General features: G+C 44.6%; 6 protein-coding genes across 7 annotated transcripts in view; 4 read left to right on the top strand and 2 right to left on the bottom strand.

The window, feature by feature from the left end:
* Positions 1-21,893: 21,893 nt before the first annotated feature.
* On the bottom strand, positions 21,894-78,756 carry lrriq1 (leucine-rich repeats and IQ motif containing 1; the record flags this gene model as incomplete). Its single annotated transcript, XM_084168573.1, has 26 exons — positions 21,894-22,027; positions 27,422-27,542; positions 28,108-28,168; positions 28,762-28,963; positions 50,948-51,049; positions 51,766-51,854; positions 52,043-52,156; positions 52,349-52,482; positions 53,127-53,234; positions 53,954-54,079; positions 54,829-55,021; positions 55,461-55,976; positions 57,627-57,815; positions 61,615-61,708; positions 62,350-62,423; positions 63,761-63,888; positions 65,331-65,524; positions 66,442-66,592; positions 75,495-75,647; positions 76,179-77,198; positions 77,347-77,424; positions 77,506-77,714; positions 77,866-77,974; positions 78,069-78,181; positions 78,339-78,441; positions 78,628-78,756. 26 exons carry the CDS (start codon positions 78,754-78,756, stop codon positions 21,894-21,896), a joined length of 4,644 nt encoding a protein of 1,547 aa, XP_084024699.1.
* A 30,018-nt stretch (positions 78,757-108,774) lies between these two features.
* Positions 108,775-133,059, top strand: LOC311134712 (sodium-dependent neutral amino acid transporter B(0)AT2-like). The gene is made up of 12 exons (XM_084168482.1): positions 108,775-108,928; positions 110,455-110,959; positions 117,499-117,656; positions 118,107-118,233; positions 118,538-118,719; positions 126,064-126,174; positions 127,323-127,564; positions 128,468-128,654; positions 129,528-129,720; positions 130,233-130,392; positions 130,536-130,698; positions 131,763-133,059. Exons 2-12 carry the CDS (start codon positions 110,632-110,634, stop codon positions 132,120-132,122), a joined length of 2,211 nt encoding a protein of 736 aa, XP_084024608.1. The 5' UTR covers positions 108,775-108,928; positions 110,455-110,631; the 3' UTR covers positions 132,123-133,059.
* Positions 133,060-133,514: 455 nt separating this feature from the next.
* On the bottom strand, positions 133,515-198,629 carry lrrk2 (leucine-rich repeat kinase 2). Its single transcript, XM_084168262.1, has 50 exons — positions 198,485-198,629; positions 197,691-197,773; positions 197,169-197,278; positions 196,753-196,841; positions 193,674-193,808; positions 192,719-192,853; positions 191,954-192,085; positions 191,651-191,770; positions 188,921-189,084; positions 188,698-188,780; positions 188,479-188,585; positions 188,195-188,324; positions 187,684-187,808; positions 187,051-187,184; positions 186,640-186,784; positions 186,343-186,482; positions 186,126-186,254; positions 185,162-185,332; positions 184,696-184,960; positions 184,262-184,453; positions 183,920-184,035; positions 183,531-183,603; positions 183,185-183,396; positions 182,777-183,027; positions 182,359-182,507; positions 181,968-182,061; positions 181,623-181,812; positions 181,125-181,306; positions 171,801-172,024; positions 168,734-168,861; positions 161,425-161,643; positions 160,977-161,178; positions 160,719-160,807; positions 160,256-160,443; positions 159,939-160,093; positions 159,096-159,242; positions 156,097-156,288; positions 155,313-155,459; positions 155,046-155,158; positions 146,977-147,167; positions 145,044-145,204; positions 144,583-144,854; positions 144,153-144,374; positions 142,030-142,223; positions 136,121-136,384; positions 135,880-136,032; positions 135,460-135,689; positions 134,878-134,946; positions 134,559-134,704; positions 133,515-134,391 (listed from the first exon to the last, which is right to left on the bottom strand). The coding sequence occupies exons 1-49, from the start codon at positions 198,621-198,623 to the stop codon at positions 134,583-134,585; spliced, it is 7,677 nt and encodes a 2,558-aa protein (XP_084024388.1). The 5' UTR covers positions 198,624-198,629; the 3' UTR covers positions 133,515-134,391; positions 134,559-134,582.
* A 372-nt stretch (positions 198,630-199,001) lies between these two features.
* On the top strand, positions 199,002-217,673 carry LOC311134558 (proton myo-inositol cotransporter-like). 2 transcript variants are annotated; one of them, XM_084168263.1, is made up of 11 exons: positions 199,002-199,088; positions 201,508-201,998; positions 202,354-202,513; positions 206,546-206,751; positions 212,356-212,464; positions 212,929-213,092; positions 213,780-213,900; positions 214,010-214,135; positions 214,298-214,416; positions 214,766-214,918; positions 215,174-217,673. In XM_084168263.1, the coding sequence occupies exons 2-11, from the start codon at positions 201,536-201,538 to the stop codon at positions 215,401-215,403; spliced, it is 1,851 nt and encodes a 616-aa protein (XP_084024389.1). In that variant the 5' UTR covers positions 199,002-199,088; positions 201,508-201,535; the 3' UTR covers positions 215,404-217,673. The 2 variants fall into 2 exon arrangements, with proteins under 2 accessions (XP_084024389.1, XP_084024390.1); XM_084168264.1 differs by lacking the exon at positions 199,002-199,088 and having other exon boundaries at positions 201,379-201,998.
* A 2,283-nt stretch (positions 217,674-219,956) lies between these two features.
* On the top strand, positions 219,957-279,480 carry kif21a (kinesin family member 21A). Its single transcript, XM_084169339.1, has 34 exons — positions 219,957-220,355; positions 245,068-245,290; positions 246,602-246,784; positions 253,265-253,414; positions 253,567-253,698; positions 254,422-254,595; positions 257,183-257,298; positions 257,551-257,746; positions 258,049-258,238; positions 258,369-258,432; positions 258,541-258,738; positions 259,525-259,612; positions 259,718-259,826; positions 262,227-262,415; positions 263,989-264,188; positions 264,459-264,566; positions 264,779-264,847; positions 265,360-265,508; positions 265,832-265,976; positions 266,277-266,471; positions 266,766-266,867; positions 267,171-267,336; positions 268,248-268,268; positions 269,188-269,245; positions 269,334-269,388; positions 269,715-269,926; positions 270,663-270,773; positions 274,374-274,510; positions 274,670-274,844; positions 275,123-275,287; positions 275,590-275,707; positions 276,448-276,618; positions 277,130-277,329; positions 277,427-279,480. Exons 1-34 carry the CDS (start codon positions 220,312-220,314, stop codon positions 277,518-277,520), a joined length of 4,707 nt encoding a protein of 1,568 aa, XP_084025465.1. The 5' UTR covers positions 219,957-220,311; the 3' UTR covers positions 277,521-279,480.
* Positions 279,481-281,661: 2,181 nt separating this feature from the next.
* LOC311134929 (copine-8-like) overlaps positions 281,662-288,358 on the top strand; it is a gene marked incomplete at both ends in the record, with an annotated part of 54,605 nt that continues 47,908 nt past the window's right edge. The window contains one exon of the mRNA XM_084168694.1: positions 281,662-281,756. Within this exon, the coding sequence (XP_084024820.1) occupies positions 281,662-281,756 (95 nt within the window). The remainder of the gene's footprint in view (positions 281,757-288,358) is intronic.

Genomic DNA, 288,358 nt, shown 5'->3' with positions numbered 1-288,358 from the left:
ATTATTTATTAATTCCTTCAGAAAATAATCTAAATATCATTATGGTGAAAATTAAGAATCGAATCGAGTAAAAAGTCATTGATTAGACCAACGAGTAATCACAAAATCAGCCTTGTTGAGCCTATGTCTGAATAATAATAAACAATTGGAAAGTAGCCTGTAATTTAAGGCTCTAGCTAGCCAAAGTCAGAGTGTCAACTCTAATTTAGTGTCAGTGTTTTTGTCACTCATGTTAAAGTCTTAGATATACAGTATTACAGGCTACTCTCAAAATCAAAAAGCAATCAACGTTTATTTTTTTGTTGCAGCCTGGCTATACGATTAGCCATTTATATAGAAACCTCTCTCCAAATGGTTATGAAATGTTAAAGCAATTGATTAATCCTCAGTGTTTGTTTTTATTGTGTTGGTCTGTCTTTTGTGTTGCATGCTCACACAGACAGGCATGCCTAGAAAGTCAGGCACTGAGTCAGTGTAGAATGTAATCTGGGTTCATGTACAGAGACCTCTACGGTCACTGGTCTAATTAATATGACAATAAACCACTAGATGAGCTGATCCCAGATGTAGGAGAGATAGCTACTACTGATCATGATACAAGAAGTGGGAAAACTAATCAAAATACACATCTATAAATTATTGGACCTAGCTCTCAAAAACGGCAGAATGTGGAAAAATAGAACAAAAGCCTATACATTTTTGATTATATTTATAAGGTTGACCATTCATGCTACAATTCAAGTTGACCACTCAACTCAAGGTTAGACTTTCAAGCATGATACAACATAACAAGGGTCAATGGGTGCTGGTGTCAACACCCCTCTATGGGGGTCCGGGGGCATGCCCTCCCGGAGATTTAAAAAAAGATGCACGCGTGCACAGGGACTGCTGCACAGAATAAATATCAGCCTGTGCAGAGAAGCACGTGATTGAACTTCGCTGAACTTTCTAGTTTTCCCCTTTAGTTAACACTATCAACGTTTCCCTCTAGTGTGGGAATTGACAATATCAGTCACTTTCAATGCAACATACCAAAACAAAACGGACTACGCAAGACTTAGTATACAAAACTAACTATGCAAGATATTTTCTTGTAGGCAGAACGCACCAGAGTAAGATTATATTGCATTGACAGGCATGACTCAGCCCATACTCTACAAACTGGTGCAGCATAACCAATCAGAGCTGCAGTATCCCTATATGCAAATAGAACATTGCCATATATGGATCTGTGCCATTCACTTTGAACTGGACTGTGTTTACAACATGAGTGGTCATGAGTAGATGCGATTGTTTTGAGATCAAAGCAAGAGCTGCATGTAGCCACTCCTACACATTTGTTCATATTCTTTGCTAGTAAGTGAGTTATTAGCCCAGTTACAGCTCATTTCTAGTCAGCAATGGTGGAGTGGTTGCTTCCTACAAGAGCACAAAATGTGTGGATTTCTAGCCATCTTTGAAAAGCAAGTCAGGTAAAGAGCATTTTTTCTGTCTTAAAGGGGCAGTGTTGTATTTTGAGACAGGCTTAAATAAGCTAAGCAGCCATTAGGCAGAGGGTAGCATAATTTGTCTGATTCTCTGTAATAATGATATGGGAATAATAATTAACTTTGTAAAGTGGTTTCTTGCATCAAACACATTTTCAGTCACCTCCTTGTCTGAATGACAAGTGGATAAACAGGTTAATGTCAAGCCCTGCATATTTCTTCCAAAAGTCTCACGGAATGTAGGTATCCATTGAAAACCACACATTGGCTGCTACTGTAGGCTGACAACAACAGAACAGCTATTTCCATGTTAAAATGCTATGGGATGCATTTTCTCCATTGTTTTTGATGGTATGCCACTCTGATAGGCCTACATTATGATCAAATAGCCTCAGTAGTTAACTGTAACTTAAAGTGGGTACAGCCTCAGTGTTCACAGTAAACGTGCCAGAAGTTGCACAGAATTTTCACAACGTTCAAGTTTTCACTCAGCAGACCTGACATTTGCTCAGTGTCCAATTTGTTTTTGAGGAAACATTGGTGAAATGGTTGTTTCTGGTTAATTTTGAAGGGAAATTATGCACCAAAAAATTGTCCTGATAATTTTGTCAATATACCCCAATCACAACTGAAACACCAATATTTTTCTAATTACTTTAAACTGTGTTCTTACACTTAACAGTTCAGAAAGTCACCACCACACCCCTTCTTTAACTACTTTTAAATGTCAAAACCCATTATTCTACTTGTGTACCCTTCACCACACTTGGCTAGTACATGGTCTTGAATAACACATTTCTTATACCCAACTAACTTAGAAGGAGTCGAGGCAATCTGAGTCCAGACACTTCTTAGTTGGTTCCACAATTTAATTTCAGTATTAATTCATAAAATAATTAAGTGAAAGTCAAAACATAACTGTTCAACAAGGATCAAGCAATATACTTCAAAATAAACCAATCAGTATGACGTCATGCTCAAGCCATAGACTTCAAAAATACATAGAAACAACATATTGTCATTCACCATCAAGAAAAAAAACATACACATTCAATAACAGTCAATAACCGGTTGCAACCTTATACAAAGGTGGGCATATATTGGTACAGAGAGGGGTCAGATCTTCAGTCTCAATTCACTTAAATGCACCAAATACCTGTTTACACCTGTCACTGCCAGAAATAAATTGTGGGCATGTTGTTTTCCTATCTATGGTATCCAGCTTCTCCTGGTGGATATGACAGACGGCAACATAGTTCAATCTGCTTTGGGTGCGTTCGTAAATTCGCTCAGGATATCTACTATTTCAGAGCACTCTCCTCTGAGTGTGCCAGAGCGCAGAATAACTGATGAATTTCTGAACGCTCAACACCCCTTGAATATGGCCGGTGTCAGTAAAAAAACGTAATTAAATTGTTGCCAGCAGCACAGTTACAGTCACCAATGCTCTGGATAACATGTAAAATGGTCAGAGTGAGGTGTTCTCTCATTTGTGTCTGGAAGTAGCTAGCAAACTAGCCAACGTTAGCCAGTTAGCTTGGGTGCGTCTAGTGTGCGCTCTGAACGCTCTGAATTTACGAACGGACAATCTGACAATGCTCTGAATTTATGAACGCCCAGAGCGCACTCTGAGCGCACTCTAGATTGAATTTACAAACACACCCTTTGTGTCATTGTTGAGCACAGCCACGTCTTCAACCTCCAAGACAACCAAATGAAATCAGAATGCAGGCAATAACATTTATTATAGCACTTGTTCTACAGTCAGCAAAGCTGAGGAGTTGAACCGATAGTTCCAATCTGTGTGCGATGTAAATTGCTGTGCAACGTGCTTTACCAGAATGCCTTATAACTCAAATTCTTAACTGATTACCTGTTTGTCCTGCCTCGCAATGGGCGGTGCTCTCTCTCTCACTATTGCCTATATTTGAACCCTGCCATAATATGACCAAATAGCATTATAATATTACAAAAATGATGGGGTTAACTTATTTACATGAATTATACAATGGCATTGTTGAATACTCGTTTCTGATTGATTTGAAAGGAATTCTAGAGCATGCATTATTTAAGTGATAATGCCCGAGAAGCCGTGTTTGGAGGATATATTGGCACAGGTGTTGTTAGGCCAGAGATGAAGTCGAGGGCCGGCAAACCGTGCCAATATATCCTCCAAACACCGGCTTCGAGGGCATTATCACTTTTATACAACGGGTTACAAACATATTCAAATAATGATTTACATATTTTCATTAAAAAAGTTTTTTTGATTAATTTATTCATACTATTACATCCTTCCACAAGATATAGTCCCGACACAAATCTATGGTTGCTAGCCAAGCCAGCTGGTCCTTCCTTCTATCGGTTTGGTTGCCAGAGACACGACCCAGTCATTCAGTCTTTTTGTTCTGTATCTATGGATGCGACCCAGTTATTCAGTCTTTTTGTTCTGTATCTATGGATGCGACCCAGTCATTCAGTCTTTTTGTTCTGTATCTATGGATGCGACCCAGTCATTCAGTCTTTTTGTTCTGTATCTATGGATGCGACCCAGTCATTCAGTCTTTTTGTTCTGTATCTATGGACGCAAACCAGTCGTTCGTTCTAAATGTTCCATACTGTCTAGCAACGTTCTTATCCCTTGCTTTCTAGCTAGCCAACTACGTCTAACTTACAGTCACGTCAAACAGTGCAGCCAGAATAACAGCAAAGTTGCTTCCTTTGCAATGGTTTAAGCTGTTTTCTAGTGACATTTATTTGGATACATCCATAACAGTGAGCTAATGATGCGCGATTTCGCCTGGCGTAGAAAATGTGCTCTCTCCTCAGGACACTGTTGTTCAGAGGAGCAGTGGTGTAAACTACTTCAGTAAAAATGCTTTAAAGTACTACTTAAGTCGTTTTTTGGGGTGTCTGTGCTTTACTATTCATATTTTTGACAACTTTTACTTCACTACATTCCTAAAGAAAATAATGTACTTTTTACTCCATACATTTTCCCTGACACCCAAAAGTACTCTTTACATTTAAAATGCTTAACAGGACATTAAAATGGTCCAATTCATGCACTTTCAAGAGAACATCCCTGGTCATCCCTACTGCCTCTGATCTGGAGCAAAATGCTTTGCTTGTAAATTATGTGGAGCGTGCCCGTCAATCTGTAAATAAAAAGAAAAAAAAAGAAAACGGTGCCATCTGGTTTGCTTAATATAAGGAATTTGAAATGATCTATACTTTTACTTTTGATACTTAAGTATAGTTTAGCAATTACATTTACTTAAGTATATTTTTAACCAAAGACTTTTACTGAAGTAGTATCTTACTAGTTGACTTTCACTTTTACTTGAGTCATTTTCTATTAAGATATCTTTACTTATACTCAAGTATGACAATTAGATACTTTTTCCAACACTGCAGAGGAGCTAGCCAACAACACAGCTAACACAATAATTTCAAACAGAAGTTGAAAAGACTGCAAACTAGCTGCACTTCATTTCGTTTTACCTGTTTATTATTGATAGTTCTTTGTATATATATATATATCCATAAAAATGATGCTGATTCAAAACAAATCAAATGTTATTTGTCACATGCGCCGAATACAACTGGTGTAGACCTTACCATGAAATGCTTACTTACAAGCCCTTAACCAACAATACAGTTTTAAGAAAATAGAGTTAAGAAAATATTTACTAAATAAACTAAAGTAAAAAAAAGTAACACAATAAAATAACAATAACAAGGCTATATACAGGGGGTACCGGTACCGAGTCAATGTGCGGGGGTACAGGTTAGTCGAGGTCATTTGTACATGTATGCATAGATAATAAACAGAGAGTAGCTGCAGTGTAAAAACAAAGGGGGGGGGCTTCCTGCCATCCAGGACCTCTATACCAGGCGGTGTCAGAGGAAGGCCCTCAAAATTGTCAAAGACTCCAGCCACCCTAATCATAGACTGTTCTCTCTGCTACCGCACGGCAAGCGGTACCGGAGTGCCAAGTCTAGGTCCAAAAGACTTCTCAACAGCTTCTACCCCCAAGCCATAAGACTCCTGAACAGCTAATCATGGCTACCCGGACTATTTGCACAACCCCCCACCCCATCTTTTTACGCTGCTACTCGGTTAATTATTTATGCATAGTCACTTTAACTCTGTACACATGTATTACTTCAACTACCTCAACTAGCCGGTGCCCCCGCACATTGACTCTGCACCGGTACCCCCCTGTATATATAGCCTCCCTACTGTTATTTTATTTTACTTCTGCTCTTTTTTTCTCAACACTTTTTTGTTGTTTTATTCTACTTTTATATTAAAAATAAATGCACTGTTGGTTAAGGGCTGTAAGTAAGCATTTCACTGTAATGTCTGCACCTGTTGTATTCGGCGCATGTGGCCAATACAATTTGATTTGATTTGATATGCTTTTTATAGTGGAGATCAAGTTTATAAATTGCCTGGCTAGGCTGATGAGACAGTGGATTGTGCAGTCAGATGGAACAGAGTAAATAGGCATTTTAATGTCATAGATTTAGCTGGTGGTAACTTGTGGAATAGACACCGGCTGGAATGCGGTTTTAACCAATCAGCATTCAGGATTAGAACCACCCATTATATAATTCCCTATGCATGGTATATTTGCATGGCAGAAATCAATGGCTATAATTTATTCGTACATGTTCTATGTTTGAGCTGCTTATGAAAGCAAAAGTCGAATTGAAAACATTGGCATTGTTAAATTTGATTATCATAATAGTGTAGCGACCCGCACAGACAGCTGTGTGTTATGCGTTAGGCTAGTAGATGGTTGTGTTGTACCTACCAGTACCCAGTGTTCGCGGGGTCCGACATGTCAATCAACCTGCTATCTGCCAATCACGGGAATGCCTGGAATGTTCTGATGCCGGGCATCCTGGCGGTTGGCGGAGTGGCGTGGAGGGGGGTTGGGCAGGGGGATGGAGCATTGGAAGTTAAGACCAGGTTTAGCCTTTGTTCTCTCTTTTTTTTACGTCTGGGCTTCACAAGAGAAGGTCACGATTGGCTTGTGGGTTATCTTTCATTTATTTGGCGTGGGCTACGGCCAAACAGTAGCCTGTGTAAAGTTGGTTTAATAAACCGTCCATTCGTAAACTCAATCCTCTGTCTGGACAGTTGTTCTTTTATGATCTAGTCAGGTCATTACATTGGTGTCAGAAGTAAAAACGTTGATAAAAGTTAGCCAGCTAGCTAGCTGACTTCTGTGGCTAGCTACCGTAGGTGAGAACGGGGGTTGAAGATGCTTCGAGGGAATCCGAAAGTGAAGGTGGAGGTAGGGGACGATTATGGCCAAGGAGGTGCGTCTGCATGGACGTCGGGGGTTCTGGCTGAGGAGATCGCCAGGGCATCGGAGCCCAGAGGCCGCTTGAGGGAGGACGTTAGAGTGATGGCGGCTGAAGCAGGCATGAGTGCTTCGTCGACTGTGTTTCGCGCGGATTCTGGTGGGCGGACCGAAGGGGTGACGTCGACGCGGCGGGACGAGGAATCTGGGGCTCAGGATGTAAACAAACATGGCGGCGCCCAGTTCCCGGCTGCGTCCGTATCCGTTAAGACCCCGAAGTATTCCGGTAAGGCGGATTGGGAAGCTTTTCATGCTCAGTTTGAACTGTTAGCTCATTTTAGGGGGTGGTCGGATGAAGATAGGGCACTGCAGTTGGCTTTATGCCTCACGGATGAAGCTCTGGCCTGTTTGATATTGATTAGCCCCGAGGACAGACGTGATTATGGTGCTTTAGTGGGAGCACTGAGGAGGCGCTATGGACAGTGTGTACAGCCCGGGCTACTGCGCTCCGAACTGAGTAATAGACGCAGGCAGCCTGGAGAGCCTCTACGGGTGCTAGCTAATGACATTGAGAGCCTCTCTCGGCGGGCATATGCTCACATGCCCCCCTCCGTGCAGAGCGAGCTAGCACGGGACCTGTTCATACAGGCGCTCTCTCCTACGGAGCTGCGCATACAGACCCAGCTGGCTCATCCTGAGTCATTGCAGGTAGCCTTGGAGATGGCTTTGGAGAGGGAGCTGGTGTGGGCTGGGGCTTCAGCTGGGGCTTTGGTGGGGGTGCAGGGAGACAGACCCTCTGTGCGAGCTGGGGGGCAGAGCAGCCCGGAGCCGGAAAAGCCTGCATGGGTGGCTGAAATGACAGAACTCATTCGTGCTGTGTCGCTACAGGCGGCACGAAACACACGCCCTGGTCCCAGGGTCTGCTGGGGTTGTGGCCAGCCAGGCCATCTGCGCCGAGATTGCCCCATGTCCCCCAGAGCTCAGGGAAACGGCTCGGGGTCCGCATAGACCGGGTAGTGCGGACCCCTGGCTTTCTATCCCAACCACCATCTTCTTCAGGAGGAGCCCACCGGCACAGACGGGGAAGCAAGGCTCCACTTCCCCCAGAAGCAGACGAGGGCAAGCGGATGGAGCCTGTTGTTGTGGTGGGCCGGACCTGTGTTGGGGACTTTTGTCATGTCCCTGTCACTGTGGAGGGGGTGCCCTGCTCCGCCCTGGTGGACACTGGGTCCACAGTAACCCTGGTGAGGCCAGATATTGTGCCAGGTTGGACTCAGTGTGAGCCTACAACTGTGCAGCTCCGCACAGTCACAGGTGAGCTGGCACCCATGAAAGGGAAGGGAATAATGACTCTGACAGTAGGGGGCAGGACTGTGCGTCATCCTGTGTGGGTGGCGGCTGTGCAGGACCCTTGTATCCTGGGGTTGGACTTTCTTAGGAGCACAGGCTGCCAGTTAGACCTAAATAGGGGCACACTGAGCTTCCAGGGAGGGCCGGAGGTCACCATGGCCCCTAATGTCACATTCACTCAACCCAACAAACCCTTTACTCCAACAGTTAAAGCAGCAGAGACTCATGGCTGCCCCCCCTCCCCCACATCTGGGGGTGACTTTTCCCCAGCCCCCCTGTCACCTACGGCGTTGCGTTACATTCCCCCAGCTACCTCCACGACACAGTCCTCTGTGAGCCCGGGCCGCGCCCCCCCAGCCCAGCTACCCCAGATGGGAGGGGAGAGGACACTGTCTGCAGTGAGGGAGATATGGGGGAGGAACTGTGTTGGTCTTGACCCCGAGCAGCAGGAACGGTTGAGGCAGTTGCTGTTTGAATTCAGAGACAGCTTTGCGCTGAGTGAGGAAGAGGTGGGTCAGACTCATCTGGTGCAGCATGAGATCGACACAGGTGATGCTCGACCTGTCAAGATGCGTCCCCGCCGTATCCCGCTGGCACGCCAGGAGGCGGCAGACAAGGCTGTGTTGGAGATGCAGCGGGCAGACTTCATTGAGCCCTCAGACAGCCCCTGGGCGGCGCCAGTCGTCATGGTTCCGAAGAAGGGGGGCAAGCTGAGGTTCTGTGCGGACTACAGGCGGCTGAATGAGGTAACCAGGAAGGACTCATACCCCATACCACGTATCGATGAGTCGCTGGACCTGGTTAGGGGGTCCTCCTGGTTCTCCTCACTAGACCTCCGCAGTGGCTACTGGCAGGTGCCCCTCTCCCCAGAGGCCAGAGCCAAAACTGCGTTCTCCACTAACAGAGGACACTGGCAGTTCAAGGTCCTGTGCTTTGGCCTGTGCAACGCTCCAGCTACTTTTGAGCGTTTGATGGACAGGGTGCTGGATGGCATCCCCCGACAGCAGTGTCTGGTATACCTCGATGACATCCTGGCCCATGGCATCTCCTTCCAGTCAGCCCTGGGGGCGCTACGGTGTGTGCTGGAGAGGGTGGCTGCCGCAGGTCTGAAGCTCCACCCCGAGAAGTGCCACTTCATGAGGAGAGAGGTGTCCTTCTTGGGCCACCGAGTGGGGAAGGAGGGGATCAGCACCATGGAGGACAAGGTAGCGGCTGTCAGAGACTGGCCCACCCCCACCGACCAGCGTCAGCTGAAGAGCTTCCTGGGCCTGGCCTCGTACTACAGGAGGTTTGTACGGGGCTTCTCAAGCGTTGCTGCTCCACTGAACCGCCTGCTGCCGAAGGACAAGGCTTTCACTTGGACAGTGGAGTGTGAGGAGGCGTTCAACACCCTCAAACGTGCACTGATCGAGGCCCCCGTGCTCGCCCCCCCTGACCTCACATTGCCCTTTATCCTGGACACAGACGCGAGCAATGTGGGCATGGGTGGGGTGCTGGCCCAGGTGGGGCCAGAGGGGGAGAGAGCGGTGGCGTACTTCAGCAAAACATTTGACAAACATGAGCGCCGCTACTGTGTCACCCGGCGGGAGCTCTTGGCTGTTGTGGCTTCCGTCAAACACTTCAAGTACTACCTGGGTGGTCTGCCCTTTACTGTAAGGACTGACCACTCTGCTCTCCAGTGGCTCATGTCTTTCAGAGAGCCAGAGGGGCAGGTGGCACGCTGGTTGGAGGAGCTTCAGCCGTATGACTTCACGGTGGTGCACAGGGCAGGGGCACGCCACTCCAACGCCGACGCCATGTCCCGTCGGCCCTGTACTGCAGACGGCTGCCGCCACTGTGAACGGAGAGAGGGACGGGAGAGAGAGCTGTGTGCAGAGGAGGGGGTCTGTGCCACAGTGTGTCGGGCGAGCGGGCCTGTCTGCTGTGAGCTGCAGACTGTCGACGTGGCTGAATGGGGGCAGCAGCAGGGACGGGACACAGACCTACAGCCAGTGCTACAGTGGGTAGAGGCACAGGTGAGGCCACCATGGGAAGAGGTGACAGCGCTCTCACTCGCGACCAAAGGGTTGTGGTCAAAGTTTGAGCGACTGCGGCTGGCTGATGGCGTGTTACAGCGGGCATGGAAGGAGTCAGCTACGGGGGAGGAGAGGTGGCAGGTGGTGGTCCCAAAAGCATTGCGGGAGGCTGTGCTCCAGAGTACTCATGGGGGGATGGGGACTGGACACTTTGGGGTCACAAAAACACTGCGCCGCCTCCGTCAGGGCTTTTACTGGGGGCAGCACAAGAGGGATGTGGAAGACTTTTGCCGCCGCTGTGACAACTGCACAGAGAGAAAGGGCCCCCCAGGCCGCTCTCATGCTCAGCTCCAACAGTTCCCAGTGGGGGCTCCCATGGAGAGGGTGGGAGTGGATGTAGTTGGGCCGTTCCCCACCACAGACAGTGGAAACCGCTGGGTGCTCACGGCCATGGACTATTTCACAAAGTGGCCCGAGGCCTATGCTCTGCCTGACCAGGAGGCAGAGACCATCGCCGACGCCCTGACAGCGGGGATGTTCAGCAGGTTTGGAGCTGCAGAGTCCATCCACAGCGACCAAGGCAGAAACTTTGAGTCCCGTGTGTTCGCCACCATGTGTGAGAGGCTGGGTATGCACAAGACCCGCACTACTCCTCTCCATCCTCAAAGTGATGGCCTTGTGGAGCGCTTCAACAAAACGCTTGGACAGCAGCTGGCCATCGTCTCTTCCAAACACCAGCGTGACTGGGACAAGCACCTGCCTATGGTCCTCATGGCATGCCGCTCCGCTGTCCAAGACTCCACCTCCTGCACGCCTGCCCTCCTCATGCTGGGGAGAGAGATCCGTACCCCTGCGGAGATGGCGTTTGGTCGGCCCCTGGATAGCCCTCATGTTTCCCCGGGGCCGGAGTATGCCCGGAGACTCCAGGACCGCCTGGAGACAGCCCACACCTTCGCCAGAGAGCAGCTGCTGAATGCAGGTGTGAGGCAGAAGAGGAACTATGACGTGCACACCCGGGGAAGGCACTTTGTGGCTGGGGAGCTGGTCTGGGTCTACAGCCCGCTAAGGAAAAAAGGCAGATGCCCCAAGTTGGACAGTCACTGGGTGGGACCCTGCAGTGTCCTGGAGAGGGTAGGGGAGGTTGTTTACCGGGTGCAGCTTCCTCCCAGGGGGAGAAAGGTGACACTGCACCGGGACAGGTTAGCCCCATATAGAGGGGCCTCTTCTCCCCAAACCCCAGGAACCCCCACAATTCCCCTCTCTGGCAATGACATTCTCCAGGCACCCACCCCCAGGTGCCGCAGACAAGGCTCCAGACAGCCCACTCCCCCTGTGTCACCGCGTGGTTCCCCAGAGCCACGGACTGTATTACCCGTTCCCGCTTCCTTGTCCCCCATTTCCTTGCCTTCATCCCCTGGTTCCCAGAGGGGCACTCTGCGGCCATCACAGCCACGCAGGCAAAGGAGACCTCCGGGTCGCTTCAGAGACTTTGTTTGTTCCCTCGGGGACGAGGGACTTTGTGGTGGGGGGGCTGTGTAGCGACCCGCACAGACAGCTGTGTGTTATGCGTTAGGCTAGTAGATGGTTGTGTTGTACCTACCAGTACCCAGTGTTCGCGGGGTCCGACATGTCAATCAACCTGCTATCTGCCAATCACGGGAATGCCTGGAATGTTCTGATGCCGGGCATCCTGGCGGTTGGCGGAGTGGCGTGGAGGGGGGTTGGGCAGGGGGATGGAGCATTGGAAGTTAAGACCAGGTTTAGCCTTTGTTCTCTCTTTTTTTTACGTCTGGGCTTCACAAGAGAAGGTCACGATTGGCTTGTGGGTTATCTTTCATTTATTTGGCGTGGGCTACGGCCAAACAGTAGCCTGTGTAAAGTTGGTTTAATAAACCGTCCATTCGTAAACTCAATCCTCTGTCTGGACAGTTGTTCTTTTATGATCTAGTCAGGTCATTACAATAGCAAGCTACGACTGATGGTTTGGTTAGCTAAACTAGCAAGTCTGTTTGGTTACCAAGGCAACTACTGTGCTATCTAGTAAATTTGCTAGCTACTTCAGTGGATGTTGAACACATTTCTAGCTGCAAATGAACACATTTCTAGCGGTAATGTGTTAAATTATAGCCATGGCATAAAAGGGATAATAATCTCGTGGCTTTATGCGTTCTCTGGAAAATAATGCAACTCCTTGGAAGGTTAGTTCCACTCCGCTAGCACGTTGTGGAACACACCTTCCACGCCGTTTTCATTATTTTCCATAGAATGCATAGCCTCTTGTTGATTATCCCTTACTTTGATTCTGATTTTATTAGCTAAATTATTTATTTGCTGTCTGGCAATAGGTATAGCTAGTTGGCTGACTACATAGTACCAGTATACAGGGCTGGCATTATGGGCGGGCCCTAGGGGGCCTGGGCCAGGGTTATGGGCAGGCCATAAGCGGTCTGGGCCGCCATACCGTACCTTCTTTCCCGTCCAAATCAAATATTAAACTATAGATCATTTATTTGACCAAGACGCGTGCCGACAGAAAGACGCATCAATCTCAGATAAAGTATCCGAGTCAGCGAAACAGCGCCCGTTTGTTTCCGTATGTGTGGACCATGTATCTTATGCTGTCTGGACAAAAGGAGTATGGCATGTCATACCATTTCTGGTCACACAGCATCAGATACACTGGCTACATATACTAATACAGAGGGGTGCTGTTTCGCTCGCTAGTTTCAGCAGAGAGGAAGAGGCGAAGCGAGAGGGCTCGCTCTCGCGAAAATCTGTCCTGAGTAAGCCCAATGCGTTTCTATGGGCATAATATGCAGACCTAAACTTGTCGCCTGCATTCCTGCCTGGGACAACGACTTGCAAAGTTAGGGCGGAGACAGATACAGATACAGATCTCTGGTTTCAGCCACTTGCGAATTAGTTGGTAGAGCATGGCGCTTGCAACGCCAGGGTTGTGGGTTCGATTCCCACGGGGGGCCTGTATGAAAATGTATGCACTCACTAACTGTAAGTCGCTCTGGATAAGAGCGTCTGCTAAATGACTAAAATGTAAAGTTGGCGGGTGCACTGTGCACTGTTCGGACGCTGGCTTCCCCTAAAGTAATTGATGTTTTGCCAAAATTATATAATTACTCCTTTTTAAATAAAATCATTCAAAATACTTTACCAGAGAGCTTAACTTAGCCACAGAGGAGCATTAGCTTCTTTAAAAAAAAATAGCTGTGGATTGTTTCAAATCACAAGTGCATAGGCCTTTGCCTATTTGGAAAGCCAGCAATTTGGGCAGCGTGCGTGGCAATAGGCCTAGCTGATTATTGAGAGGAGTGCTGGTATTCAGACCCCTTGACTTTTTCCACATGTGATAATTGATTAAAAAAAAAATAATCTCATCAATTTACACAGAATACCCCATAATGGCAAAGCGAAAACAGGTTTTTAGAAATCTTTGCAAATGTAAAATACTTTACATAGGTATTCAGACCCTTTGCTATGAGACTCGAAATTGAGCTCAGGTGCATCATGTTTCCATTGATCATCTTTGAGATGTTTCTACAACTTGATTGGAGTCCACCTGTGCTAAATTCAATTGATTGGCCATGAGGTCAAAGGAATTGTCCGTAGAGCTCAGAGACAGGATTGTGTTGAGGCACAGATCTGGGGAAGGGTACCAACACATTTCTGCAGCATTGAAGGTCCCCAAGAACACAGTGGCCTCCATCATTCTTGAATGGAAGAAGTTTGAAACCACCAAGATTCTTCGTAGAGCTGGCCGCCCGGCCAAACTGAGCAATCGGAGGAGAAAGGCCTTGGTCAGGGAGGTGACTAAGAACCCGATGGTCACTGACAGAGCTCCGGAGTTCCTCTGTGGAGATGGGAGAACCTTTCAGAAGGACAACTATCTCTGCAGCACTCCACCAATCAGGCCTTTATGGTAGAGTGGCCAGATGGAAGCCACTTCTCAGTAAAAGGCACATGACAGCCCGCATGGAGTTTGCCAAAAGGCACCTAAAGGACTCTGACCATGAAAAACAAGATTCTCTGGTCTGATGAAACCAAGATTGAACTCTTTGGCATGAATGCCAAGCATCATGTCTGGTGGAAACCTGGCACCATCCCAATGGTGAAGCATGGTGGTGACAGCATCATGCTGTGGGGATGTTTTTCAGCGGCAGGGACTGGGAGACTAGTCAGGATCGAGGGAAAGATGAACGGAGCTAAGTACAGAGAGATCCTTGATGAAAACCTGCTCCAGAACACTCAGGACCTCAGACTGGGGCGAAGGTTCACCTTCCAACAGGACAATGACCCTAAGCACACAGCCAAGACAACGCAGGAGTGGCTTCGGGACAAGTCTCTGAATGTCCTTGAGTTGCCCAGCCAGAGCCCGGACTTGAACCCAATCGAACATCTCTGGAGAGACCTGAAAATAGCTGTGCAGTGACACTCCCCATCCAACCTGACAGAGCTTGACAGGATCTGCAAAGAATGGGAGAAACTCCCCAAATACAGGTGTGCCAAGCTTGTAGCGTCATACCCAAGAAGACTCAATGCTGTAATCGCTGCCAAAGGTGCTCCAACAAAGTACTGAGTAAATGGTCTGAATACTTATGTAAATGTCATATTTCAGTTTTATCAAAACAATTTTGCACACATTTCTAAAAACCTTTTTTTGCTTTGTCATTATGGGGTATTGTGTGTAGATTGATGAGGGGAAAAAACAATGTAATAAATGTTAGAATAAGGCTGTAATGTAACAAAATGTGGAAAAAGTCAAGGGGTCTGAATACTTTTCCGAATGCACTGTACTATCTGATTAAAAAACTATAATTTTTGGAAAAAATGTTTAAAACGGTATAATCTTTGTAAATGATATCATAAATAGGACTGGTGGAGTTATGTCAAACATGCATATACAAAAATATATGGAAATGTCTGCTCTACTCAAAATTATAACCAACTAATTGCAGCATTATCGCAAAAATGGAAGAGGCAAGTGGAAGGGGGAGAAAGTAAGGAACTTGTCTTGTGCTAATTTCTTTAGCAGCCAATGGATCACGGTGTATCAATGTGTCCATATGGCAAAGGCTGGCGCTCTTGCAAATGTGTGCACACAGGAGCTCCCGTGAAAAAAACGGGCCCGCCTAGACATAAAATGCCTGTCCAATTGATTCGTTCTGGCGCTGGCCCTGCCAGTCTATTATTAATTGTACAGTGTATTTAGCTAGCTAGCCATGTAGCCATTCATTCATTTACTTACAGTCCTCTGCACTCCCCCCCAAAATATCTTATGTCCTGCACTTTTCTCCACTTTGGCATTGGCACCTCCATTAAGGGCACTTGCTACTGTTACTAGGGTGACCACTGACTCACTGAGTGCTGATCATCATTGAAAAGGGGAAGATCCAGATACCGTGCTAGCTTAGCTAGCTACAGTGGGGAGAACAAGTATTTGATACACTGCCGATTTTGCAGGTTTTCCTACTTACAAAGCATGTAGAGGTCTGTCATTTTTATCACAGGTACACTTCAACTGTGAGAGACGGAATCTAAAACAAAAATCCAGAAAATTACATTGTATGATTTTTAAGTAATTCATTTGCATTTTATTGCATGACATAAGTATTTGATCACCTACCAACCAGTAAGAATTCCGGCTCTCACAGACCTGTTAGTTTTTCTTTAAGAAGCCCTCCTGTTCTCCACTCATTACCTGTATTAACTGCACCTGTTTGAACTCGTTACCTGTATAAAAGACACCTGTCCACACACTCAATCAAACAGACTCCAACCTCTCCACAATGGCCAAGACCAGAGAGCTGTGTAAGGACATCAGGGATAACATTGTAGACCTGCACAAGGCTGGGATGGGCTACAGGACAATAGGCAAGCAGCTTGGTGAGAAGGCAACAACTGTTGGCGCAATTATTAGAAAATGGAAGAAGTTCAAGATGACAATCAATCATCCTCGGTCTGGGGCTCCATGCAAGATCTCACCTCGTGGGGCACCAATGATCATGAGGAAGGTGAGGGATCAGCCCAGAACTACACGGCAGGACCTGGTCAATGACCTGAAGAGAGTTGGGACCACAGTCTCAAAGAAAACCATTAGTAACACACTACGCCGTCATGGATTAAAATCCTGCAGCGCATGCAAGGTCCCCCTGCTCAAGCAAGCGCATGTCCAGGCCCGTCTGAAGTTTGCCAATGACCATCTGGATGATCCAGAGGAGGAATGGGAGAAGGTCATGTGGTCTGATGAGACAAAAATTGAGCTTTTTGGTCTAAACTCCACTCGCCGTGTTTGGAGGAAGAAGAAGGATGAGTACAACCCCAAGAACACCATCCCAACCGTGAAGCATGGAGGTGGAAACATCATTCTTTGGGGATGCTTTTCTGCAAAGGGGACAGGACGACTGCACCGTATTGAGGGGAGGATGAATGGGGCCATGTATCGCGAGATCTTGGCCAACAACCTCCTTCCCTCAGTAAGACCATTGAAGATGAGTCGTGGCTGGGTCTTCCAGCATGACAACAACCTGAAACACACAGCCAGGGCAACTAAGGAGTGGCTCTGTAAGAAGCATCTCAAGGTCCTGGAGTGGCCTAGCCAGTCTCCAGACCTGAACCTAATAGAAAATCTTTGGAGGGAGCTGAAAGTCCGTATTGCCCAGCGACAGCCCCGAAACCTGAAGGATCTGGAGAAGGTCTGTATGGAGGAGTGGGCCAAAATCCCTGCTGCAGTGTGTGCAAACCTGGTCAAGACCTACAGGAAACTTATGCTCTCTGTAATTGCAAACAAAGGTTTCTGTACCAAATATTAAGTTCTGCTTTTCTGATGTATCAAATACTTATGTCATGCAATAATATGCAAATTAATTACTTAAAAATCATACAATCTGATTTTCTGGATTTTTGTTTTAGATTCCATCTCTCACAGTTGAAGTGTACCTATGATAAAAATTACAGACCTCTACATGCTTTGTAAGTAGGAAAACCTGCAAAATCGGCAGTGTATCAAATACTTGTTCTCCCCACTGTAGCTAACTTTAGCCTAGCTAAAATAGCCAACCATTGTATCACTCTGTATAAAACTATTTTTACACAATATTATCTCATCACCAATAGTTTGCTAGTTACACAACAACATAGGAATAGATTTATGACATTTTCATGAACCTTTACTCATTTATACATTTGAGAGCTCGTGAATATAGCTACCCTGAGAGGTATCCTATGAAGATACGAATGCCGAATTCTTCATGGAGACAATGCTGAAACATTAATCAATTTCCATTGGCGAGTCAGTGACACATTTTCATTTGTGCAGAAATCTAAATGAAAAATAAGTTATCTTGCAAATTCAGCAAGCTATGGTGTGAAATAGGCTGTCTTTATTATATTATTGTTAATGCCGACTTTATCGATGCACAACCACAAGCACTTTTTCCCCCCACTCCTATCGATAAAATTATTGTATTAAGTCATACAAAAGTGTTACTGTGCGTGAAGTTTAAAATGCATTCTGTCATTTTTCTACTGTATGTGTAATATAATATATATTAACATTACTATTTTTTAACACAAAAAACATTTGATTAAAATAAAATACTTCATCAGTTGTCTTCCTCAAATCAAAGGTATGATGACGCAATCTTTGCAAGAGAGAGGGAATGTGGAGTTAGCCGTGAGTTAGCCTGCTCCGGAGCAGGATTCGTTGCCATAGAAATTGACCTGGCTAAAAGGTGTGCCACTTTTGTATGACCGGTTATCCCAAGTTGAACTCAGAGTTGACCAAACTTACCTCGCTAACTCTTCAAATCTGCATCGTAGGATACCCCTCAGGGCTTGAGACTAACCTTTTTCATTATGTCCCAGAATCTGTCCCGAAGTGCAATTTCAACTGTCCCGAACTGAAGATGAACCATCCCAAATTAAAATACTTTGTTTATTTTTATGTTTTGATATGCCAATATGGGTATGTCTACTCTAGGACAGGCCAATCACAGTGATTTAAAAGGCTAATAGGAGTACAACTGAAACAGATAAATGGGGCTGTCAACTGAGCCATAAATGTACCTCTAAAAAGGCCAACATTGGAATAATATTCAAATCTATTTAGCATAAATGTATAGGCAACTGAAAAAATAAAGGAAATACTTGAGAAAATGAGGGATACAAAGTATATGGAAAGGCGGTGCATCCACACAGGTGTGGTTCCTGAGTTAAATAAGCAATTAACATCCCATCATGCTTAGGGTTGTATGAATTTTGGATCTATCGTCCCAGAACTGTCCCAGAGTCTGTTTTGAACCGTCACTGTGGTGCAAAGCCACATAAAGCCAGTAGCTGCATGGCGCTTTACAGTGGGGATGTTTTTCTCCACTCAATCAAACTCATCATAACCCCCGTCCCGCAAGTTGTGCTCCTGCAACACAACCCTGCCCATGCAGAGGCATGTTATTTGGCTTCGATCTACTCTGCCTAGACCAGAGGAGAACGACTGCCCCCTCTCATTGACACCACGGAAGTTCATGGCCGAAGACAATCATCGCACCAATAATTGCTTTTAATACACCAGATATATGTCCTTGAACTGATTATTTTAAAATCGCTCACAGAATAAGTTATAAGGAAAATTTAGTTGCTAATGGCAGCATGCATCACCTTTGGCTTCAATGCGCTATTGAGTCTTCATATAGGAATGAATGGCATCACGTGATCGATGGCTTTGTCCATTCATACAGTCATTGGCCTAGATAGACTAGAGAACAAGAGAACAACAGTTTGACACAGGGCTCCTCTCTTTAGGCCTCCTCCTGTATCTGTTATGCAGGTTAGCGTTTTTCATCATGAATCTTGTTCTGGAGGCTTTCCTGCAGAGTGGTCACTAGCTGGCACAGCCACAAAGTCATACAATCTGATTTTAAACCTAACCCTAACCCTAGCCTTAACCACACTGCTAACCCTATTGCCTAACATTACCTTAAATTAAGACCAAAAAGCACATTTTTGTTTTTTAATGAATTTTAATAATATAGCCAATTTTGACTTTGTAGCTGGCCTAAGGGGAAATCTCTCAGTTCTGTCTCCAGGACAAGACTCATGACAATAAACGTCAATCTGCATATCTGACACACTGTTTGGGTCACCCCACTACAGACAGACACTCACATCATGATCTCTTCTCTCTCTCAACCCCCTAATATCTTGTCTAAATGACTAATATATGGCACACTTATTTCACCACAAATGTGAGCTTGGGGTGATTACGTATAATGAAATCTATTAGGAAAACAAACGGATACAGGACCTGAAGACATTGTGTGCAGCCAGGCGTTTAGTTGGGGAGTGAATTCCTCCACTACTTTATAATGAAAAACAGTATACAGTCAGAATTGAACAATGTCCTGTTAAAGATAATAATGGGGGATAAACCAATTGGGACAGACACACCCAATCCTAACAACACACGTAAGGGTATTTAGGTGAGTACATACTGAGCATTATGAAAAGTCCTTAGAATGAGTGGTCTAAAAATGTTTAACCTGTATTAGTCGATGTTGTAGAATCCTAATTCAAGCAAAACAACAACTAACATATGGGAAGACAGTGTATGGTGGGCAGGGTAAACTATAGAATCCTCACCAATTCCAAATATTGGCTGATAACACCATGCTATGGGCCAGAAGATAAAATCATATCCAGGTAAAAGCTCCAGGCTTCTCCCGAGGGGGACAGGAGTTCAATCTCCCCCTGAAGGAGGACAGTGCTCTTGGGTTTCAAACCATAACAGTCCTAATGGGCCAGGCAGGACCACCACCAGCATGACTGGCACTAGTCATGATACAGCACTGGTTCTGTCTGTAGATCGGCTTAATACAGTCAAAACACCACCAGAGACCAGGGAGAGAAATATGAAAGTGAAGGGTGGAGAAATGAAATAGAGGGACAAGCATTTCCTGCCAGGGAGCCAATCTCCTCTCCAGCTCCATCTATTTGTTTTCACATCCATTAACAGATCATTTACAGCCAACAGACCAGCAAGGAACCTTCAACCCTGGGGTTGGCCGCTCCGGTAGGGCGGTGTTTGTGGACGGACGGAATCTGAAATCCAAATTCAAATACACAGAACAAGAACCATTGTAATGTGCAGCTGGTAATAAAAAAACAACAACATAATTGTTACACCAATGTTTGCGCTCTACTCAAAGCTGCGGCCGTTCTGACACACTGTCTGGCAACATCTCTGGATAATGAATCCACAATGTTAGTCCAAATCTGCAGACTACTGTTTACTGTATGTACACTGAGTGTACAAAATATTAGGAACACCTTCCTAATATTGAGATGCACCCCCTTTGCCCTCAGAACTGCCTCAATTCGTCGGGGGCATGGACTCTACAAGGTGTCTAAAGCGTTGTGTCAAGTTGGCTGGATGTCCTTTGGGTGGTGGACCATTCTTGATAAAAAACCGGAAACTGTTGAGGATGAAAAACCCAGCAGCGTTGCAGTTCTTGACACACTCAAACCGGTGCACCTGGTAACTACTACCATACCCTGTTCAAAGGCACTTAAATATTTTGTCTTGCCCATTCACCCTCTGAATGGCACACATAGACAATCCATGTTTCAATTGTCTCAAGGCTTAAAACTCCTTCTTTAACCTCTCCTCCCCTTCATCTACACTGATTGAAGTGGATTTAACAAGTGACATCAATAAGGGATCATAGCGTTCACCTGGATTCACCTGGTCAGTTTATGTCAGGTGTTCCTAATGTTTTGTACACTCAGTGTATATAATAGTAAAATCAAGAAAGAAACTTGAATTTAATCATTATTTTAGAATCTCGAATGTATGTACCTTGATTATTAACAGCTGAGTAAAAGTGCCACTTCATCAACTAAAGAAAGCAACAAGTAGCATTAAAAAGAAAAAGTTTTCTTAGATACAATATGCAACATCTAAGATAAGACACCTTCTACTTTTACGTAGATGCTCTTATCCAGAGCGACTTACAGTAGTGAGTGCATACATTTTCATACTTTTTTCCCCAATACTGGTCCCCCGTGGGAATCAAACCCACAATCCTGGCATTGCAAGCGCCATGCTCTACCAACTCAGCCACACGTGACCCAATTCTAAATCTATATTTTATTTTACCAAAAGGACACTATACCACAGCAGCAGAGACCTGTCAGGAAAGCTAGTAAAATAAATATAAATCAAATCAAAATACAAACATCCCAACAATTAGAATAGAAAGGTCCTGTTTCTTATTTCCAACCATTGTCTGCATATTAAGCGTGTCATTTGTTGAGCGTTTTGGGACTTTGCTCCATGCTTTCCGGTGTTGGCTGAGGTCGCATTAAGGCAGCGATATCCGAGCATAATGACCAGCATGAAAGCGCCTGCAGATATTTGGGCTGGGCTTTTCCCATTGCTTTTAATTCATTTTCAGAAGACCCACGGAGGCCGAGCCCGATCTGAGAGGGAAAAGGCAGCTGCAAGGAATTTTAGCGTAGGAGATGAATGACAATCAAAACTTTTTGGGGGAGGAAAGTAAAACGTTTCACATCAGAATGAAATGTCAACATAATGCATATACTGTATGTGACTGTCAAAAAGTTACTGTGAACAGAATGATGGTTGTCATGCTTACTGTTTTGGACATACAGTGAATGCAGCTAAACCCGTTTCTTGGTAATTAACAAATGTCTTGTTACTTGTGCAGTTTGTCCCTTTTTTTGCCCCCTCCCCAGCCACCACTCATCTGGACAGGGTTATCCCGGAAAGACATGCGCTCTTTTTTAGATGAGGCAGAGGTCACTCTTTGGGGAGAAGGTGCTTCTTTGTCTGCAGAAAAAGAGAAAGACACAAAATAAAAATCTAACAAAACTGCAAGATATATTAGCATATCACATATTAACATTTCCCAATATAAAGTATTTATGCCCTAATGCTCTTTGCCTGCAGATAAACATATCGAAACACATAATTTACTGTAGTTTTATACAACGGGTGAGTCTAATCCTGAATGCTGATTGGTTAAAACCGCATTCCAGCCGGTGTCTATTCCACAAGTTACCACCGGCTAAAGATCTATGACGATAAAATGCCTATTTACTCTGTTCCATCTCATCAGCCCAGCCAAGCAATTTATAAACTTGATCTCCACTATAAAAAGCATCTAGACATTATCTCACATTTCTTTTAGACTAACATTTAGTTTTCAACAGCGGAGATTTGTATAAACCTTGCTGTCAGTCTCTCCGACATTTACAACATTGTTTCAATATTTACATTCGATTTCCAGCTCTCCCATAGTAATGAACGTGTCGGGATGAGACAGACAGGCAGACAGCTTTTCTCAGCCAGTCGAAATCATGAATCAGCATAATTTTGATGTATATATACAAATAACTATCAATAGAAAACAGGTCAAATGAAACAAAGTCCAGCTAGTTCGAAGTCTTTCCAGCTTCAGTTTGAAGTGATTGTGTTACCTGTGTTGTTTGCTAGATATCAAACAACAGTGTCCTGACGAGAGAGCATATTTTCTATGCCACGTGAAGTCACGCATCATTAGCTCATTGTTATGGATGTATCCAAATAAATGTCACTAGAAAACAGCTTAAATAAATGCAAATGCAGCTACCTCATTGTTATTCTGGCTGCACTGTTTGACGTGACTGTAAGTTAGACGTAGTTGGCTAGCTAGCAAGCAAGGGATAAGAACGTTGCTAGACAGTATGGAACATTTAGAACAGATACAGAACAAAAAGACTGAACGACTGGGTCACGTCTCTGGCAATGGAACCGATAGAACGAACGACCAGCCGGATTGGGTAGCAACCCTAGATTTGTGTCGGGACTATATCTTGTGGAAGGATGAAATAGTATGAATAAATTCATCAAAATAACGTTTTTAATGAAAATATGTCAATCATTATTTGAATATGTTGGTAACCCGTTGTATAAAAGTGATAATGCCCTCGAAGCTGGTGTTTGGAGGATATATTGGCACGGTTTGCCGGCCAATATAATATACTTTGTCTCGGGCCTAACAACACCTGTGCCAATACTTCCTATATTCTCCAAACACCGGCTTCTCGGGCATTATCACTTAAAAACATCTCATTCCAAAATCATGGCCATTAATATGGAGTTGGTCCCCCCTTTGCTGCTATAACAGCCTCCACTCTTCTGGGAAGGCTTTCCACTAGATGCTGGAACATTGCTGCGGGGACTTGCTTCCATTCAGCCACAAGAGCATTAGTGAGGTAGGGCACTGATGTTGGGCAATTAGGCCTGGCTCGCAGTTGGCGTTCCAATTCATCCCAAAGGTGTTCGATGGGGTTGAAGTCAGGGCTCTGTGCAGGCCAGTGAAGTTCTTCCACACCAATCTCGACAAACCATTTCTGTATTAACCTCGCTTTGTGCACGGGGGCATTGTCATGCTGAAACAGGAAAGGGTCTTCCACAAACTGTTACCACAAAGTTGGAAGCACAGAATTGTCTAGAATGTCATTGCATCCTGTAGTGTTAACATTTTCCTTCACTGGAACTAAGGGGCCTAGCACGAACCCTGAAAAACAGCCACAGACCATTATTCCTCCTCCACCAAACTTTACAGTTAGCACAACGCATTCGGAGAGGTAGCATTCTCCTGGCATCCGCCAAAGCCAGATTCATCCGTCGGACTGCCAGATGGTGAAGCGTGATTCATCACTCCAGAGAACGCGTTTCCACTGCTCCAGAGTCCAATGACGGCAAGCTTTACACCACTCCAGCTGACACTTGGCATTGCACATGGTGATCTTAGGCTTGTGTGCGGCTGCTCGGCCACGGAAAGCCATTTCATGAAGCTCCCGATGAACAGTTCTTGTGCTGACGTTGCTTCCAGAGGTAGTTTGGAACTCGGTAGTGAGTTTTGCAACTGAGGACAGACGATTTTTATGCGCTACGACCTTCAGCAATCGGCGGTCCCGTTCTGTGAGCTTGTGTGGTCTACCACTACGCAGCTGAGCCGTTGTTGCTCCTAGACGTTTCCACTTCACAATAACAGCACTTACGAACTGACTTGTTTGAAAGGTGGCATCCTATGACGGTGCCACATTGAAAGTCACTGAGCTCTTCAGTAAGGCCATTCAACTGCCAATGTTTGTCTAGGGAGATTGCATGGCTGTGTGCTCGATTTTATACACCTGTTGCTGACAGGTCCTCAGTTGCAAAACTCACTACCGAGTTCCAAACTACCTCTGGAAGCAACGTAAGCACAAGATCTGTTCGTCGGGAGCTTCATGAAATGGCTTTCCATGGCCGAGCAGCTGCACACAAGCCTAAGATCACCATGTGCAATGCCAAGCGTCAGTTCGTAAAATGTCTGCCCTGCTAGAGCTGCCCCGGTCAAATGTAAGTGGCTGAAATAGCCGAATCCACTAATTTGAAGGGGTGTCTAAATACTTTTGTATATATAGTGTATATATAGCATACATTATAGCAACTACTTTGTATAGCCCAGGCTACCACACAACTGCATTGCATGGACAGCTCCTCATGTAGCGTATGCACTAAACTCCACTCTTTCTGAGTGTTGCTCTGTTAACAGTCAGCTGTAGGGGAGGCTGTTCCATTTCACCTGGGGATCAGAACTAAGCTCTCCAAACAGAGGAACAAAGGGAGCGTGTCTGTGGGTATGATGTGTTCCACGTGTACCGGCCAGGCCACAGGGCCACAGTGAGCCAGACAAGCCCCACACAGGGAGCTCAGCAGCGGGGAGGATCACGGGGAGGTGGTGGGGGGCTGAAGAACAGCACACATTACAGGTACTGACCAGCTCCCTAATACCTGCACGGCTGGTGTCCCACATAGCGTATCATCATCTGTATGTTTATTTTTTATGATTCATTGTAGAGAAAATATAACGCCTTCACACACGATTTGATCTCTACACATTTATTGTCAGTCAAATACCTTTTCGAAGGTAGCCTAGCGGATAAGAGCGTTGGGACAGTAACCGATAGGTCGCTGGTTTGAATCCCCGTGCCGACTAGGTGAAAAAAATCTGTCAATATTACTAAAATGTAAATGTTTTAAGACTCCCCTTTTAATATTAAACCATCCTAAATATAATATTGAGTATCTGTGGCCACATCTTATTTCCATCTGAATGGTTTGATCCTTCAAAAAAATATTAAAACCCTCAGCCATAGGGGTCATTTTGTGCTCATTTGGAGAAACTTTTCAGAACTTTTGTGTTGAAATGTTGGTAAATAAAATATTTATTTGTTTGGTTTTTCCGAATCAAAAACAGAGGCCAAAACAAATCTTGTCTTTATTGACACACATGTTGGTAATTTAGTTGCAATTTTCGGCGGTCATGCTATTAAAAAGTAGGTAAATAAATAAATGGCCGCACATTCCCTCGACCGCTGTGACCAAACAAATCCTTTTCAGTCGTTTTACTCCTATTAGCTTTGAATGGGAACAACATTGAGGCAGTAGATAGGTAACTTAAGTGGTTTCCTCTGCACAAGTAATGAAAATATTTAGTGGGGCTGAAAACGCACTTCATGGCACCGCCCCAGCGAGCGGTGGGTATCACATTGCAATAGGTTATAGAGTTTTTACATAGTCTTTACTGCCATGGCAAGCTAAGTGAACCCCTGACTTTAAAGCTTGACTTTGATGTAGTCTCTACACTCCTTCAGAGGCAAATTAAATATTTAAATGTTGTTTTCTGATAAATAAGATATTGTTGCTGCTTTAAACTGGCATAGATTCCCCCTGCTTATACACATTTTCAAAAGAGAGCTTCCAGTCTATGGTACTACTGCTTTTCTTTGCTGAGTTGCCAGCTAAGAGCTGCACCATTTATCCATGAAATAACTTTTAGATTTTTGGCTAATTTAATGCAGTTTCCCAGTTTAGGAAATATCCAATTGGCTTTTGAAAAATTTGCCCCGCTTACACATACATACTTAAATGTACTAAGTGTTGTTTGATCACAGAGCCGCACAGAAAGTATTTCTCTTACCTCCTCACCCCCGCTCTAAATCCTACAACAACGTGCCTTTATCACGCAGCGAGTCACTGCCCTCGTGGATATCATTTAGAAATCATCATCGGAATCTAATTTAGCTTCGTTAGGAAGGAACAGTATTTGTCTTCTTTTTTAGATTCCTGAAGCTTGTTTAATCTGGTCATCTGTTTGTGTCCTGCCTGTGTCTGTCAGAAGCATCTTTGTCACTCAAACTCCTGTGCAGAAGGCTGTCTGACAGAAGGGCCAGTCATTCTTCTCTGAAAATGACTTTTCTGCCTGTTTCCTGTCGAGGAACAGCGCTCTGTCCCCTTCCCGACCCCGCTCCAAGCTCCCGATCGACCCGGGACACTAAGCCGGACCGATTATCCCCGCTCTGCCACACACACCACACACAACGCACACAGATGCACTTACAACACACGCACACAGACAGACATAACACACACACCTCGTTTTATCTGATTTATTACAGTAGTCTGTTTGGAACGTGCGCTGTCCAGGCGGCTCATCTCATCCTAAAGCTACAGTGATTACAGTTAGATCATTGAAAAAGTGCTTATCAGCAATTGGTTTTCATTATACAACACTTTTGTCTTTCTAGATAGGTCCAATGCTCACATGTGCCTGCTATCATACTGCTTCTCACACACACGCACGGTCACATATCTCTGCTAATTTTTGACCTCAGTGATTCAATCCTCTCAGGTTATTCCCTCTTACTTTCAGTGATATAGATTTTTTTCTGTCTTTAGTGACATTTCAATGGAGGGCCGAAAAAATATTCCTGCTAATTTAAACCTAAAAACCAAATAATGGAATAAGCATTGGATAGGAAAATCTTACATTTTCTTGCAAAGGACAAATATTCCAATGATCAAATCTTCAGAATATATTAACAAATTGACACATTTAATTAAATATGAAATAGTGGTAAACACACACAAAACGTGTATGTTGAACTAAATGCTTAGTGGTGCGTATATGCAGCAACAGGTAATAGATGACTAAATAGTACCTTGGTTGGGGTCAATAACATTTAAATTAATTAAATTCAGGAAATAAACAGAAATTCCAATTCCAAATCTTCCTCATTAATATGCATTAAGGAAAATGTGAATTGAAAGTTCAGTTTACTTCCAGAATTGAAATGGAATTGACCCCAACCCTGCTAAATAGTGAGTCTGAAGTAAAAATGTAAAACTCACTTAGTTGCCCCATAAAGTTTCTCCGAGCTTGATTGTGTTCTTTGCGAGGCGGGGAGGTTGACGTTCCGCTGGCCTGCGACACTGGGGCCTGGTCTGTACCTTCTCTGTACCCTGCTACAGCCTGCACACACACACACACACACACACACTGTTCAAATAAGGTCAAACATGACTTTTCTCACGCAACTGGCCCCAACATTTTGAAAACATTCAACAACAACTAAGCGCTCATGTGCTCAAAGCGGAAAGGCAGTGTGTAGCTGAGGAAAGGGAAAGGAGGTGGTTATTTTTTGACAGTGAAAATAATTCAAACTGCACAGGGAGACCTGCGGTTTTTAACTTCAAAGAGCTGACGAGCATCAATATCATTCTCTGGTCTACACAAACCACACGGCACTGACACTGGTATTTCTACAAATCAAATGAAGAAATTGCCGTGAGTTGATCAAATTGAAAGTGTCGTTACACTGGAAATAAGCCTTTCGAAAAAGAAAGGCCTTAAAGTCTAGGCGGAATGGGAAACGAACTATAGAGTGAAACTTGAATATAAACTTCAAATGTAAACAATACATACTTCCATGGACTTTCTCCGCAACCAAGATACAGACAGAATGAGAGTCAATTACTCAGTGAAAGTGAATCAGTCGTAGGAGGAATGTAACAGTGAGTCAAAATAAATAGCTCACCACGAGCTGCACTCTGCCTCCTTTCAGTATGTCTGGGTCAATCTCTGGGAGGAAACCATCACTGCAGACAGACAGAAAGGTTTCAATACTCTGCTATTAGTGGTTTCACTCCAACACAAATGATCTCGGATCTATCACAGCATAAACATCAGATCAGTGGCATTACTGGCTCTCAGTTAACTACTATCACAATCCCAATATTTTATTTTATATGTCATAGCCCCCCGCATCCATTGCATTTGTTACCGATCCTACCAGCTCGTTATTCTTTTCACCAAAATGCTAGATATTAAAAATAAAATAAAAACTGTCTGTATTCTTGTTTTATATTTAAATATATTTCCTAAATGATAATTTCTGTATAAAGAAGTCATTTAATTGTTTTAAATGTTCTTGGGACATAATGTTCTAAAACAATTAGATTCTAGAACATTAGCCTTTATAATGGGCCAATACTTTCTGCCAACTTTGTACATTTGTTTATGTAATAAACATGTAATATCCCTTTCATCCCCATCACCTGCATGTATATATCATCTACAATAATGTCATCTTACCTACTGTACAACATTATTTTTATTCTGTATGTTGAACATGAGTTGCAGACATATACAATATCATGTACTGGTGTGTATCAGCTGTAGAGAACCTCACCTCTCTGGGCGTCTGCTGTCAGAGTGCACAGGCTGGGTGTGGAGCCACTGGTAAGTTCGTTCCTGGTTCACCAGCGTTTGGTCCACTTGCTCTGTTGCATCCTGGTTCACCAGCATTTGGTCCACCCTCCCTGGTGCTTGCTGGTTTAACCGCGTTTGGTCCAATCTGCCTGTTCCCTCCAGGGCTAGTTCGGCCTGGCAAGCTGCACTTGACAGAAAATATCAAATAAATGTCAAGCAAGATTATTTTTGTTAATCTCCCTCTCTTTCGGTAAAACATCCCTGGTGACAACAGTTACAAGAAAATCACAGAGCTGCTTCCTTACTCAGTCCTGCTGCTGCAACGTCCACCATGTGGGGTGACATCTTTACATCATTTATACAGGATAGAGAGAGCGGTTGTGTTAACGGGTGCACACCAACACCCTATTCTCTATATAGTGCACTACTTTTGACCAGAGCCCTACGGGCAATACACTACATAGGGAATAAGGTGCCATTTGGGACAGGGCCAAGGACAAATAAACAGAGGGAGCCTGGACTGTGACAAAGATTGACAAGTAGAGTGCTAGGCAAGGTTTTCCTCCCGAGCTGTAGGAGAGAGAGATCAGTGCTTAGCTAAAGCTCACAGCGTTTATGTTGGGGCTTAAGGTAGCCATTTGTTTGGAGGGCTCTGGGGGCATTACTATAATACACTCTGAGTTGCTGAATGACGCAACAGCCAGGAGCGGTTGGGGTTCCTTTGATGGTGTGTGTGTGTGTGTGTCTATGTGTCTATGTGTGTGTGTGTGTGTATCTGTGCGTGTGTGTGAGCGTGTGTGTGGTTGTGTGTTCTTGTAAAATTAAATGAATTTGAGCAATGTATCAAATAGAGAAAGCATTCGATGATTTACGAACAACACTGAAAATCCCATAATAAAGGCCGTAATTCAAAGTAAACATTTGCACCCCGTCCACGGCCCACCAACACACTGCCGACAGTAATGCGGCCTAAGTTGGGCGTGAATTGATAAGGAATTTTGACAGCCCGGTGCTGGAACTAATGACGCATTTATTTAACTCATTTTCATGCTCTCGCCGAGCAGCTAAAAAAGGAAAAAAGGTTTTATAGCTTGCAGTCTTCATGGGTTAATTAAGAACCCACTAAAAACGTCCAGTGATGAATGCTCCCTCGAGGCAGTACGGCCAGGAGATGGTGTTTCACACTTCCTGGAGCAGAATGTTTTAGTGGAACATAAAAAATACTGTACTAATGTATGTTTTACATAGTTGTTAATACTGCATTGTCCTACTGTGTATATATATATATATATATATATATATATATTTACATTTACATTTTAGTCATTTAGCAGACGCTCTTATCCAGAGCGACTTACAGTTAGTGCATACATTTTTTATTTTATTTTCATACTGGCCCCCCATGGGAATCGAACCCACAACCCTGGCGTTGCAAACGCCATGCTCTACCAACTGAGCTACATCCCTGCCGGCCATTCCCTCCCCTACCCTGGACGACGCTGGGCCAATTGTGCGCCGCCCCATGGGTCTATATATATATATATATATATATCCTCTTAAATGTAACTAAATGTAATTGAAAATGTAATCTACATAATCCCTTAAAGTAATTATTTATCATGAGATGGCCATAAACAATAACTAGTAATGCTGCATACTACAAGAAAGGTTAAAATCTCACCTTTCTGGTAAAAATAGTTATATATTGCTGAGGTGTAGTCACTTTGAGGACACAAGCTCAAGTACACAGTACAAATATGATAAAACATGAACATTTTTATATGATGTCTTTCCTATTCAACAAAACGGTATGATTAAGGCTTGAAATGACTTATATTTTTTCTAAATACAGTATAACCAATTTATAAAACGACTACCTATAAGATTTCACCTTCCTTATAACTGTAAAATACAGTGCATTCGGAAAGTATTCAGACCCCTTGACTTTGTCCAAATTTTGTTAACTGAAAGCCTTTTCCCCCTCATCAATAAACACATAATACCCCATAATGACAAAACAAAAACAGGTTTTTATAATTTTTTGCAAAAGTACTAAAAGATACATAAGTATTTAGACCCTTTACTCAGTACTTTGTTGAAGCACCTTTGGCAGCAATTACAGCCTCGAGACTTCTTGTGTATGACGCTACAAGTTTGACACACCTGCATTTTGGGAGTTTACCCATTCTTCTCTGCACATCCTCAAGCTCTGTCAGGTTGGATGGGGAGCGTCGCTGCACAGCTATTTTCAGGTCTCTCCAGACATGTTTGATCAGGTTCAAGTCCGGGCACTGGCTGGGCCACTAAAATACATTCAGAGACTTGTCCCGAAGCCACTCCTGCGTTGTCTTGACTGTGTGCTTAGGGTCGTTGTCCTGTCGGAAGGTGAACCGACACCCCCGTCTGAGGTCCTGAGCACTCTGGAGCAGGTTTTCATCAAGGATCTCTCTGTACTTTGCTCCATTCATATTTCCCTCGATCCTGACTAGTCTCCCAGTCCCTGCCGCTGAAAAACATCCCCACAGCATGATGCTGCCACCAACATGCTTCACCATAGGGATGGTGCCAGGTTTCCTCCAGACGTGACGCTTGGCATTCAGGCCAAAGAGTTCAATCTTGGTTTCATCAGACCAGAGAATCTTGTTTCGGTGCCTTTTGGCAAACTCCAAGCGGGCTGTCATGTTTCTTTTACTGAGAAGTGGCTTCCGTCTGGCCACTCTACCATAAAGGCCTGATTGGTGGAGTGCTGCAGAGATGGTTGTCCACAGAGGAACTCTGGAGCTTTGTCAGCGTGACCATTGGGTTCTTGGTCACCTCCCTGACCAAGGACCTTCTCCCCCGATTGCTCAGTATGGCCGTGCGGCCAGCTCTAGGAAGAGTCTTGGTGGTTCCAAACTTCTTCCATTTAAGAATGATGGAGGCCACTGTGTTCTTGGGGACTTTCAATGCTGAAGAGATTTTTTGGTACCCTTCCCCAGATCTGTGCCTCGACACAATCCTGTCTCGGAGCTCTACGGACAATTCCTTCGACCTCATGGCTTGGTTTTTGCTCTGACATGCTGTGGGACCTTCTATAGACAGGTGTGTGCCTTTCCAAATCATGTCCAATCAATTTAATTTACCACAGGTGGACTCCAATCAAGTTGTAGAAACATCTCAATGATGATCAATGGAAACAGGATGCACCTGAGCTCAATTTTAAGCCTCATAGCAAATGGTCTGAATACTTATGTAAATATTTACTTTAATACATTTGCAAACATTTCTAAAAACCTATGTTCGCTTTGTCCTTATGGGGTATTGTGTGTAGATTGATGTGGATTTGTATTTATTTAATCAATTTTAGAATAAGGCTGTAACATAACAAAATGTGGAAAAGGGGAAGGGCTCTGAATACTTTCCGAATGCATTTGTATATTTAGTGTTAGAATAGTTTGTTTGTCTGTCCATCTATGACAAACAGAAAGTGTTTTTTGTTTAAAATCTATGAAATATTTTTGATTACTGGCTATTAATCGATCTCTGAATGTGGCTATGATGTAGGGTTCAGCCAGGAGTTGATGGACAGTCGGAATAGCAAATTAAATGGTAGGAGGGACATCCCAGCTTCAAGTGGTGTCAGATTTCACATCATGCTTCACACAGGCAGAAGAGACATACTCCTCTGTCCGTGAGAATCAGGGCTACCGCTCAATACAAGCCATTTCAATCTATGGTGTCTCCATATCAATTAATAAGCATAAATGTTGGTCAGAACTGGTACCAGAACCACGCAGGGCCCCAAAACAGGTGACTTTTATTTATTTGCAGATAGATTGTGGCTTCCATCAATGTCATTGTCTGCATCATTTCCAATCCCCCATATATATATTTGCATATACAGTGGGGAAAACAAGTATTTAGTCAGCCACCAATTGTGCAAGTTCTCCCACTTAAAAAGATGAGAGAGGCCTGTAATTTTCATCATAGGTACACGTCAACTATGACAGACAAAATGAGAAAAAAAAATCCTGAAAATCACATTGTAGGATTTTTAATGAATTTATTTGCAAATTATGGTGGAAAATAAGTATTTGGTCAATAACAAAAGTTTCTCAATACTTTGTTATATACCCTTTGTTGGCAATGACACAGGTCAAACGTTTTCTGTAAGTCTTCACAAGGTTTTCACACACTGTTGCTGGTATTTTGGCCCATTCCTCCATGCAGATCTCCTTTAGAGCAGTGATGTTTTGGGGCTGTCGCTGGGCAACACGGACTTTCAACTCCCTCCAAAGATTTTCTATGGGGTTGAGATCTGGAGACTGGCTATTCCACTCCAGGACCTTGAAATGCTTCTTACGAAGCCACTCCTTCGTTGCCCGGGCGGTGTGTTTGGGATCATTGTCATGCTGAAAGACCCAGCCACGTTTCATCTTCAATGCCCTTGCTGATGGAAGGAGGTTTTCACTCAAAATCTCACGATACATGGCCCCATTCATTCTTTCCTTTACACGGATCAGTCGTCCTGGTCCCTTTGCAGAAAAACAGCCCCAAAGCATGATGTTTCCACCCCCATGCTTCACAGTAGGTATGGTGTTCTTTGGATGCAACTCAGCATTATTTGTCCTCCAAACACGACGAGTTGAGTTTTTACCAAAAAGTTATATTTTGGTTTCATCTGACCATATGACATTCTCCCAATCCTCTTCTGGATCATCCAAATGCACTCTAGCAAACTTCAGACGGGCCTGGACATGTACTGGCTTAAGCAGGGGGACACGTCTGACACTGCAGGATTTGAGTCCCTGGCAGCGTAGTGCGTTACTGATGGTAGGCTTTGTTACTTTGGTCCCAGCTCTCTGCAGGTCATTCACTAGGTCCCCCCGTGTGGTTCTGGGATTTTTGCTCACCGTTCTTGTGATCATTTTGACCGCACGGGGTGAGATCTTGCGTGGAGCCCCAGATCGAGGGAGATTATCAGTGGTCTTGTATGTCTTCCATTTCCTAATAATTGCTCCCACAGTTGATTTCTTCAAACCAAGCTGCTTACCTATTGCAGATTCAGTCTTCCCAGCCTGGTGCAGGTCTACAATTTTGTTTCTGGTGTCCTTTGACAGCTCTTTGGTCTTGGCCATAGTGGAGTTTGGAGTGTGACTGTTTGAGGTTGTGGACAGGTGTCTTTTATACTGATAACAAGTTCAAACAGGTGCCATTAATACAGGTAACGAGTGGAGGACAGAGGAGCCTCTTAAAGAAGAAGTTACAGGTCTGTGAGAGCCAGAAATCCTGCTTGTTTGTAGGTGACCAAATACTTATTTTCCACCATAATTTGCAAATAAATTCATTAAAAATCCTACAATGTGATTTTCTGGATTTCTTTTTCTCAATTTGTCTGTCATAGTTGACGTGTACCTATGATGAAAATTACAGGCCTCTCTCATCTTTTTAAGTGGGAGAACTTGCACAATTGGTGGCTGACTAAATACTTTTTTCCCCCACTGTAAAACATACATATTGGTTGCAAGAATTTTGCATAATAATTTAAATTGAAAAACTCTAAGTTTTGAATCCAGCGTCGTTTTGTGTATCAGTTCATCGGTACATTGAAAATCTCTTCCCAACTATTTTGCAATATGTATGGCACAGCTGTCAATTTCTTGGTCCGTAAATGAAACTGGTATACTTTTTTATTTATCACAATTTTCTTTAACCAATTTTGGTCTTTAATGCAGGGCCGACAGACAAGTTCCTTACTTTCTCCCCCTTCCACTTGCCTCTTCCATTTTTGCGATAATGCTGCAATTAGCTGGTTATAATTTTGAGTAGAGCAGACATTTCCATATATTTTTGTTAGCTGCATGTGTGACATAACTCCACCAGTCCTATTTATGATATAATTTACAAGGATTAAACCGTTTTATTTATTTTTCTCCAAAAACATAGTTTTTTTATCAGATAGTACAGTGCATTCGGAAAGTATTCAGACCCCTTCCCCTTTTCCACATTTTGTTAAGTTACAGCCTTATTCTGAAATGGATTAAATAAATACAATTCTCATCAATCTACACACAATACTCCCTAATGACAAAGCGAAAACAGGTTGTTAGACATTTCTGCAAATGTATTAAAAATAAAAAACAGAAATACCTTATTTACATAAGTATTCATACCCTTTGATACGATACTCAAAATTGAGCTCAGGTGCATCCTGTTTCCATTGATCATCCTTGAGATGTTTCTACAACTTGATTGGAGTCCACCTGTGTGTAGATTGATGAGGAAAATAATTAATGAAATCAATTTTAGAATAAGGCTGTAACGTAACAAAATGTGGAAAAGGGGAAAGGGCCTGAATACTTTCCGAATGCACTGTATATACTGCCTATTTAAATACAGTTGAAGTCGGAAGATTTTGTACGTTTGCCAACTGACAAAGACATGATCAGTCTATCATTTTAATGGTAGGTTTATTTGAACAGTGAGAGACAGAATAACAACAAAACAATCCAGAAAAGCGCTTGTAAAAAATGTTATAAATTGATTTGCATTTTAATGAGGGAAATAAGTATTTGACACCTGTGCAAAACATGATTTAGTACTTGGTGGCAAAACCCTTGTTGGCAATCACAGAGGTCAGACGTTTCTTGTAGTTGGCCACCAGGTTTGCATACGTCAGGAGGGATTTTGTCCCACTCCTCTTTGCAGATCTTCTCCAAGTCATTAAGGTTTCGAGCCTGACGTTTGGCAACTCGAACCTTCAGCTCCCTCCACAGATTTTCTATGGGATTAAGGTCTGGAGACTGGCTAGGCCACTCCAGGACCTTAATGTGCTTCTTCTTGAGCCACTCCTTTGTTGCCATGGCCATGTGTTTTGGGTCATTGTCATGCTGGAATACCCATCCACGACCCATTTTCAATGCCCTGGCTGAGGGAAGGAGGTTCTCACCCAAGATTTGATGGTACATGGCCCCGTCCATTGTCCCTTTTATGCGATGAAGTTGTCCTGTTCCCTTAGCAGAAAAACACCCCCAAAGCATTGACAGTGGGGATGGTGTTCTTGGGGTCATAGGCAGCATTCCTCCTCCTCCAAACATGGCGAGTTGAGTTGATGCCAAAGAGTTCGATTTTGGTCTCATCTGACCACAACACTTTCACCCAGTTCTCCTCTGAATCATTCAGATGTTCATTGGCAAACTTAAGACGGGCCTGTATATGTGCTTTCTTGAGCAGGGGGACCTTGCGGGCGCTGCAGATTTTCAGTCCTTCACGGCGTAGTGTGTTACCAATTGTTTTCTTGGTGACTATGGTCCCAGCTGCATTGAGATCATTGACAAGATCCTCCCGCGTAGTTCTGGGCTGATTCCTCACCGTTGTCATGATCATTGCAACTCCACGAGGTGAGATCTTGCATGGAGCCCCAGGCCGAGGGAGATTGACAGTTATTTTGTGTTTCTTCCATTTGCGAATAATCGCACCAACTGTTGTCACCTTCTCAACAAGCTGCTTGGCGATGGTCTTGTAGCCCATTCCAGCCTTGTGTAGGTCTACAATCTTGTCCCTGACATCCTTGGAGAGCTCTTTGGTCTTGGCTATGGTGGAGAGTTTGGAATCTGATTGATTGATTGCTTCTGTGGACAGGTGTCTTTTATACAGGTAACAAACGGAGATTAGGAGCACTCCCTTTAAGAGTGTGCTCCTAATCTCAGCTCGTTACCTGTATAAAATACACCTGGGAGCCAGAAATCTTTCTGATTGAGAGGGGGTCAAATACTCATTAAAATGCAAATCAATTTATAACATTTTTGACATGCATTTTTCTGGATTTTTTTGGTTGTTATTCTGTCTCTCACTGTTCAAATAAACCTACCATTAAAATTATAGACTGATCATTTCTTTGTCAGTGGGCAAACGTACAAAATCAGCAGGGGATCAAATACTTTTTCCCCTCACTGTACACCTTAGGCAAATACATTTAAGCTCAGATTTTCACAATTCCTGACATTTAATCCTAGTAAAAATTCCCTTGTCTTAAGTCAGTTAGGATCACCACTTTATTTTAAGAATGTGAAATGTCAGAATAACAGTAGAGAGAATGATTTATTTAACCTTTTATTTATTTCATCACATCCCCAGTGGGTCAGAAGTTTACATACACTTAATTAGTATTTGGTAGCATTGCCTTTAAATTGTTTAACTTGGGTCAATCGTTTTGGGTAGCCTTCCACAAGCTTCCCACAATAAGTTGGGTGAATTTTGGCCCATTCCTCCTGACAGAGCTGGTGTAACTGAGTAAGGTTTGTAGGCCTCCTTGCTCGCACACGCCTTTTCAGTTCTGCCCACACATTTTCTATAGGATTGACTTTATTGTCCTTAAGCCATTTTGCCACAACTTTGAAAGTATGCTTGGGGTCATTGTCCATTTGGAAGACACATTTGCGACAAAGCTTTAACTTCCTGACTGATGTCTTGAGATGTTGCTTCAATAAATCCACATAATCTTCCTTCCTCATGATGCCATCTATTTTGTGAAGTGCACCAGTCCCTCCTGCAGCAAATAACCCCTACAGCATGATGCTGCCACCTCCGTGCTTCACGTTTGGGGTGGTGTTCTTCGGCTTGCAAGCAACCCCCTTTTTCCTCCAAACATAACCATGGTCATTATGGCCAAACAGTTCAATTTTTGTTTCATCAGACCAGAGGACATTTCTCCAAAAAGTACGATTTTGTCCCCATGTGTAGTTGCAAACCGTAGTCTGGCTTTTTTATGGCGGTTTTGAACAGTGGCTTCTTCCTTGCTGAGCGGCCTTTCAGGTTATGTCGATATAGGACTCGTTTTACTGTGGATATACAGTGAGGGAAAAAGTATTTGATCCCCTGTTGATTTTGTACGTTTGCCCACTGACAAAATAATTTTTATGGTAGGTTTATTTGAACAGTGACAGACAGAATAACAAAAAAAAAATCCAGAAAAACGCATGTCAAAAATGTTATAAATTGATTTGCATTTTAATGAGGGAAATAAGTATTCGACCCCCTCTCAATCAGAAAGATTTCTGGCTCCCAGGTGTCTTTTATACAGGTAACGAGCTGAGATTAGGCGCACACTCTTAAAGGGGGTGCTCCTAATCTCAGCTTGTTACCTGTATAAAAGACACCTGTCCACAGAAGCAATCATTCAATCAGATTCCAAACTCTCCACCATGGCCAAGACCAAAGTTCTCTCCAAGGATGTCAGGGACAAGATTGTAGACCTACACAAGGCTGGAATGGGCTACAAGACCATCGCCAAGCAGCTTGGTGAGAAGGTGACAACAGTTGGTGCGATTATTCGCAAATGGAAGTAACACAAAATAACTGTCAATCTCCCTCGGCCTGGGGCTCCATGCAAGATCTCACCTCGTGGAGTTGCAATGATCATGAGAACGGTGAGGAATCAGCCCAGAACTACACAGGAGGATCTTGTCAATGATCTCAAGGCAGCTGGGACCATAGTCACCAAGAAAACAATTGGTAACACACTACGCCGTGAAGGACTGAAATCCTGCAGCGCCCTGCTCAAGAAAGCACATATACAGGCCCGTCTGAAGTTTGCCAATGAACATCTGAATGATTCAGAGGAGAACTGGGTGAAAGTGTTGTGGTGAGATGAGACCAAAATCGAGCTCTTTGGCATCAACTCAACTCCCCGTGTTTGGAGGAGGAATGCTGCCTCTGACCCCAAGAACACCACCCCCACCATCAAACATGGAGGTGGAAACATTATGCTTTGGGGGTGTTTTTCTGCTAAGGGGACAGGACAACTTCACCGCATCAAAAGGGACAATGGACGGGGCCATGTACTGTCAAATCTTGGGTGAGAACCTCCTTCCCTCAGCCAGGGCATTGAAAATTGGTCGTGGATGGTTATTCCAGCATGATAATGACCCAAAACACACAGCCAAGGCAACAAAGGAGTGGCACAAGAAGAAGCACATTAAGGTCCTGGAGTGGCCTAGCCAGTCTCCAGACCTTAATCCCATAGAAAATATGTGGAGGGAGCTGAAGGTTCGAGTTGCCAAACATCAGCCTCGATACCTTAATGACTTGGAGAAGATCTGCAAAGAGGAGTGGGACAAAATCCCTCCTGAGATGTGTGCAAACCTGGTGGCCAACTACAAGAAATGTATGACCTCTGTGATTGCCAACAAGGGTTTTGCCACCAAGTACTAAGTCATGTTTTGCAGAGGGGTCAAATACTTATTTCCCTCATTAAAATGCAAATCAATTTATAACATTTTTGACATGCGTTTTTCTGGATTTTGTTGTTGTTATTCTGTCTCTCACTGTTCAAATAAACCTACCATTAAAAGTATAGACTGATCATGTCTTTGTCAGTGGGCAAACGTACAAAATCAGCAGGGGATCAAATACCTTTTTCCCCTCACTGTAGATACTTTTGTACCTGTTTCCTCCAGCATCTTCACAAGGTCCTTTGCTGTTGTTCTGGGATTGATTTGCACTTTTCGCACCAAAGTACATTAATCTCTAGGAGACAGAACGCGTCTCCTTCCTGAGCGGTATGACGGCTGCGTGGTCCCATGGTGTTTATATTTGCGTACTATTGTTTGTACATATGAACAAGGTACCTTCAGGCGTTTGGAAATTGCTCCCAAGGATGATCCAGACTTGTGGAGGTCTACAATTTTCTTTCTGAGGTCTTGGCTGATTTCTTTTGATTTTCCCATGATGTCAAGCAAAGAGGCACTGAGTTTGAAGGTAGGCCTTGAAATACATCCACAGGTACACCTCCAATTGACTCAAATGATGTCAATTAGCCTATCAGAAGCTTCTAAAGCCATGACATCATTTTCTGGAATTTTCCAAGCTGTTTAAAGTCACCGTCAACTTAGTGTATGTAAACTTCCGACCCACTGGAATTGTGATACAGTGAATTATAAGTGAAATAATCTGTCTGTAAACAATTGTTGGAAAAATTACTTGTGTCAGGCACAAAGTAGATGTCCTAACCGACTTGCCAAAACTCTAGTTTGTTAACAAGAAATGTGTGGAGTGGTTGAAAAACGAGTTTTAATGACTCCAACCTAAGTGTATGTAAACTTCCGACTTCAACTGTATATATAATTGTTACGCCTTAAAACTCAAGGAAAGTCTATGGGATGATGTTGTTAGGATCAGGATGCACAATGGCTCATAGGGGAGTAGGGAGGTTAGTGTTAAATTACAGTCCAGACAGATAGTTAGCCCTCCTTCCACCTTCTCTCAGCCCCAGCCTCACCCCGGCCCTGTAGCTCTCTTTCCACCTTCCCTCACCCCCTGCCTCACCCCGGCCCTGTAGCTCTCTTTCCACCTTCCCCTCACCCCTGTGTCAAGACATACTAGTACTCCATCCACCTTCCCCTCACCCCCACCCCTGTGTCAAGACATTCTAGGCCTCCTTCCACTTTCCCCTCACCCCCAGCCCCGTGTCAAAACATACTAGTCCTCCTTCCACCATCCCCTCGCCTCTCTTCCTCACCCCACCCACATGCAGCCCCCTGTCCTGCTCCAGACATAGCCCTCCTTTCAGCTTCCCCCTCACCCCACCCTCACACCCTGTCCTGTTCCCCTGCTCCAGGACATCAGGAGGAGTCACGCCTGTTAAGTGGGTCTTTTAAGCACATTATCCAATCTCTCTCTATCGAGGCGAGGGGGACAGAAGGGAGGCAGGAGAGAGCCCTGGCTTACGATATCAGAGAGAGAATCTGCTCATTCAAGGGGTTGCAAGGGGGGGGCCTTGGACAGTCTGGATGGGGAGGTGGGTGTGGTCAGGGTCACGTCCTGCAGCTACCAAGTCGTAAAGGAGAGGCAGGTCGTAGGCACTTTAGAGTAATTCAGAACAAGTTACACCCCCCCCCAAAACAAAGAAACATCAAGGTCATGCACAGTGTATGTAGGGAATAACAATTTAGCTCGATGCACAAGTAATGGCGCAAATAACTAAATGTTGTGAAGCGATTCATTCAAGTATATTATTTGGATAGTTACTTACATACAGTGGGGAGAACAAGTATTTGATACACTGCCGATTTTGCAGGTTTTCCTACTTACAAAGCATGTAGAGGTGTGTAATTTATATCATAGGTACACTTCAACTGTGAGAGACGGAATCTAAAACAAAAATCCAGAAAATCACATTGTATGATTTCTAAGTAATTAATTTGCATTTTATTGCATGACATAAGTATTTGATCACCTACCAACGAGTAAAAATTCCGGCTCTCACAGACCTGTTAGTTTTTCTTTAAGAAGCCCTCCTGTTCTCCACTCATTACCTGTATTAACTGCACCAGTTCGAACTCGTTACCTGTATAAAAGACAGCTGTCCACACACTCAATCAAACAGACTCCAACCTCTCCACAATGGCCAAGACCAGAGAGCTGTGTAAGGACATCAGGGATAAAATTGTAGACCTGCACAAGGCTGGGATGGGCTACTGGACAATAGGCAAGCAGCTTGGTGAGAAGGCAACAACTGTTGGCGCAATTATTAGAAAATGGAAGAAGTTCAAGATGACGGTCAATCACCCTCGGTCTAACACACTACGCCGTCATGGATTAAAATCCTGCAGCGCACGCAAGGTCCCCCTGCTCAAGCCAGCGCATGTCCAGGCCCGTCTGAAGTTTGCCAATGACCATCTGGATGATCCAGAGGAGGAATGGGAGAAGGTCATGTGGTTTGATAAGACAAAAATAGAGCTTTTTGGTCTAAACTCCACTCGCCGTGTTTGGAGGAAGAAGAAGGATGAGTACAACCCCAAGAACACCATCCCAACCGTGAAGCATGGAGGTGGAAACATCATTCTTTGGGGATGCTTTTCTGCAAAGGGGACAGGACGACTTCACCGCATTGAGGGGAGGATGGATGGGGCCATGTATCGCGAGATCTTGGCCAACAACCTCCTTCCCTCAGTAAGAGCATTGAAGATGGGTCGTGGCTGGGTCTTCCAGCATGACAACGACCCGAAACACACAGCCAGGGCAACTAAGGAGTGGCTCCGTAAGAAGCAACTCAAGGTCCTGGAGTGGCCTAGCCAGTCTCCAGACCTGAACCCAATAGAAAATCTTTGGAGGGAGCTGAAAGTCCGTATTGCCCAGCGACAGCCCCGAAACCTGAAGGATCTGGAGAAGGTCTGTATGGAGGAGTGGGCCAAAATCCCTGCTGCAGTGTGTGCAAACCTGGTCAAGACCTACAGGAAACGTATGATCTCTGTAATTGCAAACAAAGGTTTCTGTACCAAATATTAAGTTCTGCTTTTCTGATGTATCAAATACTTATGTCATGCAATAAAATGCAAATTAATTACTTAAAAATCATACAATGTGATTTTCTGGATTTTTGTTTTAGATTCCGTCTCTCACAGTTGAAGTGTACCTATGATTAAAATCACAGACCTCTACATGCTTTGTAAGTAGGAAAACCTGCAAAATCGGCAGTGTATCAAATACTTGTTCTCCCCACTGTACAACTCATGCAAAGCTACAGCTCCCAGTAACTTAGTACAGTCAGGATCGTGAGCAATTGTAAGTATAAAGCATCAGTGGTATTCTGAGGCTTGCCGACGGGGATAAAGATACTGTACATAAAAACAAAGGAATACTTGAGACATTTTAGAGGACAAAGACAGCTAAAATCAGACAGCTAAACTCAGAGAGATCATTCAAGATTGACTTCGAAGTTGGACGTCTATCCATGTCCTGAGGACTTCGGGGATGCCTTCAAAACCGGCCACTAGGGGCAACAGTGAGCACTATTACCATCAAGTTGGCTTGGGTTTTGCTAGGGGGTTGTGGACAGGGGCGGTGGATGGTTGTAATCCCATGGCTCTGGATCCGAAGGTCACGTGTTCAATACTAGTGGTAGACATTTTTTGGGGGGGGTTCTCCCTATCCCAAACCTTAACCCTTAACTTTACCATTCAGAATTAATGCGTAAACGTAATGTTTTAACCATATACCAAACCTTAACCCTTAACTTAAAAACATATCTGTAAGTCGCTTTGGATAAAAGCGTCTGCTAAATGGCATATTATTATTATTATTATTATTATTATATCAAGATTTGACATTTGGAGAAATGGAACGATACTGAGCAGGAGGAGGAATCAAGGGTGTCAAAAACCCTTAGAAATGTGACGTTTGTAGCAACTTCGAAATTTGACATTTGGAGAAACATGGCTAAACGTCAGAATCTTTAGTGAAATTGGTAAAACCATGAGATCTTGTTGGCTAAACTAGCCTCATGGGATCTTCATAGATTTCACCAGAAGCCAATATGAGCTTATCTCTCTCCCTCCCTCTTTCTATCCCTTCCCCCTCGCTCTCCCTCCCTCTCTCTCTCTCTCTCCAGTGCTGCCTCCTGCCCTGCCCTGTGGTGGAGATGACCCTATGGGGATATGCCGTTGTGAGATCCAGCGCCAGACTTAAAGGAGGAGAGGAGGTCAGCTTTTATCATAGGGCCTGTCTCCTACTTTCCTTCGCCCAGGGGTGAAGCCTTCACCTCAAGAGAGCAAACCACACATGGTCACCCAGCGGTCAACAGGCAGGCGGCGCGGGCCACACACACACACACACACACACACACACACCACAGGCACTATGATAATAACTTTATGAAGGAACGTGAGACGGCTGGGCTGGCTCCTGGCCTGCTCCAATTCACGCAGATCAAACTCTCTCTGACATAATACACTGGAACGCTATGGTGTGAAATAAGACCGTTTGATATGGAGAGATTCAGTTCATGCTTCATTCATGCTATAAATCAAGCAACAATGAATTCCAATGGCGCACTGACTCAACATTAGCTACATGCTTGCACTATTTCCATACAAAGTATAACTTTGCAAATGTTGTATTTTAGCCGTGACATTTTTTCATGTTTTCCCAATATAATACTATTTTGGATTTAACATTTCAACCCAAATTTGCATTGCCAATTCCCATAAAGTGAAAATGTAGGATGTTATTTCCGTCCATGTAACAACAGCACTGTTTCCATCGTCCATGTTGTTAGTTCATAGCAGTTCAGAGGGATTCTGGGTAAGTCAAGCATGTAGGAGCCGTTCGCTTGGTTCGTTCGTTCAATTGTGTTGTTTACATATTCAGAATTATATTATTGTGATTGGTGAAACTAAAACACCAATGCTTATCACTTAAGTCTGTGTTATTTATCCATATCAAACCGTATCAAATCTACAATGAAAACAAAGAGATATAAAAGTTCAAGCTAATAGGTTACTTCTTCCATCTAATTGTTCATTATGAGAGCTTGATGTGGTAACTTCAATCACTGAGGTAACAGTCAGGTACACACCCAATAAACAAGTTACTAAACGGTTAGGCTGAAGTAATGTTAAATATGACATCGTTACCGCATCATTTCTGTATATTTTGAAGTGCAGGTGAATTATTTCAGGATTCCTTCACCCTGATGCTAAATTCCCCGTCAAGCGTGTCAGAACTTTGGATAAGACCGAGCTAACATGCAGCTATAACGCACACCCCCAGTCCATCCAAACCCTAACTACCTATTGCATTACAACCATTTTTCCACTATTGTTCCCAGTAACTTTCCTCCTCCCAGGTCCTGATCATTCATCAAACAGGCTCTGCCTTGCAGAAGCAGAGCACAACACATCAGTATGAAAAAAATATAAAATATATGTATGCACTCACTAACTAAGTCGCTCTGGATAAGAGCGTCTGCTAAATGACAAAAAAATGTAGGTCAGTGACTTGGGGTGCGTCCGAAATGGCACGCTATTCACTACACCAGTGTTTCCGCTGCAGTCATTTATATGTGGCACTGCGCCACGGCAAAATCATTGCCACTACAGCAAAAAAATATGGAACAGGAAAATACATTTCTGCCGAGGTGCACTTTGAAATTGCGAGAACAGTCCACATTTACGTTTCCTCTGCAAACAAAACTAGTAATGAATATAAAAATCTGACTACCCCATAGTAGAATAGTTGATCTATTTACCTAGTTGGCTTGTTGTTGTGTGTTTTAGCCTATGTGAGAAAATTATTTATTTGAAGGCGCATTCATGTTAGGAGTGCCATAGGGACATGCATTCTGACAAGCAGTCAATGCACAACAATTCTTGCATTCGCTGGAAAAACAACAGTTTTAATGGCCTTTGTTAAAAAGAGGAGGATCCCAGCGTTCCATTCCTACTTTCCATTCCTACTTTATTTACTTCTCAACTCCTAAATATGTGCGAACTGCACCATTTTAATTCTTAAGAGTCTAAGCTGACATATGAAATTGTTTTAAGATGGTCATACCATGGATCATTTAGCTATTTGATTTTGAATTCTAGGACCCTAGGTATATATATATTTTTATAACATATTGAATTTGGCCTTAACTACTATAGCCCACAGAAATGCATTGAATAACACATTCATAAATGGCCAAAAAAGGATAATATCTGTCCTATATCTAGAAGATATAAGAAAGCTCAGGTAATATATATATATACACAGTACCAGTCAAACGTTTGGATACACCTAATCATTCAAGGGTTTTTCTTTATTTTGACTATTTTCTACATTGTAGAATAATAGTGAAGACATCAAAACTATGAAATAACACATATGGAATCATGTAGTAACCAAAGAAAAGTGTTAAACAAATCAAATTATATTTTATATTTGAGATTCTTCAAATAGCCACCCTTTGCCTTGATGACAGCTTTGCACACTCTTGGCATTCTCTCAACCAGCTTCACCTGGAATGCTTTTCCAACAGTCTTGAAGGAGTTCCCACATATGCTGAGCACTTGTTGGCTGCTTTTCCTTCACTCTGCCGTCCGACTCATCCCAAACCATCTCAATTGGGTTGAGGTCGGGGGATTGTGGAGGCCAGGTCATCTGATGCAGCAATCCATCACTCTCCTTCTTGGTAAAATAGCCCTTACACAGCCTGGAGGTGTGTTGGGTCATTGTCCTGTTGAAAAACAAATGATAGTCCCACTAAGCCCAAACCAAATGGAATGGCGTATCGCTGCATAATGCTGTGGTAGCCATGCTGGTTAAGTGTGCCTTGAATTCTAAATAAATCACAGCCAGTGTCACCAGCAAAGCACCCCCACAACATAACACCTCCTCCTCCATGCATTACGGTAGGAAATACACGTGCAGAGATCATCCGTTCACCCACACCGCATCTCAAAAAGACACGGCGGTTGGAAAAAAAATCTCAAATTTGGACTCCAGACCAAAGGACACATTTCCACCAGTCTAATGTCCATTGCTCATGTTTCTTGGCCCAAGCAGGTCTCTTCTTCTTATTGGTGTCCTTTAGTAGTGGTTTCTTTGCAGCAATTCGACCATGAAGGAAGGCCTGATTCACACAGTCCCCGCTGAACAGTTGATGTTGTGATGTGTCTGTGACTTGAACTCTGTGGTGCATTTATTTGGGCTGCAATTTCTGAGGCTGGTAACTCTAATGAACTTATCCTTTGCAGCAGAGGTAACTCTGGGTCTTCCATTCCTGTGGCGGTCCTCATGAGAGCCAGTTTCATCATAGCGCTTGATGGTTTTTGCGACTGCACTTGAAGAAACGTTTAAAGTTCTTGACATTTTCCATAGTGACTTACCTTCATGTCTTAAAGTAATGATGGCCTGTCGTTATCATTATTAATGTTTTGGGTAGGCACAAAACTACCACCATACTGCCATTCATTTTTTAAGCCAGTACAGGTTGCCTTCAGACGAGTCCCGTGACACTTGTGGGGCAAAACGGAGAACACCATCGTGTTCGTGAGAATCTCCCCTTTCCACAGTGGGCTCACATTAGTTTCGGAAGCTACAAACAGAAGTTGGCACATCGACGATACCAACTTCAGACGAGTCTTGTGGGGCTTGTGGGGGTTCAGACGTTTTCGTAAAAATACCAATTTTTGGGATGTCTCACGGTCTGACAAACACCGCTGTAGCTCAGCCACTTTCCACAGCAGATGCGGGAGGCCACCATAGGCGGATGCGTTGGATTGAGACACAGGCCATGCAAAAAAACAGATACAGTGAGGGAAAAAAGTATTTGTTCCCCTGCTGATTTTGTACGTTTGCCCACTGACAAAGAAATGATTAGTCTATAATTTTAATGGTAGGTTTATTTGAACAGTGAGAGACAGAATAACAACAAAAAAATCCAGAAAAACGCATGTAAAAAATGTTATAAATTGATTTGCATTTTAATGAGGGAAATAAGTATTTGACCCCTCTGCAAAACATGACTTAGTACTTGGTGGCAAAACCCTTGTTGGCAATCACAGAGGTCAGATGTTTCTTGTAGTTGGCCACCAGGTTTGCACACATCTCAGGAGGGATTTTGTCCCACTCCTCTTTGCAGATCTTCTCCAAGTCATTAAGGTTTCGAGGCTGACATTTGGCAACTCGAACTTTCAGCTCCCTCCACAGATTTTCTATGGGATTAAGGTCTGGAGACTGGCTAGGTCACTCCAGGACCTTAATGTGCTTCTTCTTGAGCCACTCCTTTGTTGCCTTAGCCGTGTGTTTTGGGTCATTGTCATGCTGGAATACCCATCCACGACCCATTTTCAATGCCCTGGCTGAGGGAAGGAGGTTCTCACCCAAGATTTGACGGTACATGGCCCCGTCTATCGTCCCTTTGATGCGGTGAAGTTGTCATGTCCCCTTAGCAGAAAAACACCCCCAAAGCATAATGTTTCCACCTCCATGTTTGACAGTGGGGATGGTGTTCTTGGGGTCATAGGCAGTATTCCTCCTCCTCCAAACACGGCGAGTTGAGTTGATGCCAAAGAGCTCCATTTTGGTCTCATCTGACCACAACACTTTCACCCAGTTCTCCTCTAAATCATTCAGATGTTCATTGGCAAACTTCAGACGGGCCTGTATATGTGCTTTCTTGAGCAGGGGGACCTTGCGGGCGCTGCAGGATTTCAGTCCTTCACCGCGTAGTGCGTTACCAATTGTTTTCTTGGTGACTATGGTCCCAGCTGCCTTGAGATCATTGACAAGATCCTCCTGTGTAGTTCTGGGCTGATTCCTCACCGTTCTCATGATCATTGCAACTCCACGAGGTGAGATCTTGCATGGAGCCCCAGGCCGAGGGAGATTGACAGTTATTTTGTGTTACTTCCATTTGCAAATAATCGCACCAACTGTTGTCACCTTCTCACCAAGCTGCTTGGCGATGGTCTTGTAGCCCATTCCAGCCTTGTGTAGGTCTACAATCTTGTCCCTGACATCCTTGGAGAGCTCTTTGGTCTTGGCCATGGTGGAGAGTTTGGAATCTGATTGATTGATTGCTTCTGTGGACAGGTGTCTTTTATACAGGTAACAAGCTGAGATTAGGAGCACTCCCTTTAAGAGTCGGCTCCTAATCTCAGCTCGTTACCTGTATAAAAGACACCTGGGAGCCAGAACTCTTTCTGATTCAGAGGGGGTCAAATACTTATTTCCCTCATTAAAATGCAAATCAATTTATAACATTTTTGACATGCGTTTTTCTGGATTTTTTTGTTGTTATTCTGTCTCTCACTGTTCAAATAAACCTACCATTAAAATTATAGACTGATCATTTCTTTGTCAGTGGGCAAACGTACAAAATCAGCAGGGGATCAAATACTTTTTTCTCTCACTGTATCTCTAGCTTAAACCCAGATTGTTTTGTAGGGGCATGGTTAAGCATGTTACAGCTCCGCAATTCACTGTGATTGCATAGGGGAGAGTGGGGCTAAATGTAGCAAATCATTTTACCAATATGTTATTGGGCTCATTTATGGAGGTAGAAATTATATTTTAAATGGTGTCAGCATAATTTTATTTTCATACATTTTTTAGTAGAATCCTTTAAAAAAAGGTCACCAGAACTGAGATTCTCAGTCCATCTACATAACAATTATCCGGAAGGGACCTCGGACACCCAAAACAAGGGTGAGAGGGAAGCCACCCCCCCATGACCTTTTCCCCCCCACTGCTACAAAATTTTCTGGGGCCCTGGTTAAAAGTCAAAAGTAGTGCACTATATAGGAAATAGGGGGCCATTTCAAACACAGCCTTGGACTCGGGAGTTGACTCCTTCTTCCGACCTCCTCCCCGTCCCCCTCCTCATTGGGTTTCTGATCTGAATGAGGGGAACCCTGTAAAAAGCGTAACCCAAACCCACTGGGGTTCTTGACTGGAGCAGCTCCCGCTGCCTTTTTACAGGGGCCTGGGCTGTTGGGCGGCTGGCGTAGAGGCGTGCTGGCCGGGGTCTGGCTCTAGGTCTGTGGGGTTTCTGGGTCTCTCTCCATCGGCAGGCTGGGCTGGGTTGCCTCCCCTCTCCTCTGCCTCCCCTGGTGCTGACCTGTGGAAGGCACCCCCTCAGATCCATCCCCATCCCCAGCTAGCGCCCCGGGCTCAGCCAGCCAGCCCAGCCGGAGCTCCCCGGCAGGGGCTAACGTTTCAGGCTTTGAGTCAAGCCCCTTCTGGAGGTGATTAGCCCCAAACCCATGACAGATTCTTTCCGAGATATCTAACGCGGCGTGTTTATTTTATCCGGGCTCTTTGTGTGGATGTGCTGGACATGAGTAACCCACTTGAAATGGGTATCGGCTTACATACCCGGAGAGAGGGGAGCAGGGCCGGGGAGCCGCCGCAAAGTGTTTTCATGAAAGGAGGAGAAAATATTTCCCCTCTCTCTTTTTGGACCTATCTGTATTGTTAAAGTGTATTGGTCTGGTCTGTGTGGGCAGATGGTGCATGGAGGGAGAGAGAAGTACATACAGAGTCTAGTCCATTCCCCCCCCCACTAACCACTTTTCTCCATACTTTTTACCAGCACCTTTTCTTCTCAACCCACTTACCACCAACCCACTAACCCCACCCCAACCACCTATCCTCGCAACCCCAACAAACCAACTCACCCACCTATCCTCGCTACCCCAACAAACCAACTCACCCACCTATCCTCGCTACCCCAACAAACCAACTCACCCACCTATCCTCGCTACCCCAACAAACCAACTCACCCACCTAGCCTCGCAACCCCAACAAACCAACTCACCCACCTATCCTCGCAACCCCAACAAACCAACTCACCCACCTAGCCTCGCAACCCCAACAAACCAACTCACCCACCTAGCCTCGCAACCCCAACAAACCAACTCACCCACCTAGCCTCGCAACCCCAACAAACCAACTCACCCACCTATCCTCGCAACCCCAACAAACCAACTCACCCACCTATCCTCGCTACCCCAACAAACCAACTCACCCACCTATCCTCGCTACCCCAACAAACCAACTCACCCACCTATCCTCGCAACCCCAACAAACCAACTCACCCACGTATCCTCGCTACCCCAACAAACCAACTCACCCACCTAGCCTCGCAACCCCAACAAACCAACTCACCCACCTATCCTCGCTACCCCAACAAACCAACTCACCCAAACCAAGACACTACTACTACCCCCCACAATACTATTTATGTCTAAGACAAGAGGCCTTCAGTTTGTTCAGTCTGGAACCCCTCAGAGCCCTACCTCCCCAGTACTTAACTCAATTTCACACTTCAAGTCATCTACAAAGACCTGCTGAAACACAATCATCTTGTTTATCATCCGTCATCCCAAACTACTTCATGTCCCACTATTTACGACCATTCATGTGCCTTTAATTTCGTCGCCGGTCCATAATCTCTAAGCGTTTCTATTTAATGCAGGCAGCAGTGGTACTTACTTCCTCTAGATAGTAAACAGCTCATATTGAAAGCACTAAAACACGTGCATACATAAGCATGGCTCTATGAGCTGCAGTATACATTTGTGGGGGATTGAAGTATGCTGCATCACGTAAATGTTGATCCGAATAAAACGTCAAATTGTTACCATCTCATTGGCTCAGTTGGTAGAGCATGGCGCTTGCAACGCCAGGGTTGTGGGTTCGATTCCCACGGGGGGGCCAGTATGAAAATGTATGCACTCACTAACTGTAAGTTGCTCTGGATAAGAGCGTCTGCTAAATGACGTAAATGTAAAAATGTAAGGTTAATGAGGTAGCCTAAATGCATGGCAATACACAGTACAGTTGGCTGGGCTTGGTTTGCCTCAGCTCAGTAATGTGATAAGGCTACATTACTGTAGTGTCTAGTGTTGTCTGAGTCCTACCTTTAATGTAGTCGCTCCTCTCTGGAGAGGGCTTCTTTGGTGCTTCCATAGGGGCATGCTGGTTGCTATGGTTCCTGAAAAGGGCCAGGCGTACAGTTGTGTCTAGAGAGAGAGAGAGAGACTAACATTAAACCCACAGCATCCAGACAAGAACCTTTGGGTCCTGGAGAAACTCACAGCAGAGAGACCCTTCATGACACGCAGAGAGCCTAACACTATGCATTCACTACTTGGGCAGATGACAGTTGACACAGGCCTGTGTGGCAGACAGAGATTACTGGATCTAGCGCTCTGGTACTGTACAGTCATGCTCTAACAATCCTGATCAACGACCAGCGTCACTGTCTGTCTAGTCTACACGAACGTGGCACGACTACCGACCGGTGTTTTGGACTGTAGTCGCGGTAACCCATGCAGACTAATGAAAACCGTCTCTGGGACGACGGCTCGGAGAGAGCGTCTGGTTGGTTGGAACTAAGGGAAGGGAAAGCCACCCGGTTGGTTTGGTTAATGGCTGTTTCCTGTAAGGGCTCTCTGACTGGGGCCAATAGGAGATGACAGGGCCAGACCTCTGTTACCTCTGCTGTCTGTTACGGCTGATTAACATACACAAGAAGGAACGGCTCAATGCTGCTAGCGTGGCAATATAGTTTCAAAAAGAAAAAGAGGAGATGAATGGAAATAGAGGAGGAAGGAGAGCCTAGACAAGGTAGGGTTCTGGGGGTTTTGGTTCAGTAATAGTTGCTCAAGCCAGTTGAATATCTGTAAATAGTAAATAGTCTCCAAATGTAAATCAACTTCAACTGATTTCTGCAGACCCAATAGTTTTCTCTGCCTCTGCTTCTTGGACTTCATCTTCTGAGCTCTCTTCAGCATCATCAGAGCAGTGTGGCTGTCTCTGAACCCCCTAGGGAGACAATGACACACATGTCACACGCTGAATCTAAAACATCCTCACTACAACACTCACACACTGACAGTGACAAACATATTTTGTCCCATTAGGGTACAGCATACAGGACAAAGTTGGAGATTTTGTTCTGAATTTGGCAGAAATGTACCCAAAATATTCCCACTCTTCGTAACTCTACTTACCACTCCTCCAGAATCTTCTCTGATCTCTCCGAAAGACCACTGAGCACTGACGCAGAGGCAGGAGATCTCTCAGAAAGACCACTGAGCACTGACGCAGAGTCAGGAGATTTCGTTCTGAAATAAATTGGGGGGAAAAACACACTATCAATCATCAATGGTGATCCTATTTGGAAACAATAGTTTATGAAGGTACTTTGATTGGTGATTAGTAAGGAAGCAAGCCACCACTTGTGGCATCCATGTTTGCTTTGTGAGAACTACCTAGATGAAAATGTGTCAGCCATGACAGCTCCATCAGTTTCCTACCTGCTGATGCTGTCAGGGGAAACTCTCTGCTCAGCAGGCTCTGCTCTCTCCCCACCCATCCAGGCCTGCTTGGGCTTCCACAGAAGCACAGGTGGACTGGTCTGCTGGTTGGCATCTGGAAGATTCAGAGGACGCTGAAATACACAGTCAGAAGACAGAAGATTGTTATCATGTACTGTAGCATTATATCAAACAAGAAAAGTGTTCAGGTGTTCTTAATGTTTTGTAATGGCAATAGGAGTAATAGTCAGCTAATCATGGAAGAACAGACTATTGTTGACCCTGGCACTGTGGGTGCAAGACCACCTAAAACACAACCTTCCAGAAGTTTGCAATGCTCTTTTCTAAATGATCCAAATAAGGAAAGGAATTACAGTGAACATTGACATTCAGCATTTCCATTCCCTGAAGACCCTAAAGTCAAAGTTACAGCTTAAGTAGCTTAGTGACATTTTAAAAACCTCTCCCTCCTCTATGTCGAAGTGGTAAATTGTTTATCCACCTCTTTGGAGATCACGTTAGCTTGTGTTAAAACATGAAGGTCTGCCTGGCAGTGGCAGCAGCTGCCACCCATCAGTTAGCGCCAGGCAGAGCAGTTAGCTACCGTGATATAGAGTCCTGCCTGCAACGCTCATCCAAAGCAAAGAGCCAGGGAGAGATAACTAAGGAAAGAAAAAGGGCCCTGGCTCATGTGAAAAATGACATCTGCTGATGCATAGGGTATTTCAGGCCTCCTAAAAGGGTGGGGGGGGTGGGGGGGTTCAGCGCTGTGTGTTACCTTTGGACCAAGCAGCTGGTCTGGGAATGGAGGAGAATGATGGAGGGTTTTTGGAGGTGAGTCGTCAGACAGCAGAGAGGTCATCATCCAGTCTCTCTCCAGGGCCGTCTGTTTACAAGCCAAAGGAGGTGAGATGAGAATCACCTTCAGTGTGAAACGACAGACTACAGTACAGGGCATCAATGTTTTTCTATTCCCTCCAAGGGTTTGGTGGTGAGGAGAAGTGACTTCTTCAAAGTAAAGTGTGTTAGTCCCCTGTAGCTCAGTTGGTAAAGCATGGCGCTTGCAACGCCAGGGTTGTGGGTTCGTTTCCCACGGGGGCCAGTATGAAAATGTATGCACTCACTAACTGTAAGTCGCTCTGGATAAGAGCGTCTGCTAAATGACTAAAATGTAAAATGTAAAGAGCAGATCATCATGTGATAAGAGGTTTTGTTTTGTTTAAATGTTTGAGATGAGCACACGCACGCACGCAAACGAACACACACACACACACACACACACACTGTACATAGACACATTCTCAAGTGGATGGCATTTGGAGAGGACAGGGGGCAAGTGAACCTGTGGATGACGAAAGAATAGCTAAAATGCCATTTATCATGTAGAATCCTTCACTTTCCCCTGGCCTCAGTATAGTGGACAGTGTTCTTTAATAATCCTAATCCCCAGGGAATAGCCTATTGGATGAGTGAGAGGACTAGGGGAAAGGGGAAACGTGCCCGTCTCCATTTTTCTGGGGGGCGAGGTCAAGTTGATAGGGGGTTGAGGTCCAGACCAGTCAACCCAGAGAGAGTCAGTCTGTGAAGTTTCTACTTACTGCCTACCTCATCAAAGACAAATTCATCCACGTTCACCTCCTCGAAGGCCTCGTGATCCCTGGGGTGGAAGCACCGAGCCTGGGCCAGAGCAGCAGCCAGCCTCCTCCTCAGAGCAAAGCCTCTCCAAACCGCCTGGAAGAACGAAGGTACCAGAGGAAGAGCCATGAATCACGGACAAAGCTAAATATTGTGTGTTATCCCATTAGGAAGATAAAACATGTTAACCTCTGTTTAATTGCTGAGTGATCTGCTGTTTGAACTCTGCGTGACTTGAGCGCTAGGAGACAAATGGAACGCCAGCGAGGGTTCTAAATCCTCAGAATTCCCAAAGGGATGACTTCACAAAGTGAGCGGTGTTGGAATCTGGAATCCTCAGCACTCCCACTACTGCAAAACTCTGGAATTTGATTAATCATTTTATCCCCCCACCGCCAAATACTCCTCAAGGGCCCATCAAGTACAGAGAGAGAGAGGGGAGAGAGGGATGGGAGAGGAGGAGAAGAGGGGAGAGAGAGAGGAGGGGAAGTTTCAGGAGAAGTGTCAAGTAGAATGTTTGATCTATTGAATCATAGGATAACCTAATTAAGCCTCAATATCGTAAAAGGTCTGGACATATGATGTCTTTATTATTAATAAAAAATATATATTCTCAGAAACATGTTACTGGACTATGACAAATGAGAAATTGCATTTCTATAAAAACTGATCAACTCAAGATATCTATTTGTGGGATTGATCGAAGCAAGACAATGATTTCTGAGTAGACAGTCATGTATTTCCATAGACACTGTTGAAAAACCTGTTGTACGGCCAGTCTAATAGTTATGATAAAGAGTTCCAGGAAGTCACTCGCAGCCCAGTTTCCTGTGACCCTGGCTTACCTGGATGGCAGTTGCAGCATAACCTGGTTCCAGACGGCTCTGCTCTGACCCAGTATGGCTGGGTCCTGTGTCTCCTCTTCCCCTCTCTCTTCCTCTTCTTCCTTCTTGCCCCTCTCCTGGAGGTGGACACAGCTGGATCCTCTGACGTCCTCTGTGTCCTCTCCAGTGGCGTTGGATCAACACAGCTGCCATGCTGCTCCGAAAAATGACACAAAAAGAGATATATATGATGTCATACCCTCAATCTCTCCGACCATGGTTGCATCCCAAATGGCACCCTATTCCCTATATGGTACACTACTTTTGACCAGAGGCCCTGGTCAAAAGAAGGTCGCTACATAGGGAATAGGGTGCCATTTCGGACGCAGCCCATACATTTATTTCTGTCCAAACATCTGGCTTGCAGAGACTCCAGAGGAGGAATCCAGCCTGTCTAGAACAAGCTTATATCAAAGATACATACTCTACTAGCTGAGATGAGATAGCCCTCTTAATGATGACTGTGTGACAGAGTGAATATGATGTTCAACATCACTCAACTGGAGGAGACTCTAATGAGGACAAATGCTCATTGGCAGAAACTAATAAAAGTTGAGAAACTATGAAAGAATTAATGAGTGAGGGAACACTACTTTTTGAGGTCCAGCTTGTTGTGAACTTTGGGGATGGGTGAACTGCTGGGCTTGGCAGTGGCACGGGTCATTTTTTCCTCAGAGAAGGTAGAGCTGGAACTGGTGTAGCTAGCTGGCGCTGCTGGCTTCAACTCAGGCCTAGTGGAAACAGTCCCTGGACTGCTGTTGGATCTGTATGCTGGGAGCTGAGGCTGCTTCTCACTGTTGTCATTGGCTGGGCTGATGAGAGGAACCACATGTGGCCAGGTGTTTGTGTTTCCACAGGACTTCTTTTCAGGTTGCTCCCCGATCGTGACACTCGCGACACCACCATGTCTGTCCATATCCTCTACGTCAGACTTTTCGGCAGGGATCCTGCTAACCCTGGCGGTGTCACTCCTGTGACTGTCACCTTGTTTGTCGGTGATGCTGGTGTCTCCATATTCGTGAGCGTATCTGTGCTCCTCAGCCAGCTGTACAGCTTCATCATGGAGCTGGAGGGAGCGCCTCAGAGCATCCAGGGCAGGTAGAGCTACGCTGCGCACACACAAACACATACACACGTTCAAATGAAGATCACTTCAGTAGATTTTGTTGTTTTGTATGTCGTTCTTGGTTGTGTAACATACATTCCGTCCTCTCTCATATATGAGGCCTACTAGATAAGCAATGGATAACATAGATACATACGTCTGATGAATACCTACAAGAACAACAACACCTTTTTTATATTTGATCACCTAGTATCTGCATGGAAGAAATTGCTTACTTTTGGGCTGCAACAGGCTTGCCTCCACAGAGGGTGTGTGGGGGTCAGTTCTGTAATCCCATATAATGTCTCTTTCATAGAGGGGATTAAGTTGGTACAAAGCCACCTCAATGGAAACTTAATGAGTCTATTAGCAACGCTTGGATCCGCCTCCCCCTATGTATCTATGACCCTGAGGGCTACTCAGAGCTACTGGTTACATAGTGCACCACCCTACACGGTCTGCCCACTAGCCCTAAAGCCTAGGTAGCACAGGGCTGGGCTGGGAACAAGCCTTGCCTTCACAATGCCCCTGCTATTCAACTAGAAGACGGGTAAAGAGGGGGACCATATAGACAGTGACCTCGATTTCTCCTCCTTGTACCTGCCATCCCACCACAGGGTTGAGGGGAAGGTGTATATCAGTAAAGGAAAGCAGTGCGTAGTCAGCAAGGGAGAAAATATACTCCATTTTGTATCTTAAAGTAAAATAATAATTTATGTTATTAAACAATTAAGGTCATATTGTCTTGGCAGACTGAAATAGGACCTGTGGAGGGCAGTTACATGAGAGGAACAGTGTGCCAAGGCAAATACCTGCTGCCCTGGGGCTACTAGCTACAGCAGTTCAAGCACATGATGGAACTGGAATGGAACATTTTACTGGAAAAACTAACTGGGATTCATTCAGAAAGGTACTTCGACCCCATTTACACTATGTGAAATGAGGGCGGCAACGTAACATTGCAGAGATAGGCCTATTTTTGTGTTTAGTCAAATCTGTCAATACACATAGAAACTTATAGAGAAAGTAAGGACTTTAATTTCTCTCAACAGTGTTGTAAAACTTTACACAGCAGGGTAAACCCCAGGATGTCTACATCATTTTACCAGCTTTACTAGACAGGCCCGAGCCACAGTCAGACTCTTCACCTCTCTAGACCTTGTCTGGCCCTGGGTCGAGACTTGAGCCAGGGGTTAACTGGCTGCGGTGGTCCCTGCCCTGCCCCCAGAAAGGCCCATTGTCCACCGCCCAGAGGGGGTGCATGGAGCACGGACAGGGGTGGAGAGGAGAGGACTGTGGTCCCCCCCCGAGCCATGGGACTCCTTGGTCTGACCCATACCACTAGACACCACTGCGTTTCATCTTTTGTGAAACATAATTATGGTGAAGTCAGGAAGATAAGCTGAGGGTTGACCACTGGTCTATATGTTGGTGGTCTGGTCTGTCTAGGGGTGTTCGTCCGTAAAGACTAGTGTCCTCACACTACTTACAAAAACAGCTAAACGTTGCCTTTCAGCTTTGGGCACACTGTGTATCAGATATGCTAATAATACTAATATGCAGGTTTGAGTTTGTCTGTATGATGTTGCTATCCTACAGCATTATGTGTAAGCTGAGGTGTCCAGCAGAAAAGCTGACGAGTGTCTGTAGTAACCTGAGTTCTGCGGTGTAGCTGTGCTGCAGTGTGTGGAACTGCTGTAGCTGTGCCTGACAGAAGGCTAGAAAGCTGTCCTGAGGCAGCAGGGCCCTGACTAGACCAGGACCAGGAGGCAGCGCTGGAGAGGAGCCGACAGGCTGCCCGTCTATGGCCTGTAGGCCCGGCACAGCCCTCTGCAGACTGGACCTGTGGAAGATAACATGGTGGGTTAATCAATAAAGATCATGGTTGGATGCTATAGAATACCATACATACCCTACTAGGGTTTATGCTACTTGGTAGCATTTCAAAAAGTAATGTCCTATACTCAGAAAAGTCTACAACTTTTCAAGGTAACAATTGCATTCAGTAAATGAAAGAACATTTATTTTAAAATCTCGACACAGTAACTGTATGTAACTACCATGTAATAAATACATACATTTGAGGCCCGTCATGTAAAGTGCTCTCCATATTCTAAAACCCTAAATGATACATGATCACATAACACAATTACATATTCAACATTGTTCAAATAGGAATTGTGAATTATCCTGGATTTGATTTTAATTCAAACAGATTATAAAACATTTAAAGGGTCAACCCATTTTCTGAACTGAAAAAGTTCAAATTGAATTGACCCCAACTCGGATGTCTAAAGTGTACTATGATGTGCCAGTGGAAGCTTGTTGTATGCAATAGCTTGGCAAAGGAGTCCTTAGGCAGAGTAGATGCACCTCCTTGAGCGAGCGAACAGGGATAAAATCCTAAAACGAGTTTGACGTTTCAGGCACAGCAGAATCAAAACCATTTTCCTCCATGCGAAACAAGAAGTTTGGTTAGAGTCTTGATTTTCTCAAAGCGGAAGAATGTGATGACATGTTGAGCTGCAGATGAAAGACTGTGAGTCTAAAGACTGGGCTTCAGGCTCTGGCTCTCCTTGTTTCTGTTGTCATTTTCCTTTTTTCTCAACCACTAAAAGAGTGAGTTAAGCTGTATCCCAAATGGCACCCTATTCCCTACGTAGTGCACTGGTCAAAAGTAGTGCACTACATAAGGAATAGGGTGCCATTTGGGACGCAAGCCTTAAGCTGAAGCAGCTGATGGTGGCCTGGCTGTGCTGTGAGGGGGATGGCTGCTGAGCTGTGTGTCTATGGGAGAGAGAGGTAACAGCGGCCTGAGGCTAAGGATGTGCAAGCTGAGGAATCCCAAAAATTTGCCAGCAGAGAAAATGGTCTCCAAAGCAAACTGCATGGCCAAATGTGGTCGATTGATGCCAATGTGAAAATGTAGAAAGAAACGCATTAGGAAACGCGTACAGTATTACAGAGCCGTGACAATTTACAAATAGAGTACATTTATACAGTATGAATATATTTGTTTGCTGTGACATGACAAATCTTTCTCTGTAACTAATCTGTAATTATTAGTCTTCATAAAAATTTTAAATGTAAAAAAAGAACTTTAAATAACTACTACTAACCTACAGCAATTTATGTTCACAATAAATGTTTGGTTAGCATTTGCTTCTGGTCATTTTACCACAGGTGCTGTTGCTGTCAATATGAGCCTAAATCCAATAAAAAATGTGCCAAAAAGATGGGAGCCTTTAGTTTAGATTATCAACATCTGGCTTATAATATCCTAAATAATGATGGTGGGGCAAGAACCCGCTGAACTCCCTGTACTGTGCCACAAACATGACTCTAGGTCACAGGTTATGCAGTACACTGTCAGAGTAATGGGGTTTTGATGAGCCCCACCTCACCCCTCTATCTCTCTCGCTCTCTCACACACACACACACACACACACACAAGGATTAGTTTCCAGCCCTACAGGCTTGTCGTCTGGCCGACCGGACCCTCTTATAACGAAGCATAAACCATAATAAAGCCTTGATCCTCACATGAGCTCATTGACGTGAGGTGGGCACACATAATATCAAAATGTGAAAATGTATGCACTCACTAACTGTATGTCGCTCTGGATAAGAGCGTCTGCTAAATGACTAAAATGTAAATGTAAAAATAATGTTTTTGGGCGGGAAAAAACATGCTTTGTAATTACATGCCACTGGTTATTTGTGTTAAATGTACAAGGTTCAAATGAAAGAACTCAGGAAATTAGTTTCAAAGAATGCTGAGCAATTTGACCTGCTTGGCTCATTTGAATAAATGTATTTATTAAGCGGAGCCCAGAGCCGTAGACATGCAGCTCCTTCTCTCTCTAACTAGGGGACAGTCCAGTGTTCCTTCCTGGCCCTAGCTAGGCTCTCCAGCTGCGTCCGTCCCTCCATCCCATCCATCTCTCTCTCTCTCTCTCTCCGGTTCCAACCTAACCCAACCTGGCTCCATATATTTCATTTAGTGAAGACTTCCTTGAAAACACAGGCTCTTAAAGAGATCTGATTAATCAGGCGGAGTGCTTTCTTCTTCCCCTGGCTCAGGGCTGCTGGAAGTGTATTTCTTAGCAATCTCCATTTGGTGCTTTAGTTTAGCCGGTGTTATCGCTGGATTGGGATGAAAGGGCCAGGGGGAGAGTGGGGAAATACAGGGGGCTAATTCCACTGTTGGCATTGGAGGTTAGGTAAAGTTTATTGGGAATATTTATTCTCCATTGAGGCTAACAGTGGGGCACCCCAGGTAAAAGAAAACCATATGTCTGGGTGGGTGCTGACTGCAAAAATGTATGTAGACAGAATGCATAATGTGGTGTACAGTACTACTACTGGTTGATTAGAAGAAAAACACTAGTAAGATTCAGATATACAGTAGAGGTAAAGGCAGTGAAAAATATGTGTGTTAATCATGGTTCTTCTAAGTGTTTGCTCAGTGACACGTTTCCTACATGACATGGGCGAGGAAACGGTAGTAGGCTACTGGTATTATTAAATCCTGTCGTAACAGTTCTTGAGAGATCCAGGCATCATCTAGGCTAATGCTATGACTAGACGGACCTTAAAATGTTAAAACTATTTGCAATTTCACACTTCATAAAAGTTATACATGGATTGTCAGTCATAAACTGTTAAGACCACTAATGACAACGTGTAATGCTGAAATGCTGAAATCTAGCTAGACTACCGCTACTTGAAGTTAAGCGCTCTAGCGAACGCACATTTTTCATATCAACTCATTTGGACCCACTTAAATGTACATGAGGAAAATGTTTTGGCGCTGTAAGTGAAAGAGCAAATTGACATTGAAAACTTAATAGATTTTTCAGTTGAATAAATATTTTGGGAACTACTGCCCCTTAGTGCTACAGAAGTTGTGCGGCTGCGCGGTGCGGATGTCACTGGCACGTTGGGTAATCCAATAGCATTCCCAGATTACTAGGCTAATCCCGGGATGTGGCCAGGAAGCTCTGGTGGAATGTTTATTCTACCTTAGTCACCACAGCCAACATCCTCCTCCGCACTGGGCCCACATTCTGCGACAGGAGGGATGATATGAAATGGCAGTGGCTTGGCATTCCCGTTGGTATGTAACCTAACTTCTCACATCCACCCCAGCAGTGATATTCCAGAACAAAGCTAGAGAAGTTAATTATGTCTGTCTGTCTCTCTATGCTACCATTTTTAAAACAATTTTCATTCAATTTTTAAACTAATCTTTGCAATGTTGATGACTGGGAATTTACTGTATGTACCACAGGAGGTTGGTGGCACCTTAATTGGGGAGAATGGGCTCGTGGCTCGTGGTAATGATTGGAGCGGAATCAGTGGAATGGTATCAAATACATCAAACACTTGGTCTCCAGGTGTTTGATGCCATTCCATTTGCTCCGTTCCGGCCATTATTATGAGCCGTCCTCCCCTCAGCAGCCTCCACTGGTATGTACCTGTTATGATGCAGTGTCCAAGTAGTGTTACCGTATAAGGTGATGTGTGTATGACAACATTGCTCTCTACCACGGGTGCATGCAACCACAGGGCCCAGGGCTTGTCGCCCATACATATTCACATATTCACATATTGTGTGTTTGTCATTGGGCTTGCGCTACCTCCAGCTGGTCTCTTGCTGAAGGGGATTCCCAGTGAGATGGACCTCTCGGAGGAGTGGACATCCCTGCAGACTCTCACACAGGTTCTGCAGCTCTACAACAGACAGGCAGAGCAGCAGAGGCCTGAGCTTATAGTTTTACATCATAGGCACAGACACATACACACACACATGATAACATACGCTCTATACACACACGTGCACATGGATATTGTGTTGTAGATATGTGGTAGTGGAGTAGGGGCCTGATGGCACACACTTAGTGTGCTGTGAAATCTATTATGAATGTATTGTAATGTTTTTTTTAAATGTATAACTGCCTTAATTTTGCTTGACCCCAAGAAGAGTAGCTGCTGCCAGGGCTCCATAATAAATACAAATACATCACACAGAGGCAGAGCAGCAAAGGCCTGAGCTTCAGGTTTTCCCTGTTTATATATCACTATCGCAGGTATCTGATCTTGTTATGGAGACTGTATCTTTATCTCCTGCTGGATCCCCTGACATTTACTGGATGGAGGCGCATCGCATTCCCCAGATGTGTGACATTATTCATAACGTAGACATAGGTATTACCATAGATTCACACTTAAAATGCTCCCATCCACTCACATAGAAAGGCACATAGCAGAATAATATAAATGGAATAGCATATAACTACAGTATGTAAATGCGATGACAACTGAAATATTTTGGACATCAAAAGTTAAATCAAATTAAAATAATAAACCCTTACCTGAGAGGCAGTTGTGTCTGACATCCAGCTTCTCCAGTGACACAAAATCACACAGTGATGGCAGTTGGGTTATACTGTAAAACACAAATTAAGAAAATACATGAAATACACTGTAATGGAAAACTGTAATTTATACAGTAATTTTAGGTATTATCAACAGTAAAAAAAAAAAAAACTCAAATGTGTTACTGCAGCATACTGTATCTTCTGGTGCATTGTGGGAAAATTGCTGTATTTCGAATGGTACTGTAATTCCACCCCACAGAAAACAGTACCAAACCGTATCTTTGGAGCGCCAAAAACCCTTTGACCATTAGTGAGTGCATGGTATTGTTGTTTCTGGCTCATTAACATGTTTTGAGGCGTGCCTTGTAAGAGGTTATATTTGTTGCACCCGTGAGTGAGAATTCTGTACCAATTGAACTCCTATGTGGTTATAGTTCCCCATGACATTTAAAATGTATAGGGGACAGATTGGAGTGGCAGCAAGACTTAAAACGCAAGACTTAAACGCAAGACTTAAATGGTTGAGCATTTTGCCATGTCCTTTTGGTCTGTTTTGCCCTGTAGTCGCTGCAAGTTTGGAAGCCTTTGTTAAGGCCTCTAGATGTGCAAGTGATATAAAACACAAAATATTCATTAATATGCTGTAATGTGTAAACACTTTATCTAGCACAATCCATAGCCCAATTACAGTGAAATACTGTAAAATACAAACCCCTCCCCTCAATGAATTTCAATCATTCATCCATTCATTCATTTCGATTACGGTTGCATTTACTTTTTTACAATATAATACAGTCAATTTTACAGTATTGTACTGTGTGACATTACACAGTACTTGCTTTGATACCGTATTTATATTACAGTAGGTGTACTGTAATATGAAATACAGAATTTTACTTGCCACGAGCTGCCTGTAAGATACTGTTAATTTCATGGCAACCCCTTTACATTGTACTTACCGATCACTCAGCAACATTACATTGGTTTTCTTAAAAACACAAACACTGAATTACTTACATGTAGCTAGTACAATTCAAACTGGCCTAGTTACATTTTTACATTTTAGTCATTTAGCAGACGCTCTTATCCAGAGCGACTTACAGGAGCAATTAGGGTTAAGTGCCTTGCTCAAGGGCACATCGACAGATTTTTCACCTAGTCGGCTCGGGAATTAGAACCAGCGACCTTTCGGTTACTGGCACAACGCTCTTAATCACTAAGCTACCTGCCGCCCCAGTTCATTGGATTTTTTAAATCCTTTATTTAACCAGAGAAGTCACATTGAGATTGACATCTATTTTTTAAAGTGTGCCAAAGGCCAAGAGAGCAGCATACATATACTGTAGTTACACAACACAACATAAAACATAACAATGGCATCAGACGGAATGCCATGTGATGTTACCTGTTTTGGGCCCCAGAGAGGAGCTGCATCAGGGGGAGCCAGCAGGCTGTCAGGCCCTCCAGTGAGGAGATGCTGTTGTCCTCCAGACGGAGCTCCACCAGGAGGACCTGGTTCCTCAGACTGGGTAGCTAGGGGAGAGAGAAAGGAAGGGAGAGAGAGAGAGAGAGAGAGAGAGAGTGCGACAGCGAGAGAGATAAGGAGAGAGACACAGACAGACACAGAGAAAGACAAGGAAAGAAAGTGAGACAGAAAAAGACAGATGGAGAAAGAGAGAGTGATAGTGAGTTTACCTAAACCTAGCTACCGGTGCTGCTGACAGGCACTACCGGTGCTGCTGACAGGCACTACCGGTGCTGCTGACAGGCACTACCGGTGCTGCTGACAGGTACTACCGGTGCTGCTGACAGGTACTACCGGTGCTGCTGACAGGTACTACTGGTGTTGCTGACAGGCACTACTGGTGCTGCTGACAGGTACTACCGGTGCTGCTGACAGGTACTACTGGTGCTGCTGATAGGTACTACTGGTGCTGCTGATAGGTACTACTGGTGCTGCTGACAGGTACTACTGGTGTTGCTGACAGGCACTACCGGTGCTGCTGACAGGTACTACCGGTGCTGCTGACAGGTACTACCGGTGCTGCTGACAGGTACTACTGGTGCTGCTGACAGGTCCTACTGGTGCTGCTGACAGGTCCTACTGGTGCTGCTGACAGGCACTACTGGTGCTGCTGACAGGTACTACCGGTGCTGCTGACAGGTACTACCGGTGCTGCTGACAGGCACTACTGGTGCTGCTGACAGGCACTACCGGTGACAGGCACTACCGGTGCTGCTGACAGGCACTACCGGTGACAGGCACTACTGGTGCTGCTGACAGGTACTACTGGTGCTGCTGACAGGTACTACTGGTGTTGCTGACAGGCACTACTGGTGCTGCTGACAGGTACTACCGGTGCTGCTGACAGGCACTACCGGTGACAGGCACTACCGGTGCTGCTGACAGGCACTACCGGTGCTGCTGACAGGCACTACCGGTGCTGCTGACAGGCACTACCGGTGCTGCTGACAGGCACTACCGGTGCTGCTGACAGGCACTACTGGTGCTGCTGACAGGCACTACTGGTGCTGCTGACAGGCACTACTGGTGCTTTACCACTTAAGTGGCTCCAATTGGTCAGTGTCAACTGTTTTAGTCCTGCTGTGCGTTTCAACTCATTGATGCCAGCCATCAACAGATAGCTGCTGTGAGTGTGAGGCTGTGAGTGTGAGTGGGTTAGGGAGGACGAACTGCTGCTGGGTGTCAAACTATCCAACGAGGCCATTTTCAATTTTCCCATATAATCCATCATGTTTTTATCACACTGCTTTGCTTTATCTTGGTCAGGTCGCAGTTGTAAATGAGAACTTGTTCTCAACTGGCTTACCTGGTTAAATAAAGGTTAAATAAATAAATAAATAATACAATTTTTAAAATGCAGGAGTAATGGCAGTAGTTTAATCTAGTACTTACCTGGTATTTAGGCCTACATGGTCTAAACTATCATTGATATACCAACTATGTATTTTACCTCAGTGAGATTGTTTCCCGTCAGGTCCAGTGTGTTGAGCAGAGCACAGTTGTCCAGACCCTCTACACTGGACAGATGGTTGTGAGACAAGTCCAGCTGTAGCAGCGTGTACACCTCTCTCAGTCCTCTAGTACTGATCAGCTGGTTGTGGTCCAACAATAACTTCTGCAACCTCTTCAATGGCTCCAGACCACCTTTGAAGAAGAAGAAGAATTTTCCTTACAGTAGTACTTTCAGTATGTAAAGTAGTAGATAATGTCATGCCTCATTTGCATACCAAAATAGTCATTAGGAGGACAAAACCAGATTGTGGAACTGTGAGGAGCTGAAGTAGGATTCATATGAACCAAAGAAGATCTAATTTCAGTGTGTGGCCAAGGTTACCGTTTTAGTAACGTTCAAGGCTAAACTGCCAATAAAAAAAGCATTCACGGTTTTCTCAGGCAGCTAATATCTATTCATGACTTGAGGCCTGGCTCCTGGTCTGTTATTCACAGTAACTAAGTCACATTTCAATGTATACCGAGCAGGAGCTCAAAAGAAGAGGTACACTGCTCCCTAGTGGATGGCAGTGGTTCCAACTAGCCATGAAGTTACTGTAACTGTATAGCAGACAGGGGTGTGAGTCATCTGGAAGGCTGCACAGTCCACAGATTTCCATCCTTGCCTTTGAATCATTGTCTAATTTAGACCTGGAAAACCATGTATGTGGTGCTGAATAAAATTCTAAATTCAAACAGAGTTTTCCACACTCTGTATAGGCCATCAATGAGCTCAGTTTACCGATGTGATGGGGACCTGAGCTCAGCTTACCGATGCGGTGGGGACCTGAACTAAGCTTACCGATGCAATGGGGACCTGAGCTCAGCTTACCGATGCGAGGGGACCTGAACTCAGCTTACCGATGCGATGGGGACCTGAGCTCAGCTTACCGATGCGAGGGGACCTGAACTCAGCTTACCGATGCAGTGGGGACCTGAGCTCAGCTTACCGATGCGATGGGGACCTGAGCTCAGCTTACCGATGCGGTGGGGAACTGAGCTCAGCTTACCGATGCGGTGGGGAACTGAGCTCAGCTTACCGATTCGATGGGGACCTGAGCTCAGCTTACCCATGCGGGTGATGGAGTTGTGCGAGAGCTCCAGAACGTCCAGATCCACAGCACCAGCCAGACCATGGATGGATGTCAGACGGTTCCGGCCCAGTCGAAGAACTCTGAGGTTAGCCAGATTCTCACAGTCCACAAACGTGATTGAGTTGTCCTGTACAGACATGACAATCAAAGCATGTCTGAGTTTTCTAATACCATGCTGATTTGATCACTGTGAGGGACAGTACGCAGTGTTGTATGTAGCTAATATAACAGTAGTATACAATAAAATATACCATATAACACATACTCTGAGTGTACAAAACATTAGGAACACCTGCTCTTTCCATGACATACTGACCAGGTGAATGCAGGTGAAAGCTATGATTCCTTATTAATGTCACTTGTTAAATCCACTTCAGTTTAGATGAAGGGGAGGAGACAGGTTAAAGACTGAGTTTTAAGCCTTGAGACAACTGAGACATGGATTGTGTATGTGTGCCATTCAGAGGGTGAATGGGCAAGACAAAATATTTAAGTGACTTTGAACGGGGTATGGTAGTCGGTGCCACACCGGCGGTCACGAGTCATGAAGGCAGTCAAATTCCACGTGCCCATTTGGTCACGTAATTAGGCTTTTCCAAGCTCTGATGCTGCTGATGGTCATTAGTAGCCTACCAAACTTTCTAACTGCCTGGTACCCCGCACTCTATTGTCCCTCTAATCAATCTGACATCAATGCAAATGTAATCGAAAATCTAATCAAACACTTCGTAAGAGTCCATGAGCTCATGTTGCGCAACATTTCTATAGGCTATGCAATTGCATGAGAAAACAGAGTGATGGCCTCTAAAAAGAGGAGGATCCCATCAGCTTTCTATAGGCTAGGCCTATTATATTTATTTCTCAACTGTCCTAATATTAAGCACATTGCTTCTCTTTACAACAGGAGTATAGCCTACCTAGCTGGCATGAAAATGAACCACTGGAAAAGCGTCCTCCATTCGCTATGTAAGTGCATAGATGACATGTATTTTCCCCCTGCCCCTGTTTCGAGACAGGTGCATGATAATGGTCCATTCTAAATCAAAACAAATTTCACACATATATTATTTAGTATATGTAAAGACAAGATTAAATCAAGAATAGTCTGATGGGTGACAATATTAGCCTAGCACTTGTGAGTGATATATTATCACTTGTGAATAATGCCCAGCGTAAGGCAAGAAACAAAGCCTTTTTTTGTGACTTTTTCGAATCATAGTCACACACCTCATGTAGCCTAGCCCATAGGCATATATGTTTTAATAAGGTTTGTATTACAACTAAAGTGGCCAAATAACAGCACATTAATAAGCATATTAATCCGCTTTACAAGGGGTGTAGAGCCTAACTGGCATACATAAGCAGCGTGTGAGTTTCAAGTTTGGGGAAGATCATTTTCAACATAAAATGCACCTTTATAATAAAAGCATTACATGCATAATCCCATTTGCGGTCACTTTTGATAATGGTGTTTACCCACTAATGGAACATTCACGCTTATAGCCTACTGCCGTGTGCGCATTGCTGCGCTTATAATGTGAAGAAATAGCCTAAAAAGCTAAACGTTCTGATCTGTTGCGTCAGCCACATTGCGTAAACATATTTTTTTAATGCTAGTGGTTGTGTTAATTTGGGATCTATCGCATCCCACAACTGTCCCAGACAGAATAGGTCAACTTTTGTACTATGGGGGATAGTAGACTGACATAGGCTAGTGCTTTTGCTGTTTGTTTGGCTTACTCATCTTGTTGGCTGATGAAAAGTAAATATGGACAGTTCTTCCAATATCTTCAATATGCACCTCGGAATTGGATAAGGACGTGCGCAGTTGCGTCCCCGAAGTGTCTGTCTTCACTTGTAGCCTGTGAGAAAGACCTGATCACGTGATGGAGAGCCATGTGAGTGAGAGGTGCTTCGGAGCCCAGCACTCAGGGAGAAGGGCACAACGCAACACTCAGAGAGAAGGGAACAATGGTCACTGGCCGCAAAAGGCATGGATTTCTTTAAGGTGCATTACGGCCACAAACGGGACTCCGCCGGGAAATTTGAGGCATTATCAAGTGCTTGTCTGAATGAGAGACTGATGAAGTGTGTACAGCATGTGCAAAAAAACTAAGCAGAGCTCATGCCTTTCAATCAACTTTTTTTCAAATCATCATTAGAGACGCATCATGCAGCCTTACAACGTATTAAAAATCGAAACATATAGCCCAATGTTTGTAGAACAACTAAAGTTACATAAATAACTCTAAATTAAGCATATAGGAGTAACTATTTATTTGTTAACTGCTCCACACAGAATAGCTGCATGTGCGCACTCCCTCAAATCGTTCGGAGAAAATATCCTTTCTATTTATTCAGCTTTGTTCAATTGTATTCTTCATACTATAAAATAATGCCACGGAATTCTAACCAAATCTTGTCTGCTAAAGGAACTAGTGTAGTCCACAGCCATATGGCATAGCCAGATCAGGACCTAACACAAGGACAACTTAGAGTATGCTATTCTGTTCTTCTGAAATAAACTAAATTTTCTTCATATCATGTTTCTTTAGACCTGTCTAAAATAAATAATAATAAAGAAAAAGCCATATCTCAGACTGGCCAATATAAAGAAAAGATTAAGATGGGCAGTCTGAGATATGGCTTTTTCTTTGCAACTCTGCCTAGAAGGTCAGCATCCTGGAGTAGCCTCTTCACTGTTGACGTTGAGACTGTTGTTTTTGCGGGTACTATTTAATGAAGCTGCCAGTTGAGGACCTGTGAGGCGCCTGTTTCTCAAACTAGACACTAATGTATTTGTCCTCTTGCTCAGTTGTGCACTGGGGCCTCCCACTCCTCTTTCTATTCTGGTTAGAGCCAGTTTGCGCTGTTCTGTGAAGGGGGTAGTACACAGCATTGTACGAGATCTTCAGTTTCTTGGCAATTTCTCGCATAGAATGGCCTTAATTTCTCAGAACAAGATTAGACTGACGAGTTTCAGAAGAAGGTTCTTTGTTTCTGGCCATTTTGAGCCTGTAATCGAACCCACAATTGCTGATGCTCCAGATACTCAACTACTCTCAAGAAGACCAGTTTTATTGCTTCTTTAATCAGCACAACAGTTTTCAGCTGTGCTAACATAATTGCAAAAGGGTTTTCTAATGATCAATTAGCCTTTTAAAATGATAAACTTGGATTAGCAAACACAACGTGCCATTGGAACACAGGACTGATGGTTGCTGATAATGGGCCTCTGTACGCCTATGTAGATATTCCCATTAAAAATCAGCCGTTTCCAGCTACAATAGCCATTTACAACATTAACAATGTCTACACGGTATTTCTGATCAATTTGATGTTATTTTAATGGACCAAAAAATTGCTTTTCTTTTGAAAACAAGGACATTTCTAAGTGACCACAAACTTTTGAATGGTAGTGTGTATATATATATATATACAGTGAGGGAAAAAAGTATTTGATCCCCTGCTGATTTTGTACGTTTGCTCACTGACAAAGAAATGATCAGTCTATAATTTTAATGGTAGGTTTATTTGAACAGTGAGAGACAGAATAACAACAAAAAAATCCATGAAAAACGCATGTCAAAAATGTTATAAATTGATTTGCATTTTAATGAGGGAAATAAGTATTTGACCCCCTCTCAATCAGAAAGAGTTCTGGCTCCCAGGTGTCTTTTATACAGGTAACGAGCTGAGATTATGAGCACACTCTTAAAGGGAGTGCTCCTAATCTCAGCTTGTTACCTGTATAAAAGACACCTGTCCACAGAAGCAATCAATCAATCAGATTCCAAACTCTCCACCATGGCCAAAACCAAATAGCTCTCCAAGGATGTCAGGGACAAGATTGTAGACCTACACAAGGCTGGAATGGGCTACAAGACCATCGCCAAGCAGCTTGGTGAGAAGGTGACAACAGTTGGTGCGATTATTCGCAAATGGAAGAAACAAAGGAACTGTCAATCTCCCTTGGCCTGGGGCTCCATGCAATATCTCACCTCGTGGAGTTGCAATGATCATGAGAACGGTGAGGAATAAGCCCAGAACTACACGGGAGGATCTTGTCAATGATCTCAAGGCAGCTGGGACCATTGTCACCAAGAAAACAATTGGTAACACACTACGCCGTGAAGGACTGAAATCCTGCAACGCCCGCAAGGTCCCCCTGCTCAAGAAAGCACATATACATGCCCGTCTGAAGTTTGCCAATGAACATCTGAATGATTCAGAGGAGAACTGGGTGAAAGTGTTGTGGTCAGATGAGACCAAAATTGAGCTCTTTGGCATCAACTCAACTCGCCGTGTTTGGAGGAGGAGGAATGCTGCCTATGACCCCAAGAACACCATCCCCACTGTCAAACATGGAGGTGGAAACATTATGCTTTGGGGGTGTTTTTCTGCTAACGGGACAGGACAACTTCACCGCATCAAAGGGACAATGGACGGGGCCATGTACCGTCAAATCTTGGGTGAGAACCTCCTTCCCTCAGCCAGGGCATTGAAAATGGGTCGTGGATGGGTATTCCAGCATGACAATGACCCAAAACACACGGCCAAGGCAACAAAGGAGTGACTCAAGAAGAAGCACATTAAGGTCCTGGAGTGGCCTAGCCAGTCTCCAGACCTTAATCCCATAGAAAATCTGTGGAGGGAGCTGAAAGTTCGAGTTGCCAAACGTCAGCCTCGAAACCTTAATGACTTGGAGAAGATCTGCAAAGAGGAGTGGGACAAAATCCCTCCTGAGATGTGTGTAAACCTGGTGGCCAACTACAAGAAAGTCTGACCTCTGTGATTGCCAACAAGGGTTTTGCCACCAAGTACTAAATCATGTTTTGCAGAGGGGTCAAATACTTATTTCCCTCATTAAAATGCTAATTTAATTTATAACATTTTTTGACATGCGTTTTTCTGGATGTTTTTGTTGTTATTCTGTCTCTCACTGTTCAAATAAACCTACCATTAAAATTATAGACTGATCATGTCTTTGTCAGTGGGCAAACATACAAAATCAGCAGGGGATCAAATACTTAATTCCCTCACTGTATTGAAGTCGGAAGTTTACATACACCTTAGCCAAATACATTTAAACTCAGTTTTTCACAATTCCTGACATTTAATCCTAGTAAATATTCCCTGCCTTAGGTCAGTTAGGATCACCACTTTATTATTTTAACAATGTGAAATGTCAGAATAATAGTAGAGAGAATGATTTATTTCAGCTTTAATTTATTTCATCACATTCCCAGTGGGTCAGAAGTTGACATACACTCAATTAGTATTTGGTAGCATTGCCTTTAAATTGTTTAACTTGTGTCAAATGTTGTTTCGGGTAGTCTTCCACAAGCTTCCCACAATAAATTGGGTGAATTTTGGCCCATTCCTCCTGACAGAGCTGGTGTAACTGAGTCAGGTTTGTAGGCCTCCTTGCTCGCACACGCTTTTTCAGTTCTGCCCACACATTTTCTATAGGATTGAGGTCAGGGCTTTGTGATGGCCATTCCAATACCTTGACTTTGTTGTCCTTAAGCCATTTTGCCACAACTTTGGAAGTATGCTTGGGGTCATTGTCCATTTGGAAGACCCATTTGCGACCAAGCTTTAACTTCCTGACTGATGTCTTGAGATGTTCCTTCAATATGTCCACATAATTTTCCTTCCTCATGATGCCAACTATTTTGTGAAGTGCACCAGTCCCTCCTGCAGCAAAGCACCCCCACGGCATGATGCTGCCACCCCGTGCTTCACGGTTGGGATGGTGTTCTTCGGCTTGCAAGCCACCCCCTTTTTCATCCAAACATAACGATGGTCATTATGGCCAAACAGTTCTATTTTTGTTTCATCAGACCAAAGGACATTTCTCCAAAAAGTATGATCTTTGTCCCCATGTGCAGTTGCAAACCGTAGTCTGGCTTTTTTATGGCGGTTTTGGAGCAGTGGCTTCTTCCTCGCTGGGCCCCCTTTCAGGTTATGTCGATATAGGACTCGTTTTACTGTGGATATAGATATTTTTATACCCGTTTCCTCCAGCATCTTCACAAGGTCCTTTGCTGTTGTTCTGGGATTGATTTGCACTTTTCGCACCAAAGTATGTTAATCTCTAGGAGACAGAACGCGTCTCCTTCCTGAGCAGTATGACGGCTGCGTGGTCCCATGGTGTTTATACTTGCGTACTATTGTTTGTACAGATGAACGTGGTACCTTCAGGCATTTGGAAATTGCTCCCAAGGATGAACCAGAATTGTGGAGGTCTACAAAATCTTTTCTGAGGTCTTGGCTGATTTCTTTTGATTTTCCATTGCATTTACATTTTCGTCATTTAGCAGACGCTCTTATCCAGAGCGACTTACAAATTGGTGCATTCACCTTATGATAGCCAGTGGGACAACCACTTTACAATATATATATATATATATATATATATTTTTTTTGGGGGGGGTGGGGTAAGGGGGGCTAGAAGGATTACTTTATCCCAGGGTTCTTCAATTCCGGTCCTGGAGGGCCGAAACACCTCTGTTTTTCATCCTCTCCTTCTAATCAGGGGCTAATTCTAGGTGATTTTATGGTATTTTTTGATCCCAAACTTCAGGTGAGTGCAATGAACTACCAGGTAGAAATAAAAAACAGAAGTGTTTCGGCCCTGCAGGACCGGAATTGAAGAACCCTGCTTTATCCTATCCCAGGTATTCCTTAAAGAGGTGGGGTTTCAAGTGTCTCCGGAAGGTGGTGAGTGACTCTGCTGTCCTGATGTCACGCAAAGAGATGTCAATCAAAGAGGCACTGAGTTTGAAGGTAGCCTTGAAATACATCCACAGGTACACCTCCAATTGACTCAAATGATATAAATTAGCCTATCAGAAGCTTCTAAAGCAATGACATAATTTTCTTGAATTAAAAGTTGTTTAAAGGCACAGTCAACTTAGTGTATGTAAACTTTTGACCCACTGGAAATGTGATACAGTAAACTATAAGTGAAATAATCTGTCTGTAAACAATTGTTGGAAAAATTACTTGTGTCATGCACAAAGTAGATGTCCTAACCAACTTGCCAAAACTCTAGTTTGTTAAAAAGAAATTTGTGGAGTGGTTGAAAAACGAGTTTTAATGACTCCAACCTAAGTGTATGTAAACTTCCAACTTCAACTGTATATACAGTGGGTAGAACAAGTATTTGATACACTGCCGATTTTGCAGGTTTTCCTACTTACAAAGCATGTAGAGGTCTGTAATTTTTATCATAGGTATACTTCAACTGTGAGAGACGGAATCTAAAACAAAAATCCAGAAAATCACATTGTATGATTTTTAAGTAATTAATTTGCATTTTATTGCATGACATAAGTATTTGATACATCAGAAAAGCAGAACTTAATATTTGGTACAGAAATCTTTGTTTGCAATTACAGAGATCATACGTTTCCTGTAGGTCTTGACCAGGTTTGCACACACTGTAGCATGGATTTTGGCCCACTCCTCCATACAGACCTTCTCCAGATCCTTCACGTTTCGGGGCTGTCGCTGGGCAATACGGACTTTCAGCTCCCTCCAAAGATGTTCTATTGGGTTCAGGTCTGGAGACTGGCTAGGCCACTCCAGGACCTTGAGATGCTTCTTACAGAGCCACTCCTTAGTTGCCCTGGCTGTGTGTTTCGGGTCATTGTCATGCTGGAAGACCCAGCCACGACCCATCTTCAATGCTCTTACTGAGGGAAGGAGGTTGTTGGCCAAGATCTCGCGATACATGGCCCCATCCATCCTCCCCTCAATACGGTGCAGTCGTCCTGTCCCCTTTGCAGAAAAGCATCCCCAAAGAATGATGTTTCCACCTCCATGCTTCACGGTTGGGATGGTGTTCTTGGGGTTGTACTCATCCTTCTTCTTCCTCCAAACACGGCGAGTGGAGTTTAGACCAAAAAGCTCTATTTTTGTCTCATCAGACCACATTACCTTCTCCCATTCCTCCTCTGGATCATCCAGATGGTCATTGGCAAACTTCAGACGGGCCTGGACATGCGCTGGCTTGAGCAGCGGGACCTTGCGTGCGCTGCAGCATTTTAATCCATGACGGCGTAGTGTGTTACTAATGGTTTTCTTTGAGACTGTGGTCCCAGCTCTCTTCAGGTCATTGACCAGGTCCTGCCGTGTAGTTCTGGGCTGATCCCTCACCTTCCTCATGATCATTGATGCCCCACGAGGTGAGATCTTGCATAGAGCCCCTGACCGAGGGTGATTGACCGTCATCTTGAACTTCTTCCATTTTCTAATAATTGCGCCAACAGTTGTTGCCTTCTCACCAAGCTGCTTGCCTATTGTCCTGTAGCCCATCCCAGCCTTGTGCTGGTCTACAATTTTATCCCTGATGTCCTTACACAGCTCTCTGGTCTTGGCCATTGTGGAGAGGTTGGAGTCTGTTTGATTGAGTGTGTGGACAGGTGTCTTTTATACAGGTAACGAGTTCAAACAGGTGCAGTTAATACAGGTAATGAGTGGAGAACAGGAGTGCTTCTTAAAGAAAAACTATCAGGTCTGTGAGAGCCGGAATTCTTACTGGTTGGTAGGTGATCAAATACTTATGTCATGCAATAAAATGCAAATGAATTACTTAAAAATCATACAATGTGATTTTCTGGATTTTTGTTTTAGATTCCGTCTCTCACAGTTGAAGTATACCTATGATAAAAATTACAGACCTCTACATGCTTTGTAAGTAGGAAAACCTGCAAAATCGGCAGTGTATCAAATACTTGTTCTCCCCACTGTGTGTGTGTGTGTATATATATATATATATATATATATATATATATATATATATATATATATATATATATATACCCACAAGTATGCAGTGTATGGTTGTACTATATAGTAATGTATCAGTGTAAACAATTTCTGGCTTTCAGTGTCATTACCATGGTACTATTTGTTCATTTGTCAGGGACCATGTACAACATGCCATTGCACCAGATTTAGCTAGATAGCCAATTTTCATCTGTACAGCTTATCCCGCATGTAAATGGTGGTGTATTTACCTGTACATCGATGTAGCGGAGCTCTGTGCATTTACTGAGGCCCTCCAGGGATGTAAGGCCACAGCGTCTCATGGTGAGGGTCTGCAGTCTGGGGCATTGGGACAACGTAGTGAGGCTGCAGCCAGGGATATCCTCCAGAACAACTGTGGTCACCTGCATTGGAAGGTAGAGCCCAGTCAGTGAAGCTTTGCTTTTGGTTTTGTTATGGTTGGTTTGTTGGTTATTTGTATGTGTCTGATTGACTGTTTTGCAGACATGGGTCAAATACATCTAGGTCCAATACTTTCAAATATCCTACTTGTAATCCAGTATAATACTTTCAGTTTTCCTTGTACAATGTAAGGGTAAAAAAAAAGGTGACAACTCCAAGCTAAATCAAGCGCACCTAAAACATCACTTTTTTTTCCGGGAAGAACCTTTATGAAATAAAGCAGGGGTAAGCAACTAGATTCAAATAAATTCAGACCTTGATTACATTAAGACATGATCACGTCTATTTTTTTATTCCTGGGAATACTTGGGAACAGATTTCCTAACCTAAACACATTTTTTGCTTAATTCTAGGTGATTTTATGGTCTTTTTTGATCCCAAACTTCAACAAAAAATCAAAAAAACACTCACGGGCCTGTTACCAACCCCTGAAATAAAGAGTTTCACATTGTAGATCGTATCATGCAGGTTACCTCCTGAAGAGAGTTCCAGGCCCCAGACTGAAGGAGTGTGTCTGGGCAGAGGGGGGGTAAACCGCTCCCCTCAGCAGCCCTCCTCGCCCCCCTCCTCCCCTGGGTCCTGACCCCCTGCTGCTGCTTCCTCTTGTTCTGCAGAGAGAGTTTGGACCAGGAAGTGCAGTCCCTCATCCAGGCCAGTCTCCTCTGCTCTGTCTGCTCTGGTAGAGATACACTCATCAGCTCAAAGGCAGACTCAGGGGCTGAGGCACTGGGGTCAATGGGGGAAGAGCTGGCAGTTGGGGAACATTCAGTGGTGGCTGATTTCTCCTCTCTGGCTTTTTCCTCCTTCACTATTCCTGTCTCCAGCTTTTGCAGGCTCTTTGGTTTCCTCTCGTCTGATTCAATCCTAATCTCTTCCTCCTCCTTCCTTTTCCTTTCATTCTCCTCATCCTCCTGTCTTTTTCTCCTCTCCTTCTTCCCTTCTTGCTTGTCTCTCTCCTCCCTAATCTGCTCCTCATGCTTTCTCCGCTCCTCCTTCCTTCTCTTCTCCTCTTCTTTCTTTATCTTCTCCTCTTCTTCATGCTTCTTTCTCTTCTCTTCTTCGTGCATCTTTCTCTTCTCCTCCCCTTTTCTCCTCTCCTCCTCCTCCTGTCTCTCTCTCTCTATACGGACTCGCTCCTCTTCTTTGGCTCTCTCATACTCTAACCTCCTCCTCTTCAGCTCCTCCTCCTCCAACTCTCTCCTCCTTTTTTCCTTCTCCTGCTTCAGCCGCTGCTCCTCCTGTTCCCTCCTCCACCTTTCCTCCCTCTCCTTCCTCCTCCTCCTCCTCTCCTCCTCACACCTCCTTTGTTCCTCTCTTCTGCGGTGGAGCTCAGCCCTGGTCCACCGGCGTGCCAGAACGCCTCTGATGGCAGCCTGGATAGTGATGGCCGCCCTGCATCGAGACTGGTGGGTCTTCCTCCTCTCCTCCTCCTGCGCCTTCTCAAAGGCCCTCCTCTCCTCCTCTATCTGTCTCTGGAGGCTGCTGATCAGCTCCTGGTTAGTGTGGGAGAATGGAGGGGAGAAGTTAAACCAAAAGAAAAAGATGAGCCCCTTCTGAAAACACTTCTGACCTAGCCCTCTCCATAGCCAGTGTTTCAGTGGTTGCACATCAACAAAACATGTTTTATTGAATCTGGCCCACCTGCTGTTTGAGCAACTCTTGTTGAAGCTTCTCTTCTGCCTCTCTTTCTCTCATCTCCTCCATGCCTGTAGGCTGATGCTACAGACAGACAGTCAGTCTTAGTTACTGATAAACATAGAAACGGGAAATGGAAGAAAGGGATGATGTGAACTATCTCACCACATTGCCCTCTTCTATTCGCCTCAGCTCCTCCTCGAAGTCTCTCTGTCGGTGTTTCCTCCACTCCTCCTTTTCTCTCTTCTCATTCTGCTCCTTCTTTCGCTCCACAATTATCCTCTCATCCTCCTCTTTCAACTTACGCTCCAACGTTTTCAGTTCCAGACTGAGTTGCTTTTCAGACCACAAATATGCATCACATTCAATATCATCTGTGTCAAAGAGAAAGACACAAGTCACAGCTCCATTAGTTTGAAGAATATCACCTTTTTTATTTTCTTTATAGGGCTGGACTCAATGAGGCAAGGGTGACATCTAGTGGGCATATGTATCACACACGCACACAGAAGTCTCTACACATACCCTCACTGTTGTGTGGCACGCTGTCTGTAATGTCACCGTCAGATACAGTGTGAGGACAGGCCTCGTTGGGGATAGTGTTCAACTCCTCATCCTCCATCTCGGACATGACCTAAATCAATCAAACATATTTAGTCTACGTCCCAGCACAAATTACATAACACTAGGACTTTAGTGCACACAAGCCTTTATTAAACTACACTCACTCGTTCTTTTAACGTCACTGGGTCCTCGTGTAGGCCTAAGTCAGAGGCCAGTTCCATTAAAAGGTCTTCAGAACGACTTGAAATGACGGAATACACCTCAGCTGCTCCGGAATCTGAAAACAGACAATGTACAAAGACATTGAGTCACATACACAACAATAGTATGGCATCATGTAGCCAGCAGCTAGCCTGACTGATGAATAAATGATCCATGCATTTTCTATATTTCTGTCTGTAGCCTATGCATTATCCAGAGGTCCTCGTTCCTACCATCATCTTGAACATCCTCAAGGATGAGCTTTTCAAACTGATTTGCTCTGTTCTTGGAGGCTTCAAAATATTTGAGCATTGATTCTGGGATTTTTTCTGAAGCCTGGGGGTATTGAAAGGTGCAACTTTAGGTTTGCATGCATTTGCAACCAGTAGACATTCATTGGCAAGAAGTATAAAAACATTGTGCAAACAGTAGGCTAACGTTAGATTATGGAGATTATTTGGCCTACACACTTCTAAATACACAAACTCTCACTTTCAGTTGGCTAATAATAAATCAACTCACATCATCTTCATCAACATCATCTTCATCAGCAGATGAGTAAAAGTCTTCCTGATAAGAATGATCTAATTCAATCTCATCAGAGGAGTTGATTATGCTCAGTTTGCTCAGGTCTTCTTGACTGACATCCATGGTCTAGCAGCGTCATGAAACAAACACTGCACGAAAACACGGAAAATAGATATAACCAAGACAACATTCCACTTTTTACATTTTCTTCTCAGGAAATGTTGCTGTTTTAAGTAAGAGGTAATTTACCTGTGTCTGTTTGTGTTTTCAACACTTTGCTAACCGGTTTTCTAAGCGGGAACGTCAAATCATTCGATCCGTGTCTTAATGGAACTGTGGTCGCTATGGAAACCGAGGAGAACACTACGGAACACCACTCAGAACAAACGTAACCCTGCAGGGTGTTGCCTTGCCATTTGACAACATACCATTTCTCTACATTTAATTTACAGATAAAAATGGGAAACTTTAGTTACCAGTGTCTTTGTTTTATTGTTAGGCTACGTCAAATCATAGACTTGTAACTTGGACTCAAATGAAAAGAGTACATACATAATAGCTTTTTGAAGAAGGGGGGCATTGATACTTCAGGTAAGTTACATGACATGCAACTATTTTCTGTGACTCTCTTCTAAGTGCACGGCCCCCTCTCTCTCTCTCTCTCTCTCTCTCTCTCTCTCTCTCTCTCGCTCTCTCGCTCTCTCTCTCTCTCTCTCTCGCTCTCTCGCTCTTTCTCCCCAAAGTTGAAGGTACAGTCGGGGTAAACAACACAGACAGCAACCTTCTGTACAACAACGACTGTACAACAATGACATTTCTGATGACAAAGGAACGGAACCTTTCCCACATGGAAAGTGCAGCGCTTGTAGTCCGTCTCTCTGAGGAGATTCCAGAGCGGCCCACACAGGTTTTCCCACACCCATTCCCAGGGGCTCTCAGAACTTCAGAACTTTACAACTTCCGCCACCTTGTTCTGTGTTTCACTGGAGAACATTGTGTCCTCACCTTTTTGTGTTCGGACTCAGAAGTCATTGAGTGTTCTCTCATGACTTGCCAGAATTCGAGGACAACACCAATGGCTACATTTCCCCAGATGCACCTATTCATGTTCCCTCGAAAGACCAACATCAAATTCCGTAGATTCCCCCCCAAAAACACAACGAGATCTATACACTGAGTGTACAAAACATTAAGAACAACTTCCTAATATTGAGTTGCACCCCCCCTTTTGCCCTCCGAACAGCCTCAATTTGTCGGGGCATGGACTCTACAAGGTGTCGAAAGTGTTCCACAGGGATGTTGGCCCATGTTGACTCCAATGCTTCCCACAGTTGTGTGAAGTTGGCTGGATGTCCTTTGGGTGGTGGACCATTCTTGATACACACGGGAAACTGTTGAGTGTGAAAAACCCAACAGTGTTGCAGTTCTTGAAACAAACTGTTGCGCCTGGCACCTACTTGTGACACTCTGGCTCCATGGACTTTGATATTTGAGCCAGGGTTGTTCATTTTCATTTGTTTGGGTGTATTTCTATGTTGGGGTGTCTAGGTTGTTCATTTCTATGTTGGGTGATTGTGTTTGATTAGTCATATGACTCCCAATCGGAGGTAACGAGTGTCAGCTGTTCGGCTCGTTCTCTCTGATTGGGAGCCATATTTATACTGTGTGGTTTCACCTTGGTTTTGTGGGTTTTTGTTCCATGTTTCTGTCAGTGTTACAGAGGACTTCACTATCGTCATTTGTTGTTTTTTCGTGGTTGCTTTATTTAATAAAGTCATCATGTTCACTCCACGCGCTGCGTATTGGTCCGCTTCTTCAGACGATCGTGACAGAAAAACCCACCATAAAGGGACCAAGCAGCGCGTCCAGGAACAAAGGGTCTGGACATGGATGGAACTGTTGGACGGTAAAGGGTCCTGGACTTGGGAGGAGATCCTGGATGGTATGGATCGCCGACCATGGAACGAGACGGTGGAGAGGCGACGGCGAGAGGAGCAACGGCATCGGCAGGGCCATCGTCGGAAGGACGAGAGGCAACCCCAAAAAGTTTTTTGGGGGGGGCACATGGCTTGGGCGACTGAGCAGCAGGAGGCTGCCACAAGGCAGATTCAGAAGGCTACCAGGTTAAGGGGGCTGACGGAGGCAGAGAAGGGACGGATTCAGGAGGCTACCAGGTTAAGGGGGTCACTGGCCAAAGTAGGGAAAGGAGATGTAGAGGCACGGCGTGAGAGACTGAGGTGTGTATCCAGTCCGGTCCGGCCCGTTCCTAATCCCGAGGTACAGCCAGTAGTGTGTGTCCCCAGTACGGTACGGCCTGTTCCGGCCCCTCGCACCAAGTGTACGGTGCGCGTCGCTAGCCCAGCCCGGCCTGTTCCTGAGCCTCGTACGAAGCCTGCGGTGCGCGTCGCCAACCCAGCCCGGCCTGTTCCTGCTCCACGCACCAGGGATAGGGTGCGCTTCGCCAGCCCGGCCCGGCCTGTTCCGGCCACTCGCACCAGGGATACGGTGCGCGTCGCCAGCTCAGCCCGGCCTGTTCCTACTCCACGCACCAGGGATACGGTGCGCTTCGCCAGCCCGGCCCGGCCTGTTCCGGCCACTCGCACCAGGGATACGGTGCGCGTCGCCAGCCCAGCCCGGCCTGTTCCTACTCCACGCACCAGGGATACGGTGCGCTTCGCCAGCCCGGCCCGGCCTGTTCCGGCCTCTCGCACCAGAGATACGGTGCGCGTCGCCAGCCCAGCCCGGCCTGTTCCTGCTCTCCGCACTAGGCCTTATGTGCGTCCCCAGGGTCCAGCATGCCCTGTTGCTGCTCTCCGCACTAGGCCTTATGTGCGTCCCCAGGGTCCAGCATGCCCTGTTGCTGCTCTCCGCACTAGGCCTTATGTGCGTCCCCAGGGCCAAGCATGCCCTGTTGCTGCTTCCCGCACTAGCCCTGAGATGCGTGTCCTCAGCCCGGTACCTCCAGTTCCGGCACCACGCATCAGGCCTACGGTGCGTCCCCAGGGCCAAGCATGCCCTGTTGCTTCTCCCCGCACTAGCCCTGAGATGCGTGTCCTCAGCCCGGTACCTCCAGTTCCGGCACCACGCACCAGGCCTACGGTGCGCCTCAGACGGCCAGAGTCTGCCGTCTGCCCAACGGGGCCTGAACTGTCCGTCTGCCCAACGCCGTCTGAACTGCCCGTCTGCCCAACGGCGCCTGAACTGTCCGTCTGCCCAACGCCGTCTGAACTGCCCGTCTGCCCAACGGCGCCTGAACTGCCCGTCTGCCCAACGCCGTCTGAACTGTCCGTCTGCCCAACGCCGTCTGAACTGCCCGTCTGTACTGAGCCTGCAAAGCCGCCCGTCTGCCATGAGCCTTCAGAGCCGTCCGCCAGACCGGAGCCGCTAGAGCTCTCCGCCAGACAGGATCAGCCAGAGCCTTCCGCCAGACAGGATCAGCCAGAGCCTTCCGCCAGACAGGATCAGCCAGAGCCTTCCGCCAGACAGGATCAGCCAGAGCCTTCCGCCAGACAGGAGCAGCCAGAGCCTTCCGTCAGACCGGATCAGCCAGAGCCTTCCGCCAGCCAGGAGCAGCCAGAGCCTTCCGCCAGACGGGATCAGCCAGAGCCTTCCGCCAGCCATGAGCAGCCAGATCCGTCAGCCAGCCATGAGCAGCCAGATCCGTCAGCCAGCCATGAGCAGCCAGATCCGTCAGCCAGCCATGAGCCGTCCAGCCAGGATCCGCCAGAGCCGTCCAGCCAGGATCCGCCAGAGCCGTCCAGCCAGGATCCGCCAGAGCCGTCCAGCCCGGATCCGCCAGCCAGCCAGGATCCGCCAGAGCCAGCCAGCCAGGATCCGCCATTTAGTCAGGTACTGTCCCTTAGCCCGGTGCTGCCCCTTAGTCCGGTGCTGCCCCTTATCCCGGTGCTGCCCCTTATCCCGGTGCTGCCCCTTATCCCGGTGCTGCCCCTTAGTCCGGTGCTGCCCCTTAGTCCGGTGTTGCCCCTTAGTCCAGGTGGGGTTAGTTGGAGGGTGGTCATTGGGAGGAGGCTACTGAAGCAGGTTGTGACTGTGGTGGGGTGGGGATCACGACCGGGGCCAGAGCCGCCACCGTGGACAGACGCCCACCCAGACCCTCCCCTAGTCCTTATGTTGGTGCGCCCGGAGTTCGCACCTTTAGGGGGGGGTACTGTGACACTCTGGCTCCATGGACTTTGATATTTGAGCCAGGGTTGTTCATTTTCATTTGTTTGGGTGTATTTCTATGTTGGGGTGTCTAGGTTGTTCATTTCTATGTTGGGTGATTGTGTTTGATTAGTCATATGACTCCCAATCGGAGGTAACGAGTGTCAGCTGTTCGGCTCGTTATCTCTGATTGGGAGCCATATTTATACTGTGTGGTTTCACCTTGGTTTTGTGGGTTTTTGTTCCATGTTTCTGTCAGTGTTACAGAGGACTTCACTATCGTCATTTGTTGTTTTTTCGTGGTTGCTTTATTTAATAAAGTCATCATGTTCACTCCACGCGCTGCGTATTGGTCCGCTTCTTCAGACGATCGTGACACTACTACCAGACCCGGTTCAAAGGCACTTAAATCTTTTGTCTGGCCCATTCACCCTCTGAATGGCACACATACACAATCCGTGTCTCAATTGTCTCAAGGCTTAACAATCCTTCTTTAACCTGTCTCCTCCCCTTCATCTACACTGATTGAAGTGGACTTAATAAGTGACATCAATAAGGGATCATAGCTTTCACCTGGATTCACCTGGTCAGTCTAGGTCATGGAAAGAGCAGGTGTTCTTAATGTTTTGTATACTCAGTGTATGTACATATGTAGTCTGAAAGGCCAATAAACAGTGACACTGCCAAACGTGTCTGTATGTGTCTGTGTATACGTCCTTTACAAAGGTCATTACAGGTCACGGCACCACTCCTTTAACAGGGAGGGTTTTCAGCGGGGCCCCTGTTGTTGAAGTCAAACTGCCTGCCCCTCTGTTCCATCAGGTCCCCCTAAGAAGCATTGACCAAGTTCAATTGCTCAAAAAGGCCCCATCAGCAAGCCTTGTCCACTCTGATTAGGCCCCGGCGGCATGCAGCCCTTTGTCAGTAGGCAAGGTGTCCCGGGGCTTTTGTCCGGGAGCACAGAACCCAGACAGCAACCAGACAGGCCCAAGCTGCAGATTTACACAACAGATTACAGCAGTCAATGGCGGCTCCGGCCCAAATGGAGTGCCGGTTTGGATAGTTTGGATAGCCACCGTGTGTTTACTCTGTCAAGGGTTTTCTGTTACTGGACTGTAGCTATTATCTGGGCCTCTGGGTCCTGGCTGGGCGCTTCAAGCCTATCGCTTCTGTCTGGGGCTGTGAGGAGAGGGGGCTGCTGGAAGAAATAAAAAACGTGACAACGAAGTTCCCGTGTATCTCTGGTGCTTCTCATACTGTAAATTAGATTAGACATAGTGTGCAACAAATAAAAACTGTATTGTGTTCAATGTTGTCTCGCAATACCTAGCGATGTATTGTGTTTGTTGTATAATAGGTAGGGTGCTTAGAGGTTAGAGAGGTGGACCTGTATAGCCAGAGTGTTGCCGGTTTGAATTCCAGTCAAGGCACTGCAACAATAGGGGACTGAACTTGCAACTGGAGGGCAGCTGGTTTTAGATCTCCTACACTTGTGCCTTTGAGCAAGGAATTTAACATCAAACGACAGTAGCTGTAAGGGTGCTGCAGTGTACTGAGGCTGACCCTGTGCTCCTCTGGAAAATGAGGACGATAAGAGGCTTCTGAAAGTTACTTGCGGGTAATGGTTGTTTATAGATATTACACTCTAGAAAAAAGGGTTCCAAAAGGGTTCTTCAGCTGTCCCCATAGGAGAACCCTTTTTGGTTCCAGGTAGAACCCTTTTGGGTTCCGTGTAGAACTCTCTGTGGAAAGGGTTCTACATGGAACCCAAAAGAGGGGACAGCCGAAGAACCCTTTTAGGTTCTAGATAGCACCTTTTTTTTTTTAAGAGTGTAGACTCACGTGAGGGGAAAATAATTAATCAAGATAATCCCTGACGAAAGGCACTGACGTAAATTTGAAGCATAATCACTTTAAGTTGCATTCTTGCGCTAAGCGGCAGTCACATTTGATTCACGCCCAACAGAATCCACTTCTGGTTCACCTCCCTTCTGAGCCTCGAAATGAGCCCCACCCAAATTTCTACGATTCACCTACTGTAAATCTTCAAGGTTAAAGATCAGATATGAGATTATCGTTATTATCCATCGATAAAGGGATAGTAATAACTGTGGGTTGTAAGTGAGACATTCCTGCAAGGGGAGATTTGGATTGGCTTTCAAAGTTATGATTATGGTGCCAGTATGACCTTACTATTTCAAAGCTGCTTCTGATTACTATGGGATTATATGTAATCAGAAATTCCCTACTAATGAGTGTGAGGTTAGAATGGGCCTCTAGGAAGCTGCATGGTTTCATTGAGGAAATATAATGTGCTGGTGGTCAGAACTACTGTATGTACACTGTTATGATGAAGGGCCTATCTTACAGTTCAAATAAAGTGTTACCGAATGTTCGCCAATGCATTGGCGCCATACAGTAGATTTCAGCCGTTCAAATACAGTAGATTTCAGTGGCAGTCGGTGACGTTTAAGATGAGGGAGGACAATTTAATTTTTTTGTGAGCATTGCCTTATTTCTATTACAGCATATTGGATGATTGTCATTCATATTCTATTCACCCAGCTCAATGTAACATCAATAGGTTGATACTCAAATGTTCCCTATACCCATCATGAGGTTGCTACAACCTAGTCTATGAATAAAAGTTTACAACGTAGGTGCACAGCGCAAGATAATTTTTAGTAATCAAGGTGACAGACAGTGACAAATTCAATACCGCCTTGCACACTCTTGCCGGTATCTAGCTGATCTATGGTGTAGTCATTAGTCCAACAGTTGCAAACGAGAGTTTCTATTGGACAAATTCAGGTATGTTTATCCCCGTTTCGTTCCGTTTGCCTCTGTTTAAGAAACGTTTTTCAACAGAATCAGCAGAATGAATACACCCCTGATCACACGCAAACACAGTTTACCTTCATAGCAGCCACATACAAACAGCATGATCACTTTGCTCATTCCTTCTCGCATCTACGCATTCTCCTCCTCTCTCACCTTTTCCCTTCGCTTGTGGACTTTAGTGCACAACACATCAGCTGTCTGTGATTAGGTGACAAAACCTTTCCAAGCCAAACCTTCATATTTTAACTGCTAAGGGACCGATCAAAATTTACTGGGGGGAGGGGTGGTCCAAAATGGGGAATGGTTGTCAAACTTTTATTTTTGCTTTGGAGAGGGTTGTGTGGGTTTTTGTTGGGCACAGGGGAGGGTTGTGTGGTTTTTATTGGGCACAGAGGAGGGTTGTGTGGTTTTTATTGGGTATAGGGGAGGGTTGTGTGTTTTTATTGGGCACAGGGGAGGGTTGTGTGTTTTTATTGGGCACAGGGGAGGGTTGTGTGTTTTTATTGGGCACAGGGGAGGGTTGTGTGGTTTTATTGGGCACAGGGGAGGGTAGTGTGTGTTTTTATTGGGCACAGGGGAGGGTTGTGTGGTTTTATTGGGCACAGGGGAGGGTTGTGTGTTTTTATTGGGCACAGGGGAGGGTTGTGTGGTTTTATTGGGCACAGGGGAGGGTTGTGTGGTTTTTATTGGGCACAGGGGAGGGTTGTGTGTTTTTATTGGGCACAGGGGAGGGTTGTGTGGTTTTATTGGGCACAGGGGAGGGTTGTGTGGTTTTTATTGGGCACAGGGGAGGGTTGTGTGTTTTTATTGGGCACAGGGGAGGGTTGTGTGGTTTTATTGGGTACAGGGGAGGGTTGTGTGGTTTTATTGGGTACAGGGGAGGGTTGTGTGGTTTTATTGGGTACAGGGGAGGGTAGTGTGGTTTTATTGGGTACAGGGGAGGGTTGTGTGGTTTTATTGGGTACAGGGGAGGGTAGTGTGTTTTTATTGGGCACTGGGGAGGGTTGTGTGGTTTTCCTGGTTTACATTCACTCTTCTGCTGGTATTTTCCCTATAAACAATGGCTTGACTTACTTTTGATATTACCCTAATAAGGTTTAGAAATGTTTGTGAAGGTTTGGTATGGTGTGGCTATTATTAAGCTTTAGCTACTGCAGGCCTATGATATGAAGGCAGTGCACCCCGGCGCTCCAATTGACTCCGACAGTTGAACTTGAGGTGAGGAAAACTGTTTCAGGCCTACCAGAGTTACTCCTATAATCTAACAATATAATGCTTATCTTTATACAAAATAGTCTGATCGAAAATTCACGAATTAGCCTCCTTCTGTACGTCTATATCTGTATAGCAGATGCAGTAGCCATCTGACATAAAGAAATACATGCATCCCACTGCTGGCTTGCCTTTCAAGCTAAGCAGGGTTGGTCCTGGTCTGTCCCTGGATGGGAGACCAGATGCTGCTGGAAGTGGTGTTGGAGGGCCAGTAGGAGACACTCTTTCCTTTGGTCTATATATACAGTATATCCCAATGCCCCAAGGCAGTGATTGGGGACAATGCCCTGTGTAAGGTGCTGTCTTTCAGATGGGATGTTAAACGGGTGTCCTGACTCTCTGTGGTCACTAAAGATCCCATGGCACTTATCATAAGAGTAGGGGTGTTAACCCCAGTGTCCTGGCTAAATTCCCAATCTGGCCACTTAATCTTCCCCAGCTTCCAATTGGCTCATTCATCCCCCCTGTAACTATTCCCCATGTTGTTTCTGTAAATGAGAATGTGTTCTCAGTCAATTTACCTGGTAAAATAAGGGTAAAATAAAAGTAAATAAAAGCAGGCCACCGGCATATCTCCTTCTGGGATTAGGCCTAAGTTTATTTTCCTTGATATGTATATTTATGAAAATGTGAATATCATACAGTGGACACCTAAGCCTATAGGCCTATGCATGCAATGCCCTGATAAATGTAGTGCTCAAATCTCTGACAGCTGAACCATGAGGTGGACAATTATTGTTTGAGGAAAGTAGCCTAAAAACCAATAAAAAAATTGACTATAAAGTTTTGCATATGCTACACATCGAAACACAAGGAATAGTGTTTTTGTAATTTGTTATAGGCTGTTAAGGTCACGTAAATGTGGCTCATTTGGCCAATATCCCTTGTTTATTGATGGTGCTGGCTCCACCAGGTCAGATCTGAATGCATATACAGTGCTTTCGGAAAGTATTCAGACCCCTTGACTTTTTCCACATTGGTTACATTACAGCCTTATTCAAAAAAAATATATATATTTCTTTTTTTTTCTCAGCAATCTACACACAATACCCCATAATGACAAAGTGAAAACAGGTTTTTTGAAATGTTTCCAAATGTATTAAAAAAACTTTTTAAAAAACTTGAATACCTTAATTACATAAGTATTCAGATGCATCCCGTTTCCATTGATCAGCCTTGAGATGTTTCTACAACTTGATTGGAGTCCACCTGTGGTAAATTCAGTTGATTGGACATGATTTGGAAAGGCACACACCTGTCTATATAAGGTCACACAGTTGACAGTGCATGTCAGAGCAAAAACCAAGCCATGAGGTCGAAGGAATTGTCCGTAGAGCTCCGAGACAGGATTGTGTCGAGGCACATTTTTTAATTTTTTAATTTATTTTATTTCACCTTTATTTAACCAGGTAAGCCAGTTGAGAACAAGTTCTCATTTACAACTGCGACCTGGCCAAGATAAAGCAAAGCAGTGCGATAAAAACAACAAAATCTATAAACAGTGTGTGCAAATGTAGTAAATTATGGAGGTAAGGCAATAAATAGGCCATACTGCAAAATAATTACAATTTAGTATTAACACTGGAGTGATAGATGTGCAGAAGATGATGTGCAAATAGAGATACTGGGGTGCAAATGAGCAAAATAAATAACAATGTAAATAACAATATGGGGATGAGGTAGTTGGGTGGGCTAATTACAGATGGGCTGTGTACAGGTGCAGTGATCGGTAAGCTGCTATGACAACTGATGCTTAAAGTTAGTGAGGGAGATAAGTGTCTCCAGCTTCAGAGATTTTTGCAGTTCATTCCAGTCATTTGCAGCAGAGAACTGGAAGGAATGGCGGCCAAAGGAGGTGTTGGCTTTGGGGATGACCAGTGAGATATACCTGCTGGAACGCATACTACGGGTGGGTGTTGCTATGGTGACCAATGATCTAAGATAAGGCGGGGATTGGCCTAGAAGTGATTTATAGATGACCTGGAGCCAGTGGGTTTGGCGACGAATATGTAGTGAGGGCCAGCCAACAAGAGCGTACAGGTCACAATGGGGCTTTGGTGACAAAACGGATGGCACTGTGATAGACTACATCCAATTTGCTGAGTTGAGTGTTGGAAGCTATTTTGTAAATGACATCGCCGAAGGTGTTGGCCTCAAACTTCCGTGGCCTCCAACTGCTCATAAACGCTAGTAAAACTAAATGCATGCTCTTCAATCGAACATGCTTGCACCCGCCCGCCCGACTAGAATCACTACTCTCGGCGGGTCTGACTTAGAATATGTGGACAACTACAAATACCTAGATGTCTGGTTAGACCGTAAACTCTCCTTCCAGACTCACATTAAGTATCTCCAATCCAAAGTTAAATCTAGAATCGGCTTCCTATTTCGCAACAAAGCCTCCTTCACTCATGCTCCTAAACATGCCCTTGTTGGCATTGAAGCTAGTTTGGAGGTTTGTTAACAAAGTGTCCAATGAAGGGCCAGATGTATACAAAATGGTGTCGTCTGCATATAGGTGGATCTGAGAGTCACCAGCAGCAAGAGCGACATCATTGATATAAACAGAGAATAGAGTCGGCCCGAGAATTTAACCCTGTGGCACCACCATAGAGACTGCCAGAGGTCCAGACAACAGGCCCTCTGATTTGACACATTGAACTCTATCTGAGAAGTAGTTGGTGAACCAGGCGAGGCAGTCATTTGAGAAACCAAGGCCATTTAGTCTGCCAATAAGAATGCGGTGATTGACAGAGTCAAAAGCCTTGGCCAGGTCGATGAAGACGGCTGCACAGTACTGTCTTTTATCAATCACGGTTATTATATCGTTTAGGACCTTGAGCGTGGCTGAGGTGCACCCATGACCAGCTCGGAAACCGGATTGCATAGCGGAGAAGGTACGGTGGGATTCGAAATGGTCGGTCATCTGTTTGTTAAGTAGGCTTTCAAATACTTTCGAAAGGCAGGGCAGGATGGATATAAGTCTGTAACAGTTTGGATCTAGAGTGTCACCCACTTTGAAGAGGGGGATGACCGCGGCAGCTTTCCAATCTCTGGGGATCTCAGACGATACGAAAGAGAGGTTGAACAGGCTAGTAATAGGGGTTGCAACAATTTCGGCGGCTCATTTTAGAAAGAAAGGGTCCAGATTGTCTAGCCCAGCTGATTTGTAGGGGTCCAGATTAAGCAACTCTTTCAGGACATCAGCTATCTGAATTTGGGTGAAGGAGAAGCGGGGGGGGGGGGCATGGGCAAGTTGCAGCGGAGGGTACAGAGCTGGTGGCCGGGGTAGCCAGGTGGAATGCATGGCCAGCCATAGCAAAATACTTATTGAAATTCTCGATTATCGTAGATTTATCGGTGGTGACAGTGTTTCCTAGCCTCAGTGCAGTGGGTAGGTGGGAGGAGGTGCTCTTATTCTCCATGGACTTTACAATGTCCCAAAACTTTTTGGAGTTAGTGCTACAGGATGCAAATTTCTGTTTGAAAAAGCTAGCCTTTGCTTTCCTAACTGCTTGTGTATATTGGTTCCTGACTTCCCTGAAAAGTTGCATATCGCGGGGGCTGTTCGATGCTAATGCAGTATGCCACAGGATGTTTTTGTGCTGGTCAAGGGCAGTCAACTCTGGGGTCAACCAGGGGCTATATCTGTTCTTAGTTCTGAATTTTTTGAATGGGGCATGCTTATTTAAGATGGAGAGGAAAGCGCTTTTGAAGAACATCCAGGCATCCTCTACTGACGGAATGAGGTCAATATCCATCCAGGATACCCAGGCCAGGACAATTAGAAAGGCCTGCTCGTTGAAGTGTTTTAGGGAGCGTTTGACAGTGATGAGGGGTGGTCGTTTGACCACGGACCCATTACGGACGCAGGCAATGAGGCAGTGATCTCTGAGATCCTGGTTGAAGACAGCGGAGGTGTATTTAGAGGGTAAATTAGTCAGGATGATATCTATGAAACCACCAAGACTCTTCCTAGAGCTGGCCGCCCGAACAAACTGAGCAATCGGGGGAGAAGGGCCTTGGTCAGGGAGGAGACCAAGAACCCGATGGTCACTCTGACAGAGCTCTAGAGTTCTTCTGTGGAGATGGAAGAACCTTCCAGAAGGACAACCATCTCTGCAGCACTCCACCAATCAGGCCTTTATGGTAGAGTGACCAGACGGAAGCCACTCCTCAGTAAAAGGAACATGACAGCCCGCTTGGAGTTTGCCAAAAGGCAACTAAAGACTCTCAGACCATGAGAAACAAGATTCTTTGGTCTGATGAAACCAAGATTGAACTCTTTGGCCTGAATACCAAGTGTCACGTCCGGAGGAAACCTGGCACCATCCCTAGAGTGAAGCATGGTGGTGGCAGCATCATGCTGTGGGGATGTTTTTCAGTGGCAGGTACTGGGAGACTAGTCAGGATCGAGGCAAAGATGAAAAGAGCAAAGTACAGAGAGCTCCTTGATGAAAACCTGCTCCAGAGCGCTCAGGACCTCAGACTGGGGCGAAGGTTCACCTTCCAACAGGACAACGACCCTAAGCACACAGCCAAGACAACGCAGGAGAGGCTTCGGGACAAGTCTCTGAATGTCCTTGAGTGGCCCAGCCAGAGCCCGGACTTGAACCCAATCGAACATCTCTGGAGAGACCAGAAAATAGCTGTAATCGCTGCCAAAGGTGCATCAACAATGTACTGAGTAAAGGGTCTGAATACTTATGTAAATTTGATATTTCCGCTTTTTATTTGTAATAAATTAGCAAAAATGTATAAAAACCTGTTTTTGCTTTGTCATTATGGGGTATGGTGTGTAGATTGATGAGGGAAAAAAACGATTTAATCAATTTTAGATAAGGCTGTAACCTGTGGTCGGGAGAGGTTGTGAGAGGTTGTGTTTTCTCTAGCAGGAGGTAAGCTTGGCTTCTTATATGGTGTTGAGTAAAGCTTAAACCATGTATTTAGATCGTAGGTAGGTAGTTGTAGTTAGGTATTGTAGGTAGTTTATTTAGGTAGTTATTTAGGTAGTTATTGTAGGTTTCCGTAGGTAATTATTGTAGGTAAGTATTGTTTACGGCGGAGCCCGGCGAAGCACGAGGCTAGCTAGCTAGCGGGTAGCTACTGGTAACGTTTAGCAACGGTGGAGAGTTGTTTCCAATGTTAATGTGCTAGCTAGCCAACGTTTAATTTTTGCTGCGTTATGAAAGGAACTAGACACGGACACGAATTATCTGTTTAGTGTGTTAACACACTATTGGTAGTTTGTTGTAACCAAGTATTGGTGCTAAACTGTGTGTTATTGGATGCTAGCATGCTAGTTAGCTATGGTGTCATAGTTAGGCATCGTGGGCTGTTGTGGGTAGTTACTGTAGGTTAGCATTGTTTTTCGGCGGTGCCGGGTGTAGCACGAAGCTAGCTAGCTAGCCGTTCTTCAAACAAAGTCAACACAGTAGCCATTGCTAGCTAGCCAACACGACCAGCTAACTGTACTGTAGTAGCTAAATACAATATACTTGTGCTAGCTAGCCAACGTTTAATTATTGCTGCGTTATGAAAGGAACTAGACACGGACACGAATGATCTGTTTAGTGTGTTAACACACTATTGGTAGTTTGTTGTAACCAAGTATTGGTGCTAAACTGTGTGTTATTGGATGCTAGCATGCTAGTTAGCTATGGTGTCATAGTTAGGCATCGTGGGCTGTTGTGGGTAGTTACTGTAGGTTGGCATTGTTTTCGGCGGTGCCGGGTGTAGCACGAAGCTAACTAGCTAGCCGTTTTTCGAACAGAGTCAACACAGTAGCCATTGTGTGCTGTACTGTGGCAGCTAAATACAATATATTTGTGCTAGCTAGCCAACGTTTAATTATTGCTGTGTTATGAAAGGAACTAGACACGGACACGAATTATCTGCTTAGTGTGTTAACACACTATTGGTGGTTTGTTGTGACCAAGTGTTGGTGCTAAACTGTGTGTTATTGGATGCTAGCATGCTAGTTAGCTATGGTGTCATAGTTAGCTAGCTGAATAAAGTGGGTTGAGTCTATTCCTTTAAACATTGAACCGCTGTGGTTCACAACAATTCTGATTTCTAAAGGTGGAAGTTGGGAGAGTTTTTGTTCGGGTGGTTCAGTGAAACAATTATAGTTTCTGAGGTGGAAGTTTTGGTGAGGGAGGCCCTGCTCTCTCCTCTCCCAGATGTTTAGTTCATTTCATTCCGATCTCCTCTGCATTATTGTAGCCATTTGCTACAGCCTGTCAACTATGCCTCTGCCTATCCCTGTTCTCTCCTCTCTGCACAGGCTACACAAACGCCTCACACCGCGTGGCTGCTGCCTCTCTAACCTGGTGGTCCCTGCACGCACCCCACACCTGGAGTTCCAGGTCTCAGGCAGCCTCTGGAACTGCCGTTCTGCTGCCAACAAAGCTGACTTCATCCCAGCCTATGCTAACCTCCAGTCCCTCGACTTCCTGGCGCTGACGGAAACATGGATTACCACTGAAAACACTGCTACTCCTACTGCTCTCTCCTCGTCTGACCATGTGTTCTCGCATACCCCGAGAGCATCTGGTCAGAGGGGTGGTGGCACAGGAATCCTCATCTCTCCCAAGTGGACATTCTCAATTTTTCCCCTAACCCACCTGTCTATCTCCTCATTTGAATTCCATGCTGTCACAGTCACTAGCCCATTTAAGCTTAATATCCTTGTCATCTATCGCCCTCCAGGTTCCCTTGGAGAGTTCATCAATGAGCTTGACGCCTTGATAAGTTCCTTTCCTGAGGATGGCTCACCCCTCACAGTTTTGGGGGATTTCAACCTCCCTATGTCCACATTTGACTCATTTCTCTCTGCCTCCTTCTTTCCACTCCTCTCCTCTTTTGACCTCACCCTCTCACCGTCCCCCCCTACTCACAAGGCAGGCAATACGCTTGACCTCATCTTTACTAGATGCTGCTCTTCTACTAATCTCACTGCAACTCCCCTCCATGTCTCCGACCACTACTTTGTTTCCTTTTCTCTCTCGCTCTCCTCCAACACTACTCACTCTGCCCCTACACAGATGGTAATGCGCCGCCGCAACCTTCGCTCTCTCTCTCCCACTACTCTCTCCTCTTCCATCCTATCATCTCTTCCCTCTGCTCAATCCTTCTCCCTCCAATCTCCTGATTCTGCCTCCTCAACCCTCCTCTCCTCCCTTTCTGCATCCTTTGACTCTCTGTGTCCCCTATCCTCCCGGCCGGCTCGGTCCTCCCCTCCAGCTCCGTGGCTTGATGACTCATTGCGAGCTCACAGAACAGAGCTCCGGGCAGCGGAGCGGAAATGGAAGAAAACTAAACTCCCTGCCGACCTGGCATCTTTTCACTCCCTCCTCTCTACATTTTCTTCATCTGTTTCTGCTGCTAAGGCCACTTTCTACCACTCTAAATTCCAAGCATCTGCCTCTAACCCTAGGAAGCTCTTTGCCACATTTTCCTCCCTGCTGAATCCTCTCAGTTCTAGGCCCTCTCCTTTTCTCCCTATACACCAAGTCACTTGGCTCTGTCATATCCTCACATGGCCTCTCCTATCATTGCTACGCTGACGATACACAACTAATCTTCTCCTTTCCCCCTTCTGATAACCAGGTGGCGAATCGCATCTCTGCATGTCTGGCAGACATATCAGTATGGATGACGGATCACCACCTCAAGCTGAACCCTGGCAAGACGGAGCTGCTCTTCCTCCCGGGGAAGGACTGCCCGTTCCATGATCTCGCCATCACGGTTGACAACTCCGTTGTGTCCTCCTCCCAGAGTGTGAAGAGCCTTGGCGTGACCCTGGACAACACCCTGTCGTTCTCCGCTAACATCAAGGCGGTGACCCGCTCCTGCAGGTTCATGCTCTACAACATTCGGAGAGTACGACCCTGCCTTACACAGGAAGCGGCACAGGTCCTAATCCAGGCACTTGTCATCTCCCGTCTGGATTACTGCAACTCGCTGTTGGCTGGCCTCCCTGCCTGTGCCATTAAACCCCTACAACTCATCCAGAATGCCGCAGCCCGTCTGGTGTTCAACCTTCCCAAGTTCTCTCACGTCACCCCCCTCCTCCGCACACTCCACTGGCTTCCAGTTGAAGCTCGCATCCGTTACAAGACCATGGTGCTTGCCTATGGAGCAGTGAGGGGAACGGCACCTCTGTACCTTCGGGCTCTGATCAGTCCCTACACCCAAACGAGGGCATTGCGTTCATCCACCTCTGGCCTGCTGGCTCCCCTTCCTCTGCGGAAGCATAGTTCCCGCTCAGCCCAGTCAAAGCTGTTCGCTGCTCTGGCACCCCAATGGTGGAACAAGCTCCCTCACGACGCCAGGACAGCGGAGTCACTCACCACCTTCCGGAGACATTTGAAACCCCACCTCTTTAAGGAATACCTGGGATAGGATAAAGTAATCCTTCTACCCCCCCCCAAAAAAAAATTGTAAAGTGGTTATCCCACTGGCTATAGGGTGAATGCACCAATTTGTGAGTCGCTCTGGATAAGAGCGTCTGCTAAATGACGTAAATGTGCCCTTGAGCAAGGCACTTAACCCTAATTGCTCCTGTAAGTCGCTCTGGATAAGAGCGTCTGCTAAATGACTAAAATGTAAATGTAAATGTAACAAAATGTGGAAAAAGTCAAGGGGTCTAAATACTTTCCGAAGGCACTGTAGATGTCCTGTAATTTTTTTAAATGTCTGGTAAATTAAAATCTTCCATGTCATGTTGTCCGGTGCCAATTGTTTTTATGAAGATTTTAGAATATTCACATGAAAATCTGTCACCAATTGGATGGAAGTCTAGCTAGTGCGCTAGTCCAGTGTCACTTTGATTATGCCTGCACATCATGGTTCACCATCAGCCCCAAACATCTAAAGATTAAGCTACTAGCCAAACAAGCTTGTAAGAATTGTACTTAAACTCCCCCCTCATACTCATCTGGAGGTTGAGATTTTTTTGACTATCTCTGTAATGTGTCTATCTATATACAGTGGGGGAAAAAAGTATTTAGTCAGCCACCAATTGTGCAAGTTCTCCCACTTAAAAAGATGAGAAAGGCCTGTAATTTTCATCATAGGTACACGTCAACTATGACAGACAAAATGAGAAAAAAAATCCAGAAAATCACATTGTAGGATTTTTTATGAATTTATTTGCAAATTATGGTGGAAAATAAGTATTTGGTCAATAACAAAAGTTTCTCAATACTTTGTTATATACCCTTTGTTGGCAATGACACAGGTCAAACGTTTTCTGTAAGTCTTCACAAGGTTTTCACACATTGTTGCTAGTATTTTGGCCCATTCCTCCATGCAGATCTCCTCTAGAGCAGTGATGTTTTGGGGCTGTCGCTGGGCAACACGGACTTTCAACTCCCTCCAAAAATGTTCTATGGGGTTGAGATCTGGAGACTGGCTAGGCCACTCCAGGACCTTGAAATGCTTCTTACGAAGCCACTCCTTCGTTGCCCGGGCGGTGTGTTTGGGATCATTGTCATGCTGAAAGACCCAGCCACGTTTCATCTTCAATGCCCTTGCTGATGGAAGGAGGTTTTCACTCAAAATCTCACGATACATGGCCCCATTCATTCTTTCCTTTACACGGATCAGTCGTCCTGGTCCCTTTGCAGAAAAACAGCCCCAAAGCATGATGTTTCCACCCCCATGCTTCACAGTAGGTATGGTGTTCTTTGGATGCAACTCAGCATTCTTTGTCCTCCAAACACGACGAGTTGAGTTTTTACCAAAAAGTTCTATTTTGGTTTCATCTGACCATATGACATTCTCCCAATCCTCTTCTGGATCATCCAAATGCACTCTAGCAAACTTCAGACGGGCCTGGACATGTACTGGCTTAAGCAGGGGGACACGTCTAGCACTGCAGGATTTGAGTCCCTGGCGGCGTAGTGTGTTACTGATGGTAGGCTTTGTTACTTTGGTCCCAGCTCTCTGCAGGTCATTCACTAGGTCCTCCCATGTGGTTCTGGGATTTTTGCTCACCGTTCTTGTGATAATTTTGACCCCACGGGGTGAGATCTTGCGTGGAGCCCCAGATCGAGGGAGATTATCAGTGGTCTTGTATGTCTTCCATTTCCTAATAATTGCTCCCACAGTTGATTTCTTCAAACCAAGCTGCTTACCTATTGCAGATTCAGTCTTCCCAGCCTGTTGCAGGTCTACAATTTTGTTTCTGGTGTCCTTTGACAGCTCTTTGGTCTTGGCCATAGTGGAGTTTGGAGTGTGACTGTTTGAGGTTGTAGACAGGTGTCTTTTATACTGATAACAAGTTCAAACAGGTGCCATTAATACAGGTAACGAGTGGAGGACAGAGGAGCCTCTTAAAGAAGAAGTTACAGGTCTGTGAGAGCCAGAAATCTTGCTTGTTTGTAGGTGACCAAATACTTATTTTCCACCATAATTTGCAAATGAATTCATTAAAAATCCTACAATGTGATTTTCTGGATTTTTTTTCTCTCAATTTGTCTGTCATAGTTGACGTGTACCTATGATGAAAATTACAGGCCTCTCTCATCTTTTTAAGTGGGAGAACTTGCACAATTGGTGGCTGACTAAATACTTTTTTTCCCCACTGTATATGTATATGTATATGTATTTATGTAAAAAAAAATAGGGACCACAATAGAAATAAGTCCCCAACTTTACTGTGCAATCCCAGTCACTTTTAAAAATCTTTGTGTATATATGTATTTTTTAAACTGACAAATAAAATCAATCAATCACTCCAATCTGTGCAGTGGCCAATTGATGAATGGAAAGAGACATCTGTTACAAAATACCAAAAAGTTTAATGACATTCAGAGATTGTCAAACCAAGCCTTCTATACTAGGTAAGCCTACAAGGTAGGGAGGGATGTATGTTCTGTTTGTCCAGATTGACAGTCTATTTATTGTGGTGTTGAAAACACAAACCATGATATTGAAGTGCCCGAAGTCAGTATGCTTTGTTTATTGGTTGTGTGGTGCATTGGCACAGAAACCTGTTGGTGGAAAATTCATTGCATACATTTTATAGAATTATAAATATGGCATCAAAATGTTGAAAATCTGATTTGCCCCTAGCTGATCATTGTCTGCAGCCAGCTCTGGTTGCAGTGTAATGAAACAGGCAGGGAGAGTGAGCTTGTCTGTGGTGGTCGGCAAACCCCCAACCTTCTGGCCCTTAGCCCTGCGTGGCATCGACTGTGCCAAAAAAGCATGCTGAAGTGGCAAAGTCGATATCCACGTTTATAAACACAGGGTCGCTACAGCTATTGTTATTTGTGGTCATATACATTTTTTTGAGCTAATTCTATGAGAAGGAGGATGTTCCATTTATTTAACTGTACAAGGGGAGGGTCATGTGAAAATATTTTGAACGTTGGGGAAGGGGGTGCATTTTTTAAAATGACACCTTGAGTTGGACCAGCTCCCCCCCCCCCCCCGAGTAAATGTATATCTGTCCCTAACCAATACACACAGCCTACATCCTTGTCACCATATTATCTAACGTCATTGTCAACATAGCTAATAGAACTAACGCATTAGTAAATCTGACACGATCATGCAGTACAGTGTACAGTCAGCAAGCAGTTTAGCAGTTACACCGGGCCCCAGTGGCAATACATTAATAAAACCAAAAGCTTACCTTGACTTGAAAGAGTTCCAGTTTTGGATAGCCATAGCCAGCTAGCTAACATAGCATCCCTCTCTCCAGGAGTTTGAGTAGACTAAACTAGCTAGCTAAGTGAGTGAAAGTAAAAAAAATACTATGAAATATAGAGTCTCCTTCATTTTTGAAGAAATGTATTTGTTCAAAACTGTTCAACTATTGTCTTTCTCTTTGAGTCAACTACTCACATTTTATGCACTGCAGTGCTAGCTAGCTGTAGCTTATGCTTTCATAACTATATTAATTCTCTGATCCTTTGATTGGGTGGAGAAAATGTCAGTTCATGCTGCAAGAGCTCTGATAGGTTGGCGGACGTCCTCCGGAAGTTGTCATAATTACGGTGTAAGTCTATGGAAGGGGGTGAGAACCATGAGCATCCTAGGTTTTGTATTAAAGTCAATGTACCCTGAGGATGGCAACTAGCTGTCCTCTGGCTACACCATGGTGCTACCTACCCTACAGAGTGCTGTTGAAGCTACTGTAGACCTTTATTGCAAATCAGTGTGTTTTCATTAATTATTTGGTGACGTGAATATGTTTAGTACAGTTTAATCAAAAGATTATAGTTTAATGTTTCACTATTTTAATTATGAAATTCATTGATGGTCCTCCCCTTCCTCCTCTGAGGAGCCTCCACTGGTAGATTTCAGCCCTTCAAAATCAGTGAAGATGATGGCTTGACCGTCTGTCCGAATATTCAGCTAATTTCACAGTGCATCTTTAAACAGTATGGACATCCTCTCCATTAACAATACTCCCTTCAGCTGTAGCAGATCAGTCTGGCTCTCTGCTTCCAGGAGCTGTCTGAATCCCTCAAATAATCCCAGGCAGGCTCTGGGTCTGTACACCCTGGATCCCATGACTTGGATGAGCCCCGTGACACAGGACAGTTCCCAGTGAAAGAAGGCTTTAAGTCCAACACTGTAATTAATCCTCTCTTTGTCAAAGCATCCCTCTAAAAAAAAAACTTAAGACGACCAGCTAGTCCATTCTTAAATCCCCCACATTAGTTCCATTATCTTTTTTGAAATCAACTGTATAGGCCAGGGGTTAAGGGGATGGGTTTAAAGAAAATGGAGCAGTGTGTGAGAGAGCACGAGAAATATGCTTTGTCCTGATGGTTTGTGTTTGCTGTGCCAGTGGTTGTCATTAATAGAGGCTCTAGACTATAGTCACGTGATTGAACTGTGATGCACAGAGATCGTGAGGAGAGGGGATTTAAAGGCATGGGACTACTTTATACAGGGTTGACTCATTGATAACAATCCCATTTGCAAAGACCTGTTCAAGTCTGCTGTATATCAGAATGAGGATCTACACACAGTTTGGATGCTATTTAACAGTTTCAGCAAGTGATCAAATAAAATTGAATCACCACAATGGCAGTCATTCTACACATGTTTTAATCTCTGGCAATCCTATTCATATGCCACCAGGTGAATACAACTAAATGTAAATCACACCAATGTAGAACTTCAATTCTGGTCTTAAAGTTATCAGGCCATTGTACATACTGTACTTCCATTTCTGACTGGGGTAATTAAATACCTTTGGACAAGTGCTTGAAAGGTAAAACCTGTCTATACACCTGTTGTTGGAAGTCGATCAGCATTGGTTATAAAAGTTCAAATCAAAGTTTATTGCAGGTCTTCCCCAATGCCGAGTGCATGTCACACCCTGGCCAAGAGGGGCTGTGACAACTCAACCCAGTACCATAGATCCAACTACACCACCAAGAGCAGAGGGAGCGCTGAATAACTCAACTCAGTACCATAGATCCAACTACACCACCAAGAGCAGAGGGAGCGCTGAATAACTCAACTCAGTACCATAGATCCAACTACACCACCAAGAGCAGAGGGAGCGCTGAATAACTCAACTCAGTACCATAGATCCAACTACACCACCAAGAGCAGAGGGAGCGCTGAATAACTCATGACATTGGTTTGAGTGGAAATGCATGAAAGGAAAAATCAGAAGCAGGTAACAGTTCACAAGTTCATTTATATCCCAATTTCAGTTTCCATGAACCAAGTTAGCTTTAGCTTAGCAAACAAAATGGAGGGAGGATATCACGATCAGACAATGAAATCAAACAAACAGGTTTCAGTGGAAAGAAATCACTACACAACTTTAGTCATCATTCCATCAAAGTAACACTTCTCTTAGCAAAACCAAAGCTTCCAAAAGCTCTCTGCAACCGCTTCAAACTAAATGCCAGCATCCCTCTCACCTGCACCTTCTCCTGGGCAGCCACACCTCAAACAAAAGAAAGAAGTGTTATAAAGAGAGGGAAGCCAGTCACGTTTCAATTAATCAATCAGTTAACAAACACTAAATTAGGAGCACATGGGCCAAAGCATGCACAGTAATTAGGGTATTCGTCACACCTGTGACATACTGTACACCCAGGAAGATCTTAAGCCTTATTCACTGAACTTCCTAAAAACAAGCCACTTTGATAAAGCTATGCCTTTTCGTAGCAGGTTAGGAGAATTAACATAGCAGGTTATGAGAATTAAGTCAGGAAAAGGGTTAGGGTTAGCAAAAATGCCCTCCTAACGTGCTACAAAAAGTCACTTGTATCGAAGTAGCATGTTTTTAGGTAGTCCCCCTTGTTCACTCTGCAGACCTTAATGCTTGTTTGGTCATGTGACAAGCGTATGTAGATGGGAGAAATATCGTTTTCCAGCTGAGGTTAAATGCTGCAATTTTGATGGCGAGCAAGCTCCCGAATTCCTAAGTGCCCTGTTAGGGTGAAGGAAACAGAGGTGGCCAGAATAAGGGCTGTCCAACATGTCTCCTATCAGGAGGCGTTGAGAAGAGTGGAAGAAGGGATTTTTGTATTTGGAGGCGTTGAGAAGTGGAAGAAGGGATTTTTGTATTTGGAGGCGTTGAGAAGAGTGGAAGAAGGGATTTTTGTATTTGGAGGCGTTGAGAAGAGTGGAAGAAAGGATTTTTGTATTTGGAGGCGTTGAGAAGAGTGGAAGAAGGGATTGACATTGAAGAAACAAAGGTAGCTGGATTAGAGACATCAGTGAATGTTCCACGCCAACAGAGGGATCTTGACATGTTGCATGTTAAGAAGGGGGACATTTTATTGTTTCTGGTGGTGGTTATAAACTGCACGGCACAAACAGAGAGGAAATCGGAGAAAATAGGAATCATTGTGAGTGCGGCCGAGCATTTTTGGGGGCTCAGGGAGTCTACAGCAGAGGCATTCCAAGAAATCCTTACAATGAATGTTCCATCGCTGAGACTATGTAGGGATATGATTTGATTGGATTGTGACTGAAGGAGTGGGATGGATTTTGAGTTATTTATATATCTTTATTTTATTCCCCCTACCCCGCCCCACTTTCCTGCATTTGAATATTTTATTTTCATGAGGAATAAGAAGAAGTGGGCGGCAATACAACTTTTCAGGATGTAGTCCGCCCCAAAAACCATCCTGAAGAAGAAGAAGAAGATGTTTTTCAAATCAGTTATGGAATACTGACTGTCCAAACAGCAAGTTAAAATTGACCAAGTTGGATTTATGTGTTCAGACTATAGTATTGCTCACATGGCTACGCTAGTTGTCATAGTAACTGTGGGTGTGTGTGCAGTGGTGTAGGCTGATTGGTGGTGGTTCTCATGCTTCCTCTCACTCAGAAGTTGTGTAGCAAGCTAAGGTGACAACAATGCCTGCCATGGAAGTCTCCCAGTTGCTTTGAATGTTAGAAATCATAGTATAAGAACACTTTCAAAACAAGTCATTTTTGGCTAGCCACAGCAGTCAACTATACTGACCTAGGTAGCTGTTTAGCTTGCTAGCACATTCACTAATTTGTTTGCAAACAATTAACAAGCTAGTAAGCTACCACGTGTTCTTAAACTGTCAACGGAGTAGCTAGCAAGCAACACGATATGGCAAATAAGTCTAAAAACCACTTGAGGGCAAATAATCAGATTTGACCATTCAGACACAAGTCACATGGCCAGGAATCAGACTTGCATCATATGATGCATTTTGCATTATAATGATGATGTGGCCGGTGACACTTTGCTTCTTGAAAGTCCAATATCTTGAAAACTTGACTGCTGACATGCAAAACATTTTGGGACTGTATCAACAGTGGACTAATGGAAAAAATACCTAAATATAGTTTTGGAGTGGATTTTCCCTTTAAAGCACCATAAAGGTTATATTTTAAAACCTTATGAGCATGGTTCTGTATAGAACCTTTAAAAAAGGGTTATGCAGTATATAGCATCAAAAAGGGTTCCGCTATCACAACGAGCCAAATAACCCTTATTTGGCACAATATAAAACCTTTTTTTGTGTAGCATCCAGTGCTTCTTTTCCATTTAAAAATTGAAAAAATATATTTATTTGATGGGCAACCTATGATTTATTTATGGGCATCACATGCTTTATTTTGGTACAGTAATCCACATATTTTCCGCTCTTTGGGATCAATTCAACCAATCACTTAATATAACAAAATGTACAGGGAAGACATGATCAGAAGGGCAATGCAACAGATGTCCCAATTATCTCTCCTTTCTCCCAAAGAGTACACCTGTTCACTTACCTTGAAAGAAAATGACTGGTGGAAGAAATATGGTGGAAACTCCCTCTAGCCGATGCTTCCACCAATCCAATGCTTTTTTCATGGCCTATAAAGGGTAGAAGGACCAGAGTCCTGGATGGACATTGTTACAGTGAGGGAAAAAAGTATTTCATCCCCTGCTGATTTTGTACATTTGCCCACTGACAAAGAAATGATCAGTCTATAATTTTAATGGTAGGTTTATTTGAACAGTGAGAGACAGAATAACAACAAAAAAATCCAGAAAAACCCATGTCAAAAACAATTAAATTGATTTGCATTTTAATGAGGGAAATAAGTCCTTCACGGCGTAGTGTGTTACCAATTGTTTTCTTGGTGACTATGGTCCCAGCTGCCTTGAGATCATTGACAAGATCCTCCCGTGTAATTCTGGGCTGATTCCTCACCGTTGTCTCAGTTTGTTACCTGTATAAAAGACACATGTCCACAGAAGCAATCAATCAATCAGATTCCAAACTCTCCACCATGGCCAAGACCAAAGGGCTACAAGACCATCGGCAAGCAGCTTGGTGAGAAGGTGACAACAGTTGGTGCGATTATTCGCAAATGGAAGAAACACAAAAGAACTGTCAATCTCCCTCGGCCTGGGGCTTCATGCAAGATCTCACCTGGTGGAGTTGCAATGATCATGAGAACGGTGAGGAATCAGCCCAGAACTACATGGGAGGATCTTGTCAATGATCTCAAGGCAGCTGGGACCACAGTCACCAAGAAAACAATTTGTAACAAACTACGCCATGAAGAACTGAAATTCTGCAGCGCCCGCAAGGTCCCCCTGCTCAAGAAAGCACATATACAGGCCTGTCTGAAGTTTGCCAATGAACATCTGAATGATTCAGAGGAGAACTGGGTGAAAGTGTTGTAGTCAGATGAGACCAAAATTGAGCTCTTTGGCATCAACTCAACTCACCGTGTTTGGAGGAGGAGGAATGCTGCCTATGACCCCAAGAACACCATCCCCACCGTCAAACATGGAGGTGGAAACATTATGCTTTGGGGGTGTTTTTCTGCTAAGGGGACAGGACAACTTCACCGCATCAAAGGGACGAAGGACGGGGCCAGGTACCGTCAAATCTTGGGTGAGAACCTCATTCCCCCTTCCCTCTATGGAGGGAGCTGAAGGTTCGAGTTGCCAAACATCAGCCTCAAAACCTTAATGACTTGGAGAAGATCTGCAAAGAGGAGTGGGACAAAATCCCTCCTGAGATGTGTGCAAACCTGGTGGCCAACTACAAGAAACGTCTGACCTCTGTGATTGCCAACAAGGGTTTTGCCACCAAGTACTAAGTCATGTTTTGCAGAGGGGTCAAATACTTATTTCCCTCATTAAAATGCAAATCAATTTATAACATTTTTGACATGCGCTTTTCTGGATTGTTTTGTTGTTATTCTGTCTCTCACTGTTCAAATAAACCTACCATTAAAATTATAGACTGATCATGTCTTTGTCAGTGGGCAAACGTACAAAATCAGCAGGGGATCAAATACTTTTTTCCCTCACTGTATATCCAGCAAAAACACTGTGACATAAGGAGCGAGACACAACATGAAAATTGCAGACACATATAATATATTGTTTCGTACAGTGTTCCTCCCATTGCTGCCTCAACATTGCAGTCACTAAACTCCATTGTCAAAGCTGAGCAGGCTAATGTCATTCTTGTCTAACTGTTAAGTGTGTTCCACTGTTTTATCACAACACGTTTGAACTGCATGTGCCATAGGGAGGCTTGCGACCTGATTGGGCATGCAGAGGGTTAGTGTTCACTAAAGCACAGTAGGTACTGCCCAACTCATGAACCAACTATATTGCTCTGTTGAAGAGGAGAGGAGGGAGAATGGCTTTATATGTAGGTATTGTTCCATTCAGAATCCATGTCCTATTCAGATTGTGACTTGATTGGAAGTCAAACTGTAAAGGATCAAGACAGTGCTTGATGACAGACAGTACAATGTCAGAGAATACTGTACTGTGTAAGATTAACCCATTCATCCTTGTAAGTTTTTTTTCTCAATGAGAAGGTTACACTGGTCAACAAAAGAGTCATGTGGGTTATGACAATGACGTTGTGAAAGCCAATGCCTCAACTTTCCAATGGCTTTCAGGTATTCACACTCATGACGGCCTCACGGCATCGGGTTACTAGAGTCGGGGTTATCCCATGAAGAATTCAACAGGTAGGCTCACAGCAAACCACCAACTGTGACCCATCCTGTGTTTACCATCACAAGATCGCAACAGATCCGTTCAGAGAAAGGTGATGTTATAAAGTCATCAGATAAATTGGTAACATATTACTTAAAGACAACAGGTATGATCCTTCATGATCTTTTATTATGCATTGTAAGCCCCCTTTTTGATGTATCATCTCTAGAAGGTCTCGGTTTGAAAGGACGCCAAAGAATGTCCTTGATAATGAACATCATGTATTGACACTGCTTATCTGCAGATTGCTACCTCACATCGTTTTAACACCGGAAAGTAAACAGAAGATCAAGCACTATTGAAATTGTTGAAAGAACTGGAAGAATTTAGGAAACAATTAATTGGATGAATGAAAGAAGCATGTTCGAAAAATATTAAACTATAATTCACCAAAAAAACATCACACAAAATAAACAAAACTAAAATGCTGTCAATTTCCCTTTGCTCTAATGGTGAAACATCCATCCTTGTATACAGCCAGTCACCCCCTCATCCCCTACCCTCAGATTACCCCATGTGACCAGTTATGATGTCATCATAACCTTAACCTTTTATCATGTTATTATTATTACATTTTTTACATTTTAGTCATTTAGCAGACGCTCTTATCCAGAGCGACTTACAGTTAAGTGAGTGCATACATTTTCATACTGGCCCCCCGTGGGAAACGAACCCACAACCCTGGCATTGCAAGCGCCATGCTCTACCAACTGAGCTACAGTTATAAAACGTTTTAACTTTTATTTATCCATGCGAGTCAACTAAGAACAAATTCTTCTTTACAATGACGGCCTGGCCAGTGACAACTGGGAAATGGGGTGCAATAAATAAAATAACAAAAAAAAAACATTCAAATCACAGGACAAGACAGACATCACAACATAGAATGACAGGGACATATGACAAACACAAAAGTCAATGCAGAACAGTTAGAGCACAAGGAGAACAGATATCACAACACAGTTGGGCAGAAACACATGGCAACAACACAACATTTATTAAAAACATTCAGCATAGATAGTAGACAGTCAGCAATACAGTTGATAGGATATCAGGTAGGCCTTAGGTATCTATAAGAACAATGTAAAGTGTCCATGGGAATGTCCATAATTTACAAGTTATTTGTTAGAATAACAAGTTAGTGTCCATGGAAGTGTCCATGAATGACGTGATTCGGCAGAGTAACAAGTTAATGTCAGTGAGGATGACCGTGAATGACGTGATTCGGCAGAGTAACAAGTTAATGTCAGTGAGGATGACCGTGAATGACGTGATTCGGCAGAGTAACAAGTTAATGTCAGTGAGGATGACCGTGAATGACGTGATTCGGCAGAGTAACAAGTTAATGTCAGTGAGGATGACCATGAATTACATTATTAGATAGGGTAACAAGTACAGGTGTCAGAGAACATTTCTTTGAGTGAGTTCTTAAAAAGGCACAAAGACACATTTCTCAAGTTTCAACCTTTTTTGCAGCTCATGCAGTCACTGGCTGCAGCAATCTGAAAAGAGGAGCGACCCAAGGATGGGAGAGTTTTAGGAATCTTTAACTGAATGTGACGGGCATTCCTGGTGTTGTAAGTAGAGGAGGAGCTATGCACCAGGGAATGAAGGCAGTTAACAGATGAGTATGTCATCATTACCTTAGTTGTGCTCGAATGACCCTTGGGGCACTGTCGTCTTTTTACTACTAGTTCAAATCAAATCAAATCAAGTTTTATTTGCCACATGCGCCGAATACAACAGGTGTAGACCTTACAGTGAAATGCTTACCTTACAAGCCCTTAACCAACAATGCAGTTTAAACAAAAAAGAAAAAAAGAAAGTGTTAAGTAAAAAATAGATAAGTAAAAAATTGAAAATAGCAAAAGTCAAATAGCCTTCCAAAAATAATTACATTTGTGTGGGACTTATTTAGACTGGCCATATAGACCTACACAGGTTATTAGGTAAACCACCCCGTTCACGAAAATGGTTAGTTCCTACAGACCCAATGAGTCACGTGGCCGTGGCTTGCTATATAAAGCAAGCAGACGGGCATCGAGGCATTCAGTTACTGTTCGATTGAACGTTAGAATGGGCAAAACGAGTGACCAGTATCTCAGAAACGGCCGGCCTCCTGGGCTTTTCAGACATGACAGTGTCTAGGGTTTACCGAGAATGGTGCGACAAACAAAAGACATCCAGTCAGCGGCAGTCCTGTGGGCGAAAACAGCTCGTTGATAAGAGAGGTCGAAGGAGAATGGCAAGAATTGTGCAAGCTAACAGGTTGGCCACAAACAGGCAAATAGCGCAGTACAACAGCGGTGTGAAGGAACGGCATCTCGGAACGCACAACTCGTCTGTCCTTGTCACGGATGGGCCCTTCGCCCTGTGTAGGCTATAATTATTGAATTAAAACAGCATGTAGGCCTTTGCCTATTCCACATACAGTACCAGTCAAAAGCTTGGACACACCTACTTGAAGAAACATTCAAAGTTCTTGAAATGTTCCGTATTGACTGATCTTCATGTCTTAAAGTAATGATGGACTGTCATTTCTCTTTGCTTATTTGAGCTGTTCTTGTCATAATATGGACTTGGTCTTTTACCAAATAGGGCTATCTTCTGTATACCCCCCTACCTTGTCACAACACAACTGATTGGCTCAAACACATTAAGAAGGAAATAAGTTCCACAAATTAACTTTTAGGAAGGCACACCTGTTAATTGAAATGCATTCCAGGTGACTACCTCATGAAGCTGGTTGAGAGAATGCCAATAGTGTGCAAATCTGTCATCAAGGCAAAGGGTGGCTATTTGAAGAATCTCAAATATAAAATATATTTTGATTTGTTGAACACTTTTTTGGTTACTATTCCATATATGTTATTTCATTGTTTTGATGTCTTCACTATTATTATTATACAATATAAAAAATAGTAAAAATAAAGAAAAACCCTTGAATGAGTAGGTGTGTCCAAACTTTTAACTGGTAGTGTACCTAATTACAAGTTGTAGGTATAGTAGGACAATCACAAGTCGGTCCTAATAGATAGGCTACGGTACAGGCACATTTTACCCACATATACCCCCCTTCTGGTGAAGGAGCTAATAAAGGGGTTAGTAGTAGTAGAACATACCAAGTGCAAATAGGGGGATCAGGATCAGGAAAATTGTAAAACAATTATTTAGCTTATCCTGCGCATTCACCATTGTATTGAATATAATTATACCATCATAAATAATCTGTAATATACAGAGGGATAAATTGAGCAAAAATGAATGGGAATTTGGATCAAATATTTATAAAGAAAGAAACCAAGCACCCCTATTACCGCGCTGAATGTATTTCTAACTCCTAGAAGAGGCGAAGCGCTTCTGTCTGTTTCATACAACGCGACAGCAGCGATACAGCACAATATACGCAATAGCCTACAAGTGATGATGTCTGCCCCGTGCATGTGCTTCTGTCACAATTTCATTCCTTGATACCCATCATTCCGAAAAGGACCTAAATCCCCATCTTACAGAAGACGACTAAAGGTAGATTTCATTTAAAAGGAATATATGTGTTGGGCTGAATAGGGTGGCAGTGCGCATGATGTGGCCAGGGAGTGTATGATGAAATACCCCACTTGGATGTCAAGGAGAGGAGAGATGGGCTGGTCGGGGAGGGAGGAATTAATTGATGTTCATTCCTAGAACAAATTGTCTCTTGAATACACAATAGCCCACATGGCGCCAGATATTATCCATTGATTTTTCTGCATTTCTGCATTTATGCATTTAATCATGCTTTTTTTGTTGTTGTAAATGGTAGGTTTTATCTTTCTGTGTGCTATAGCAACAGACTATTCCAGCTGCACCCTAAAAGGAATGTAACATCTTCAGAGTATTAGGCCTACCATTTACGTTCATTTGCTGATGAAATTACGCCCATGCTTTAAAAACGAGGCTAATCTGGAAGTGGCCAAAGGAAATCTATTAATCACTTAAACCACTGGTCGGTGAAAGGCAATAGGCTGCTACAGTCTGAACCATGGTAACATTGTATCATTTTGGTCTAATTTTACGCACAATGTGGATTTTAAAAACTATGGGCCGAATTGTAATCACATTACACCTATTATACTAATACATTTAGGGCTATATTCTGGGTCTTTTTTTAATACATGTTTTTGTTTGTAGGTTTTCTCTGCTCTCACGTTGAGCTGCGAGGCTAGTGTTTGGGTTCGTATGCAAATTGCCTCGTGCTCTGCGTCAATTATTTAGGCGCGCGGATACCTAATCGTCTCTATAGATAGCAAAAGTCCTTTCAATGTTTTGGTCATGCGTAAAAGTAACCAATCAATAGACAATGGCATCCATAGATTTTGGTCACATTTGTCATATGATTTCCTTGTGACCAAAATATATTTTTAAATAAATTATTTTTTAAAATAAAAAACAGGAATACAAAAAATACTACTTAATGTATGTTATCATTATATCGTTTATCCTCAACAACTGCCCATGGCAAGTTTTCTAACAAGCGTGCACACGAGGTTGGACACCATCCAGACTGTACCATTTCTGACTGATGAAAGAGATTAGGAGTGATTCTATTCAATTCAAGTGTGATCACAGAGCGTACAGTATAACATTTGGCCTATGTGGTTTCCTTGAAATAGAGAACGGAAACTTTTTTTGTTTACACACTCAGACAGACACTCACATCTTCCTTCCTTCCTTCCTCTCTCTCTCTTTTTCTCTTCTGTTCTTTTTCTCTCAGTAAATACAAAAACCACAATTATCTCTATGAGCATCAGAGAGTAGTGGTATCACCAACTCTCATTCTGCCGTTACTGGAATTATGGATATTGTACCCTAGGGTTTTGTTTACTTTCCTTTCAGCATTCGCTGATAACGAAGAAAAGTTCAATGTTGTAGCCTAATTTTCATAAAACGGGTCCTGTGTCAACATCTAATAGTTATGACACCCCCACTCTGTTTGCCCTGAAATAATGAATATTGAATTTTGAATATGAATACAGTACCCTAAATCGTTTATTTTTCTTTCCTTCCCTAAGCATTTGGTGATAATGAAGAAATAAACAACCCTTTCTCAACCCTCCATCACACACCTCCAAGACAGACTCTTTATCCGGCAGTCCACCTTTAAGCCCTCAGAACTACCAGAACTGAACTGCCCTCTCCCGCTACCAGCCCAAAGACATTCTGCCCCACGCCCTTGTCTGCTTTATCAAATGCCCAAAAACAGCAAGGCCGTCAAGAGAGAGCTTGACGACGATGTCACAGAGTCTGTCAGAGACCTGCTATCCAACGAGGACACATGTGATGATTCCTTCAAGAAGAGCTCGCTGATCGCTGGTGGCGGCGGAGGTGATGGGGAAGGGGAGGAGCTTAACCTTAACGGAGATGTGGACGTGGAGGACGGAGGCTCGGACGCAGAGGATGATGCAGCGAGACCAGCCTGGAACAGCAAGCTGCAATACATCCTAGCCCAGGTGGGCTTCTCTGTAGGCCTGGGCAATGTCTGGAGATTCCCCTACCTGTGTCAGAAGAACGGAGGGGGTGAGTAGCTGTTGTGCTTATTGGTTAGGGTATAGAAGTCGCCTGCCCTTATGGTTAGGATTTGGGGAGGTTAGCCTGCCCCATCGTGTGGTGTGTGTGTGTGTGTGTGTGTGTATGTGTATGTGTATGGATGTTAAGTGTGTGAACCTCCTGTTGTGTTGTGGTGCTCGTCTGTCAAAACCAGACTTTGCTCTGTGACCTTGGTGATCCAAGCTCTCAAGATCAACATCACAGTGGTCACATGACTGTCTGAGTCTATCTCCGTCTCTCCTCTTTCAATAACCTAGTAACAACCAGCAAATAACACAATGATAACCACGCTACAACAAGCAACAATAACAGCACACAATACCAGCAACACCCCATCAATTACCGTTATTTTAACCACACAGCAACAACCAATGACAAATCAAATCAAAGTTTATTGGTCATGTACACAGATTTGCAGATGTTATCACAGGTGCAGAGAAATGCTTGTGTTTCTAACTCCAACAGGGCAGTAATACCTAGCAATAAATAAATAAATACACACATAATCCGGAAAAAACAAACAAATCTAAACATATCAGAACGAGCAAATCAAATCAAATGTATATTTTATTTGTCACATACACCGAACACAACTGGTGTAGACTTTACCGCTTGCTTATGAGCCCTTCCCAACGATGCAGAGTTTAAAATAATAACACAAGAAGAGGACTAAAATACACAAGAATGGAGCTATGTACAGGGAGCAGTAGTACTAGATCAATGTGCAGAGGTACGAGGTATTTCAGGTAGCTACTGTATTTACATGAAGGCAGGGTCAAGTGACTAGGCATCAGGATAGATAATAAAGAGCAGAGTAGCGTGTGTGTGTGTGTGTGTGTGTGTGTAATGTGTATGTACACTGAGTGTACAACATATTAGGAACACCTGTTCTTTCCATGACCTAGACTGACCAGGTGAATCCAGGTGAAAGCTATGATACCTGATGTCACCTGTTAAATCCACTTCAATCAGTGTAGATGAAGGGGTGGAGATAGGATATAGAAGGATTTTTAAGAATTGAGACAATTAAGACATGGATTGTGTATGTGTGCCATAAAGAGGGTGAATGGGCAAGAGAAAATATTTAAGTGCCTTTGAACTGCAACGCTGCTGGGTTTTTCACCCTCAACAGTTTCCCGTGTGTATCATGAATGGTCCACCACCCAAATGACATCCAGCCAACCTGACATAACTTTGGGAAGCATTGGAGTGAACATGGGCCAGCATCCCTGTGGAATGCTTTCGAGACCCTGTAGAGTCCATGCCCCCGACGAATCAAGGCTGTTCAGATAGTAAAAGGGGGGTGCAACTCAATATTAATGTTTTGTACACTCAATGTATATGTGAATGGTTTCTGTCTGTATGCGTGTGTGTGTGTGTGTATAGTCCATCTCATGTTTTCCAGGTCTGTTTAAGTGGCCACCCTGCTGGCTTCTGCTGTATTTATACTGAACAAAAATATAAACGCGACATGTAAAGTGTTGGTCCATGTTTCATGAGCTGAAATAAAATATCCTAGAAATTTCCATACGCACAAAAAGCTTATTTATCTCAAATGTTGTGCACAAATTTGTTTATATCCCTGTTAGTGAGCATTTCTCCTTTGCCAAGATAATCCATCCACCTGACAGGTGTGTTATATCAAGAAGCTGATTAAACAGCATGATCATTACACAGGTGCACCTTGTGCTGGGGACAATAAAAGGCAACTGTAAAATTTGCAGTTTTGTCACACAACACAATGCCACAGATGTCTCAAGTTTTGAGGGAACGTGCAATTGGCATGCTGACTGCATGAATGTCCACCAGAGTTGTTGCCAGATAATTTATGTTCATTTCTCTACCATAAGCTGCCTCCAACGCCGTTTTAGAGAATTTGGCAATACGTTCAACCTCACAACCGCAGACCATGTATAACCACGCCAGCCCAGGACCTCCACATCTGGCTTCTTCCCCTGCGGAATCGTCTGAGAACAGCCACCTGGACAGCTGATGAAACTGTGGGTTTGCACAACCGAAGAATTTCTGCACAAACTGTCAGAAACCGTCTCAGGGAAGCTCATCTGCGTGCTCGTCGTCCTCACCAGGGTCTTGACCTGACTGCAGTTTGGCGTCATAACTGACTTCAGTGAGCAAATGCTCACCTTCGATGGCCACTGGCCAACTGGAGAAGTGTGCTCTTCACGGATGAATCCCGGTTTCAACTGTACCGGGCAGATGGCAGACAGCGTATATATGGCGTCGTGTGGACAAGCGGTTTGCTGATGTCAACGTTGTGAACAGAGCGCCCCATGGTGGCAGCGGGTTTATGGTATGGGCAGGCATAAGCTATGGACAACGAACACAATTGCATTTTTTATCGATGGCAATTTGAATGCACAGAGATACCGTGCCCATTGTCGTGCCATTAATCCGTCGCCATCACCTCATGTTTCAGCATGATAATGCACGGCCTCATGTCACAAGGATCTGTACACAATTCTTGGAAGCTGAAAATGTCCCAGTTCTTCCATGGCCTGCATACTCACCAGACATTGAGCATATTTGGGATGCTCTGGATCGACGTGTACGACAGCGTGTTCCAGTTCCCGCCAATATCCAGCAACTTCACACAGCCATTGAAGAGGAGTGGGACAACATTCCACAGGCCACAATCAACAGCCTGATCAACTCTATGCAAAAGGAGATGTGTCACGCTGCATGAGGCAAATGGTGGTCACACCAGATACTGACTGGTTTTCCTCTTTTTAAGGTATCTGTGACCAACAGATGCATATCTGTTTTCCCAGTCATGTGAAATCCATAGATTAGGGCCTAATGAATTTATTTCAATTGACTGATTTCCTTATAAGAACTGTAACTCAGTAAAATCTTTGAAATTGTTGCATGTTGCGTTTAAATTGTTGTTCAGTGTAGATTAAAATGTCAAGTCTACCTACAGTGGGGAGAACAAGTATTTGATACACTGCCGATTTTGCAGGTTTTCCTACTTACAAAGCATGTAGAGGTCTGTGATTTTTATCATAGGTACACTTCAACTGTGAGAGACGGAATCTAAAACAAAAATCCAGAAAATCACATTGTATGATTTTTAAGTAATTACATTTGCATTTTATTGCATGACATAAGTATTTGATACATCAGAAAAGCAGAATATATCTGCTTTAATATTTGGTACAGAAACCTTTGTTTGCAATTACAGAGATCATACGTTTCCCGTAGGTCTTGACCAGATTTGCACACACTGCAGCAGGGATTTTGGCCCACTCCTCCATACAGACCTTCTCCAGATCCTTCAGGTTTCGGGGCTGTCGCTGGGCAATACGGACTTTCAGCTCCCTCCAAAGATGTTCTATTGGGTTCAGGTCTGGAGACTGGCTAGGCCACTCCAGGACCTTGAGATGCTTCTTACGGTCTTACGGAGCCACTCCTTAGTTTCCCTGGCTGTGTGTTTCGGGTCGTTGTCATGCTGGAAGACCCAGCCACGACCCATCTTCAATGCTCTTACTGAGGGAAGGAGGTTGTTGGTCAAGATCTCGCGATACATGGCCCCATCCATCCTCCCCTCAATACGGTGCAGTCGTCCTGTCCCCTTTGCAGAAAAGCATCCCCAAAGAATGATGTTTCCACCTCCATGCTTCACGGTTGGGATGGTGTTCTTGGGGTTGTACTCATCCTTCTTCTTCCTCCAAACACGGCGAGTGGAGTTTAGACCAAAAAGCTCTATTTTTGTCTCATAAGACCACATGACCTTCTCCCAATCCTCCTCTGGATCATCCAGATGGTCATTGGCAAACTTCAGACGGGCCTGGACATGCGCTGGCTTGAGCAGGGGGACCTTGCGTGCGCTGCAGGATTTTAATCCATTACGGCGTAGTGTGTTACTAATGGTTTTCTTTGAGACTGTGGTCCCAGCTCTCTTCAGGTCATTGACCAGGTCCTGCCGTGTAGTTCTGGGCTGATCCCTCACCTTCATCATGATCATTGATGCCCCACAAGGTGAGATCTTGCATGGAGCCCCAGACCAAGGGTGATTGACCGTCATCTTGAACTTCTTCCATTTTCTAATAATTGCACCAACAGTTGTTGCCTTCTCACCAAGCTGCTTGCCTATTGTCCTGTAGCCCATCCCAGCCTTGTGCAGGTCTACAATTTTATCCCTGATGTCCTTACACAGCTCTCTGGTCTTGGCCATTGTGGAGAGGTTGGAGTATGTTTGATTGAGTGTGTGGACAGGTGTCTTTTATACAGGTAACGAGTTCAAACAGGTGCAGTTAATACAGGTAATGAGTGGAGAACAGGAGTGCTTCTTAAAGAAAAACTAACAGGTCTGTGAGAGCCGGAATTCTTACTGGTTGGTAGGTGATCAAATACTTATGTCATGCAATAAAATGCAAATGTAATTACTTAAAAATCATACAATGTGATTTTCTGGATTTTTGTTTTAGATTCCGTCTCTCACAGTTGAAGTGTACCTATGATAAAAATTACAGACATCTACATGCTTTGTAAGTAGGAAAACCTGCAAAATCGGCAGTGTATCAAATACTTGTTCTCCCCACTGTATCTATCTACAGTTGAAGTCGGAAGTTTACATACACCTTAGCCAAATACATTTCAACTCAGTTTTTCACAATTCCTGACATTTAATCCTAGTAAAAATTCCCTGTTTTAGGTCAGTTCGGATCACCACTTTATTTTAGAATGTGAAATGTCAGAATAATAGTAGAGAGAATGATTTATTTCAGCTTTTATTTATTTCATCACATTCCCAGTGGGTCAGAAGTTTACACACACTTAATTAGTATTTGGTAGCATTGCCTTTCAATTGTTTAACTTGGGTCAAACGTTTCGGGTAGCCTTCCACAAGCTTCCCACAATAAATTGGGTGAATTTTGGCCCATTCCTCCTGACAAAGCTGGTGTAACTGAGTCAGGTTTGTAGGCTTCCTTGCTCGCACACGCTTTTTCAGTTCTGCCCACACATTTTCTATAGGATTGAGGTCAGGGCTTTGTGATGGCCACTCCAGTACCTTGACTTTGTTGTCCTTAAGCCATTTTGCCACAACTTTGGAAGTATGCTTGGGGTCATTGTCCATTTGGAAGACCCATTTGCGACCAAGCTTTAACTTCCTGACTGATGTCTTGAGATGTTGCTTCCTTCCTCATGATGCCATCTATTTTGTGAAGTGCACCAGTCCCTCCTGCAGCAAAGCACCCCCACCAAAGTACGTTCATCTCTAGGAGAGAGAATGCGTCTCCTTCGTGAGCGGTATGACGGCTGCGTGGTCCCATGGTGTTTATACTTGTGTACTATTGTTTGTACAGATGAACGTGGTACCTTCAGGCGTTTGGAAATTGCTCCCAAGAATGAACCAGACTTTTGGAGGTCTACAAAAACATTTCTGAGGTCTTGGCTGATTTATTTTGATTTTCCCATAATGTCAAGCAAAGAGGCACTGAGTTTGAAGGTAGGCCTTGAAATACATCCACAGGTACACCTCCAATTGACTAAAATTATGTCAATTAGCCTATCAGAAGCTTCTAAAGCCATGACATAATTTTCTGGAATTTCCCAAGCTGTTTAAAAGGCACAGTCAATGTAGTGTGCGTAAACTTCTGACCCACTGGAATTGTGATACAGTGAATTATAAGTGAAATAATCTGTCTGTAAACAATTGTTTGAAAAATTACTTGTGTCTGCCAAAACTATAGTTTGTTAACAAGAAATGGAGTGGTTGATTACAAGTTTGGGAAGAAAGTGATTGCAGTACTTTTCTTCTGTTTTCCCAAAAGTCAAGCCAGTCAAAAGCAAACGTTGTTTTGAAACTGTCGCTTATTGACAAATGTGATATCCTCATTTCTCATTCACCATCAGTGACTTTAGAGCTGCCAGAATAACAGAATATTTGTGAAAAGCAAAACATATAAAGGCTTAGAGGTTAGGTTTTTATGCAAATCTTGTACTGGCTATAGATTGTATTAATCTCTTTCAGTTACTGGCAATGTGGCTCTAGCAGTAAAGACACAACCACCATTTCCTGTGAAGAAAGGTTTTTGTAATCTTTCTCCTGTACCATTTGTCTACCAGTTGCAGTCCCTGAGAGTAACAGACGCAGACAGACCCTGTTTACAGACCTGTGCTATTATGGGCTGTTTCTTAGTCATTCTCCCTGAAGCTGTCTGTAAAGCATATAAAGAATGTCATCATCCTGATGTGGATTCCAGTAGCCACAGATCAATTTGGATCATCTGAGACCTGAGTATCTTTCCAGATCAAAATACTTATGTGGCACAACACACCATGATGAGGGAGATGACTTGAGAGAGAGAGAGAGAGAGAGAGAGGCGGAACTGGTGTGGTGTGCAGTCACTACATGGTGTGTGGGTGTGTGTGTGTGTGTGTGTGGCTGCGTGCATACGGGCGTGTGTGTTCGCATCATGCTCATGTGTGTGTATGTTTGTGTGTGACATAGTTCTGACCCAGTGTGTGTTTGTCCTTCTTCGCAGGGGCGTACCTGGTTCCCTACCTCATTCTGCTGATTGTGATTGGCATCCCCCTATTCTTCCTGGAGCTGTCGGTGGGGCAGCGGATCCGCAGGGGCAGCATCGGGGTGTGGAACTACATCAGCCCTCGCCTGGGGGGCATCGGTTTCGCCAGCTGTGTGGTGAGTGAAGTCAGATGCACTGCTACCAAGATGGCCGCCACGCAGTGGAGAGCAGAGGGAATTCTGGGTACTGAATAGGTCACGTGTCACCAACACCTTTCTGTGAACTAACTGGCAGCACGTGTCAACCATGATAACACTGCCAACAATGATAACACTGCCGACCACGATAACACTGCCGACCACGATAACACTGCTGACCACGATAACACTGTCGACCATGATAACACGTGCTGGTTGAGGATGGTTTAAATGTAGTCCTTTGACAGGTGGTACCATGTTAAACTGATTTTGTTGGACTAGTGTGTCGCCTTGGCTTTCTCTGTTAGGATTGCTGGAAAACCCATTAAGACAAATGCATTTATAATAAGCATCATATCGATGTGTGTTTATAAGGTAGTGATGATTTAGATTGTGTGTTTTAAACACTAACTTGTTTGTGTACTGCAGGTGTGTTTCTTTGTGGCCCTCTACTACAATGTGATCATCGGGTGGAGTCTATTCTATTTCTCCCAGTCCTTCCAGCAGCCTCTGCCATGGCACGAGTGTCCCCTGGTCAAGAACAAAAGCACTACGTGTAAGGCAAACACACACCCATGCTCACACCCATGCTCACACCTTCACCACACAAGAGGCAATAACTACCCTACTGAGTGTCTCTGAATAACTAGCATACAAGTTCATAAAAAGCATGCAATAAAGTCGTGGTGCATTTACCACCCAGTGAAAGCGATACAGTAAGCCGTTAGCCATACTGTAGATTCACAGTAATCCATTATAAAGTGAGCTCTAACGAGTGAGGTGACCACAGAAACTCAACTCCAGGTGTTCTGCACCTGTTTCATCAGTAACACCCTCCATGTTGTCCCTCCTACCTCCAGACGTGGTGCCTGAGTGTGAGAAGAGCTCGGCCACCACCTACTACTGGTACCGTGAGGCTCTGAACATCTCGGATTCCATCTCTGAGAGCGGTGGCCTCAACTGGAGGATGACCATCTGTCTGCTGGCCGCCTGGTCCATGGTCTGCCTCGCCATGATCAAGGGCATCCAGTCCTCTGGGAAGGTGAGTGAGTGAGTGAGTGTAAGAGTGAGAGTGAGAGTGAGAGTGAGAGAGAGAGAGAGAGAGAGAAATAAGATGGGAAATTGACCTAATAAGAGTCTGCAAGTAAGAGAGAAAAATAGTTTGTGTGAGACAGAGCATGCTAGATAGTTACTGTATACCTGGCAGTGGCAGCCGCCAATTGGCTGAATACCCAGGGAGGCGGGGGGGGGGATCTGTGCATTTGAACAACAGCATAAATAGACCTATTTCACTTTTGCATGTAAAAACAGAATCACCACTGCTGCCACTGTTTTGATTACCAAAAGTTATATTTTTAGAACGAGCAGCGCGCAGCCAGCTCCCAAGTGCATTGGTGACACAAGCACACAACGAGCACAGATGCAGCAAGTGAAAATAAATGATCTAACTGGGATAGCTAACTAGCATAACGTCAGAAGCGTCATGAGCTCGCCAGTAACTTTAGTTAGACTTGATTGGCATGAGAGCTAGCAAGCTAGCTACCGGAATGCTAGCTTGCTGGTAGCTATTGTCAAAATTGGGCACAGAGACATGTTTTTTTTTTGCCCTACCATGATCGCGAGAAGGTTGTAGCTACTGTATCCCTCTGTCCTTCGACTGTTAATGGATGTGGATGTCTGGTTCAGGTCCCAGGCGCCCAATGACTGTAATGATTATTTTTATTTACAAGTTATTTACAAGTTACACATTGCAATTTGCTCTTTAGCGCCAACTGTTCAGTACCTGATAGAGCAGGCCCAGAAGACCTGGACCTTCATTACAACACCCCAGGAAAGGTCCATTTACTTTGTGCTGTGAAAATCATGTGATGAAATCCTGCAATCTCATTGCTGCAGTCCTCCCCAATAGCAAGCAATGTAATAGTTGGCAAAGCAATCCAAGCGCTGGGCAGCAGGCTGAATGCCCGGAGCTGTTGATGGCAGAGCAGTAGGTAACCGAGCAGTAGTGCTGAGCGATTAACCAAAATATAGGTTATTTTGGGGTTTATAAAACAACTAATTGACCGACATCGGTTCAATTACTTGAATTCCATTTAGTTAGTATTTTTTCTGTGAGCTCGATGTGCAGTTTCTGTAGAGATACATCAGAACTATGAACTGTGCGATGTAGTATGGAGTTGTAGTTTCCAACAGGCCAATATTCAACATAGTTTAGCGCAGAAAATGCGGTAATGACCATGAGACATTGCACGCCCACTTAAACTTGTCCGGTCTATGCAGAGCAGACACGGAGACTGAGAGAAGAGAGATCGCACTATTGAGAGGGATAGAAAGCAGTTGCTTAGCGAGCCTGAAAATACATGATCTAAGTGATTGATAGTTGGTATTCAGCAGTCATAAAAGTATGCCTTATTTACTACTAAAATAGTGATTTTGTCAGACAGCATAGGCAGCAGCGCTATAGGGATGAGATGATGACTTGGAATTAAATAAAGTTATCAAATAAAACATTTTATTAAAGTAAAATAATGTGAATAAATGATGGTTAATAAGTGATAAGCAGCAATGGGAAGTCGCTACCATCATGGGACTTTTATTAATTGTTTTATTCAGTGTTGTTACAGGATTCAACCTACATAATGCATAGTGCATTTAATGTCTAAAAATGTTTATCAAAACCGAAATCGAAAACCATGATTCATTTTTTATAATCGAACCCGAACCGACTTCAAAAAGCACTAATCGCTCAGCACTACTGAACAGCTAGTTTTGAACAAAACATTTTTGAAACAGTCAAATGTACACAAATTAACGACACTTTTATGGACATTTTAAACATAATCCTTGAATTATATAATATATATTTTATTGAAAATCACAAGTGGGGCATTTTTTTTTTTTTACAGTAATCCTCATTGGAATATTCCATGATGCTAACAGCACCATCGAGTTTAGCTAGCATTAACCCTTCGTTCTGTGTCAGGCTGGTGCTGGCAGGTCAGGAGACACTGTCAGGTCTTTCTCAACCTGCCTCAAGTTGGAAAAACCAGAGTCTGAGTGACTGACACTAACTCTGTGTGACTCTGAGGCTGTTCAATTATGGGCACTGTACCATTGGGTCTTTATCGTTCCTTGTGCATTTTAGCAAAGGCAGTTTCTACTCCTCTTAGAGTATTTCTGGTCTTTTAGGACTATGGCCCTGTCCTGTGCTATCTGAGCTTGGCGTTCCCTTTTGATCCAGCCATTGTCCCTCTTCCTGGTCTTATCCCAACAGCTGTCCTATGTTTTCTTGGTTCTATTCAAGCCCCCGTCTCTACTGTACAGTCTCCATAACACACACAGACAAAACAAGATGGATTCCCTGGCCTCAAACAGACAGATGTGGTTGTTATTTTTAATTTTTTTCTAATCAATCTACTCACAATGCCCCATAATGACAAAGCAAAAACATGTTTTTAGAAATGTTTGCTAATGTATTAAAAATAAAAATAAATAACACATTTGGCAGGACAGCAGGGAAACGCACTATCCCAATCTGCCACAACCTGTCTGTGGAGGTCTAACCGATTATTGTAATCATCATAATTACAGTGGCTTCAGAAAGTATTCACACCCCTTGACTGTTTCCAGTAAGTTGCATGGACTCATTCTGTGTGCAATATTAGTGTGTTTAACATGAGTTTTGAATGACTACCTCATCTCTGTACCCCACACATACAATTATCTGTAAGGTCCCTCAGTTGAGAAGTGAATTTCAAACACAGTTTAAACCACAAAGACCAGGGAGGTTGTCCAATGCTTCTCAAAGAAGGGCACTTATTGGTAGATCGGTAAAAAAAAAACTTTGCACACATTGAATATCCCTTTGAGCATGGTGAAGTTATTAATTACATTTTGGATGGTGTATCAATATACCCAGTCACTACAAAGATACAGGCATCCTTCCTAACTCAGTTTCCGGAGAGGAAGGAAACCGCTCAGGGATTTCACCATGAGGCCAATGGTGACTTTAAAACAGTTACAGAGTTTAATGGCTGTGATAGGAGAAAACTGAGGATGGATCAACATTGTAGTTACTCCACAATACAGTACTTACCTAAATAACTGAGTAAACAGAATAAAAAATATTCCAAAACATGCATCCTGTCTGCAATAAGGCACTAAAGTAAAACTGCATAAAATATGAAATTAATTTTATGTTCTGATTACAAAGCGTTATGTTTGGGGCAAATCCAACACAACACATCACTGAGACCACTTCATATTTTCAAGCATGGTGGTGGCTGCATCATGTTATGGGTATGCTTGTCATCGGCAAGGACTAGGGAGTTAAGCACAGGCAAAATCCTAGAGGAAAACCTGGTTCAGTCTGTTTTCCAACAGACACTGGGAGACAAATTCACCTTTCAGTAGGACAATAACCTAAAACACAAGGCCAAATATACTCTGGAGTTGCTTACCAAGAAGACATTGAATGTTCCTGACATTGATATTGTGCCCTATAGGCAATATCAAAATCCGCCAAAATAGGTTAAATTACCAGATTGTCATGTGGTTTATTATGTTAGGCTATCTGTATTACTGGGCTATATCAGCCAATAGGCTATCTGTATTACTGGGCTATATCAGCCAATAGGCTATCTGTATTACTGGGCTATATCAGCCAATAGGCTATCTGTATTACTGGGCTATATCAGCCAATAGGCTAGCCGTAGTTTGAAGAGAGCAGAGTTGGAGAGACTTGCGCTTTCTCTTGAGCTACGTTTTATAGCCTACCTTTTCGGAGTGGGACGATTTTCATAAGGAGACAAATATGGGTGATCAATATTTATTTCTAAGCAATGTAGTAAGATATAGCCAAATCCTATTTAGGAAGTACATTTCCTTGGAAAGATAACTGCCCGTGCTTCTTCGTCCATGCATAGGATATAGGCTACTCCATTTAATTGAGCCCACACACGCACCTGATCTCGCACGTATGGCAACGGAAGCATCGAATGATGAGAGCGGACACTTGCACTTTCTCTTGAGCTACGTTTTGCATATAGCATATAGCCTACTTTTTAGGAGGACGATTTGCAGGCAGAGACAAATAAATGGGTAATCAATTTGTATTGACAATGAAAAGGCACAACGCTTGCTCACCATGGTAGCCTATGCGTGCGTTGCGCCTTTTGCTTTTCAATGATGATTGCATTTTTTGGTTCCACCTCGACTCACGTTGGTTGAGCGCCCTCCACTTCTTTTCATTATCAATATTTATTTACAGACACTGTAGTAATGTCATCATATTTAATTTAATTTCCTTGGAAAGATAACTGCCAATTTATTCTCCACCCATGCATAGGCAGCCTACTCTATTTCATTGAGACCGCACATAGGCCTATAGTGTACTTTATCTCACACACCCAACTGTGAGAGGAGGTAGGCTACTTAGACTGTGTGAATAATGCTACAAAGATGTGTTTTTAATACAATTGGAAGGCTAACGCATGCAAAGCAGAAAGACAACCGTTTCCAAATAATCTGCGGGACAACAAAAATATTTTTATCCCAAAGTTGTCTGTCTGACTGCCCGCTCCCAACCGCAGCATGAAAAATGCTGACCGCACCGCAATGATCTCTGTCGGGTCCCGAATGATTCTGGACCCTTCTTTAACATGCCATTTACGTCAAAAATAGAGATTTGTTTGTAAAAAAAAGAAAACTTCTCCTTTAAGATCCCGGACTGCATCTTTAACAATGAACAAGTGTGAGGCCCTCCTTGGGCCCCACAACAGTCTCGATGGCCTTTTAAGTTGGAGAGAGAGTGGAAATGGCTATGAGCTTTCCTTTCCCCTCCTGGTGAAGGGGCCAGAGCAGGAGAACCTTTGAAGCTTTGCCACACAAAATAATATGAATGTCCCTCTCGCCCCTCGTTTACAAAAGCCTATTCCTAGGAATATCCCCACTGTGATCTACATTTTCTTTTTCATTTCTGTGTGTGGGTATGAGGATGCAAGAAAGACCGAGGGAGAGAGGGGAGCAGACCGGTTGCCATGGTTATATGCGCTCTTTCGCATGATTGTTAGGAGTGTACTCACCAAAACATAGAAATGGGGGAGAGAAAAAAAACATTTAGCTGACTGTGTGGTGAACAGGGACTAAATGGCTGGGTATTAAATGGCTTATTCATTTTCCACTCGAAATCTACTTTTTGCTTGCATTGTTGACAGAAAATTCTGTGCAGCTACAAAAGAACGCCTCAAAGTAAAAGCACCATTATGACAGGTTTGAGTTGCCGTAATGATAGATAGTGATGGGGGGGGGACAATCAGGTACATATCGCAATATTAATTTGGAGGATATTATATCGATACTTTCACTCCAAGTATCGATTTGTAAAAACATTTTTATTTGTATTTATTTTTGCTAGGTAGCGTTAGTCGGCTGTACCTGCGCCAAAACTCCGATATTTTTCATCCTATAGCTTGTTCTCCAGCTAGTCAACATGTTTTCAGCACTTTTATTTCCATGACTGATCCATGACTAACCTTTATTTTGACAGGGAGTCAATGCTGAGACCAATGTCTCTTTTCCATTTTAACACCTAGGTCTAAGCTTAGGCATTCAGGTGATGTCATTTTAACACCTAGTATAAGCTTAGGCTTTCAGGTGGCGTCATTTTAACACCTATTCTAAGCTCAGGCATTCAGGTGGCGTCATTGTAACACCTAGTCTAAGCTCAGGCATTCAGGTGGCGTCATTTTAACACCTAGTCTAAGTTTAGGCATTCAGGTGGTGTCATTTTAACACCTAGTCTAAGCTTAGGCATTCCGGTGGTGTCATTTCAAAATCTAGTCTAAGCTAAGGCATTCACAACTGTATGACCAGTGCAGGATTAAGCTCTAACTGGTCCTCCAGTTAAGCTCTTTACCTGGTTTCCCCTTTAGAGGCCACCAGGCAGGCAGAGGCCCACCCCTGAACCCAACCCTGCTCATGACTGAACTCCGAACCATCTTAAATCTTAAACCACGCCTCAGAGCCTATGGAGTGACTCAACTTACTCCCCCTGCCCACCCCGCTCTTCAATCCACAATCCCCTAGTATCCTCCCAGATAATACAGTATATCACCAAGCACAAAGCAAGGAGGCCCCTCCCTCTGTCAGCTTAGTGGGACAGTGGGACAAAAGCTCTTGTGTGGGCCCCAGCCCAGAGGCCGGTCAGCATCCTTGGCCCTGAAAGCACCCATAGCAGTTCAGTAGAGTAGACCTCCCCTGGGATAGGGCCTCCTATTGCATCACTCACTTCAGTCATTTGCTTCTTCCTCTGTATTCTTCCACTCACTGTATTGTGGTCCGCAGGGCTGTGGATTTCTCTGTGGATTACTGCCACCCCCACAGGTCAGGAAGAGACAACAGAGGCAGCCTCAGAGATCCCTTTAGATAAAGCCCAGAAGAGGTAGCCTCAGAGACTTGTATTTATTATGGATCCCCATTAGCTGTTGCCAAGGCAGCAGCTACTCTTCCTGGGTTCCAAACACATTAAGGCACTTACATCACAAAATAAACGAACAAAAACTAAATAAAACATAACATCACCACACCACTACATATCCACAGCACAAAATGTACAATAGCACCATACAACAATATTAAAATGTACGTGTGTGTAGAGTGTGTGTGCTAGCGTGCGTGTGTGTGTGTCTATTCACAGTCCGCATTGTTCCATAAGGTGTAGTTTTATCTGGGTTTTAAATCTAATTTTACTGCTTGCATGAGTTACTTGATGTGGAATTGAGTTCCATGTAGTCATGGCTCTGTGTAGTACTGTGCGCCTCCCATAGTCTGTTCTGGACTTGGGGACTGTGAAGAGACCCCTGGTGGCATGTCTTGTGGGGTATGCATGGGTGTCTGAGCTGTGCACTAGTCACTTGAACAGACAGCTCAGTACTTCCAACATGTCAATCCCTCTCACAAAGTAGTGATGCAGTCAAGCTCTCCTCTACTTGGAGCCAGGAGAGTTTGACATGCATGTTATTAATGTTAGCTCTCTGTGTACATTTAAGGGCCAGCCATGCCCAGAAGAGGAAGCCTCATAGGTCCCTTTAGGTAAAGCCCAGAAGAGGAAGCCTCAGAGATCCCTTTAGATAAAGCCCAGAAGAGGAAGCCTCAGAGATCCATTTAGATAAAGCCCAGAAGAGGAAGCCTCAGAGATCCACTTAGATAAAGCCCAGAAGTCATCAGATCACAGCAATTATCTCATTATCTTTAGGTTTATATAGTTATTAACTCCAGACTTTGGGTCTGAGACAGGCTTGTCAATAAGTAAAGTCTCAAGTCAGCCATTAACTTTATAATGTACGAGTTGCAACAAGGTTGTTCTTCTGTTGTGGTTGTTTTACAGGTGATGTACTTCAGCTCGTTGTTCCCTTACGTGGTGCTGATCTGTTTCCTGGTCCGGGCTCTGCTCCTGAAAGGCTCTGTGGACGGGATCCGACACATGTTTACCCCTAAGGTACAGTAATGCTGTTTTATAGTTACACCCAACATACAGTCAATGTAATGGTGCCAACTTCACACCCAAGGCACAGTCAACCCAATGCTGCTGCATACAGCCAACATACTGCACTACACCCAAGGCACAGTCAACCCAATGCTGCTGCATACAGCCAACATACTGCACTACACCCAGGCACAGTCAGGGCCCCAGACTTCTTCAGAGAGTTAGCCAATGCACTTGTTTGATCCAATGCACTTGTTTGATCCAATGCACTCGTTTGATTCAGTACGCTCGTTTGATCCAGTACGCTCGTTTGATCCAGTTGTGGATCAATGTTACATTGTTCCCTTTACTGAAACAGGAAGGAAAAGATATTGACTGAAAATGTGCCATAAATGTACAAATATTTTTTACCGGAGGTCAGCTATTCAACAGCAGTGGTCCTCAACATTGTTTACTAAAGAGGAAGGCCATGTTGAATGAAAATGTGCCAGAAATATATATTTTTAAATACACTAGTCTATTATAGGTTGGCTACTCAGCTGCCGTGGACCAATGGCAACTCAGGCAAAATGAATAATTTGATTTGGGCTCTGCTGTGGTGGCAGACTTCTCACCATGGTAACAGGAGCCGCTCGGCGCTCCCTGCTTTATGTAACATCCACGGCGGCGTGTTCCGTTCATTTCACAACAGAGTCTCATGTGTCTGCTGATTCTCACACGGCTGACATCTTCCTACTTCAAAGGCCTACGCTGCGTCTCCTGTGTGCAGGGAGGGAGACATCAAAAGCAGGGCTCATTGTGTGCTGCATAATGTGTGCCTTCTAACTGTGTTAAGCCTATCACCACACAAAGATACTGTAGGATATTTGAGGGCAGTGGCATGATAGATATGCTCTCAGTATGTTGTGTCCTTGTTTGATCTTCCATAGTTTTGATAAATGGAGTTAACTCTCAACCATGATTCACATGTCCACTGCTCTGCTCCACTGGTCCAAACAATGGTTTGTACATTACTAGAAAAACACAGACTCTCGTAAAATAAATAACGTAGTGTTGTCCTAAAGAGCCAAACGTCGGTAAAATGTATCCACCAACTCTAGTTGAGCTTCCTTTAGTCAGCACCTCACCTAAATGTCCATTCTTTATTTATTTCATTCCAGTTGGAGATCATGCTGGAGGCCAAGGTGTGGCGTGAGGCGGCCACACAGGTCTTCTTCGCCCTGGGCCTGGGCTTCGGAGGCGTCATAGCCTTCTCCAGCTACAACAAGCGGGACAACAACTGCCACTTCGACGCGGTGCTGGTCTCCTTCATCAACTTCTTCACCTCTGTGCTGGCCACCCTGGTGGTGTTCGCCGTGCTCGGCTTCAAGGCCAACATCATGAACGTCAAGTGTATCGCACTGTAAGTATGGATACGCAATTAAGCTGTCGTCAATCAATCAATTCAAATGTATTTATTATACAAAAAACGTCTGTTTGATGCTGACATGAAGTTTGAGTCACACTGTGACCCACTGAGCCATTGAATAAGACCAGTAAGATGTTAGCAATAAGGTCTATAACAGGGATGGGCAACTGGCAGTAATCAGCGGGCCCCCTTTTGTAGGCCCACGGATCAATTTAGGAACTCAGTTGTGGTCTCAACTTACTGTTGAGAGTTAGAATAGTACAATATACAAGGTGCCATTTAGAAATGTGCATCAGCAGTTTAGCAGTTTCTCTCTTGTTATGTCAGTCACTGACAGTCACTCAATTAGCCCATGTAAGATAACATGTTTTAGATTGGTAAGTTAGTCTAGCCAGCTATCTAAACTTAGTAGTAATCATGGTCGAATTACCGACCGGGGGCCCCCATTGATTTTGTTAGTCACTCTCACTCAGATATCATATTAAAAACAGCAAACATTTCTCTCCACCCCATGGCAAAATCTGTAGAATTGCTTAAAATTAGTTATAAAATTGCAAAAATGTCTCTGCTGTCAAGAGGGGGGCCGCTAAATTATTTTGCTCGCAAGGTGGGGAGCCCCCCAACAAAATGTCACTTAGGGCCCCCAAAAGGCTACACCCTGACTGTGCCTGGGTGTAGTGCAGTATGACTGCATGTGTGAGTATGGATGTGGTTATACAGACAGGCGAGCCACTGCGGCCTCTCATGATGATTTCAGATTTATTGTAACCCCCACCCCAATCAAAGTTGCCCATTCATGGCCTTTAAGATATTAGCAATAAGGCCTAGAAGATATTAGCATAGTCTATGATAAAGCATCCATTTTGATCTGATCTTATTTCATTTTCTATCTCTCAGGAACACTAAGAAGATAGTGGGTTTGCTGGGGAACGAGATCAGCCATGATCTGATCCCCCACCACATCAACTTAAGTGCTACTTTGAGCGCTGATGAATACCAACAGATCACTGAGATCATCAGAGGGGTGAAGGAGAAGGATTACCAGCGTCTGGACTCCTGCAGCATTGAGGAAGAGCTCAACAAGGTGAGGGGCCGTTGTCTTCCGACAGCTACATCATGCTAATGTTTTGGTCAGTGCAGACGGCCGTCGAAACATCTGACGTAAGACAATGGGTGACGAGGTTCATAGAATGTATAACGGTGATATCATATCATAATTTTGTATCTTTTATGATCATAATCACTTTTAGGTAGCATTCTACTTGAAGAAAACACAAACAGTCATGAAAACTGGTGTCAGATATGATGTCATCACGACAACTGACTTTACACTATCATGTCTCAAACCAGGATTAGCTACGACTATCCAATGAATTTTTTTAGTGTCATAACAGTGCGGTAAAGTGTTACTGAATGCGGTTTCTCACAGACTGTGTTAGACCAATCTCTAGATCTTATCTATGCACTTTGAGATTTGTATTTCCTCCCCCTTCTCCCCCCTCCTCCCCCTGCTCCCCGTCCTCCTCCCCCTGCTCCCCGTCCTCCTCCTCCTGCTCCCCGTCCTCCTCCTCCTACTCCCCGTCCTCCTCCCCCTTCTCCCCGTCCTCCCCCTACTCCCCATCCTCCTCCACCTGCTCCCCGTCCTCCTCCCCCTGCTCCCCGTCCTCCTCCTCCTACTCCCCGTCCTCCTCTACCTGCTCCCCGTCCTCCTCCTCCTACTCCCCGTCCTCCTCCACCTGCTCCCCGTCCTCCTCCCCCTTCTCCCCGTCCTCCTCCACCTGCTCCCCGTCCTCCTCCTCCTACTCCCCGTCCTCCTCCACCTGCTCCCCGTCCTCCTCCCCCTTCTCCCCGTCCTCCTCCACCTGCTCCCCGTCCTCCTCCACCTGCTCCCCGTCCTCCTCCCCCTGCTCCCCGTCCTCCTCCACCTGCTCCCCATCCTCCTCCACCTGCTCCTCAGGCAGTGCAGGGTACAGGCCTGGCCTTCATCGCCTTTACAGAGGCCATGACCCACTTCCCGGCGTCTCCCTTCTGGTCCGTCATGTTCTTCCTGATGCTGGTTAACCTGGGCCTGGGAAGCATGTTCGGAACCATCGAGGGCATCATCACACCCCTGGTGGACACCTTCAAAGTCCGCAAGGAGTTCCTCACAGGTCAGTCAGAGAGAGGGGATGAAGGAATATATGGTTCATTATTTCTCAGTTCACCTTTCTGTGATTCCTCCTATCTCCTTGTCTCCTTCTCAATCTTAATGGAGAAGGTCCAAGGTCCCTCTCTGACCTTTTTCTTCAGAGAAGAAAATATTCAAGGTATTTAGGAAAAATTTAACAGAAAGAGCCTATATGTCAGTTTGTGGAGGTAGACCTTTCCCACAATGCATCCTCAGCTGAGCTCTTGATGTGTGTTTGCCATAGTAACTGGTCAATTAAATATTACCCAGGTGTATGATGTATTATGGCTCTTTGCTCTAATGCTTCAGGCTCAATAATGATGTCATAATACTAACTCTAATGCAGAGTGTGGCACCAAAGAGAATGTTTCATAATTGTTACATTTAGTGCAGCAACATGTTGACAAATATTGTGCATGAATTCTGTTAACGAGGATGGCATTTCTCCCCCTTGCACCGTTTGATAATGTCCATGTTGTCTCCCTCCTGTAACAGTGGGTGTCTGTCTGCTGGCCTTCTTCATTGGCCTGCTGTTCGTCCAACACTCTGGGAACTACTGGGTGGCCATGTTTGACGACTACTCCGCCACACTGCCTCTGCTCATAGTGGTCATCCTGGAGAACGTGGCTGTTGCTTGGGTCTATGGGACTGACAAGTATGTGCAATACATGTCAAATCATATACAGAATGGCAGTAATCTGTGGTTGCCAAAGTCAACACAGTCTAAACTGTGTACCATTATGTATTCTCACCTCCTGTGGTGGTATCCCGTCCCCGTCTCCTCCTCCTCCTCCCCAGGTTCTTTGAGGATCTGAAGGACATGCTGGGCTTCACTCCGTTCCGGTTCTACTACTACATGTGGAAGTACGTGACCCCCCTGCTGCTCATCCTGCTGCTGGGCTCCAGTGTGATCCAGCTGGGAATGACCCCACCCAGCTACAGCGCCTGGATCAAGGACCTAGTGAGTCGCCTCTCGACTGTGGTCTCTCTTTGGTGCAACTGGAAAAAGGCCAAAACACAGTATTTCAGTTTAATGGACTATTGTTTCAGTCAATGGGATGTGCAAGATTTTATTCCACTCCTACCTGGCATCTTCTTCTTGTCTCCTTTCCTTTATCCACACCGATTTGTAATATACCTGGAACAGTCATGTTAGCTACACCAATAGGAGCAGTCACTTGATAAGCGCTTTGCCATGTTAGCTTCACCAATAGGAACACTCGATATACGCTTTGCCATGTTAGCTTCACCAATACTCCACTGTTGGATTATCAAGATCAGAAATGTAAAGGCAATTTCCTATTGAGCCGACATATGCAGGAGTTTACCGTGAATGCAGTCTCCGCTAACGTGGGAACAGTGATTTTAAATTTCAATCACGTTGTAACGCTGAACTTCCGCGATATGGATTGAATAGAGCCCTTAGACTTAAGACAAGAGGACTTCACACTTAAACTCGTTTTAAGATGCAACCTATTATCACGAGGCCAACTTGCTGTCCCATGGTTTTTGTGTCAGTATCAGTGTCACTGTGTTTACCTGTCTGGTATCCTTGGTGACCGGTTGTAACATTCCAGTCGTAGCTGTACTCTAGTCAGAACCTTGATAAACCTTCTTCATCCCCTCCAGGCCAGTGAGAAGTCTCTGAGCTACAATAATAAACAGTAGTAGTAGTATACAGCATTACAGTAGTAGTAGTATACAGCATTACAGTAGTAGTAGTATACAGCATTACAGTAGTAGTAGTATACAGCATTACAGTAGTAGTAGTATACAGCATTACAGTAGTAGTAGTATACAGCATTACAGTAGTAGTAGTATACAGCATTACAGTAGTAGTATTACAGGGATGTAGCTCAGTTGGTAGAGCATGGCATTTGCAACGCCAGGGTTGTGGGTTCGATTCCAGTAAAAAAAATAAAAATGTATGCACTCATTAACTGTAAGTGGCTCTGGATGAGAGCGTCTGCTAAATGACTAAAATGTAAATGTGGTAACCTCTAACCTCCCTGTCTCCCCCTCCAGGCCAGTGAGAAATCCCTGAGCTACCCTCCGTGGGGTCTGGCAGTCTGCATCTCCCTGGTGGTAATGGCCATCATGCCCGTGCCCGTGGTCTTCTTCCTCCGCTACTTCAACATCATCGACGAGAACGCCGGCGTCGTCTCCACCATCTCATACAAGAAGGGCTGCATCATCCAGGAGATCGCCAGGCCCGAGGAGGAGGACGACGCCAGCCTCATCCATGCCAAGTCGCCCTCGCCTATGCCCGGCAACAGCATCTACCGCAAGCAGAACGGAGGGGTTCCCGATTCCGCCCCCAACGGCCGCTACGGTATTGGTTACTTGATGGCCGACATGCCGGACATGCCCGAGTCAGACTTATAGGGTGTTGTTTCTGGTCCTCTGCCCTACTGGCTGGCCAACCAATTCCTCTTCTGCGTGCGTTAAGTCATGGGAATCGTCATCTGCATATTTGTACTCTTACTGTATATTCTTTGTAGATATCGTAGCTGCTGCCCTTCATGTTGTCCTTTTATCCTTTTGCTGTAAAAACGATTAAAAAGGTGTGTAAAATGTAAACTGTACATACTATCTCTTTTTGCCTTCCCCACCCAGTCCTTCCTTGGTTCAGTCCCAAATGGACCCCCTCATCCCCCTGTCCTGAAGCTCTTGTTGACTCCACTTAGTGGACAAGACAGTACAGTATTGGTGGAAGCAATAAGGTGGACACTCCACCAAGCCTACTATAGTTTCTAGGGGGGGTCAACCAGTGGCTTAGGCTAGGGACAAGTGGCTTAGGCTAGGGACAAGTGGCTTAGGCTAGGGACAAGTGGCTTAGGCTAGGGACAAGTGGCTTAGGCTAGGGACAAGTGGCTTAGGCTAGGGACAAGTGGCTTAGGCTAGGGACAAGTGGCTTAGGCTAGGGACAAGTGAAGATCAGGTTTGGGGTTCATTCCATTTCAATTCAGTCAATTCAGGAAGTAAACTTTGAAAAAAAAAAAATCTCAGGAAGCAACGTGGAATGTTGGAATTTCAGTTTACTTCCTGAATCACCAAATTGAAATGGAATTGACCCGGTTTGGGACTGGGCCTTTTGTCTGTCTGTCTCTGGAAGATGCGAGTTGAGAGTTGTCCCCTCAGGTCCAGCTGTAGAATGGCTGTGTACATTATCACCTCACCTCTGGCCCAGAGTTAATAGCAGCGCAGCCTCTTTGGATGACATACGTGTTGGCAATGATGCAATACTGACCACATTTCTTTAGTGTAAGTACAATATAGTGCAAACAGTGAAAGGATGTCATTGAAACTGAACCCCCCCCCCAAAAAAAAAATGTGTGCCTAAATAACTTATGATATTTGTTTATAGAATACATGGTGGATGTTGTATATTTAAGGTATTCTGTAAGTATAAATATTATAAATATTATAAATATATTTAGCCTATCTGAATAGTTTGGATATCAGAACACCTTGTTTTTTGGTAAGAAGTGCTTCAATTCCTTAAAGCTGGTCTCTTTGTTTTGTTTACTGATGTGCTGTCAATCTATGTAGAGGTTTGACCCCTCTTGATAAACTTGTAAATATTTTTTCTCCATGAAATGGCTTCACAACGCAATGTATTTTTTTTCCCTGTCGAGATTAAAGATCAAACTTGGTCCATACTGTGCACTAATGTCTGTGTAGTTCTGCGTTGTCCTCATCTCACCGTTCGTCTGTCAGGGAAATGTAAACAGTGAATCAGATCAAACAAAAGATACAGAGAGACTCATGTTATAGTGAAGGATACATCAATATGTGGCCTATTTAATGGTGTTGCACCGCCCTCTAGCGTGCATGACAAACATCTTTATATTATCAGATGACAATCTAAAGACAGGGAGGCAATGTATAAAATACATAATACAAACATTGTTTAAAAGTCAAACAGAATTTACTGGGATGCAACATCAGACATTACAAGTACAACAGCCATTACACGACTTTGAATCTGGCATCTTGACAAGAGACACAAGAGGGTCCATCCACTGTGCAGGAGTGAATGGGGTCATTTGGTAAACAAACACACATGTATTGAATACATAATCAAATATGGCCCTTGAGAAGTGAGAATTTATTTCCTTTGGCTTCTTTTCCAGTTGTCTTCAGTTGCATTTTATAATGGTTATATAAACAGGTAAACAAAACAACACAAATGAACTATCCCTTTTTACAGTTTCTCTTCGTGGTCAAACAAACAATTGGCAGGAGTGTTTCAATTCAAAATACGTCTAAGATTAAAATATTATTTTTTCAAAGGCATTTTACTTACTTTTAGGTATTGTAGTATAGTAGTGCAGGATGATTATGAAAGTACACTTACACTTAACTAGAGCACGCAGATATCCAGATAGTATTTGAGTTGAGACTAGTGACGTGAAACATTAAAGTGCACTTAAACAGTGTAACCTTGTCATGAATCAAGTGCACTTGAAAGTGCTGTTCTCTTCATGGTCTTTGACAGGGTCCGAAGTGCCCTGAGAAGTATGGCTGTCAGTTTTATCTCTGTGGTTTCAGTGAGGTAAAGTACTGTACCCCCTGTACTGGTACTGTGTGGATTCAGAAGACACACACCACTCCACTGAATCTTCAGAGAAATCCCTTTTCCATGTGTATCCTGTGAACAATGAAAAGTAAATATAGCAGTAATTGGTAACTACTGAAATAGTATTTTGTTATGTTTCTATTATTGGTATGGGTAATATACATGGGCAGTGCAGTACAGGGGTTATGGTTTTTACTATTGATGTGTATAGGTAGTATTAGTGTAGTACAGGTACGTACCAAGCTGTGGCCTCAGTCAGTGACTCAGTACTTTTGGTCCTCTCTCATCTTGGCTGTGATCTCCTCCCTCATCTCACAGTGTTTGTTGAGGTCCTTGACCTCCAGAGGCAAAGAACTGTTCCACACCATCAGTACCGACTCCTCGTCTGGGAGCACACACACACACACACACACAAAACGCCCGCATCCCCCCCACGCACATACACATCAACACACACATAAACACACACACACACACACACAGATTGTACACTCAATATTATTTAGGTTTTCTTTGTAGGTTCTGTGTAGTTGTTAGGTCTTTGTCATACTTTCTTACCATATTGACTCTTATCTTGGGATAGTCTTCTTCCCAAAACCAGGACCACATTCTTACGGTTTAGTGTTTCTATGATATGAAAATAACACACAAGTTTGTGAAACTTTCACCACTGTGCAAACAGGAAGCAGACCTAGGTTCAAATACTATTCGAAGTATGTATTCAGATCTTTTTTTATTTGAAACAAAAAGTAGTTGAACATTTTAATGTATTTGGAAATATACTCCCATGCGTTTAACCCAGGTATTTGAAAATAGTATTTGAAATAAGTATTTGAAAATCCTCTTAAATACATTTGGGTTGACTATTAGTTTTACAAATAACCATTCAAATACTCAAATAAAAGTACTTGTTTTGGGCTGTGTATTTGAACAGTGGCAGACTTACCATTAGGCAGAAAAGGCAAATGCCTCAGGCCTCACATCATCAAGGGGCCTCGTGAGCTGGGCATAATTAAAAAATAATAATACTAGTAATCCTTTTTTACAAATAATTTATCCGCTTGAGGCCCCACCATGCTCTGCTCGAGGCCCCCCAATGGGAAACATAAACAGCCATACGGATAGACATATAGTTGTTACCTATAAATACAGAGGCCATGCTGCGTATGGACTGGCAGTGGGGGCTGATGACCTGCAGCAGTTGGAGGTTGGACAGCTCTACCAGGAGGAGGTGGCCTCCCCGGGTGCCGATCCACAGGGTGGTGGTGGCTTGCTGCACCAGGAGGGACTTGACGCTAGCCCAGGTTGGAGTATCCGCTCCAAATTCAAACACTGAATTAGCCTTCCTGGGTCGCCGGCTGGAGCCGTGTCTATGGGCCAAGAACACAGAGGGGGTTAGGGCAGTGGTTCCCAGTAATGGAACCACTGGTTAGTGAAAAAGTTTGGGAACCACTGGTTTAAGGAACAGTCTTTTTTTCTGTTGTTGAGCAGTTTACATAGGATTGTCCTCACGTGTGTGTGTGTGTGTGTGTGTGTGTGTGGTGTCAGAGCTGAGCTGACCTGAGTAGTTGGGCACAGTCGATGCTGTCAATCATCCTCTCACTCTTCTTGTTCCACACCTCCACGCTCTGTCCTCCAGCCTTGCTTAGGTACACATGTTTTTCCACCACCATACGGGACACACACGCCTCACTGCTCAGCGCATGATGCTGCCTGGGGAGAACACACACAGAGCAAAAACAAATCAACAGCCCTGCAGGCAGCCAAAATATGGGCTTACATCTCTGAAGGTGACACTCACTGGAAAAGGTGGTTGGGTTTAGTGTCAATGGTCTTCCAGACGTCATAGTCGGCGGTGAAGGAGAGGATTCTGGTCCCACATCCGGCCCACACCATGGTCCTGTCCAGGGAGTGACCTGATTGACCCAGACACATCACTGGGGTGTTGACGTTCCCGATGGTCAATGTCTTGACTGGCTGGCCATTCTCCACCTGGAGCGCAGAGTCCTCATAAACCGTCAGAATTCCATCTGCTGTCCCAACTAACAAGTAATTCTTTCGTTGACTGAAATTAAATTTTAAAAAAAATCACAGTATCAGTACTTTAATTGGTAACATACTGTTAACATCACTGTAAATACACACTAAATATTGTATATTCTACCTTTACCAGATGTACCTTTCCATGTACAGCTATTTGGAACTAGCATAGCATAGCAGTAGCATAGTCATAGCATAGCCATAGATAGCATAGCCATAGCAGGGTTCGATACTGCTACTGCGACAAAAACAGACTCATTTGCGACCGTTTGACTTGGCAGTGCAACACACATTTTTTATTGGTCGCAAGGTTGCCAGTGAAAATGTTTTGCCTGATCATGCTTTTTTTATCATTATGATTTATTCAAACAGTAATGTGCAATTGACCAAAAATGAAAACAACTTTCTGATGAGGCAACAACTGCACGGGAACGCCCCCGTCTGTGTGTGTCAGGGCCAGACGATCATCCCGTCAGTGGCCCTCATTGGCCAGTGAGAAAAAGATAGTAATAATGCTATCTTTAGTGTAGGCTATATAATTAATAAAAAAACAGATGGATTCTCAAAGCTGTTTGATCGTTATGGCGATTATTTATCACATGCGCACTATACACATACAGTACAGCAGGGTTCTTCAATTCCGGTCCTGGAGGGCCGAGACACCTCTGTTTTTCATCCTCTCCTTCTAATCAGGGGCTAATTCAGACCTGGGACACCAGGTGAGTGCAATTAACTACCAGGTAGAAATAAAAAACAGAAGTGTTTCGGCCCTCCAGGACCGGAATTGAAGAACCCTGCAGTACAGCCTATAGATAATCTGTCGGGCAGAGAGCGCGTGCAGCTCTCAAACAGCTGGTTGTTGCGTGGAGTGAAGACCGACGGCGGTAGGGGTAGGAAGGATGTTCCAAATTAGGATATCTACCAGTAAATGCTAAGTCAAGAATGGGTATGTAAACCAGGCAGTGGAGGCTGCTAAGGGGAGGACGGCTCATAATAATGGCTGGAATGGAGTCATTGGAATGGTATCAAACGTGGTTTCCATGTGGTTGATACCATTCCACTGACTCCATTCCAGCCATTACTATGAGCCGTCCTCCCCTCAACAGCCTCCACTGAAACCAGGTATTTAAAAAGTTCAATTGGTAGAGCATGGCGCTTGTAACGCCAGGGTAGTGGGTTCGATCCCCGGGACCACCCATACGTAAAAATTTATGCACACATGACTGTAAGTCGCTTTGGATAAAAGCGTCTGCTAAATAGCATATTATTATTATTATTGGCTGAATATTTGCGATGCACAATTCAGTCATCATGGAATAGCCTACCTTCAAAATCTGACATTTCCTCTTTAGTCCTTGAAACGTCATTGAAGTTATGGATGCCACTTTATACATTTCTACTGCTCCAATATAATAATTCTGTGATTTCATTTCTGATCAGTTTTTATGAGAGATGTACGCTCTTTCGTTTGTTTCCTGCCAATTCAATTGAAGGCTGTTGTGCTTGTTGCTATTGTGATGAGCAAGACTACAGCGAGGGAACCCGGTTAATTGCTTTCTCATTTTAAAACAGGATACAGTAACCCCTCAAATGGCGAGACTGACTAGCTATGGACAGACTTCATTTTTTTTATTTTATTTTTTTATTTCACCTTTATTTAACCAGGTAAACCAGTTGAGAACAAGTTCTCATTTACAACTGCGACCTGGCCAAGATAAAGCAAAGCAGTGCGATAAAAACAACAACACAGAGTTACATATGGGGTAAAACAAAACAAAGTCAAAAATACAACAGAAATACATATAATATACAGTGTGCAAATTTAGCAAGTTATGGAGGTAAGGCAATAAAATAGGCTATAGTGCAAAATAATTACAATTAGTATTAACACTGGAATGATAGATGTGCAAGAGATGATGTGCAAATAGAGATACTGGGGTACAAATGAGCAAAATAAATAACAATATAGGGATGAGGTAGTTGGGCGGGCTAATTTCAGATGGGCTGTGTACAGGTGCAGTGATCGGTAAGGTGCTCTGACAACTGATGCTTAAAGTTAGTGAGGGAGATAAGTGTCTCCAGCTTCAGAGATTTTTGCAATTTGTTCCAGTCATTGGCAGCAGAGAACTGGAAGGAATTGCGGCCAAAGGAGGTGTTGGCTTTGGGGATGACCAGTGAGATATACCCGCTGGAGCGCAGACTACGGGTGGGTGTTGCTATGGTGACCAATGAGCTAAGATAAGGCGGGGATTTGCCTAGCAGTGATTTATAGATGGCCTGGAGCCAGTGGGTTTGGCGACGAATATGTAGTGAGGACCAGCCAACAAGAGCGTACAGGTCACAGTGGTGGGTATTATATGGGGCTTTGGAGACAAAACGGATGGCACTGTGATAGACAACATCCAATTTGCTGAGTAGAGTGTTGGAGGCTATTTTGTAAATGACATCGCCGAAGTCAAGGATCGGTAGGATAGTCAGTTTTACGAGGGCATGTTTGGCAGCATGAGTGAAGGAGGCTTTGTTGCGAAATAGGAAACCGATTCTAGATTTAACTTTGGATTGGAGATTCTTAATGTGAGTCTGGAAGGAGAGTTTACAGTCTAACCAGACACCTAGATATTTGTAGTTGTCCACATACTCTAGGTCAGACCCGTCGAGAGTAGTGATTCTAGTCGGGTGGGCGGGTGCAAGCAGCGTTCGGTTGAAGAGCATGCATTTAGTTTTACTAGTGTTTAAGAGCAGTTGGAGGCTACTGAAGGAGTGTTGTATGGAATTGAAGCTCGTTTGGAGGTTTGTTAACACAGTGTCCAATGAAGGGCCAGATGTATACAAAATGGTGTCGTCTGCGTAGAGGTGGATCTGAGAGTCACCAGCAGCAAGAGCGACGTCATTGATATACACAGAGAAAAGAGTCGGCCCAAGAATTGAACCCTGTGGCACCCCCATAGAGACTGCCATAGGTCCAGACAACAGGCCCTCCGATTTGACACATTGAACTCTATCTGAGAAGTAGTTGGTGAACCAGGCGAGGCAGTCATTTGAGAAACCAAGGCTATTTAGTCTGCCAATAAGAATGCGGTGGTTGACAGAGTCGAAAGCCTTGGCCAGGTCAATGAAAACGGCTGCACAGTACTGTCTATTATCGATCGCGGTTATAATATCGTTTAGGACCTTGAGCGTGGCTGAAGTGCACCCATGACCAGCTCGGAAACCGGATTGCATAGCGGAGAAGGTACGGTGGGATTCGAAATGGTCGGTGATCTGTTTGTTGACTTGGCTTTCAAAAACTTTTGAAAGGCAGGGCAGGATGGATATGGGTCTGTAACAGTTTGGATCTAGAGTGTCACCCCCTTTGAAGAGGGGGATGACCGCGGCAGCTTTCCAATCTCTGGGGATCTCAGACGTTACGAAAGAGAGGTTGAACAGGCTAGTAATAGGGGTTGCGACAATTTCGGCGGCTAGTTTTAGAAAGAAAGGGTCCAGATTGTCTAGCCCAGATGATTTGTAGGGGTCCAGATTTTGCAGCTCTTTTAGAACATCAGCTGTCTGGATTTGTGTGAAGGAGAAGCGGGGGGAGGGGCATGGGCAAGTTGCAGCGGAGGGTGCAGAGCTGGTGGCCGGGGTAGTGGTAGCCAGGTGGAAAGCATGGCCAGCCGTAGCAAAATGCTTGTTGAAATTCTCGATTATTGTAGATTTATCGGTGGTGATAGTGTTTCCTAGCCTCAGTGCAGTGGGCAGCTGGGAGGAAGTGCTCTTATTTTCCATGGACTTTACAGTGTCCCAAAACTTTTTGGAGTTAGTGCTACAGGATGCAAATTTCTGTTTGAAAAAGTTAGCCTTTGCTTTCCTAGCTGCTTGTGTATATTGGTTCCTAACTTCCCTGAAAAGTTGCATATCGCGGGGGCTATTTGATGCTAATGCAGTACGCCACAGGATGTTTTTGTGCTGGTCAAGGGCAGTCAAGTCTGAGGAGAACCAGGGGCTATATCTGTTCTTAGTTCTGTATTTTTTGAATGGGGCATGTCTATTTAAGATTGAGAGGAAATTACTTTTAAAGAACAACCAGGCATCCTCTACTGACGGAATGAGATCTATATCCATCCAGGATACCTGGGCCAGGTCAATTAGGAAGGCCTGCTCGCTGAAGTGTTTTTGGGAGCGTTTGACAGTTCATTAGTGTGTTTGTGTCGGGAGCAATGTCCACATTATTCTGACATATTTTAGAATGTAAAGATAATGTGAATGTCAATGCACAATGCCATTGGGTAAGCAGGCCTATTAAAATACGCACTATTCTTAGTGGTAATGCATGCTTTTTTGCATAGATTTTGGGGGAGTTTTTTATGCTATAGGCCATTACAACAATTAAATATAAAATGTAAGTCCTTGAAAACTAATGTTAGCCTAACTGTTTCCGGGTAGATGGAAAGGCATTTAAAAGATAACTACAAAGTAGCCTATGCCTAACTGGCAGAATCATGATTATTTGCATCAATCCAGAGGCCATTTGTTTTCAAAACTCCATCACAAGTGCACAGCCGTGGGAAGTAGGGGTGCTGAGAGTGCTGTAGCACCCCCTGAAAAATCCCAAAATAAAGAAATAATAATAATTCACAAAAGTAGTGCACTGGGCCTTTACTAGTCCTGTATTAGTGGACCAATACAGCCATCTGTAGCATGGACAACAACAACAAATCTGCATTAACTTTCACACATCTAGATGGGCGGGGTGGGTGTGGAGCCAGAGACAGCAGGGGTTCAAACTGTAGAACCCAGTTCCTACATTTGAATATAACATGGATTTTATCAAACAAAACTATGCTACATTTTATCTCTTGGACCCTTAAGATGACAAATCAGAGCAAGATTACTGAATGTAAGTACATTATTTACCTTCAGAGGTGAATGTTTGAAACCAGTTGCCGTGGTAAGTTTTTTGTTGTTGTGCACTCTCCTCAAACAATAGCATGGTATTTTTTCACTGTAATAGCTAATGTAAATTGGACAGTGCAGTTAGATGAACAATAATTTAAGCTTTCTGCCCATATAAGACATGTCTATGTCCTGGAAAGTTTGCTGTTACTTACAACAGTCATGCTAATCACATTAGCTCAACCATCCCGTATACGGGACACCGATCCCGTAGAGGTTAAGCATCGTTGTGTCCTTATAACATCCAATTTTGTTGTTTTTCTATTAGAAAAGGCTGATCTTGAGTGCGAAAACCTGAAGAAACGTAAGGAATTCACAGTCCTTCTCCCCACTAACTTTTGTTGTTGTTGCCGTGGCATAATTTGTAAAAAGTCTGCCTCTTGAGGATTTCGCAGAAAATAACACATGGCACATTAAAATCGGCATTAAATACATTTTGCACTTTATTTAAACAGTCTCTTTTCTTTGCTATTACAGTAAATCTATCCAAATCAATGTAAGAACACAAGGGCATGCTAATGTAAAAGATGGCTAGTCATTTTAGCCTGGTTCTGTATGGAATGCAGGTGCATTATGGGGCACAGGTCAGCTCATTATCAATTATCATTTTATTAAAAAATATATATATTGGTGTGACCAAATCATGTGCTGGTGCCACCAACTGCAAAAAGTTAGTGCAGAACCCTGGCATAGCCATAGCATACCCATTGTATAGTATCTAGTCTGACACTCTCTTACCTGCGCTGAGGGTGTGTGTGGAAGAACAGTGATGTCACAGCGTCGGTGACACTCTGCAGGTTGTGCCAGGTGGACAGGTCCTGAGTGCTGATGACGACCAGTGCCCCTGATTGTGTACCAGCCACCAGCCAATCACAGGCTTCGTCTGGGACTTGGACGGTCACCAGGCATAAGACAGGACTCGTGTCAATCTCCTGTAGGGAGAAGGAAGACGTTAGCATTGAGGAATATGGGAATTTTAAACACTGATTTGTCTGTGTTTTGTGTATTGTGAGGACCTATGTCAAAGAGACCTATATTGTGAGGACCTACAGTGAGGGAAAACAGTATTTGATCCCCTGCTGATTTTGTACGTTTGCCCACTGACAAAGAAATGATCAGTCTATAATTTTAATGGTAGGTTTATTTGAACAGTGAGAGACAGAATAACAACAAAAACATCCAGAAAAACGCATGTCAAAAATGTTATAAATTGATTTGCATTTTAATGAGGGAAATAAGTATTTGACCCCCTCTCAATCAGAAAGATTTCTGGCTCCCAGGTGTCTTTTATACAGGTAACGAGCTGAGATTAGGAGCACACTCTTAAAGGGAGTGCTTCTAATCTCAGCTTGTTACCTGTATAAAAGACACCTGTCCACAGAAGCAATCAATCAATCAGATTCCAAACTCTCCACCATGGCCAAGACCAAAGAGCTCTCCAAGGATGTCAGGGACAAGATTGTAGACCTACACAAGGCTGGAATGGGCTACAAGACCTTCGCCAAGCAGCTTGGTGAGAAGGTGACAACAGTTGGTGCGATTATTCGCAAATGGAAGAAACACAAAAGACCTGTCAATCTCCCTGGGCCTGGGGCTCCATGCAAGATCTCACCTCGTGGAGTTGCAATGATCATGAGAACGGTGAGGAATCAGCCCAGAACTACACGGGAGGATCTTGTCAATGATCTCAAGGCAGCTGGGACCATAGTCACCAAGAAAACAATTGGTAACATACTACGCCATGAAGGACTGAAATCCTGCAGCGCCCGCAAGGTCCCCCTGCTCAAGAAAGCACATATACATGCCCGTCTGAAGTTTGCCAATGAACATCTGAATGATTCAGAGGAGAACTGGGTGAAAGTGTTGTGGTCAGATGAGACCAAAATGGAGCTCTTTGGCATCAACTCAACTCGCTGTGTTTGGTGGAGGAGGAATGCTGCCTATGACCCCAAGAACACCATCCCCTCCGTCAAACATGGAGGTGGAAACATTATGCTTTGGGGGTGTTTTTCTGCTAAGGGGACAGGACAACTTCACCGCATCAAAGGGACGATGGACGGGGCCACGTACCGTCAAATCTTGGGTGAGAACCTCCTTCCCTCAGCCAGGGCATTGAAAATGGGTCGTGGATGGGTATTCCAGCATGACAATGACCCAAAATACACGGCCAAGGCAACAAAGGAGTGGCTCAAGAAGAAGCACATTAAGGTCCTGGAGTGGCCTAGCCAGTCTCCAGACCTTAATCCCATAGAAAATCTGTGGAGGGAGCTGAAGGTTCGAGTTGCCAAAAGTCAGCCTTGAAACCTTAATGACTTGGAGAAGATCTGCAAAGAGGAGTGGGACAAAATCCCTCCTGAGATGTATACAAACCTGGTGGCCAACTACAAGAAACGTCTGACCTCTGTTATTGCCAACAAGGGTTTTGCCACCAAGTACTATGTCATGTTTTGCAGAGGGGTCAAATACTTATTTCCCTCATTAAAAATGCAAATCAATTTATAACATTTTTCTCATGCGTTTTTCTGGATTTTGTTGTTGTTATTCTGTCTCTCACTGTTCAAATAAACCTACCATTACAATTATAGACTGATCATTTCTTTGTCAGTGGGCAAACGTACAAAATCAGCAGGGGATCAAATACTTTTTTCCCTCACTGTAGGTCAAAGAGACCTATATAGTGAGGACCTATGTCAAAGAGACATGTATTGTGAGGACCTATGCTATTGTGTGAATACCTGAGCTCTAATTATCTAGCTGCAGTAATACATGTATTGTTAGAGCTAGTATTGTGTGGTAATCATGTACTTTGCAAATCCCTACAATGTGAGTGCCTACGTTGAGAGATCTTCTATTATGAATACCTGTGTTGTGACTTTCTCAGTCTCCAGGTCGACAGATGCGAGACAACCCAGTCTCTGTGTGCTGCTGCCCCCTCCCACCCAGGCCCTGGGGTTAGGGTTAGAACTGGGGCTGTTGCTGGGGCTGCTGCAGCCCACCGTGAAACACTCAGCATTGGCAGCTCTGCTGACCACCAGCTCCCTCATTAGACACAGCATCTCCCCAGAGTTCAGCCTCTCAAACACCTACAGTACACACACAGGCAAATATAGTCACAGTTAGTCAAACACCTACACACAGGCAAATAGTCAGTCAAACACCTACACAAACGCAAGTAATCAGCTTAGTCACACCTTTACATAGTCAGTTCAAAACCTACAGACAGTCAGTGAAACATCTACACTTCACACACAGCCAGGTGGAGACAGGTAGTAGTAACAGTGCTAGGGTTACCTGTGTGGAGGTGGGTCTGTCCTGGGGACTCTCCCTCATACAGTCCTTCATGAGGCCCTGGAAGCCTGGCCAGGGGGAGCAGCCGTAGCGCTTCACTGGGTCTGGCAGCTTGCCCTGCACGGCGATCTCATCAAACTCGCTGGGGAACTTCATGCCGTCTGAGATGCGCTCACCACAGGTCAGCAGGTCGTACAGCAGCAGGCCGAACGAGAACACGTCCGCCTGCTGGTTGTAGATCACGTTGCCCCGGGCAACCTCTGGCGCCCGGAAACCTGGGTGGGTGGAGAGAGAAATGGTGAGGGGAGAGGGAGGGAGAAAGAGAGAACAGAGACAGAGAGTAAAAGAGAAGAGGAGATAGGGAGGTAGAGGGGGACAGAGACAGATAGAAAGGGATTAAAGAAAGGAATTAGAAACATGCTGAGATTTTGCATAAATCTCTACACTGAAGGGTTAGTTCCTACCTGGGGTGCCCTCAGAGCTCCTGACCCCCATGCTGCAGCAGTACTGAGCGATGCCGTAGTCCGTGATCTTAGCGATGGTCTCTGAGTCAGTCTTCAGGTTGAACAGCAGCACGTTGTGAGGCTTCAGGTCCCGGTAGATTATCATAGACGAGTGGAGATACCTGGCAATATGGAAGGGAGGTAAACTGAGGAAACAGTGATGTACAATGTGTCTAAATTGAGAGTTCCCAATATAGATCATGAATTCAAATTTGTTTGTTTGGGTTTACTATACATACTTGGAAATAATTGAATATCATTGAACACTGTGTCTGACACGTGTGCATGTTCCTGTATGCATGTTCTTGTGGGCATACACCTGTATGTATGTATGTATGTATGTATGTAATGTGTGTATATATATAAACTCAGCAAAAAAAGAAACATCCTCTCACTGTCAACTGTGTTTATTTTCAGCAATCTTAACATCTGTAAATATTTGTATGAACATAACAAGATTCAACAACTGAGACATAAACTGAACAAGTTCCACATACATGTGACCAACAGAAATGGAATAATGTGTTCCTGAACAAAGGGGGGGGTCAAAAGTAACAGTCAGTATCTGGTGTGGCCACCAGCTGCATTAAGTACTGCAGTGCATCTCCTCCTCATGGACTGCACCAGATTTGCCAGTTCTTGCTGTGAGATGTTACCCCACTCTTCCACCAAGGCACCTGCAAGTTCCCGGACATTTCTGGGGAGAATGGCCCTAGTCCTCACCCTCCGATCCAACAGGTCCCAGACATGCTCAATGGGATTGAGATCCGGGCTCTTCGCTGGCCATGGCAGAACACTGACATTCCTGTCTTGCAGGAAATCAGGCACAGAACGAGCAGTATGGCTGGTGGCATTGTCATGCTGGAGGGTCATGTCAGGATGAGCCGGCAGGAAGGGTACCACATGAGGGAGGAGGATGTCTTCCCTGTAACGCACAGCGTTGAGATTACCTGCAATGACAAGAAGCTCAGTCCGATGATGCTGTGATACACCACCCCAGACCATGACGGACCCTCCACTGCCAAATCGATCCCGCTCCAGAGTACAGGCCTCGGTGTAACGCTCATTCCTTCGACGATAAACGCGAATCCGACCATCACCCCTGGTGAAACAAAACCGCGACTCGTCAGTGAAGAGCACTTTTTGCCAGTCGCTGGGAAAGGACTGGTCCAGCGACGGTGGGTTTGTGCCCATAGGCGACGTTGTTGCCGGTGATGTCTGGTGAGGACCTGCCTTACAACAGGCCTACAAGCCCTCAGTCCAGCCTCTCTCAGCCTATTGTGGACAGTCTGAGCACTGATGGGGGGATTGTGCGTTCCTGGTGTAACTCGGGCAGTTGTTGTTGCCATCCTGTACCTGTCCCGCAGGTGTGATGTTCGGATGTACCGATCCTGTGCAGGTGTTGTTACACGTGGTCGGCCACTGCAAGGACGATCAGCTGTCTGTCTTGTCTCCCTGTAGCGCTGTCTTAGGCGTCTCACAGTACGAACATTGCAATTTATTGCCCTGGCCACATCTGCAGTCCTTATACCTCCTTGCAGCATGCCTAAGGCACGTTCACACAGATGAGCAGGGACTCTGGGCATCTTTCTTTTTGTGTTTTTCAGAGTCAGTAGAAAGGCCTCTTTAGTGTCCTAAGTTTTCATAACTGTCACCTTAATTGCCTACTGTGTCTTAAGGACCGTTCCACAGGTGCATGTTCATTAATTGTTTATGGTTCATTGAACAAGCATGGGAAACAGTGTTTAAACCCTTTACATTGAAGATCTGTGAAGTTATTTTGATTTTTCCAAATTATCTTTGAAAGACAGGGTCCTGAAAAAGGGAAGTTAATTTTTTTGCTGAGTTTATATGCATGTAATGTGTGCATGTGTGTATTGAGCGATTAACCTACCTGAGCCCGTCGGCCACCTGCAGAGCGATCCTGTGCTGGAGCTTGCGGTTGAGGCTGCTGTTCTCGTGTTCGAACAGAGAGTCCAGGGACCCTCTGGGGGCTAGCTCCATCACCAGGACATGAGGGTTCGTCCCGGCCGCCAGCAGCCCCACCAGGCTGGGGTGGTGGAGACGACCCAACACCACCAACTCCTGGAAAGAGACGGAAGGAAAAGAGAGAGAGACCAACTTACAATACTGCTTGACCACTGAGTTTCCTGAATTCCTATCAGACCTTGTAGTCATAGCAGATCATATTCTAATTTTTGGTGATTTTAATATTCACATGGAGAAGTCCACAGACCCACTCCAAAAGTCCTTCGGAGCCATTATCGACTCAGTGGGTTTTGTCCAACATGTCTCTGGACCTACTCACTGCCACAGTCATACTCTGGACCTAGTTTTGTCCCATGGAATAAATGTTGTAGATCTTAATGTTTTTCCACAAAATCCTGGACTATCGGACCACCATTTTATTACGTTTGCAATCGCAACAAATAATCTGCTCAGACCCCAACCAAGGAGCATCAAAAGTCGTGCTATAAATTCTCAGACAACACAAAAATTCATTGATGCCCTTCCAGACCCCTTCTGCCTACCCAAGGACGTCAGAGGACAAAAATCAGTTAACCACTTAACTGAGGAACTAAATTTAACCTTGCACAATACCCTAGATGCAGTTGCACCCCTAAAAACGAAAAACATTTGTCATAAGAAACTAGCTCCCTGGTATACAGAAAATACCCGAGCTTTGAAGCAAGCTTCCAGGAAATTGGAACGGAAATGGCGCCACACCAAACTGGAAGTCTTCCGACTAGCTTGGAAAGACAGTACCGTGCAGTACCGAAGAGCCCTCACTGCTGCTCGATCATCCTACTTTTCCAAATTAATCGAGGAAAATAAGAACAATCCAAAATTTCTTTTTGATACTGTTGCAAAGCTAACTAAAAAGCAGCATTCCCCAAGAGAGGATGGTTTTCACTTCAGCAGTGATAAATTCATGAACTTCTTTGAGGAAAAGATCATGACCATTAGAAAGCAAATTACGGACTCCTCTTTGAATCTGCGTATTCCTCCAGGGCTTAGCTGTCCTGGATCTGCACAGCTCTGCGAGGGCCTGGGATCGGGAGAGACACTTAAGTGTTTTAGTACTATATCTCTTGACACAATGATGAAAATAATCATGGCCTCTAAACCTTCAAGCTGCATACTGGATCCTATTCCTACTAAACTGCTGAAGGAGCTGCTTCCTGTGCTTGGCCCTCCTATGTTGAACATAATAAACAGCTCTCTATCCACCGGATGTGTACCAAACTCACTAAAAGTGGCAGTGATAAAGCCTCTCTTGAAAAAGCCAAACCTTGACCCGGAAAATATAAAAAACTATCGGCCAATATCGAATCTTCCATTCCTCTCAAAAATTTTAGAAAAAGCTGTTGCGCAGCAACTCACTGCCTTTCTGAAGACAAACAATGTATACGAAATGCTTCAGTCTGGTTTTAGACCCCATCATAGCACTGAGACTGCACTTGTGAAGGTGGTAAATGACCTTTTAATGGCGTCAGACCGAGGCTCTGCATCTGTCCTCGTGCTACTAGACCTTAGTGCTGCCTTTGACACCATCGATCACCACATTCTTTTGGAGAGACTGGAAACCCAAATTGGTCTACACGGACAAGTTCTGGCCTGGTTTAGATCCTACCTGTCGGAAAGATATCAGTTTGTCTCTGTGAATGGTCTGTCCTCCGACAAATCAACTGTACATTTCGGTGTTCCTCAAGGTTCCGTTTTAGGACCACTATTGTTTTCACTATATATTTTACCTCTTGGGGATGTTATTCGAAAACATAATGTTAACTTTCACTGCTATGCGGATGACACACAGCTGTACATTTCAATGAAGCATGGTGAAGCCCCAAAATTGCCCTCGCTAGAAGCCTGTGTTTCAGACATAAGGAAGTGGATGGCTGAAAACTTTTTACTTTTAAACTCGGACAAAACAGAGATGCTTGTTCTAGGTCCCAAGAAACAAAGAGATCTTCTGTTAAATCTGACAATTCATCTTGATGGTTGTAAAGTCGTCTCAAATAAAACTGTGAAGGACCTAGGCGTTACTCTTGACCCTGATCTCTCTTTTGACGAACATATCAAGACTGTTTCAAGGACAGCTTTTTTCCATCTACGTAACATTGCAAAAATCAGAAATTTTCTGTCCAAAAATGATGCAGAAAAATTAATCCATGCATTTGTTACTTCTAGATTAGACTACTGCAATGCTCTATTTTCCGGCTACCCGGATAAAGCACTAAATAAACTTCAGTTAGTGCTAAATACGGCTGCTAGAATCCTGACTAGAACCAAGAAATTTGATCATATTACTCCAGTGCTAGCTTCCCTACACTGGCTTCCTGTTAAGGCAAGGGCTGATTTCAAGGTTTTACTGTTAACCTATAAAGCGTTACATGGGCTTGCTCCTACCTATCTTTCCGAGTTGGTCCTGCCGTACATACCAATACGTACGCTACGGTCACAAGACGCAGGCCTCCTAATTGTCCCTAGAATTTCTAAGCAAACAGCGGGAGGCAGGGCTTTCTCCTATAGATCTCCATTTTTATGGAACAGTCTGCCTACCCATGTGAGAGACGCAGACTCGGTCTCAACCTTTAAGTCTTTACTGAAGACTTATCTCTTCAGTAGGTCATATGATTGAGTGTAGTCTGGCCCAGGAGTGTGAAGGTGAACGGAAAGGCTGGAGCAACGAACAGCCCTTGCTGTCTCTGCCAGGCCGGTTCCCCTCTCCACTGGGGTTCTCTGCCTCTAACCCTGTTGCAGGGGCTGAGTCACTGGCCTGCTGGTGCTCTTTCATGCCGTCCCTGGGAGGGGTGCGTCACTTGAGTGGGTTGAGTTACTGACGTGATCTTCCTGTCTGGGTTGGCGCCCCCCCCCCCCTTGGTTTGTGCTGTGGTGGAGACCTCTGTGGGCTATACTCGGCCTTGTCTCAGGATTGTAAGTTGGTGGTTGGGGATATCCCTCTAGTGGTGCGGGGGCTGTGCTTTGGCGGAGTGGGTGGGGTTATATCCTTCCTGTTTGGCCCTGTCCGGGGGTTTCTTCGGATGGGGCCACAGTGTCTCCGGACCGCTCCTGTCTCAGCCTCCAGTATTTATGCTGCAGTAGTTTATGTGTCGGGGGGCTGGGGTTAGTTGGTTATACCTGGAGTACTTCTCCTGTCTTATCCAGTGTCCTGTGTGAATTTAAGTATGCTCTCTCTAATTCTCTCGTTCTCTCTTTCTCTCTGAGAACCTGAGCCCTAGGACCATACGTCAGGACTACCGGGCATGATGACACCCTGCTGCCCCCAGTCCGCCTGGCCTTGCTGCTATTCCAGTTTCAACTGTTCTGCCTGCGGCTACGAAACCCCTACCTGTCCCAGACCTGCTGTTTTCAACTCTAAATGATCGGCTATGAAAAGCCAACTGAGAGACCTGAGCCCTAGGACCATACGTCGGGACTACCGGCCGTGGTGACTCCTTGCTATCCCCAGTCCGCCTGGCCTTGCTGCTATTCCAGTTTAAACTGTTCTGCCTGCGGTTATGGAACCCCTACCTGTCCCAGACCTGCTGTTTTAAACTCTAATGATCGGCTATGAAAAGCCAACTGAGATTTATTCCTGATTATTATTTGACCATGCTTGTCACTTATGAACATTTTTGAACATCTTGGCATGGTTCTGTTATAATCTCCACCCGGCACAGCCAGAAGAGGACTGGCCACCCCTCATAGCCTGGTTCCTCTCTAGGTTTCTTCCTAGGTTTTGCCTTTCTAGGGAGTTTTTCCTAGCCACCGTGCTTCTACACCTGCATTACTAGCTGTTTGGGGTTTTAGGCTGGGTTTCTGTACAGCACTTCGAGATATTAGCTGATGTAAGAAGGGCTATATAAAATAAAATTGATTGATTGATTGATTGGTCTAGCCTGAAGACATACACACACACAGTCACGCACACACACACCTGGCCTGAGGTCTCACATTAAATTATTCCGCTGCTCTGTTGTTCGTTACACACTTTAGTCTGAGACTGCCATCTTTGAAGTGGTTTGTGGTGACTCTCAAAATGAGGGGTGTTGTACAAAACAAAGTCATCAGCGATTGGATCATCTCTAACCAATCACAGTATCAATGCCAATGACGAACTTTAAAACCGACACTTTACCCACGTGTGTTCTGGCTCAACCTATCGGTTTCTGGACCAATCAGACAGCCCAGAATGTGTTCGCATTCGGTGAAGGGTTTCGGGGAGGTACTCAGATCCAGACTTATTGTGGCATAGCGTTTGGCCGGAGCAAGGAGTCTGGGTAGCCAGGCAACTGCTTATCGGGTCCATTTCCAATCAGTCAATTCAGGAAGTGTCACGCCCTGGCTCGGGGGACTCTTAAATGTTGAGCCAGGGTGTGGAATTTCTGTTACATTTTCTATGTTTTCGTTCTAGATCGTTTAGATCTATGTTGGCCAGGGTGGTTCCCAATCAGAGGCAGCTGTAGCTCGTTGTCTCTGATTGGGGTCCATACTTAGGCAGCCTGTTTTCACTAGTTTATGGTGGGATCTTGTTCCGTAAGGTTTTGTGTATAACCTAGGACTTCACGTATCGTTTGGTTTATTGTTTTGGTTCGTGTTGTGTACGCAATAAAGTATGTACGCTTATCACGCTACGCCTTGGTCCGCTTCATCTGTCAGCGATCGTGACAGAAGATCCCACCCCCAGAGGACCAAGCAGCGTGCCCAGGAGGAGAAGTTGGCGATGTCCCAGGTGGGCGAATGGTGGTCTTGGGAGGACATATTCGCGGGCAGAGGGCCATGGGCAAAAGTAAATGCCCAAGCAGGAGAGGAGAAACGGCGCCAACCGTGCCGACGACGGACACGCGAGAGGCAACCCCAAGTAATTTTTTTGGGGGGGGCACACGGCGTGGACGACGGGGCTGCTGGAGGCAGCTACAGGGCGAATCGGCGGACTAGGAGAGGAGGCCACCAGGTTACGGGGGCTATTGGTCACGAGGGAGAAGGAGAGTGTAGAGGCACGGCGAGAGGAACTGGTTAGGCAGCAGAGGGAGCGGAGGTTTATGAGGAAACCCTGTCCCGCACCTCGCACCAAGCAAGTGGTGTGTGTCACCAGTCCGGTCCGGCCCGTTCCTGATTCCCGCACAAGGCCAGTGGTGTGTGTTCCCAGTCCGGCCCGACCTGTTCCTGTCCCCAGCACCAAGCCTGTGGTGCGCGTCGTCAGCCCGGTCCGGCCTGTTCCTGTCCCTCGCACCAAGCCTGTGGTGCGCGTCGCCAGCCCGGTCCGGCCTGTTCCTGCTCCCCGCACCAAGCCTGTGGTGTGCGTCGTCAGCCCGGTCCGGCCTGTTCCTGTCCCTCGCACCAAGCCTGTGGTGCGCGTCGCAAGCCCGGTCCGGCCTGTTCCTGCTCCCCGCACCAAGCCTGTGGTGCGCGTCGCCAGCCCGGTCCGGCCTGTTCCTGCTCCCCGCACCAAGCCTGTGGTGTGCGTCGTCAGCCCGGTCCGGCCTGTTCCTGCTCCCCGCACCAAGCCTGTGGTGCGCGTCGTCAGCCCGGTCCGGCCTGTCCCTGCTCCCCGCACAAAGCCTGTGGTGCGCGTCGCCAGCCCGGTCCGGCCCGTTCCTGCTCCCCGCACCAAGCCAGTGGTGCGCGTCGTCAGCCCGGTCCGGCCCGTTCCTGCTCCCCGCACCAAGACAGTGGTGCGCGTCGCCAGCCCGGTCCGGCCCGCTCCTGCTCCCCGCACCAAGCCTGTGGTGCGCGTCGCCAGCCCGGTCCGGCCCGCTCCTGCTCCCCGCACCAAGCCTGTGGTGCGCGTCGTCAGCCCAGTCCGGCCCGTTCCTGCTCCCCGCACCAAGCCTGTGGTGCGCGTCGCCAGCCCGGTCCGGCCCGTTCCTGCTCCCCGCACCAAGCCAGTGGTGCGCGTCGCCAGCCCGGTCCGGCCCGTCCTGCTCCCCGCACCAAGCCTGTGGTGCGCGTCGTCAGCCCGGTCCGGCCCGTTCCTGCTCCCCGCACCAAGCCTGTGGTGCGCGTCGCCAGCCCGGTCCGTTCCTACTCCCCGCACCAAGCCAGTGGTGCGCGTTGTCAGCCCGGTCCGGCCCGTTCCTGCTCCCCGCACCAAGCCAGTGGTGCGCGTCGCCAGCCCGGTCCGGCCCGTCCTGCTCCCCGCACCAAGCCTGTGGTGCGCGTCGTCAGCCCGGTCCGGCCCGTTCCTGCTCCCCGCACCAAGCCTGTGGTGCGCGTCGCCAGCCCGGTCCGTTCCTACTCCCCGCACCAAGCCAGTGGTGCGCGTCGTCAGCCCGGTCCGGCCCGTTCCTGCTCCCCGCACCAAGCCAGTGGTGCGCGTCGCCAGCCCGGTCCGGCCCGTTCCTGCTCCCCGCACCAAGCCAGTGGTGTGCGTCGCCAGCCAGGTCCGGCCCGTTCCTGCTCCCCGCACCAAGCCAGTGGTGCGCGTCGTCAGCCCGGTCCGGCCCGTTCCTAATCCCCGCACCAAGCCAGTGGTGCGCGTCGCCAGCCCGGTCCGTTCCTGCTCCCCGCACCAAGCCAGAGGTGCGCGTCGCCAGCCCGGTCCGGCCCGTTCCTGCTCCCCGCACCAAGCCTGTGGTGCGCGTCGCCAGCCCGGTCCGTTCCTGCTCCCCGCACCAAGCCAGCGGTGCGCGTCGTCAGCCCGGTCCGGCCCGTTCCTGCTCCCCGCACCAAGCCAGTGGTGCGCGTCGCCAGCCCGGTCCGGCCCGTTCCTGCTCCCAGCACCAAGCCAGTGGTGTGCGTCGTCAGCCAGGTCCGGCCCGTTCCTGCTCCCCGCACCGAGCCAGTGGTGCGCGTCGTCAGCCCGGTCCGGTCTGTTCCTGTCCTTCGCACCAAGCCTGTGGTGCTCGTCGCCAGCCCGGTCCGGCCCGTTCCTGCTCCCCGCACCAAGCCAGTGGTGCGCGTCGTCAGCCCGGTCCGGCCCGTTCCTGCTCCCCGCACCAAGCCAGTGGTGCGCGTCGCCAGCCCGGTCCGTTCCTGCTCCCCGCACCAAGCCAGTGGTGCGCGTCGTCAGCCCGGTCCGGCCCGTTCCTGCTCCCCGCACCAAGCCAGTGGTGTGCGTCGCCAGCCAGGTCCGGCCCGTTCCTGCTCCCCGCACCAAGCCAGTGGTGCGCGTCGTCAGCCCGGTCCGGTCTGTTCCTGTCCCTCACACCAAGCCTGTGGTGCGCGTCGCCAGCCCGGTCCGGCCCGTTCCTGCTCCCCGCACCAAGCCAGTGGTGAGCGTCGTCAGCCCGGTCCGGTCCGTGCCTGTTCCACCGGTGTCCAGTCCGGCACCGGTCAGCTGGGCCAGACCAGACCAGGGGCGCTACGGGGGGGGTAGACAGAGAGTGGTGGTCACGCCCGGAGCCGGATCCGCCTCCGAGGCGGAATGCCCACCCGGCCCCTACCCCGTTGTGTTGGTGTGGCGCGGTCACAGTCCGCACCTTTGGGGGGGGGGGGGGGGGGGGGGGGTACCGTCACGCCCTGGCTCGGGGGACTCTTAAATGTTGAGCCAGGGTGTGGAATTTCTGTTACATTTTCTATGTTTTTGTTCTAGATCGTTTAGATCTATGTTGGCCAGGGTGGTTTCCAATCAGAGGCAGCTGTAGCTCGTTGTCTCTGATTGGGGTCCATACTTAGGCAGCCTGTTTTCACTAGTTTATGGTGGGATCTTGTTCCGTAAGGTTTTGTGTATAACCTAGGACTTCACGTATCGTTTGGTTTATTGTTTTGGTTCATGTTGTGTACGCAATAAAGTATGTACGCTTATCACGCTGCGCCTTGGTCCGCTTCATCTGTCAGCGATCGTGACAGGAAGTAACCAAAATTTCCCAAATTGACCCCAACCTCAATGCTGATGTAGCTTCTCCAGGACCATATAAGCCTTTTTTTCTCTATATCACAAAACCTTGCTGGTCCTGGAGCTATTCTCCAGCCATTCCTGCCCGACACTAAAACACCTCATTCAGATTATTACATTACCTGTCGGAGTAGTCGATGTATATAGAGCTCAGAGGCATGCTTGTTGAAAATCTTCACTGCCACCTCTTCATTTTTGTAGACGCCTCGATAGACAGACCCAAAACCCCCATCCCCTACATTCAGAAAATGAACAAATTCGTGTCATTGACACTGCAGCTGTTGAAAGAGACTACAGTCCCACAGAGCTTTCTGAGCTTTCTAAGAGCTTTGTGATTTCTGCCTGTAAATGGAAAACACGATACAAATCTAATTATTATTGTAACTGACCCAGCAGGTTCTCCTTGGTAAGGTCTATCTCAAGCTCCTCACTGTCCAGGATGGTTCCAGCAGGCAGGTCACTGAGGATCAGGTCTGGAGCAATCTGAGAGATGGGCACTGTGCAGCGAGGGTCCTCCGGGTTTACCAAAAGACAGTCTATAGGAGGGAAGGAGAGTGGAAAAGAGAGATTAGGCAGAAGTTAAAGGTCCAGTGGGGTCAAAAACGTGATTTTCCTGTGTTCTATATACATTTCCACACTATGATGTTGGTATAATACTGTGAGATTTTGAACATTTGAATAACGCCCTTTTAGCGTAAGAGCTGTTTGAAAAGACCGCCTGAAATTTCAGCCTGTTTTGGTGGGATGGAGTTTTGGCCTGCCTGGTGACATCATAGTTAATAGACCAATAAGAAAGAGAGTTCCAAACCTCTCTGCCAATAACAGCTAGTTTTCTGTTTTCCATCCCCACTCAGACCACTCCCAGACAGTCCTAGCAAAACTATTGCTTGAGAAATTGTTCTTTGCTAAGAAGCTATTTTTGTTTATTTTTGATCATTTTAATTGCAAACAATCACAGTAAGGTGATTTGATATTGAGATAAAAACGTCTGCATTAGACCTTTAAGATATTGTTACATTCACTATTAAAGTAGCTCTCCCATTAATTTAAGAACATCCACAATTGTTTGTAGTAGTGTTACCAAACTGTTGTGATTGATTTCAATTATGATATTTTAGAAACATGACTAACACAGGTATCAATTGTGTCAAATCCAAGCGTTAACAGACATACCTTTATCTATGTGAGTGAACAGGTCCTCCAGCAGCATCTTGCTCCACTCCTGTCCATCCTTGAAGCTGTACAGCGCCCATTTCTTCAGCAGGGTCTCTCCATTGCCATGGATATCAGTGGTGAGGAGACCAGGGAACCACTCCTCCAAGAGAGAGTCAACATGGTCCACCACCTGACCCATTAACATATGACCTGAGGAGTAACACAACCATCATCACCACCACTACCACTTGACCCAGTAACACACAACATCTGTATTGAGCTAAAGAGCTGCCACTTTCAAGGAACGGGACACCATTCCGGACGCTTATAAGAAATCCTGCTACGACCTCCGACAAGCAATCAAATAGGCAAAGCGTCAATACAGGACTAAGATCGAATCCTTCTATGCCGGCTCTGATGCTCAACAGATGTGGCAGGGCTTACAAACTATCACTCATTACAATGGGAAACCCAGCCGCGAGCTACCCAGTGACGCAAGCCTACCAGATGAACTAAAGGCCTTCAATGCTCGCTTCAATGCAAGCAACACTGAACCATGCATGAGAGCACCCGCTGTTCCGGACGACTGTGTGATCTCGCTCTCCGTAGCCGATGTAAGACCATTAAACAGGTTAATATTCGCAAGGCCGGGGGACGGAATACCAGGACGTGTACTCTGAGCATTTGCTGACCAGCTGGCAAGTGTCTTCACTGGCATTTTCAACCTATCCCTGACCCGGTCTATAATACAAACTTGTTTCAAGCAGACCACCATAGTCCCTGTGCCCAAGAACGCCAAGGCAACCTGCCTAAATGGCTATCGCCCCGTAGCACTCACATCTATAGCCATGAAATGCTTTGAAAGGTTGGTCATGGCTCACATCAACAATATCATCCCAGACACCCTGGACCCACTCCAATTCGCATACCGCCCTAACAGATCCACAGATGACACAATCTCTATTGCACTCCACACTGCCCTCACCCACCTAGACAAAAGGAATACCTATGTAAGAATGCTGTTCATTTACTATAGCTCAGCGCTCAACACCAAAGTCCCCTCCAAGCTCTTCAACAAGCTCCCAGACCCTGGGACTGAACACCTCCCGCTGCAACTGAATCCTGGACTTCCTGACGGACCTCCCCCAGGAGGTGAGGGTAGGCAACAACACATCCGCCATGTTGACCATCAACACAGGGGCCCCTCAAGGGTGTGTGCTTAGTCCCCTCCTGTATTCCCTGTTCACCCACGACTGCGTGGCCGCTCACGACTCACCAAACACCATCATCAAGTTTTCTGATGAGGCAGCCTATAGGGATGAGGTCAGAGACCTGGCAGTGTGTTGCCAGGTCAACAACCTCTCCCTCAACATCAGCAAGACAAAAGAGCTGATTGTGGACTACAGGAAACCGAGCGGCGAACATGCCCCCATCCACATCGATGGGGCTTTAGTGGAGCGGGTCGAGAGCTGTCGAGAGTTCCTCTTTGTCCACATCACTATGGAATTAACATGGTCCACACACACCCCCACAGCTGTGAAGAGGGCATGACAGCACCTCTTCCCCCTCAGGAGGCTGAAATGATTTGGCATGGGCTCTCAGATCCTCAAAAAGTTATACAGTTGCACAATTTATAGCATCTTGACTGGTTGCATCACCGCTTTGTACGGCAACTGCAAGGCACCCGACCGCAAGGCACTACAGAGGGTAGTGAGTATGTCCCAGTACATCACTAGGGCCGAGCTCTCTGCCATCCAGGACCTCTATACCAGCCGGTGTCAGAGGAAGGCCCCAAAACAATTATATGACTCCAGCCACCCAAGCCATAGACTGTTCTCTCTGCTACCGCACGGCAAGCGGTACCAGTGCATCAAGTCTTGAACCAACAGGACCCTGAACAGCGTCTACTCCCAAGCCATCAGACTGCTAAACAAAACTGCTAAATAGCTAATCAAATGACTACCTGCATGGACCCTTTTTTGCACTAACTCTCTTGCACTGACTATGCACACACACTGGACTCTAACCACACACACACATACAGTACCAGTCAAAAGCTTGGACACATCTACTCATTCAAGGGTTTTTCTTTATTTTTACTATTTTCTACATTGTAGACTTCAAAACTATGAAATAACACATATGGAATAATCTAGTAACCAAAGAAGTCTTAAACAAATCTAAATATATTTTACAGTGAGGGAAAAAAGTATTTGATCCCCTGCTGATTTTGTACGTTTGCCCACTGACAAAGACATGATCAGTCTATAATTTGAATGGTAGGTTTATTTGAACAGTGAGAGACAGAATAACAACAAAATAATCCAGAAAAACGCATGTCAAAAATGTTATAAATTGATTTGCATTTTAATGAGGGAAATAAGTATTTGACCCCTCTGCAAAACATGACTTAGTACTTGGTGGCAAAACCCTTGTTGGCAATCACAGAGGTCAGATGTTTCTTGTAGTTGGCCACCAGGTTTGCACACATCTCAGGAGGGATTTTGTCCCACTCCTCTTTGCAGATCTTCTCCAAGTCATTAAGGTTTCGAGCCTGACGTTTGGCAACTCGAACCTTCAGCTCCCTCCACAGATTTTCTATGGGATTAAGGTCTGGAGACTGGCTAGGCCACTCCAGGACCTTAATGTGCTTCTTCTTGAGCCACTCCTTTGTTGCCTTGGCCGTGTATTTTGGGTCATTGTCATGCTGGAATTTTATTTGATAATTGCAACTTTGTAAGATAAGATGTTCCATATCTTATTATATCATATTATTTGATTTGACAACCATCACCATCATCATCATCATCACCACCTCCAACTGATGATCTATCTCACTCTTTATTGCAATATATTATATTATATGCAGTTTATCAAAGCGGGGGTTCTTAAACATTTTCAGCTCACAACCCAAATTATAAATTCAATGTCTTTTTATTTTCTTTAAACTAGTGTTTACAGCTTTTCCATGTCAGTATGGATCCCTTATTCTCTAGGCTGTGGTGCTGTTCCAGTACCTTTGCGTGAGCAGGGCACGGTGATCTTGACGAAGCTGGCAGGGTTGCCCTCTAGGTTAGTAGCCTCCACCAGACAGTAGGACTCAGGAGACCAGCTCAGGTAGATGCCTCTCCTCCAGTAGATACGGTTGGGACGCAGCACTCTCTCTAGACCAACACAACAACAATGGGGCGACTCAGAGCCATATACACTGAGTGTACAAAAAAAGCTCTTTCCATGACATAGACTGACCAGGTGAATCCAGGTGAAAGCCATGATCCCTTATTGATGTCACCTGTTAAATCCACTTCAATCAGTGTAGATGAAGGAGAGATAGGTTAAAGAATGATTTTTAAGCCTTGAGACATGGATGTGTGCCATTCAGAGGGTAAATGGGCAAGACAAAATAGTGCCTTTGAACAGGGTATGGTAGTGGGTGCCAGGCGCACCTGTTTGTGTCAAGAACTGCAACACTGATGGGTTTTTCACACCCAACAGTTTCCCGTGTGTATCAAGAATGGTCCACCACCCAAAGGACATCCAGCCAACTTGACATAACTGTGGGAAGCATTGGAGTCAACATGGGCCAGCATCCCTGTGGAACGCTTTTGACACCTTGTAGAGTCCATGCCCCAACGAATTGAGGCAAAAAGGGGGGTGCAACTCAATAGTAGGAAGGTGTTCCTAATGTTTTGTACACTCAGTGTATACAGTACTGATAGAATCAGTTTCCAGTAGCTTTGCTACATGTTCTAAAAATTACTAGCCAGGAGATTCTGCACGAGGCAAAATTACCAGCTAATGAACTTTGAATGAAACGACAACAACCTAAGTAATTATCCCTTTAATGTCAGCATTAGTACCTCTGCCACAAAGCATGTATGAGGAGACCTCCAGTAGGCGGTTGATCTGTCTGGACCAGTAGCCCATGGGGAAGTAGGGCATCTCATAGAGACGAACAATGACCTCAGAGTTCTCACAGTGGGGCAGCTCAATCACTGGCCGGTGTTTGGAGAGACTGTGGGGGAAGGACAAGACAATCAGCATGGTTTAGGCTTGGCAAGGAGGTTTTGAGACAATATGGCTGAGAGTTTCCATTCAGTAGATACAGAGTTCAGAAAACGCATCTGCCATTTTGGCTCAAACAATACTAAGATCAACTAAATGGTATGCCTCTTACTTGCTAGGCACTAGGAGCTGGTCCTCTCCGAAGGGCAGGGCGATCTGGAACTTTTCCAGCAGTTTAAAGTACTGGGTCAGGTGGCTCTTGGGGAAACACTTACTCTCAAATAGGAATCGCTCCACTACAGAGCGCTGGACTACGCCTTTGGGATGCTCCCAGAACCCAGAGCTTTTCAGAGTCCATTTCTACACGGAGAGAGAAAGAGGAGGCAGTGAGTGAATGAGGTCAGTGTGTGTGTGTGTCACAGGTGGCAACTTCATTGGGGAGGACCGGCCGGCTCATTTTAATGGCTGGAACGGAATAAATTGAATGGTGTCGAACACATCAAACACTTGGTTTCCATGTGGATGATACTGTTCCATTCACTTCATTCCAGACATGATTGTGACCCGTCCTCCCCTGAGCAGCCTCCTTTAGTGTGTGTGTGTGTGTGTGTGTGTGTGTGTGTGTGTGTCTCTACCTGTGAGATTATGTTGCAAAGCCACTGTGGGTCGATAAAGTAGAGTTCTCTGAGTTGGAGGGCCGGGTCGTCAAAGTGCAGAAGGACTCCTATAAACAGACAAATAAATACCTGGCTGTACTATGAACAGATGACATAGATATATTTCCTACGTTGTGAGGACAATAGCACCAGCGCAATGAGGACCAGAGATTCCAACACATCAATGAAGAAACCAATTACCCACAAACACATGCACACACACCCCGCCCCACTGACCGGCCTCGCTGAGGAAGTGTACAGCGTGAGTTAGCTCAGCCTCCTCCAGCTGTATCTGGCTCTCCTGGATGAGCTGTAGCAGATATTGGTGTCTGAGCACGGGGAACTCCCCCGGCACCTTGGCCCTCTCCAGCAGCACCCTTCTCTCGAGCTCCAAATAGCTTTCTGGGACCAGCTGCCCCATCACCAGCTGCCCTTGGATCTGGGGAGAGCGGGAGCGGGATCTGGGTGGGTCACTAAAAGGTATAGTGGCTTTGCACACACAGTGCTGTGCATGGAACTTACGTGGACCAGTGAAATAAGTCAAAGCTACTAACAAAGCTGTCATAAAGGATTGTCATTTTAGGCAAACCAGAGCAAGGAAAGGGTTGAGGGTATATTTGGAACATCAGTGGAAGTTCTGGATAGTGTAAATACTGTAAATGTTAGCGCTAACAACACTAGCTACCTTGAAGCTGGCGACCTCCCTGGCGATGGCCTTGCGGAGTCTGCCGATGGAGTCCGAGTCCTCGCACACCGCCACCATGTGGTAGTCCCGGATGGCAGGGAAGCCCTGGTGGTTGAGGAGCTCCTGGCGGATCTTATCCAGGCAGGCCTGCAGCTGGATGTCCTCACTCACGTCTGTGTGTGTCCCCACCAGGATGACTGGAGACAGTGGGGCCACCGCCTACACATACACATGGACAAACATAGTAAGATATAGCATTATGATGCAATAGTAAATGGAAGCATTTCGAGATTACATTTATTTAAAATTAGGATCCCCATTAGCCATTAGCCGACGCGCTATATAAGATGGAAGGGAGTTCCATGCACTCATCAATCAATCAATCAATTTTATTTTATATAGCCCTTCTTACATCAGCTAATATCTCGAAGTGCTGTACAGAAACCCAGCCTAAAACCCCAAACAGCTAGTAATGCAGGTGTAGAAGCACGGTGGCTAGGAAAAACTCCCTAGAAAGGCAAAACCTAGGAAGAAACCCATGGCTCTGTATAATACTTTTCAAGTTTCAAGTTTCCTTGAATTTGTTCTGGACCTGGGGACTGTGAAAAGACTCCTGGTGGCATGTCTGGTGGGGTAAGTGTGTGTGTCAGTGCTGTGTGTAAATTGACTATGCAAATAATTTGGAATTTCGAACATTTCTTATAAAAACAAGAAGTGACGCAGTCAGTCTTTCCTCAACTCTTAGCCAAGAGAGACTGGTATGCATAGTATTAATACTAGCTCTCTGATTACAATGAAGAGCAAGACTTGCCGCTCTGTTTTGGGCCAGCTGCAGCATAACTAGGTCTTTCTTTGCACCACTTGACCATATGACTGGACATTAATCAAGATAAGATAAAACTAAAGCCTGCAGGACTTGCTTTGTGGAGTGTGGTGTCAAAAAAGCAGAGCATCTCTTTATTACGGACAGACCTCTCCCCATCTTTACAACCATTGAATCTATATGTTTTGACCATGACAGTTTAAGGTAACACCAAGTAATTTAGTCTCCCCAACTTGTTCAACAGCCACACCATTCAGTACCAGATTCAGCTGAGGTTTAGAACTTAGGGAATGATTTGTACCAAATACAATGCTCTTAGTTTTAGAGATGTTCAGGACCAGTTTATTACTGGCCACCCATTCCAATACAGACTGCAACTCTTTGTTAATGGTATCAGTGACTTCATTAGCTGTGGTTGCTGATGCATATATGGTTGAATCATCAGCAAACATGGACACACATGCTTTGTTTAATGCCAGTGGCAGGTCATTGGTAAAATAAGAAAATAGAGGAGGGGCCTAGAGAGCTGCCTTGCGGTACACCACACTTTACATGTTTGACATTAGAGAAGCTTCCATTAAAGAAAACCCTCTGAGTTCTATTAGATAGATAGCTCTAAATCCACGATATGGTGAGGTTGAAAAGCCATAACACATACGCTTTTTCAACTCAACAATGGGTTATGGTCAATAGTATCAAAGGCTGCACTGAAATCTAACAGTACAGCTCCCACAATCTTCTTATTATCCATTTCTTTCAACCAATCATCAGTCATTTGTGTCAGTGCAGTACATGTTGAGTGTCCTTCTCTATAATCATGCTGAAAGTCTGTTGTTAATTTGTTTACAGAGAAGTAGCATTGTATTTGGTCAAACACCATTTTTTCCAACTGTTTGCTAAGAGCTGGCAGCAAGCTGATAGGTCTGCTGTTAGAACCAGTAAAGGCTGCTTTTCCCCTCTTGGGTAGCGGAATGACTTTGGCTTCCCTCCAGGCCTGAGGACAAAGACTACTCTAGGCTCAGATTAAAGATATGACAGATAGGAGTGGCTATAGAGTCAGCTACCATCCTCAGTAGCTTTCCATCTACGTTGTCAATGCCAGGAGGTTTGTCATTATTGATCAATAACAATCACTTTTCCACCTCTCACATACTAACTTTACAAAATTCTAACTTGCAATGCTTTTCTTTCATTATTCGTTTTTTTATACATGAGTACGATCGCTCACTGTTCGTTGTTGGCATTTCCTGCCTAAGTTTGCTAATGAAGTAATCATTCAAATAATTGGCAACATTAAATGGTTTTGTGATGAATATGCCATCTGATTCGATGAATTTGTCTTTGTGCACATAATTTCATTTAAAGTACATTGTTTTTTCCCATAATTCTTTATATCATTGATCTTGGCTTCATAATACAGTTTCTTCATCTTTTTATTGAGTTTAGTCACATCATTTCAACATTTGCAGTAAGTCAGCCAGCCAGACTTATTAGCCACTCCTTTTGCCCCATCTCTTTCAACCATACAGTTTTCCAATTCCTGATCAATCCATGGAGCCTTAACAGTTCTAACGGTCAGTTTCTTAACAGGTGCATGTTTATCAATAATTGGAAGAAGCAATTTCATAAATTATTAAATGTGCAGCGTCTGGATGCTTCTTATTAATCACATCAGACCAACAAATATTTTAACATCATCCACATAAATATTTTATATGATCTCTTATACACTATTTTAGGCCCAGCTTTTGGAACTTTGGCTTCCTGGATAAAGCCACTATATTGTGATCAGTGCATCCAATGGGTACGGATACAGATTTAGAACAAAGTTCTACAGTATTAGTAAAAATGTGATCGATACATGTGGATGATCTTGTTCTTGTAGTGTTTGTAAACACCCTAGTAGGTTTATTAATAACCTGAACCAGATTACAGACACTGGTTACAGTGAGAAGCTTCCTCTTGAGCGGACAGCTTGATGAAAACCAGTCAATATTCAGGTCCCCAAGAAAGTAGACCTCTCTGTTTACATCACATACACTATCAAGCATTTCACACATATTATTTATATACTGACTGTTAGCAACACGCCAAAAGAAAAGGGTTTAGATGTGCCAGGTGAACCTGCAACTACAACACTTCAATAACACTGGACATAAGATCTTCTCTAAGCATTACAGGGATATGGCTCTGAATATATACAGCAACACCTCCCCCATAAGCATTCCTGTCTCTTCTATAGACGTTATATCCTTGTATTGTATCATCAAATGAATTATCTAAGTGAGTCTCAGAAATGGCTAATATACAGTGGGGAAAACAAGTATTTAGTCAGCCACCAATTGTGCAAGTTCTCCCACTTAAAAAGATGAGAGAGGCCTGTAATTTTCATCATAGGTACACGTCAACTATGACAGACAAAATGAGGAAAAAAAATCCAGAAAATCACATTGTAGGATTTTTTATGAATTTATTTGCAAATTATGGTGGAAAATAAGTATTTGGTCAATAACAAAAGTTTCTCAATACTTTGTTATATACCCTTTGTTGGCAATGACACAGGTCAAACGTTTTCTGTAAGTCTTCACAAGGTTTTCACACACTGTTGCTGGTATTTTGGCCCATTCCTCCATGCAGATCTCCTCTAGAGCAGTGATGTTTTGGGGCTGTCGCTGGGCAACACGGACTTTCAACTCCCTTCAAAGACTTTCTATGCTGTTGAGATCTGGAGACTGGCTAGGCCACTCCAGGACCTTGAAATACTTCTTACGAAGCCACTCCTTCGTTGCCCGGGCGGTGTGTTTGGGATCATTGTCATGCTGAAAGACCCAGCCACATTTCATCTTCAATGCCCTTGCTGATGGAAGGAGGTTTTCACTCAAAATCTCGCGATACATGGCCCCATTCATTCTTTCCTTTACACGGATCAGTCGTCCTGGTCCCTTTGCAGAAAAACAGCCCCAAAGCATGATGTTTCCACCCCCATGCTTCACAGTAAGTATGGTGTTCTTTGGATGCAACTCAGCATTCTTTGTCCTCCAAACACGACGAGTTGAGTTTTTACCAAAAAGTTCTATTTTGGTTTCATCTGACCATATGACATTCTCCCAATCCTCTTCTGGATCATCCAAATGCACTCTAGCAAACTTCAGACAGGCCTGGACATGTACTGGCTTAAGCAGGGGGACATGTCTGGCACTGCAGGATTTGAGTCCCTGGCGGCGTAGTGTGTTACTGATGGTAGGCTTTGTTACTTTGGTCCCAGCTCTCTGCAGGTCATTCACTAGGTCCCCCCGTGTGGTTCTGGGATTTTTGCTCACCGTTCTTGTGATCATTTTGACCCCATGGGGTGAGATCTTGCGTGGAGCCCCAGATCGAGGGAGATTATCAGTGGTCTTGTATGTCTTCCATTTCCTAATAATTGCTCCCACAGTTGATTTCTTCAAACCAAGCTGCTTACCTATTGCAGATTCAGTATTCCCAGCCTGGTGCAGGTCTACAATTTTGTTTCTGGTGTCCTTTGACAGCTCTTTGGTCTTGGCCATAGTGGAGTTTGGAGTGTGACTGTTTGAGGTTGTGGACAGGTGTCTTTTATACTGATAACAAGTTCAAACAGGTGTCATTAATACAGGTAATGAGTGGAGGACAGAGGAGCCTCTTAAAGAAGAAGTTACAAGTCTGTGAGAGCCAGGAATCTTGCTTGTTTGTAGGTGACCAAATACTTATTTTCCACCATAATTTGCAAATAAATTCATTAAAAATCCTACAATGTGATTTTCTGGATTTTTTTTTCTCAATTTGTCTGTCATCGTTGACGTGTACCTATGATGAAAATTACAGGCCTCTCTCATCCTTTTAAGTGGGAGAACTTGCACAATTGGTGGCTGACTAAATACTTTTTTTCCCCACTGTATGAATGATATCTGATGTTAGCAAGTTATTGATTTCATTAACCTTATTTGTAAGGCTACATATATTAATATGGGCTCTTTTCTGGGTAGCTTTTCTGAGATAGACATAATATGGAAAAGAGCAAACAAAGCAAAATAAAAAAAATATACATTCAGCATTTCATTAATCAATTGGTGTGTGTGTGTGCTGCGGGCTGAAACTACGAACCCATAGGCTCTCTCATCCCTTTCCAGCTACCTTGTCCTTGAACCTCAGGAACTTGACCACTATCGGCATGGGCCTGTCACCTGGGCCGGTGGTGGGTTTTCTGGGCCGGTGGTGGGTTTTTGCAGTCCTGGCGGTGCACTCCACCTCAATCATCCTATGGTCCATCTTCAGTTTCTCCAAGATCATTTTCCTCACTTTGTCATCAGACTCAGTCCAGGTCTCATGTGGAGATTCTGCAATTCCGTCCATAACCACGTTGTTCTGCCTTGAATGTCCCTCGAGGTAATCTGCTTTCACCGTCATTGTTATCATGGATTCACATACAGAACTGATGTCCTCTCTCAATGACTTACAGATCGCTATCATCTTGCCGTTCTCCTGTTTAAACTCATCGAGCTGACCCTGGGAGAACTGCAAACTTTTCTTCAGGTCCTGGACCTCTCTGGTCAGGTCGTCCATTATTTTATTAGTTGACTCCACCTGTATTTGGACAAAACACTTGAAGCTATTTTCTTGTTGTTGTAACAACTGCTCGTTGAACAATTTTTGTTCGTTTAAAAGACCCTTCACCTGTGATAGAGAGACACCACTGTCCTCAACAGTACTCCTGCCGGCTTTGGTCTTTGTCATGGTAACAACGTAGATTACGCTGTTACTCCTCGTAGTTCCAGACAGGGCAGGTCACAGGGAAGATTGAAAATAACAAACAGCAGGGGTCTAGACAGCCACAAGCCCGGGACAATCCACGGTACCAGCCACAATAGCTAACTGTGTCGCGGGCTGCGTTCAATCCCTCAAGAAAACCTTGCTAGCTTGATAGGCAGCTAGCTAGCAGCTAAGCTAGCTGCTACGCCAAACAGCTCCTCAGACCCGGCCTTGGTCAGCAGGATCACTGGACAGATAGTTGCGGTCCCAGAAACTGATGCCAACCGCGTCGCGGGATCCAAACTCAAAAAGGTAGCTAGCTAGTAACCAAACTTTTTTTCAATAGACTTTCAAAACAACAAACTTTCAAAAACAACAAACCGAGCTCTCCCTCGTTCCGCGTACAACAGGAAGTGACGACATGAGAGACATTCATTATGGAATTGTGTTCTTTAAAATACATTGAACATTTGATTGAGCCTGTCTGGAGTGCCAGATGGGAGGGTTTGCGATGCACTTTAGGGTTTATTCCACTGGTTTCATTGCTCCAGGCAAGCTCAATCGAGAACAAAGTATTTGTAAGGTAACAAATACTACTTCCCGTTGTGGGTTCGATTCCCACAGGGGACCAGTACGAAAATGTATGCAATTGTAACAAAAAACAACAAAACATTTACAAAATACTGTAACCATGTTTTGGGTGTGACTAGGGCTGTTGCGGTGACTGTATTACCGCCATACCGGCGGTCACGAGTCATGAAGGCAGTCAAATTCCACATGACCGTTTAGTCACGGTAGTTAGGCTTCTCCAAGCTCTGATGCTGCTGATGGTCATTAGTAGCCTACCAAACTTGCTAACTGCCTTGTACTCAGCACTCTATTATCCTACTAATCACTCTGACATCAATGCAAACGTAATCGAAAATCTAATCAAACACTTCATGAGAGCCCATGAGTGCAACATTTCTATAGGCTATGCAATTGTGCGAGAAAACAGAGTGATGGCCTCTATTAAAAAGAGGAGGATCCCATCAGCTTTCTATAGGCTAGGCCTACTATATTTATTTCTCAACTTTCCTAATATTAAGCACATTGCTTATCTTTACAACATGAGTATAGCCTACCTGGCTGGCATGAAAATGAACCACAGGAAAAATTTCCTCCATTCGCTATTTAAGTACATAGATTACATGTATTTTTTCCCGCTGCCCCTGTTTTGAGACATGTGCATGATAATGGTCCATTCTAAATAAATACAAATTCACACACATTATTCCATATATATAAAGACAAGATTATATCAAGAATAGTCTGATGGGTGACAATACTAGCCTATCACTTGTGAATGATGCCCAGCACGAAACAATGCCTTTTTTGTTGCGACTTTTTCGAATCATAGTCGCACACCTCATGTAGCCTAGCCCATAGGCCTATATGTTTTGATAAGGTGTGTATCACAACTAAAGTGGCCAAACAACTTCTTAAAATTAAGCACATTAATCTGCTTTACAAGGGGTGTAGAGCCTAACTGGCATACATAAGCAGCGCGTGAGTTTCATGTTTGGGGAAGATCATTTTCACCATAAAAATGCACCTTTGTAATAAAAGCATTACATGCATAATCGCATTTGTGGTCACTTTTGATAATGGTGTTCTCCCACTAATGGAACATGTTAGTACTGACAAAATGTTGTGACCGCCACAGTCCTAGGTGTGACTCACCTTGATGTTGAAGAGCCAGGGTTTGAGCGCTTCCACCTGGGCCGCCCCCTTACTCAGGTCGTACACCACCAGGTAGAGGGCCCGGGGGGTCAGGAAGTGGGGGTGAGAACCACTGAACTCCTCTCCACCTGAACAAAGAGTAGAGGGGGGGTCAAGACCACCAGAACCAAACCTTAAAGACTCAGACAATGACTTGAGTAGAAGTCCAAGATCCAGATCTTGAAACCCAAACTTACACTGCATTTGGAAAGTATTCAGACCCCTTGACTTTTTCCACATTTTGTTACGTTACAGCCTTATTCTAAAATCTTGTGTTTTTTCCTCAATCCACACACAATACCCGATAATGACAAAGCAAAAACAGGTTTAGATGAAAATGAAATATCACATTTACATAAGTATTCAGATCATTTACTCAGTACTTTATTGAAGCACCTTTGGCAGCGATTACAGCCTTGAGTCTTCTTGGGTATGACGCTACAAGCTTGGCACACCTGTATTTAGGGAGTTACTCCCATTTTTCTCTGCAGATCCTCTCAAGCTTTGTCAGGTTGGATGGGCAGAGTACCTGCACAGCTATTTTCAGGTCTCTCCAGAGATGTTCACTCAAGGACATCCAGAGACTTGTCCCGAAGCCACTCCTGCATTGTCTTGGCTGTGTGCTTAGGGTCGTTGTCCTGTTGGAAGGTGAACTTTCGTCCCAGTCTGAGGTCCTGAGCACTCTGGAGCAGGTTTTCATCAAGGATCTCTCTTTACTTTGCTCCATTCATCTTTCCCTCGATCCTGACTAGTCTCCCAGTCCCTGCCACTGAAAAACATCCCCACAGCATGATGCTACCACCACCATGCTTCACTGTAGGGATGGTGCCAGGTTTCCTCCAGACATGACGCTTGGCATTCAGGCCAAAGAGTTCAATCTTGGTTTCATCAGACCAGAGAATCTTGTTTATCATGGTCTGAGAGTCCTTTAGATGCCTTTTGGCAAACTCCAAGCGGGCTGTCATGTGCCATTTACTGAGGAGAGGCTTCCGTCTGGCCACTCTACCAAAAAGGCCTGATTGGTGGAGTACTGCAGAAATGGTTGTCATTCTGGAAGGTTCTCCCATCTCCACAGAGGAACTCTATAGCTCTGTCAGAGTGACCATCAGGTTCTTGGCCACCTCCTGGACCAAGGCCCTTCTCCTCCAATTGCTCAGTTTGGCCGGGCAGCCAGCTCTAGGAAGTGTATTGGTGGTTCCAAACTTCTTCCATTTAAGAATGATGGAGGCCACTGTGTTCTTGGGGACCTTCAATGCTGAAGACATTTTTTGGTACCCTTCCCCAGATCTGTGCCGACACAATCCTGTTTCAGAACTCTATGGACAATTCCTTCGACCTCATGGCTTGGTTTTTGCTCTAACATGCACTGTCAACTGTGGGACCTTATATAGACAGGTGTGTGCCTTTCCAAATCATGTCCAATCAATTGAATTTACCACAAGTGGACTCAAATCAAGTTGTAGAAACATCTCAAGGATGATCAATGGAAACAGGATGCACCTGAGCTCACTTTCGAGTCTCATGGCAAAGGGTATACTTACATAAATAAATACTTACATAAATAAGGTATTTCTGTTTTTCATTTGTAATACACATTTCTAAAAACCTGTTTTCATTATGGGTTATTGTGTGTAGATTGATGAGGATTTTTTTTTATTTAATCCATTTTAGAATAAGGTTGTAACGTAACAAGATGTGGAAAAATGGAAGGGATCTGAATACTTTCCCACTGAACTGTAAGACTAGGCTTGGGCAGTATACTATATATATACCGTATACCGGGGTATTTGGAGAAAAAAAACATGGGATGGTTTTTCAATACCGTTGAAACTATTTATCTGAAGTTTTTAAATAAATTGTAATATTTGTAGCTACTTTTTAATTAAATACCTGCAGTCAACTTGTGCAATACGTTAGGAGATAAAGAACATTGCGTTTTTCATTTCACTTGTCACATAATTTTTCATTATGAAGCTTACCGGTAGTCCCAAGTCAAGTGTCACGTGGTGTTTGTTTACAAGCACACAACGACGAGAGACCGGAACCTTGTGAGTCACTCACTGTTGAGCAGCATGCACCAGGTGATCTAATTACAGTATAGAATTCACAACTAAATGTTTGCCAGCTAGATATCTTATAACTCCTCATTTAACTGTCTAAAATGTGCTAAATGCTCTGCAATCGATTTGCTAATTTAGTAGCTAGTTAGTTATCTATCTATGTGGTTAGCTTCTTCCAAAATCAAGCCTTTGCTTGGTAACAGCAGAGAATCCCCTCCTGGATCAAGAGCCTTGCTGTCTAATATTTGTTTTGTGCGTGCAGCAGAATTTTAAAAATAATAATGTGCAAATATTGTACAATCCAGGTATTCAAAGCTCTTACAGACTTACCCAGAAATACTCACAGCTGTAATTCCTGCCAAAGGTGATTCTAACATCTATTGACTCAGGGGTGTGAATACTTATGTAAATGAGATATTTCTGTATTTCATTTTCAATAAATGTGCAGACATTTCTAAAAACACATTTTCACTGTCATTATGGGGTATTGTGTGTAGATAGGTGAGAAAAACATTGATTTAATCCATTTTGATTTCAGGTTGTAACAGAACAAAATGTAGCACAAGTCAAGGGGTATGAATACTTTCTGAAGGCATTGTATTGTGATTCAATATTGCGATGTGATGTTCCAAACAGTATGTCTGCTGCAGAGAGACAAGAGAGAGTATGAGAAAAATAGTTTATCAGTCATGTAAATAAAAGTGCTGAAAACATGTTGGCTCACTATTTTAAAAAGAAAATGGAGAACAAGCTATAGGATAAATAATACCGGAGTTTTGGCGCAGGTACAGCCGACTAGCACTATCTAACTCCACCTAGCAAAATCGATACTTGGAGTCAAAGTATCAATATAATACCTTCCAAAATAATATTGTGATATGTAACTGTATACATTTTTTCCCACATCACTAGTAAGTATCCAGACCAGATGTCACAGTTGACAGTTAACGGATGACGGTTGAGCCCACCTGAGAAGTCCCAGACATTCAACACCATGTTCTTCTTATCCCGGTCCCGGATGGTCCAATCTCTGACGTCGATCCCAACGGTGGGCCGCTCCAACTGCCACTGAGAACGCTTCAACTTCATCAGCTGTCGGATCAGAGCAGTCTTCCCACTGTCGGCGTTCCCAACCACGATCAGCTTCATCCGGTAGTACGGAACGGCTTTCTTCAGACGCTGCTGGAGGAACCTGGGTTACAGGATATAGGAGAGAGGGATTTATTTGGTCGAGTTTTATGAATGGGATTAGGGGAAATCTGGAGCAAATTCAAATCTATCAAAAGCCACCACCTGGTCATTCAGAATTCCCTTTGACAGATCGCATTGCTTTTTGGATTAAATGTCAATCCAGGTTCCCGTCAAAAAAAAAAATATATATATATATATCGCAAACATGTATCCTGCCACAAGAGGATCCAGCATGCTTGACCATGTATACACAAACATCCGTGAAGCTTACAAAAACAAGGTGACATGCCCAAATGACTATCACCCCATTGCGCTCACCTCGGTCATCATATGATGTGCTTCGAGAGGCTAGTCATGGCCCACATCAAGGCCAGCATGCCATGCACGCTGGACCTACTCCAATTTGCCTACCCAACAGATTCACAGAAGATGCCATTTCCATCGATATTCACACGGCCGTAACACATCTGGACAAGAAGAACACCTATGTGAGAATGCTGTTCATTGAGTACAGTTCAACATTGAATACTATTGTTCCCACCAAGCTCGACACCAAGCTCAGAGCCCTGGGTCTGGCCACCACCCTCTGCAACTGGATTCTGGACTTCCTGACAAGTAGACCACAGGCTGTGAAGATTGGCAACAACACCTCCTTCACACTGACTCTTAACACAGGAGTCCCCCAGGGGTGTGTCCTCAGCCCTCTGCTGTTCTCCCTCTTCACCCACGATTGCGTGGCTTTGTACGACACCAACTCCATCATCAAGTTTGCTGACGACACCACGGTTGTAGGCCTTATAACCAACAACAACGATGAGTCAGCCTATAGGGAGGAGGTAAGTGAACTGGCATTGTGGTGTCATGAAAACCTCTTCCTCAACATCCTGTTGATGTCTTCAAGCAGAGGAGGGAACATGCCCCGATCCACCTCAAGGGGATTGCAGTAGAGAGTCAAGAGTTTTAAGTTTCTCGGCATCCACATCACCGAGGTCCAACAACACCACTAGTCTTGTCAAGAGGGCGCAACAGCGTCTCTACTTCCTAAGGTGGCTGAAGAAATTCAGCATGCCACCCTGGTCCTCTCCAAATAATACCCCTGCACCATCGAGAGCGTCCTGACCGGTTGCATCACAGCCTGGTACGGTAATTGCTCCATCCACGACCGCAAGGCCCTCCAGGGTGTGGTGAAGACAGCCCAGTACATCACTGGGACCGTGCTTCCACCCATCGTTCAGACGGTATCGGAGCATGAGGTCTGATACCAACAGGCTCAGAGACAGTTTCTATCTACAAGCCATCAGACTGCTGAACACTTGAACTGGGCTGACCACCTGCTCTGATTCTCCGCACCTTAGCACACATGCACACACCTACACAGACATACGGTGGCTTGCGAAAGTATTCACCCCCCTTGGCATTTTTCCTATTTTGTTGCCTTACAACCTGGAATTTAAATGGATTTTGGGGGGGGTTGTATCATTTGATTTACACATGCCTACCACTTTGAAGATGCAACATATTTTTTATTGTGTAACAAACAAGAAATAAGACAAAAAAACAGAAAACTTGAGCATGTATACAGTGAGGGAAAAAAGTATTTGATCCCCTGCTGATTTTGTACGTTTGCCCACTGACAAAGAAATGATCAGTCTATAATATTAATGGTAGGTTTATTTGAACAGTGAGAGACAGAATAACAACAAAAAAATCCAGAAAAACGCATGTCAAAAATGTTATAAATTGATTTGCATTTTAATGAGGGAAATAAGTATTTGACCCCCTCTCAATCAGAAAGAGAGAGGAATGGAAGATTCGATATAGGCCGATAGTTTTTTATATTTTCCGGGTCAAGGTTTGGCTTTTTCAAGAGAGGCTTTATCACTGCCACTTTTAGTGAGTTTGGTACACATCCGGTGGATAGAGAGCTGTTTATTATGTTCAACATAGGAGGGCCAAGCACAGGAAGCAGCTCCTTCAGCAGTTTAGTAGGAATAGGATCCAGTATGCAGCTTGAAGGTTTAGAGGCCATGATTATTTTCATCATTGTGTCAAGAGATATAGTACTAAAACACTTAAGTGTCTCTCCCGATCCCAGGCCCTCGCAGAGCTGTGCAGATCCAGGACAGCTAAGCCCTGGAGGAATACGCAGATTCAAAGAGGAGTCCGTAATTTGCTTTCTAATGGTCATGATCTTTTCCTCAAAGAAGTTCATGAATTTATTACTGCTGAAGTGAAAGCCATCCTCTCTTGGGGAATGCTGCTTTTTAGTTAGCTTTGCAACAGTATCAAAAAGAAATTTTGGATTATTCTTATTTTCCTCGATTAAGTTGGAAAAGTAGGATGATCGAGCAGCAGTGAGGGCTCTTCGGTACTGCACGGTACTGTCTTTCCAAGCTAGTCGGAAGACTTCCAGTTTGGTGTGGCGCCATTTCCGTTCCAATTTCCTGGAAGCTTGCTTCAAAGCTCGGGTATTTTCTGTATACCAGGGAGCTAGTTTCTTATGACAAATGTTTTTCGTTTTTAGGGGTGCAACTGCATCTAGGGTATTGCGCAAGGTTAAATTGAGTTCCTCAGTTAAGTGGTTAACTGATTTTTGTCCTCTGACGTCCTTGGGTAGGCAGAAGGAGTCTGGAAGGGCATCAAGGAATTTTTGTGTTGTCTGAGAATTTATAGCACGACTTTTGATGCTCCTTGGTTGGGGTCTGAGCAGATTATTTGTTGCGATTGCAAACGTAATAAAATGGTGGTCCGATAGTCCAGGATTTTGTGGAAAAACATTAAGATCTACAACATTTATTCCATGGGACAAAACTAGGTCCAGAGTATGACTGTGGCAGTGAGTAGGTCCAGAGACATGTTGGACAAAACCCACTGAGTCGATGATGGCTCCGAAAGACTTTTGGAGTGGGTCTGTGGACTTCTCCATGTGAATATTAAAATCACCAAAAATTAGAATATGATCTGCTATGACTACAAGGTCTGATAGGAATTCAGGAAACTCAGAGAGGAACGCTGTATATGGCCCAGGAGGCCTGTAAACAGTAGCTATAAAAAGTGATTGAGTAGGCTGCATAGATTTCATGACTAGAAGCTCAAAAGATGAAAACGCCATTTTTTTTTTTGTAAATTGAAATTTGCTATCGTAAATGTTAGCAACACCTCCGCCTTTGCGGGATGCACGGGGAATATGGTCACTAGTGTAACCAGGAGGTGAGGCCTCATTTAACACAGCAAATTCATCAGGCTTAAGCCATGTTTCAGTCAGGCCAATCACATCAAGATTATGATCAGTGATTAGTTCATTGACTATGACTGCCTTTGAAGTGAGGGATCTAACATTAAGTAACCCTATTTTGAGATGTGAGGTATCACGATCTCTTTCAATAATGGCAGGAATGGAGGAGGTCTTTATCCTAATAAGATTGCTAGGGTGAACACCGCCATGTTTAGTTTTGCCCAACCTAGGTCGAGGCACAGACACAGTCTCAATGGGTATGGCTGAGCTGACTACACTGACTATGCTATTGGCAGACTCCACTAAGCTGGCAGGTTGGCTAACAGCCTGCTGCCTGGCCTGCACCCTATTTCACTGTGGGGCTAGAGGAGTTAGAGCCCTATCTATGTTGGTAGATAAGAGGAGAGCACCCCTCCAGCTAGGATGGAGTCCGTCACTCCTCAGCAGGTCAGGCTTGGTCCTGTTTGTGGGTGAGTCCCAGAAAGAGGGCCAATTATCCACAAATGTTATCTTTTGGGAGGGGCAGAAAACAGTTTTCAACCAGCGATTGAGTGCTGAAACTCTGCTGTAGAGCTCGTCACTTCCCCTAACTGGGAGGGGGCCAGAGACAATTACTCGATGCCGACACATCTTTCTAGCTGATTTACACGCTGAAGCTATGTTGCACTTGGTGACCTCTGACTGTTTCATCCTAACATCGTTGGTGCCGACGTGGATAACAATATCTCTATACTCTCTACACTCGCCAGTTTTAGCTTTAGCCAGCACCATCTTTAGATTAGCCTTAACGTCGGTAGCCCTGCCCCCTGGTAAACAGTGTATGATCGCTGGGTGATTCGTTTTAAGTCTAATACTGCGGGTAATGGAGTCGCCAATGACTAGGGTTTTCAATTTGTCAGAGCTAATGGTGGGAGCCTTCGGCGTCTCAGACCCCGTAACGGGAGGAGTAGAGACAAGAGAAGACTCAGACTCAGACTCCGACTCGCTACATAATGGGGAAAACCGGTTGAAGGTTTCTGTCGGCTGAATGAGCGACACCGGTTGAGCATTCCAACAGTATTTCCCTCCAGAAGCCATGAGAAAGTTGTCCGGCTGCGGGGACTGTGCGGGGGGATTTATACTAACGTTACTGTCTGTACTTACTGGTGGCACAGACGCTGTTTCTTCCTTTCCTACACTGAAATTACCCTTGCCTAACGATTGCGTCTGAAGCTGGGCTTGTAGCACAGCTATTCTCGCCGTAAGGCGATCGTTCTCCTGTATATTATGAGTACAGCGACTGCAATTAGAAGACATCATGTTAATGTTACTACTTAGCTTCGGCTGTTGAAGATGTTGACGAACCATGTCCAGATAAAGCGTCCGGAGTGAAAAAGTTGAATAAGGGAAAAAAGTTGCGATGGAAAAAAGGAAAATAAAGTAAAGTTGGCAGCTAAAACGCACAGGAAAATGACTCTTCTGTCTCGGGATAAAACGTCCGGGGTGAAAAAGTTTAACGAAAAAAGATGAGTGAGGACAAAACTAAAAAGTTGGTAAATTTGTTGAACACAGAGATTGATTAAACGTTTATTAAAAGTAAAACGTGAATAGTTTGGCAGGTAGCCAAGTAGCAACAAACAGCACAGCAGCACGGAGACAATGCGGAAGCGAGACGGAAGTCACGTAGTGTCAGAGGAACATAATCTGCTGATTAGATGTTGAGACAATGATTAACTGACTAGAGAGAAATGGTGAGGTCAATGATCTCAAGGCAGCTGGGACCATAGTCACCAAGAAAACATTTGGTAACACACTATGCCGTGAAGGACTGAAATCCTGCAGCGCCCGCAAGGTCCCCCTGCTCAAGAAAGCACATATACAGGCCCGTCTGAAGTTTGCCAATAAACATCTGAATGATTCAGAGGAGAACTGGGTGAAAGTGTTGTGGTCAGATGAGACCAAAATTGAGCTCTTTGGCATCAACTCAACTCGCCTGGAGGAGGAGTAATGCTGCCTATGACCCCAAGAACACCATCCCCACTGTCAAACATGGAGGTGGAAACATTATGCTTTGGGGGTGTTTTTCTGCTAAGGGGGCAGGACAACTTCATCGCATCAAAGGGAGGATGGACGGGGCCATGTACCGTCAAATCTTGGGTGAGAACCTCCTTCCCTCAGCCAGGGCATTGAAAATGGGTCGTGGATTGGTATTCCAGCATGAAAATGACCCAAAACACACGGCCAAGGCAACAAAGGAGTGGCTCAAGAAAAAGCACATTAAGGTCCTGGAGTGGCCTAGCCAGTCTCCAGACCTTAATCCCATAGAAAATCTGTGGAGGGAGCTGAAGGTTCGAGTTGCCAAATGTCAGCCTCGAAACCTTAATGACTTGGAGAAGATCTGCAAAGAGGAGTGGGACAAAATCCCTCCTGAGATGTGTGCAAACCAGGTGGCCAACTACAAGAAACGTCTGACCTCTGTGATTGCCAACAAGGGTTTTGCCACCAAGTACTAAGTCATGTTTTGCAGAGAGGTCAAATACTTATTTCCCTCATTAAGATGCAAATCAATTTATAACATTTCTTACATGTGTTTTTCTGGATTTTTTTGTCATTATTCTGTCTCTCACTGTTCAAATAAACCTACCATTAAAATTATAGACTGATCATGTCTTTGTCAGTGGGCAAACGTACAAAATCAGCAGGGGATCAAATACTTTTTTCCCTCACTGTAACTATTCACCCCCCCCAAAGTCAATACTTTGTAGAGACACCTTTTGCAGCAATTACAGCTGCAAGTATCTTGGGGTATGTCTCTATAAGCTTGGCACATCTAGCCACTGGGATTTTTGCCCATTCCTCAAGGCAAAACTGCTCCAGCTCCTTCAAGTTGGATGGGTTCCGCTGGTGTACAGCAATCTTTAAGTCATACCACAGATTCTCAATTGGGGTTTGGGCTTTGAATAGGCTTTGAATAGGCCATTCCAAGACATTTAAATGTTTCCCCTTAAACCACTCAAGTGTTGCTTTAGCAGTATGCTTAGGGTCATTGTCCTGCTGGAAGGTGAACCTCCGTCCCAGTCTCAAATCTCTGGAAGACTTAAACAGGTTTCCCTCAAGAATTTCCCTGTCCCATCCATCATTCCTTCAATTCTGACCAGTTTCCCAGTTCCTGCTGATGAAAAACATCCCCACAGCATGATGCTGCCACCACCATGCTTCACTGTGGGGATGGTGTTCTCGGGGTGATGAGAGGTGTTCGGTTTGTGCCAGACATAGCGTTTTCCTTGATGGCCAAAAAGCTCAATTTTAGTCTCATCTGACCAGAGTACCTTCTTCCATATGTTTGGGGAGTCTCCCACATGCCTTTTGGCGAACACAAAACGTGTTTGCTTATTTTTTCTTTAAGCAATGGCTTTTTTCTGGCCACTCTTTCGTAAAGCCCAGCTCTGTGGAGCGTACGGCTTAAAGTGGTCCTATGGACAGATACTCCAATCTCCGCTGTGGAGCTTTGCAGCTCCTTCAGGGTTATCTTTGGTCTCTTTGTTGCCTCTCTGATTAATGCTCCCCTTGCCTGGTCCGTGAGTTTTGGTGGGCGGCCCTCTCTTGGCAGGTTTGTTGTGGTGCCATATTCGTTCCATTTTTAAATAATGGATTTAATGGTGCTCCGTGGGTGTTCAAGTTTCGGATATTTTTTTTATAACCCAAGCCTGATCTGTACTTCTCCACAACTTTGTCCCTGACCTGTTTGGAGAGCTCCTTGGTCTTCATGGTGCCGCTTGCTTGGTGGTTTTTCATTTCACTTCACCAATTTGGACTATTTTGTGTATGTCCATTACATGAAATCCAAATAAAAATCCATAAAAAATTACAGGTTGTAATGCAACAAAATAGGAAAAACGCCAAGGGGGGCTGAATACTTTTGCAAGGCACTGTACACACACACATATATACATTCATGCTACACACACATCACAACTTATTATACTGCTCAGTTTATACACTGTACACACACATACAGTATCTCACAAAAGTGAGTACACCCCTCACATTTTTGTAAATATTTGAGTATATCTTTTCATGTGACAACACTGAAGAAATGACACTTTTCTACAATGTAAAGTATTGAGCGTACAGCTTGTATAACAGTGTACATTTGCTGTCCCCTCAAAATAACACAACACACATTCATTAATGTCTAAACCGCTGGCAACAAAATTGAGTACACCCCTAAGTAAAAATGTCCAAATTGGGCCCAATTAGCCATTTTCCCTCCCCGGTGTCATGTGACTCGTTAGTGTTACAAGGTCTCAGGTGTGAATGGGGAGCAGGTGTGTTAAATTTGGTGTCATCGCTCTCACACTCCCTCATACTGGTCACTGGAAGTTCAACATGGCACCTCATGGCAAAGAACTCTGAGGATCTGAAAAAAAGAATTGTTGCTCTACATAAAGATGGCCTGGGCTATAAGAAGATTGCCAAGACCCTGAAACTGAGCTGCAGCACAGTGGCCAAGACCATACAGCGGTTTAACAGGACAGGTTCCACTCAGAACAGGCCTCGCCATGGTCGACCAAAGAAGTTGAGTGCACGTGCTCAGCGTCATATCCAGAGGTTGTCTTTGGGAAATAGACGTATGAGTGCTGCCAGCATTGCTGCAGAGGTTGAAGGGGTGGGGGGTCAGCCTGTCAGTGCTCAGACCATACGCCGCACACTGCATCAAATTGGTCTGCATGACTGTCGTCCCAGAAGGAAGCCTCTTCTAAAGATGATGCACAAGAAAGCCCGCAAACAGTTTGCTGAAGACAAGCAGACTAAGGACATGGATTACTGGAACCATGTCTTGTGGTCTGATGAGACCAAGATAAACTTATTTGGTTCAGATGGTGTCAAGCATGTGTGGCGGCAACCAGGTGAGGAGTACAAAGACAAGTGTGTCTTGCCTACAGTCAAGCATGGTGGTGGGAGTGTCATGGTCTGGGGCTGCATGAGTGCTGCCAGCACTGGGGAGCTACAGTTCATTGAGGGAACCATGAATGCCAACATGTACTGTGACATACTGAAGCAGAGCATGATCCCCTCCCTTCAGAGACTGGGCCGCAGGGCAGTATTCCAACATGATAACGACCCCAAACACACCTCCAAGACAACCACTGCCTTGCTAAAGAAGCTGAGGGTAAAGGTGATTGACTGGCCAAGCATGTCTCCAGACCTAAACCCTATTGAGCATCTGTGGGGCATCCTCAAACGGAAGGTGGAGGAGTGCAAGGTCTCGAACATCCACCAGCTCCGTGATGTCGTCATGGAGGAGTGGAAGAGGACTCCAGTGGCAACCTGTGAAGCTCTGGTGAACTCCATGCCCAAGAGGGTTAAGGCAGTGCTGGAAAATGATGGTGGCCACACAAAATATTGACACTTTGGGCCCAATTTGGAAATTTTCACTTAGGTGTGTACTCACTTTTGTTGCCAGCGGTTTAGACATGAATGGCTGTGTGTTGTGTTATTTTGAGGGCAAGGCAAATGTACTCTGTTATACAAGCTGTACACTCACTACTTTACATTGTAGCAAAGTGTCATTTATTCAGTGTTGTCACATATATATACTCAAATATTTACAAAAATGTGAGGGGTGTACTCACTTTTGTGAGATACTGTATATACAATCATGCTACACACACATCACAACTTATTATACTGCTCAGTTTATACACTGCCCCCAATCCTCCCTTCCCCAAAACATGTGTAAATATTGGACTATAAATTGTACCTTCCTGTTTTATACTTATGAGTCATTTACTTTATGTTCATATTCTTATCTTTTATTATTTCTTATTGTTGTTGCATTGTCCAGAAGGAACCTGCAGATAAGCATTTCGTTGCAGACATTCACCTGACTATGTCTTTGGTCTTGTTGCCGATGTGCTTGAGGTCCAGGCTGAGGCGCAGGCCATCCAGTGGCAAGTCCCACAGCCTGCTCAGCTTGCCCATCTCATCAGGGAAGGAGCGTAGGCCGCCATTACGGCTCAAGTCGAGAGAGGTCAGCTCCTCCAGCAGGCCGATCTGAGGAGGGACCTGAAACAGACAGGGGTTACTTTTATATTTAAAAATATATTTTATGAAACCTTCATTTATTCTCATTGAGATAACATCCATTTTACCAGAGAGACCTGTTCTAGAGAGAACATGCAGTTTATCATCGAGGTGTGAGATGCATTGTGTATTGCATTGTCCCTGTTCACTAAATACGACTGTTTCAATGGCACAGTTGGTTAGAGCGCATGGTGCTAACAAACATACATACTTATTGTGGCACGTGTGTTCACTGTCAGTCACTTTGGCGTTTCGGAAATGACCATGTTAATGACATATTACTAAGATGAATGCTGACCTCTGTGAGCTTATTGTCACTCAGGTGTAGTTTCTCCAGTCTGGCCCACTTGTAAACTTCAGGTCCACTCAGGTCCAGCACTCCGATGCGGTTCTGACCGAACATGAGCTCCCGCAGGTTGACCGACGCCCAGGCGCACGGCCCCGGTAAAACTGAGATGTCATTGGTCCTCATATCCACGGACCGTAATCTGAAAGCAAAGTAAAAAGCAAGGATGAGCCATTTTGAATCTCAAGCCAAATTCATGTTTGCACACTAATAAGCAGAGTTTTTACTCAACTAATAGTTAACTAATAAACACCTTCTACAACAATGTAGTTGCCTTCATTAAAACATCAAACTTACATTGGAAGATCCAGAATGGCTTGAGGAATGGTAGTGAAACTGTTATGTGATAACTTCAGCGTTGTTATCTTTGAGGGGAGGTGTGACAGGGAACCTGTGACAGCAGAAACACAAAACACAATGTCATACAATGAATATGTTCTTATTTCGCAAAATACACTAATTAAGTGTTTATCTACATATCCATAAGGAAGATTTAACTAAATTAATTAATTTGTCTGGCAAGACATTTTCTAGAAATCTGTTAGACTTTAATGACTTTCACAGATGTGCCTAATAATAATGCCAAACAATAATCCATTGTAAAACAGCATTGGAAAACTAGTATAGGCCCCATGTTCCGTTAGGATTGAAAAGGATTAAGTAAGTAACTGCGTTACAATGTACTTACTGAGTTGGTTGGTACAGGCACTGAAGTTCTCTAGTTTGGGGCAGCCAGACAGGAAGTCACGTGAGATGCTCTCCACACTGTTCTTACTGATGTCTAGGAGCTTCATCTCCGGAAGACACAGAGGAGACCACAGCTCACTCATTCTGTTCCTACAGGAGAGGAAAAGGTGTATAGACTAAGTTATATTTACGATAATTGATGTCACATACTTGGGTTCAAATCAGAGTAGTTTTCTTTCAAATAATTTGAGGATTTGGTTGAACCTGTCTAGAGTGCCAGATGGGTAGGATTTACATGTTTGACAAAAACTAAACAATAATTCCTGCTTTGTAATGATTTATAATATAATTTTGTGCTAACTACACAGCTAAAGTAAAACGTTCAGCAGTGATGCAAAGAACTCAATTTCCCATCATACCCCTCGAGGGACAGCTCCTCCAGTCGCTCCATGACCCGGCCCAGCTGGTGGGGGAAGGTGGTGATGTGGTTGAAGGACAGGTTGAGTTGCCGTAGCGACGGGCAGCTGACGGCAGGGTCAAGGGTCAGAAGAGGGCCGACACAGTTACGTGACACGTTGAGCATGCTCAGTGAGGGCAGGGCCAGAAGCTCCGCCGGCAAAGACTGCAGCTGGTTGCCTTGGAGATCCAGACGGGTCAGACTCTTCAAGCTCTAAGAAGTATAATTATTATTATTAAGTATTAAATAAATCAACAAAACTATAAATGTATGATAAATGTATGATATAAAATGATGAATATTTGTTTTGTATACTGACAAAATTCTATAGATTAACCAAACATTTAAGCATTCTGAACAGACCCCACACCTCACACAGCCCAGAGGGGAACTCTGATAGGCTGTTCTGGCTCAGGTCTAGTCGATACAGGTGCTCCAGCTGCTGTCGGACAGAACCCTCGTCCATCAAACACGACACACAGTCCAGCTCATTCCCTGATAGGTCCAGCAGGCGGATCCGCTCTCTGTCCCCGCCCAGAGGGGAGGAGATATCCCCAGAGCCCAAGACTGGGGAGTAAATACCTGGAGTGGAAACGACAACAGAAATAATGGATTACCATTGATATGATACCATTGATATGATACCATTGATATGATACCATTGATATGATACCATTGATATTTTGAACAAGGACAAGTAAAGCTAATGTTAGTACCTTTCTGGTTAGGGGTTGTCCTGCCATACCTCCTCTGAAGTGGCTCGTTGAGCTCAACCTCACCCTGGACTCCCTGTGGATGGATACAGGACTGTTTGATTGATTAGTAAATTAATTGGTTAATTGATTGGCACATAGCTTAATTAATTAATTGATTGAAAGAGAGAGAGAGAGAGAGAGAGAGAGAGAGAGAGAGAGAGAGAGAGAGAGAGAGAGAGAGAGAGAGAGAGAGAGAGAGAGAGAGAGAGAGAGAGAGAGAGAGAGAGAGAGAGAGAGAGAGAGAGAGAAAGAGAGAGAAAGAGAGAGCAGGTCAGTTGAGTTTTTTCTCTGAAATAGAGTAACTTCACAAATAAACAATATTTAGATTGGTGGTAAAGAAGATAGCCCACCTCGGAGCTAAAGTGCCTGCGACGCCCGTTCTTCCTCTTCTGTGACCCCGCCTTCCACTCCTCTGACAAATCATTTGGGGACTTGGGGGACAGCGCCACTGAAAGCGAATCACTTCCTGTGAAAATAAGGAGACATACCGTAAGCAAGACATTCCCCAAATAAAGCAACTGTGGCCAATAATTAACAGTCACCAAATTAGCTATTATATTATAGATACCAAATAATGGTTATTTTTTACCAAGTGATTCCATTGTGACTAGCAAGAGAGAGTAATTAGTTTGTAATAAACATTTGAAAGTTGACAGGGGGCGCTGTTCTGTGTGTCTCATGGTCCACCTCACCGTCACTCTCCATGTCGTCATTGGTGAAGACCAGACTGTCCTCTAAAGACAGGAAGCTGGAGTCCTCACTCTCGTCTGTCAGGTACCCAGAGGTCAGGCAGGGGTCAGCTAGAGACCTGGGGGTCGAGGGGGTAGGGGCCGTCTTACTCCTCTGGAAGGATAACACGTACCGGGCTAAACATGCACCATTACCTGAAAACACAACACAGAGAGCACACATCCTTCATCCCAGGGTTCTGACCAAAATACATACGCACACGTATTGTAAATAAAACTATTTTTTATGTTCTATTCATTCTAGATTGGAAATGTATAAGTAATATGATAGTTTCAGCTTTCCTTCAAATAAGATCTAGAGATCTACAGGAGTATCTAGGGAGGAGAGTCTATAACTAGGGGTCAACTCGGAAATCAGCATCAGTGACTAGACTCACTTGTGCTGGAGCATAGACTGTTGGCGCGGCCTCGTTCAGAGAGCAGGGGGCTGAGCCAGGCAGCGTCCACCCGACCCAGCCTGAACCCCCCCAGACAGAGGGCATTGTTGTTCAGGTCCAGCCCCAGACGCCCCAGCAGCTGGATGACCGCAGGGCCGTCCCCACGACGCACGCTGGCACCCAGGGCACCACGCAGGTGCTGCTCATGGACCCCACGGCTGAGAAGCAGCACCACAAGCTCCAGAGGTCCGCCCTGCTCACACACCTGGGAGGGGATGCAGTGGGGAAGTGGGTGAGCAGGGTTGGGAATCGAAGGGCAACGCCTAGGAACTGAGTTCCCAAAGTGAAACAAATTTAGAAAATGTTTTGGGGCTGAATTCCCAACAACCACCCAAGTACACACATACACATCTACACACACACACGGATCATATTTCATCAGATCCCCACAGAGATCAGTGCTGACCTGGTATATGAGCGACTCAGTCTTGGTCTTCTTATTGATGTCGGCTCCTAGCTGGATGAGACACTCAGCCATGAGCACATCTCCGTCCTCACAGGCCTTCTCCAGCATACTGTACCTCAGCTCTGCATCGCCACACATCTTGGACAGGGCCAGGCATGCAGCCTTACGCAGCTGGGAGAGATAGAGGAAGAGAGAGAGACAGAGAGGGAGAGCGAGATGAAGAGAGACAGAGAGAGCGAGAGAGAGAGAGGGAGGGCAAGATGAAGAGAGGGAGAGAGAGAGAGAGAGAGAGAGAGAGAGAGAGAGAGAGAGAGAGAGAGAGAGAGAGAGAGAGAGAGAGAGAGAGAGACAGAGACAGAGACGAGACAGAGACAGAGAGGGAGAGGGAGATTAAGAGCGAGAGAGAGAGAGAGAGAGAGGTAGGGCAAGATGAAGAGAGGGAGAGAGAGAGGGAGAGAGAGAGAGAGAGAGAGAGAGAGAGAGAGAGAGAGAGAGAGAGAGAGAGAGAGAGAGAGAGAGAGAGAGAGAGAGAGAGAGACAGAGACAGAGACAGAGATTAAGAGAGAGAGAGAGAGAGAGAGAGAGAGAGAGACAGCGACAGAGACAGAGACAGAGAGGGAGAGGGAGAGGGAGAGGGAGATTAAGAGAGAGAGAGAGAGAGAGAGAGAGAGAGGGAGGGCAAGATGAAGAGAGGGAGAGAGGGAGAGAGAGAGAGAGAGAGAGAGACAGAGACAGAGACAGAGAGGGAGAGGGAGATTAAGAGAGAGAGAGAGAGAGAGAGAGAGAGAGCGAGAGAGAGAGAGAGAGAGAGAGAGAGAGAGAGAGAGAGAGAGAGAAGGGGGGGGGGATAATGGAGGGAGAAGGGGAAGTTATAAGATGGGTAAGGAAGGAAGACCAAGGAATATAGAGTATGTGAACAGACACACAGAAACACACACACACACACACACACACACATACTTACCGGGTAGCTGCATCGGTCGGGTGGTCCTTCTTTGAGCTGGAGGAAGATCTCTCTGTCAAAGCCTTCCCTCTGTAGCTCCCCTGCGGCCCCTGAGCAGGCGTCCAGCATCCGCAGGGCCACCTGGAACCCCTATTTAGTTTTAAAAAATGTCATTACTTGAAATAACTGGAAATCTTCTAGACTAATATGGCTTTGAGGACCATAGAGGCTTACTCACCTTTAAAAGCATCTCTGCGTCCTCTCTGTACTGCAGGAGAGTGGTAACGAGAACAGACGCCAGGACGGGAACTATCATTCTGGACAGCTTCTTCTTAGACACAAGGCAGTAGAGGAGGTTTAGACCCCAGTAGTGGATTTCTATTGAAGAGGAAGGAAGGGAGTCAGGGACAGAACCTTGAAGTCTCTGCTTTACTTGTCTTGATTCGCTTTACTTGACAGGGACAATGCACGTCCATCAACATTTCTGTAAACGTGCCATATTTAGCCAGTCAGCAGTGTAACTACTCGCTCTCACCTCGTTCCCTAGGGAACATCTGTAGTGTGTGCAGCACAGTGTCTATTGCCCCCTGTTGACAGAGCAGGTCTACAGCACCGGAGCAGTCAGTCAGGGCATACAGAACCCGCAGGCCACACTCCTGGATGGCTGCACTGCTAATAAACTACCACACAAACAACAAAAAGGTTTATATTTTAAGGGCAGTCTATTATTAACAAGGATAACTGTGTGAATACTAGGGACCAGGGATTGTATTCACAAAGTGTCTCAGAGTAGGAGTGTTTTAGGATCAGCCTTTTAGATCACAATTGATAAGATTACAGGGACGGGTGGACCTGATTTCTGATCAACACTCCTACTCTGAGATGCTTTATGAATACAGGCCCTGATTTTGAGCAGGGAATGAATTGCATGGGGAGACATGATTACCCTGTTGAGTGCCTCTAGGTAGACCGTGTGGGCCCCCTCCACCACACTCTGGTTTTTCTGCACCCTCAGAGACACGTCCACTGTGTCTGGATCAGCCACAGACACACCATGATCAGACACCCGCAAACTCCTGTCTGCACACACACACACAAAAGATAAGTGAAAATACATTCAGCTAAATACATCTGACTAAGACAAAAAAGGTCTCTCTTGCTTTGGGCACTATGGCTGGAGCTTGATACACGTATGAACACGTATGGACACGTATGGACACGTATGAACACGTATGGACACGTATGGACACATATGGACACGTATGGACACGTATGGACACGTATGAACACGTATGGACACGTATGGACACGTATGGACACATATGGACACGTATGAACACGTATGGACACGTATGGACACGTCTGCTAAATGGCTAAAATGTAAATGTAAATGTATGGACACGTATGAACACGTATGGACACGTATGGACACATATGGACACGTATGAACACATATGAACACTTGAAAATGCTTTAACACTTGTGTACACATACAAATACCTAAATACTTTTAAAAACACATGTAAATACTTGAACACTTGTACACCATAAGTGTTGACTGTCTATGTGCGTCTCCTACCAGGACAGAGGAAGGCCAGGCTGGCCTTCAGGGCTTCCAGCTGGACCTCAGGTATGAAGTTATGGACCTTCATGGCCCTAAGGATCTGACCCATGGCCATGTTCAGTTCATCCAGACTGGCCGTCCTACAGAGAGATGCAGGGGACATCAGTGGTACCCTAGACCAGTGACTCCCAAACTGTGGGGACCACTGGTCCCAACCCCCCCCCCCAAAAAAAGGAACTCAGTCCGGCTTTAAAAGTACTCTTGAAAGTTGTAAGAGTAGAATGCACAAGGTGCCATTTCGAAATTGGGTAGTGCATCATCAGTTCCTCTTTTCATGTCAGTCATTAAAGACCTTAGAGAGCTATTTATAACTTGTCAGAAATGTCAGAAGACAGACCTGTTCCACAAGAGAAACCTGCTCTGCAAGTAGGGACCTCTTCAGAAGTTGACTAACGTCAGAAGACTTTTAGCCCATAAAATGTCAGTTGAAATCATGTCAGTAGATGGCAGTTGAAATGATTCCTACCTTCCCTTGAAGAGCAGGTGAAGTAGCTTACATCCACCAGCAGAGACCTCTGGAGAGGACAGGTGTCTCCTCATCATCTCCACCACGTTCACATGGAGGCCATTGGACAACAACAGAGATCGCATTTTACCTGCAAACACACACACACACACACACACACACACAGTTAAATATTCTACAATAATAAGCAGAGGCTGAAGTCTGACCTGACTTGATGTAATCTCAGACAGTTGACAGGTAGTAACAGTGTCCTACGTTAGCAGGAGCTAGGGGGTCTGACTCACTATTGTAGGTGATGAGCGTAACCATGGCGCTGGCAGCAGCCTGGAACACCCCAGGAGAGGAGGAGTGGAGCAGCATGGCAGCCATGATTTGTCTGTGGACTGGTGTCCTGGGGAGCACACGATCACTGTCAATACAATACCACGAGGACTGTTCAAGCTTAAGCTAAAGCGAACCGGTCAATGACAATACCATGAGGAAAGCTCATGCTAACGGACTACCTTCCATCTTGCTCTTCTGTGGAATGGTGCCATGACTCGCTGCCATGCAATAGCAGGCTGTGTATGGCCCAACATGCAGCTTCCTAGGGGGGAGATGGTTAGAAGCAGAAAGAGAGAGATGAGGACAGACAGAAGGAGAGAAGAATAGCAGGACAGGAGGACTAAAGTGTCAATATAAGAGAAGCTAATAGATGATGTGCAATATAAAGTGCTGAGGACTTACCTGCACTGTGGAATCAGCAGCATGGAACTCCAGAGCTCTGCAGCAGGCCTCCATCCAGCACAACCCCAGATCATCCACCGCCACCTCCTTCCCTCGGTTCTCTTCCTCCTCTCCCTCCTCCATCCCTTCCTTCGCCACAGCTTTGCTCTGCACTATGGTTTGAGCTGAGTTGATGAGAAACAGGAAGCAACCGTGGTGAACCAGGTGTGAAGACAGATACACACCCAAAAGTGTGTGTTTCAAGTTTCATTAGCTGTATGCGTGGTAAACACTGTCCAATGAAATGCTTACTTTCAGGTTCCTTCTGGACAATGCAACAACAATAAGAAATAATAAAAGATAAGAATATGAACATAAAGTAAATGACTCATAAGTATAAAACAGGAAGGTACAATTTATAGTCCAATATTTACACGTGTTTTGGGGAAGGGAGGATGGGGGGCAGTGTATAAACTGAGCAGTATAATACGTTGTGATGTGTGTGTAGCATGAATGTATGTGTGTGTGTGTGTGTGTATGTCTGTGTGGGTGTGTGCATGTGTGCTTTGCGGAGAATCAGAGCAGGTGGTCAGCCCAGTTCAAGTGTTCAGCAGTCTGATGGTTTGTACAGTGGCTTGTGAAAGTATTCACCCCCCTTGGCATTTTTCCTATTTTGTTGCCTTACAACCTGGAATTAAAATGGATTTTTGGGTGGTTTGTATCATTTGATTTACACATGCCTACCACTTTGAAGATGCAAAATATTTTTTATTGTGTAACAAACAAGAAATAAGACAAAAAAACAGAAAACTTGAGCGTGCATAACTATTCACCCCCCCAAAGTCAATACTTTGTAGAGCCACATTTTGCAGCAATTACAGCTGCACGTCTCTTCGGGTATGTCTCTATAAGCTTGGCACATCTAGCCACTGGGGTTTTTGCCCATTCTTCAAGGCAAAACTGCTCCAGCTCCTTCAAGTTGGATGGGTTCTGCTGGTGTACAGCAATCTTTAAGTCATACCACAGATTCTCATTTGGATTGAGGTCTGGGCTTTGACTAGGCCATTCCAAGACATTTAAATGTTTCCCCTTAAACCACTCAAGTGTTGCTTTAGCAGTATGCTTAGGGTCATTGTCCTGCTGGAAGGTGAACCTCCGTCCCAGTCTCAAATCTCTGGAAGACTGAAACAGGTTTCCCTCAAGAATTTCCCTGTATTTAGCCCCATCCATCATTCCTTCAATTCTGACCAGTTTCCCAGTCCCTGCTGATGGAAAACATCCCCACAGCATGATGCTGCCACCACCATGCTTCACTGTGGGGATGGTGTTCTCGGGGTGATGAGAGGTGTTCGGTTTGTGCCAGACATAGCGTTTTCCTTGATGGCCAAAAAGCTCAATTTTAGTCTCATCTGACCAGAGTACCTTCTTCCATATGTTTGGGGAGTCTCCCACATGCCTTTTGGCGAACACCAAACGTGTTTGCTTATTTGTTTCTTTAAGCAATGGCTTTTTTCTGGCCACTCTTCTGGAAAGCCCAGCTCTGTGGAGTGTACGGCTTAAAGTGGTCCTATGGACAGATACACCAATCTCAGCTGTGGAGCTTTGCAGCTCCTTCAGGGTTATCTTTGGTCTCTTTGTTGCCTCTCTGATTAATGCCCTCCTTGCCTGGTCTGTGAGTTTTGGTGGGCGGCCCTCTCTTGGCAGGTTTGTTGTGGTGCCATATTCTTTCAATTTTTTAATAATGGATTTAATGGTGCTCCGTGGGTGTTCAAAGTTTCAGATATTTTTTATAACCCAAGCCTGATCTGTACTTCTCCACAACTTTGTCCCTGACCTGTTTGGAGAGCTCCTTGGTCTTCATGGTGACGCTTGCTTGGTGGTTTTTCATTCCACTTCACCAATTTGGACTATTTTGTGTATGTCCATTACATGAAATCCAAATAAAAATCCATTTAAATTACAGGTTGTAATGCACCAAAATAGGAAAAACGCCAAGGGGGATGAATACTTTTGCAAGGCACTGTGGATAGAAACTGTCTCTGAGCCTGTTGGTATCAGACCTCATGCTCCGATACCGTCTGAACGATGGTAAGGGAGAGAACAGCTCGTGACTGGGCTGTGTGGGGTCCTTGATGATGCTGTGTGCCTTCCTCAAGCACGGTTTTGAGTAGATGTCCTGGATGGGTGGGAGCACGGTCCCGGTGATGTACTGGGCCGTTTTTCACCACGCCCTGGAGGGCCTTGCAGTCGTGGATGGAGCAATTCCCGTACCAGGCCGTGGTGCAACCGGTCAGGACGCTCTCGATGGTGCAGCGGTAGTATTTGGAGAGGACCAGTGGTGGCATGTTGAATTTCTTCAGCCACCTTAGGAAGTAGAGACGCTGTTGCGCCCTCTTGACAAGAGTGGTGGTGTTGTTAGTGCATGATGTGGACGCCGGGGAACTTAAAACTTGTGACTCTTTTTACTGCAGTCCCGTTGATGTGGATCGGGGCATGTTCCCTCCTATGCCTCCTGAAGTCAACAACCAACTTCTTTGTTTTGCTGACATTGAGGGACAGGTTGTTGTCATGACACCACAAAGCCAGTTCACTTACCTCCTCCCTTTAGGCTGTCTTGTTGTCCCTGTAGGCCTACAACCGTGGTGTTGTCAGCAAACTGTGTGTGTGTGTGTGTGTGTGTGTGTGTGTGTGTGTGTGTGTGTGGTGTTTGTGGTGTGTGTGGTGTGTGTGTGTGTGTGTGTGTGTACTCACTGAGGGCAGCCAGACAGGAGAGCGCAGCAGCTTGTAGAGTGGCATTCTCAGGGTAAGTCAAACATGCTCTTACAGTGACCCTATGCAACCCATTCAGCACCAGGATACTACAATATCTTTCTGAAAGACAAAAACAAAACTATTAGGGAGGGATGTGTTTGTGGTGTCCAGGGGGTTTCCCCAGCCTCATCTCTCAACGTTATAGGAAGTTGCAGGGCTGTCGTGTGGCTAAAAAACAAATAAAGTATTGTGGCTTTGAATCCTACTGCTCATGACCTCTGACCCTTTCACCCTGGAACTGACCTGATGTAAACTTTGTGAACAGACAGCAGCCGACCTCCTGCAGTGCCTCAACCTCTGGGAACAACTCCATGGCTCCAGCCACCACACTGTAACACCTCTCTCCCCCCGACATCAGGATCTCCACGTTACTGGCTGCGATTGATTGAATGATTGATAGATAGATAGATTAATACTTCATTGATCCCCAAAGGGAAACAATGTCAGCAGCAAATGAAACAGAGTAGTCTTTTTGTGTTTTCTTGTCTGTAGGGTTGCACAATTCTGGTAACTTTCTCAAAATTCCCAGGTTTTCCAGAAATCCAGGTTGGAGCCTGGAGGATTCCCGGATTGCTTGCTTATCCCCTCCTGATTCCAAGGATTTCTGGCAAATATGGGAATTTTGAGAAAGTTGCCAGAATTGTGCAACCTTACAGACAAGAAAACACAAAAATAATACAATCTGTGCCATGATACACATGACCTACACATTCATCAGAGAACAAGAACAACAACATGGTGATTTCCCATACCACAACAGGCTTGACATTCAATCAACTCAAATTAAGACAATCATTGTGAGGAGTAAGACAAGTATCTGCTTGTTACAAACCCACAGCTATATCTTTACTGAGAAAATCTACAAATCTTTGAGAAAAGGCTCAAATCTAATTAAATGTCTACAGTGGGTCTAGCAGCCAGAATAGAAATTACAATAATTCCAGAGGGGAGGGGGGCGGGGGGGATAAACAGACACGTTTTGTTTATTATTCTTTATTGGGGACTTACCAGGGCCTGCTAGAGGAAGAAGAACCTTCATGGCCTGCAGAACCAGGTCTTCACTGTCGTGGAAACGGCGGAGAGCACCTAGAACCACACTGTGGTCCTGGTTCTCCAGAAACTCTACCAGGTCGTCATCAGACACTGCCAACACAGAGACGAACACAACATCAGTCAGAGTATGAAGGAATATGGCTGAAAAATCCCAAGGAACATCAAAAATTCCCAAAACGTGATGAGTACTACTTTGCAGATTTTGATGGCAAGGCAAAATCCCCAACTTGCAATGCAACCCTCTAGTAAATAATAATATGACTAGGTATCTACACTGAGTGGACAGAACATTAAGAACACCTGCTCTTTCATTTACATTTACATTTAAGTCATTTAGCAGACGCTCTTATCCAGAGCGACTTACAGTTAGTGAATACATTTTTTTTTTTATACTGGCCCCCCGTGGGAAACCATTTCCATGACATAGACTGACCAGGTAAAACCAGGTTAAAGCTACGATCCCTTATTGATGTCTCTTGTTAAATCCACTTCAAATCAGTGTAGATGAAGGGGTGGAGACAGGTTAAAGAAGGATTTTTAAGCCTCAAGACAATTGAGACATGGATTGTGTATGTGTGCCATTCAGAGGGTGAATGGGCAAGACAAAATATTTAAGTGACTTTGAACGGGGTATGGTAGTAGGTGCCAGGCACACCGGTTTGTCTCAAGAACTGTAACGATGCTGGGTTTTTCACACTCAACAGTTTCCCGTGTGTATCCAGAATGGTCCACCACCCAAAGGACATCCAGCCAACTTGACACATGGGCCAGCATTCCTGTGGAACGCTTTTGACACCTTGTAGAGTCCATGCCCTGACAAATTGAGGCTGTTCTGAGGGCAAAAGAAGGGGGTGCAACTCAATATTAGGAAGGTGTTCCTAATGTCCGGTACACTCAGTGTATATCTCACCTCTGTCCAGTAGCAGCTGGAGAGCACGGCAGCCCTGAATCTGAACCTCCTCACTGGAGGGGAAAGCCTTCATCCCGTCAACAATCAAACTAAACACGTCCTCCTCCTCATCCCGAATCAACAACACGATGGCATCTAGACACAGAGAAAACAACATCTGGTGACACTTGAATTGAATCTGACCCCGCAGGGCTAATGTTTTATCACTTGTTATAAGCATGTATGAACCTTTATAATGTCTCGTCATAAGGCTTCTATAATGTTGTGTATCAACATATAGACTTATTTATACAGGATCATCGTTTTTTTCGATTCATTGCTTCTCTGGTTTAGGACACAGTGACCTTTCACCCATAGAATAACTGAAAGCACCTAGGTTTACTTCCTACCTTGTAAATACCTCACCCTCAAGGACAGTCCTGGGAACCCCTGTGCTGTGTGTGCAGATTTCTGTCCCGCTTAACCTTCACGTTACTGGGCTCAACTGATACTGTACTGTCCCTTTGACTAGCTAGAGGGTTGGACCTGAGGGGGGGGGGGGGGGATGACGACCATGTGACCTAATTAAATCTGCTGCATTCTAAGGGCTCCTTGGCAACCATGGGTATGATGTCATATCTATTATATGATCTGTCAATAAATGAAAGGAATTGACTGAGGGCGGAAATCGACACACAGAGTGACTTTGAGATGAGATACGCTGAGTTAGACAATATGATGAATTGAGTGTCTTGATGACAGATAAACAGAGAGGACACTATTGGCCTGAGGGCTGGTAGTGGAGTACAGTTACAAGACATTGACAATTTAAACAATGTCTGATAGTATACTATACCACTTGTTTTTGCAGTTTGTGCCTGTAATTGGGGGGGGCATTCCTATCACTTAAGCGCGATCGGAACGTCCCCTCCTTACAGACACAAACTGCAAAAACAAGTGATACACTGTCATGTTTGTCCATTTACTGTACACCACTGCCAGCAAAAAGTGATATGACTTGGTATGATATGGCAGTCATGTGTATATGCCATGTTTACAGTCCTTGAATTCCTTAACAAAAATGCCTTAAAGAGATTCTCCGTTACTTTTGTATACTTTTTAGCCAGCAGTTCTGAAAGTAGCGCTCACGAGCCAAAAGTAGTCCCCGAAAATGTAGTACCACGTCACATACTGTATGTGCAGATACTGTATGATGGTACGTTCTCGTCGCAGTGTCTGTAGTTTCGCTGTAGGGCTGCGTTTACACAAATACACTAAATTGCCATAAGTAGCTGGACACCCCTTCAAATGAGTGGATTTGGCTATTTCAGCCACACCCGTTGCTGACAGGTGTATAAAATCGAGCACACCGCCATGCGATCTCCATAGACAAACATTGACAATAGAATGGCCCGTACTGAAGAACTCAGTGACTTTCAACGTGGCACCGTCATAGGATGCCACCTTTCCACCTTTCTGCCCTGCTAGAGCTTCCCGGTCAACTGTAAGTGCTGTTATTGTGAAGTGGAAACGTTTAGGAGCAACAACGGCTCAGCCGCGAAGTGGTAAGCCACACAAGCTCACAGAACGGGACCGCCGAGCGCTGAAGTGCGTAGCTCGTAAAAATCGTCTGTCCTCGGTTGCAATACTCACTACCGAGTTCCAAACTGCCTCTGGAAGCAACGTCAGCACAATAATTGTTCGTCGGGAACTTCATGAAATAGGTTTCCATGGCCGAGCAGCAGCACACAGTCGGCTGGAGGGGTGTAAAGCTCGCCGCCATTGGACTCTGGAGCAGTGGAAACGCGTTCTCTGGAGTGATGAATCATGCTCCACCATCTGGCAGTCCGACGAACTAATCTGGGTTTGGCGGCTGCCAGGAGAACGCTACCTGCTCCAATGCATAATGCCAATTGTAAAGTTTGGTGGAGGAGGAATAATTGTTTGGGTCTGTTTTTCATGGTTCGGGCTAGGTCCCTTAATAATTCCAGTGAAGGGAAATTTTAACGCTACAGCAATGACATTCTAGATGTTTATGTGCTTCCAACTTTGTGGCAACAGTTTTGGGAAAGCCGTTTCCTGTTTCAGTCCCCCTGCACAAAGCAAGGTCCATGCGGAGATGGTTTGTCGAGATCGGTGTGGAAGAACTTGACTGGCCTGCACAGAGCCCTGACCTTAACCCCATCGAACACCTTTGGGATTAATTGGAACGCCGACTGCGAGCCAGGCCTAATCGCCCAACATCAGTGCCTGACCTCACTAATGCTTGTGGCTAAATGGAAGCAAGTCCCCGCAGCAATGTTCCAACATCTAGCGGGAGCAAGCGTGACACATGATTTTCTAATTAGATGTTCGACAAGCAGGTGTCCACATACTTTTGGTCATGTAGTGTATGTGCTCTCTCTCTCATTGCTCTCTCTCTCTCGCTCTGTTGTGTGTGCATCTTGCTATCGGTCACTCAAATGGCGAGGGGCTGAAGCTCATTGGGTAGAACTCAAATTGCTAGGGGGCTAGCCCACGTGGGGGAAAATGTAGGGAAAATGATGCAGCACAGCTTCCAGAAAAACAGTTGCTTTCAAACTAGGGATTTTGTAGCTCATAGATTATGCATATATGAACTACACATTGAGGCTTAAAAAATACTTAGTACTTGCCAAAGTTCCGGAGCATGTCTTTAACATAGTATGCTACAAAGAGCTACTGTATGTACTTTAGGCCTATGGCTCATTCTGAAGTTAACCTGGCACTGCATGCTGGTATCTTACTGTTCTTTTTGTTAGGAATCATTTTTGTGTGCTAGACTGATCTAGTGACTTTTTAACATCTACCATAACATATTTCTAGTTGAGTGACTCTGCTCCCTGGACATTATAAACATGTCGTGGTTCACCAGAAGCCTATGGCCTGTTGTTATCTTGAGTCATGGGAGGTGGGTGATACTGTTGCAGATGCACCAGATAGATGAACGATATATTACATATTAATATAATAGCATATAAAAAGAGCTGACTAAGACCCATTGGTCAAAGAAAGCATTGCTGCAATGTACCTGCAAGAGGTAGGTATTCTCCTGTCCTTTTCAAAAGATGCGTTATTGTACCTGATCTAAGGAGCAGAGCCAGTGCCCTGAGCCCAACCATCATCACTCTGCAGTCTCCACTGTGCTGGGACAACACCTTAAGGATCTGCCTGCAAATCAAATACAGGGTAAAACATAGTGGGGTGAGCACATATACAATCACACACACAAGAAACAAATGCATGCATGTGCACACACACACAATTTTCTATTCGGTTTTTGCACTAACAGCACTGAACACAGTGTCTTAACAATAGGCTTCTTTTGCATTTGTGCCCTTTCAATTCCCTGTCTGGCTTTGGACTTCCTTCCTTGTGGTTCCCCGACAGAAAGAACATAATATCAAAACAAGGACAACTCCTCCTACCCACAAAGTCCCTCAATATCCTGAGTTAGCTGGATGAACACATACTGCAAGGAGGTCTTCCACTACTTACTGGTGCACTCCAAGTACATCCCAGTCTTTCCCTGCTCCCAGGGGCTTGACCAGTGAGTCCAAGGTGGAAGGACATATCTCCATCAGCCGACACAACAACGACCATCCCACCTGCAGGGAAAATAAACTCCCAGTCTTTCTGTATATATAAAATGACTGGTTACACTTTACAAGACAGTGTACATATTCCTGTAAGTCGAGTCAAGTACAGTGTAAGTACAGCTTAACAACTAGTCATTACAATAGTTGTTGTGACACTGTACAAGAATATCACACACTAGAGCTCTAATGGAAAGTGTGACCCTGACAGATGAGGTCATGTGACCCAAGCAGGTATTCAGTTTCACTTTGAATTGATACTGAGATTTCAGATTCACCTATCGTAGGGACTTACATTTTAGTCATTTAGCAGAAACTCTTATCCAGGCCTTCTGCTTGATTAGTACTACAGTATAACTGTATTATATGTGTAAAGACAATAGTGCTCAGCTGGCTGATGCAGTGAGTTGTGATAATGGATTACCTGTTGCACCCCTCTGCTGTCGCTGTAAGTCGACAACACCACCATAAGAGGCCCATGGACATCTTTATCCTCAAAAAGCTCTGCTGCTGACAGAAAAGATCAGAGGAGAGGAGAGACAGAGGAGATGGGAGACAGAGGAGAGACAGATGCGAGGGGAGACAGAGGAGAGGGGAGACAGAGGAGAGACAGACGAGAGACAGAGGAGAGATAGGAGAGGGGAGACAGGAGAGAGGAGAGACAGAGGAGAGGGAAGACAGAGGAGAGGGGAGACAGAGGAGAGGGGAGACAGAGCAGAGACAGAGAGGGGAGACAGAGAAGAGGGGAGACAGAGGAGAGGGGAGACAGGAGAGGGGAGTCAGCGGCGAGGGGAGTCGGGAGAGGAGAGTCAGGGGAGAGGGGAGACAGAGGAGAGACGGAGGAGAGAGAGGAGAGGAGGAGAGGGACAGGAGAGAGAGGAGAGGAGAAACAGAGGAGAGGGAGAGGGGAGGGAGACAACAGGAGAGAGCAGAAGAGAGAATGACATGTTCTTTCAGTTCAATAATGAGATAAACATAGACATGCTCATTTCTATTTTTAACTGGGTGTAACTTTAACAATTGCCTGGCTTAGATAGATGAGAATAACAGAAGTCTGAAATTGACACTTTATACATGTAAACAACTGTCCTACAGTAAGTACACTGCATGGAGAGTTTAAACACAAATGCACAATCAGTAGGCAACTATAAATTGGTATAAATGACGGAAAATAGTATTAAATATTCTAGTAAATAACTATAATGTATGGTTTCTTACCACAGTCATCAGTGTGCGCCAGGAAAATAAGGTCTTCGATGATCTGAACCAGGGTACTCAACTGCTTCCCCTCCTGTTGGTTTTTCAACCTCACTAATAGTTTTTTCAATCTTTCTTCCAGTTCCTCCTTGTTAACCATGGTATTTGATATGTTGTTCGATAAATGAAGACTTTAAATGCATTTATCTATAGTTACAATCCTCCAAAAGCGACAATGGACTGCATGAATAACAACAACGTTGCACTGAAGAAAGTGGGATACTGTAACTTGTAGCCATTGAAGACACACTAACAATGTAACTGAACGCATAGCATAATACGGCAGCTGACCCAAAGTTAGAAGTTGTCGTACTAGTATTTCTCAAATTCGATTCGACAAGTTCCTCTTTTTTAATGTAGGCTATACCCCTGTGGAGGTTGTTTCGACTTAAGAATTCAATGACGTCCCGGCTACAGGCGTGACTCCTTCCCTCGCCAATCGCTAGATGAATCATATGACCAGTAAAACTACACGTTTGGTAGCATAGCCTAGAGAAAACAGCAGCAGAGTCAGCTGTTTGGCCACATCCCAGAAAACTTGCTCCAAAGATGATCGTACCTAAAGGTAATATTTTCTAATAAGCTGGTCCTTGTGTGTTGTTGTGTTATTCTGCAAGCGCAGCTGTAGCCTACTTCCTTCTGGGAAAAACTCCGAACGGCGTGTGAAGAGTTCCAAACTTTCCATTGAGCATTTACAGTTCTTTGCATATTCACTAATATATAAGCGACTAGGATAGAACTGGAAGCGGACCTAGGCCAGTCTGTGCGGTCGTCACTAGTTACCACAGCCACAAAGCCGCCTATTTCTACAGTTTATCTTCTTACAATGTGATTTTAAACATAACCTTAATCACACTGCTAACCTTATGCCGAACCTTAAATTAAGACCACAAAGCAACAACAACAAAAATGCCAGCATTTTTACGTTATAGCCAATTTTGACTTTGTGGCTGTGGTAACTAGTGGAAACTACTGTCTGGGCGTTCCAATTGTTCTATGAATCGATGCGTAATGCGCCGTTCAACGAATCACTTTACGGCACACCACCAGACACAAGGGTCGTAACTAGTTACTCGTTAAAAAAAATCACGGTCTGCTACTCGTAACTATTTACCACAGTCATAAACACCGCCTATTTCTACAGTTGATCTTCTTACAATGTGATTTTAAATGTAACCTTAACCACTCTGCTAACCTTATGCCGAACCTTAAATTAAGACCAAAAAGCAACAACAAAAATATGCCAGCATTTTTACGTTATAGCCCATTTTGACTTTGTGGCTGTGGTAACTAGTGGACACCACTGTCTGGGCGTTCCAATTGTTCTATGAATCAATGCTTAATGCGCCGTTCAACGAATCACTTTACGGCACACCACCAGACACAAGGGTCGTAACTAGTTACTGTTGTAACTCGTAACTAGTTACCACAGCCACAAAGTTATAAACACCGCCTATTTCTACAATTCATCTTCTTAAAATGTGATTTTAAACCGAACCTTAACCACACTTTATGCCTAACCCTAACCTCACATTAAGACCAAAAATCGAATGTCTTGTTGTCATGGATTTTTACGATTTAACCCATTTTGACTTTGTGGCTGTGGTAACTAGTGGAAACCAAAAACGAGTGGCGATAACAAGCGACAGCAGCCTAGCCTAAATAGCAGCCATATATGCCGCGTTCAATGCTAGTCGGAACTAGGAAATTCGGTAATGTCCGACTTACTGATTCGTTGAACGCGGTACGTGTAGGTAACTACAACCAGTAAGCGAGTCGGACATTTCAGAGTTTTTTAGTTCCGACTAGCACGTCAACGCAGCAATAGTCTAGTTGAGTTTCTTGTCAAATCAAATTAAATGTTATTGGTCACATACACATATTTAACAGATGTTACTGCGGCTGTAGCGAAATGATTGCATCTCGTTTCTACCTGAATATGACCAGTCCGCCATTCCTTAGGCCTATTTATCTGTGTTCTTTATCATTTGTAACAGCTCCACACACGGCAGTTAGGCCTACCTACATTTGTTGGGAAACAAGTTGTCAAGCATCAAGTATTTTGTTTGCTCTAACAAACATTTCAAACTCAGTTACTTCCTGGTTCCGATCTAACTTCGACCGAGGTTCTGATCAGCTGTTCTCGTGCTTGGCCAAAGGGCTTCCCTGTCCAGAGGTGCACACTCATAGAAATCCGTGCACACTATTATTGATTAGTGAGACGTCATTGGGGTAGACCACTTTGCCCCTGTTATTGGATGGTGAATTGCCATTTATATAAAAAGCAGTCTGCTTTAAGTTCTGTAGCACAGGGGCTGCTGTGGGTCTAATGGACATCATGCTGCTGGCTGTGCGGTTTAGGCATATGTTTAGCTGTTTAATTAGGCCTATCTTGAAAAGTTTATTCAGCAAATACTTGTTTGAGTTAATTTCCTTTTTGGGATTTGTACATTTAGTCTTATTTTGTATTTTCGTCATCCATTCACTATAATGGACATCGTACACTCTGTTTGCCTTCATTTCACCTCCCTTAGTCGTAATGGTCCGCTATTCTATATTTTATAATGTTTTGGGGAAATAAGAAAACAGTAGCCTACAGGCCTATTTCTTATTTCCCTATATAAGATTTTGTGGTTGGGGAAAATGCTGAAATTGTTCGGCCTACTTCGTTTACAGAGCAATACATTCCGGGTTAGAAATAGGGAATATGGATTGGAATATTATAACGCTGTTATAAACATGTTTGACTTTTCTCGTGAGTAATCACAGCTGATTTTATTCTAGCGTCATACATTCACACCCTTCACTCAGTGACCAACCAAAATTGACTGCTGTAGGCTGTTCGCTCCCCTCCATTTCAGGCGCAAATGACCTGAGTGAATGGAAATAAAACCGGAGTTACCTGTATAGCCTACTCAGGTATCTATTTTTCTCTGCCCTGGTTGAACTTTTGTGAAGTTGTTTCTGTTTATGTCCCTCAACAGAAACGACAATGAATACAATCTGCGTAGGATGAGCAACCCTATTGGCGGCATGAGGAAGAAAGTGACGGACGATAGAGAGCGGCGGAGTCTCATAAGAGCGCCGTCTGAATCGAGCATCAACAACCCGGGCGGCGAACCGGAGCTCGCCACCGACCAGGATGTCACACCGGTGTTCGTGTACGTCTTGGCGTTTTTTTCAGCCCTGGGCGGCTTCCTTTTTGGCTATGACACCGGGGTGGTCTCCGGGGCAATGCTTCTCCTGAAAAAAGAAATGCATTTGACCGCTCTATGGCAGGAGTTGTTGGTCTCCAGTACGGTGGGTGCAGCGGCGCTCTCTGCCCTGGCTGGCGGGGCTCTGAATGGGCTCTTCGGGCGCAGGATCTGCATACTAATGGCGAGCTTCATTTTCACTGCCGGAGGAGTTGTGTTAGGTGCTGCTCCAAACAAGGAGGTTCTTCTTGTCGGAAGGATTACAGTTGGTTTGGGAATAGGTAAGGTATGTTTATTTAGTTCAAACATTTACTGGACAAGTAACCTAACATTAACCAAACTGAGAGCCATGACTGACTGACCAGTTTTACATGTCCAAGTGGTTATTTTCCAAGCCAGGAATATATGATTTGTTTGGAAGTCTTTACAAACACCTATGTCTTTGTAAGGTTTACCAAGGGCAGGTAGTGAAGATATACTTTAGGTAAACTCATCCAAAAAGTGAGATGAATTGTGAATCATTTCTTAGAACCTTGCCAAAAACACAGACTAAAAACACATATAAAGACATTACTGTCCATAACCTGACAGCCAGGGGAATGATTTGATCAGCAAAGTTGATCTTCCCCCTTTTAGGGATTGCCTCCATGACGGTTCCTGTTTACCTTGCGGAGGTCTCCCCACCACACCTGAGGGGTCAGCTGGTCACCATTTACACCCTCTTCATCACGGCCGGCCAGTTTATTGCCAGTGTTGTGGACGGGGCCTTTACTTACCTGCACCACAACGGCTGGAGGTAAGCCTTATCAGAGATAGACCATATTCTATTCTATATTGCCATGGATACTCAGTAGCTGGTAATACTAGAAGGGGATGCATCAGTTACAGTAGCCTACAGTTCAGTTCAGTTATATTTTTGGTTTAGTTAGCTTTGGAAGCTGATTCGAGGTGTCCCTGCTACATGCCTGAAGAAAAAAGCACTGCATAATCTTTTGTTCTGCATCCATATTATATAGCAACCACATAATATGGACATAAAAATCCACTACCATCTATCTACACTGAATGGAATTGAAACAGGCCATAATGTCATTTCTCAGGCATGGCAACTACCCCGCTTTCAGCCCAAGGAGCAATGAGTATTTTAACACCCCAGTCACTCCAGCTTCCGTTTCGACACCTCTCCTTGCATGTATGGAAGAATGGAAGCTGGTTGGAATATCAAAAATCTAATCTAATTTTATTGGTCACATATTTAGCAGATGTTATTGCAGGTGTAGCGAAATGCTTTTGTTCCTAGCTCCAACAGTGCAGTAGTATCTAACAATTCACAACAATACACACAAATCTAAAAGTAAAAGAATGGAATTATGAAATATATAAATATTAGGTTGAGCAATGTCGGAGTGGCGTAGACTAAAATACAGTAGGATAGAATACAGTATATACATATGAAATGAGTAAAGCAGTATGCAAACATTATTAAAGTGACTAGTGTTCCATTATTAAAGTGGCCAGTGATTCCATGTCTATGTATATAGGGCAGCAGCCTCTAAGCTGCAGGGTTGAGTAACCAGGTGGTAGCCTGCTAGTGATGGCTATTTAACAGTCTGATGGCCTTGAGATAGAAGCTGTTTTTCAGTCTCTCGCTCCCAGCTTTGATGCACCTGTACTGACCTCACCTTCTGGATGATAGCGGGGTGAACAGGCCGTGGCTCGGGTGGTTGATGTCCTTGATGATCTTTTTGGCCTTCCTGTGACATCGGGTGCTGTAGGTTTCCTGGAGGGAAGGCAATGTGCCCCCGGTGATGCGTTGGGCAGACCGCACCACCCTCTGGAGAGCCCTGCAGTTGCGGGTGGTGCAGTTGCCATACCAGGCGGTGACACAGCCCGACAGGATGCTCTCAATTGTGCATCTGTACATTTTGTGAGGGTCTTAGGGGCCAAGCCAAATTTCTTCAGCCTCCTGAGGTTGAAGAGGCGCTGTTGCACCTTCATCACCACACTGTCTGTGTGGGTGGACCATTTCAGATTGTCAATGATGTGTACGCAGAGGAACTTGAAGCTTTTCACCTTCTCCACTGCGGTCCCGTCGATGTGGATAGGGGCGTGCTCCCTCTGCTGTTTCCTGAAGTACACGATCAGCTCCTTCGTTTTGTTGACATTGAGGGAGAGGTTATTTCCACCACTCCGCGAGGGCCCTCACCTCCTCCCTGTAGGCTGTCTCGTCATTGTTGGTAATCAGGCCTACTACTGTTGTGTCGTCTGCAAACTTGATGATTGAGTTGGAGGCGTGCGTGGCCACACAGTCATGGCTGAACAGGGAGTACAGGAGGGGGCTGAGCACGCACCCTTGTGGGGCACCAGTGTTGAGGATCAGCGAAGTGGAGATGTTGTTTCCTACCTTCACCACCTGGGGGCAGCCCGTCAGGAAGTCCAGGACCTAGTTGCACAGGGTGGGGTTCAGACCCAGGGCCTCAAGCTTAATGATGAGCTTGGAGGGTACTATGGTGTTGAAGGCTGAGCTATAGTCAATGAACAGCATTCTTACATAGGTATTCCTCTTGACAAGATGGGATAGGGCAGTGTGCAGTGCGATGGCGATTGCATCGTCTGTGGATCTATTGGGGCGGTAAGCAAATTGAAGTGGGTCTAGGGTGTCAGGTAAGGTAGAGGTGATATGATCCTTAACTAGCCTCTCAAAGCACTTAATGATGACATAAGTGAGTGCTATGGGGCGATAGTCATTGAGTTCATTTACCTTTGCTTTCTTGGGTACAGGAACAATGGTGGACATCTTGAAGCAAGTGGGGACAGCAGACTGGGATAGGGAGAGATTTAATATGTCCGTAAACACACCAGCCAGCTGGTCTGCACATGCTCTGAGGACGCCGCTAGGCCGTCTGATATCACCAGATTCATGTATGAACATGATGCAACTTCCATGGAGTTTTCTCAACTTTAATGGAGACTCTGTAATGGATACATCAGCTCTTAGTATTTTGAGTGTGATGATGAAAATAGAAAGGGTTGAGAAATGTAAAAAAGAAAGTCCAGCCAAAATACACACCAAGATGTTCAAACAAATCCAGCAGGTAAAAATACCTGCAGTCAACTTGTGCAATACGTTAGGAGATAAAGCAGATCGCGTTCTTCATTTCACCTTTCACATTATTTTTCATTATGAAGCTTACCGGTAGTCCCCAGTCACATGTTGTTTGTTTACAAGCACACAATGATGAGCGACAGGAGCCTCAAATAAAATGTTATTCATCATATACTTCGTAAACAACAGGTGTAGACTAACAGTGAAATGCTTACTTACAGGCCCTTCCCAACAATGCAGAGATAAAGAAATAATAGAAAAGTTAAATACGTAATAATAAAAGTAATAATAGATACACAATGAGTAACGATAACTTGGCTATATACAAGTTTAGGTTGTTCCATGATGGTTTTGGTTGAACATCTTGGTGTGTATTTTGGCTGGGTTTTCTTTTTTACATTTCTCAAATGTGCCATATTTAGAAACTGGATAAAGTGTTTGGCAGTGAGTAGAGAGAAGAGGCAGTGAGTAGAGAGAAGAGGCAGTGAGTAGAGAGAAGAGGCAGTGAGGAGAGAGAAGAGGCAGTGAGTAGAGAGAAGAGGCAGTGAGTAGAGAGAAGAGGCAGTGAGTAGAGAGAAGAGGCAGTGAGTAGAGAGAAGAGGCAGTGAGGAGAGAGAAGAGGCAGTGAGTAGAGAGAAGAGGCAGTGAGTAGAGAGAAGAGGCAGTGAGGAGAGAGAAGAGGCAGTGAGTAGAGAGAAGAGGTAGTGAGTAGAGAGAAGAGGCAGTGAGTAGAGAGAAGAGGCAGTGAGTAGAGAGAAGAGGCAGTGAGTAGAGAGAAGAGGCAGTGAGTAGAGAGAAGAGGTAGTGAGTAGAGAGAAGAGGCAGTGAGTAGAGAGAAGAGGCAGTGAGTAGAGAGAAGAGGCAGTGAGTAGAGAGAAGAGGTAGTGAGTAGAGAGAAGAGGTAGTGAGTAGAGAGAAGAGGCAGTGAGTAGAGAGAAGAGGCAGTGAGTAGAGAGAAGAGGCAGTGAGTAGAGAGAAGAGGCAGTGAGTAGAGAGAAGAGGCAGTGAGTAGAGAGAAGAGGCAGTGAGTAGAGAGAAGAGGCAGTGAGTAGAGAGAAGAGGCAGTGAGTAGAGAGAAGAGGCAGTGAGTAGAGAGAAGAGGTAGTGAGTAGAGAGAAGAGGCAGTGAGTAGAGAGAAGAGGTAGTGAGTAGAGAGAAGAGGCAGTGAGTAGAGAGAAGAGGCAGTGAGTAGAGAGAAGAGGCAGTGAGTAGAGAGAAGAGGCAGTGAGTAGAGAGAAGAGGCAGTGAGTAGAGAGAAGAGGCAGTGAGTAGAGAGAAGAGGCAGTGAGTAGAGAGAAGAGGCAGTGAGTAGAGAGAAGAGGCAGTGAGTAGAGAGAAGAGGCAGTGAGTAGAGAGAAGAGGTAGTGAGTAGAGAGAAGAGGCAGTGAGTAGAGAGAAGAGGAAGAAGATAGGTGTGGATTTTAAATGTGTGACAAACAACTTGCCCTCATCCACATGTCCTGTTAGGTCTTTGACTGACCTTTTCAACTAAACTATTTTTGAATGTGAATAAATATGGGATAAAATATTGCTGTAAGTTTAGGTGTTAGGCTATGATTAGAGCCTGTTGATGTGTGAAATTAAAATGTTCATTTCCAAAAGCAAACCATCAGGAACTTAAAACAGCTCTGTGGAACTGAATTTGATAATCACACACTCTCCCCCCCCCCCCCGCTCCGTGTGTATGTGTCTCTCTCACTCTCTCTCTGTCTCTGTCTGTAGGTACATGTTGGGTCTGTCCATTGTCCCTGCGGTGCTCCAGTTCTTTGGTTTCCTCTTCCTGCCAGAGAGTCCCCGCTGGCTCCTTCAGAAGGGCCTTACCCAGCAGGCCAGGCAGGTGCTCAGCAGGATCCGCGGGGGCCAGAACATTGAAAAGGAGTACGACAGCATGAGGACCAACATCGAGGATGAGGAGAAGGAGGCAGGAGGTGACACACACACTCACACACACATATACACATATATACACACACACACACACACACACATATACACACACACATTGGTTTACGATGAATTTCGGACACAGACACACACATTAGCCGTGGCACATCCAGATGATCTGAAACTGTGACCATGACCACCCATAGACATATATGTATATCTCCCTCCCTCTTACACACTTATTTGATTTTAATGCATTTTTCTGGAGCTTTTTGAACTTTTGGGGAGTTTATCTCAATCAATGCACTCGCCTGAGAAGAAAGTACCAGGCTGTTTTTTTATGTTGAGAGGATCAATTTTGCCAAGACCAGTTTGTTTGACAAGACTAAGGGACAGATCGACATTTACTGGGGGGGAGGGTGGCCGAAAATAGGGGAGGGTTGTCAAACTTAATTTTTTGTTTTGGAGAGGGTAGTGTGTTTTTTATTGGGCACAGTTTAGTGTAGTGTGGGTTTTTATTGGGCACAGTTTAGGGTAGTGTGGGTTTTTATTGGGCACAGGGGAGGGTTGTGTGGTTTTTATTGGGCACAGTTTAGTGTAGTGTGGTTTTTATTGGGTACAGGGGAGGGTAGTGTGGTTTTTATTGGGTACAGAGGAGGGTAGTTGTCACGCCCTGACTCAGGGGACGCTTAAATGTTGAGTCAGGGTGTGTATATTCTTTGTTGTGTATGTTCTATGTATAGGATCTAGTATGTCTAGTTCTATGTTGGCCGGTGTGGTTCCCAATCAGAGGCAGCTGTCGCTCTTTGTCTCTGATTGGGGACCATACTTAAGCAGCCTATTGGCACTGTCTAGTTGTGGGATCTTGTTCCGTGTAAGGTATGTTGTGTGTGCTACCTTGGACTTCACGTTTCGTTTAGGTTGTTGTTTTGTCGAGTGTTTATTAAGTTAAATAAACATGTACGTATATCACGCTGCGCCTTGGTCTGACCCGTCATTGAACGAACGTGGCAGAAGATCCCACCAAACGAGGACCAAGCAGCGTGCCCAGGCAGAGCGAATAGCCATGTCACAGGTGGGCAAATTGTGGTCATGGGAGGAGATATTTGCGGGGAAAGGACCATGGGCTAAGTTAGATGCCCAGGCAGGAGAGGAGCAACGGCAACACGGAGGAGGTCGGTCGAGGAGGAAGCCCGAGAAGCAGCCCCAAGAAAATATTTTTTGGGGGGCACACGGGGTGGTTGGCAGAGCCTAGGGTTAGAGCAGAGCCAACTCCCCGTACTCACGCGAAGAGGCGTATGACTGGGCAAGCTCCGTGTTATGCGGAGCTACGTACTGTGTCGCCAGTGCGCCGGCACAGTCCTGTACGTCCTGCGCTTGCACCACGCACGTGCCGTGCGAAGATGGGCATCCAGCCAGGACAGGGTGTGCCGGCTCAACGCTCCTGGTCTCCAGTACGCCTCCTCGGTCCCGCATATCCTGTGCCAGTTCTACGAACTGTATCGCCAGTGCGCGTGCACAGCCCAGTGTGTCCTGTGCCAGCACCCCGCACGTGTAGTGCGAAAGTGGGCAGCCAGCCAGGACGGGTTGTGCCAGCTCTCCGCTCTAGACCTCCAGTCCGCCTCCACAGTCCAGCCCGGCCTGTTCCTGCTCCTCGCACCAAGCCAGTGGTGCGCGTCGCCAGCCCGGCCCAGCCTGTTCCTGCTCCTCGCACCAAGCCAGTGGTGCGCGTCGTCAGCCCGGCCTGTTCCTGCTCCTCGCACCAAGCCAGTGGTGCGCGTCGCCAGCCCGGCCTGTTCCTGCTCCTCGCACCAAGCCGGTGGTGCGCGTCGCCAGCCCGGCCCGGCCCGGCCTGTTCCTGCTCCTCTCACCAAGCCAGCGGTGCGCGTCGCCAGCCCGGCCCGGCCTGTTCCTGCTCCTCGCACCAAGCCAGTGGTGCGTGTTCCTAGTCCGGCCCGGCCCATTCCTGTCCCTCGCACCAAGCCAGTGGTGCGTGTTCCTAGTCTGGTTCGGCCCGTGCCTGCTCCTCGCACCAGACCAGTGGTGCGTTTGTCCAGTCCGGCACGGCCCGTGCCCGTGCCCGTTCAGCTGCTCCACTCCGGAGCCAGAGCAGTCCGCTCCACCGGTGCCTGATCCAGTGCCGGTCAGCTGTTCCACTACGGAGCCAGAGCAGTCCGCTCCACCGGTGCCTGATCCAGCTCCGGTCGGCTGCGCCACTCCGGAGCCAGAGCAGTCCGCTCCACCGGTGCCCAGTCCAGCTCCGGTCAGCGGCTCCAGTCCAGACCATGACGTAAGCCCCTCTCCAGGTTCGGGGTCTCCCACACCAGGGTCCAGACAGGGCCTGGCGTATCGTGGGAGGAAGGAGAGGGGAAGTAGCGCGCCGAGGTCCAGACCAGGGGCGCAACAGGGAGGCGGAGAGTGAGAGGTCATCACGCCCCGAGCCGGATCCGCCTCCGAGGCGGAATGCCCACCCGGCCCCTACCCTGTTATGTTTATGTTGAGCGGTCGGAGTCCGCACCTTTGGGGGGGGGGGGGGGGGGGGGGGGGGGGGGTACTGTCACGCCCTGACTCGGGACGCTTAAATGTTGAGTCAGGGTGTGTATATTCTTTGTTGTGTATGTTCTATGTATAGGATCTAGTATGTCTAGTTCTATGTTGGCCGGTGTGGTTCCCAATCAGAGGCAGCTGTCGCTCGTTGTCTCTGATTGGGGACCATACTTAAGCAGCCTATTGGCACTGTCTAGTTGTGGGATCTTGTTCCGTGTAAGGTATGTTGTCTGTGCTACCTTGGACTTTTCGTTTAGTTTGTTGTTTTGTCTAGTGTTTATTAAATGAAATAAACATGTACGTATATCACGCTGCGCCTTGGTCTGACCCGTCATTGAACGAACGTGACAGTAGTGTGGTTTTTTATTGGGCACAGGGGAGGGTAGTGTGGTTTTTATTGGGCACAGTTTAGGGTAGTGTGGTTTTTATTGGGCACAGTTTAGGGTTGTGTGGGTTTTTATTGGGCACAGGGGAAGGTAGTGTGGGTTTTTATTGGGTACAGGGGAGGGTAGTGTGGGTTTTATTGGGCACAGGGGAGGGTTGTGTGGGTTTTATTGGGCACAGGGGAGGGTAGTGTGGTTTTTCTCTGGTAGCCACCTGACATAAAGAAATGCATGTCGGTGTCGTAGCATGCCACCGGCATATCTCTATCTCTCTGGGGTTAGGCCTAAGCTTCTCTTCCTATATACAGTACCAGTCAAAAGTTTGGACACACCTACTCATTCCAGGGTTTTTCTTTATTTTTACTATTTCCTACATTGTAGAATAATAGTGAAGGCATCAAAACTATGAAATAACACATATGGAATCTTGTAGTAACCAAAAAAGTGTTAAACAAATCAAAATATATTTTATATTTGAGATTCTTCAAATAGCCCCTCTTTGCCTTGATGACAGCTTTGCACACTCTTGGCATTCTCTCAACCAGCTTCACCTCGAATGCTTTTCCAACAGTCTTGAAGGAGATCCCACATATGCTGAGCACTTGTTGGCTGCTTTTCCTTCACTCTGCGGTCCGAATCTCAAACCATCTCAATTGGGTTTAGGTCGGGTGATTGTGGAGGCCAGGTCATCTGATGCAGCACTCCATCACTCTCCTTCTTGGTAAAATAGCCCTTACCCAGCCTGGAGGTGTGTTGGGTCATTGTCCTGTCGAGAAAAAAAAAATGATGGACTGTTGTTTCTCTTTGCAAATATAAAATATATTATGATTTGTTTAACACTTCTTTGGTTACTACATGATTCCAAATGTGTTATTTCATAGTTTTGATGTCTTCACTACTATTCTACAATGTAAAAAATAGTAAAAATAAAGAAAAACCCTTGAATGAGTAGGTGTGTCCAAAGTTTTGACTGGTAGTGTGTATATATATATATATTTAAGGGCACCTAAATGTGGCTCATTTGGCCAATATCTGTCATTTATTGATGGTGCTGACTGCCCCAGGTTGGATCTGAATGCATATGGATGTCCATTACATTTGTCAAATGTCCGGTAAATTAAAATCTTCCCTGTCATGTTGTTCGGCGCCAAATTTTCTGAAAGGAAACTCTGAAATGGCATATAGTTTTTATGAAGATTTTAGAATATTCACATGAAAATCTGTCACCAATTGGATGGAAACCTAGCTTTAGACACACTAAAGACTCTGGCAAGTGCGCTAGTCCAGTGTCACTTTGATTATGCCTTCACATCATGGTTCACCATCAGCCCCAAACATCTAAAGATTAAGCTACTAGCCAAACAAGCTTGTAAGAATTGTACTTAAACTCCCCCCTCATACTCATCTGGAGGTTGAGATTTTTTTGACTATCTCTGTAATGTGTCTGCATCTATGTAATTGTATATGTATTTATGTAAAAAAAAATAGGGACCACAATGGAAATAAGTCCCCGACTTTACTGTGCAATCCCAGTCACTTTTTAAAATCTTTGTGTGGTGCATTGGCACAGAAACCTGTTGGTGGAAAGTTTGTTGCATATTTGTATTTGTATTTATTATGGATCCCCATTGGCTACTGCCAAGGCAGCAGCTACACTTCATGGGGTCTGTCAAAATTAAGGCAGTTATACAATTTTAAAAACATTACAATACATTCATTACAGATTTCACAACACACTAAGTGTGTGCCCTCAGGCCCCTACTCCACAACTACATATCTACAACACAAACTCCATGTGCACGTGTGTGTATGTTATCATGTGTGTGTGTGTGCATGTGTCTGTGCCTATGTTTGTGTTGCTTCACAGTCCCCGCTGTTCCATAAGGTGTATTTTATATAATTATAAATATGGCATCAAGATGTTGAAAATGTGATTTCCCCCTAGCTGATCATTGTCTGCAGCCGGCTCTGATCGTAGTGTAGGCCTAATGAGGGGAGAGTGAGCTCGTCTGTGGTGGTCGGCGAACCCTCAACCTTCTGGCCCGTAGCCCTGTGTGACGTCAACTGTGCCTTTTTTACACTAATTGTTCTTTTGACCAATCACATCAGATCTTTTTCAGAGCTGATCTGATTGGTCAAAAGACCAATTAATGAAACAAATTATCAGAATTGGGCTGCCTGTGGCGGCATTTACACAGGCAGCCCAATTCTGATCTTTGTTTCACTAATTGGTATTTTGACCAATCAGATCAGCTCTGAAAAAGATCTGATGTGAAAATATCTAATTTGATTGGTCAAAAGACAAATTAGTGGAAAAAATATCAGAATTGGGCTGCCTATGTAAACGTAGCCTTTGTTGTTTCAGTTGATTTGATTCTTGAAGCATTTAATTTCATATCAGTTTTCTGCACATAACTTAGGTTGAATTTACACAGGCAGCCCAATTCTGGTATTTTTTCCACTAACTGACCAAAAAAGACAAATTAGTGGAAAAATATCAGAATTTAGCTGCCTGTGTAAATGCAGCCATAGAACACACATATTTCTCAAATAGGTCTCACCAATTGGGCCTTTCTCCAATTTAGCAGATTAATTAATCATATAATGCATTCTGTTGGAAACTAAAACATTCGTTACTATAGACCCAAAAATGTATAATGCTTACAAATGTTTTTAAATGTTCCTAAAAGTGTTACCAAATTTCCCTCTGTCCACCAGGTGGCCCTGTACTGTGGCGTATGCTGACTCGCCCTCCGACCCGCAGAGCCCTGACTGTAGGCTGCGGCCTGCAGATGTTCCAACAGCTCTCTGGGATCAACACCGTCATGTAGGTGTTTTCCTTCATCAGAAATCATTGTGTGTATCTACCAACACTATGGCCGCATCTCCATTAGTCTAAAGTGGCCTCATCTCCTCGTCTCTGTACCTTCATATCTCTGATCAAAACTTAGCATGTCTGTCTATCTGTCTGTCTGTCTGTCTGTCTGTCTGTCTGTCTGTCTGTCTGTCTGTCTGTCTGTCTGTCTGTCTGTCTGTCTGTCTGTCTGCCAGTCAGTCTCTTCCCTACTGTCTGCTTCACAGGAGGTTGGTGACACCTTAATTGGGGAGGACGGGCTCGTGGTAATGGCTGGAGCGGAGTATCAAATACATCAAACACATGGTCTCCAGGTGTTTGATGTCATTCCATTTGCTCCGTTCCAGACAATATTATGAGCCATTCTCCCCTCAGCAGCCTCCTGTGGTCTGCTTATCCTCAGTGTTCATGCCTTCTGCTTCTGTTGTCCCTATCAGGTACTACAGCGCCACCATCCTGCAGATGGCGGGAGTGAGGGACGACAAGCAGGCCATCTGGTTGGCTTCCGCCACCGCCGCCACCAACTTCCTGTTCACCCTAGTGGGGGTGTGGCTTGTGGAGAGAGTAGGACGCAGGAAGCTGACGCTGGGGAGTTTAATAGGTGTGTGTGTGTGTGAATGCATGTGTCTGTGCCTATGTTTGTGTTGCTTCACAGTCCCTGCTGTTAAAGTGAGTGACTCACAAAAATTCCTAGTTATATGTACATATCTACATCAATTACCTCGTACCCCTACACATGGACTTGGTACTGGTACTCCGTGTATATAGCCAAGTTATCGTTACTCATTGTGCATCTATTATTACTTTTATTATATGTTTTACTTTTCTATTATTTCTATATTTTCTTTCTCTCTGCATTGTTGGGAAGGGCCCGTAAGTAAGCATTTCACTGTCAGTCTACACCTGTTGTGACAAATACATTTTTATTTGAGGCGCCGGTCTCTCATCGTTGTGTGCTTGTAAACAAACAACATGTGACTGGGGACTACCGGTAAGCTTCATAATGACATGTGACAGGTGAAATGAAGATGGCAATCTGCTTTATTGCCTAACGTATTGCACAAGTTGACTGCAGGTATTTACTTAAAAGGCAGCTACAAATATTCAAAGAAATAGTTTCAGCGGTATTGAAAAAACCATCCCATGGCTAATTCCAAATACCCTGGCATACGGTATACCGCCCAAGCCTAGTTTTTTACTTAAAACTTAGGCATGTGCTTTGCCTTAAGTCAGAAGAGGGAAAGGGAAGTCTTTACTCTACAAATGTATTAATTTCTCTGTCTTCTAGGTACTGTTTTGAGTCTGACGGTCTTGGCTGTAGGGTTTCTGCTGTCAGCCCAGCACTCGCCTGCAGTCACACTCCACCCCACTGACCCCACTCTCAACTCCACCTCCTGCACACTATATGGGTGAGACTGTGTGGAACTTGTATTACCTAATACTGTATAAGGATTCAGATTTTTTTTCCTGTCCCCACCACAATAGAGTGAAGAGTGTCACACTGTTAACTGTCCCCAGGTCCTGTGAGCCCTGCATGTTGGATCCTGGCTGTGGGTTCTGTTACCGTGAGAACGGTTCCACTGTATACGACTCTTCCTGCATACCTGTCAATCAAACATCCGCTGATGAGGCCGCCTGGGGCAGGTTAGGGATTTGTGTGTGTGCGTGCGTGTCTCCGTTACTTCTTGCCTTTCTGTCTGTCTCTGTCTGTCCGTCTGTCTGTCTCTGAAGCCGGGGATGGCTTTATTTCTGCTGTATCTGAGTTCTGTTTAGCCACATTATCTGATGTGTTTTGGCTATGTACAGGTGTTCCAATCTGAGCCAGTTCAGTGATGGGTCTCTCTGGGCCTATAACTACTGCCCCACTTCCTACTCCTGGATAGTGCTGCTTGGGCTCATCCTCTACCTGGCTTTCTTTGCTCCAGGTGAGAACAACACCCTTTCTCTCCCTCTCTCTCACTCACTCACTTATTCACTCACTCACTCACTCACTCACTTATTCACTCACTCACTCATTCACTCACTCACACACACACACACACACACACACACACACACACACACACACCAAACCAAACCAAACCAAACAAAACAGACAAAGGTCAAAAAGTTGTATATTTCCCCGCCTGGAGAGTTTCATACCAGTTTGAAGTATTCTTCATAGTACAGAATATCTTGCATACAGTTTTTTAAAATATATATCTTACGGTCTATAACTATTTTCTGTCTGTGTCCGCATCCCTTTCCGTGCCTGTCTGTGTGTCCGTGCTGTAGGTATGGGGCCAATGCCGTGGACAGTGAACAGTGAGATCTACCCTCTGTGGGCCAGGAGCACTGGGAATGCCTGTTCAGCCGGAGTCAACTGGATCTGTAACGTCCTGGTGTCACTCACCTTCCTCCACGTCGCTGAGTACCTCACCTACTATGGTGCGGCTCATCTACCTAGATACTGTCTAATTGTGATGGGTGTTAAAAAGCTATAACTGAGAACCTACTGACTGACTGACTGACTGACTATTTGGCTTGACTGCCTGACTGATAAACTGACTGATGATTTGAATGACTGCCTGACTGAACTGGAGTAGGGGTTGTAACTGCACAGTTCACTACACAAAATGTTTCAACTGCTTCTCTTCTCCTTCAATCTAACTGGTGTCTCCATCTCCCTCTTCCTCCCTCCAGGTGCGTTCTTCCTCTACTCAGGCCTGACTGTGCTGGGGCTGCTGTTTGTGCTGGGCTGTCTGCCAGAGACCCAGGGCCGCAGGCTGGAGGAGATGGAGGCCCTGTTCTCTGGAAGCCTCTGCTCCTGCGGGGCGTCTGACGGGGATGGGGACGGGTCCAGAAACATCCTGTACAACAGCGTAAAAGGGAGCGACATCCTCTCAGACAATGATGCCTCGGACATGGAGTAGACTTGGAGCGTCTAGGAAGCTTTTTTGTCTTTTCTGTCTCTCTCTCTCACACCTTCTTGTACTTTGGTTGGTGGACCTACAGGCAGTGGTGTTAAACTCACTTGATTACTGGGCCTTTAGGGTATAGCAGCTCTCCTAACTGGTTGGTGGACGAGACTCCAACTCTCCTAACAACATAGCATGTGATTTACTGTAGCTGTGGATGTCTATGGTGGAGTTGGTACTTGAAATACTTCCTTTTGTGTATTGGTAGCTACAATTGATGTTTTGAAATTTTCTAGCCCCATAGAGAGTTCAGCCAAGTGCATTATGGAGTTGGACGGTGGCATAGCATATACAGTGCCTTGCAAATGTATTCATCCCCCTTGGCGTTTTTCCTATTTTGTTGCATTTCAACCTGTAATTTAAATGGATTTTTATTTGGATTTCATGTAATGGACATACACAAAATAGTGAACATTTGTGAAGTGAAATGGAAAAAAAAATGTTTCAAAAAATTCAAAAAAAATTACTAACGGAAAAGTGGTGCGTGCATATGTATTCACCCCCTTTGCTATGAAGCCCCTAAATAAGATCTGGTGCAACCAATTACCTTCAGAAGTCACATAATTAGTTAAATAAAATCCACCTGTGTGCAATCTAAGTGTCACATGATCTGTCACACGATTTCAGTATATATACACCTGTTCTGAAAGGCCCCAGAGTCTACAACACCACTAAGCAAGGGGCATCACCAAGCAAGCGGCACCATGAAGACCAAGGAGCTCTCCAAACAGGTCAGGGACAAAGTTGTGGAGAAGTACAGATCAGGGTTGGGTTATAAAAAAAGATCCAAAACTTTGAACATCCCACGGAGCACCATTAAATCCATTATAAAAAAATGGAAAGAATATGGCACCACAACAAACCTGCCAAGAGAGGGCCGCCCACCAAAACCCACGGACCAAGCAAGGAGGGCATTAATCAGAGAGGCAACAAAGAGACCAAAGATAACCCTGAAGGAGCTGCAAAGCTCCACAGCGGAGATTGGAGTATCTGTCCATAGGACCACTTTAAGCCGTACACTCCACAGAGCTGGGCTTTACGGAAGAGTGGCCAGAAAAAAGCCATTGTTTAAAGAAAAAAATAAGCAAACACGTTTGGTGTTCGCCAAAAGGCATGTGGGAGACTCCCCAAACATATGGAAGAAGGTACTCTGGTCAGATGAGATGGAGGTTCACCTTCCAGCAGGACAATGACCCTAAGCATACTGCTAAAGCAATGGGCAAAAATCCCAGTGGCTAGATGTGCCAAAAGTTTTCACTTTTTTTTGTCTTGTTTCTTGTTTGTTTCACAATAACAAAATATTTTGCATCTTCAAAGTGGTAGGCATGTTGTGTAAATCAAATGATACAAACCCCCCCCCCCCCCCCCAAAAAATATAAAAAAATCCATTTTAATTCCAGGTTGTAAGGTAACAAAATAGGAAAAATTCCAAGGGGGGTGAATACATTCGCAAGCCGCTGTATATACCAGTGAGTATATCAAAACAGCAAACACCACTGGAAAATAATATTACTATTATAATAGTATAGTAGTATATTCATTTTCAATGCTTATAAAGTCCACAAATGTGTAGTAATATTGCATTTGTTTCTGTCCTTGGATTTTGTCATTTCTTTATCTCCAGTAGTAGTAATGTGGTACTATCTGGAGATGTGTGGCTTCTCAGCCAGGACCAATGTTTTTAGTTTTTATTGGCACACTAGCCTTAATTTGTTTGAATATTTTTATGACATTACTATGTTTATTAAAACCTTTGCTACAGATTGCACATTGATAAGCCTAATGAAATTACCCTTGCCTTTCAGAAGTTTCGGGCTTCCTTTTTTGCCTTGCATTCAAATCAAAAGCGCACATGATCAAATGCACATGATCACATGACCATGCTTGGAATTGGTGGATTATTATGTCTCCTTGTTTTGGTGGATTATTATGTCTCCTTGTTTTGGTGGATTATTATGTCTGCTTGTCTTGGTGGTTTCATACCTACTGTACTTATACAAATGAAAGCCTACATGCATTTTTTGTAGGTTGGCATGGCAAAAAGTGTTTTACGGTCATATTGAATAGTTACTGTTGACTATTTGACATTTTATAAGTATGCTACTGACTCAGGTGGACCATGTTTTTGAGAAGGTTAAATAATCTGTAGTTAATGCACTTGAATTTAAAGGGAGATAATTATGTGATCAGTCATTATGCTCTGTGAATAAAGCAAACTAGAAGCACTGCTGTATATAATTCATTTACATTGTGAAATTGTTGATAGATACTGTGTGTTGGTCGAAAAACATGATTGTTTTTTCCTACATGTCTGAAACAGCATTTTTCCCAGCTCCATGTTTGTTCAGTAGCTTACAGTATTTCCACGTACTTGACATTGTGTGCTCTGTTCAAGCTCTACAGTGGGTTGTGTTGACTGATAGGTGCATCCTTGGTGATAGTCAGACCATTAGTTGGCTCCCAGCCCTGGTAATGTGAGAGGACTGTAACCAGACACTACTGCTTCTGAAGGCCTGGGGTCGGGAGGGGAGGGGGTGAGGTTCATAGGGTTTGGAGAATAAGGCCAGTAGACCTCAACAATAAAAGGACTTACCAGAGTGGGGTTAATTGTTATTGATTTAAAATGTATTAAACACAACATCCTAAGTACTCTAATATCTAACAGTAACAACTGTTGTTGCTCCCCCCCCCCCCCCCCCCTCTAAGGAGACACATATATTTATAGGGTTAGGGTTAGCGTTCTACATTAAGTTTTCATTAGCACTAGATGATTCACAAATCATATAGGCAAAGTAGCCTACTAAAGAAAAGGTTAAGAAAAGGTTATTTACAGTGGCTTGTGAAAGTATTCACCCCCCTTGGCATTTTTCCGATTTTGTTGCCTTACAACCTGGAATTAAAATTGATTTTTGGGGGGTTTGTATCATTTCATTTACACAACATGCCTACCACTTTGAAGATGCCAAATATTTTATATTGTGAAACAAACAAGAAATAAGACACAAAAAAAACAGAAAACTTGAGCATGCATAACTATTCACCCCCCCAAGTCAATACTTTGTAGAGCCACCTTTTGCAGCAATTACAGCTGAAAGTATCTTGGGGTATGTCTCTATAAGCTTGGCACATCTAGCCACTGGGATTTTTGTCCATTCTTCAAGGCAAAACTGCTCTAGTTCCTTCAAATTGGATGGGTTCCGCTGGTGTACAGCAATCTTTAAGTCATACCACAGATTCTCAATTGGATTGAGGTCTGGGCTTTGACTAGGCCATTCCAAGACATTTAAATGTTTCCCCTTAAACCACTCGAGTGTTGCTTTAGCAGTATGCTTAGGGTCATTGTCCTGCTGGAAGGTGAACCCTTGTCCCAGTCTCAAATTCTGGAAGACTGAAACAGGTTTCCCTCAAGAATTTCCCTGTATTTAGCGCCATCCATCGTTCCTTCAATTCTGACCAGTTTCCCACAGCATGACGCTTCCACCACCATGCTTCACTGTGGGGGTGGTGTTCTCGGGGTGATGAGAGGTGTTGGGTTTGCGCCAGACATATCGTTTTCCTTGATGGCCAGAAAGCTCAATTTTTGTCTAATCTGACCAGAGTACCTTCTTCCATATGTTTGGGGAGTCTCCCACATGCCTTTTGGCGAACACCAAACGTGTTTGCTTATTTTCTTCTTTAAGCAATGGCTTTTTTCTGGCCACTCTTCCGTAAAGCCCAGCTCTGTGGAATGTACGGCTTAAAGTGGTCCTATGGACAGATACTCCAATCTCCGCTGTGGAGCTTTGCAGCTCCTTCAGGGTTATCTTTGGTCTCTTTGTTGCCTCTCTGATTAATGCCCTCCTTGCCTGGTCCGTGAGTTTTGGTGGGTGGCCCTCTCTTGGCAGGTTTGTTGTGGTGCCTTATTCTTTCCATTTTTCTATAATGGATTTAATGGTGCTCCGTGGGATGTTCAACATTTCGGATCTTTTTTTATAACCCAACCCTGATCTGTACTTCTCCACAACTTTGTCCTTGACCTGTTTGGAGAGCTCCTTGGTCTTCATGGTGCAGCTTGCTTGGTGGTGCCCCTTGCTTAGTGGTGTTGCAGACTCTGTGGCCTTTCAGAACAGGTGTATATATACTGAGATCATGTGACACTTAGATTGCACACAGGTGGACTTTATTCAACTAATTATGTGACTTCTGAAGGAAATTGGTTGCACCAGATCTGGTTAAATAAAGGTGAAATAAAAATGATCTTTCGGATAGATTTTGATGATCTGACTGACAACAACCAGTATCATGGTCCTCATTGAAAGCAGACTATTATTTTGTCAGGATGATATTCCAAGAGTACACGTGGCATGAAGTCACTCACTCACTACATTTCTTCTAAATGTCTAAATCGGAATTGACCTCCATGCGCATTGTGATGTCAACCCTCAACCTTCACAGGCAGTGCACGGAGAAGAAGGCGTGGTTTGGTGACGCATTGCGGCTCGAGCTCGAGCAGGATCGGTGTGTGCATTGTGCGGGAGGCGTGTGTCCCTCTCCCAACCAAAGAGCAAGGAGCAAAAGCGACTGGACCACGCAACATCATTGGTGCTCCAAACAGAATGCCGTTAAGGAATATATTCTAGCTGGAAATGCAAGGGAGCACCGACCAGTCGCAGTATTTTATTTAAAATCTCTATGCTCATAATAATCTGAAATATGGCTGAAGTGAAGTCGAGGTGAGTTGCGCTGTTGCTCAGACAACTTGCTGTGAGGTGGTGCACTCCACTCTCCGCCTCTCGCCAGCCAGCCTGTCGGATGGAAAGAAAACAGATTGATCCCGTTCGTTTTTGTTCTTCTATCAATCGATAGTCATTGGACTGTGGAATCATGTCGATGGGACAGGACGAAAACTCAGTCCGGGTGGCTTTGAGGTAAGTCTTCAAGCCCTACATTTAATTGCTTTACTTTGCATAGATGTAACTGTCGGCACAATTACATATTTGGGAGGTAGCCTACCTGTCACCACCAACTCAGCATTATGCATGATCCGATAAACCCCGTGTAGGAGATTCATTTTAGGCCTTGCATCATCTGTTGACACAGTTGCCACTCTAGGCGCTTTATGATTTCATAGTAGGCTAACGTCAAAGACTGGATCAGAAACTCTGTGGTAACATTGTGATACATTTGTAGCCAACAGTTAAATATTTGTATGTAAAATGTGTTGCCATATGATGGTCTTTGAGGACGCAGACTAGAGGCTACTTCAAAACACTGTGCATCCTACGCACAATATGAATTTAGGAATTTGCATTTGATAGTTTACATAAACCATTATATAGGGCTAGGCTATTGTGTCGCGTGTCAAAGAAGTGCTAAATAAATGTGATAGCCTACACTGTCTCCATGCATGACGCAGCATTATCACATGCCCAAAGAAAAAATAACTGCAACGGGCACATATGGCAGGTGTAATCGCAGGCCTTTTTCCTCTCCCACCGGCCTAGAAATGGATGGCACAGTATCATGCTTGTTTTGTAACGACTGAACCGTTGGAAAGACAGATCTGGCCTTTATAGCTCCTTGGCCCTGTGCCGGAGTCTCGGGCATCCTTTCAAAGAAGACAGTTGAGCCACAGTTGATCGATGGAAGGAGCGCTTTACTGACAGGCTTCAAGGAAGACAGCCATCCGTTTAATACGCTAAAAGGTCTCTCCGTTTCTGGGAAATTGATTATTTGTTTACAGTTAAGAAAACATTGCAATGGCCATCTTGAGCTCATAAGCCTACAGAAAGAGTGAACAGTAGCCAAATAATACATTATTTTGTTCATATTTAAGGCTATAAAATGTGTTAATCATAGGATCCTAAAATATTTTGTTAGACAGGATTATGTATTTTCCACATGAAGACAGTTAAATGAATGTGTCATCGACAATCTAATGTGCCTTGCTGAATAAGGCTGCTCCTTACTAGGAGGAGACATGCTGAGGTCAGGTGGCACACTGACAGATATCTCTAATGGAACAATGGGGCAGTTGGCACACATGCAGTACTAGCCTGCCTTTCACTTTGTGTGTGTCTGTCTCCCTGTCTCTCTCCCTCTCTGTCTGTTTCAGTCTCTCTCTCACAGACACACTCAGACACCCAGTAGACCGTCCAACTAATTCAGTGTGAATATTGTGATGTTCTCTGTTACGTTAGTGTTGTATAATAATGACTGACACAAGCAGCTGACTGTTTTGTCAGCTCTATGGTACTTCATGACCACGGTCCCCATAGTAACAATCCATCATGAATCACTAAGAGACTCTTGACCCAGTCTCCAATCTCTGAGTCCTCATCGTGTGTGAGTGACCATATTCCTGGCCCAGTCTCCTATCTCTGAGTCCTCATCGTGTGTGAGTGACCATATTCCTGGCCCAGTCTCCTATCTCTGAGTCGTCATCGTGTGTGTGAATGACCATATTCCTGGCCCAGTCTCCTATTATTTTTTTTACATCTGTATTTTCAGACTTTTTTTATTGAAGAGATAATCGAAGAGGGATAGAATGGAAAGCTAGGAGGGAAGGTTGTCAAAGGGCAGAGGGACGGAGTTGAACCCATTCCGATACGGCTATGCAATGCATGTGTGTTTCAGAGAGGTGGCACTAACCGCTAGGCCACGTAAGCCACATCAGCCTCCTATTTTACAAGACTTTGCCCTCTTTTTATTTTTTTATTTTTTATTTCACCTTTATTTAACCAGGTAAGCCAGTTGAGAACAGGTTCTCATTTACAACTGCGACCTGGCCAAGATAAAGCAAAGTAGTGCAATAAAAACAACACAGAGTTACATATGGGGTAAAAAAAAAAAACATAAAGTCAGAAATACAACAGAAAATATATATACAGTGTGTGCAAATGTAGCAAGTTATGGAGGTAAGGCAATAAATAGGCTATAGTGCAGAATAATTACAATAGTATTAACACTGGAATGCTAGATGTGCAAGAGATTATGTGCAAATAGAGATACTGGGGTGCAAAAGAGCAAAATAAATAACAATATAGGGATGAGGTAGTTGGGTGGGCTAATTTCAGATGGGCTGTGTACAGGTGCAGTGATCGGTAAGGTGCTCTGACAACTGATGCTTAAAGTTATTGAGGGAGATAAGAGTCTCCAGCTTCAGAGATTTTTGCAATTCGTTCCAGTCATTGGCAGCAGAGAACTGGAAGGAATGGCGGCCAAAGGAGGTGTTGGCTTTGGGAATGACCAGTGAGATATACCTGCTGGAGCGCAGACTACGGGTGGGTGCTGCTATGGTGACCAATGAGCTAAGATAAGGCGGGGATTTGCCTAGCAGTGATTTATAGATGGCCTGGAGCCAGTGGGTTTGACGACGAACATGTAGTGAGGACCAGCCAACAAGAGCGTACAGGTCACAGTGGTGGGTAGTGTATGGGGCTTTGGAGACAAAACGGATGGCACTGTGATAGACTACATCCAATTTGCTGAGTAGAGTGTTGGAGGCTATTTTGTAAATGACATCGCCGAAGTCAAGGATCGGTAGGATAGTCAGTTTTACGAGGGCATGTTTGGCAGCATGAGTGAAGGAGGCTTTGTTGCGAAATAGGAAGCCGATTCTAGATTTAACTTTGGATTGGAGATTCTTTATGTGAGTCTGGAAGTTGAGTTTACAGTCTAACCAGACACCTAGATATTTGTAGTTGTCCACATACTCTAGGTCAGACCCGTCGAGAGTGGTGATTCTAGTCGGGTGGGCGGGTGCTAGCAGCGTTCGATTGAAAAGCATGCATTTAGTTTTACTAGTGTTTAAGAGCAGTTGAAGGCTACTGAAGGATTGTTGTATGGCATTGAAGCTCGTTTGGAGGTTTGTTAACACAGTGTCCAATGAAGGGCCAGATGTATACAAAATGGTGTCGTCTGCGTAGAGGTGGATCTGAGAGTCACCAGCAGCAAGAGCGACATCATTGATATACACGGAGAAAAGTGTCGGCCCAAGAATTGAACCCTGTGGCACCCCCATAGAGATTGCCATAGGTCCAGACAACAGGCCCTCCGATTTGACACACTGAACTCTATCTGAGGAGAAGTAGTTGGTGAACCAGGCGAGGCAGTCATTTGAGAAACCAAGGCTATTTAGTCTGCCAATAAGAATGCGGTGGTTGACAGAGTCGAAAGCCTTGGCCAGGTCGATGAAGACGGCTGCACAGTACTGTCTATTATCAATCGCGGTTATAATATCGTTTAGGACCTTGAGCGTGGCTGAAGTGCACCCGTGACCAGCTCGGAAACCGGATTGCATAGCGGAGAAGGTACGGTGGTATTCGAAATGGTCGATGATCTGTTTGTTAACTTGGCTTTCGAATACTTTCGAAAGGCAGGGCAGGATGGATATAGGTCTGTAGCTGTTTGGATCTAGAGTGTCACCCCCTTTGAAGAGGGGGATGACCGCGGCAGCTTTCCAATCTCTGGGGATCTCAGACGTTATGAAAGAGAGGTTGAACAGACTAGTAATAGGGGTTGCGACAATTTCGGCGGCTAGTTTTAGAAAGAAAGGGTCCAGATTGTCTAGCCCAGCTGATTTGTAGGGGTCCAGATTTTGCAGCGCTTTCAAAACATCAGCTGTCTGAATTTGTGTGAAGGAGAAGCAGGGGGGGCATGGGCAAGTTGCAGCAGAGGGTGCAGAGTTGGTGGCCGGGTTAGTGGTAGCCAGATGGAAAGCATGGCCAGCTGTAGCAAAATGCTTGTTGAAATTCTCGATTATTGTAGATTTATCGGTGGTGATAGTGTTTCCTAGCCTCAGTGCAGTGGGCAGCTGGGAGGAAGTGCTCTTATTCTCCATGGACTTTACAGTGTCCCAAAACTTTTTGGAGTTAGTGCTACAGGATGCAAATTTCTGTTTGAAAAAGTTAGCCTTTGCTTTCCTGACTGCTTGTGTATATTGGTTCCTAACTTCCCTGAAAAGTTGCATATCGCGGGGGCTATTTGATGCTAATGCTGTACGCCACAGGATGTTTTTGTGCTGGTCAAGGGCAGTCAAGTCTGAGGAGAACCAGGGGCTATATCGGTTCTTAGTTCTGTATTTTTTTGAATGGGGCATGTTTATTTAAGATTGAGAGGAAATTACTTTTAAGGAACAACCAGGCATCCTCTACTGACGGAATGAGATCTATATCCATCCAGGATACCTGGGCCAGGTCAATTAGGATGGCCTCCTCGCTAAAGTGTTTTAGGGAGCGTTTGACAGTGATGAGGGGTGGTCGTTTGACCGCGGACCCGTTACGGACGCAGGCAATAAGGCAGTGATCGCTGAGATCCTGGTTGAAGACAGCTGAGGTGTATTTAGAGGGTATGTTAGTCAGGATGATATCTATGAGGGTACCCATGTTTACGGATTTAGGGTTGTACCTGGTAGGTTCGTTGATAATTTGCGTGAGGTTGAGGGCATCTAGCTTGGATTGTAGGATGGCTGGGGTATTAAGCATATCCCAATTTAGGTCACCAAGCAGTACAAACTCTGAGGATAAATGGGGGGCAATCAATTCACATATGGTGTCCAGGGCACAGCTGGGGGCTGAGGGGGGTCTGTAGCAAGCGGCAACAGTGAGAGACTTATTTCTGGAAAGGTGGATTTTTAGAAGTAGAAGTTCAAACTGTTTGGGCACAGACCTGGATAGTATGATGGAGCTCTGCAGGCTATCTCTACAGTAGATTGCAACTCCACCCCCTTTGGCAGTTCTATCTAGACGGAAAATGTTATAGTTGGGGATGGAAATTTCAGAATTTTTGGTGGCCTTCCTGAGCCAGGATTCAGACACTGCTAGAACATCAGGGTTGGCAGAGTGTGCTAACGCAGTGAATAACTCAAACTTAGGAAGTAGACTTCTGATATTTATGTGCAAGAAACCAAGACTTTTGCGATTACAGAAGTAATCAAATGATAGCGCCTGGGGAGTAGGAGTGATACTGAGGGCTGCAGGGCCTGGGTTAGCCTCTACATCACCAGAGGAACAGAGGAGGACTAGAATAAGGATACGGCTAAAGGCTTTAAGAACTGGTCTTCTAGTGCGTTGGGTACATAGAATAAAGGGGGCAGATTTCCGGGTGTTATAGAAAAGATTCAGGGCATTATGTACAGACAAGGATATGGAAGGATATGAGTAAAGTGGAGGTAAACCTAAGCGTTGGGTAACAATGAAAGAGATAGCATCGCTGGAGGCATCAATTGAGTCGGTCTCCGCATGTATTGGGGGAGGGGCAAAGGAGCTATCTAAGGCAGGTTTAGCTAAGCTGGGGGGTCTACAGTGATATAGTACAATTAGAAATAACCGAAACAACAATAAACTAACCATGTTTGGGCTGAGGCTAAACATAAACAGGATGTAGTACCGTAAAAAGGAACAGTCCAGCAGATATCAGCTGTATAGCTGAGTTATCATAAGGTCCGGTGGTGAAGCACTTGTGAGTAAGAGGCCACGGATAGCGTGTGCTAGCGGGCCAGGGCTAGCCGATGGATGGAATCTTCGTGGTTAACGTCGTAACCACATCAGACGATTTCGTCGGCAGACCAGTCGTGTAGGATCGGCGGGGCTTCGTGTCAACACTAGGTGGTCCCGTCCGGTTGACAGAGAGGTAGATAGCCGGGAGATGGGCCTAGCTCAGGATGATTAGCCAGACCACAGCGTCCGTTTTGTTGTAGCCAGCTGGTAGCGATGAATCCGGAGTTAAAGGTCCAGTGATTCAGTGATTCCGGCGGAAAAACTGATATGATCTGGGTCGATAACGCGCTGTGCAGACTGGCCGAATATCCGGTGATCAATGTCCAATGATTAAAATTAATCCCGCGGAAAAAAATCCAATGTTTTGGGTGAAACACCGCTAGCTGTGGCTAATAGCAAGTAGCTAGTTAGCTGGCTAGCTAGTTTCAACTGGAGATTCTAGATTCTAGATAAAGGTAAGTCAAAAATAGAATCCGTTCCACATTGAGTGAGACGGGTTGCAGGAAAGTATATTCATAGTATATTCAAAGTGGTGTTCATAGCTAATACTGAAAGTAGTCTTCTCATTAGCAAATTGCCCATACTGGGGGGGACGTGTTGGGCTAAAGACGTGAGCTCTCATTGTCTCCAGTCCAAACTACTCTAACCTTATAGTTGGCATCCCTAAGGCTGCTTACATGTGGCTAACATACTCCCCTTGAATTGGGGTCAGCACATGTGTTCCCAATCCCGTGGGAAGCCTATACATTGTAAAAGCCACCTTTACTTATAGTGTGTGTGTGCATAGAGGGGAGAGTGATACAGGACACATTCCTGACTGTATTCTCAGTGGTTTGTACAGTAAAGGCTGTATTAGTATAATACTCTATAGAACAGCACTTCCTGTCAGTTATTAATGGTTGTTAACACAGGGTTGTAATGAGGGGAGAAGTTGAGGTAAAGAGGTACTTGTTGAACCAGCCATAGAAGGTTGTTTCAATGCAAAGTACATGAACTACACATAATGGGAGAGGCCCTTCAGTCAAGGTGGTGAGAGATGGTTGTGTACAGTACCGACTTTTCAATGTGTGTGTGTGTGCTCAAGCATGTGCGTGTCTAAGCGTGTGTACGCGCTTGTTTCACTCACAGGGTTCGCAGAAGGTGCTTAAAGTACTTGAATTTGGCACTCTGAAATTAAAGTACTGGAATACCTTGAAAATCAGACATTTTCTCAAGTTGGTACTTAAAGTACTTGAATTCAAATGATAGGAGAACAGAAAATTATCAAATATGTTAATCTGAAAAATATTTGAAAAATGTATTGGTCTTGCAAATTAATTTCCAGGTAGACTACAGAGTCTTATTCCTCACGTGTTTCGCGCTCTGGTTGCCAGGCAAGCTCGCTCATTCCACCCACACTACCACTCAGCCAGGCAGGTATAGAACTGACTGATTAGGCGCCGCCAAACGTCACATTAATAGCTAAAATGCCGGGCAATTTTCAATCCTGCCTGGCAGGATATGGATATTTATGAATGGGTTTTGCCAGACCCAACCAGGGATGTAGTGGAGGGTAAACGCTGTTTACCCACCTTTTACATTTGTGAAATAGCGTTTACTCACCTTTTTTATTTTGTTAATGATCATTTACGCACTTAATATTGCGTTCCCAGCATTGATCAACGCTCAGAAGGCTTCTTGATCTGAGTTCTAATAGCGCCTACCTCTGCGAACGAGTGGAATCATGAATGATTCATGTATGCTCGTTATGTTCGCCTGCTCCTTCGTATTTGCCTTGTTAGCTGCGATTTCATTCACCACTCTGTCCAACGGTCAACTCCACCACGACATAGGCCGACAGGTGAAACAAACTACTTCAGGCCAGACCTACAGTGGCAAGTGGCAGAGAGACTATGGCTGACAGTGAGATTTAAAAGAAAATCCCTCGACTCCTGCCATTTTCAACAGACCCCCCCCCACCCAAAAAAAATAAAAAATAAAATAAAAATAGTAGGTGATACTTCATTTGGATGTCTAGCTAGATAGGTAGCTCAAGGGCTCTGGCTGTTAGCCAGATAGATAGCTATAACTAGCTCGCTAGTAGGATGAAGTTACAAGCTAACGTTGAACGGAGCCTGATCTCAGCAGGAGCAGTTGACTGAAATTAATCTAGCTATAATCAAAAGATGGGCTACTATAAGTTCTCATAACAAAATAGCTTTTCTTTACAGAGAGTAGTGAGGCCGACAGGCAGAGAGGTTAGTAGTACAGTGGTTCCCAAACTGGGGGTTGGGGACCCATGTGGGGTCCCCTAAAATTTAAATAGGGTCCCTTGAGAGAATCTTTAATCTTATCAAACACATTCATAACTTGTTTCTCTTCAAATTATTATAGAATACAACATTTTTGATTCAACTAAGGGCCTTTTACACTGTTATAATTCACTTTCATGTCATTATGTTCTGGGACAGCCTGTGGGAGCTGAAACGTAGTGAAATATAAAGACAATTTAATATTATTAGCATGTACACTGAACAAAAATATAATGCAACATGCAACAATTTCAAAGATTTTACTGAGTTACAGTTCATATAAGGAAATCAGTCAACATCATCAGTACTGACTTACCGCTCCTGTATGTAATAGAACTTGTAAGGTAGTGATGAATAGTAAGTTAGTTGGGTTTTTTCATGAGGTTGTGACGATATACTGCCATCTGGTGGCGACTAGAAACAATTGCATAATAGGAACTATTACAAATTGATGGCCTTGAAAATCAATATTAGTGCTTGAAAAAGTTCTTGAAAGTCCTTGAATTTAACTTACCACTGTCTGTACGAACCCTGCACTCATCTGTAGGACTGATGTTGACTACCAGAATAACTGGCTTTCTGTTGTTAGTCCTTATAATCATGTAATTACAACTTTAAGTGGATGGACATGACTTATGCTAATATCCACATTAAGACAGTAATGTTATGTGGGATCTGGTACACAAACTGTCTTAAGGGACAATGTTTAGCCTAACCAAGACCAGCAGAACAATAATATGTTACCATTTTGGGTATACAGGCCAGAAAGTGAGGACAACTCACTTCTCTCCAGCATGTGTATTTGGCCCGAGCAGGCCGGGGTGGGGGAAGAGGAGTAGGAGGACAGATCGAGGAACATTCAGATCTATGTTTGTCACCCATGGCAGCGTTGGCCAAGCACAAAGGGCCTAAAGCCTCCCAGACTCTCTGCTTTGTCCTGGTCCACTGAGCCAAGCTACGGTGTCGGGAGTCAGACTCAGCCCGCCACTGGCCCGGCCCACAGACTGGCCGTGTGTCCGTGCATGTTAATGTGTGAGGGGGTATATCGTGAAACCCCCGCCTTGAAGATGACCCCTAGGATGTATTCTGCTTTATACCTCTGGTACTGAGACTTCCTTGTGTTAGCAGCATGCAACATTAGCACTGTGCTTTGATTGTGGTGCCCATAATATAGGCTAGTGAAGTCCTATAATTTCAATATGTAATGTATCCTAATTATAGTCCCTGCAGTAGTTCAAATTTCCTTTTCAAAGTGAATCTCTATAAAGTCTTGCCTCTTTAGCATAGCCTACGTGGTTGACCCTCTTTCAGAACTGAAGGCGATTCCTTTCTGAGGCAGGCAGCACTAAGCATAGCCTACACTTAAACTGAACTTGCCCAGAAATAGACTGTCTCCCACCACTGCATTGCTGGAAGACCTCGGTTATCTATAACATGACCTCTGAGGAGTCAGCGCATTCTGCCAGTCCCAGACACATCCACCCCAATGGGAAAACCCTGCGACTGCGGAGCCTCCCGGCCCCCATGTGAACATGTTTATGGCACAGAATGGAGACCCTCCTACTCTTGTTGGTTTGCACTTAGAAAGCAAGCGAAACAAATTGAGGGTAATTATACAGTACATTGGTTGGCATGTGTACACCACACCCATGCAAACCTGTTGCTCACTTTCTCCCAGTTTTTCTTTGTCTTTTTCACGCCCTCCCTCTCTTCTGTCATTCTCTTTCTCTCTCTCCGTCCCTCCCTCCCCTCTTTCTCTCTCTCCGTCCCTCCCTCCCCTCTTTCTCTCTCTCCGTCCCTCCCGCCCCTCTCTTAAGTAAAGTGACCATAAGTAGCTCTGCGTATGTAGCAGAAATAATATTAGTATTACTCTCTATTAGCCTATCCACTTATAGCTGAGGTGGCAACATATATTATGTTGTCAGACTGGCAGCCTAACCGGTGATAATCTTTTAAACATAAATAGGTTTCTGTCCGTGAATAGCGCTCTATGCTTGTTTTAGCAACTGTCTGTCACACTGTCACCTCTATATTTACAGTATGCGAATCTCTTATTTTTCCTTAGAATAGCCTAGTTCAGGCATGAGCGACTTTGATGGAGGTGGGGGACACAGAAAATCTGAACTCATGAGGGGCCGCAGTGGCTAGCGATATCCATACCACACATGCAGTCAGAGCCGGCCCTAGCCTTTTGGGGGCCCTAAGCTAAAATTATGTTGCTTTTAAAGCAAGTTTACTGCAATTCTACTCATTTTGCCATGGGGTGGAGAGAAGATTTTGCAATTTTATAACAAATTTCATGCAATTCTACTCATTTTGCCATGGGGCGGAGTGAAGATTTGGCAATTTTATAACAAATTTCATGCAATTCTACTCATTTTGCCATGGGGTGGAGAGAAGATTTTGCAATTTTATAACAAATTTCATGCAATTCTACTCTTTTTGCCATGGGGCGGAGAGAAGATTTTGCAATTTTATAACACATTTCATGCAATTCTACTCATTTCGCCATGGGGCGGAGAGAAGATTTTGCAATTTTATAACAAATTTCATGCAATTCTACTCATTTCGCCAAAGGGTGCAGAGAATATTTAGCAATTTTATAACAAATTTCATGCAATTCTACTCATTTTGCCATGGGGCGGAGAGAAGATTTTGCAATTTTATAACAAATTTCATGCAATTCTACTCATTTTGGCAATGGGCGGAGAGAAAAATGTGCAGTTTTACAGCTAATTTCCTGCAATTCTACACATTTTGCCATAGGATAGAGAGAAGTTTTTGCCAATTTTAATATGATATCTGAGTGAGACTGACTAACAAAATCAATGGGGGCCCCCTGGCCAGTAATTTGACCTGGATCACTACAAGTTATGATAGCTGGCCGCTAGACTAATTTACCAATCTAACCAATCTTTGCTGACATGGGCTAATTGAGTGACTGTCAGTGACTGACATAACAAGAGAAAAACTGCTGATGCACAACCACATTTTCGAAGCTGCACATTGTGTATTCTACTATTCTAACTCAACAGTAAGTTGTGACCACAACTGAATTTGTTTATTGATCTGTGGGCCGCCAGTTGCCCATTCCTGGTCTAGTTTAATATCATATGATTACTATACCATAACCATAAACACTCAGTTTCAGCTATCTGTAGTCATATAGTCACATATTGTCACACCCACACACAGTCTGACACTCGCATTAACCATGTCAATCAAAAACAATCTCTCCATGCAAATGAGTCCTGCCCACCTGTCCTGCTGCTTACACACTGGTAGCAACACACGCACACACTGTTGGAATCTGCATATGCATGATGTGTCAGTGGATGTGGTACATTTGCATCAGGTGGAACAGCTTTCTTGCCAGGATGAACCACAATGTCATGTTAAATGATAATTTCTGTGTATGCTATGCATTGTAAAGAAAAGTATATTCTTTAGTAACATGAAGCAAGTATTCTTTAATCTTCGTTCACTTCCGACTATTTCCACTGAACTTCCACTTGAATGTTTAGGCTGTCTCGTTGCCTTGAAAGCAGCTTCACATGGGGCTCTTTTTCTCCTTCCTGTCTGCATTTTCTGGGCCTAGCTTTTGTGTGAAGGCCTCATTGGTTGGCCCACTGTTGACACAAAGATGGGAGTCCTCTGTCAACACAGCACGGTTGAATGCAGGTGGATCCCAAGCTTGATGTCCTAAAGGGCCTGGGGGAGCAGGGGCTGGGGGTGCGGGGGGGTGGGGGTGCGACGGGTAGGCGTAGGGGTGGAGGGGTGGGGGTGGAGGGGCGGGGGGGGGGGGGTGCGGGGGGTGGGGGTGGAGGGGCGGGTGGGGGTGGAGGGAGGTAGGGTTGTTTTTCTTTCGTCTCTCCATGTCATTTTAATCAGATTGTGATGGTCATTGGGTGAGTTGCAGCTGATTGACATACCTGAGTTTGTTACTAGTGTATAAAGTTTAGTTTTCTATTAAACTGTTATTACGTTGTTACACTTTATACAACTTGCAATGTCTGTTTTTTATTTTTATTTTTGTAGGCTATATGGTCCAATACTTTGTTTATTATCTGAAAACGGTATTGATAATGACAACAACCTGGTGATCATGTCTTGTTGTCATGTCATGAGAAACTTCACTTGTTGTTCCAGGATCCACCACTGTCATGTGTTGTAAGATGCTTAGGCTGCCATAACTCTGTGATTAGTTAAGGCTAGTGTGTGTGTGTGCGCACGCTTGTATTTTCCCTTTGTTGACAGCTAGAAAACAGCCCCTGTGCTCCGACAGTTCCCTCTCCAGCCAGAGTGCAGCACCAGGCCAGGCAGGCTGAACACTGCTTTACTGCTTCCTGTAGGTCAGAGGTCACAGAACAGTCCACCCTGGCCTGTGATTATTAGGGGTGCCCATCTCATCTCTTGTTGTCAACAAGGGGAAAAGAGAGGGAGAAATACAGCTGAAGTTGTCCATAGTCACCAAGGATATCTTATCCTCCCCAAATTCTGATCTTTAAGTGAGAGCTCACTTGAAGCCACAATCCTGAGTTAGTTTTTCAGTCTAACTTTATTGTAGTGTTGTCCCGTGTGGCTCAATTGGTAGAGCATGGCACTTGCAACGCCAGGGTTGTGGGTTCGATTTCCACAGGGGACCAGTACGAACAAATATGAAAATGTATGCACTCACTGCTGTAAGTTGCTCTGGATAAGAGCGTCTGCAAAATAACTAAAATGTAAAAATGTTGAAGTCCAGGACTCACAGTGTCTGCCTCAAATGAATGGGGAGAGATGGGACCGTTTCATTTCATAACTTTGAGGGAAACCAGTTAACTGACCTAAGGTCATCGTCCTACCCTGGCTTGCATGCTAATGCACAGACAGACAGGAAGTGCCCCTCAGCGCTGGTCTGGGTTCAGTTACAGTTTGCTCTGCTCTGTAATTAAGGGGTAAATCCTAACTTCCACTTAAGTTACATTTTCACTTTTTAAGTAGACGTTAGGATTGATCCCTAAGCAGGCCTAAAGGGTGAGGATTGGCCATCTGATCCTGAACCTGTAGTTAAAGGGAGGTTCCATCTGGGATGCGTGCTTCACGGCACTAAACCTCCATGTGTGGGTTCCGTATTTCCTTGGCAACCTTTATTTCTATGGCAACAGGATAAACACCATCCTCTCGGAGCTCTGGAGTGATATATTTTGGAGAAAGTTGTAGATTGGTGACATTTTAATATCAGAGAACAGATACAGTATATATCGCTATTTCAGGGTAATTTTCTTAAACGCTAGTGTAAATTGCAATGTCATTATTGAGGCTTGTAATGACAGTTATTCTTCGTCTCTCCGATTGACTAATGGCACGTTCTGTGTCGAAACAACAGGCAGGTTTCTGTCCTCCTCTCTGCATTCTTCCTCTCCTTTCCAGGACCACCTTTAGGGAAAAGAGAAAGAGACTTTGGTTTCCTGCTTTCCTCAGAGAGAGAGGCGTGTTCTTACCTGTTGGGGATTATAGATTGAGCATGGCCGTTACGTTTGGGATGTGTTACCAAAACAATGTCAGTGTACTAGTGGTGGTGAAGGAAGGATGAAGAGGAATTGGTCCATACATTGTTGTTATAGGGGGGGATACGGTCTATACATTGTTGTTGTAGGGGGGGGGGATACGGTCTATACATTGTTGTTATAGGGGGGGATACGGTCTATACATTGTTGTTATAGGGGGGGATACGGTCTATACATTGTTGTTGTAGGGGGGGATACGGTCTATACATTGTTGTTATAGGGGGGGATACGGTCTATACATTGTTGTTATAGGGGGGGGGATACGGTCTATACATTGTTGTTGTAGGGGGGGGGGGGGTACGGTCTATACATTGTTGTTGTAGGGGGGGGGTACGGTCTATACATTGTTGTTGTAGGGGGGGGGATACGGTCTATACGTTGTTGTTGTAGGGGGGGATACGGTCTATACATTGTTGTTATAGGGGGGGATACGGTCTATACATTGTTGTTATAGGGGGGGATACGGTCTATACATTGTTGTTATAGGGGGGGATACGGTCTATACATTGTTGTTATAGGGGGGGGGGGGGATACGGTCTATACATTGTTGTTGTAGGGGGGGATACGGTCTATACATTGTTGTTATAGGGGGGGATACGGTCTATACATTGTTGTTATAGGGGGGGATACGGTCTATACATTGTTGTTGTAGGGGGGGGGGGGGGGGTACGGTCTATACATTGTTGTTGTAGGGGGGGATACGGTCTATACATTGTTGTTATAGGGGGGGATACGGTCTATACATTGTTGTTGGGGGGGGGGGGGGGTACGGTCTATACATTGTTGTTGTAGGGGGGGATACGGTCCATACATTGTTGTTATGGGGGGGGGGGGGATACGGTCTATACATTGTTGTTATAGGGGGGGATACGGTCTATACATTGTTGTTGTGGGGGGGGATACGGTCTATACATTGTTGTTGTAGGGGGGGGGGGGGGGGTACGGTCTATACATTGTTGTTGTAGGGGGGGATACGGTCCATACATTGTTGTTATAGGGGGGGGGGGGATACGGTCTATACATTGTTGTTATAGGGGGGGATACGGTCTATACATTGTTGTTGTAGGGGGGGGGGGTACGGTCTATACATTGTTGTTGTAGGGGGGGGGGGGGGGTGTACGGTCTATACATTGTTGTTGTAGGGGGGGATACGGTCTATACATTGTTGTTGTAGGGGGGGGATACGGTCTATACATTGTTGTTGTAGGGGGGGGGATACGGTCTATACATTGTTGTTGAGGGGGGGGATACGGTCTATACATTGTTGTTATAGGGGGGGATACGGTCTATACATTGTTGTTGTAGGGGGGGTTGGATACGGTCTATACATTGTTGTTGTAGGGGGGGGATACGGTCTATACATTGTTGTTGTAGGGGGGGGATACGGTCTATACATTGTTGTTGTAGGGGGGGGGGGATACGGTCTATACATTGTTGTTGTAGGGGGGGGGGGGGGATACGGTCTATACATTGTTGTTGTAGGGGGGGATACGGTCTATACATTGTTGTTGTAGGGGGGGGATACGGTCTATACATTGTTGTTGTAGGGGGGGGATACGGTCTATACATTGTTGTTGTGGGGGGGGGGGGGGGGATACGGTCTATACATTGTTGTTGTGGGGGTGGGGGGGGGGGGATACGGTCTATACATTCTTGTTGTAGGGGGTGGATACGGTCTATACATTGTTGTTGTAGGGGGGGGATACGGTCTATACATTGTTGTTGTAGGGGGGGGATACGGTCTATACATTGTTGTTGTAGGGGGGGGGGGGGATACGGTCTATACATTGTTGTTGTAGGGGGGGGATACGGTCTATACATTGTTGTTGTAGAGGGGGGGGATACGGTCTATACATTGTTGTTGTAGGGGGGGATACGGTCTATACATTGTTGTTGTGGGGGGGGGGGGGATACGGTCTATACATTGTTGTTGTAGGGGGGGGATACGGTCTATATATTGTTGTTGTAGGGGGGGATACGGTCTATACATTGTTGTTGTAGGGGGGGATACGGTCTATACATTGTTGTTGTAGGGGGGGGATACGGTCTATACATTGTTGTTGTAGGGGGGGGATACGGTCTATACATTGTTGTTGTAGGGGGGGGGATACGGTCTATACATTGTTGTTGTAGGGGGGGGATACGGTCTATACATTGTTGTTGTAGGGGGGGGGGATACGGTCTATACATTGTTGTTGTAGGGGGGGATACGGTCTATACATTGTTGTTGTAGGGGGGGATACGGTCTATACATTGTTGTTGTAGGGGGGGATACAGTCTATACATTGTTGTTGTAGGGGGGGATACGGTCTATACATTGTTGTTGTAGGGGGGGGATACGGTCTATACATTGTTGTTGTAGGGGGGGGGGGATACGGTCTATACATTGTTGTTGTGTCATAGGGGGGGATACGGTCTATACATTGTTGTTGTAGGGAGGGATACAGTCTATACATTGTTGTTGTGTCATAGGGGGGGATACGGTCCATAGGATAATTTTTCCCTTTTGTATTATATCACAGGCAGGCCATTAAGACCTTTCACTAACTGAAATCTGCCACTACTATTCTGTCCCCTTGTTGTTGCTTCCAAATGTCACTCATCAAGACATACTTACTCAAGTATACTCATAATCAAGTAGATTAGATTAGAGCCACGCTAAAGATGCCTCTAAAGGATGATGCCGGGGAGGATGTCTGTCTCCTGTCTCCCTCTGGTTGGCGTCACTTAGGCTCTGTCTCAAATGGCACCCTATTCCCTATATAGTGCACTACATTTGACGAGAGCCCATATGACGAGAGCCCTATGGGCCCTCGTCAAATGTAGTGCACTATATAGGGAATAGGGTGCCATTTGGGACACATCACTTAGACTGGTTTGGTGGCAGCATGATATCCTGCTGGGGTGGGATTATTCTATTAATGTCCACGTCCATTACCAGTCACGATGGCAACCTCTTCCCCGAAGAACCGTAGAGTAGGCCTACACTGCAGACACTGTCCTCCACAAACACAAATGAAGTCTTTTAAACTAAACGTTTAAACTGTGAAGGTGTAAATTGAGCACTGTTATTGGTAAACAATAGTTAGGATTGACCAGAGCTCAGTTTCAGGAACCCCAGTTTCAGGAATCCCAGTTGCCCTCCATAGTGGATAAATACGACATGGCTGCAGGTCTTTGTCCAGGATCAAAGCTCTAGTGATAGTACACATACTGGCACAGTCTCATACATATGGGTGTGGGCGCGCAAGCACGTGTTCGTGTGAGAGACATACAGTAGAGCTCCTCAGAGCCCCATCCGACAGTTTTCTGTCTAAGTGTAGAGGTGTATCTGAAGGTGTCTGTCGTAGTAACCGTAATCTGGGTGTTGGAAGAGAAAGCTGACAGCTCATGGAGCTAACCAGATTGCTTCTGTACCCTTTGAGTCTGTAGTTACAAACACATGTGATGAACACTCTAGCCTAGGCCCGCTGTGCCTCTTGATTGGCCTCCTTGCACACCATATTGCATTTCTCTCTTCCCTAACGGCCACATTTTTTTTACTGGACTGCCCTTATGCAACGTCGGTGCTGAGTTTCGCATGAGTTTGAAGGTTTCTTCTGCCTTCTTTCCCCCCTTTGAACAGCTTCCAGCTCGCTCTGCAGAAAATGTGGTTAAAGAAGCTTCTCACCCCCACCTCTCCTCCCTCTATCTTCTCCCTCGATGCGCACAGCCTTTAATGATTTATGGAGAGAGTGTTGTGGAGCTGGAGCGGTGGTGGTGGTGGTGGGTGGAACAGACAACAGGTTGGGGCGTGTTCAGTACTTCAACCAGACTTGTAAACGTTTTGGGTTGAGAAAATGACCTCACTTTGGCTGCAAAGCTGAATGTTAAATAGCTGGTTTCTGAGCGTTTTGTGTGATGAGCTTAATCGCTCTGATAAAAAGCAGTTGCCTTGAGGGGGTCCGCAGAGAATTTCCCCACTGTTTTTTAAAGAAAGAATGTAACAAAAAATCTAGCGTGAATATAGTCTCTCACTGACAGGTAGTGATGGAGAAAAATAAGCTAGTTACATATCGCAATATTATTTTGGGGCGATATTTTATATATACTTTGACTCAGATTATTTTTGCTAGGTACCGTTAGCAAACGCTAGTCGGCTGTACCTGCGCCAAAACTCCTGTATTATTTATCCTATAGCTTGTTCTCCATCTTCTTTTTAAATAGTGAGCCAACATGTTTTCAGAACTTTTATTACCATGACTGATCAAAACTAATTGTTATAATGTTCTCTCTTGTCTCTGCAGTAGACATATAGTGAGCAATATGTTTGGAACATCAAATCGCAATAAAATTGCAGTATCGAATCGCAATACATATAGAATCGTGATAATCATAATACATATCGAATCGGCACCTAAGTATCGTGATAGTATCGTATTGTGAGGTCACCCCGCCAGAGTTTATTTTATAATTTTAGGCACATGCTACGAAGGCTCCAGAACAATGACGTTGTACACAATTGTGCACAATTTTCTGGACCCGTTTTGGCTCGTGAGCACTACTTTCAAAACTAATGGCTGAAATTATACAAAACCTTTATAACCTTTAATAGAGGGCAGCTCGTTCACTTTAATTCACTGGTTTTAAAATAAATTTTGTATACCTTTTTATACATGTACATTATTCAAGTATATCAGTATTTAATTCTATGTTGAAACCCTGAAGAATTCATTAAAAAAATACAAAAGACATTAGCCTAGAGGTGTTAAAAAAATCAACTTTTCTCTATCTTGCCGCCTCAACCCAAACTGAGACGGCTCATTGTACATGGGAGGGGATAGGGGGATCACAGCAGATTTGGGAGAGACCATGTGCCCTGGGGAGAGAGGGGTGGAGAACGAGGTTTTGAAACAGTAGGATTACATGGCAAATTGGTATGTTAAACTGCCTGAAACAAAGGCATCCCTTGTGGTAATGGAATAGGATTAGCTCTCTAGAGTGTGCAGGAAATCTTCAATTGGCAGAAAGGGGTTGTTCTGAGACTGGCATGTCAGCAAATGGATTTCATTCGGTGCTTGACACCTGTGTGCTTAATACATTATGACAGCCTTAAATGACAAGGAGGAACGAATTAGAGGATAAAGGGTTAACGTGTTGGTTCCTTTTTCTCTCTTCCACTACCAAAACAAAAGAGGATTAAACATAAAAGCTTTTTATTTTAAATTGTTTGTTTATTTTTGTATTACATCATGTCACAGAAACAGATTTTGAGAGAATTTAAGGCTAGGCCTATGTTACTGTTGCTAGTGTTACTGTTGCTAGTGTTGCTATTGGTGGGGGAAATGTTTTATATACAGTTACATATCGTAATATTATTTTTGGACGATATTATATAGATATTTGACTCCAAGCATCGATTTGTAAATAAGTATTTATATTCTACTGTAGGTACTGTTAGCCAGCGCTAGCTGGCTGTACCTGTGCTAAAACTCCAGTATTTTTCATCTAATAGCTTGTTCTCCATCTTTTTAAATGGTGAGCCAACCTGTTTTCAGCACTTTTATTTCCATGACTGATCAAAACTCATTTTCTCATGCTCTCTTGTCTCTCTGCAGCAGACATACACTGAGTGTACAAAACATTAAGAACATCTACTCTTTCCATGACAGACTGACCAGGTGAATCCAGGTGAAAGCTATGATCCCTTATTGATGTAACTTGTTAAATCCACTTCATTTAGTGTAGATGAAGGGGAGGAGACAGGTTAAAGAAGGATTTTTAAGCCTTGAGACATGGATTCTGTATGTGTCCCATTCAGAGAGTGAATGGGCAAGACAAAAGATTTATAATGCCTTTGGTATGTATTCAGACCCATTGACTTTTAACAAATTTTGTTACTTTACAGCCTTATTCTAAAATGGATTAAATACTTGTTTTCCCTCCGCAATCTACACACAATACCCCGTAATGACAAAGCGAAAACAATTTTTTGCAAATGTATTAAAATAAAAAATCAGAAATACCTTATTTACGTAAATATTCAGACCCTTTGCTATGACACTGAAAATTGAACTCAGGTGCATCCTGTTTTCATTGATCATCCTTGAGATGTTTCTACAACTTCATTGGAGTCCACCTGTGGTAAATCCAATTGATTGGACATGATTTGGAAAGGCACACACCTGTCTATATAAGGTCCCACAGTTGACAGTGCGTGTCAGAGCAAGAACCAAGCCATGAGGTCAATGGAATTGTCCGTAGAGCTCCGAGACAGGATTGTGTCGAGGCACAGATCTGGGGAAGGGTACCAAAAAATGTCTGCAACATTGAAGGTCCCCAAGAACACAATGGCCTCCATCATTCTTAAATGGAAGAAGTTTGGAACCACCAAGACTCTTCCTAGAGCTGGCCGCCCGGCCAAACAGAGCAATCTGGGTAGAAGGGCCTTGGTCAGGGAGGTGACCAAGAACCCGACTGTCACTCTGACAGAGCTCTAGAGTTCCTCTGTGGAGATGGGAGAATCTTCCAGAAGGACAACTATCTCTGCAGCACTCCACCAATCAGGCCTTTATGGTGGAGTGGCCAGACGGAAGCCACTCCTCAGTAAAAGGCACATGACAGCCCACTTGGAGTTTGTCAAAAGGCACCTAAAGACTGTCAGACCATGAGAAACAAGATTCTCTGGTCTGATGAAACCAAGATTGAACTCTTTGGCCTCAATGCCAAGCGTCACGTCTGGAGGAAACCTGGCACCATCCCTACGGTGAAGCATGGTGGTGGCAGCATCATGCTGTGGGGATGTTTTTCAGCGGCAGGGACTGGGAGACTAGTCAGGATCGAGGCAAAGATGAACGGAGCTAAGTACAGAGAGCTCCTTGATGTAAACCTGCTCCAGAGCACTCAGGACCTCAGACTGGGGCGAAGGTTCACCTTCCAACAGGACAACGACCCCAAGCACACAGCCAAGACAACGCAGGAGTGGCTTCGGGACACGTCTCTGAATGTCCTTGAGTGGCCCAGCCAGAGCCCTGACTTGAACCCGATCAAACATATCTGGAGAGATCTGAAAATAGCTGTGCAGCAACGCTCCCCATCCAACCTGACAGAGCTTGAGGATGTGCAGAGAGGAATGGGAGAAACTCCTCAAATACAGGTGTGCCAAGCTTGTAGCGTCATACCCAAGAAGATTTGAGGCAGTAATTGCTGCCAAAGGTGCTTCAACAAAGTATTGAGTAAAGGGTCTGAATACTAATGTAAATGTGATATTTCAGTTTTAAATTTTTAATACATTTGCAAAAAAATCTAAACCTGTTTTTGCTTTGTCATTATGGGGTATTGTGTGTAGATTGATAAGGGGAAAAAAACAATTTAATCTATTTTAGAATAAGGCTGTAATGTAACAAAATGTGGAAAAAGTAAAGGGGTCTGAATACTTTCGGAATGCACTGTAAGTGCATTTGAACGGGGTATGGTAGTAGGTGCCAGGCGCACAGGTTTGTGTCAAGAACTGCAACGCTGCTGGGTTTTTCACGCTCAACAGTTTCCTGTGTGTTGTCAAAAAATGGTGGTGGGGGGCACCTAAGGAACGTGATAATATGGTATTGTGAGGACCCTGATAATTCCCAGCCCTACCTGTTGCCCCCGCTCTTCTCTGCCATGTTGTCAGATATGGATGATTCTACGGAATGCTAATGCTTCTTTAAAATAGAGCTTACTCTGTTCATGTTTTATTTCAGAGTTGAATCAGCTCCTAGAATCAGAACCATTTCATTTCTCTGACCCACTGGTTGATGTTCTGCTGACCTTGTTTACCCCACAGTCTACTTCATGTGGGCTTATAAAATAGGAGTGTTTGGCATTGGTCTCGCAATCCATTATACCCCACCCCCGCCTTGTACCATGTCAAAACACTGCGTTACTGTTATCTAGCGGACATCCCATAACCTTCAGCAGGACTGCCCAACCCTGTTTCTGGAGAGCTACCGTCCTGTAGGTTTTTGCTCCAACCCTAATCTAGCACATCTGATTCTAATAATTAGCAGGTTGATAAGATGAATCAGGTTATTAACACCTTGAGGTTGGAGCGAAAACCTACAGGAGGGCAGCTCTCCAGGAACAGGGTTGGGCAACCCTGACCTACAGGCAGGACTTATCTCTTCTCCCATCCCTCCGTCTCTCCATCCCTCCCTCCGTCCAGCAGGCTGTGTAATCCTGTAGCAGGTTTGGTCGTTGGTGGTAGCGGTGGGATCCAGTGTCACGCAGACACAATGAGTGCACTGTGCACCGACCACAACATTGTTCTCTGTGCCCGCAGGGGACAATACAGTCCTTATATTCACACAGGACAGGCAGGCAGGCAGGCCCACTGCCAGGTGCTTTTCTTAACCGTTAGTCTGACCGTAACAGCAGAGTTATTTTACCAGTGGAGTTGTGTACACTAAGAATAAACGTCTCCTGTTTGTGGAAAATGGCTGGCATGAAGATACAATATATTAGAAGCTGTTACAATATATTGTATACACTGTTTTAGACCTGGTTGGGAGTGGAGTGGTATGGCACATGTAAACACGGAGCTGTATGTATTTAGCTTCTATATCTTTAGCTCTCTTTTTCTGCCAATCACATCGTTTCTCTTGCCCTCTAGCACAGTCTCTCTTTCTCTCTTGCTTCCACATCAGGCTTAATAATCCAGGGCCAGATTTCAGTTGGCCAGCTATCAGGAGGGCATTAAAGTTTTTTCAGCATTGAAGCTTAGTGCATCTCTAGCTCACACTCGTACTCCACACACACACACACACACACACACACACACTCAGTCTCACACACACACACACTCAGTCTCACACACACATGGACATACACACACAAATACATAGTGCCATCAGTAAGTATTCATACCTATTTGACTCATTCCACATTTTGTTGTGTTACAGCCTGAATTAAAAATTGATTAAATTCATTTACACACAATACCCCATAATGACAAAGTGAAAACATATTTTTAGAAATTTTTGCAAATTTATTGAAAATGTAATACAGATATCTCATTTACTTAAGTATTCACATCCCTTTGCTATGACACTCCAAATTAAGCTCAGGTGCATCCAATTCCCATAATCATCCTTGAGAGGTCATTACAACTTGATTGGAGTCCACCTGTGGCCACCTGAAGTCGATTGTTTGGACATGATTTAGAAAGAAACACACCTGTCTAAATAAGGTCCATTAGTAGACAGTGTATGTCAGAGCAGAAACTATACCATGAAGACCAAGGAACTGTCTGTAGATCTCCGAGAATTGTGATGAGGTATATATCTGGGGAAGGGTATAAAACAATTTCTAGGGTGTTGAAAGTTTCCAAGAGAAATTGAAAAAATATGGAACTACCCAGACTCTGCCAAGAGCTGGCCATCCGACCAAACTGAGCAACCGGGCAAGAAGGACCTTGGTCAGGGAGGTGACCAAGAACCCAGTGACCACTGACAGAACTACAGAGTTCCTTGGCTGAGATGGGAGAACCTGCCAGAAGGACAACAGTCTCTACAGCACTTCACCAATCTGGGCTTTATGGGAGAGTGGCCAGATGGAAGCCACTCCAGAGAAAAAGGCACATGACTGCACACCTGGAGTGTGCAAAAAGGCACGTGAAAGATTGAGCGCGTAAGGCAAAAGATTATGTTGTCTGATGAGACAAAAATTGAACTCTTTGGCCTGAATGCAAAGTGCTATGTCTGGAGAAAACCAGGCACAGCTTATCACCCGTCTAACACCATCCCTACCGTGAAGCATGGTGGTGGCAGCATCATGCTATGGGGATAGTTTTCAGCAGCAGGGACTGGGAGACTGGTAAGGATAGAGGGAACAATGAATGGAGCCAAATACAGGCAAATCCTTGATGAGAACCTGCTTCAGAGTGCAAATGACCTTAGACTGGGGCAAAGATTTACGTTCCAACAGGACAATGACCCCAAGCATACAGCCAAAACAACACTGAAATGGCTTCAGAACAAGAATGTGAAAGTCCATGAGTGGCCAAGCCGAAGCCCAGACTTGAATCCCATTTGAAAATCTATGGGAAGACTTGAAGATTATGTTCACCGCCGCACCCCATCTAACTTAACAGAGTTTGAGAAAATCTGCAAGGAAGAATGGGAGACAATCCCCAAATCCAGATGTGCAAAGCTGATCCAGACATACCCAAGACGACTCAAACTGTAATCGCCGCCAAAAGCGCTTCTACAAAGTATTGAGTCAGGGGTGTGAATACTTATGTAAATGAGTGACTGTTACTGTAAGTATTCAGACCCTTTACTCAGTACTTTGTTGAAGCAAATTTGGCAGCGATTACAGCCTCAAGTCTTCTTGGGTATGACGCTACAAGCTTGGCACACCTGTATTTGGAGAGTTTCTCCCATTCTTCTCTGCAGATCCTCTCAAGCTCTGTCAGGTTGGATGTGGAGCGTCGCTGCACAGTTATTTTCAGGTCTCTCCAGAGATGTTCGAACGAGTTGAAGTCCGGGCTCTGGCTGGGCCACTCAAAGACATTCAGAGACTTGTCCCGAACCCACTCCTGCGTTGTCTTGGCTGTGTGCTTAGGGTCGTTGTCCTGTTGGAAGGTGAACCTTCGCCCCAGTCTGAGGTCCTGAGCGCTCTGGAGCAGGTTTTCATCAAGGAGCTCTCTGTACTTTGTTCCGTTAATCTTTCCCTCAATCCTGACTAGTCTCCCAGTTCCCGCTGCTGAAAAACATCCCCACAGCATGATGCTGCCACCACCATGCTTCACCATAGGGATGGTGCCAGGTTTCCTCCAGACGTGACGCTTGGCATTCAGGCCAAAGAGTTCAATCTTGGTTTCATCAGACCAGAGAATCTTGTTTCTCATAGTCTGAGAGTGTTTAGGTGCCTTTTGGCAAACTCGGACATGTACTGTCAACTGTGGGACCTTATATAGACAGGTGTGTGCCTTTCCAAATCATGTCCAATCAATTTAATTTTCCACAGGTGGACTCCAATCAAGTTGTAGAAACATCTCAAGGATGATCATTGGAAACAGGATGCACCTGAGCTCAATTTCAAGTCTCATAGCAAAGGGTCTGAATACTTGTGTTTTTAAAAACTTTGTCATAATGGGGTATTGTGTGTAGATTGATTAATATTTAATCAATTTTAGAATAAGGCTGTAACGTAACAATATGTGGAAAAAGTAAAGGGGTCTAAATACTTTCCGAATGCACTGTAGGTTAGGCCAATTACAGTATGTTTGTCTCTTGTTGATTGAGTGACATTGTTTCTCTCTATCTCCCTCTCTATCTCCACCAGGATTCGCCCTCAGCTGGCCCGGGAGAAGATCGAGGGATGTCACATCTGTACGTTTGTGACCCCGGGGGAACCCCAGGTGATGCTGGGTAAAGACAAGGCCTTTACGTACGACTACGTGTTCGACATGGACTCTTGTCAGGACAGCATCTATGCTAACTGCACTGAGAAGCTGATCGAGGGCTGCTTCGAAGGATACAACGCCACCATTTTTGCCTATGGCCAGGCAAGTCTCTACACAACCCTGTCTCAACCGACACCTCAACTGATCCCTGTTGATTGTTCTGACTTCATGGTGGTTTGGGCCTTTGGGGTGATATTTTAGAATAAAGTGTTGATATTTGGGTTTAAGGACACAACACTTGTGTATAGACCAGGGTTTTTCTTGGTCAGGTCAAATTACCAAGGAAAACTCTGGGCCCTAGCTATGCAGTAGGTTAAAGCAGTTGTTTGCACTGTGCCTGACATTGTAAGGCTGTTATTTGTGTAATGTAAAACTTATGTTTGATCACGAGTCAAATACTGAACTGGTATGATAATCCTGTGCGAGGTCCTGAAAACGAATTGACCCCTCCAATATTTTTTTAACTTTTTTTTATTCAATACTATTTAGCTCTTGGAGTGTTTGTATAGTTTTTATAAAAGGTTTCTGAGCTTATTGGTTTCTGTCATTGCAAGCCCTCACAAAGCTCTCCCAATCTATAGTAACACCTCTAAAGCACCCCCCTCTATCCCTCTCCATCTCCTTTCCTATTCAGCAGTTCTTACTACATTCCTAGTACGACTTTCTCAAGCAGTTTTTTCTCTTTGCCCCTGTCAGTCTGCACTACAACATGGAAATGTGTTGCAAGTTTGGCCTTCTCTCCCATTCTCCCCGGTTGCCTTGGCGGCTGAGCCTCTCTCTCACGGGGGCTTTCTAGAACTAAAGTCTGTTTGATGGGAGGGGGATTTCAATGGTGGTGGGGCTTAAGTGATGCAGTTAAGTAGGCCTACAAAACTCTTAAGATATTCATAAATGTTTTATGCGAACTCCTCTCTCCCCCATCTGTTCCCCACCACCACTGCTGCAGTGACTGGTGACCTACTTCTGGTCTGTCTCTCTTCCCTACTGTACAGTAGCTACAGTGGTTGGCCCTGGCTCTCGGTAGCCTGGTTCGGCCCAGCTCAGCTTGGCTCGTCTTATTTTTTCCCTGTGTTTTTACTCAGACTGTAGAGGACAATTGGTAGGGTATGTGTCTGTCTAGTCTGTGCTGGACTAATTCATCTTTAACACAATCCCAACAGTCTGACCAAGTCGGCAGAATCATGGGGTTCTTCTCACTTGGTTACAAGCACAGCAGATTGAAATGAAACTTCAATGAATTAATATCGTTATCTCCTTTCATCATACTTCTGTTTTCCTTCCTTCCTCACCCTCTCCCCCTTTCCCCTCTTTCCATTCCTGCTCCTCTCTCATCCTCCCCTCCTTATCTCCTCTCCTCCCCCCATCTTATTATCCTCCTGTTTCCTTCTCCTTGTTTTTCCTGTCCTCCTATAGACCGGGTCAGGTAAGACCTACACCATGGGGACAGGGTTTGATGTTAACATCGGGGAGGAGGAGCTGGGCATCATACCCCGGGCGGTCAGCCACCTCTTCAGGGGCATCGAGGAGCGCCAGCGGGCCGCTAAAGAGCAGGGACGACCTGTGCCTGAGTTCAAGATCAACGCTCAGTTCCTGGAGGTATGGACTACGCCGTCACAGAGGAGACACAGAGGAGACACAGAGGAGACACAGAGGAGACACAGAGGAGACACAGAGGAGACACAGAGGAGACACAGAGGAGACACAGAGAGACACAGAGGAGACACAGAGGAGACACAGAGGCAGATAATATTAGTATATGTAACATTCTACTTGGAAATATGTTATAGAGTGAGATTTTTTAAGAGATAGGGACAGGGACATAACCCCACTCTCAGACACAGAGGATTAGCTAAAATAATACATGAACAGCCATGTCAGGTTTACGTAGCCTATGTGTTGACACTTCACAATTTAACTAGCTCCATCTCTAGTCTCTCCTACATGACAGTTACTCAGACTGTTGACTGTGGACAGCTGTCAGAGGGCGGAAGCAGGGTTGTTAGGGTCACGGTTTGGGGTTAGCAAGGGTTAACATGGGAAGACTGCACAGTTGTTTGCTTGTCATACTGACAGAGGACTCATGGGGATAGACTGCATCTACTCTTTTTATGACAGAGTAATATATCTGTCATAGAAATAGAGTTAGTAGAAAGCATATGGCTGGAAAATCAACAGGATTTTTCTGAATCTACCCAATAATGTAAGAAATGAAAACACATATCCAATATGGCCGCCACTCCAGACTCCTCAGAACAGTGAATGGGAATGTCCAATCTAACAATACTAATCCCTCCATACCTTCTCCGCTATGCAATCTGGTTTCCGAGCTGGTCATGGTTGCACCTCAGCCACGCTCAAGGTCCTAAACGATATAATAACCGCAATTGATAAAAGACAGTACTGTGCAGCCGTCTTCATCGACCTGGCCAAGGCTTTTGACTCTGTCAATCACCGCATTCTTATTGGCAGACTAAATAGCCTTGGTTTCTCAACTGACTGCCTCGCCTGGTTCACCAACTACTTTTCAGATAGAGTTCAATGTGTCAAATCGGAGGGCCTGTTGTCTGGACCTATGGCAGTCTCTATGGGGGTGCCACAGGGTTCAATTCTCAGGCTGACTCTATTCTCTGTGTATATCAATGATGTCACTCTTGCTGCTGGTGACTCTCAGATCCACCTCTACGCAGACGACACCATTTTGTATACATCTGGCCCTTCATTGGACACTGTGTAAACAAACCTCCAAACGAGCTTCAATGCCATACAACACTCCTTCCGTGGCCTCCAACTGCTCTTAAACGCTAGTAAAACTAAATGCATGCTCTTCAATCGAACGCTGCTTGCACCCGCCCGCCTGACTAGAATCACTACTCTCGGCGGGTCTGACTTAGAATATGTGGACAACTACAAATACCTAGGTGTGTGGTTAGACCGTAAACTCTCCTTCCAGACTCACATTAAGCATCTCCAATCCAAAATTGAATCGGCTTCCTGTTTCGCAACAAAGCCTCCTTCACTCATGCTGCTAAACATGCCCTCCTAAAACGGACTATCCTACCGATCCTTGACTTTGGCGATGTCATTTACAAAATAGCTTCCAACACTCAACTCAGCAAATTGGATGTAGTCTATCACAGTGCCATCCGTTTTGTCACCAAAGCCCCATATACTACCCACCATTGTGACCTGTACGCTCTCGTTGGCTGGCCCTCACTACTTATTCGTCGCCAAACCCACTGGCTCCAGGTCATCTATAAATCACTTCTAGGCAAATCCCTGCCTTATCTTAGCTCATTGGTCACCATAGCAACACCCACCCGTAGTAGGCGCTCCAGCAGGTACAGTGGGGAGAACAAGTATTTGATACACTGCCGATTTTGCAGGTTTTCCTACTTACAAAGCATGTAGAGGTCTGTAATTTTTATCATAGGTACACTTCAACTGTGAGAGACGGAATCTAAAACAAAAATCCAGAAAATCACATTGTATAATTTTTAAGTAATTAATTTGCATTTTATTGCATGACATAAGTATTTGATCACCTACCAACCAGTAAGAATTCCGGCTCTCACAGACCTGTTAGTTTTTCTTTAAGAAGCCCTCCTGTTCTCCACTCATTACCTGTATTAACTGCACCTGTTTGAACTCGTTACCTGTATAAAAGACACCTGTCCACACACTCAATCAAACAGACTCCAACCTCTCCACAATGGCCAAGACCAGAGAGCTGTGTAAGGACATCAGGGATAAAATCGTAGACCTGCACAAGGCTGGGATGGGCTACAGGACAATCGGCAAGCAGCTTGGTGAGAAGGCAACAACTGTTGGCGCAATTATTAGAAAATGGAAGAAGTTCAAGATGATGGTCTATCACCCTCGGTCTGGGGCTCCATGCAAGATCTCACCTCGTGGGGCATCAATGATCATGAGGAAGGTGAGGGATCAGCCCAGAACTACACGGCAGGACCTGGTCAATGACCTGAAGAGAGCTGGGACCACAGTCTCAAAGAAAACCATTAGTAACACACTACGCCGTCATGGATTAAAATCCTGCAGCGCATGCAAGGTCCCCCTGCTCAAGCCAGCGCATGTCCAGGCCCGTCTGAAGTTTGCCAATGACCATCTGAATGATCCAGAGGAGGAATGGGAGAAGGTCATGTGGTCTGATGAGACAAAAATAGAGCTTTTTGGTCTAAACTCCACTCGCCGTATTTGGAGGAAGAAGAAGGATGAGTACAACCCCAAGAACACCATCCCAACCGTGAAGCATGGAGGTGGAAACATCATTCTTTGGGGATGCTTTTCTGCAAAGGGGACAGGATGACTGCACCGTATTGAGGGGAGGATGGATGGGGCCATGTATCGCTAGATCTTGGCCAACAACCTCCTTCCCTCAGTAAGAGCATTGAAGATTGGTCGTGGCTAGGTCTTCCAGCATGACAACGACCGGAAACATACAGCCAGGGCAACTAAGGAGTGGCTCCATAAGAAGCATCTCAAGGTCCTGGAGTGGCCTAGCCAGTCTCCAGACCTGAACCCAATAGAACATCTTTGGAGAGAGCTGAAAGTCCGTATTGCCCAGCGACAGCCCCGAAACCTGAAGGATCTGGAGAAGGTCTGTATGGAGGAGTGAGCCAAAATCCCTGCTGCAGTGTGTGCAAACCTGGTCAAGACCTACAGGAAACGTATGATCTCTGTAATTGCAAACAAAGGTTTCTGTACCAAATATTAAGTTCTGCTTTTCTGATGTATCAAATACTTATGTCATACAATAAAATGCAAATTAATTACTTAAAAATCATACAATGTGATTTTCTGGATTTTTGTTTTAGATTCCGTCTCTCACAGTTGAAGTATACCTATGATAAAAATTACAGACCTCTACATGCTTTGTAAGTAGGAAAACCTGCAAAATCGGCAGTGTATCAAATACTTGTTCTCCCCACTGTATATCTCACTGGTCATCCCCAAAGCCAACACCTCCTTTGGCCACCATTCCTTCCAGTTCTCTGCTGCAAATGACTGGAACGAACTACAAAAATCTCTGAAGTTGGAGACACTTATCTCCCTCATTAACTTTAAGCATCAGTTGTCAGAGCAGCTTACCGATCACTGCACCTGTACACAGCCCAACTGTAATTAGCCCACCCAACTACCTCATCCCCATATTGTTATTTACATTGTTATTTATTTTGCTCATTTGCACCCCAGTATCTCTATTTGCACATCATCTTCTGCACATCTATCACTCCAGTGTTAATACTAAATTGTAATTATTTTGCACTATGGCCTATTATTGCCTTACCTCCATAACTTACTACATTTGCACACACTGTATATAGATTTTCTATTTTCTATTGTGTTATTGACTGTACGTTTTTGTTTATTCCATATGTAACTCTGTGTTGTTTTTATCGCACTGCTTTGCTTTATCTTGGCCAGGTGGCAGTTGTAAATGAGAACTTGTTCTCAACTGGCTTACCTGGTTAAATAAAGTAAAAATAAAAAAAAATATATGGTTTGAGTTGCCACAGAGAAAAAAAACGGATGGATTATCAGCACAAACAAATTCCTTTCACTGTTTAAATGCACACGTTTAAAGGTGTACTTCGGGATTTTTGCAATGAGGCCCTTTATCTACTTCCCCAGAGTCAGATGAGCTTGTGGATACCATTGTTATGTCTCTGCGTGCAGTCTAAAGGAATTTGCTAACTAGCGCTAGCACAATTGCTAACTAGGGTTAGTGCAATGACTGGAAGTCTATGGGTATCTGCTAGCATGCTATTGGCAGCCATTTAAAATGTCTACATATTTTGGCATTACAGTATTAGGAATTAGTGGCTTTAAAACGTATACTCTACTGTAATCCATGGAAAAACAGATGGGGGAGGTTTTGTTTGCGTCTTAGGTTCCCACTTAGCCTCTTATAACAACCAGAGATGGGAATCACTATATAAATGGGAAACACTTCATTTGGGTAGTCTATCAGTAATATGTCAACAACAGTCTGTTGACTGGCAACAGGACATTCAACAAATCAGCCATAATAAATTAGTTATTTACCCGTTGTTACTTGTTCAACACCCTTCTATCAAACTAGGCCCTGGCAGAGCCTTTTATTTAGAATATACAGTGCATTCGGAAAGTATTCAGACCCCTTGACTTTTAACACATTTTGTTACGTTATGGCCTTATTCTAAAATGGATTAAATAGTTTTTTCCCCTCATCAATCTACACAAAATACCCCATAATAACAAAGCAAAAAGCGTATTTAAAAAAAATTATAGCACATTTATTAAAAATAGAAAATTGTAATAAGTACATAAGTATTCAGACTCTTTACTCAGTACTTTGTTGAAGCACCTTTGGCAGCGATTACAGCCTTGTCTTCTTGGGTATGACGCTACAAGCTTGGAACACCTGTATTTAGGTAGTTTCTCTCATTCTTCTCTGCAGATCCTTGGCTGTATGCTTAGGGTCGTTTTCGGTGGACCTTCGCCCCAGTCTGAGGTCATGAGCGCTCTGGAGCAGGTTTTCTCCGTTCATCTTTCCCTCGATCCTGACTAGTCTCCCAGTCCCTGCCGCTGGAAAACATCTGCACAGCATGATGCTGCCACCACCATGCTTCACCGTAGGGAAGGTGCCAGGTTTCCCCAGACGTGACGCTTGGCATTCAGGCCAAAGAGTTCAATCTTGGTTTCATCAGACCAGATAATCTTGTTTCTCATGGTCTGAGAGTCCTTTAGGTGCCTTTTGGCAAACTCCAAGTGGGCTGTCATGTGCCTTTTACTGAGGAGTGGCCTCCGTCTGGCCACTCTACCATAAAGGCATGATTGGTGGAGTGCTGCAGAGATGGTTGTCCTTCTGGTAGGTTCTCCCATCTCCACAGAGGAACTTTGGGGCTCTGTCAAAGTGACCATCGGGTTTTTGGTCACCTCCCTGACCAAGGCCCTTCTCCCCCGATTGCTCAGTTTGGCCGGGCGGCCAGCTCTAAGAAGAGTCTTGGTGGATCCAAACTTCTTCCATTTAAGAATGACGGAGGCCACTGTGTTCTTGGAGACCTTCAATGCTGCAGAAATATTTTGGTACCCTTCCCCAGATCCTGTGGCGGAGCTCTACGGACAATTCCTTCGACCTCATGGCTTGGTTTTTGCTCTGTCATGCACTGTCAACTGTGGGACCTTATATAGACAGGTGTGTGCCTTTCCAAATCATGACCAATCAATTGAATTTACCACAGGTGGACTCCAATGAAGTTGTAGAAACATCTCAAGGATGGTCAATGGAAACAGGATGCACCTGAGCTCAATTTCGAGTCTCATAGCAAAGGGTCTGAATACTTAAGTAAATGAGTTATATCTGTTTATTTTGTGTTTAATAAATGTGCAAACATTTCTAAAAACCTGTTTTCGCTTTGTCATTATGGGGTATTGTGTGTAGATTGATGAGGAACATTTTTATTTAATCAATTTTAGAATTAGACTGTAACGTAACAAAATGTGGAAGAAGGGGTCTGAATACTTTCCGAATGAACTGTATACTGTTCTGGACCATGGCCACTAAGCTAAGTTACTGTTGAAGAAAGGTCATTCTTAGAGGTCACACCAGAGAGAAAGGAAGTGGGGCAAAGCCCGTTACAACATTATATCAAAGATATCTGGTGTAGGTGTGTGGTAGATAATGTATCTTGATATGGAGTCTGTCTCACAGTGCTACTGTTGTCTCCTGTGTCTTTTAGAATCTGAGAGTCCTCTACTGTTTAACGTTTTTCAGTCTGAGTCAGACAAACTCATGTTTCTCTCTCTCTCGCTCTCTCATGCTGTCTCTCGCTCTGTCTCTCTCTCTCTATAACATAATTGGATATGATCCTCTCTCTATAACATCATTGGATATGATCCTCTCTCTCTCTATAACATAGTTAGATGTGATCTTGCGTAGTTGTGAAATCAGAACTGGCATAGGATACAAACGTACTATTAGAACCAATGATATTTCCATGGAATTTCACAGTGCTCAGTTCAGCACGGTAACAAATAAGACTGTAATATTGTGTGTTTCTGTATGTCCTGGTTAAGCTTTACAATGAGGAAGTGCTGGATCTGTTTGACTCTACACGGGACCTGGAGGCTCGGACGCAGAAATCCCACATAAAAATCCACGAGGACGCTAATGGCGGAATTTACACAGTGGGGGTGACCACACGGACGGTAGCCTCCGAGGCAGAGGTACGTGCGTGTGATACACTGTATGTGTTGGGATGTGTAGTCTGGGGGTCCAGAAGAAATGTGTATGGCTGTGTATATACAATGTAGGACTGTAAAATGATCTTTACGCGGTGACGGCACACATGTCCAATCTACTCTGTCTCCTCACCCAGATGATGCAGTGTCTGAAGCTGGGTGCTCTGTGTCGTACCACCGCCAGCACCCAGATGAACGTCCAGAGCTCCCGCTCTCATGCCATCTTCACCATCCACCTGTGCCAAGTCAGAGTCTGTGCATCTGACAAGGTACGTACAAGAGCAGCTTGTTCATTAGCCTGAGGGCCCTTTCTGCTCTCTTTCCAACTCCTTTCTTATTCCGTATCTACCCTTTTGTTACTGTGAGGTGACTCCTGTCATGTGTTATGACACTGTTATGAAATGTTATGACAGTGACTGGAGTTACTCCTAACCTTGACATGTTACAGAAATTATATAGCCACTCAATCGCTATCATGTTATGCTAGGTTAATGTTAATAACATATATAGAAAGTGCTTTTATAATGGTACTGACGTAGTATGTTTATGGTACTGACATTCTATGTTTATGGTACTGACATTCTAAGTTATGTTACATTAATGGCATGGACAGTGCTTTTGACTTGTGGTACTGACATTCTATGTTTATGGTACTGACATTCTATGTTTATGGTACTGACATACTATGTTTATGGTACTGACATACTATGTTTATGGTACTGACATACTATGTTTATGGTACTGACATTCTATGTTTATGGTACATTAATGGCATGGACAGTGCTTTTGACACTGAAACAAAGGCATCCATCTTGGTGTTATTTACATGGACATTTTTATCCAGAGTGACTTACATAAGCAATTAGGATTAAGTGCCTTGCTCAAGGGCACATTGACATATTTTTCACCTAGTCGTCTCTGGGATTCGAACTAGCAAACTTTTGGTTACTTAACCACTAGGCTACCTGCCGTCCATTATTTCTACCTCACAGAAAGACAACAACGAGTGGGACAACAGGATTGCTAACGGCAACTCAGAGATGGAAGAGTATGAGACATTGACGGCCAAGTTTCACTTTGTGGACCTGGCCGGTTCTGAAAGGCTGAAGAGAACCGGTGCTACAGGAGACCGAGCTAAGGAGGGAATCTCCATCAACTGTGGACTGGTGAGAGTTTGGCTGTGTCTGTGTTTTTTTCTCTCGCAATTAAAAAAAAAAAATATATATATATATACAGTGGGGAGAACAAGTATTTGATACACTGCCGATTTTGCAGGTTTTCCTACTTACAAAGCATGTAGAGGTCTGTAATTTTTATCATAGGTACACTTCAACTGTGAGAGACGGAATCTAAAACAAAAATCCAGAAAATCACATTGTATGATTTTTAAGTAATTAATTTGCATTTTATTGCATGACATAAGTATTTGATACATCAGAAAAGCAGAACTTAATATTTGGTACAGAAACCTTTGTTTGCAATTACAGAGATCATACGTTTCCTGTAGGTCTTGACCAGGTTTGCACACACTGCAGCAGGGATTTTGGCCCACTCCTCCATACAGACCTTCTCCAGATCCTTCAGGTTTCGGGGCTGTCGCTGGGCAATACGGATTTCAGCTCCCTCCAAAGATGTTCTATTGGGTTCAGGTCTGGAGACTGGCTAGGCCACTCCAGGACCTTGAGATGCTTCTTACGGAGCCACTCCTTAGTTGCCCTGGCTGTGTGTTTCGGGTCGTTGTCATGCTGGAAGACCCAGCCACGACCCATCTGCAATGCTCTTACTGAGGGAAGGAGGTTGTTGGCCAAGATCTCGCGATACATGGCCCCATCCATCCTCCCCTGAATACGGTGCAGTCGTCCTGTCCCCTTTGCAGAAAAGCATCCCCAAAGAATGATGTTTCCACCTCCATGCTTCACGGTTGGGATGGTGTTCTTGGGGTTGTACTCATCCTTCTTCTTCCTCCAAACACGGCGAGTGGAGTTTAGACAAAAAAGCTCTATTTTTGTCTCATCAGACCACATGACCTTCTCCCATTCCTCCTCTGGATCATCCAGATGGTCATTGGCAAACTTCAGACGGGCCTGGACATGCGCTGGCTTGAGCAGGGGGACCTTGCGTGCACTGCAGGATTTTAATCCATGACGGCGTAGTGTGTTACTAATGGTTTTCTTTGAGACTGTGGTCCCAGCTCTCTTCAGGTCATTGACCAGGTCCTGCCGTGTAGTTCTGGGCTGATCCCTCACCTTCCTCATGATCATTGATGCCCCACGAGGTGATATCTTGCATGGAGCCCCAGACCGAGGGTGATTGACCGTCATCTTGAACTTCTTCCATTTTCTAATAATTGCGCCAACAGTTGTTGCCTTCTCACCAAGTTGCTTGCCTATTGTCCTGTAGCCCATCCCAGCCTTGTGCAGGTCTACAATTGTATCCCTTATGTCCTTACACAGCTCTCTGGTCTTGGCCATTGTGGAGAGGTTGGAGTCTGTTTGATTGAGTGTGTGGACAGGTGTCTTTTATACAGGTAACGAGTTCAAACAGGTGCAGTTAATACAGGTAATGAGTGGAGAACAGGAGGGCTTCTTAAATAAAAACTAACAGGTCTGTGAGAGCCGGAATTCTTACTGGTTGGTAGGTGATCAAATACTTATGTCATGCAATAAAATGCAAATTAATTACTTAAAAATCATACAATGTGATTTTCTGGATTTTTGTTTTAGATTCCGTCTCTCACAGTTGTAGCGTACCTATGATAAAAATTACAGACCTCTACATGCTTTGTAAGTAGGAAAACCTGCAAAATCGACAGTGTATCAAATACTTGTTCTCCCCACTGTATATACACACATACATACATATATACATTTACATTTTAGTCATTTAGCAGACGCTCTTATCCAGAGCGACTTACATATATACATACATCCATACACACACGCACACATATCCTTTTTTAAATTATATTTCCCTTCATTACTTTCCAACCCCACCACCCCTTCCCCAATTGGAGTAAACTAGTGAACAACAACACTTAGGCCTCTACTTCCAGCCCATACATACTATATACATTTTATGGACACAGTCAAATTCTACAATAATTATAGTTTGTTTGTTTTTACTCCTGAACTTCCTCCGATCATTTTCATGATGTCCATCTGGTTTGCTTCTATATGCCATATTTTTCTAACTGTGCTCTTTCACAAAAGCTCTCAACCTATAACCTATATACTTATTATGGACACAGTATGCTTTACATTAGTTATCTTGTTGTTATTAGTTGTTGTTATTAGTCCCATCCTTCAGCTCCATTCAAAACCTCCCATCTATCTCTTAACACCATCCATATTGGATTTCTATTTGCCATATATTTTTCAACTGTACTGTGATGTTTTACAAAAGTTCTGAACCTTCCTTATTTCTTAACCTTAAAGTGCCACCTAGTGGTTAAAATCAGTACCTTGCAAATACTGTGTGAAGTCGTGACAGCCCAGCATGAACACATTTTACATTTACATTTTAGTCATTTAGCAGACGTTCTTATCCAGAGCGACTTACAGTTAGTGAGTGCATACATTTTTCATACTGGCCCCCCGTGGGAAACGAACCCACAACCCTGGCGTTGCAAGCGCCATGCTCTGCCAACTGAGCTACAGGGGACTATAGACTCCTCGAATGAGAATCTTTCTGAAAATACCCTTCAATATCTGTTTTTCTGAGTTGTGTTTCTTGGTCATTTCCTCCAAACTGCAGCTTGCTCTGGGGAATGTAATCAGTGCTTTGGGAGACAGGAGCAAGCGATCCACACATGTGCCCTACAGAGACTCCAAACTCACCCGGCTCCTACAGGACTCTCTGGGTGGAAACAGGTCTGTTTGCCATTGGTCAGACCTTTCTCCCTCTCTCTATAAGGGTTGTTGTCATAGTAATCTGGTATGATGTGCATGTCAAACTAAATGCATTTTGTCAATCGATACAAATTGTACATAAGTCAGCTTTGAGGTGTGGGTTTGTTTCTTGTTCTGCCCACATGTCGTTGGCTTGCCAAGGCAAAGCTGTTATGTTGTTGAATGCATAAAGTCTGGAACCCATGTTAATTTGAACTCTCCCATTACCCTCAGCCAAACGATGATGATAGCCTGCATCAGTCCGTCTGACCGGGACTTCATGGAGACCCTGAACGCGTTGAAGTACGCGAACAGAGCCAGGAACATTAAGAACAAGGTGATGGTGAACCAGGACAAGGCCTCCCAGCAGATCTCTGCTCTCAGGACAGAAATCGCCAGGCTACAGATGGAACTGATGGAGTATAGGACGGTAAGAGAAAGGGAGGTCGGGAGGGAGGGAGGGAGGGGACAGCAGGTTGGGAAGGGCATAGTTAAGAGTTGAAGAAAGGGTCAAATATTGTGACACGGCGGGAGAGAGGCTGGGAGAGAGAAATAGAGAGATGGGGAGGGGGGGTATGGATAGAGCAGAGTGAGAAAGTCAATAAGATGAAAATAACTGGATAAAAAAAGAAAACGGGTATATGAGTATATGGAAATTAGGTATGACCGTCCGATAATCATTTCCCCTTGGTGAATTATAACTCACTATCTAAACCCATTTTCCTCTGGTAGGGTAAGCGTATGGTGGGAGAGGACGGTATGGAGAGCATCAACGACATGGTCCATGAGAACACCATGCTGCAGACAGAGAACAGTAACCTGAGGATCAGGGTCAAAGCCATGCAGGAGACCATCGACGCCCAGAGGGCCAGACTCACACGGTACCTCAGTGACCAGGCCAACCAGGTCCTCGCCAGGGCAGGTGAGTGGGGTGTGATGTGCGTGTTTTCGTATGTGTCGATATGTCTGTGCCAATCCCCTCACGTCTTAAACAGTTCATAAGTGTGTGTGTTAAGTGTGTTTCCTAAAGTTTTCATGTTTTGGTTATTCAGGTGAGGGCAGTGAAGAGATTGGGAACATGATCCAGAGCTATATCAAAGAGATAGAGGACCTCAGGTAAATAAATGTCTCCCCTATATTAAGATTAATACTTTTTATTTGTCATTTGAATTTGTTACATTTGCAAACTGAACATTTTTACTGTTACCCCCCTCCTCCCCCTAGGGCCAAACTCCTGGAAAGTGAGTCTATGAATGAGAACCTGCGTAAGAACCTGTCGCGTGCCTCCTCACGCCAGTCCTTCTACCCCGGAACCTTCTCCCCTGCCCTACTGGCCCCCGAGAAGGAGGCCTCCGACATCATCGAGATGGCCAAGAAAGATCTGGAGAAACTCAAGAAGAAGGAGAGGAAGAAGAAGAAGAGGTAAAGAGAGAGGGGGATGGTGGTTATAGAAGCAAATTATTCATGTTTTCTTGTTTTGGAAAAAACTAACTCCAGCACACTGGCAATTCTTGTACACCGTATATCCTCAATGTGTTGCCGTGGTGAGTAACAGTTTGTGATCCCCATGTTTCTCTCTATGACTTCTCTTCCTTCCATTTCTCTGTACTCCCTGATTTCATTCCTTCCTTCGTTCCTTCCTTGTCATCTCTCCCCTGTCCTCTCCCCTGTGACCTTTGACCCTTACCTTTCCCTGAAGGCTCCAGCAGCTGCTGGAAGAGAGAGAGAGGGAGGAGCTGGTAGAGGAGGAGGAGGAGGATGGCAGGTTTGTCACAGGTTCCCCCTTCCCTTTACCACATTTCCATTCCTCGCTTCTTCTAAACCGCCATTTTGTTTTGTTTAGCAGGCAGTTGCCACACCAGAAGGAAAACCTGAGCTCAGTTCTTTCTGTGCTCACTTGTTTCTTTCAGTTTGTTCACCCCGACTGGCTGATATGATGGAAACAAAGCTATTGGTTCTGTTTTCATGCACCACCAATGGCCTTATCTCTGGGGGGTTTTAACACCCTTTATTTTGGAAGATATTTTAAAAAACAGGTTCATTTACAGATAATTACTGTACTGACTTTTTTTGTGCTGCACTGCATATTCTGTCATGCTAGTTTGCTTTTGGTTGTCTTTTTTCCCCTCTAGAAAATAAATACTATTGAACCTTTGGTCTGCTTTGTTCAATGTTGTCTCGCCCTGCCTCTCTGTTGTCCCCGACTAGTGTCGTCAAGGAAGAAGTCCCCGACAACGACCAAGACCAGGGGACGGAAAAAGAGCTGACTGAGCAGTCCAATGACGAGCCTGAGATGGTATATTTGACAACCTATTAGTCCAATGGTATCTCAGGATTAAAAGAGAAGTGCTTTTTTCTGACACTGGATCATTTTCTATTCTGTTTTTGTTTGTGACCTCAGGAGGGGAGTGACCATGAGGAAGGGGAGGAAGAGGAGGAGGAGGAGGAAGAGGAGGAGATGGATGTGGAGGAGAGCTCTGATGATTCAGACTCTGAGTCAGATGAGAAAGGTAAAATGGCCGTATAGAAGGGGCATGGCTCTCCATGTTTGAGTCAGTGAGTACGGTTACATGCATACAATAATACGATTATTGTGGATAGTCAGATTAATATAATAGTTCGTTTTAAAACGTTTACATGCTTTGCAATAACTATTTCCCTAATAACCCTGTTTCCATGGACACATCTGAAATCAGGCTACCTGATGGGACTTAAATACAGTGCATTCGGAAAGTATTCAGACCCCTTTACTTTTTCCACATTTTGTTACGTTACAGCCTTATTCTAAAATGGATTAAATAAAACATTTTCCTCATCATTCTACACACAATACCCCATAATTACAAAGCGAAAACAGGTTTTTAGATTTTGTTGTTAAAAATAACAACGGAAATACCTTATTTACATAAATATTCAGACCCTTTGCTATGAGACTCGAAATTGAGCTCAGGTGCATCCTGTTTACATTTTATTTATTTATTATTTAACCTTTATTTAACTAGTCAAGTCAGTTAATAACAAATTCTTATTTACAATGACGATCTACCCCGGCCAAACTTTACGATGCTGGGCCAATCATCCTTGAGATGTTTCTACAACTTGATTGGAGTTCACCTGTGGTAAATTCAATTGATTGGACATGATTTGGAAAGGCACACACCTGTCTAAATAAGGTCCCACAGTTGACAGTGCATGACAGAGCAAAAACCAAGCCATGAGGTCGAAGGAATTTTCCGTAGAGTTCCGAGACAGGATTGTGTCGAGGCACAGATCTGGGGAAGGGTACCAAAACATTTCTGCAGCATTGAAGGGCCCCAAGAACACAGTGGCCTCCATCATTCTTAAATGGAAGAAGACTCTTCCTAGAGCTGGCCACCCAGCCAAACTGAGCAATTGGGGGAGAAGGGCCTTTGTCAGGGAGGTGACCAAGAACCCAATGGTCACTCTGACAGAGCTCCAGAGTTCCTCTGTGCAGATGGGAGAACATTTCAGAAGGACAACCATCTCTGCAGCACTCCACCAATCAGGCCTCTATGGTAGATTGGCCAGACGGAAGCCACTCCTCAGTAAAAGGAACATGACAGACCTCTTGGAGTTTGTCAAAAGGTGTCTAAAGGACTCTGACCATGAGAAACAAGATTCTCTGGTCTGATGAAACCAAGATTGAACTCTTTGGCCTGAATGCCAAGCGTCACGTCTGGAGGAAACCTGGCACCATCCCTACAGTGAAGCATGGTGGTGGCAGCATCATGCTGTGGTGAAATTTTTCAGCAGCAGGGACTGGGAGACTAGTCAGGATCAAGGGAAAGATGAACGGTGCAAAGTACAGAGAGATCCTTGATGAAAACCTGCTCCAGAGCGCTCAGGACCTCAGACTGGGGCGAAGGTTCACCTTCCAACAGGACAACAACTCTAAGCACACAGCCAAGACAACGCAGGAGTGGCTTTAGGACAAGTCTCTGAATGTCCTTGAGTGGCCCGGCCAGAGCCCGGAATCAATCGAACATCTCTGGAGAGACCTGAAAATACGCTCCCCATCCAACCTGACAGAGCTTGAGAGGATCTGTTTTTGAGAGGATCTGTTTTTTTTGCTTTGTCATTATGAGGTATTGTGTGTAGCTTGATGAGGGGGAGAAATACAATTTAATCAATTTTAGAATAAGGTTGTAACGAAAAGTCATGCACTGTAAATGCAGAAAATCATAATAAACGTTCTACCACGTTATTTTTGCGAAGCCTATTTGATTCTGAGTTCGGACATATAAAGTTTGTATGTGAACTATTTCTAAGATGCATACTTTTAAGTTTTTCTGAACTCACTTCACTTGCGCATAAGAGGGAGGCTTGCGTTACCGGTGCTGTCACATGAGCAGATCAAATACACTGCTTGAATGCCGATTTAAGCTGTTTACAGGAATTAATCATTAGAAAGATTGCTCAGAAAACCAGGTGCGTTAATCAGCGGATGCTTACTTTGATTTTTTTACTTACGCCGATTAAGATAAGCAAAGTAAGGCGTTTACATGACTAATGCCATACTCCGTCTACTGCCATAATCAGTTTAACATTGATTTATTAGTGTGCATGTAAATGCACTCATTGATTTGTGGTAAGACAAAAACATTTGGAGTGTTATCTATTTTAGAGACTCCCTGTAGCATCAAGTAACTAACATGCTTGCAAAATGAGACATTGTTTTTGGTAGAGAATGTGTTTCATTAACTTACCTGGTTGAATAAAGGCAATATGTTTTATTTTAAAGTGAGTGTAACACAGCTAAAGTATATTTCACCATGTTTAATATACTTCAGCCAGCGAACTATCAGGCAGACCTGGCCAACATCACTGTGTGAGATCTACTGAATATGTCTGTCAATGTGAAACCCATGTGAATATACTTCACCCACCAGAGAACTTCCAGGCGGACCTGGCCAACATCACGTGTGAGATCGCCATCAAGCAGAAGCTGATAGATGAACTGGAGAACAGCCAGCGCCGTCTGCACACGCTCAAGCAGCAGTACGAACAGAAACTGATGATGCTGCAGAGTAAGATCAGAGACACGCAGCTGGAGAGAGACCGGGTGCTGCACAACATGGGTACGTGTCGTCACGGTACCAACTGGAACGTGTGACTGCTGCAGAGCTATGGGAGATGGTTAAGGCCGTCACTGGCTACAGTTGACACTGTGAAGATGTTTTAGTTTTATTTTGCTATGGTTCTTTAGAACCAGTAACACGAAGGCTATTGAACGGATGATTCCATCTGTTGATTTTAAAGCAGGGGTGGCCAACCCTCCACTGGAGAGCTGGATTGTATTTATCCCTACTCTAACACACCTGATTCAGCTTATCACTTGAGGTCCTGGGGCCTCATTTATCAACCGTGCGTGCATTTCTTTAAACATTCTGGCATACGTGGAGATTCTAGGATTTGCATGCGAAAGTTGGATAAATCACAATAATTTGTGGCGCACGCAAATCCTAGAATCTCCACGTACGCCAGAATTTAGTAAGAAACATATATGCATGTTTTCATTGATAAACAGAGCCATATTATATTTGTGCGGTAGTGAACAGTCCCGCCTGGAAAACGCCCTCCATTTACCTTTTATTTGGAGATGATTTATGATGTATGATTTGGACATGTTGGAACTGGGCCATGACAGTTTATAAAAGAAAGGGAACTGGGCCATGACAGTTTATAAAAGAAAGCGCAATGTCAAATTTGATCACATTTCTGTAGAGGTGTGGGCAGAATGTTGCAGTGACTTCTCCAAACAAAAGATCCATGGCGCCTAGCGAGTGACAAACACTGGTCGCGCATTCTGCAAGATTGATTGTCCTTTTGAACAATTTAAAAGTAAATGTTACAGCCCACTCTTCTATGCAAAAGACACATTGTTTTTCATGATATTGTTTATCAATGCATGATTGTGTTTCCATCTCCTGCCTTGGTATAGGCTCTGAAATGAAATGGGCTATGATGTCACGCATCTAATCCTATCGCACAGCAAATGTAGCCATACTGTCTCATACTGTCAAGGCTTCCCGTTTGTTTACTTTCCAGCATGCTTGGCTATTGAATGAGAGATTTGATAAATGGTAGCCTAATATTTGTTGTGTAGCGTGAATAATTTAAATCAGTTCTGTCAGAAAAGGAGAGACGTCCTGCGATATGATTATGATTTAGGCCTATATAATAAAAGTAAAATAAACACATTAGACGACATGCTGCTATGCAATCGCCTTGCCAACGGCAAATGCATCTGTTTTATCATTAGGTCTACGTTTTAATGTTTTCAGTAGCCTACCATTATTATAATTCCCGTGCATCATATACCTCCCATTTCCCTCAAACGAACAGTAAGCATTTTTGCTTGCAATACAGTTGGATCAACCTTCTAGAAGTTGTGCACACGGATGGTTTGAGATTTGCGTAGAGATACGCACACTTTTCTGCCAAGTTCAAAATGTATAACTACCAACATTTGCAGGAAAACTGGTGCACGCAAGATTTTGAGTATATTTGCAAGCACCTTTGATAAATGAGGCCCCTGGTGAGCAACTGACTAATAGAATCAGGTGTGAAGGGTTACAGCAGGGCTGGAGCGTTCGTTGGGTCTAAAAATGACCCTTTTTTCTCTTTGCCCCCCTCCCCCTCCCCCCTCAGGCTCAGTGGAGACGTGCAGCGACGATAAGGCTAAGAAGATCAAGCAGGAGTACGAGAAGAAGCTGAGCGTCATGAACAGGGAACTACAGAAGTTACAGTCAGCCCAGAAGGAACACGCACGCCTTCTCAAGAACCAATCCAAGTACGAGACACAGCTGAAGAAGCTTCAAATGGATGTCACGGAGATGAAGAAGACAAAGGTAGAAAGAAGACGTTCTTGAACCTGACCCACAAACGCAACGACACTGTTAACCACTGTTAAGCACTCACATGACAGTGCCATTGTGAAGTGTTGATGTTTGTTGGTACAAAATGTATGCTGTACTGATATTGTTGGGAGGAATCGGCCAGAATGAAGTCGAGCAAACTGCCCAGAACAGGGTTCACTGCTGAGTTCCATTGCTCCGCTAGGAATGTCAAGTCATTCAAGACTGATGTTGATGTAAATGTGAATGCGCTGTATTGTGCAGGTTCGTCTGATGAAGCAGATGAAGGAGCAGCAGGAGAGGAACAGGATGACAGAGTCCAGGAGGAACAGAGAGATCGCTACCCTCAAGAAGGACCAGCGCAAACAGGAGGTGAACCGTAGGATCCGTAGCTTAGTTTAACAGGCTTGGAGATGTACTAGCCTTTTCATCATGCTGACCCAAACTGTTTTTCCTATAGCTCGTTATCCATTGAGTATAAAGTTGTGGCAGTTTCACAATTTAAGGATTCCAGCTTGAAGCAAATTTTTAGCAACTTAATGCTACTGGCGTTACTGAATGCCATGTTAATGTGTGTTCCACAGCACCAGCTGAAGCTACTAGAGGCCCAGAAGAGACAACAGGAGCTCATTCTGCGCAGGAAGACTGAGGAGGTGAGCAACATGAACGGCCATCTTGGGGCCTTCACGTAGTAGTAAAAGGATGTAGTATACAGCAGTGATATATATTATACAGTTACACAACACTAGAAGCAGTGACACACATCCTCTCAACTTGAAATGATCTAGTTGGATCTAATTATCTAAGTTCAAGGAACTTTGAAGTTTATCCTAGGACCAGAAACTAAAAGCTTTTTTCCCCCCAAATTCTGTTGTGACCTTTGGTACCTGGAATAGGATATTCGCTTGGGAACGGAGGTAGTAGGAACCATTGGCCAGGGTCAGAGAGCAGAGGTACAAGCGAGAGTAGACTGTCAATGACAGATTTTGTTCATAAGAGTTCAAGACAGTTCAAAATCACTGATAACAAGAAACATGGCAGTTTTGTAAATAAAATATAAAGCTCCTACTATTCTATTGAGATGAGCAAACTTCAGCATCAGGCGGTGGTGATTCTGGTGGCGGATGACTGTCTACTTACGTGTGTGTGTGTGTCTCTGTACCAGGTGTCTGCTCTGAGGAGACAGGCCAGGCCTATGTCTGGTAAGGTGACCAGCAGGAAGGTAAGTCTCCCAGAGCCCCTCCAGGACTCCTCCCACCGACCCCCCTCAGGACGCCTGCACTCCTCTGGCTCCACCGCCCCTAACGGAACCAGGTAGGGACTAGACAACAGGTCACTGCAGTGCCGTTTTGTGTGTGTATGTGCTTGAGTTTCTGTATTACACTGCATGGTGTATGTAGAGCAATCAGTATGGCTTTTACAGTTGAAAAAAACAGCTTCTAGCGAGAGAACATGAGACTTGCATGCACCTACACCTACAGTGTACGTGCCTCAAAAGTGTGTGTGTGTGTGTCTCTCTCTCTCTCTCTCTCTCCCTCTCTCCCTCCTCTCTCTCCTCCTCCTCTCCTCCTCCTCCTCCTCCTCTCTCCTCTCTCCTCTCTCCTCTCTTCTCTCTCTCTTCTCTCTCTCTCTCTCAGGTCCTACTACAGACGGTCGACGGGCATATATTCCACCAGAGTGGCCAGGGTGAAGTGGCAGTCTCTGGAGCGTCGTATCTCTGATGTCATCATGCAGAGGATGACCATCTCCAACATGGAGTCTGAAATGAACCGCCTGCTCAAGGTAAACATTCAATAATGGTAAACATTCACTTCTGGTAAACATTCAATAATGGTAAACATTAACTACTGGTAAACATTCAATACTGGTAAACATTAAATGCTGTTCACCTTTTTATTTGGTGAATATTGTTTACAAATGGTATGATACTATGTTACGCTAAATTAGCGGTGTTAGCATTAACATTAATATTGAAAACGTTGGCAAACCCCTCCTTTCCCTGCTTCCTCTCTCCTCTCCTCCCCCGTACACCCTCCCTCCTACTCCACTCTCCCCCCTCCATCTTTCCTCCCTCCTCCACAGCAACGTGAGGAGCTGACCAAGCGGAGGGAGAAGCTGACCAGGAAGAGGGACAGGCTGGCGGGGGAGGGGCCTGAGGCCGAGAAGGCGGTGCTTCACCTCAACGAGGAAGTGGACGCCGTGATGGCCAACATAGACTACATCAACGACAGCATCGCTGACTGCCAGGCCAACATTATGCAGATGGAGGAAGCCAAGGTGACACAGACAGACACACACGCAGACAGGCACACAGACAGGCACACGGACACAGACAGACAGACCGTAATCATTAGCAGTAAGTGTCTCTAAAAATTGAGGAGTGGGGACGAGGAAGAAGCCACAGAAGAGTTTTGAGATCCACCCATGGCCAATCAGGGCTCCCAAGCAGCACAGATCTCGCAAACCAAAGAGCTATTCCATGATTTTGAGTAACCCTAAAAGCAGGAAGGTAATTGGGCTGATATTAGGCAGTTTTTCCAGACTGTGTGACCATAATATCTGCATTTACAGGAGGAGGTTGACACGGTGGATGTTTCCGCAGTCATCAGCTCCTGTACCCTAACAGAAGCCCGCTTCCTGCTGGACCACTTCATGTCTATGGCTATCAACAGAGTAAATAACTTACTGCCGTTTACCTGTCCCTCCCTAGTTCCTACCCCGTCTCTCACACCATTGGTTTCACCTGGAATTGACTTAGTTTAAACCCAGGTTCCATATGTACCCAATTAAAGTCAGTTTCTACGATTGTAAATGTGTTTAGTTCTGTGTGTGTATGCACAAGCACCCTCCTCATTGTGTATTCATCTTTTGTGTGTGTTCTGTGAAGTATTCCACACAAGCATAGCTCGGATTGTTGACTCTTAGTGACCCGTCTTATAGCTGACCATTGACCTTTTGACCTCCACCCCATCCCAGGGTCTGCAGGCAGCTCAGAAGGAGTCCCAGGTGAAGGTGATGGAGGGCAGGCTGAAGCAGACTGAGATCACCAGTGCCACTCAGAACCAGCTGCTGTTCCACATGCTGAAGGAGAAGGCTGAGTTTAACCCCGAACTGGACGCCCTGCTGGGGAATGCTCTGCAAGGTAACAGTCCTAACCCCAACCTTCCAGCCCGCCAGCCACACACTGAAAAATGTATACAGATGTAGGATCAGCAGGAAATGCAAGCTTGTAGTGTATTCAAGATTTTAAAATGCTTCTAAAGTTTGTAATTTCCACTTTAAAATGTCAGACTTGATTTGCCCTAATGAAACATTTATCATTTGAGGATTATTTTCCTGCTGTAGCGAACTGGCTCAAATTAAGATCCTACATCTGTAGTTCAGTCCAAGGCCTTGACCCTGACCTACTCACCCCTTGCCACTGGAGGTCCGTGAGGTCAAGCCCACAATGCTATCAGGTCTGGCTCACCCCATAATCATGTAGGATTGAATAAATAACTAAGCAAAAATAACTAAGCAAAGTCATTGAAGTTTACCTGCGTGTTCGTGTTCACCTTGTCAGCCCACTGCTTTGTTGGGATGGCCTCCAGAACCAGGGATGGGTGGTTATGGTCTACTGCATGATGATTTGGGCCTGTTAAGTTGCTCTCGCTCGTTGCCTCCTCCTGAATAGATGCTGCTTTCAAAAGTCACCCCAATTTTTTTTTGCAATCACACAAATGTCAGTTGGACTAAGAAAGCCTCTCTGGCGCTGTCGTTTTTGTGTTACATTATTTATCAAGTTTGGAAACCCATCAGTTTTTGTTTCATGGTTATAGAGCTTATATTTTGTTACGGGGTTGACATTTTGTTATTGAGCTGACCATTTATTATGGTTCCATTTAATGTTTTTCTATTTTCACCAGCATCTGTTGAGGAGGATGTCCTGACTTTTGAACCGTCTTTTCTTTTGGACTTGATTTGGTTTGTGATTATGGGGGAATGAATGAATGTGTTTTTCATTTGTGTGTTGCCTTTTTTCTGCCCCCGCCCATGGTGCCTTAATGTATACAGAGCTAGGTAACATGCCAGTGGGTAAGTAACAGACACCAGACTCTCTCTCTCTATATATATATATATGTTTATATGAATGCATGGGTCCCCCTCCTGGAAACTAACTCAGCAACATAACATGAGCAGGTGCATGAGGTGTAATGTCTTCAGGCCTCCCTCCATCTGTCAGCTGACCCTTCTCTTCCTCCCAATGTGTCTTCAGGCCTCCCTCCATCTGTCAGCTGACCCTTCTCTTCCTCCCAATGTGAAAGAACCCCTCTCCCAGTCTCAGCTTACTGTGTGTTATAGCCACCATGCCTTATAGTGTAGCACCTGTTAATATAACTACTGTACCTGTATCTTCAGAGGACCCTGCCCTTCCCAGGTAGAACCAGGAAGTTTGTCTCAGTTGGACCCTGTAGGCAAACCACACTGCCCCGGGAGCGACAGTCAGACTAATGATTCCTACCTTGTTGACCTCTCATCTCGGTTTTCCCCTCCCTTCATAGCCCCTCACATCTGACCTCTCTTTACCCTCTCACCCTTTCAAAACCCTGAGCCCTGTCAACCCTTCCATCTCAGTGACTGGACAAGGACCAGGTCTTTTCAGGTCTTTTCAGGCAACTTGTATAAAACGGCATGGCGCTGCGCTGACATCATATTCATCTGCTTCTTCTCCTTGTCCATTATCACCACATCTACCTTGTTCAATAATATAAACCACATATTGTTGACATCTGTTTGTAGCCAACACAGTACTAGGATAACCTTTGGTTCAATAAACGGTTTTACCCTTGTTCCATGTTTGGTTGGACAATGGGCAGGTATTTGGACTACTAGACAGAACTTTAAAAGTTTGTTGGAATTTAGTCATAACACACAAAGAATAATCATTTTCTATGGATGTTGTTTGGCTCTGACATACAGTTCAACTGACATTTTGGGTACTCTAATTTCACAGAGAACGGGGAGGACAGCAGCAGTGACGAATCTGCCCAGAGTCCTGCAACAGAGGGACAGTCAGTATCACTCAAATTACAAAACAAAATGGTAAACATTTGACTTATAGTTTTATGGTAACTAATGTATTCCACTTCCTCGTTCCAGCTCCCTGGCATCAGATCTAATGAAACTCTGTGGAGAGACCAAAACCAGGAGCAAGGTACCATTATCAGCCTGTTAGTGTGTTAGTGTATAGTCTTGTTTTATTGACCTCGTGGGGACGTGTGTGTGTGGTCTTGTTTTATTGACCTCGTGGGGACGTGTGTGTGTGGTCTTGTTTTATTGACCTCGTGGGGACGTGTGTGTGGTCTTGTTTTATTGACCTCGTGGGGACGTGTGTGTGTGGTCTTGTTTTATTGACCTCGTGGGGACGTGTGTGTGGTCTTGTTTTATTGACCTCGTGGGGACGTGTGTGTGGTCTTGTTTTATTGACCTCGTGGGGACATTTGTGTTTTCTTGAATGTAAATGTGTTTCTCCCCTCACAGGCTCGTAGAAGAACCACCACTCAGATGGAGTTGCTCTACGCCAATAGTGACGCCGCCCATGACACGCCCAGCGGAGATTTTTCCTCCCCCTGTCTCCAATTGGCTGAAACACCAGAAGAGGGCAGAGATCCTGAGACCCCCATTGGCTCATCAGTCAGGGACAGAGACTATATGGCTCATTCTCCTGGCTTGTCCTCTAAGATGGGCAGCATGTAAGTCTGGGCCAGCGCATGCTAACTGCTAACTGTTAACCATCTGCTTCCTGCATGTTAATATAACTGCTGCTTAATCTGTTTTAATTTTGCCTGACCTTGCCTGACATGTTCTTTAAACCTGCCCTATTGGATTGTAAGTCTCCTTCCTAGGCCAGTAGAAACCAAAACATATCCCTTTAGAAATAACACTAACACTACAGACAGACAAATGCATGCAAACACAGAGACAGACCCACAACCACGCACATGATTATGAGGCTTGTACAGGATGACCATGCAGGTCTCATGTTCTCTCGCTAGATGCTATGCTCCAAATGCAATAGGCCTATGTTAACTTTCCACAATAATAGCAGCTGCATCTTTTAACATGTAAAGCAAATAGTTAATAATGCTAGCCAGTAGTGCACTGTAGCTTTCTATGGCTTGAGCTGGAATCTTAGCTGAGAACCAATTCTAGCTTGACTTGAATTAGTAAGATGTGGAGCTGGGGGACTGATTTGAGTGTGATACAGTATATATAGCCCTAATGCTACACCATAGTGTCCTTTATGAACCACAAGCTTCGTGAAGGAGGATGAATGTCAGGTAACAGTGTGCTATGTGTGTACCACATGCTCACCGCCTCCATATTGTTTTATTTCTGATTTTGTTTACATCCTTGTTGTCCTTTTTGTTCCTTATGTTTTTTGTCGTTGCTAATAACAATCAAACTAAATGCTAGTTCCGGCTGCAGAGCTGCCTCCTCCTCGGGGGCGGAAAAGAGAGTTCCAGAGCCCTCGCCGCTCTCTCGCAGGAAGACCTATGACAGGGCACAAGCGGCGGCTAAGGTCAAGGAGATCAAACAGTAAGAGACTAGCGACGCTCTGGTGGCCGGAGGCCAAAAGCACATCTTTTTCCAACAGCCCATGATATCCACCTTTCCCTTTCCTGAATATCCTATCTCAGGAAGCATGTGGTGTTATCTTAATCAACAATTATCTGCCTGGTGTGATTATAAACTTACCCTGCCAAGTTCTGCACTGAATATCAAGTATTGAGCTTATTCTTGGGAAATATAGCTAAATACGTTCCTATATCCCTCTTGAATGAGACTAAATTATTTACTTCTGTTTCTCAAAGCGATTCTTTAGTATTCCATTTTAATTCAGTGTTCAACTTGACCCTCTCAACCTCTTCAAACTCTCTAATGCATATTTGGCAAATACGATATATAAATCCTATATATTGTCATTGCAGCGCTAACCAACTATTCCTCTCAAACACTTTGAAGTGGATGTAATCTAAAAAGCTAAAGGTCAGGGTGAGGGGAACCATGCTGAAAGCTGTTTCCATTTTGATTCAAACCCTGAGTGAACAAACGGTCTTTCCCGATCAGTTCTCATGACAACAGGTGATGAGCATGCACAACTCAATGTTCTTCGACCAAACGTGAAAAGACTTGTGCTGAGTCTCAGAAATGAGTGCAGGTGGATAGGGAGGGTTTCAGAGAAGACATAAAGGGATAGTTTCCAACAATGAAAGATGTTTATCTATTTTAGCCTATACTATCTGAGGTGTGTGTATGTGCGTGCGTGCATGAATGCGCATTTCCACTGGGTGTGTGTGTGTGTGTGTGTGTGTGTGTGAGAGATCTTGTACAGTACACTGTACACACTCAGTTCAAAGGCAACTGACTTGTCCTCTGCTTATGTATGTAAACTGAGCCTCAGCCTCCCTGTCCACTGTACCAGCTGTGATACGAGGAATTCCGACGCCAGCACCCCGTCTTCCCCATCCTCCCCCTCCAACCGCCCTCGTAGCCAAGGCAACGTATTTGTACGTCTGACAGGGTGTCTGGAGAGAGTAGACAGACCGCAGGATAAGTAAGAGGAAGACATAGGTTATAAGTAATAAGCATACATTATAGTTAAGTTATACACATTTTATAAGTAATAAGCATTACTTTTAGTTCAAAAAGTTAGTTATAGTCTATACAACTAACTTTATGAGCAAGGAGGCCCTGGCAGTCAAATTACCAATCACATGTATTGTTTACAGGTATGCTGCATACATTAGGTAGGCTATAATATTGGGATTGGTGAGCTCTCTCTCTCTCTCAACTGCACATTAGGAGCTACATCTAAACCACTCAAGACACTTTGTCACCCCTCTAGCAAGATTTAGAAAAACATCATTGTCCACAGAATTCCCCTGGCCTGTTCTAGATCACCTTCCCTTTCCCACACGCACACGGGACAAGTAAAAATCTCTATCAAATCCAAGTTTATTTGTCGCACACACAGATCATCAGATGTTAAAGCAGGTGCAGCAAAATGCTAATGTGTTTAGCTCCAGCAGTGCTGTAAGTGTTTAACAGTACAATACTAATGCACAAATAATCCCTCCACCCCAAGACATTAAGAAATATCAGAACGAGGAATATCAGAGTCCCGAATATAAATATGTGGTGTGTGTGTGTGTGTATAGACAACATACAAGTAGGAAAAGGTATGTACAGCAGTAGTTCTATGGGATGAGCTATGTCCAGAATACAGTATGTACAGCAGTAGTTATATAGGATGAGCTATGTCCAGAATACTGTGTGTACGGCAGTAGTTATATAGGATGAGCTATGTCCAGAATACAGTATGTACAGCAGTAGTTCTATAGGATGAGCTATGTCCAGAATACAGTATGTACAGCAGTAGTTCTATAGGATGAGCTATGTCCAGAATACAGTATGTACAGCAGTAGTTATATGGGATGAGCTATGTCCAGAATACTGTGTGTACAGCAGTAGTTATATAGGATGAGCTATGTCCAGAATACTGTATGTACAGCAGTAGTTATATAGGATGAGCTATGTCCAGAATACAGTATGTACAGCAGTAGTTATATGGGATGAGCTATGTCCAGAATACTGTGTGTACAGCAGTAGTTATATAGGATGAGCTATGTCCAGAATACTGTGTGTACGGCAGTAGTTATATAGGATGAGCTATGTCCAGAATACTGTGTGTACGGCAGTAGTTCTATAGGATGAGCTATGTCCAGAATACAGTATGTACATATAAAGTGAGTAATCGATTTCTCAGAGATCAACTTACATTTCAACAAAATAATGTTGCAGGATGTGGATGGAGGCGTGTTCACTCTGCTGTCTCCTGTAGTCCATGATCAGTTCCTTCGTTTTGTTGAAGGAGAGGTTATTTTCCTGGCACCACCAGGGCTCTCACCTCCTCCCTGTAGGCTGTGTCGTCGTTGTTGGTAATCAGGCCTACCACTGTTGTGTCCTCAACAAACTTAATGATTGAGTTGGATGAACAGGTTGTGCAGGAGGGGGCTGAGCACGCACCCCTGTGGGGTCACCGTGTTGAGGATCTGCGAAGTGGAGGTGTTGTTGCCTACCTTCACCACCTGGGGTCGGCTCGTCAGGAAGTTCAGGACCCAGTTGCACAGGGAGGGGTTCAAACCCAGGGCCCTTAGCTTAGTGATGATCTTGGAGGGCACTATGGTGTTGAAGGCTGAGCTATAGCATAGATTCCGATTGGTCAGACCAGCGTTGAACAGTCCTTACCATGGGTGCTTCCTGTTTAAGTTTCTGGAGGAGCAGGATGGAGGCGTGTTCTGATTTGCCGAAGGGGAGGCGGGGGAGGACCTTGTAGCCGTCCCGGAAGGGAGAGATACAATGATCAAGCGTGTTCTCTCCACGTGTAGCACAGGAGAAGTGTTGGTAGAATTTCTTGAGCGTTTTCCTCAGATTTCCTTTCCAAGTATCTATTTTCCTTCTGTTGACATTCGTGGGTGGAGACTTCATCCACGCTACTGTCACTTGCTTACTCACTCACACGGTGTGCTTTATCTGGTGTGTCCCTACCTGCACAAGGAATTGTTTTTGTCACCCAACAACTTTTATTCAAGAACAAGAATTAAAGTTTCAAGTGAAAGTACTGTCATTGTAGAAGGATTGTGTTTATAACAAAATGTTACTTTCAGCTCTATTGAAAATCTCTGCCAGTTACGCCACCAATATTTACTTGTGTTCCCCCTGTCTTAGCCAGTGTGTTGATGTGTTGTGGGCTGGGAGGAGAGTGGTTCCATAAATGTAAAATGGTACACAGGCAGGCTTTTCTCTGGGACTTAGCCTGACCATTCTTGTGGACGGACACTGTCACTTTGGGTGCTTCATTTTTTACTTTGATTTGCAGCATGTTGCTAACTGGCCAAACGGCTGCATGTAATGTGTATGCATCTGTGGCTGCAGTGATGGGCTTTTGGGTAGTGCTCTTTATATAGCAGTACTGTGTGTGGGGGAGGTGGCATTTAGACTGCTATGTTTAGATAGTTCTGTATCCTACTACAGTATATGATTTTCAAAAACGTAAGTAGGCGATATCAGTTACCATGTTCTCTGATCCTGCTATGGACATCTCAATACCTGTGTGTGCGTGGTTTCTTCCTCTAGAGGGGTGATCAACCCAGTGCCCTCCTCAAAGGGCAGTCGGTCAGCAACACTACAATGTGTCCATGTGGCAGAGGGTCACACTAAAGCTGTGTTGTGTGTTGACTCTACTGATGACCTCCTCTTCACCGGCTCCAAAGGTCAGACTCTGTCCACTTCTCTTCCTCACTCACCTTCATCAGCGGATCACTATAATTGATCACAGATCAATAATGTCTCATGAATAATGTCTCATGTCTTGTTGTTGTTATGAGGCTGACACACAGTATTGTCTCCCCTCCCCTCTCCCCTCCTTCCAGACCGTACGTGTAAGGTGTGGAACCTGGTGACGGGTCAGGAAATCATGTCCCTGGCGGGTCACCAAAACAATGTGGTGTCAGTCCGCTACAGCTCCAGCCTGGTCTTCACCGTCTCCACCTCCTACATCAAGGTCTGGGACATCCGAGATTCAGCCAAGTGCATCCGCACCCTCACGTGAGTGTCAACACAGAAACAGTGTCAACACCATAACGTCAACGCCATAAGAGTGTCAACACCATAACCATTTTGGGGGGGGGGGGGGTAGGCTACACAATGACATCTGTATCACCAGTATATGATAAACTTGACTCAATCATAACACCAGTGCAAGTGTTACACCTATTATTAATAAATACAGACAATCTGGGCTTAATCAGTTGAAGATTTACCTGGATTTGTAGATCATTTTCAGGATAGAATGAAGTGTTTAACAGAATCATCATATTCCTCAGGTCTTCTGGTCAGGTGACTCCTGGCGACGCCTGTGCGTCCAGCACCAACCGGACTGTCACCATCCCGGCAGGAGAGAACCAGATCAACCAGATCGCCCTCAACCCCAGCGGCTCTGTCCTGTACGCCGCCGCCGGCAACTCTGTCAGAGTCTGGGACCTAGGAAGGTACACTATGGCACAGCATGGCAGTCATTTTGTCAGTGCTAAGTCCAGAAAAAAGCCTCTGTTTTCAGAACAATTCTCTCTTTCTCACTACTATAATGTGCAGATATATGATAGATCTAGAGGTTACTGCTTGTATTGAATGTATATTCCCTTGCTGATCTGTTGTAGAGCTTGCACCTGTTCTCTCAGTGACTGTTGTCATTCCAGGTTGTCTTTCTTGCAGTAACGCAGTGCATCTCAGAAGATTTGCTATCATATTAAAGGCCCACTATTCTCTCTCTCTCTCTCTCTCTCTCTGTCAGATTTGTATCCACAGGGAAGCTGACTGGTCACCTGGGTCCAGTTATGTGTCTAACTGTAGACCAGAGCGGGAACGGTCAGGATCTGGTCATCAGCGGCTCCAAGGACCATTATATCAAGGTGAGAGTGGGTTATGGTGTGTGTGAGAGTGGGTTATGGTGTGTGTGAGAGTGGGTTATGGTGTGTGTGAGAGTGGGTTATGGTGTGTGAGAGAGTGGGTTATTGTGAGTGTTATGGTGTGTGTGAGAGTGGGTTATTGTGAGTGTTATGGTGTGTGAGAGTAGGTTATGGTGAGGGTATGTGTGAGGGTGTGTGAGAGAGTGTGTTATGGTGTGTGAGAGTGTGTTATGGTGTATGAGAGTGGGTTATGGTGTGTGAGAGTGGGTTATGGTGTGTGTGAGTGGGTTATGGTGTGTGAGAGTGGGTTATGGTGTGTGAGAGTGGGTTATGGTGTGTGTGAGTGGGTTATGGTGTGTGTGAGTGGGTTATGGTGTGTGTGAGTGGGTTATGGTGTATGAGAGTGGGTTATGTTGTGGGTTATGGTGTGTGAGGGTGTGTTGTGGTGTGTGAGAGTGTGTTATGGTGTGTGAGTAGGTTATGGTGTGTGAGAGTGTGTTATGGTGTGTGAGAGTGTGTTATGGTGTGTGTGTGTTCTGCTTATATTCATTGTAGAAAATAAGCTGCCACACACATGATATTACATCTCTGCATTGTGTTGATGTTTCAGTCAGAGACCTTTTTCTGCATGTTGTTTCATGTTTGCATATGGATCTTGTATTTGTTTTCTATGCAATACGAATTAGCTTAGCTGATTCTCTGCTGTGACTTGAATAGTGTTGTTGATGGGCTGTCTGTTTCAGATGTTTGACGTGACAGAGGGGGCCCTGGGTGCTATCGGCCCCACACACAACTTTGAGCCTCCCCACTATGACGGTATCGAGTCTCTGGTGGTGCAGGGGGACGTCCTCTTCAGTGGCTCCAGGGACAACGGCATTAAGAAGTGGGACCTAGCCCGCAAAGACCTACTGCAGGTAACAGAGACAGGATGATGTTTATTTTCATGAATCTTGCCCTGGAGCCAGAACTGATATATTTCTGCTAGATGGGCCAGCTGCAAAGTCAAAATTGGCTATGTCGTAAAAATGTATGAAGACTAAAATTAGCTTTTTGGTCTTCATTTAAGGTTAGGGTTGGCAGTGTGGTTAGGGTTGGCAGTGTGGTTAGGGTTGGCAGTGTGGTTAGGGTTGGCAGTGTGGTTAGGGTTGGCAGTGTGGTTAGGGTTAGGTTTAAAATCAGATTTTGTGGCTGTGCCAGCTAGTGACCTCCAGGGCAATATTTTTAACAATAAATGCTAACCTGCATAACAGGGGGAAGGGAGAAGTGTCACTGACTATTTTGGCGAATCATGCTTTTGGGGAGGTGGTGCTTGAAGTGGGCGGCAGGTATTTTAACTGGAAAGTTATTTGATAAATACTGTTACCTGAAAACTAGTTGAATGGAAAACGGAGTCTGTATGTACTAAGTTGTCTATGTGTCTAACAGCTAGTGCCCAACGCCCACCGTGACTGGGTGTGTGCCCTGGGTGTGGTGCCTGGCTCTCCAGCCCTGCTGAGTGGCTGTAGAGGAGGGGTGCTCAAGCTTTGGCACACAGACACACTGGGGGCCCTGGGGGAACTCAAGGGCCACGAGAGCCCCATCAACGGCATCTCCACCAACAGCAGCCACCTCTTCACAGCATCTGAGTGAGTCACAGAACACAAGCACACACACGCATGCATACACACAAACCCCTGGATACAGCCATTGCAGTGACACTGTTTCTGCTCTATAATTTGATAGTGATCGAACGGTGAAGATCTGGCGTGCCCGGGGCGGACTCGACTGTACCTTAGACACAACGGCGGACACCGCTGACGAGGTGGCCAGTAACTGAACATGGCCGTGACCTCCCGCCGTGACCCTTAACCTGGGACGTTGCTGACTAGCACTTTTACCTCTGACCTTTAACCTTGGAAACCATGGAAACCACCCCCCAGCCTCCACATACTGTAACCATGACAGCTGTGCAAGCCCGCAGGAATGGAATCTTATCTCAGCAAAAGTAGCTGTAGTTTTTCTCCAGAGTGAGAGAGATGTCTCCTTAGGGAAATATATCTAGTCTAACCTGCCTGGCATTAGCACTGACTTGTGCAGAATAAACACAGTTTGCTTGGTAGACATCTTTCCCTCTCAGCTCATATTAAGTATTTAGGAAGCCCACAAGGGTCATATTTACACACGCAAACCCACATGCAGGTGCGCACACACACACATATAGAGGTAGATCTTGAGTGTCTTTCTGGGCTGGGGGAGTTAATGAAGGAGAGTGGTGCGGAGAGGAGGTAAAGAGGATCGGGTGGGCCACTGGGCTCTGTAGCTGGCCACTGGGCTCTGTAGCTGGCCTACAAGACCCAGACCAGGTTCTCCAGTGCCACAGCAAAGGAACAGAAGCCTTTCTTCTGCACTGTAAGCAGAACCACTGTCCCTCCTTACCTGAAATCAATGTGGCTTTATGTCGACTGACAAATCACCGCACCCCCTTAAATTGCTTGGTTTAAATGTTATTTTGCTTCGAATTCAGCTCCCATTTACTGTCGCTGACCAAATTGTGAAACTTGTCTTGTACTTTACCTGTGAACTGGATACACTAACAATACTCTTGTAACCACTTGGAAAACGCCTTCAGTCAATCACCTTCTCTCTGCTATCTTAGTCTTTACTTGTAGTCCTTACTCTGTGTGCAAATACAATGTCTCTTTGAGGATACACTGACTCTTTTCACTCACTTATCCACTACTCATAGTTTATATCTATGTAGGAATGTACGGTTCTCTTAATGCTGTTACCACACCCTCCCTCTAATACGTTATGAACTAACCTAACGCCTGTGCTGCTAAGTTGTTTGCTCACCTTTGACCCATAGAGGTCTTCTGTTCCGGACCCCAGGTGAGGTCCACCTGGTAACCGTAGTTAAGTACTGTATATAATAGTGTAAAGTGTGAGGAGGAGAGGAGCCGTTTACCTGTGCCTGTACTGTAAGCCTCTCCCAATCCTGGTCCTGGAAGTCCCCTGTGTATGGTGGTTGTATCCTGTGTGGCAGTTATATTGTACATTACACCTGCCACATTTGTGATTGGTGTGAGCCAGGGCTGTGGTCAATCACATTTAAATTCCAGTCAATTCAGAAAGTAACCCAAATTAGAGATGGAATTTTAGTATACTTCCTAAATTGACTAGAATTTAAATGGAATTGACCCCAACCTTTGTGTAAGCTGTCAAATGTTCAATCGGATCCACTGTCTGCTGGGACTATAGAATGTTAAAGTAGTAGCAGCAGCCAGCAACACATTATGTATATGGAAACAGTATTGTTTGATGAAATCAACTGATTGTTAGCTTTGTTGATCACCAAAACTCGCTCCACAAGGGAAACTGAGGACCATAATACGGAGACGGTGTTCTAACAGCACTCTTAATGCTTTTGAACAGAGCCTCTCTCCCTGACCCTGTCATCCTGTTATGTTTCTTGGTCTGCATCTGAAATGGCATCCTATTGCCTTTATAGTGCGTTACTTCTGCCCAGAGCCCGATGGACACTGGGCAAATGCTAGTGCACTATATAGGGAATAGGGTGCCATTTCAGATGTAGCCCTGGTCTGATTCACTTGTTCTATTGAAAATGGTATGTATTGAAACCAGTCCTGGGTTCCCCTCTGGAGTTGTACTGTAGATGGCACTCCCCAAAATGGCTGACTCTGTACTGTAGATGGCACTCCCCAAAATGGCTGACTCTGTACTGTAGCAGTTCTAATGTCAGATGCCTGGTGAAATAAATGTCATCTGTCAAAAAACCACCCTGTGTGGACATCTAGATCTGTTTCTTTTGAGGGAGGGTGGGGATTTGAGGAGGAGTGAGGGGAGAGCACTGATGAAGGAGCTGTAGTACTCACTGATCTATTAACCTGATTGGATAGGTGAAAGTAAGGTTTTCACCTCATAGCATTCACCTACATTGAAAGGGAGCAGGGTTTCAAAATATGATTTTCTTTTACAAATACTAACCAGATGTATCCTCTAGATGGCAGTAGTGGAACTTGTAATTAATCAACAAGCAAGGCACATGAATGGCTGGCTGTACATTGTAATGACCTCATTGCTTACAATACCATTTTGGAGCACAAACATCCAAGTGAAAACTGTTATTTACTTGTAACTCATCCGGGCAACCAGAACTAAATCTCTGACTATTTTCAAAATTACTATTGTCATAATAAAATAAAATCTGTACTGGACTAGATCAATGATTGCTGTACTGTAAGTGCTAGTTTCCCAGAGACAGATAAGGCTAGTCCTGGACTTTCAATGAAAAACCGGCTCTAAATGTTTAAGACATGTTTAACTGATGGTATTTGTAATATGAAATTCAATTTCAGGGTGTAGGTGAATATTTTAGAACTACAGAGTGAAGCAAAGGTCTCTGAATTGCCAGTTCCGTGTCTCTCAGTTTGTAGTATGCCCTTTGCAATAGAAAAGACATGAAATTGTACTGTAAATTATTTAACAGCTGTGGTTTTGCTCATGATGATTTTATCTCAGAATATTGTTTCATTTTTATCCGATGGTCTTTTAGAATAGAACACATGGGTAGCCTACATGTGTGTTGTCAGTTGAACTTCTGGTAAAACAAAAAAATAAGTTAAAGACTTAGGAGACTTGTAAAACTTAAAAATAATACATGTTAGAACCAATAGTTACAAGACAAAGTGTATAATGTTTTCAATTGAATGATCTGTATAGTGACTATATTTTTTGTGCAAACGATAGTTTTCTTACCCTACAGTATTTACAGAGCATGTTGACTTAACAAGTGCAGAATTTCCTTCAGAACCATGGGCAGAGGCGATAGCGGAGTTCCAAATTCAACACCGCAGAACAGTGGATAGCGACCAGGTGCAGCCCCATCCCTTGTGGCGGGAGTGACCTTGGCCTAAAACACAAACTCCAGATTGTGGCTTTAAAGTAATATACCCATTGAACATGTTTTAAAGTAAATGGCAGATTTAATCAAGTAATTTTGTCTCAGTATATAATAGATCAAGACCATGTACCCAAGGCTTCAGTAACTGCGCCTGAAGATGAGAGGATTTGGCAATCAATCAGCACACTGATTAAAACGCTAATTTAAGCCTAAACTATAGTCTAATTTGACGCAGGTGTTCCTATTTCAGCTCACTAGGCTGCTGCGTCTGGTAGAGAAATCAGTCACTTGTTAATTGAGCGATTTGCTCAGGTGGTCTCTTCTCACATGACTTTGGTGCGCCTGTCTGCATCACTTTCATCGCTGTCAATACCCAAGCGAGCGGATAACTGTGTGTGCTGGCGTGCAATATGATTTAATCAACCTGCTATACTATTTGGAAATGAAACCAGGTGGACACTCAATGTCTTGACAGCAAATTATGTTTAATTTGGAAAGGTCCAACATTTCCTTGCTGCCAGACAGTGTCAGTGAAAACCAGGTGGCCCATGATACCCTTGTAGTGTCACAGAAATGTGTTCCCCGAAGATTTAATTATTTATTTGCAATGTATTATCATTCAATAGATATATTCAAAGCATTATCGGGCTACAAATCCTTATGTTAATTTATGCAATAAAGCATTTGCAATGGTTGCCTAAAAACATTAGCACTGTAGTCTATAGGCCAACTATAATGTGTTATCTTATTTAGTTGTTTATTTTTCTAATTTGATTTCTGCACGTGTTTAGGCTGCCCTCCTCGCGAGCTTTCCCCCCCTCCTCGCGAGCTTCCCCCCCCCCCCCCTCCGCACTATCACCCCTATAGTAGGCTACTACCTCGTTCTCATCCTGGAACAGATGAATCTTTCAACGGTCACACATGACGCTGGGTTGTTGTGGGCAATACTCCTCTCGCAGCCTCATGCAACCGCGACCCTAAGCAGCGCACCGTTTTTAACGGTTGCTTCCTTCTTTTATGCGACCGAAAAAGGACTGTTTAACGGGAGATTTCGACGATGAGTAGCTTTATGAATATGGCGTGTATTGGAGACTTTGACCCGTTCACCGCTGCCATTCCCGCCACCAAAGTTGAGCTCACGGTGTCGTGTAGGTGAGTAGGCTAGAGGTGCTCTTTCGGCTTTCCTTCACGTTGCTGTCAAGTGGAATCGGAATGCTTGCGGTTTAAGATTATGGAGAACGGTGCTTATGATGATTGGCGTACTGCAAAACAGAAATAGTTTAGTGTCTGAAATTAGTCAAGTTTTCAACACATTTCTATGAAGCATTCTAGCACTAACAATTCCTTTTATTTTATGTGGCCAGAAAAACAAACCTATGTTAATCATAACCATATAATACAAATGTCAATAAATCTATCAATTTGACCATTATCATGATTGCTTTATAGGCTTATCAATCAAGGTAACATTTGAGGGATGTTTAAATCAAGTTTATGACCGTGGAACGACAGTGGTGCGTGGTTTTAGTGTTTCCTAACGTGACAGCTCTCGCGCTTCCCTTTGGGCTCCAATTAACTAAACAAACCTCCGTCCAGAAAATGGATGCTGCTGCTGAGATAATTGATGGATGCTTTAACTGCATCTCCCCGGAGAGATGTGATTTCCAGTCAGATACAAGTACAACTGGAGCCGCATCTGGCTGGCTCGGGCTCCGTGTTGCGTAAGAGCCACGCGCCTCGGTCAGCCTGGGGTCCTCGCGGAGTTCCTTCTACCAGAGTGAGGTGATGCTCCCGCGGCTGGTCGGTCACACGGTCTGTCACAAGACACACTGTGGACATCATTTAACACACACACACGGGGATTCTCTGAGTGGGAGTGGCTGCACCGTGCACATGAGACGGTTGCTGTCCACTCATGTGGTGCTGAACTTCAGAATTCTGATTCACATTCTGTCGCTTTCCGCTTCAATGGCGCTGAATATCAGATCGCTATTACAGCTTGTTTCTTTAAGCCAAACTGACCTTTTATTCTGCCTATGTTTATTCTTGTGGTGGTGTGTAGAATGGATAAATAGCCTACGTAGTTATGAGGTTGTTTTGGATGTATTTTGAAAGGGAATGCAGTTGCTGTGCCCTTTGTGGTGACTTAATTGAGAGGGGTTGTAAATTGTAATACTGTCTCTTTTCTATATATGTTGAGGTGCATACTGTATGACATTGCTAACAGTCATATAAGATGGATTATAGGCTTGAAGGCTGGATCTTGATGATAGTTAGCTCAGGACTCCTATGACCACCCCGTTGAAGTTTTGACATAGAATTAGAATGAATAATTCTATTCATCCTTATTCTATGGTTTCCCCGGTAATGGGTTAAGTCCTTCAAGGGGACCTTTCAGTCAATAAACCCAGAATCATCAGCATGGCATGCAGTGTAGTAAAGCAGAACAGAGAACGGATACATTGATTAGTTCAGACCCAATTACTGTATGATGTCAATGTACTGAGGTATGTGTAACTGATAGATGCACACTTTCACATGCACACTACATGTTAATGTCATGTTATGTTGGACCCCAGTAATGCTAGCTGTCGCTAATGGAGATCCTAATAAAAATTAAAATGTGAAACATATCTCCAATCTGCTGCCGCAGCACCCAGCCCTGGCAGTGAAAATCATCATTTTGGCTCCGTTCCACATGGCACCCTATTCCCTATGTAGTGCACTACTTTTTACCAGGGCCCATAGGATGCCATTTGGGACGCAAACTTATAGTTGATTGATGAGGGACTATCACTCTTGATCACCATCTCCCAGTAATATATTCTGTGTCGTGTGTCTAGATATGTGCTCAAGAGGCTTGGGACTTCAGGACCTTAAGGATCAAAAGCGCTTTGATTCTTTCTTATGAAAGGCTTCATAAGAAGTGGCACATGCCCCCTCAGATGTATCCACTTGTACACTGAAAATACAATTAAAAAATACAAAGATATAGCCTAGTTTCCTTTATGCATAATTCATTCAAAGATATTGGCAGTCAGTGTCCTTTCAAAAAAGGAGGTGCATGATGCCTCTGTAAGAGATATTTCTGTTTTGAAAGTGTCCGTTAGAGAAAGTGTTAGCCTAGATGGGGAAGCTGTCATCTGGATGGTCTGAGCTGCAGGAGGAAGACAGTCTTATTATGGGAGACTGTTACGAACCCCGTGGCTTTAAAAGTCTAGGGTGGATGGAAAAGAGACCCGTAACATAACTCATGCAAATTAGAATAGTGACACGGAAACAGTGAGAACAAAAATACACCGCTACCGTCAAACACAAAATGTTTATTATGAACACACGGTAAAGGTTTGGGAAAAAGGGCTGAGCAGGACCCAAGGAATTAAACAAGTGTCAAAAACCCCTAAACTGATCTTGCCTGCCTCAAGAACCGCTAAGCTACTGCTAACCATACAAAAATACAGTGGGTGGTCCGCTCAGGTCTTTCCTACGGGTAATGTATGCCCAAGGCAACTTGCTAAATCCCCCTTTTCCCAGGAACACACAACATAGTTATCATATAGAGTAAACAGCAAATGAGTGAGTACACAAAAAACAGGACACCACAGTATCCATACTAACAAACGAAAAGAGTCTCTGTCAGCAAACACAACTGACTGGCTTTTAAAACAATAGGATGTGTGATGTGAGTGAAAAACCAGAAACAGGTGGTGCAATGCAGAGGAATGTCCACCGATTGGTCCACCTCAGCAATCAGCAGACGAACGGATGTCGGACACGTGGGACACCCCAACGACCACCAATCAGGAACACAAAGGACACCTGTGATTAGGGCAGAAGGAGAGGAAAAACACAAAAACATATACAGGATACCTGTATCCGTAACAGAGACCTTTGGGCAGATAAGAGGCAGAAAGGGTATGAAAGGGTATCCTATTGAAGAATTGATGTGTTGTGATGTGTTTGTATTGAGCTGGGATCCCAACCTGCTTGAACTTTAGATTGTTCAGTGTGTGGGTTCACTCATTACATGTGAGCATTATTGGAATCATACATTGACTCTTGGGAGTGCCGGATGTCTCTTGGGGGTGAGATGTCAATATCAACGTCAATATCTTTGACAATTGTGGGAGGGCCCACATTGCTATTTCAATTCTTACGGACCTGATTTGTCATGGAGGTGCACAGGTCCCCGAGTCTGGTTGTAATTACCAACCTGCCTGTGAGTTAACAGAGCTGTAGCAAACCATTAACAACACGGCATGATGTAATGTAAAGGTCACAAAAGGTTAAATGGTACAAGACCCAGAGCATAGAGGCTCCAGAGGCCTAAATGGTACAAGAGCTGGATCATATACAGGTGTAGGATATTAATTTGATCACCCTGTTGTTGCAGAAATGCAAACTTGTAGTGTATTTGAGGTTTAAAAAGGCTTGCAAAGTTTGTAATTTCCACTTAAAAATGTCAGACTTTGATTTGCCATAACATAAATGTTATCAACCCCTACAAAAATGTCCATTAAAGGCCCAGTGCAGTCAAATATGTGATTTTCCTGTGTTTTAAATATATTTCCACACTATGAGGTTGGAATAATATTGAAAATGATGATAATGCCCTTTTAGTGTAAGAGCTGTTTGAAAAGACCGCCTGAAATTTCTGCCTGTTTTGGTTGGATGGAGTTTTGGCCTGCCTGGTGACATCACCAGGCGGTAAATTAGTTAATAGACCAATAAGATAGAGAGTTCAAACCTCTCTGCCAATAACAGCTAGTTTTCAGTTTTCCCCTCCCCACTCAGACCACTCCCAGACAGTCCTAGCAAAATTAGCTAAGAAGCTATTTTTGTTTCTTTTTGACCATTTTAATTGAAAACAATCACAGTACGGTACTTAATTGTTACCCAGAAATGATTTGATATTGAGATAAAAATGGCTGCATTGGACCTTTAATTATAATTCATACAACAATTCACATTTCCTGTTGCTGAGGAAATGATCAAATTAAGATCCCTCATCTGTAGGTGACGGTGGTTTCCAAGGTAATGGTGAAGTGGCAGGACTGTAAAGTTGTGTGAGTGGCACAGGGCCAAAACCCCTGCTCCCAGGGGGTCACGCTTAGTGACTACCTTAATGAGCTTTTCAAAAGTGCCATTTGGTCTCATTAAGGCCCCACCAGCTCTGTGACTATAACTAGTTACTTGAGAGAGAGGGCAGCGGGCACCTCCATCACTTTTACATATTGGTTGGCGGTTATTTCTCTCTCTGTTTCTGTCTGTCTTCTTCAACTTGCTCCCCAAATTGCACTGCGCAAGTTTTACAAAATAACTTCCAGAAAACTCATTGAGCGGTGTCCAGGTCCCCTAGTCTTGTTGTAATTACCAACCTGCCTGTGAGCTAATAGAGCTGTAGCAAACCATTAACAACACGGCAGGATGTAATGTAAAGGCCACAAAAGGTTAAATGGTACAAGACCCAGAGCATAGAGGCTCCAGAGGCCTAAATGGTACAAGACCCAGAAAGACCCAGAAAAACATTATGTGGTATTGTGCGTAGGCCAGTGACAAACAATCTCAATTTAATCCATTTTAAATTCAGGCTGAAACGCAACAAGTTCAGTAGTAAAAATGTGCTTAACAAGTCACATTATAAGTTGCATGGGCTCACTCTGTGTGCAATAATAGTGTTTAACATGATTTTTGAATGACTACCTCATCTCTGTACCCCACACATACAATTATCTGTAAGGTCCCTCAGTCGAGCAGTGAATTTCAAACAGAGATTCAACCACAAAGACCAGGGAGGTTTTCCAATGCCTCGCAAAGAGGGGCATCTATTGGTAGATGGGTAAACATTTAAAAAAAGCAGACATTGAATATCCCTTTGAGCATGGTGAAGTTATTAATTACACTTTGGATGGTGTATCAATACACCCAGTCACTACAAAGATACAGGCATCCTTCCTAACTCAGTTGCCGGAGAGGAAGGAAACTACTCACGGATTTCACCATGAGGCCAATGGTGACTTTAAAACAGTTACAGAGTTTAATGGCTGTGATAGGAGAACAACAACAATGTAATGACTCCACAATACTAACCTAATTGACAGCGTGAAAAGAAGGAAGCCTGTACAGAATAAAAATATTCCAAAACATGCATCCTGTTTGCAACAAGGCACTAATACTTCTAAACATTTGGCAAAGCAATTCACTTTTTGTCCTGAAAACAAAGTGTTATCTTTGGGGCAAATCCAATACAACACATTACTGAGTACCACTCTGCATTTTCAGGCACAGTGGTGGCTGCATTATGTTATGGGCATGATTTTAATCGTTATTAAGAACTGGGGATTTTTTCAGGTTAAAAAAAGAAACAGAATGGAGCTAAGCACAGGAAAAATCCTAGAGGAAAACCTGGTTCAGTCTGCTTTCCACCAGACACTGGAAAATTAATTCAATAACCTAAAACACAAGCCCAAATCTACGCTGATGTTGCTTACCAAGAAGACAGTGAATGTTCCTGAGTTGCCGAGTTACAGTTTTAACTTAAATCTATACTGAACAAACGTAACATTCAACAATTTCAATGATTTTACTGAGTTACAGTTCATATAAGGAAATCAGTCAATTGAAATAAATTCATTAGGCCCTAATCTATGGATTTCACATGACTGGGCAGGGGCGCAGCCATGAGTGGCCCACCCACTTGGGAGCCAGGCCCACCCATTGGGGAGCCAGGCCCAGCCAATCAGAATGCGTTGTTCTCCACAAAAGGGCTTTATTACAGACAAATACTCCTCAGTTTCATCAGCTGTCCGGGTGGCTGGTCTCAGACGATCCTGCAGGTGAAGAAGCCGGATGTGGAGGTCCTGGGCTGGTGTGGTTACATGTGGCCTGCGGTTGGAGGAGGCTTATGGTAGAGAAATGAACATTAAATTCTCTGGCAACAGCTCTTGTGTACATTCCTGCAGTCAGCATGTCAATTGCACGCTCCCTCAAAACTTGAGACATCTGTGGCATTGTGTTGTGTGACAAAACTGCACATTTTAGAGTGGCCTTTTATTGTCCCCAGCACAAGGTTCACCTGTGTAATGATCATGCTGTTTAATCAGCTTCTTGATATGCCACACCTGTCAGGTGGATTATCTTGGCAAAGGAGAAATGCTCACTAACAGGGATGTAAACAAATTTGTGCACATAATTTGAGAGAAATAAGCTTTTTGTGCCTATGGAACATTTCTGGGATCTTTTATTTCAGCTCACTTTACATGTTGCGTTTATATTTTTGTTCAGTATACTATGGCAAGACCTGAAAATGGTTGTCAAGCAATGATCAACAACCTATTTAACAGAGCTTGAAGAATGTGTTTAAGAATAATGGTTAAATGTTGCACAATCCAGGTGTGGAAAGCTCTTAGACACTTACCCAGAAAGACTCACAGCTGTAATCACTGCCAAAGGTGCTTCTACAAAGTATTGACTCAGGGGTGTAATGTAAATGAGATATTTCTGCATTTCATTTTCAATACATTTGCAAAACAAATCTAACAGCATGTTTTCACTTTGTTATTATGGGGTATTGTGTGTAGATGGGTGAGAAAAAAAATAATTTATTAAATTTTGAATTCAGGCTGGAACAACAAAATGTGGAAAAGCCAAGGGGTATGAATACTTTCTGAAAGCACTGTAATTGTTGTTTGTGGTGATTCCTATGAGAATCATGCAGAAGTTCGAATGTGGAACAAGTTCTTTGATTATTTATT

Source organism: Coregonus lavaretus, assembly GCF_964263955.1.
Source record: "Coregonus lavaretus genome assembly, chromosome: 9".
Classification (NCBI taxonomy): domain Eukaryota; kingdom Metazoa; phylum Chordata; class Actinopteri; order Salmoniformes; family Salmonidae; genus Coregonus; species Coregonus lavaretus.
The sequence above is the reverse complement of the archived record's forward strand: the minus strand, read 5'-3'. Positions and strand labels throughout refer to the sequence as shown.

What these genes read in the sequence shown, in the direction of transcription:
- lrrk2 (XM_084168262.1), bottom strand. Translation starts at nt 198,623, where the DNA reads ATGGTTAACAAGGAGGAACTGGAAGAAAGATTGAAAAAACTATTAGTG. An exon ending in GATGTACTTGGAGTGCACCA is followed by an intron (nt 196,842 to 197,168) that starts GTAAGTAGTGGA and finishes TTTGATTTGCAG; the next exon opens with GCAGATCCTTAAGGTGTTGT. An exon ending in GTGACAATAAGCTCACAGAG is followed by an intron (nt 181,307 to 181,622) that starts GTCAGCATTCAT and finishes TGTCTGTTTCAG; the next exon opens with GTCCCTCCTCAGATCGGCCT.
- LOC311134558 (XM_084168264.1), top strand. Translation starts at nt 201,494, where the DNA reads ATGTCCCTCAACAGAAACGACAATGAATACAATCTGCGTAGGATGAGC. An exon ending in TCTGGGATCAACACCGTCAT is followed by an intron (nt 212,465 to 212,928) that starts GTAGGTGTTTTC and finishes TGTCCCTATCAG; the next exon opens with GTACTACAGCGCCACCATCC. An exon ending in CCTGGCTTTCTTTGCTCCAG is followed by an intron (nt 214,417 to 214,765) that starts GTGAGAACAACA and finishes TCCGTGCTGTAG; the next exon opens with GTATGGGGCCAATGCCGTGG.
- LOC311134712 (XM_084168482.1), top strand. Translation starts at nt 110,632, where the DNA reads ATGCCCAAAAACAGCAAGGCCGTCAAGAGAGAGCTTGACGACGATGTC. An exon ending in TTGAGGAAGAGCTCAACAAG is followed by an intron (nt 128,655 to 129,527) that starts GTGAGGGGCCGT and finishes CCTGCTCCTCAG; the next exon opens with GCAGTGCAGGGTACAGGCCT. An exon ending in TGGGTCTATGGGACTGACAA is followed by an intron (nt 130,393 to 130,535) that starts GTATGTGCAATA and finishes CCTCCTCCCCAG; the next exon opens with GTTCTTTGAGGATCTGAAGG.
- kif21a (XM_084169339.1), top strand. Translation starts at nt 220,312, where the DNA reads ATGTCGATGGGACAGGACGAAAACTCAGTCCGGGTGGCTTTGAG. An exon ending in AGACCAAAACCAGGAGCAAG is followed by an intron (nt 269,389 to 269,714) that starts GTACCATTATCA and finishes CTCCCCTCACAG; the next exon opens with GCTCGTAGAAGAACCACCAC. An exon ending in CACCTCTTCACAGCATCTGA is followed by an intron (nt 277,330 to 277,426) that starts GTGAGTCACAGA and finishes ATAATTTGATAG; the next exon opens with TGATCGAACGGTGAAGATCT.